The sequence below is a fragment of the Hippocampus guttulatus genome, chromosome 8 (genome assembly GCF_054856545.1).
Source record: "Hippocampus guttulatus isolate MCC_2025c chromosome 8, RoL_Hgut_1.0, whole genome shotgun sequence".
Lineage (NCBI taxonomy): Eukaryota > Metazoa > Chordata > Actinopteri > Syngnathiformes > Syngnathidae > Hippocampus > Hippocampus guttulatus.
The window spans coordinates 6969119-7247769 of NC_141268.1; the positions used below are offsets into that span (position 1 = coordinate 6969119).

The following is a 278651-nucleotide window of genomic DNA, read 5'->3' on the forward strand; positions in this document are numbered from 1 at the left end:
TGTCCTTTTGTAACCCACGTTAATATTCTGGGATTTATGATAGCCTTAGTTTAACTTGAAAACCTTTTTGAGACTTTATTGTCATTTTAGTTCAACCTGTCCCGAGTTTGAAGGATTTTGAGTCGCCGTATTTTAAATTGTAAAACTTTTAGGGGGGTTGTGATGTTGGGGTTTGGAATGTATGGTCGTTTTATTTTAATTTGAATAACGTCTATGGAATTTATAGTATTTTTCTTTTGAACTATGATGACTGGAAAGATTTATGGTATACTGTAGTCTCATTTTAACTTGAACAATTTTTTCAGGTTTTATGGCAATCTTCTATCAACCCGCATAGAATGTATGAGATTTGCTGCAGTCTTGCTTTAATTTCCAAATTTGCCATGAGAATTACTGTAGTTCCCTTTTAATCTGCAAGGTTAGGGGAACTCCTGTATGCTCATTTTAACATCCACATCTTTAATGGGGTGGACGCTCATTTTATTCTGACCTGCCAAGCTTGTAGGGTGTTTTCAGGGAATTTTATTTTAGCTTTTATGAGGTTTATTTGAGCCTTATTTTAACCTTCAAAGCTTTTAGAGGATCCACACAAGTTTATTATAACCTCATCATCTTGTGTGGAAGTGGTGGCAGCCTTATTTTAACCTGAATAACTTTTACAGATTTTACGGTCATGTTATATTCACCTTGGGAGCGTTTATTAGATTTTGACCTGTGCACCTTTTATAGGATTTACAGCAGACATATTTTAAGGGTGCTATAAAAGTGTCGAGGGTACAAAAGCAGATCCTTGAGGGTACCAAACGAATGTCAGAACCCCCTAAATTAATATGCAAGGCATTACTTTCCCAGGGAGTGCCTGCACAGAATGCAACATTTTCACGCCTCCCAATCCCGGCTGCTCAGCTTCCTTGTTTCAATTAGCCACGGGGCGGAGAGGATGGAAAGCCACGTTAATTCCAGTCACTCACGGCAATCCCGGGCGGCAGAAGCAAGTGCAAAACCGCCGAAGCGTAATCACCTGCCCCCAGACACTGCTCATTCCATGGACACATAATGGGAATTACTCTGAGTATAAATTCTCCAGTTCAAAAGGTTCTCTCATCTAGTGGTGTCATTCATTATGAGAGCCAAATGTTGAGCTGCCTGTGACAGCTCGGGATTTTATTCTTTTTTCATCACTTCTCAATTCAATGCTAGGGGAGGAAAATTCAATGCTTTTCTAATTTTGTTCAATCAAGCTGGCAAAAAAAAATATTCGACTACAACGTAAAATGACCCGGGTGTCCTTCAGCATCAACAAACTGATTTGATAGTGCCAAAGAAAAAAGATGTGTTTGTTGCACGGCTTTTCATCAGGGCCTGTGTCATCTAATATTGAACTCCTGGCGGCGCAACCCCACACTATTTCTCCCTCCTTTTGTCTCTATCAGCGCGCGCGCCCACACACACACACACGCCCACACACACACACACACACACACACACACACACACACACACACACACACACACACACATTCTACTGACATTTAAGTGTCGAAAAGTGAGACTGTGACTCTCACTGTGCTGTTTGGGAAGATAAAACAGAGCAGCCATATGCTATGACCACATGTGACTGCCTGCGCTATGCATGCACAACTGTCAGTCCTCTAAAACCGGGTATGGTAAACCTGCACTCTTCCCTCGGGATAGGCACAATCCATCCATCCATTTTCCGATCCGCTTAATCCTCACAAGGGTCGCGGGGGATGCTGGAGACTATCCCAGCTGTCTTCGGGCAGTAGGCAGGGGACACCCTGAACTGATTGCCATCCAATCGCAGGGCACACATAGACGAACAACCATTCGTGCTCACAGTCACACCTAGGGACAATTTAGAGTGTTCCATCAATCTGCCATGCATGTTCTTGGAATGTGGGAGTACCCAGAGAAAACCCACACAGGCACGAGGAGAAAATGCAAATTCCACACAGGAACGCCTGAGCCGGGATCGAACCCAGGACCTCTGTAATGTGAGGTCAATGCACTAACCACTTGATCCCTCACACAAATAGCGTAAAACTGTGAGTAAGTGATGCCCCAACTAAAAATCTTGACCATTTCCTCACCCTTAAAAAACAAACTCGCCGTGGCTTCCACTCACAGCCCGGGCCAAACTGAGCTCCTCCCTTCAGTACATAGCTTTACGCTCAGTCGAGATGGATCACTTCAACATGCTTCCATGACAACAATTACTGTACTACTTTCCAATTTAGACAGAACTTTGGGAGATTTTTTTTTAGCATCTTGGGTCACTTTAGAAAGAGCACAAAAATGCAATTAGGTGAGTTTTCCAGCAAATTACTGTGGATAGATTCCACAGAAAAACAACAAATAGGCAAATGCAAATGTATGGGTTTATTATACACATATACGGATTCTTAACATCTTAACCAATATTTTTTTTTTTTGGTCCACCGAGTACTCTAAATTGTCCACAGAGTTGGTCTGGATGCAGGGCCGGTAGCCAAAGAGGCACCCAAAACATAACACACTGCAAAATATTTTAAAAGCTATATCACATGTAGCTTACACACTGTCATGTATGTTGCCAGGTTTATCAATTAGACATTCAGAAATAAAACATAAGGAGGAGACAGGAGACTCAATTGTGGTATCAGGGGGGAAAGAGGAAATGCGTTAGGTTTCAGTTCTCTGCACGTCACCCAAGGATCTCCCCGCTCGCCCTCTCATTTATTGGGAATCTAATACATGGGTGTGTCCAACCTAAAGGGTGAGGGCTGTTGAAGACACACTGAATTTGTTTGACTATGTGTGTATATGTGAGTGAAGATTACGTACATGTGTGCAATCATTACAAAAACACCAAGTTGCAGCTGGTGTTGACAGCTCCATCCACGTCCAACCTTGTTCTTATTTTGTCTTAATACTTATCTCTTTCCAACCACTTTCTCTGAAAGGTGGTTGCGTACCTCAACTGTCACCCAGTGCACTAAGCATTCTTATATTATAAATGTGAGCATATCTTCATTAAAAGCATTATATTTTTTTATTAAAAGCATAAGTGTTTTTCATTACTAGCATAATCAATTTATAATTGCAGGCATAAGTGTTCTTCATTGCAAGCATAATCAAGTTATCATTAATAATATCCAAATGAATGAGAACTAAAAACAATCAGCCTAACATATGTTAAAAGTAATCTAATTCAGCATACAGCGGATAGAAATTACAAAGTCCATAGTTAGGGCGTTTGTATGAATTTGCACCTGCTGTGTTCCAAAAATAAACAAGACGTTGCCTACTGGTGAGAGTTGTTGCATGATACAATGCCTCAAATCGAACAGTTTTGCAAGTTCAGCAAAACCAGATACCAAATGCAGTTGTTTTCTGTGGTGTTAGCAATATATTAGCAAGAGGCTAATAAATAACCTATAGTCTACTGTCACTCACATTTCTCATAAAAAATTGCACCATCTTTTTCTTTTGCCCGTTTCTCCTCTTCTTTTCTTCTCCTTTCTAAGCTGGGCACCTGATGGCTTCTTTGACCTTTTTCTTTGATCCATGATCTTCATTTTAAATCTTGACATCATCACGGTCATTACCTTTTGTCAACACCGTCTGTTCACCCGTCAATCAACTGGGATCTGGTGTCACGTGACGTCAAGAAGTTTAGGTCGATTTTTATTTTGACACTTTTCACATAACCCAATCAATTACATCTAATGCATATGGGTCGACGTTAATTCTGAAAAACAATTTATTTGGATGCAGTTTGTGTTGTGTGGCCTGGCATCAGTCTATTCCTTGCCAACTTCTGCGGTCGTAAGTTGACCAGCCCCGTCCGTCTGTATGGCTCTTGGCAATTAGTTGGCGACCAGTCCAGGGTGTACCTGACTTCTCTCACCAAGTCAGCTGGGAAAGGCTAAATGGATAATCATCTGTAGCTTTTTATTTTTTAATACACAAATGCTCTTCTATCGCTTGAATTGTGTTGTAATCCAAATTGAAAGTGATGGCCCTCATTTTATGGGCAAACAGGAAACAAATGTCCAATGTGGATGCTTTGACAACAACTATCTTTCTCAGCTTACTGTAATATGATATCCTAAAACATTCATTTGAAAAGCCATGGCTGAGCATCCTTCTGTGGATGCGCCGCGTAGTAAAAAAACAGGCAATTAAGTGGCAGCGTGTCCATGTTAAATGTGCTTGAATATAAAAACTATTCATCTTCTGTGGCTGGCTGCACACCACAGAATCCAGTTTGGTTAGGGCCATTATGTTTTCATGTGAGGCTGGAAGGAGAAAAATGTCAGTATTTGTTGTTGTGGACAGATGGGCGGCTGTCAACAGCCAGGTGATGCGGTGTGGTTCGTCTATCATGTGCTATTACACTGCATCCTGCTGTCATTTGTACAGATTTTATAATTCATGGGAGCGTCTCAAGCTGGCGTCTGTATTTGGTTGGGTAGCATGAGGAATAAACAACATGGTGAGAGCAACCCCTGCTGGGATGAGAAAGCAATATGTGCTGACAGTGTAGACCAGGGAAACTTTTTGTGCTGAGGGGACACATTCGATTTTTCAAACTGTAAGTGTGTGTGCAAAAAATGAAAAAAAAAATATATATATATACATACACACACACACACACACACACACGTCAGTGACCTGGGTTCCCTTCCGTCATCGTCCCGCCGTTCTTATTCATATCATAATAACCCTCACCGTCTTTCCTCGTCATTTTAAAGCACTAAAGCACTTTACCAGTCCGCTCCCATCCATCCCCCTCCGGAAAAACAAAGCATCCGTCGTGGGAGAGAGACATGGTGGGGGGCAATGAATACCCGACAGATGAGACATAACTTCCTTTCCTCCATATATTCCTGTAGCACTGCTGATCCCATCTTGAATGGTGCCTTTTACAATAACAAGCAAGTATTATCATAGACAACATTCATATTACATATACAAAGACACCCTTCTTGAGTACGTCAACGGCGCAGCCGTATTGGATGTGGCAAAATGAGGCAAAATTTGACTGTGCTTCCCCCTTAAGATGTATCATCAAGCAAAAACTCACTGGATTAATACGGAATCGTTGCGTTTGATTGTGTGATGTCATACTACCTCCGTTTTATGATATTATTTGCTGAATTTACATCTAATATTAAAGCCACATACAATGGATGGGCTCACATATCGCCCCGACACCATTCAACAATTGTCTGCACCAGAATTGAAAAGAAAAAGGAAAATAATATTTATATTCATTTTAAATTTCCAAAGAGTTTATAGCTCATATGGAATCTTGTATGAGATGCTTCAAATGCCTCTTGAGTTGCTGGTACTAATGCAATATGTTCATTCTCGCTTGCCGTACATCCATCCATCCATCCATTTTCCGAACCGCTTAATCCTCACTAGGGTCGCGGGGGGTGCTGGAGCCTATCCCAGCCATCTCCGGGCAGTAGGCGGGGGACACCCTGAATCAGTTGCCAGCCAATCGCAGGGCACACAGAGACGAACAACCATCCACGCCCACACTCACACCTAGGGACAATTTAGAGCGTCCAATCAGCCTGACATGCATGTTTTTGGAATGTGGGAGGAAACCGGAGCACCCGGAGAAAACCCACGCAGGCCCGGGGAGAACATGCAAACTCCACACAGGGAGACCGGAGCTGGAATCGAACCCGGTACCTCTGCACTGTGAAGCCGACGTGCTAACCACTGGACTACCGGGCCGCCGCTTGCCGTACAGTGATGCTTAATCAGTCCTTTTTAAAAAAAATTGTCGTCTTGGTCCCAAATATTTACGAACAATTTAGGATAGGATTATTATTATTATTATTATTATTATTACTGTTACTATTATTTTACAATAAACCCATATAGCAATTATGTAATCATTTACATGGACAGAAAAAGTAGTATGAATTAATATTTACAATTAACCCAAAAACTTCAGGGGAAAGGCAACTAGTAATACTAACAGTGGAAATAAAATTATACCCCGGTTTGTATGCCCGTTTTTTTAATACCAAAAAATCAGATCAAGATAAATCATTTAAAAACATTTTCTGGCTACTGAATCAAGGTGGCGTGAATTATGAACAGTTTCAAACAGCAGAGTTAGCACACATACTTAAGGCTTCTGCAAGAAAGAAAAAATGCTAGGAAAAGCCTACTAGAACATGAGAACTGTCCTTTTTTTTTTAAGATCACGAAAACCTAGCATCTGAACCAGGGTGTGTAGACTTTTATCCACTGTAGATTTTATGAACTAACATTCATTCAAACATTTTCCATAGTGTTTGTCCTTCTAATGGTTCCATTGAGCTGGAACCTGTCCCAGCTGACTTTTGGTGAGAGAAGCGAGATACTCGCTGGACTGGTCGCCGGCCAATCGCAGGGCAAATCAACAATCATTCACACTCATGTTCATACCTTTTGGACCATTTAGTCTTCAATGAACCATGTGTGCAATCACATTAAATTGTTGACACAGATGATGTTCATGTGACAAAACATTACTAGAGCCAGATTTGGTCAATTAGAACAGCTTGCAGACACACAGAAATGGGTAGACAAAAGATTTACCCGGGTGTTTAATTTCACACTTAATGGGAGGGCAAGCGCTCCACAGGCCCAACCATTTGTAGACAAACCATTAAAAAGTCAATTTTAAATAATCTGTTTTTAATATATATATATTTCCCCCTCACATTGTGATATGTGTAAGCAATTCAGAGTCCTATACATTGAAATTCTGTACCATCTGATGACACAGTTAAGGCTTTCCATCCTCCATTTTCGCCCATTACTTGACACCACTGACAAATCATCAAATCTGATTTGAATAGAAAGAATGTTTTTTTTTTCATGCTGATAGCTTTTAATAAACGATAGCGTCCATCAAGAGGGTGCCATTCGAATGCCCCAGACAATCACAACACGCCAGCAAATTGCTTCTCTCGCGGGGTCGAAACCAAGCTGGCAATCTCCTCTTTGGCCTCGGGCGCAGCAGCAACAACGGTAACAATCTTCTGCCTGTTTCCCACAACATTAATGTGCATATTTAAAGACAAAGGTTCATGTCGCTGTAATGTCTTTCCAGGCTTTGACCAATAAAAAAAAGAAATACATTCTCTGGTCATTAATGACAAGCACAAAAATCAAGCAGTACTACAGTATTGCATCGGTCAGTTTTTGTTCTATGTTGTACTTGACTGGGCATTTAATAGATAGACGTTTAACAGCGCTCCTCCAATAATTCTATTTAAATGTGCGTGTTCCTTTGCAATCAAATTATGTTAATGTTCCCAAGTCACTTATTTATTACCCGGGAGCTCTTTTCCCATTCGCCAAGCATTGATTAGTGACAGAAAAGCCACATTGGGGAATGATAACCTCCACCAAGAGGTATTTTTGGTATTATTATGTGAGGTTACTTAACAGCCTTTTTTTTCATTTGTTGACATGAGAGAGATGGGGGGGGGGGTGCATTGGCACCTTACTTAATTCCTCTGTGAATGAAACATGAATCTTGGAAGTCAAGTCAAAAATGTTCATGACAAAAATATGTCTATATGTACCCCTATTAGTCTAAACATGGCATTCTGATTCATATTGTGTTTGTGGAATATGAATTAAGCAGTAAATCCTCTGGATTTTGTCCATCTCAGAGGGGCTGCCACTTGCTGTCAATTGAAAATGGCATCACAGTGCCTCAAGGCTCAAGTAACAACCGTCACGACTCACTCTTTTTCTTGGTCAGGTGACGTGCACAAGTTGAACCCTTAGGCACTGTGATGTTGTGTTGTCACGATACAAAACTCTTTACTTCAATACTATATTTGGCTAAAATACCTCGGTACCGATCCTGAAACTATGCTACGGCACAAAACTTCAAACATCATGAAGAAAAAGCAGTGAAATAATTAATAGCCGACAGCTAAACAACTTCAAATTCGTGTCAGTTGTATTGATTAAAGAAAATACAATAAAAATAGTAAATACAAAACATATGATTACTTTTTTAAAAATGAGAACAATTGCATGCAAAACATTTAAATTTATTTTTTTTTACACAATGCTGATCATTTTTGGGTTATGTCTAAAAGTATTAGAGAAGCAAATGAGTTGTTTATTATATAAACTGTCATTGTATATTTAACGTGACATACCAACCACTCATGCTGGGAAAACTTGCAGAATGGAAGCCGAATGATTTGATTACGTATTGTAACGTAAATGAGCACATGGACAATGAATTGTAATGAAATAAAATAGCAAAGTGATTTTTAATCCCAATCATTGTCCTTCATATGTCACCTTTTATACATTGATAGAAAACTAACATTGTTTAGATGTGTGTAATTTTAAGCTTTCAATGCACTGATGGATTTCTTTTTTTCGTGTGAAATTGAAATGCCCTGCTGACAAAATGCAGACAAATGCATTTGCTAGCATAGCTTACAGTATGTTCGTTTGTAGTATTCTTCGGATTAGTTATAGAAGTAGTAGTCGCAGCATTCGTGGCGGTAGTAACAATGCAGTACTGTTAGCGGCATTTCGGTTTACTTTTTATGTTTTTATGATTTTATGATTTTATGTCCTGTTTTTATATAATATCTCGTTTACTAATTTTTACATTGTATTTTCTTATTGTCTGTACAGTGTCCTTGGGTGGCATGAAAGGCGCTTTTAAATAAAATGCATTATTATTATTATTATTATTATTACTAACAGTAGTATAGTCGTCATTATACCACTGTTTACTCGTATTCATAATTGTAATTGAAGGGGTAGCAGTAGTCGTGGTGGTAAGAGTCGTCGTCGTAGTCGTAATAGTAGTATTCAGTAGTATTACTCATTAGTAGTATTGTTACTACTTCTACTGATAATAATGTTGGTTTTGTGATCGCTGTTGTGATTGTTTTTGTGTTTGCTGTTGTTGTTGTAAGTAGTAATAGTAGTAGCCGTCGTCGTCGTTGTAGTAGTGATGGTAGCAGTCGGAGAAGAAGTATTCGTAGTGTTGTACATACAATGTGTGCCCATGATTTGAGTTGTGAATCTTTTGAAGGAGATCAGCGCCTCCCTCTGGACAGATTCACGACGACTCCGACTCCATCCTGTCTATCCAGTTTATCTTCCAGCGTGTGATTGGCTCAGGCAGCAAAGAGAGGAGGTTGCCGTAGCAACTGTGCATCGTAAAAGCGCAAGCAGCTCCGCAGCCTCTTCAGTATGACCCCATTATGTACATACATTTCTATTTCAACCCTGTCAGGCCTCTGCTCGCCCTCTTCAAGGGAAAACAAAAAAAGCCAGAATAACATCTGTGCACACAAGCACAGTCAATGCTAATGAAGTTTCCTTTTGTATAACACTGTGAACTGGAAAAACACAATGGTGAACATCTGTTGGTTGTTGTTGGGGGTTTTTTTTATGTTGTAGTCCCTCAAGATTAATGTTATATTTTTTTCGGGCACAAAGGTCAAATAATTGGAATGGAAAAAGAAAAAAAAGTCAGGTTATCCCCTCCAATTTTTTCGATAGGACAAAAATAAAAAAATTTCAAAGGAAGAAAAAAGTATTTTTCTAGGGAAAATAATAATAATAAAATAAAAGTTGTAGTCATATTTTCTTTCAAAGAAAAAAAGTACTTCGCTTGCAGAAAATATTTTCTTTATTTTGGGGAGAAAAAAGGCATAATGTTAAAAGATTAAATAGCCTACTGGTAAATAATATGTTTTTATTTAAACATTTTTTTTAAGTTGCAGTGTTATCAGAATAATGTCATGTTTTTTCAAATTAAAAATTGAAGTAGTGCTTTTTTTATGAAACTTGTGACTTAGCAAATAAATAATCATAAATCACATTTTCAAAAAATGAAGACGTATTACCCAAACAAAAGAAAACTGTATTTTGTCAGAAAAGCAGTTATAAACTTAAGACAGTTCATATTGACGAGTTCATTTTCAAAAGTCTGATTTGTCATAGTTTTACAAGATAAAAGTAATTTGAAAAAAAACAATAGCATGAATACCATATAATTTTGAGGAAAAGGGTCTGTTTTTGAGAAATACTTCATATTTTTTAAGAATAAGTAATATATTTTTTCTTTCAAAAAAAACGCTTTTTGTTTTTTTTATTGAGAGGAAATAAAAAATGTGTTTCCCCCATTTTTCCTTTGAAAATGATAGTTTTCTGGAGAGAAGAATGTATCTTCTTCTCCTTTCGGCTTGTCCCTTTTCAGGGGTTGCCACAGCGAGTCATTAATTTCCATCTTTCCCTGTTCTCTGCATCCTCTACTCTGACTCCAAGTACCGGTACCTGCATGTCTTCCCTCACGGCATCCATGAATCTCCTCTTTGGCCTTCCTACCTGGTAGCTCCATGTCTAACATTCTCCTACCAATGTATCCACTGTCCCTCCTCTGTACATGTCCAAACCATCTGAGTCTGGCCTCTCTAACTTTTTCTCCAAACTTTCCTGTCTGAGTTGTCCCTCTGATGACCTCATTTCTGATCCTGTCCATCCTTGTCACTCCTAAGGAGAATCTCAGCATCTTTAACTCAGCCACCTCTAACTCTGCCTCCTGTCGTTTGCCTATTGCAAGTGTCTCTTGACCGTACATCATGGCTGGTCTCACAACTGTTCTGTAAACTTTTCCCTTCACCTTAGCTGACACTCTTCTCTCACGAATCACTCCTGACACTTTTTCCAGCTGTTCCATCCTGCCTGCACTCTATTCTTCACTTCTTTTCCACAGTCTCCACGGAGAGAAGAATGTACTGTATATTGAGGGTAAAATGACTGTTTTTAACCAAGAGAAAAAAAGTCATGAATTTAAGATTGACATTTTTTGTTTTAATATGCACATTTTTTTTCTAAGCAATCCCTGTGAAAGTTGATTTTTTTACACGTTTTTACATTAGATTGTGTACCCAACATTGTAGCCACTGCCTTTCCACTGCTTTGTTGAAAGTGGTGTGCAACATTAAATGTACACACAAAATAAGAGCAAGTGGAACCTTTGACATCACTCCCATGGCACTTTCTGTTTTAGAAGCATTACCACTGCAGTTTAATTATGCTTGCATATTTACTGTTGCACCAGCCTGGGGGCAACACTTGGCTCTAATTACATTTTTCATTTCCCGCACTCTGTAATATTTCTCAACAGGAGTCGTCTCGATAACTCACACTTCAACACACCCACACACGCATGCATGCAAACACACACGCGCGCACACACACACACACACACATGCACTGATGCCAAGCTTTTGGAGTAGCACATTGACATTTTGCCAGAATTGGGATTTGTTTTGAAGTTCTAATGCAAATTCAGACACACACACACACAATAAATTGTGTAACCTCTTAAGCTGAACACAGTCCATGGTGTCCAATTTCTTCAGATTTCAAAAGAATGATTCATGGCATTACAGTTAATGCAAGTCTAAACACTCCTATTCAAATGCCAGAGTTTTGTGATGTTGAAAAAAATGGCACCAAGATGAATCACTTCAAACCATTAATGTCCAACTCAATTGAAAAAAAAGAAGTTCAAATCAACAACTGAGATAATAGGCATGCAACAAGTGTTCACACTCTGATATAACTGGGGATGTGGCTGTGTTTACAATGAACCAATCATATCCAAACTCATGTTAAACCCTAACACACACCTGCCAACATTTAAAGTGCATGTTAGCATTGCTACTATAAATAATGATAATACTGTACATTAATACAATAAAGTGTTGACTGGCCCATATATTTGATCCTTCCATAAACGCAGCTCACTTTAGGGCAGTGGTTCTTAACCTTGTTTGAGGTATCGAACCCAACCAGCTCATATGCACATTCACCGAACCCTTCATTCATGAAAAATAAAAATATGATTTTTTTTTTTTTTTTTTTACGAATCTAAGACAGAGGGCGGCCCGTTGGTCCAGTGGTTAGCACGTCGACTTCACAGTGCAAAGGTACCAGGTTCAATTCCAGCTCCGGCCTCCCTGTGTGGGGTTTGCATGTTCTCACGGGCCTGTGTGGGTTTTCTCCGGGTGCTCCGGTTTCCTCCCACGTTCCAAAAACATGCATGGCAGGCTGATTGAACACACTGAATTGTCCCTAGGTGTGTGTGTGAGCGCGCATGGTTGTTCGTCTCTGTGTGCCCTGCGATTGGCTGGCAACCGGTTCAGGGTGTCCCCCGCCTACTGCCCGATGACGGCTGGGATAGGCTCCAGCTCCCCCCGCGACATCGGAAAATGGATGGATGGATGAATCTAAGACTTAAAAAACGCATTTATTAAAAACACAAAAAAGTAAACACAATTAGTATAAGTATCAAATATAAGTTTTTTTAACCTTCATAGCAGAGGCTCCGTCGACCCCCTGAGACTGATTCACCGAACGCCTAGGGTTCGATTGAACCCAGGTTCAGAACCACTGTTCTAGGGTATCCACACCATTCTCCTTTTAATTCATTGTAGACCTATTGTAGACCCTTTTGCAAATACAGTTGAGGTGAGTGAGTTGAGTATAAAGTCTTTAGCAATATTCAGCATAACTTGTTCTCTGATTACCTTGTCACTTTTCGAAAAATGGTTGCTTGACCACGCTGGATGTAGTTGCTATTGAGAATTTTCTGGCTCCACGATCGACTGTTTTTCAAATTATGAAGTTGGCAACAGTCACTACTACTTTCACAAATGTTGTTAGAGTGAACAGTGCACATCAATGGGGATGAACTCCAAGAAAATTAAAACAAAAGAGGCAGTTTTGCCCATATTTTTACGTTTCAATGGTTTTGAGAGACCAAATTATTAATTATGTCACCCATCATTTGTGGATGTTTAACGTGGCGCTGTCCATTACCTGAGGTGCTGAAATGGCTGAATCAGTGCCACATCCCAAGACACCTTTATTGTAAAATAACAAGTCGAAAATATGGTCTTTATTTTGTTCACAATAAGTCTTAGGTTAAAACCAGGAGCAAAGAAATGACCATTGCAAGGGAGTTGGAACTAAAAGTGTCCGTTTCCTCCACCGGCTCACTCTGGTCGACACGCGGTGTGCGTTTCCCCCCGCTAGCCGCCGCCCCTATTCCCGAACGCCACCCACGCGACTTCCGTACGCTCGCGGAGCTATTAAAGGTTAAATTACGTCGTGGGCGTAGTGGCTCCTTGTAATGGCGACCGTGCCGTAGATGCGCCGAGATATGTAAAAATGAAGCGGAGAAGAAGTTATTTATATTAAAGTGAATACGCCGAGGTTCCTCCGGGGGAGGACTTTGCGTCGACTAGCGTCGCCTTCGAACCAGGTCGATTTAGCCGTGCTTTTCGAACGCCTGTGCAGCTCCTTCACGATGATGAAGCTCAAGTCTAACCAGACCCGGACGTACGACGGGGACGGCTACAAAAAGCGCGCCGCCTGCCTGTGCTTCAGGAGCGAATCGGAGGAGGAGGTGAGTCCGGGATGTGGCTCATATGTCGGGCCGCGCTAACCTTAGCATTAGCAGCATTAGCCTCAGCACTAACTGGAAATGAATATATTCCTCAACAGAGCTGTGGTAATTAAACAAGTGGTACTCTCCACTTACTTGTAGATTATTTCGTCTATTTGTTTTTGTATGCCATTGTTATTGAAAATATTCATAATGTTCCCGTTTGTTATGTAATCCTCTTCAATATCAGATTTTTATACCACAGTAATTAGCCAGGGTTAGCTGCTAGCTGATGCTAATATGCTTCCGCCGGCCGGCTCACGCCCAGCAACTGAAACCGGCAGCCCGGGTTGTTTTCAGCTGCGACTCGCTGTCATTCAAGCGGTCGTCGAAAGTGAATTAACATTGATAATAGTTGAATAAATCGTCGTGCACTGTCTATTAAACGAAGGTTAACTGCTAGTGCTGCGAACGCGACTGGTCCCTAAGTATTACTCATGCTAACTTAGCCGATAGACAGCGCAGATGGTATTGATGCGGGGTTTGGTTTGCACATTGGTTTATTTGTCGTTGGCCGCTCTGCAAGACTGTGTATCATCGTTCTTGTGACATGTCCTAACGCGTTTATTTGTTTTTGGTTTTATTTGATGTTTGGTCACCTAATTTACTGCTGTATGAATTACGGGTCGCTACCTGCATACAAAAGCCGAGAGGGAGCAGAGGTCGGAGGCGAGTCGGGAAGCTGATGTCGTCCACTCGACAACTGAGGTGGCAAACGAACTCAAACTCGGTACTTGGATAGAACTACTGATACTTTTGGTGGGGGGAAAACGCTTGACGTTCTGATTTAACTAAAGTACTTAAGTTAAAAACATTGAGACCAAGCATAGCATAGCTAGGAACTTAAAACAGAGTTTTCGGTCCTTGGACAAGCTTCACTTTCAGTGATGCCACCAAAAACTGTCTACACGAGTGATGTGTAACAATTTGGCTTTACACTGATGAGTTGCAGCACATTATTTTCCGCTCCCCCAAAATGCCTGGACATCAAACCTGGGCATAATGTGAGCATGCTGCATCCATTCCTCCAATCTTCCAGGAATTTATCAAGCCCGCCGTTTTCTGTTTGCGATGCTTTTACAGGTGCTGCTGGTGAGCAGCAGTAGACATCCCGATAAGTGGATCGTTCCTGGAGGGGGCATGGAACCTGAAGAGGAGCCCAGCATCGCTGCCACTCGGGAGGTGTGCGAGGAGGTGGGTTTTCACTTTGGACATTGTAAATTTTTTTTGTCTGTACATCAGACTGGAAAAAGTGCACAGGTGAACTTAACACTGGTCACCCTTCAATTTGGTTGACATTCAAAACTAGATTTTCGTATTAGCTTACTTTATTTTACAATATTGGTAGCATTAAAAATATTTGGACAAAAACTTAAAAAATCTTGCGGAAAAAGTTGGGTATTTTTGGCAGGGGTAATTTTATGAGTGTAATTAAAGTCTTATTTCACTTGCATGATAGCCTCACTACCCAAGTCATTTTTAACATACTGTCACTATGAATAATTTAGGAATATGAAATAATAAAGGAAAAAAACTAGCAATGTGCCGTCATCCTGTTAAGAGTAATCCACAAAGATAGCTGGGCTCTTGTTTGTTGAATTTATTATAGTTTTCTTTTTTTCCAAGTTTTTTTTCTTTTAATTTGACCAAAAGGATCATGTTTTAAAAAATCCATTAAAAATAAATTCAGTATTTGAGGGTGAGATGGAAATCTATTGTCCCCCAAAACAAAATGTTGTGTTCCAGGAATTTGTTGTTGTTTTCTTTCATTTTTAAGAAAATGTCAGCCCGCCCACCTATTTCCTCTAAACTGAAGAGTGGAAAGGTAAACAGTATAGAGGTGAACGTCTCGTCAGTCACCCTAATTTGATTGATTTTCAAAACCAAATTTCCCGTTGAAATAAATTGTATTTGGGCTAATTCAACCCAGACCTTCCTCATTCTTTAACAGAATAATTTATTTTCTTAATATTCATAATCTTCAAACAAAATAACACTCAAGAAGTAGTGTATATTTAATAGGAAAACAAATTGTATTATACGACTATAGTCGAGTTTTATTGGAGTAGTAGTTTTTTTTGTTTTTGTTTGTTTTTTACAAAAATCTAGATTGTTGAGAGAATAATAGTAGATGGAATTTTAGGGGGAGGGGATAAGCCATACTTTTTGAGGATTTTTTTTTTCTCAGAATAGTTGGACAACATTTTTGGAAGGAGCAAGGGGAGTGAAACTGCTCATGGAATCTGTACACCAGTCAGTCATCAATTTACTCGATTTTCCAAACTAAATTCCTTATTGAGATCAACTATATTTGGACTGATGTATTCCAGACTCCACACTGTCGCTGTCATAAAAGCTCCATTGTGCCAGCATATCTTGGTGGCTAAGCGTGAGAGGCTAACATGGCAGTCTACATCTTCACTATGTAATACCAAGATCCCAGTAAATCTTTGTTCACCAAAAGCTTGTCAATACTTTCTTTATCTGAGGGTCCTATCAAGCCCACAGGAATTAGGGGCATTCCCAAATACCACCAGACACTGAAATGAGTCAGCTTCACATAAACAAAAAAGGTGGACAAAGCTTTACAGCGTTTGACTTGGGAGGTTGATCTGTCAATGCCTTTTACGCCCGGCCAAATACCGACAGATAAACCCTGCTTCAACTGCTGTGTTTGCTTGCTCAGGCAGAGCCTAGCAACATGTTGCCAGTGCCATCGTGGTCATCATGTTACACAGCCATGTTTGGGTGTCAAACAAGGTCAGCGGGATTCAGCTCAAGCCACCTTTTACAATGGTTATAAAGATAAGATAAGATAAGAAAACCTTTATTATCTCGCAATGGAGAAATTCCCAATTCACAGCAGCAAAGTTATGAAAGGAAGAAGTAGAACAAGTGGTGAGCTTTAATTTTTGAGACAGCTGTATTTTTAGTGAGTCATCCTTGATTTTCTCGAAGGATTAAATGTCAGGTAACCACTGAGTTAACACAATCTGTTGCCCTGAAGCTTGTTCGGGTTTGAAAATTGTCATTAAATAACACTGGCACGATTTACCATTTACGTTTTAACTGAGCCAGTGATATAAAACACCCCGATGAGGATATGCGCCATGAAAAATGGATGGATGGAAGTAGGGCTGCAACAAAAAAAATCAAGTCAAATAATTCAAATATTTGATTGGTTGAGGGAAAGTCTGTGTCTCAATGCGTCGTAGGGATCATTTTTCCACATGGACTGATGTTAATGCAGTCACACACATCACTCCATGTAGCACTAATTTGGCACAATGGCAGTGAGCCAGGAGGGAATATTCATTAAAGACAGAATGAGAAAAGAAGATCAAGTGTAATGTTTACCACAAAAGCATGTCTATGTGGCCACCACAAGGAGTCAGTCGTTGCTAACTCAGAATTGGCTACCATTGCTAGCTATAAGGTCATGCAAGTGGTCAGGATAGACGTAGCCGCTGGTGCAGTTTCAATCGCCTCATTGAACAAACGGCATGAATGCAAACACGCAAAATAATGAATTCACAAGCTTCCAATGGTCACAACTTATACAAAGTCAATCAACACGCAAACTGGCTAACGCGTTAGCCAGTTAATAGCCAGCCAACTCTCCACTCTCATTCATCAACACCCACATTACTCACCAGGCCAAGCCCTGCATTTTAAAGTCACACAGAGTCAAAGTCACAGATACGACAGTAGAACATGAGGATGGTGACCGCTAATGCCTGCACCTGACACATGCTAGTTATTGTATTTATATTGCAAAATCACATTTTATCTTATCACAATCTATTCAATTACTAGGATAATTGGTAAGACACTCAATTCTACCAATATTCAATTGCTGCAGCTGAAAATGGAAGCTTCCAAAGAAGTTAGCCACACATGCACTCTAAGTGTAAAAAAAAATGGAATCGCAGACACATATCATTGCTTGCCGCAAACATTAAATTTACCCCATATCGAGGTTTTAGTTGCTACATCCTTGCTATGTATCTCCGTAACACACTGGACCCTTCCTACTTTTTGTGCCCTGTATGTGCTTTATTCTTCTCTTCCCACGGCTTCGTTTGCCTTTGGTTGAGGCTGTGTTGGGGTAAAAGAAACCAAAAGAACAAGCTAAACACAGTTTCGATGCAGACTTAACTGCATGACTTTGGGGGTGTTTGAAGGGTCTGCTGTATTGGCTCTTTTGTCCATCATCGTGTTCGGAGAAGGGCAGCAGTTAGTAACCAGTTGAGAGCCCCCCCCCCCCCCCTCCTTGAAATCGATATTCCGCTTTTAGGACCCCTTTCATCTGTCACTTAAATGGTGTATTTCTGGAGGGTACACGCTCGTCACACTGTTGGCATTTTGCTCGGAGCGAAGACACTGAATCCTCTCGGCCGGCTGTCCGTCGTTTGGCACCATCAAAAGGCCATTCTCTGTGCAAGGTCCAGCACAATGATGGATGCTGATATCATCTCTCATCCTGGCTCCTCCTTGTGTGTGTCTGTGGTGGCTCTGTGTAGTTCCAGGATGCTGCCAGTGTGCCAGCACATTTCCACCCACCTTCTAAAACCTTGTATTTGTTAGCTTTTATACAAATGCCCCTCTTGCCTCGACGATCATTTTCAAATATCATATTTTTTGACCCTTCGTCAGTCTCATCGACTAGATTGAGACCGGTCGATATTTTGCATTTTATGCAAAATCGCTGATCGACTGTCATTTCATAATTTGTGCAATCTGTCGATGAAGCCATTTATCGGATTCGCGGAATCCATCCATCCATCCATTCATTTTCCGAACCGCTTAACCCTCACTCGGGTCGCGGGGGTGCTGGACCCTATCCCAGCCGTCTTCGGGCAGTAGGCGGGGGACACCCTGAACTGGTTGCCAGCCAATCGCAGGGCACACAGAGACGGAACAACCATGCGCACTCAATAAGACGGTAAAAACAACCTCGTTTACTGCTGGGTCGTTCTGTGCTGCCATACTATATATATGAGCCCGAAAGCTTATCTATCTTGTCACGTGTCAACGTGAGCAGAAAATCTTTGCGCTGGGGAGGCGGAAGTTCCACCTCTGCACCCTTGACCATACAATCACAAAGTAATAGCATGCGTCTATGTTTTTTGGACTGGTAAAAATTCGCCAAAACATTTCATTTACTTCAAAATAAGAACTGGCTCCAGTATGCGTGTTATTCATTTCATTTTAACATCTCTTTAATTCAAAATAGCTCTCATCACTCATAAGTAACATGAATTTCCAACCATGAAAATTCAGCCAATCACAGATGCAACCAACAGTTGAGTGTGTTTTTTGAACTAACGCGGAAATAGCTCTGTTGTTGATGAACACGCAAAATCATCGAATATGCTACTTCGTCACCTCCATGGCACATATATGCCAGGTAAAAATAGGACAAATAATGTGGGACAAAATAATCTTTGCGGTTTCTGGGCACCAGGACTCGTTCAACACAGCCAGATTCCAATACGAGCCAAAATGGAGCAGGTTTAGGTTACTTGACGGAGCTGATTGTTAGTTAGGGTTGGGAGATATTATCGTCAGCATTCCTTCGACAGTGTGTAATTTCACATTATCGAGAATTAATACTGTCTCAAAAGAAAACACGAACGGGTCCAATGATAAGACTGCAAAGTGGGAGGAAACGATGAAAGTCCTCATTCGGTGAATCGGCGGAAAGGATTCAATCACTTGACTCTGTGGGACCAGTCGAGCGAAGCGCAACATTGTTTCAAATATGGAGTAGTGCCCCTGCTTGGCGATTAATTTATTGGCAAGATGCAAGACCATGTGCCTACCCTGGAAATGATTGCTGTAGAATATCATGTTTCTGTTTTCCGAATGTATGAAGCAATTTAAAATATAATACCTGGTTATTTAGAATCATTATCTGTCCAACTGTTCTGTGAAGTAAGTGCAGATTTACAATATTTTTTGTAAAATGTCATGAGGTTATCGTTAGCAAATTGTTTGGAATACCGTACAGATTTTTTTTTTCAACCCATAACGCCCACCTCTAGCCGCCACGCTTCCTGGCCCCACCAAAGCAGACACAGGATGCCATTTCATTATTTTAAATGTCGCCTCTGTGCCACTCATCATTACGAGATGAAGCCAAGCAATCTTTATTCTTGTGACCAAGTTGGATGCCTAATTTTATTCTCTCCCCCCCAACACATGATCTTTCTTGACACCCTAAGGGTGCAACACTGTCAACAGATATTTATGGACTGTTACTGGAAGATGAAGAAGCAGCAAAAATACTCACGCGCTGTTCACCTCCTGTCAGAGTTGCCAACTACCTCTCTAATCGTTTCGAGTTTTAAGAAAGAAGAGGCCATGTGAAACTGTAGTAGTTTTACTGGGTGGTTTGTTTGTTTGTAGTCAGGTTTTAACAGTTGGACAATAAATGAGACGGCATATATAGTTTTGTTCCATTTCGCTGAAGGTTCCACTGTCTTCGCAGAGTTTTAAAAAAAAAAGTGAGCTTTTTCCGCTGTGCTCCACCAATTGTTGCTTGGACAATTTCTATTTGTTATTTGCACAAGACACTGCTCTAGGAGATCGTGGTACCTATTTCTGGTGATGTATGAATTATTAAATACTAATATCTGTCTGACCATACACATGTGATCCACCGTGTAGCCCGTATCAGGTTATTGGAGTCGAAATGTCTGAATGCCGCTGTCAGAATCATCAGTTTTGCTCTAATAAAACCTGAGAGGTCTTACTTGTTTTTATTCGGCAGGCGGGCGTGAAGGGGACGTTGGGTCGCTTAGTTGGCGTGTTCGAGGTGAGCCGCTGTTTATTCTTCATTGATGTTTGGCTCATTAGTATTGTGTTGTTGTGTAATCGGATTGTTTCCTCTCCTCTCCAAACCGACACACAGAACCAAGAGAGGAAACACAGAACTTTCGTCTATGTTCTGATCGTGACGGAGGTTCTGGAGGACTGGGAGGACTCGGTCAACATTGGTAAAATGCATTGGTGTATACTTGTTGGCATCATTGTAGCTCGCAGGCGGTGACATGGCACTCTAGAAACTCTTGCTTTCACCCATCAGAACTATTTATCATTTTAAATGGGCTAAGGACATCATCAATTATAATTATTTTTTTATGTCAGAAAGACCGCAAGGACAAACTGAGGGGCACATACAGAAAGATAATTAATGCTGGTTAACAAAAAGGGCTACTAGTTTCAGCGACACAATGTACTCAAATTAATTCACGATATTCATCTCCATTTAGACACTGATCACATGAACCTTTTTTTTTTTATAATAATGATCAAAAATGAGTTACCAAGATGGGAAACAGATAAAAATCAATGTGCAACACCCTACATCAATAAGTCTTTGCAGATGTTAAAATTTTAAAAGGATCGCTTCTACAACATTCCTAGGAAATCACATACCTGATGAGCTATTTTTACATCAGGCCTGTCGGCTGCTCTCTCCTAAACTGTAAAAAACATTTATAGGGGAGAAAAAGTCAAAATCAACTTTATTACACTCGCTGTTGACCACATGTGCAATTTGTGATCTAAATTACTGAACAGTTTGAACATTTACGATTGTAGGCCTTGACTTTTTGTCCGAGCATATTACAATACAATGCATCTTCATTTATATCGTGCTAACAAAGGGTGTGACAGAAGATTGAACATAAAACAATACTACAACAGAACACATTAAACATTGACAATAATATGGGGGGGGATCACTTTTAGCATGCCACAGGATCATAATTCAAGATCATTTTTAAAAGAAATTTCCAATCACAGAGTCTTTGCAGACTTGGATCGCAAGGGAGCTAAAATGCTCCCATTTAGTCTGATTATCGGTATGTGTGCAGACTGCCTTACGCTACGTCGTTGGTCCCCCGCCTTTGTCTTGACCCGCATCTTCCACCGCTGTGTCTGTGTCGCCAACAGGGAGGAAAAGGGAATGGTTTAAAATAGACGATGCCATACAGTTGTTGCGGAGTCACAAGCCAGTGCAGGCCACCTACTTTGAGGCTCTCCAGGAGAGCTGCCTGACCAGCAATGGGACCCCCTTGGCGGCCACGATAGGTGGGGAACGCTCCTCCACCTACAGCATCAACCAGAGCTCCGTCTCGGATATCAGATAACTAAAAACCCAAACTGAACACCACCCCAAACACCAACCACAGCGCCCCCTACACTCTCCACGTCAGGAGCTTTGGCCACCACTTGCGCTCTTACGTTTCTTCTTCGTCTTCTTCTTCTTCTTCTACTCTGTCTGCTTTGCCTTGCCAACTCCTCGGCGCCGCCGTGGTGGCACAGACTGGATGACGAGTGTTGGCGGAAACACTTTTGACCTTTTGTTTTTCTTATTTACTGAACATCGTTGCATGAAAACAAACAAAAAAAAGCTCCCCCTCCCCGCTATGCGCCCTTAGGTTTCAACTGAATGAAAAATAACTACTTTTTACTGTTGTCATGTAAAAGTGTGTATCTATCTCGTACTTAAAACTGAAAAGACTTTTGGTGGTCCTTTTTAAAAGACGTCCCTTCTGTTTTTCTCATTTTTTCTGTGCCCCCTGGTCTCTTGTTTCTTTGGATGTCATTCAGTTCTTTTTTTGTTTGTTTTGTTACCCCCCCCCCCCCCCTTTTCTTTTTTTTTTTATTATGCTTGTCAGATCCTAGTTATATCCTCTCGGGGACAAGGTGCACATTCACTTCAAAAAGAGAGTGGAAAGAATGTCAACATGGCTTCACCTCGAGTGTTTGTTTTTTGTTTTGTGTTTTTTTGTTTTTGTTGTTGTTTTTTTTTTTAAACATGTTTTCTCCTGTGATCGACTGAAATGTCTTCTGCCGCACGCCGAGGGTCAAAGTACAAACATTTCAAAAACCATGCAGCACATATCCTGTTTTCCCTCCTCATGCTCAGTTTGTTTCAATTGTTTACATTACAGGTGACTTTAGTGGGCACGTTTCCTTCTTTTTTTTTTTCTTTGGGGGTGAACTTTCCTCCTGTTGTATTGACACAGATGCCAACCCGGGAGGCGGAAATCAGTACTGCTCCCGGCATTTTTTTGTAAAATAACAACGTGCCCTGTATGATCTTGCTTGTTTGTTCTTTTACACTGGACACACAGTGTATACAGATAGTAGCGAAGGATCTAGTCGGTGTCCGTGACATTTGGTGTGCTATAGATTTCTGCCTACCGGGGGCATTGTGGGAAAATTGGGAGGGATTTATGTATTTAATCTGCATCCTACCCAATTTGACATTGACAGTAAGAGAAGCAGCGGTGCCGTGATTGGCAGGCTGCAGCGCAAACAAGCCTTGTACAGTGTGAAACTTTGTTTTTCACATGTCAAATGATTTTTGGATACTAGTTTATTCCCGTTTCCTTCTCTCTAAACGTCTGGCAAGAGTCTCTTTAGCCGCGCCACGAAAGCCGCCGGCTCCAAACTGTGAAACTGGAGGCGCTGTTGTAGATAAAGCACGTAAGAAGTTTTTTTTTTTTTTTTATTGTAAATTGTTTATTTCTGTATAGATTAACGGCGAGCATACCGAGGTGTCGTTTCAACCGAGAATGGGAAGACATGAAGTGCCAGTTAGTCGTCCGCGTGACATTGAATGAACGATGAGGCTGAGATTGAAGATAGATTACGCGCCATATCCTTCATTGTGACCAGTGACTCTGAACAGGCTAAGCGGTAGAAAATGGAGGGATATTGCAACCCCAAAGTCCACCACTGTCTTTTCCCATGAGTGTTTCCATCACTGGGTCTCCACCCTGGGTTTTGGTGGTCTTTTTTTTTTTAATCCACGAAATCATTGTTTGGTTTTGATTGACTGGACGAGCTGTTGAACCAGTTCTTAGCATTTTTATCATCCTTTCAGCCTGCAACCTTTATGATCACCAGCCAGTCACGATGCAGAAGTTGACCCGCACATTTTTCAGCCTCTGAGGCAGTATCATGCGCATGACGATGGTGCTGTTTAAGGGGAGGGCAGAAAGAGTACAAAAGGTGCTGATATGCACTAAAGTGCAATCATTGTTCAGTTTCTGGGCTAGGTTCAGATGCATCGTGGTGGCTGTGGTGAAGCGGAGAGCGGAAAGGCTGCGTGAAAGGTGCTGACAGGGAAGTCGGCCCACTGTTTTTTCGGCTTCCAGGGTAGTAAATGGAAGATGGCAGCAAGATGTATCGCTATTGTGTGAGAAAGTTGCTGTCACAGACTGAGGTATCGAAGTCATCCTGCTGATTTTCAGCTTTGCGGTGGGGGTGAGATAGCGGAAAACATGTTGCTGTTGGATGAGTTGCAAAATTGCAGCTGTGAGAAAGAGGACCTGCCTGTGGCTGTTATGTGTCATCGTTGCCGATGTGGAATGTGGTGCTGAAGTCCGCTTGTGTATTTTCAGGAACCTGAGATTATATTATGCTGGGCGCAGACCGAATGTGGAATATCACTTGGCCCCACGTGTCGCTTGTGTGTTAGAAAAGTGTGGCTGGTGCTTTGCTAAAACTTTGGTTCATGCTAAATGCTATCCGGGTTCACAATTCAACAGCTGCAACCAAGTCAATATCATCACCAGATGAGCCAACTTCCTGGTTGTGTTTTAATGTGCACAAACACAGCAATGATATTGTCCTACATTTTTGCATGTGTTGGTGTCTCATATTAAGTACATCCTCAATGCTGATTTGCTGGTCACAACGTGGTTTCAAATTTTCAAACGCCAGTGGATGGGCGAATAAGCATGCCCCCCCCCCCCCACACACACACACATTCAAATCGTATCAAGCACGTCATCGAAGTTGCCCAACCACAAATTTGCACTTGTGTGTAAAACTTACTTCTTGGGTACTGATAGATGCATAGTCCAACACTTGAGCGCTTCAGGTTCAACTATATGTCACTTATACATTAATCCCATTGTGACAGCTAATAATGATTATTTTCGTAGAAGATCCCCAAAATGCGACCACAATGGGTTCCGAGAGACTGTTCAAAGCTGGATTGTTCATAAGTAAAGACACATTAAATTTCAATCAATAATTGCTGTTTTAGGTAATGAAAAAATACTGTAATGGTGGTGCCGACGATAAGAAGAACACGAGGCGTGTCGCAAATTAATATACAACTTTACTTTTCACTCTCTCCAAAACAGGAAGTCAACTGGAAGTCCGCCACACACAAACAAACAACTCGTCCACAACACAGCCCACAATTAGAAAGCAAACAATGCCTCTGAGAGATCAATCGATTATCAAAGCACTTTTCAGATTAATTTATGATCAATTAATTCTGACCATTCTACTTTACTGGATATGTAAACATGCCGTGAGAAACGCTCAACTCGTGTTCCGTCTGACTGTAACATTAGAAGAGGGATGGCAGCTGTGAAACCAGGCATAGTAGAAATGTGCATCACTGCTGTGTGGGCATCCCATGAGGAAAAATTGATACAAGTGGCAACCCACCAAGTCTCGGATAAAATCTGAGGTATTCTGTGGGGTGTGTCAGCAGAAAAATGTCAATTTTCTTTGCGAAAAGAGCCAATGCGGAACCGGGCGCTGAAGACGGCGTGCCAATTTCCCAGTTTCTAAAGTCGTGTCAGAAAGCAGAATGGTATCTGTGTGAAAGTGGACCGCAGAAAACTGGGACCAGGGTGTGAAAGATGTTTCAAAGGCCGTTGACGGGAACCCTTCATGTGAAACCATACGAACAATCTGAAAACCAACTGGCACAGCTGGCTTCTGTCAGGCCTCTGTGACTAGAATGACTGAATTTACTAGACTTCCTCCATCTCCATCGGGAATAGTGGTGAGAGGAGTCTCATTTATTACCGCCTAATCTGAAAGGTGTGGTGGTCAAAGTCTTAAGTTTACGACGCCCCTCTCCAGCCTGTCCTCAGTGTTTCATCCGAATGTGCAATTAAGTCGCTGAGGGCAATGACCTTAGGCACACCCTGCTGGGAAGAATGAGTTTAAGTCTTTTGAGGTTTGATGCTGACTGGTGTCACAAGGCTACTTGAACATTCATACCCGCTGATGCATACGTTGTTCTTAAAACAGTCCTGTTGTTGACATGCTAATATTTTCTACATTGCTAGCATAACACTTGATCAACAAAGGTTCGTCAGCTTTTCAATGAAAGTTACTCCTTTAGTCAAAATGAACAGGTGGTTTTGAAGTGGCACCAAATGGTCTTTCTATCAAAGGATGATTTCATCTGAAATGTATTACAGTACTACTTTATTTAAGGTGTCAGATTTACCAAAGGTGATACTGCAGTTGTGTAGTAATTGGCTCCATCTTGTGGCCAAATGGCTTCAATATTACAGTAGATGATTGTACCCGTTTTCCTGCTGATCCAAAACATACTGAGAGCTGATAAGAAATGTGGTTCCCGACGTTAAAGTACTTCCTTCTTTTCAGCCAACAGCCGTCAGCCTACAAGTTATATCCCCGTACTTTTGTGTTTAACGTGTCACTGGAGTTCTGTCACCCCCCCCCCCCCCCCCTTTCGTTTGGGACTGTAGAATAAAACCAGTGCAAGAAGACTGAAGATTGTAATATAAATGTGCCAACAATAAAACACCAGTATTTCACTTTCAGCCTCCTTTTGTGTTTTTGTTCATACACTGCCACAACATATATCTTGCGCTTCACAGTTGCAAGAGGGAGTAACAATTCGGTATTGCTCACTTAAGTGTGTGTGGTGTGATGAGTCAGCTGAGGTTGAGAATACTTCTGGATTGATGTGGAGAGGTAAATTTAATTTATCGATCCTAAAAAACAAGAATGTTATTTGCAGACCCATTAGTCTAAACATGGCTCCTGATTCATATTGGGTGAGGAATGGGTTAAGCAGTAAAATCCACCTGTTTTTATCCAACTCGGGGTGGCCATTTTACCAATTGCTGTCAACTAAAAATTATATCAAATTTGCTCAGTGCCCAGGTAATACCCATTTCATGGCTCAGCTTCAGAAAACGGGAGAACCGTGATTGGTTGTTACCGAGTCCTGAGCAAAGTGGCAAAATAGCCGCCCCCTGAGATGGACAAAAACAGGTGGAAATTGCTGCTTAAATACATATTCCACAAACACAGTATGAATAAGAATGTGTTTAGTCTAAGAAAGGCGAAAAGAACATATTGTAAATAATTTTGGGGCCTTTATTTCCCTTTCAAGTTGCATGTGGTTTCCTCCCACACTTCAAAAACATCGATGGCAGGTTAATCGAACACTAAGTTGTCTCTCGGTGTGCATGTGAATGGTTGTTTGTCCATGTGATTGGATGGCAACCCCACCTCGTGCCCAAGCAGCTGGGATAGGTTCCAGCACACCCGCAAAACTCCCCTTGTGAGGATAAGGTGGATGAGATAATGGATGGATATAATTGAAAATAGTCTAAGAAATGTCAGATTGCACACGATTTGCAAGAAGTGAATTATTGTGACTTATTGTTTGCACCAAAACAAAGAACATTTTGGAATAGACGTTAAAGTCCATGAATATAGTCGTCCGGCCCACTTGAGGTCAATTGGAATTAATATGGTCCCCAAACAAAAATGACATTGTGCATCCCCGCTTTAGATATAATATTCAGCTTAGGGTTCTGCAGTCAAATAAAACGCTGAGGGCAATGACTTGTTTTGGATTTTCTTTATTGTACAGAAAGTAAAAATTTACTGAGGCTGCTGTCCTCTGCCGCGCCCAAAGCCGCCCCTCTGAAATGAGAACAAGAAAAACCAAAAAAGGTTTAATAGGTGCTAACAGTAATGTGATTGTGTCTTGTCAGTACTTACAAAGTGGAACTCTGTGGCAGCTCCAGCACCAGCCTCTGCTTTCTTGTCAGCACCGGCTAAAAGATTATAAATTCGTCAAGCGAGGCAATCCTTGAGCCACATATTTATTGCTACTCAGCATGACTACCGTATTTTCACAACTATAAGGCGCCATTAAAAGTCTTAAATTTTCTCCAAAATGGACAGGACGCCTTATAATGCGGAGCGTCTTTTGCATGCGCCGAGTTCCAAAACCTGACTGCCAGCCGACATGCTGTTTATATAGAGAAAAGGCGGAAGTGAGTGTGGACAGGCATGCGGCGAAGAAATCCGCCAATGAGTGAAGGGTGGGCGTGTAAGTGGACGCGAAAGGGACGCCCCTAGCAGGTACCAACACCTGTATAAAGTGTGGCTATGTGCATTATTGCAAAACAACTTCGGTTTTGGTTTCTAAGAACCCCCGAAAATAAATTCTACAAAGAGGCACGCCTACGAAGCTCAGTTCAAACTTCAAGCCATCGGTTATGCTTTTGGTATGCATGCCCATCTCACAGCAGCGGTGAAAAACCAAGTCAAGCAAATGAACTCTGAGCTTGCCGTCATTCCCGGAGGCTTGAATAAAGAACTCCAACCGCTGGACATCGGCATCAACCGGGCGTTCAAAGTAAAGTTGCGAACGGCATGGGAACAATGGATGATCGATGGCAAACACAACTTTACAAAGAGTGAGAGGCAGCGCCGGGCGAGTTACGCCACAATTTGCGAATGGATTGTGGCTGCTTGGACGAACGTGTGTGCTAGCACTGTTGTTCCAGCTTTTGGCAAAGCCGGCATTATTTCTGTGGAGCCACATGGCAATGAGAGTGACTGGCAACGAGAGGGAACCCGGTGTTTTTGATGGATTACCGGTACTGGCACAATTGTTCAATTCTGATAGAGAAGATGAGGATTTTGATGGATTTCTGGGGGATGATTGATCGAAAAACGTGAGTACATTGTACGATGGCTAAATAAAATACAACCAAACTCAGTTTTGCTTCCTTTGCCTTTTTAAAAACGTGTTTTTAGCGTGTATCCGTATGTCTTGGCATGCTACCGTATGCTTCAAGCTAACGTGTTAGCGTGCGCGCATGCATGCCGTATGTTTAAGCTGGCGTATGTTTTACCACTGTAAAACTGCGCCCAATAATACAGTGCGTTCTGTCTATGTGTCAAATACAGAAATAGCACCCATTAACTCATTGAATACCACCCCTTTTCACTGGAGCAACCCCCTCAATCCCTCACATTTTACTGAATTTCGACTGATTTGCAAGGCCCACAGAATTTTCTGTCCTATGGCATGCAACCTGTCAAAAGAAAGGTGAGACTCTTTTCTTTCAGCAGAAAAAAAAGTTTGTTTCCATCTTTCTCCGTTCGTCGGCAATTAGCATTAGAAAACTGCTAAATTGAATGCATATATTGCAACAATATGGTGCGCCGAATGGTCGTGAAAATACGGTACTTCAAAACCATTAACTTGTCTACGTGATTGTAGAAAGAAGTTCAATACATACGTGGTGCAGCAGATCGCCTATAAGCATCTCTGTCAGACTCTCCACGGTTAAGGCGGGCAGGCCTGTCTCCTTCTGCTCCTGCAACAATTTACTATGTTCAGCGTCTCCACAAAAAGGTCAATTAAATGTGATCTTATGACTGCATTTTAAATGTCAACAAATTTGAGTCGTCTGTGAAGTGCTCCACAAATCAAATTTACAATGCAATCTCAGTTTACTTATGCCCTTGTTTCACAGTATTAATTTTTTTAACCATTTTTAAATTCACATATGGGTGTTTGCATTGTCAACGTATCGGCTATTTTTTGCATCTTTTGTTTACGACTTGGACATGCCCTGTGTCAGTGTTTCCTTGGTGTTTCTGTTGACTTCACATTGTCAGCTAAATTTAAGTATGATGAGATGTTGCTGTACATACAGGGTGCATCAACTCCTCACCCAAGTAGGCATTCATCTGAGGTTTTCCGAATGTTTGTTTGCACTTATTTATTGAGTTTGACTCTTAAATAAGTCGCAAAATGGTCAAACCAAGTTCCCCTTGATAAAAGATGACTCAAATTGAATTCAAGAACGGACACAATTGTGGCTTCCCCTTCCGAAAAATAACATCTGCCCCAATATGCCAATAAGTGGGTTCAATAACATTGGTCAACACATTTTTACTCAACTTTTGATTTTTTTCCCCCTTTGTTTTACTGCATGTTTTCAAACTCAAACCTCATTGCCATTTATTTCGGAGGCTAATGTTAGCAAGCAGAGTTTGAAGTAAGCTCTTCAGAGATCAAAAGTATTTGTGCAATTTGAACTATTGCTATAGGACAAATTTTTTTCAGGGCGGGGGAAGCAAATACTTGCATTACATCACACAATCAACTCCAATGCTTTGCGCTTCTCGCAGCTTTAAATCAGCCTGGACTATTTAATTAAACCCAACTGAAATGTAAGGATTCGATTCAAATCAAGCGGCACGGTAGTCAACTAGGTAGCACCTCGACCTCACAGTGCACAGGTCCAGGGATCGATTTGAGTTCCAGACTTCCTGTGTGGAGTTTGCATGTTCTCCCCGTGCCGACATGGGGTTTCTCCGGGTACTCCGGTTTCTTCCCACATTCCAAAAACATGCATGGCAGGTTAATGGAACACTCTAAATTGTCCTTAAGTGTGAGCGCGGATGGTTGTTCATCGATGTGTGCCCTGCGATTGGATGGCAACCAGTTCAGTCAGGGTGTACCCTGCCTACTGCCCGAAGACAGCTGGGATAGGCTCCAGCAACACCCCCCCCCCACCCCCTTGTGAGGATAAAGCGGATCGGAAGATGGACGGATGGATTCAGTTCATTGGCCTCACCCTTGGGTCTAGGCCTGGCAGTCTCGGGACGGGTCTGTCGACGCAGCGTGGCGGGCACGATCTCGGAGGGCAGGTGAAGGAAGTCCCGCAGGTACTGGATGCCCTCGTTGGTGAGGTACCAGTAGAAGTGGCGCCAGGCAAATTGCTCCTTGACGTAGCCGCACGACTTCAGGGACTACACAGGCAAAAAGCATGCATGTTCAGGCCAATACAGTCAGCACTAGTCGAGAAATTAAAAAGGTCTCTACAAAGAGTCGTTGCCCACACTCACCTGCATCGCTTTCATCACATGAAGATTGGGCACGTTCTTGTCGGCAAGCTCGGGATGCTTGGCCAGGTGGACGTCCTTTTTGGCCACCATTACTCCCTCCTTGAAGAGGAGCTCATAGATAGCAATGCGATTCTTCTTGGGCATCAGCATCTGCTCATTTAGAAGAGGAAAAAGCGCATAGTAACTCGCAAGCCGACCCGGTTACGTCGCGCGGACAATGCGCCTGTGTACGTGCTTCGCGGAAGCCAGAATAATTAGCGATAGCCCCAACGTAATAACAGAGGCTGTCTGTTGTTTTTCATATTTTCCATACGCCCGGGACACTGATATAACGCCAGGCGGCTCGGTTCAGCCAAGAAAATGGCAGCCATCGGTGAACGTCGCAGACCAGTTGTCTTCCTCATCTTCTCGTCTTAATATCAGATGATTTATAACGTTAACGTTCGAAATACAACAATTTCTTCAAACGAAAGGAGTACAACACTTGGATGTACGCTGTAGATTTTTATTCACACTCCCGATGTTGCAGATATATATTCGATTTGGACACCGGTAGTATCTTTACCTTTCCACTTGATAGTAGACCGGAGCCGGAAGGACCGGACGCCGTTGGTGGGGATGGTTTATTCTCTCGTTCGGAGTCGCTTTCCACATGTCGCCCCCTTTTGCGGTGGAGGGAAACTGCAGCAGAATTTACCGCCTGAGCAAAAATTACGACATAGCTGTTTGATCCGGATGTTTCTCCCCGTGCCTGTGTGATTATCTCCGGGTACTTTGGTTTCCTCTCACATTCACAAAACATGCATTGTAGGTTAACCGATCACACTAAATTGTCCGTCGGTGTGATTATGAATGGTTGTAACTTGTGTGTTTATGTGTGCCCTGCAATTGGCTGGCAACCAGCTGAGCGTGTAACCCTCCTACTGCCCAAAGACATCAAGCAGGGCAAGGCTCGAACCATGTGACGCGGTTCAGATAATGAGTCGATGGGTGGTATTTTAAAATAGTGACAATGACAAATAGCTATAAACAGAAAATAAGGAGATTTTCCTGTTCAGTCATCATTCATAGTTTCCGGAATATATTGACAGCATGAATTGAATTTCCAAACAAAATTGACCTTTATTATGAATATAAAGGTTGATTTATTTACACTATTTTTTTGGATTTAATTAAAATGGGCCTTGTCAGCAGCACGGTTTATATGAAAAAAATGGCATAAAGATGGACTGTATTTCCTCTCGGCGTTCCTGGTGTCGGGATGCTGGACCTTGTTTTGAAATCACCGCGTACGTGTTAGCTTTTATTTTGAAGCAGAAAAAGAGGTTCCGGGAAATGCGCTTTGTCATCGCTAGCTTGACGTCATCCCTCTCGGCGTCCATCCCCAGCGTCTGACGATGCTGCGCGTCTTGCAGGTCTGAAGCAAGCAAGTGGATCGTTGTCGTCGGTATGTCATCTTTTCAAACCATTTTTACGAACCATTCCTTGCTGGCTCGCTATTCTTTTACGGGCGCAGTAACTGCTATTAAAACGCAACTTATTACGAATTATTTTTGTTCCATGATAACGTCGGTGAGAATGAAAGCCAAAGGGTGTAGTGGGATGTTAAAAATAATAATAATAATAACGGGGGTGTTTATATAACAGTTTTGTAGATATTATGAACTAGAGTGGGTATTAGTGTGGTGTCATTTGAGCCACCGATATTCCGCTGGTGCTGTGTCACTGGTTTCATTTCCCTTTTGAAAGAATTCATTTCAGATTCACGTAAAACAATTCATGGTGAAAAATGCACACAAGTGTACAATTGCATCTGACCTCCATGCCGTGCCTCCCGGGTGGGCTCTGTCCGCGGTTCTGAAGTGTCTCAGCGCAGGCAGGCCCACTGCACGCATTGTGGAGATCAAGCAGCTCACGTTTACATTTGAACCTTTCAAAACTGCTCAGGCGATGTATGAGGTGACATTTTACTGTCGTACAGTTAGAAAAATCAGTTAACCACTGTATAAATACAACCACTCTACTAGCTATAAATCTACAAGAATAATCAGTGTACATTTGCTGATGACCAGCCCTTCCATTATGCATGCATTTATTTATTTTATGACTACTGTATGTCTTTGTGCTTTTGTTTTTTATTAATTTCTTTATTATTAATATCTCCATCCAGGCGGCACAATAGTCGACTGGTTAGCATGTCCACCTCAGAGTACAGAAGTGCAATGTTCGATTCTGGCTCTGACTTTCCTGTGTGGAGTTTGTATGTTCTCTCCATGCCTGTGTGGGTTTTCTCCAGGTACTCCAGCATGCCTGCGACCCTTTTCTCTGATCCATAAGCAGATCAGATAATGGGTGGTCGCGGGCATGCTGGAGCCGATCCCAGCTGTCTTTGAGCAATAGGTGGGGTACACCCCGAACTGGTTGCCAGTCAATCGCAGTGCACACATAGACAAACAACCATTTGTGCTCCCACTCACACTTAGGGACAATTTAGAATGTTCCATTAACCTGCTATGCACGTTTTTGGAATGTGAGAGGAATATATATCCCTCTTGACGTCCATCCCCAACATCTGACGATGCTGCCTGTCTTGCAGGTCTGAAGATCGAGATATATATATCCTCAAGATCCTATTTTATATTTAAGAACAGACAGATGAGGCATAATTAATTGGACTCAACCACTAAATTGTCTTTTCCCGAGGGACACAATCATCCCAGTTTGTATCTCCTGAGGACAGAGTTTTAACATCTGCCACCCAGTCCTTCACTTGCCTCTTTTTTAATACCCCCAGAGTGGCGACAAACTGTTGACTCCAGGTTTAGATTTCATTCTAACAATTATGGTACCTGCATACTATTGTATGGGGACCTTTTTTTTGGCAGTTTGTCACCCCGCAGCCCGATAAGGTTCTTCGTCACATGATGGAATTCAAGTACTGTCAACTCAATTTATTGCCATATAGGCTGACTTATGGCAATTGTATTTTGGCAAAGATTTGGTCATGATATTTTTCATTTCATGTTGTTCAATTTTTATGTAACTTAAGCATGAATCTTGATAACTTACTTGGTATTGGCACGGGTCAATATCTGAGTGAATGATCTGTTGTGGTGGAGTTGTACTAAAACATTTCACTGTATACGAAGTACCAGCTAAAAAAATAGTTCACCAAACACTGCCATCATGACCAATATTAAAATGCATTTGTGTAGTAGGGTCAAGTTTAAAAAAAAGAGCGGTTTTATGATTGTAAGCTGCTGTATTCTTCGGCACTGTTGGAACATTAACACTGTGCTTGAATAAAATAAAATTTACCTATGTAATGATTCAATTAAAATCTATTAAACGTAATGGAACTGTACTTAAATGAATGTTTTAAAACAAACTGTTCGTAAAGATTAAACGCAAATAATTTGGACTTCAAAGTTAAATACAACTGAACCTTATCGTAATTGGGCAGTGATTCTTTCATGCACATTTACACAAGGCCCACACTGTGAAAATCACTGATCTATTCAACGCTGCAAATCACATTCAATGGTTCATTTCTGAAACACATATATAACTTTACAGAACTGTAAGTTTCCGTTGTGAGCTGCAAAATAACTACGCAAGTATACCTCAACCATGGTCGAAACCAGATCCACAGACACATGGGAGAATTGTATCATTAACAATAAGACCGTTATTTACTTTTCATTTAAAGTAGGTATACTATGTACAGTAGTTTTACTTATTTCTTTACTTCTTTTTACAATTGAAAACAGTTCCCAGATGCCTCAGTAATGTGTCTGTGTTTTTGTCAAAATGTCCTGAGGATTAAGAGGAAGAGCACACTTTGAATTATCACTGGAGGAGCCAGCACTTCATCACTACATTGTGTGAATGTGGCATATAGACATATCAACCCCCAGCTTCACCCCCCCCCCCCCACCCCCACTGCATCCACAACTTCAGGTAGCAATGAAGTATGTACCTGTGGTGCTTATCAGAAGCTAAGGCTAATCGACCATCCCGACAAACTTGACGCAGCTCTCCTTACCTTTTAACTTTGACAGGATAGCATAGATGGATTTATTATTCATAAAATCTGGCCTGGCCTTGGTGGAGGCCATTAACAGCTCATCTCCTCATTGTGCTTAAACGGGTGTCTCCTGGGCTATTGATTGTACTGTACTGAAAGGCTTCAGCCATCCTTACGTACACTTACAATATAACTTATATTCAATGATTCATAAGCTCCATTGATTTCATGCCAGCTGCTGTTTGGGCTGAAGTGTTCCTTCAGTTATCACAGCTAAAGACGACCGCGATTGTATAAACCATTCTCAGTGGCATACAGTACTTACTGTATTACATTCAAATTAGAGGAATAATTTAACCAGGGGGACAGGTAAGCTTGGCGTTGCCATGATGCATGCACACAACTGCTTCGCATTTGCATGGAATGTTTGATTGTATGAAAATGGGTGGGGCTGTGTCACGTGAATATGTCAATGTTTGATATACATCCTGTAATCAATGTAATTGGCTGAAATAGGCTTGGAAATGGCAAATCAGCTTTCATTGAAGTCCACTTGGTTTTGCTTTGGTAGTCATTTTTATTTGTGTTTTGTACATCTCCTCAAATGGCTTGAAAAAAAACTCTCCTTACTGTTATTATTCTTATTATTCATTCATTCATTTTCAGTTCCGCTTATCCTCACAAGGGTCACGGGGGGTGCTGGAGCCTATCCCAGCTGTCCTTGGGCAGTAGGCGGGGGACACTCTGAACAGGTTGCCAGCCAATTGCAGGGCACACAGAGACAAACAACCATCCGCACTCACACTCACAGCCTGCCATGCATGTTTTTGGAATGTGGGAGGAAACCGGAGTACCCGGAGAAAACCCACGCAGGCCCGGGGAGAACATGCAAACTCCACACAGGGAGGCCGGAACTGGCATTGAACCAGGTAACTCTGCACTGTGTGGTCAACGCGCTAACAACTGGACCACCGGGCCACCATTATTGTTATTACTTTTGTTATTATTGGTGTTGTTATTGTTTTTATGACAACCTGATGTTCTAGAGAGAAAACAAGTGCTGGTTCAGGATCAGCGCAATAATCGTAAAGTTTACTTGCATCTCTGGTTGAAAAATGAAACAGAATTAAACAGAAACCCTTCAACTTGAATGTGCTGTCCAGACCTGTGGACATCAGCTCATTTTACCATGACAAAAAAGCAGCCAGAGTCCATTTCAAAATTGCCTATCAATAACCAAGAGATAACTCGAGACTTGAAGCCATTCTCCACTCTAATTTGTGATGTCATAAATTAGCTCCCACAATGGCAGGATGGAACCCAGAGGTCACTTGGAGCGATCCCACCCGCCCTGAAGTAGAAATCTGATTAGAAGACACACAGATGGCCAGAACATCTGTCTGTGAATGAATGTGTGTGTGTCATCTCAATTAGACATTACACTCAGATAATCAATGAATGAATCCATCAGGGGTTAGGTTAGGACAATTGCATGTATTGAGCTTCGTGGGAACGGTTTAAGAAAGCCCAATTTGGTGTGGAAGAAGTCATTCATAGCTGAAAATCTCTACATTTTGTTTGTTTGTTTGTTTGTTTATTGAACATAAAACATATATACAGTAATAATTTGACAGAAAATAAGGTAGATAAAAAAAGTAAAAAGAAAGAAATCAATCTTCATTCAACACAGTTATTATGTTCAAGGGAGTAGGAAGAAGTAAAAAACTTATCTAGTCCTACCCCGTTATGTGATTGTATCTAATAAATCATTTTTATATCAATCAGAAAAGTAAGAAGAAAGAAGTCTCCATTAAGGCTCATACTTTACCCTTAACCGTGATATTTTTACAACTTTTGGTTTGTATCGGGATTATATACTTCCACACCCTGACACTCTTGTGTCAATTTTCTCTTAAATTCATAATGGATATTTATATACCTTTCTCTATTTATCAACTTAGTTCTGATTTATCATTATATTTAATGTTTTGAATTTATCATTTTAACTCTGATTGATGTAGGTTGTTTGTACTATTTTTTTGAATTTGTTTTTTAACTCAGCAAGCGATTTACTCATTTTCAGGTCCGTTTCGAGATTATTCCACAGATTAACACCTTTGATAGATACACTTCTTTGCTTGATGTTTGTTCTTGTTTTGAGTTTTTTGAATAAGTTGGTACCTCTTAAATCATAGCTGCTTTCTCGAATTTCGAAAAACTTCTGAATGTTTTGGCAGAGCAGGTTATTGTGTGCTTTGTACATTAATTGGGCGATTTTAAAGTCAACCAGGTCATAAAATTTCATCGTATTTAATTTGATAAATAGTGGATTTGTGGGTTCCGTATATTTTGATCTATTAATAATTCGAATTGCTTTTTTTTGTAGGTTGAGAATAGGGAGTGTGTTTGTTTTGCAGGCATTTCCCCATATTTCCACACAGTAGGTCATATATGGTAATAATAATGAAGTGTACAATGTGTACAAAGATCTCTTATTTAGCACTTCCTTGGTTTTGTAGAGGATCCCTACGGTTTTGGCTATTTTTCTTTTTACGTTATCGATATGTGGCTTCCAACATAGTTTTGAGTCTATTACTAATCCGAGAAACTTGGTTTCATACGCTCTTTCTATCTCAATTGAGTTTACCATAATTTTAGCTTGGTGTTTGATTGGTCTTGTGCCAAAAACAATTAACTTCGATTTTTTCAGGTTAAGTGACAATTTATTTCTGTCGAACCAGTTTTTTAATTTGTTTAATTCGTTTTCTACGGTTGTCAGGAGCTGTTTCAGATTTATTCCAGAACAGTAGAAAGTTGTATCATCAGCAAATAGGACACATTTAAATTGTTTTGAGACCTTGCAGATATCATTTATATATAAGATGAATAGTTTTGGACCAAGCACTGACCCCTGAGGAACTCCGTGAGTGATTTTTAGTTGATTAGTTTTTTTATTGTTGAGTTGCACGTACTGATATCTGTTTTCTAAATAACTTTTTATCCATTTATAAGCTACACCTCTAATGCCATATCTTTCTAGTTTTTTCAATAATATACTGTGATCTATTGTGTCAAAAGCTTTTTTTAGATCTAGGAAAACCCCAACAGTAAATTCTTTGTTGTCTATATTAGTGGCTATTGCTTCCACAAACTCCATAACTGCCATTGAGGTGGTCCGCTTTTCCCTGAAGCCATATTGATTCTCACTTAACAGCGCATGCTTTTGTATAAAGCTATCAAGTCTGCGAGAAAATAGTTTTTCTAATATTTTTGAAAATTGTGGTAGTAGTGATATTGGTCTATAATTTGTAAACCGATGTCTTTCTCCACATAGTTGCTGCGACTAGATGGTGACCAGTCCAGAGTATCCAACGCCTCTCTCCCAAACTAAGCCAGGACAAGCCCCTGCTCACCTTCCATCCCAACACTCTGGACTGGTCACCAGCCAATTTTGTGGCACATTTAGACAAACGAACATCCACACTCACATTCACACTAATGGACAATTTGAAGCCTTCACTAAACCTAATGTGCCAAATAATAATAATAATAATAATAATAATAATATGTCAAATCAGGTGGCCCGGTGGTCCAGTGGTGAGCGCGTTGACCTCACAGTGCAGAGGTCGTGGGTTCGATCCCAACTCCGGCCTTCCTGTTTGGAGTTTGCAGGTTCTTCCCGGGGCTGCGTGGGTTTTCTCCGGGTACTCCGGTTTCCTCCCATATTCTAAAAACATGCATGGCAGGCTGATTGAACACTCTAAATTGTCCCTAGGTGTGAGTGTGAGCGTGGATGGTTGTTGGTCTCTGTGTGCCCTGCAGTTGGCTGGCAACCAGTTCAGGGTGTCCCCCGCCTACTGCCCGAACACAGCTGGGATAGGCTCCAGCAGCCCCCGCGACCCTTGTGAGGATAAGCGGATCGGAAAATGAATGAATGAATGAATGAATGAATGTCAAACCAATGTCACCTATGTAGTGCTTTCCAGGACACCCAAAGCCACCCCTGCACATTTCCCGTCAGAAAAGGCCAAGTCATGACAATTCTCAAACATGCCTCTCCACATATGATTCTCAACCGACCCGATGGTGACTCAGCACCAGGTCATCCTTCTTACTATTTGTTTCTCCTCTGTGTTCTTCCTCCAACTCCCTGTGACTCCCCTTTGCTAATTATTGATGGCCTGATGTGTCTTTGCGAGGAAATAGCAAAGTTCACTCTTGCAGTGTGTGTGTGTAAGTGTGTGTGTGTACATGTGTGTGTTGAAGGTGTGCTGCATACTGGCACGGTGGATGGTGAGCAGTAGCGGCGGCAGTGTCAGGAATACTTCAGGTTCTGTATCTGTTCTCATCCAGTGTCTGGTTTTTTTCTGTTATATTTATGGTAACTGCTGCATTGTGAACTTGTGGCTAGCAGGTCTGCATCACAGTTCTGAGGTTCCAAGTTCGAAACTTGGCTCCGAGATCTTTTCGTGAATGCTGTTGTAATTGGCATGTCCACACAATTTCATGTCTTTTGGTGAAACTTGTCGGGTCATGCTTTTGTTTTGTTTTTTCTAGCTTTCCAACGGACAGCTCAGGAGTATTTGAATTTTTTCCTGTGGGGTAAATTTTTGAATTCTTAATATACAGTAGTTATCAGGGTACGCAGTTCCAAAAATTGGTGACTTAAAAGGCCTTTCGCAGAGATTCCCAAGAAATCTTATGCTCTACCTGGTGCTGCTCAGGCCCTAATGAAATATTTAATTCCAGTAAATTAGTCCAACGGCTAAAAACTCTCATTAGAAATCGCAAGCAAGGAGTAGTAATGCTAGCATGCTGGTGAACATATGGCAGCGTACATCGCAATCCTGAATTGGCAAAATTCAAATTTGATCTTCCCACAAGTATTAATTTTTTTATTGTTATGGGTTTGAATCTCTTGAGAAGTAGTCCTACTATAAGGGCCCACGATCAATTTGTGTTCCGAAATATCATTAGCGTGGCGGCTTGACTCTCTCTCCATTTTATGACCACCGTATATCTCTCTCTGCATGCCTTGTATCTCTCCAAAGATTGCCTCCGCCCTCTGTGTTATCAGCTTCTCAAACACTGCCTCGAGCTTCAAATGACCTCCGCTACGGGTTTTCATGCAGTGCGTACACTCCAAAGACAAATTATCCTGGTGGGTGATAGTTTTAGTTATAAAGCTGGAATTACACTTTAGGTATAACTGCCCAATTCCGATTTAATGTTAGGTATATCCGCCTTTGTGTCCATACATGTTAACCCGCTCGTCTCTGTCATGAGATGTGATTGTAAAAAGGTAAGCCCATGAGGTAGCAAAAATAAGTCATGTCTTTCGAGAGCCTCTTCATTAACTCATTCAGTACCAGCCAATTCTAGACCAAGTCTGAAAAGACGTTTAAAAACGTCTTTGGGAGTGAATGAGTTAAAGGCACAAGGCTCAATGCTGAGACAAAAGAAGAACCTACAACGTTCAATAAAAATAAAGCTACATTTAAGAGTCAATATCAAGCCGTCCTTCTTAAAAATAGGGGTTTACTTTTCCAGCTCGTTTTTGTGCAGCAATCCCAATGCGCATCATATGTGATGAGCGAGTCTCAAATAACGCAATAAACCCTTCACAACTGCACAAAAAGCACTGAATACCATGTTACCATTTCCAACATCCTCTTTGTGAATCAGGATTTTCGGCAACCAAAACATTACAGAGCACTGGGCATGAGTATTAGATTTTTGGTGTCATTGTCTCCCAAGATGGGACAGAAAAGAAGCCAGTGCAAAGCACCCAGTTACAACTACACTCAATGTCATCAACAGGCCGTTATATATATTTTTTTTTTGTGATTGTTTTTATTTGTTGCTTTTTTTTATTTGGGCCATCAAATTGTTGCTTTATGTGAAAACGGTCCTTAGTGCAAAAAAGATTGTTTAAATGACAGTTTAAGACAGCGGTCGTCTTAAACTGTCCAGTTTGAATCCTAAAGGGGCAAACCAAAACAAAAACATAAGAAGCTGAGAGGCGTAACCACCCTTATACCCAAGCAGCAACACACCCACCAAGTACCCCCCACCACCACCAACCGCCTCATTTCTCCTCCTGTGTCCCTCCGGCTCAGCAGCCTCTCGAGCTAAACAACACAGGATTACCGCTCTCTCGCTAACATACACAAACACACACACTTTGCGCGTCCGGTTGATTCTGGTTCCTTTCCTCGCTGAATCTGTTGATGCTCTTGTTGCTCCGAATTGGAGGAGGTTGTTGTCCAAGACCACGTGTCCTCTTTCTCTCCTTTCTGCCGCCGCTAATGGAGGACTGGGGGTAAGCTTTTGTTCAGGCAGGGGGCTGTGCTGGTCTTTGTCTTGTTGAGTGATGCCTCGAGCTCACCATATTGGTAGTTGTGGTTCTTTCTCTGAAGTGGCTGAGAGACGAGCACCACAGCCTTCATTCTTTGTGTGTTATCAGCTCGGTAACGTTGTTTAAAAGTAGAAGAAGCTGGTTGGGCTGCGAGAAACAAAAGCGTCCTCTTGGATTGCAGCTAATGGATCAAACAAGCATGTTGTGAACACTGTCTCATCACCCGAAACCATCAAGTGGATTTGGATCACAAATTCTCAATGGAGTGGATTTTAAATATGAGGAAAATCCTCTCTCTGTCTCTGTCTGTTCTCTCTCTCTCTCTCTCTCTCTCTCTCTCTCTCTCTCTCTCTCTCTCTCCAGTGACATTGCTCTCTTGCCCCCTTCATTGTCAAAAGTGTCATGATGGTTGACCCAAATACCCACGCTGCTACCACCCCACCCCCGTCCCCAACCCACTGATCTCCTATCAAAACACACCATTCTCTTTCTATTGTTTCCCAGCTGTCGCACTTTCCTCAAAATGTTTCTCATCTGCATTCTTCTGCTCTGTAAATTAAGGATAGGCTCGTATTTTTTGTTAATTTTTTTGAGGGTCGATACCAATACCGATGGGTCGTAGTCAAGGAGGTTGATAACCGATACTTGGAGCCGAAATTCATTTACATTAAAAAGGAAAATATTCATGTCAAAATTTGGAATAGTACAAACACCAATATTTAACTTTGTTTCAGTGCATTTATTCACAGCTTTTCAGATTTTCATCATGACAAGATATTTAAAATTCTAAAACAATTTTTTTTTTAAAAAGGTGCAGTGAGCTCCCATGCACAGCAACTTGTCTTAGAAAGTTCAGTGGAACCATACACACATAAATAACTCCTTAACCGGGCGGTGCAGTGGTCTCACACATCTGCCTCACAGTGCAGAGGTGCAGAGTTCGATTCTGGCTCCGGCCTTCCTGTGTGGAGTTTGCATGTTCTCCCTGTGCCTGCGTGGGTTTTCCCCAGGTACTCCGGGTTCCTCCCACATTCCAAAAACATGCGTTTCAGGTTAACAGAACACTTTAAATTGTCGCTAGGTGTGATTGTGTGCGCAAATGGTTCTTTGTCTGAGTGTGCCCTGCAATTGGCTGGTTCAGGGTGTCCCCCGCCTAGTGCCTGAAGACAGCTGGAATAGGTTCCAGCACACCCGCGACCCTCGTGAGGTTAAGCGGATTAGAAAATGGATGGATGGTTGGATGCTTTGTCAATACCTCAGAAAATGAGCAATTAAAGAATGTCAGAAAAAATACCAATCGTCTTTGAGCTTTTTTCGCTTGGCAGAGGTAACGTGTTTCTTGGAGAACATCAGACTTTGGGCTTTGTCATTGCAATAAACATTTGCATAATGCAGATTGTGGGCGGCCCGGTTGTCCAGTGGTTAGCACGTCGGCTTCACAGTGCAGTGGTACCGGGTTCGATTCCTGCTCCGGCCTCCCTGTGTGGAGTTTGCATGTTCTCCCCGGGCCTGCGTGAGTTTTCTCCGGGTGCTCCGGTTTCCTCCCACATTCCAAAAAAACGTGCATGTCAGGCTGATTGGACGCTCTAAATTGTCCCTAGGTGTGAGTGTGGGCGTGGATGGTTGTTCGTCTCTGTGTGCCCTGCGATTGGCTGGCAACTGATTCAGGGTGTCCCCCGCCTACTGCCCGGAGATGGCTGGGATAGGCTCCAGCACCCCCCGCGACCCTAGTGAGGATCAAGCGGTTCGGAAAATGGATGGATGGATAATGCAGATTGTTGCTTCCTGTCTTAATGCTATGCTAACGGCACCTCTATGTGCGCTCTATTGAACAAATAATTTCTAGTATGTAAGAGGCATGGGTGGAAGTTAGCGCACAGAGCTCTGGGAGCTTATTTGTCTGGACAATAATTGACTGGATCTGTTTAACTCTCCACTCTCCTAATTAATTTGCAACAACTGTGATGCGTTTTATTGATGACACGGTGACTCTGCAAGTTTAGGCTCCTCTTGTCCCCCAGGAAATGTCACCGGGTCAATCCCAGTGAAGATTAATAGCCGGTCTTTTCATATATTGATCTCAGCCCAAGGGGAGTAGAAACGTACAGACAGCATTTGAGCGTTTACAATCTGCTTGTTTTCTTCAGTGTTTCACCTTTAGATTGAGACTTTGTACTTTTATCACCTTGTGCGTGGTTGGCTGCGACCAAACTAACCCTGCAAAGTAAAGAAAATAATGCACAGATACTTTCTGGTGTTTTAAAAGCAGCTTTACCTGTGAAGGAAATATATGCATGATTGCATAACTGTCTGATATTACTAAGCACGCCGTCTTCGGGATTAAAATATGCAACGAGGCATTCGAGAGAATCTTCTTAAAATGCAGGATTTTTCATATGCGTTCTCATCTCACCCTCGCAGTGCGTAAGAGGAGCTAACGAAGACGCCATTTCCCCGACTGCCACCATGTCTGGCGCCTTCGACGAGTCAGCCAGCCTGGAGGAGAACACTGACAGTTTCTGGGAGGTGAGAAGGACAGGGGAAAAAAAAAGCCTTTGGTGATTGAACTCTTGGTGAACCGACCTCACCGGGGAGCTCTGTAAGGACGGATTAATACATATATTTATCATCCTGCGTACAACATATCCCAAATGATTTGTATATTTGTCACTTGCACATCGGAACAGTCTGAAACACTCTTACTGCTGAAGTCAGTGCATGTCTCAAAAGTCCACTGTACCCTCATGTACAGCATGAATCCCTTTTCTTCACTTCTTATCCTCATTAGGATCAAAGGTGAGCAGGGGCTTGTCCTGGCTGACTCTGGGAGAGAAGTATTATAGACTATAGATAGGGGGATACACCTAGAATGATTTCTTGATCATGCAAGGGGTTTCTCGCATGTGTTTAAAAATCTGTGTACTGACTGCTACTAATATGCATTGAAAATCACAAGTCCCCACCCCCAAAACAGAGGTCTGTTATAGTACCAAAGCTGACATGCTGCCGCAAGGTATCCGGACTGCCAAAAAAAAAAGGATAAAAAGGATTTTCAACCGTAAATATTGAACATGTTTAACAATGTGATTACCAGCCCTCACGTTTTCCTGGCAGATCAAGGAGAACTAAAAAAAAAAATAATCATTCTGAAGACTGTCAACATCATTGGTTGGAGTGATCTTTCAGAGACAAGTGCTAACGGGGGCTTTGTTGACTTAAATAGGAAGTGGTGAGTAATGTTCAAATTTAGCTCAATTTGTGACTTTTCTAGGTTCAAAAATCTACACGTGTGTTCCCTTATAATGTAGAAGTCAAGGATCTAAAAGCTTGGCCATCCCCGGCATCAAGCCAGTGCACTCCATGAGGTTCAACATTGTGTGTGTTGGCAAAGACATGGTATCGCCAAATAGGCTTTCAGAGCACAAGCAACCCATGAGTAACTGGAGTTCCTTCCCACCGGTCATTCATTATATATGACAACCAACACTGTTGAGCAACGAAGAGGCGATATGGCAGTTTAGTGGTTGTGCTGTATTCCAGCAAACTGACGTAAATCTCCCGTATCTGACGTGAAACATATTAGCAACTAAAATCACTCCTAACACACTCCAAGATAATCTGTGAAATAAGAGAAGAATGCACCCATTCAGCCCAATTACTGGGATATGTGTCACTAACCTCACTTTAAGTTTGTTAAAGACTAAGTCAGTGGTGTCAAACTACTTTTTACCGTGGGCCACATTGTAATGGTTGCCCTTGTAATGCTGCCGGTTATGATATGTCATCCCAAGGGCTATAACCATATTCCAAAAATCACAGTTTGGTTCATACCTTGCTTTTAAGATCGCATTTCAGTCCGGAAACAAAATGCTAAACGAACCGCTGATCTTTTGTATAAACGGTTTGAGTCTGTTCTCTTCAGGAAATACTGTAGCAACATTCTCATCTTTTTAGGAAATGAACAATACACACAAGTCCAACAGGAACAATTTGAACAGTCTCAATTATATGCGATAAAAACACACAAAAAAAATGTCATTTGAAACTGCTTTAGCTCCATCTGCGATAGCCCAAGAGAGGCGTTTGTGGGCTGAAATCCAGTCTGCCGACATTTAGTTTGACAAAATTGAGGATAAACTGCATGACCATCAACACATCATTCAGTCGCACATTTAGCGGGAGCAGCAAAGGTGTCGTCTTCCAGCCTGCCGTCACTACATCATATGGCTCACTGCATCGCAGTGCTGCTGACTCAGCTGCTCTGCCATGCCAACGATACATGTGCGGGTGTAATGCAAGCCCTTGTGGAGTTCATTTCATCGCATACTAGCTGATCACTCGAACCTTAGCAAATCCTCTATACTGTCCCACAGATCAGAGAGTTTTACGCTGCGTCTTTTGAACTGGAAAGTTATCTCATCTGTATGCTCAACTTGTTCTTCTGGCTTTAGCTCCATTTTTTCCCAATTTATTACCGTGACACTTCCAACAGCCAGAACCAATTGAGTTTATTCCAACGGAGCACCTAAAAGTTGAATGGTACTTTGGACGCAGGTCTTAGTAAATACAAAAACATCAGTTCTCCTCGCTTCATGTTCTTTGTCTTCTTATGACATTTTTAGACAATTGTATGCTACCAGGGTGGCATGTTGGTCAATCGGTTGGCACGTCTGCCTCACAATGAGGGGCTCAACCCAGCCTTCCCGTGTGGAGTTTGCATGTTCTTTTTTCCGGGTGCTCTGGTTTACGCCCACATTCCAAAACCATGCGTGGCAGGTTAATTCAACACTCTAAATTGTCCTTAGGTGTGATTGTGAGTACGAATGGTTGTTTGTCGATGTTTTCCCTGCGATTGACTGCCAACCAGTTCAGGGTGTTCCCCCGCCTCCTGCCCGAAGACGGCTGGCATAGGCTCCAGCACACCCGCAACCCTTGTGAGGTCAAGCGGATCAGCTAATGGACAGGTGGATGTATGCTAGCAATTCTGGGAAAGGTTTTGGGAAAGACCTTATTCTGCATTTTTGGCTTGACTGTGCCGTGGTGTGCAAAAGGTTCGATGGGTTTGGTGCAGAGAAACCTGAGAGGAATTTTGAGAGGGTTTTGTTAGGATGTGGGGTTAATTTGAGGGGAAAAGGATGAGTGGTTTCTCTCAGGCAGTACGGTTAGGGAGTCGGTTTGGGGTTTCCGTTTGGTTTACAGGTTACGTTTAGGGTTATGGTTAGGTGGTTTGCTTCCCAGAAGACTAGAAGCTGTCAAAGGTTCAAGTGGTCCATCTGCAAATGTTTGCCTATTTTCACTTCCTGTTAGGTGGCTGTGACTTACGAATATCTTCAGGCAGGATACAGATGTCCATATTGTCACGCCTGATTTAGAATGTTCTTTTCTATCGGAAAGGTGGGGAACTACAAGCGTACAGTGAAGAGAATTGACGACGGTCATAGGCTCTGCAATGACCTCATGAATTGCATCCAGGAGCGAGCTAAAATCGAGAAAGCCTACTCCCAGCAGCTGACTGAGTGGTCCAAGAGATGGAGACAGCTGGTGGACAAAGGTCAGAGGCGTCTCAAACTCAGAGGTCTACAAAATTGAAAACAACACTAATACTTGCCCTCCCTTTGTGCCAGGTCCTCAGTACGGCACGGTAGAACGCGCTTGGATGTCGCTGATGATAGAGGCGGAGAAGGTGAGTGATCTACATCATGAAGTGAAGAACAGCCTGATGAGCGAGGACTTTGAGAAGGTGAAGAACTGGCAGAAAGAATCGTACCACAAACAGATGATGGGAGGCTTTAAGGAAACCAAAGAGGCAGATGAGGGATTCAAGAAGGCCCAGAAGCCCTGGGCGAAAAAGTTGAAGGAGGTAATTGAACCCGAGGTACACATTCCTGTCTCAGAATATCACCTGTGAATAAAGGGCAACTGGGCTTTTCCTGTTTGTTGGAGGTGACAAGGTCTTGGGTTCTTCTCTTCAACAACCAGGAAATGCAGTTCCTTCAGATTTGACCGTTTGTGGTGAACCATTACCTGATTGACAAACTTTTCTTTTGTCATCTTTCCCGTCAGCTTGAGGCCGCCAAAAAGTCATACCACATGGCATGCAAAGAGGAGAAGCTTGCATCTACCAGGGAGACCAACGGCAAGAGTGAATCCTCAGTGACTGCCGACCAGCTGAAGAAACTCCACGAGAAAGTGGACAAGTGCAAACTTGATTCACAGAAGGTGAGAACATTCGGAAGATTCTGTGTTCTAATGAAAGACACAAACACACATTTTCTTAAGAGCAGAAGCCGTGTTATGTTCAACTTCTGCTGATCTCTGCTGTCCTTTGACCCTGACACCATTGAGCAATGATTCATTGCTTGTTTTTTTTGTTTGTTTGTTTTTGTCTTTTTTTTTAATCTTCAGGCCAAGGACAAGTACGAAAAAGCTCTAGACGAGCTCAACAAGTGCACACCTCAGTACATGGAGAACATGGAGCAGGTCTTCGAGCAGAGTCAGCAGTTTGAAGAGAAGAGACTGGGCTTCCTCAGGGAGGTGCTGTTGGACATCAAACGTCATCTCAACCTCACAGAGGACCAAAGGTTTGATTCATGTGATGACTGAATCCGATATAGCAACCTTTATTTACAACTACACTCTGATCTCTTTCTGTCTTTGCACAGTTATGCATCAGTGTACCGGGAACTTGAACGTGTCATCACATCAGCCAGTGCTCAAGAAGATCTACAATGGTTCAACAACAACCATGGCCCCGGCATGCACATGAACTGGCCCCATTTTGAGGTACCGTCCTTGTGTCGGCCGAAGCCGGGGGTCGGCAACCCGCGGCTCCAGAGCCGCATGCGGCTCTTTAGCACCGCCCTAGTGGTTCCCTGAAGCTTTTTCAAAAATGTTTGAAAATGGAAAAAGATGGGAGGGAAATATATTTTTTTGTTTTAATGTGGTTTCTGTCGGAGGACAAACATGACACAAACATTCTTAACATTTTCCAATGCTGTAAAAATGTGTAGAATAAATATTACATTTCAACATTTCTGTAAATGAAAATTTGCGTCATAGCCTGCGACACATGTTTCTATTAGCAGGACGGGATGGCAGGCAGGTGGCCGTTGTGAAATAAAAAACAGCGTTTTATGTACAATTCACTGACGGTACTAGCAAAGAATGGGAATCTGGAGGGCAAAGAGAAGCATTTTTAAACGGCTCACGTGAGCGACGAAAGTTAACACGCTGCAAAAGTGCGTCCCATGCCTCGCCCATCTAAGGGGCCATTATGGCTGATGCTCATTATGGCATGGGTGTGTAAGTGCGTGCGTATGCACGCGTGCGGTAACGGGGCGATCGCGGGAGGCTGGTTGATTGAAAAGTAGATCTTCCGTCAAAAAAGGTTGGGCACCCCTGCTAGAGGGGATGCACTGCAGGGAAAAAAAAAACATTTAATCATGAAGGCTCATTGTGTATTTGTAGCCAACTTAGTCATGTTGATAGCTAATATATATACATACAGTATGTGTTGTCTTCATTGTAAGGCTTTTCATTTTTTGCGGCTCCAGACATATTTGTTTTTTATTTTTTTTGGTCCAATATGGCTCTTTCAACATTTTGGGTTGCCAACCCCTGGCCTACACTTCATCCGATGGCAGCGAACCAATCATTTCCACTTGTTTCTTTTGCAGGAGTACAACCCGGAGCTTACCCACAGCATCACGAAAAAGGAAAAGTCAAAGAAAGGCAACGATTCCATCATGCTGACCAACGTCACATCAACAGTTGATCGGTCCCAAGCTGGAGACCAGGGCAGGTGAGAAAGTCTTGTTTCGGGGATCCTCGGTTTATGACAGCGTTCCTTAGCCCTGGCGCCACTGAACCATTACTTTGAAAACCTAAATGTTGGAGTGTACCATGACTTACCACCATCTCATAATTACAGTAAATGTCGGCCATGTGTGCCCACGCAATACCAGTGACCTTCGTGGTGGCGTACCAACCGCTATTACATATGGAGTGGTGCTATGTTAGGTGTAGGTTTCATTGATTGGCTGACAGAGAATTGATACCTATCGTTGACACAGCAAGGACAAATCTGATCAAAATGTACCATTCCAAAGTGAATGCCGCTGGGTAAAAACATGGCTTCTGTAACATTGAATTCAAAGGTTCAGGGACAATAAAAGTCGCTTCTCCTTTGGACTTTCTTTCTTGGGTTCTTTTAGCATGAGCAGCTACGAGAAGAACCAGGCGCACAGGGCCTCGGACGAGTGGTCAGACGAGGACCAGACAGCACCAAACTCATCCAGCGACACCAACGGCGGCGCCAACCCTTTTGACGAAGACTCGGCCGGTGGTGTCAGAGTGCGGGCGCTATACGACTATGAGGGCCAGGAGCAGGATGAGCTCAGCTTTCAAGCAGGTACGTGTCACATGGTCACCCAGGGTGTCCTTGGTTCATAACAGAGCACCTTTGCCACTGCGGTGAGGGCACCCAAAATGTTTATGAACCGAGGACCCCCGTGCCAGAGTGAATATTCATTACTTCTTACACTGTCGTTGTAAAACTGTTTTACATTCTTGATGAAGGTGATGAACTGACAAAGCTGGAGGAGGAGGACGAGCAGGGCTGGTGCAAAGGTCGTCTGGACAGCGGTCAGCTGGGTCTCTACCCTGCCAACTACGTGGAGCCGATCTAACACTCTCACCGCCCTGGTCGCCTGGAAAAACTCTGAACTGAACTCAATCGTGGATGCACATTGACCACCTCCGCCTTTTCCGAGCACCTAAACTTGGTTCCTCCATTCCTGGACCATGCGAATCCTAATTTTGCATTTTTATGATACGGTCTTCAAAGCGGTGCCTGGATGAGCAAGAACGAGCTATGCATTGTGCATTCCTTATATATATTGACGCTGTTTTTTTTTTTTTGTAACCATCTGGATGCTTGTACAGTGTTCATGCCTCATGTGTTTTCTGTCATTGTGAGTTATTGATATACCTAGCCTTAAAGGAATAGTCTAGTTTGAGATCATGACACACCCAGACAGACACTCATATTCACACCTCTGTATTCAAATCCAGAACCATAAATATACTGTAAATGTGAGGCAGACCTGCCAACTACTCGGACATCTTGCTGCCAATCACTTACCATCATAACTAACCAGCAAAAATGAAAATGCAAGTCAACACTTGGCATGTTAACACTTTTGTGTACTCAACACACAGGGAATTTAGCAGGTTTAGTATTTTTGTGCTATGTCAAGAGATGTTTGTTATTGTGGCAGTCATTTCCAAGATTATGATTTGTTTTTTCACTTATTCTAACATCTAGCAGGCAAACATGGTGAAGATCGGCAGACTCCGAAATGTTTTCAAAATACTCGAGGTTCACAATGCAAATACAATCGCCACCGCGCGTTATGACACAAAAGAGTTATCACGCCTTAGCCCATTTGCTGTGTCTGCAAAGCTTAGCTAACCAGGCACGAGAGGTTGTCAATACCTGTATTAGCTTTGTGATCCTAGCAGTCTCATGCATTGTATTGAGTCTTAATTTACCCAACGTTGACCCAGCTATGGCAGACCATGTTTTACATCTTTGTGCTCATCGAAGCTATCCAAGTACAAATGAAGATTTTTATCACAGCACAAATGTACACATGTATTTGGTTTGTACTCATTTTTCCAACATTTAACACCAGATGTGTTGGTTCTATGGTGGACCATAAAATGTTGGTAAACCCAAGGGACTTGTTGCTTCTGGCTGAATGGCAAGATCAAAGAGAAGCAATACTTGCTAGCAGTTTGCATGTTTTTTTTTTTTTGTCTTTGTGCTGAGCCAAGTTTATCAGCATACATTTCCACTATGCTCACCCCGTGATTCCTTCCTGGCCTCTGCATGCTTCCTCCTGTGAAATATTGTCACAACTGTGGCACAAACGTACTGACTGCTATCAGGTATATCTACCCATTCCAACATCTAACCAGAAGTCTTGAAAACGTTTATGAAATCGATTGCTTTTTAACTCTCACCAGTAGTCACCTAGCATTACATTACTACATACAGTTGTTTTAATCCAGCAATGTTTTAATACAAAGAGCGCAGAGGAACAAGACTTGTGGGCAGGTCGCTCATGTTTTCAACCTTTGCACTAAACTAAGCTGACCAGGATATAGCCGTCATGCACTCACAGCGGAGACATGAAAAGTCTAATAGGAACAGCACAAATGTTTTTAATTTTCTGAACATCTCATGACAGATGTGTTAAATCTCTCCGGATTAAAAAAATATATATGCGAAGTTTGTAATGCTGACGTGTAGCCCACCTAACATGCTGATGGAACGGTAAGGGTTGGAACACACACCTGTACCTACGGTATGCAGGAAATTTCTCGCTGGAGAGACAGTCACATTTAACGAGGGCTGAAAGGTTGTAGCCCATGTTGACTAATGGTTTGAACAGTGTGTGTTCTCGCACATTCTAGACTATTCCTTTATTGCTTTGCCTGACATTTTACCTTCTCTCTTCATGTGCATTTGGGAGTGGCTCAAGAGTCGATTTGTTTAGGCTTCTCTTTGGGGTGAAATCAAGCAAACGGTGAACCGTATCACTTACCTGAACAACACATCTTTCATCTTTCATTCAGACCAAACAAAGTATCCCAAACTGGTCGGGTCCCTTATGGCTCACCTCTTCATTTTGGTGGCTGGGGCTCTGAATAAAATCCTGTAAGCTGTGGCACTTCAAGTGGGGAGTTTCTTTTCAAAGGGCTTTCTGAGGCATGCATTCTGTGTGGAACATGACTTTGTGTACAGTATATGTTGGATATGAAATAATGGAAAGAAGATTTTAAGGTAGCCTGGCTGTCAGACGGATGGTTATGTTTTAATTGTTTTGGTTGTTTGTTTAATTTCATTTTATTTGAATTCTTTCTCATTTTTACTTCTAGTTCTTGTTTTTCTTGTATTCAGTTTGAACATTTTGGGATTTTTTTGTCAGATTGTATTTGTTTCTAATTCGGTTTTATTGGATTATTTTTAAATTTTATTTTAATTTAATGTTGTTTGTATTCATTTTATTCCATCTTTATTGTAGCCCGTTTTTGTTCCTGTTTTATTTTTATTATTTATTTTATTAAATGTTTATTTGATGCCGTTTTCTAATTTCGGTGCTGTTTTTTTTTGTGATTTGATTTCATTTGAGTCTATTTGGATTTTTTTTGTATTTAAATGTATGCTATTTGTATTTCATGTCATTACTTTTAGTGATGAAATGTTTATTTTCTGGTTTTGTTCTATTTTTATATTTTTTTGTTAATATTTCATTTCAGTTGGATCTATTGTATTTTTGGTTCTCTTTTAATTCTTTTACATTTTTTTTTTTTTTTATTACCGTCTTTTTCTTCCGTTTTATTCTATTGATTTCAATTTGGTTCTTTGCGAAACGCTGCTTTTCCGCATCCATGACACAAACCACAAAGCTGCCTCCACTCCTCGGGAGCGCCTTTTTTCTTTTTTTTCTTGTTTACAGGCAGTTCCATCTCAGAACCTGATGCACCGCACGGCCTCAACTCAGTTGCCTCCACTTTTGCCCATCACCTGAGTGCAGACTCGGGCTCACTTAGCCTCATGTTAAACGTTGCATCAGACAGACAGGCCTCGTGCGTGAGTGTGCTTGTGTGTTTCACGAGCCTGCTGGGGAGTCTACAAGGTGTCAACGACGAACACGACACCCTGCCTGGTGTTGTCTTACTTTGCGAGCGGCAGAGGAAGCACTGAAATATTCATGAGCTTTTCTTACGCAAGAACTGAGCTCGTTGCCACCGCGTTTACCGACCCCTCTCCATCCCCGAACAAAAAAGGAACCAAAACGTTTCTTTGCGTGTCCTTTGTCTTTAGGTGGCTGCGCCCACCGCGAAAGGAATGAAATGGAATGGAATGAAACCGTGTCTCAAATAAAAGACGTGGTCAGATAGGAACTCTTCCTGCTTTTCAGGTGCATTATCACTCTTGTGTTTGGCCTGCAGAGGTCACTTTTAACCTAACATTAACCTCGCCAGCCAACAATCTTACTCTCAAAAGTTCATACAAGGAACAATCTCTAGGGGTGTTCACACGGCAACATTTGCTCCGGTGCTACGCCAGCGCTGCGCCATCTCTCTCTTTCTCTCTCTCTCTCCCCCTTATATATCATACCTGTCAACGTTTTGGAGCGCCTACCTGTATAAACTACCAAAAAAATCCTTATAAAGAGCAAAAAATCCTTATAACATAGCAAAGCATTTTATATGTAAAGATAACGGCAGAAAAAAACCATGAAATTTTCAATGATATTTATTGCAGATCTCCATAATACAATGTCTGGTTAATGTCTAATCATCATTCTACTTAGTGGCATTACTGTGTTCAGAGTTGTAATTCCTGCGTTACTTTTTTCACCAACTCCAAATCATTTGGAGTTGGTGAAAAAAAACCCCGGAAATGTTCAGAATCCGTATGATTTGTGCGATACGGCCGTATACGTAAGATTCACCACAAAATCCGTATGAACTATGGCTAACCCGTATGAGTTGACATGTATGATATATATATATATATATATATATATATATATATATATTTATTTATTTATTTATACACAGTAGCATAGATTTAAAAAAAATCTTTCTTTAGCTCGACATAGACATTGTTGCAAAATGTAGATCCTACACACAAGTTGCGTCTTCATAGACAAAATATTGACTAGTCAGTAGAGAATCAAAAATCACCTGTAGTAACTTTATTAATGATGACACTCAGAGATTTCACTGAGGTGACCCCCATTTTGTGCTTCATTATAAGATCATAGGAATGTATTGTATACTGTATGTATTGTTCAATGTATGCAGCGGCATGGGGGGCCTGTCCTCCAAGACAAGTTTCTCCTATGGGAGACCAAATAAAAAGTCAAATCAAATCAAAATGACGAATGACGAGATTATAAAATAAAGTTTTCGATGAGTACTGAGAGTCCCATGTTAAAAACGCCTCCAACCTGCCACGCTTTTCACCTTTCCTGACTTGCTGTGTCTCTGGCATTGTATATGTCATTATTTGTTATTGACACCAACACAGTGAGCATTTTATACATATATATATGTTTTTTTTTACTTTGTCGACTTGCACGATGACTTCACCCCCCCCCCCTTGTTTTTGTTATTCATCGTGTAAAGTTTAATTTGCTCCATCCACACATTCATTCATTTTCGATCGAGCAGATAAGCTCAGGCCTGTACCATTTGACGTTGGGCGAGAGATGCAAAATGCATCATTAACTGGTCGCCAGCCAATTGCAAAGCATATTCTGTATATACACAACAACCATTTACATTCACACCTTCAGCGTGGATGATTATGAGTCTTTCATGAACCTGACATGTACATTTTTTGGGGGTATGGGAAGAAAAACCATGCAAGCGCTGGGAGAATATGCATACTCCACATAACAAGCTGATATTTGAATCCAGAACCTCTGAACTGTGAGGCAGAAGTGCAAATCACTCTCCAATGTGCTCCCAAACTCCAAATCCCTCAGTAAAAAACAAAGGCAAAAATAAACAGGCAGTATGTGCTTCCGACAATATTAACTCCCAGTTGTTGTCTTAGACAGTCCTCATTGTTTGGTCCATGCCTGAGTGGAAGACCATGAGCACACACCCACAGGTCACAGGGCGGATGGAGAGTTTTGTGCTTTTTTTTTTTTTTTTGCATCACACGGGGTGCACAAACTGGTACACAAGCCTCTGAGAGACGTCGGGCTTGCGGATGATACCCTTCTTGTAGTACTGGCGGATGGAGCGGCTCAGCTTGTCGTAGTTCATGGCCGGTCGGTTCTTCCTCAGACCCCACAGACGTGCCACGTGGGCTGAATCTTCGATCTTAAAAATACCTTGAGCCACAAGGACAAAGGCATATTATAATATGACTAGAGAGGTATTTTGTTGACAAAGTGTGTCACAGTATACAGTATTTGGCACAATGTCATGAGTCCTTCGTCTTTGTCCATCCATCCAGGCATTTTCTGATCCGCTTTCTCCTCACTAGGGTCGCGGGGGGGTGCTGGAGCCTATCCCAGCTGTCTTTGGACAGTAGGCGGGGGACACCCTGAACCGGTTGCCAGCCAATCGCAAGGCACACGGAGACGATTATTCATCTGCACTCACACTCACACCTTGGGACAATTTAGAGTGTTCAATCAGCCTGCCATGCATGTTTTTGGAATGTGGGTGGAAGTCGGAGTCCCTGGAGAAAACTCACGCATGCCCGGGGAAAACATGCAAACTCCACACAGGGAGGCCTGAGGTGGGATTAAACCCATGACCTGTGCACTGTGAGCTCGACGCGCAAACTCTTTCGTCTTTATGCTTTAGTTATTTATTCATAGCAACATGAGCTGCATTGTTGTTGCAAAAAATGTAACAAAGTTCCTTGAGAAAAATCCAAATTTTTAATGTCATTTTAACTGTAGCAAAAGTTTTGTGTTTAAATAAAAATCATGATATCCAAGACTTCAAAAATATTTGTGAAAATTCTACATTATTGTACTGCCATCGCTTATTTCATGTTGAATGCTTTTTTTAAACTTACACAAAAATTCAAATTCTTTTTTTTCTTTTTTTTTTACCTTTCGTTAACATTTGCAAACTTAATATTCAAACTTCCATCTGATTTTAATTAAGTTTACCTGTATTCATTGTTTGATAATATTTTATTTCAATTTGCCGGGTCATTTGGAAGAATTTGGAATGGATTTCCAGTATGCAATATTGTTTAATACATTACATTATCCGAATCCAAATCATAAAATATTTTCATGAAAGTTAAACTTAAATTATAGACTTATTTTTATGTCTTTTATGTTGTATGTTGGTTGGGTTGTAGAGAAAAGATCAATGTTCCATGCGTTTGCATTATAATCTACTGTACCTTTGTCTTTGTTGAGCCAGCGGATGCAGCGTCCGTAGTTGTGAGGTTTGAGCAAAAGTTCTCGAAGGAACTGCCACAAGTGGATCGGTTGACCCGAACAAGAAGAATCGGCCTCAGACCAAAGGTCCTCAGCACCTGCACATGTGCAGAACATGAATCATGATTTCAAATAAACACACAGGAATACGCTGACTTATTGATGTGTGTGGTGCTTTTAGAACTCTAGGCCCCGTCAACCACAAAGGTACCCGCATCCCTTTGTTGTTTATGCGAGCCGATGATATTTGATGTTACTTGTGTTACAGTATTGAACATTCTAGAAGTTATTGATGGCTAACCATCTGAGACATTTTTGATTATCCACAAAAATATAAAGTAAAAAAAAATTTTTTTAAAGTAAGCCTACCTTTGTTTGTGAGTTGATTAGGGAGTCAGACGGTCAGTTAGTGAGTTAGCTGGTCAGTCGGTTACTTTGTCAGTCAGTCCATTCAGCAAAGCGGTAATTATTTAGTTAGTTATTCAGTGGATTGGTAGGTCAGTGTGTAAGTTGGTTACTTTATTGGTCGATCAGGCAGTTGGCTGTTTGGACAGCCGGGTATTTATTTATCAAGTGAGCCAGTTAGTTAGTTAATTAGTCGTTGGACATTTGGTTGGTTGGTTGGTTGGTCAATCATATGGATGTCGGTCAGTTTGTTGATTAGTGAGTCGGTTGTCAGAAAATCAGTTTGATAGTCAGTTGTCAGTCAGTCCGTCAGTAATTCAAACAGGGTTGTTAATTGTTTATTGAGTTGCTCAATCAGTGGCAGTCATTGAGTTAGTTGATCAATCAGTCATTCATTCAGTCAATCAGTTACTGGTTGGTCAATTGGTCGATATGTGAGTTGATTAGCTTCTTAGTTGAACAGATGGTTGTACAGTCCTTCTGGCAGCTAGTTACTTAGTCAGTCAGTCAGCCGGTGAGCCTGGTTAAATGCTTAGTTAGTTGCTCGATCAGTTGGTCTTCCCCAGTCAGTCGGGTTATTGGGCAGTTATACTTCATCGGTCAGTTATTAAGACTGTTAATTGCTTGTTGGTTGTGCGGTCCATCAGTGGATTAGATACTTGGTCAGTTAGTTAGTTCGTGACCAAGTCAGTTAGTTAGTCAGTTGTTTATTGAAATTTGAAGGTAACCTTTGCCTTCCCCCGGGAGCTGGTTACCCACCTTATGCCACTGGATGGATATCGTGTTCAAATAAAGATGCACATTAAATGTTGCCTCCATGTGTATTTGGCCACCTACCTGGACTTTTGTTGTCTCCAATTGTGCACCTTTCTTTCATCCAGGCAGCTGCAGAGAGTAGACGCTAGTTTGGGAGATGTAAATGTGACAGTGCCGCTGTGTCGATTTAGTGACTCACTTGACTTCCATATGTCTAAGTGTGCATGCAGCGTGTCCCCGCACTGCGGTGAGCGCTGGCGAAAGTCCTCCTCGCTCATGGCACACAGGTCTTTCCCCGTCAACTCGTGGAAGGTCCTCCCTGCGTGAGGAAGTCGGTACAGGTGCTCCGTCCACAGCAGCCACTTCTGAACGTTGCCCACGTTCCACTCCATCGGGTCTAAGCCAACATATACAACAACTAACTACATCATCATTTTAAAAAATAATGCGTCAAACGCTGTACATGTATTTGGGATTTTTTGTGGGTTTTTTTTGTTTTGTTTATTTGTTTTTAAACACGAATACTGTGAGTTGGTAAGTTCGTCAGTCAGTTAGTTACTGGGTCAACCAGTTAAGGCATTAGTTAGTCAATTGGTTGGATAGCGTGTTTTTAGTGAGTTACTCCGTCATCAATCGCTCAGTCAGTAGTGAACCAGTGAGTGAGTTAGTCTGAAAGAGAGTTGATCAGTCTGTCTGAGAGGTAGTGAGTCAATGTGTCCGTTTTTAGATTTAGTTAGTGAATCAGTTGGCCGGTTAGTTATTTAGTGAGTCAACAAATTTGTTAGCTTGTTAACCTGTCAACTGGTTAGTTAGTCTGACTCATGGTGAGTCATACTGTTGGTTGGTCTTTCAGACTACATGTGAATGAGTTAGTGAGTAAGTGAGTGAGTGAGTGAGTTGGTCAGTCAGTCTCTTAGCTAGTTAGTTAATCAATGGGTTAGCTGGTTTGTTGGGGACAACTACTTGGATCTACATTCAGGATTTAGCTTTAGGAAAGGTTGTGTGATTTATTTGTAAGCTGAAAACTAACGAACGAACCAACTAACTAACCAAGTAACTAACTAACAATTTGCAAATAAACAGCTCATCGATATAGAGACGATAAGAAAGCGACAGCTGAAATAACCCAAAACGCCATCTTTTCTGACAATTTCCTTCTATTTCTGCACATGTTCGATGCAAAGTCAACACATGTTTTATGACAACGCTTTTATGATAGCGTACACAAGTGTCCAAGTGCGCTCGCTGGTGTTTGAGGAGGCCTCACCCTCACTGGGATTGTTTACACGTCTAACGCGGCCGTCACGACCCGACAGAAGCGATGCAAAGGTCAGGATTAAACACATCCTGGTGCAGGCAAACACAGCTTTACGCCATTGAGGATATGATGGAGGAGATGTGTCAGGCCGGATGAGCTGTGTTGATTTTGGGACTAAGTTCCAGTAGCTTAAATATCACCGAATAAATATGCCCTATGCGGAAAAGGACTATCTAAATGCATGTTACCAAAACTCTTTGTTAAGTTAGCATGTCGGTTAGGGAAGCGGAGGTGCGCCTTCCCTCTGCTGGTGAAGAGGGTGCCGAAAGTGGAGGTGATCCCTCTCATGTTAGGGATCTGACATTGAAGCGAATGCTCCTCTGGTGGGGGCGAGCTACCACAGAGGGTGCACGTCGGGGAAGGGAGTTTTTGGGAACAATCCTGTGAGTGGAGGGTGTGTTTTGGGGTGAGTTCACTCCTAATGGAGACAATCTCACAGTAGGGGGTGATCCCATGACCGGATGGGTGTACTTGAATTAGGGTGAGCCCTTGCAAGTGAAGGCTGAAACTCCAGTGGGGACATTGCTCTACCTGGCGTGATGTTGAGCAGCTTGCAGGCTGTTTCGATGTCCTTCAGCACCTCGCCCACCACCATACTCTGCACTTGCTCCAGAGAACGTTCCTCCTCGGGGCCATCCATGCCCGGGGAGAGTCCTTGACCCTGGCTGTCGATGACAGGGCACTGCTCCGGCTCCTCTCGGTGAGGCTCCAAGCGCGTCACGTTTGGGGAGGCCTCGGACACCTTGACCAGCCAAGCGGTGTCCTCCATGGCCAGCATGTCAAAGCAGGGCAGGTAGAGGCCTGGCATGTTGCTTGTCTTGGCCTCCACCAGATCCCACTCTTCCCCGGAATCTCTGTTTCGCTCCAAGATGGTGAGGGAGTCGTCCTGCATTCCAGTTCGGGATCCATAAACTGTAATTTCTGCTAAACTTCCAATGGAATTTGACATTACGGACACCTGTAAATGGAACAAATGGACAGCAATGAAGCCAGGATACAATTTGGGCCCTGTTTCGTACAAACTACAGTCAAAAGCACCAGGTCACACTGAGCGGCAAAGGTTTGCGAGTGTTTGCGGTGTGTTTTCGTCAGGATTGTACCCCACGGTTGAAGTGGGGTGTTTTAAAAATATGATGAACAAAATAATGCATTGAGTGAGTTTATGTCTACAACGATTCAGAGGGTTTGATGCATGTTGTTGTCATATTTGTGAATAACACATATCAGCAGAGCGCAGGATCGCCCCGCCCCCATTTATGTGTCTGTGTGCGACAACACCCTCAAGCTGTGCTTCAACCAAGAGGAAGACTTTAAAATATATATTAAATAAGATAATAATATATTCAATGCAATTGATTTCTAGAATAATTCAGAGGATTTGATGCATGCCGGGGAGGCCCGGTGGTCCAGTGGTTAGCAAGTCGACTTCACAGTGCAGAGGTACCGGTTCAATTCCAGCTCCGGCCTCCCTGGGTGGAATTTGCATGTTTTCCCGGGCCTGCGTGGGTTTTCTCCGAGTACTCCGGTTTCCTCCCACATTCCAAAAACGTGCATGGCAGGCTGATTGAACACTCTTATTGTCCCTAGGTGTGAGTGTGAGCGCAGATGGGTGTTCGTCTCTGTGTGCCCTGCGATTGGCTGGCAACCGGTTCAGGGTGTCCCCCGCCTCCTGCCCCAAGACGGCTGAGATAGGCTCCAGCACCCGCCGCCACACTTGTGAGGATAAGCGGATCGGAAAATGGATGGATGGATGGATGATGCATGCTGTTGTTTATTATTTATGAATGAAATATAATGACATCCCCCAAATATGTCCATAGAGCTTAGAATCCGACTGCAGCACTTGGATCAAATCCACCAAAATCGCGTTACACCACCTGTACCACAACTGGACCTTTTAGTAAATCTGAAGATAAGTCTACTTTCTCTCACCAAATTGTCAGGTGCATCGTCGGCATGGAAAACAAATTGTCCTCGGTCCACCAGAAGGCCCTGCATGGCGCAGCGTGGTCAAGCAAATTCCCAAACATGGTAAACTACACCAACCCCGGCACGAAAATCATGTTCCATTTTTTTATAGCAGGTGCATATGCGCCTGTCAATGAAAAAAAAAAAGCCCTTTGGTTGAAGGATCAAATGTATTCATTGTGTCACATATCATACATAGCAACCCACATAAAAGATGCGTACAAGTATATGCATCTATTTATCCAGCCAGCTATCCATTTTCAAATCAGCTTATCCTCGCAAGGGTCGCATGGGGTGCTGGAGCCTATCCCAGCTGTTTTTGGGCAATCGGCGGGGGACACCCTGAACATTTTGCCAGCAAATCGCAGGGCACACATAGATGAACAACCATCCGCGCTCCCACTCTCACCTAGGGACAATTTGGAGTGTTCAATCAGCCTGCCACGCATGTTTTTGGAATGTGGGAGGAAACCGGAGTACCCGGAGAAAACCCAGGCAGGCACGGCGAGAATATGCAAACCCCACACAGGAAGGCCGGAGATGGGATTGAACCCTGCAGCACTACCATTAGAAATTATTTAAATGATTTATCATAATTTGTTATACTGTATTATTATTTCTCTCTTGTTTCAAACCTAAAAAAATTACATACCGTGCCATTACGTCTTTCGCATGCAATCAATTCTTGTCTGACATAGCAGTCTCTCATTATTGGCAGTATTTGTTCCTGTTCTCGATTTATGGTCAAAAAGCAGCACTGTTACAGTATGTAGTATTTGTATTTAGTTTTTGTTTCCAAACTCGCTTTCATAGATTCATAAAAACTTACAAAAAGATCCTTGAGTGTTGTCGTTTCAGTTATCTTGTGAGTTCCTAAATCAGATCCATTATGATTTTCTGGGGCAATATCGCAATCCAGTCGCTAAATCATCCAAGCAGGTCGTCCAACGAGGAGATCCATTGCAACATCAGGCAAGAACCAAAATGGTGAGCTGCCTTAAAAACCCTGATGGAGACAAAATGCTGTTGAGGTGGGTGTCGGAGGGTACTGACCCCAGAGAGGGCTAAAGCCCGCACAGTGATACAGGCAGGCATGGGGCAAACTGGATTGGGCTAAATTTGTGGGTCAATGGTACAGAATGGTCGCTGTCTTGGGGGTAGCTGACCCACTTCAGCCCCTTCAGCCACTTCACTTTCAAGGTGCCGTCACCACCGCGGCCTTCTGGCTCTGCTGTCAGCTGGAGTTTTTTTAATCAAACTCGGCTCACGTAATGTGCTGGAACGCTTTGGCTTCACTATGCAAAAAAACAAACCAAAGTAGACCTGTTCTTTTTCTACTTTTATGACAGCCGTCCAGCCGTCGTAAGTGTCCTTTTATGGAACTCAGCTGTGGCGCAAGTGTTGTAATCTCAGGGCGATGGCTGTCGCCATGTGTACCCGACACAGGTGGCATACGAGAATGCGATCGGCCGGGAGCTTATCAGCAATAAAGAGAGGCTTCGCAAAGCACATGTGCTCTGTTTGACCACGTCGTCAAAGAATTCAAGTCACAATTAAGTATTCGGGAATTATTAAGCCAACCCATCTAACCAGAATACCTCAAGAATTGTTTAAAATACCCAGCTGTGGATTCACATGTACTCAAACCCTACATTTTTGTCATCCAAATCGTATATACTCTGTAGAGATATACATTTCTTGGTCAGGTCACATTTGCATGGCCCCTTGTTGCTAGGCAGAATCCATAGGGCGCAATCCTTACGGTCCCGTAATCCAATCAAATAATCGGTATACGCCAGTCAACCAGGTAAAGGAAATCAGATGTGCAATTTTAGGTCTGATCTTCAAAAGCACATGGGAATGTTTCGTTAGTAAGTCAATTAGTGAGCTAGTTAGTCGGTTGCGTATTTTTCACTCAATGAGTTCGTCAGTCGATCGGTCAGTCAATTCATAAGTCAGTCAGTTAATTGGTTTTCCACATAGGTAGCAGTCAGTCAGTTACGGTGGTTAGTCAGTTAGGCAGTCCATCAGTCAATAAGTCGGTCGGTCAGTGAGATAATTACTCATTTAGTTCAGTCAGTCTGTCGGGTGGGTTGTCCAGTTTGTCAATAAGAGATTGAATTATTTGGTCAGATAATTAGGTTGGAGTCGCATAGTTAGTTACCGCAAAGTCAGTCAGTCAGTCGGTCAGTAAGTGGGTTTGTCGATCAGTTAGTTACCCAGCAAGTCAGTGTATTGGTTTTCAGTCAATCAGCGAGTCTATAATTAGTTTAAATATTTGGTTGTTGTTTTGTTGTTAAGTCAGTTATTCAAGACAGTCGTGTAAATTGACAGTTGGGAGTCAGTCATTTAGTTACTCTGGTTGGTTAGTCAGTCATTCTGTCTGTAGCTCATTTGCCAATTGGTGAGTTGCTCAGTCTGTCACTTAGGTAGTTAGATCATTTGTTCGTCAGTTATGTCAGTTAGTTGATTAGCTTTCAATTAGCTAGCCAGTCAGTCAAAAAAGGTTAGTAATACAGTCAGTCAATAAATAAGTTAGTCGGTCAGTTGTTAGGCCCGTCATTCAAAACAGTTCTTTAGTTAATCAGTTAGTTATCCATCCATCCATTTACCGAACCGCTTGATCCTCACTAGGGTCGCGGGGGGTGCTGGAGCCTATCCCAGCCGTCTTCGGGCAGTAGGCGGGGGACACCCTGAATCAGTTGCCAGCCAATCGCAGGGCACACAGAGACGAACAACCATGCACGCCCACACTCACACCTAGGGACAATTTAGAGCATCCAATCAGCCTGACATGCATGTTTTTGGAATGTGGGAGGAAACCGGAGCACCCGGAGAAAACCCACGCAGGCCCGGGGAGAACATGCAAACTCCACACAGGGAGGCCGGAGCTGGAATCGAACCCGGTACCTCTGCACTGTGAAGCCGACGTTAATCAGTTAGTTAGCAGTCAGTTATTATCTCTGGTTATTCAGTCTGTCAGTCTATCTTTAGGTTAGTCACTCAGTCAGCCAGTTAGCTCAGCAGTCAGTCAATTTGTTTTCAGATAGTCAGTCGGTCATCCTGTCAATTAGTCGGTCAGTCAATCACTTTGTCTGTCGAATCGTTATTTTCTGATTTCTGAGTAAGTGATGTTTTCATTTCTTTTCCGTGATTGTTTCCCCAAACTTGAATTAAGTTATCGCTCCAAGCGCCCAGAATAAAAAAAGAAAAAAAAGAGGCTTGCCCCTCACGGTGTGTGATTCAATGATTTGGAACCCCCCACTGCAAAGTCGCCTCCTCATCTTCCTTTTATCTCCTTTTGTGGTTCCTCTAAGCCACATTTTAGTCTCTGCAATCCACTGCTGCGTGTCTGCTCTGCGACAGCTTGTGCTAAGCCCATTAGCAAAGCAAATTTAGCCATATTAACTTTGTCCAAATGGAAGAGGGGCCACTGGGAAAAGGTGGTGGCGGGGCAGGGGGACTTAAGTCACTGACTGATCTCTAAATGAGTTTGGTCAAGAACCTGATATTCATTTCAGGAGCATTAGACGACATTTGCTCAGCAAAGTCAGACTCCCCGCCATGGGAACTGCATCGCTTCCGCACACATGCGCCCATTGAGTGGGAAAACAACTGCGGCGTGAGACTGGCTTTTGGTCGCTGTGAAGGATTACCGTAGATTTCTCGCAAGCGGCATTTACCTGCCTGATTCAAAAAGAACTCCAGAAAAAAAACACCCCTGTGGGTCCCTGGGAGTCAAAGACGCTGCAGTAGGGTAGGCAACCAAGGCAATGACCTGGGACCCCCAGCTGAAAAGGGAGTGGGACATACTGCAACCAATAATGCAGATAGCGTGGATTTGATTCATGGTTAGGACCCCAAGACTCAGCCACTGCTGGTCCCGTATGCCTGGCTAAAAAAAAATAAAATGAAAATAAAAAATAAAATCCTGGGTTGCACCAGGAAGTGTTAAAAACTATGCCAGACAAATCATGCAATGATGCATCGGTGGCGAGCCATGACAGGACAAGTCCCATATTGCAGTAAAAATATAAAATATTCAATAACTTATTTTTTTTCTTTTTTTTTTTTGAAGTCGCATCACAAATTTAGCAGACAAGTTGAGTAAACGCATTGTTAAAAAGAGGGACATCATTTTATACATGAGACTTTCTTTTTGTTGAGCCAAGTGGCAAGTTATGCACTGTGCATAACTGACAGTAAAAATAAAGTTATACATTTGGACTTAAATACATTTCAGAGTCTGTACTAATACTTTAATGAAGGAAATAAATGAGTATTTCTACTTTTACCAGTTTTTTTTTTGTTTTGTTTTTTACACGAGTATCAACACTTCTACCTAAGCACAGAGTGTGAATACTTTGGCCACCCTTGGTCATCAGTGGGGGTGGGGGGGGGGGGGGGGGGGCTCTGGCGAGAGACTCAATTCGTCAAGCTTAAAATTAACCCGTTTGGTCATCGTTCATGATCACTGCAACAGTGTGACAGCCGAGTGTTTAAATGTGAGTTAATGAGTAGGAAATAGCCAAAGAAGAAAAAGGGGACATCTTCCTCAAAGTGACCAACAAACATTTTGTGTGTGTGTGTGTGTGTGTGTGTGTGTGTGTGTGTGTGTGTGTGCGTGCGCATGCGGACAGCCAGGTGGGGGTGTTTGCCATGAGTGTGTCTTTTTTGCCTTAGCCTGAAAGGTCACAGACATTGGGGTGGTGCTTTTGCATTTGGGGTTCACACTCCATTTAGACTCAACCCCTCAGAATTGATGGAATTGTGATTTTATCTGAAACTAGTTTCAATCTCTGAAAATTCTGAACAGTAAAGGAAATAATCCGAAAGTCAGAAAATGCCAATATTTTATTTTTAAAAAAAGCTATACCGGTACTTAAAATAAGATTCAAATAAATTACACGAATATGGCTCTGATCTAAATAGTTTTGATCACCTGGAAATTGTAGTTACAAAATGCCATATAATTCAATAGCGTCAAATAAAAATTGAAAATAAAATCTATGGATTCCAAAGTGCCATCCTTCCTTCCAGTTTCGGAACCACTTATCCTTACTCGGGTTGCATATTTATGTAAATAATGACAATGATAAAAATATATAATAATAATAATAAAATGTAATGAATAATAGATTCTAAAATGGAACTTTCAAAATGCTGGAGTGTGTAGTAAAATACAATTTAATTATTATATATTTTTATTATAATAATAATGGAATAATTTTTAGACCCAAGTCATACTTTTCTGAAATGCCTTCAAACCAGCTTGTCAAACGTTTTTGTTTTTGTTTTTTTAAATCATGGTCCACATTGTACTTATGGTTTTCCTTGGAGGGCCATTATGACTATGAACCCATCTAAATGTATGATTGCCTTACATTATCACATATACACATCAAGATCATGGATAATTCGTTTTGAAATCAGAAGCCTGTCAAAATGTTCATTTTTAAAAGGGGTTAATAAAATGCAATTAATTCTCTCACTTTGTCAAAACGGTTTTGAACCCTTAAAAATGTAGCCCCATGGAATATTGTACGACATCCTGAAAGTGAATTGAATTAAACATGGTAATAATTTTTGTTCAAACCCAAATATTCAGCAGTCATCATGAGTCGGGGGACCTCTTACCTGGGTTGGGATTCTCCAGCTGATGCCGTTCACGAGATGATGTGATGCTCTTGATGGCTTTAGGCTGGGATCACGTGTGACCACCTGAGGTGACGGCCGTCCGCTGCTTTGGGATGGGGGTGCATTGGGAAAAACAAAAGGGGGGTTGGGGGCAATGATGGAGGCTTCAAGATCTTAATATAATTAGAATAATTTCGTGGGTTAAGTTGGGAGTGCCAGCCTGAAGGCCAACTGCAAACTTGCCTGGAGTCAAAGCATCTGCTCGAGGCCGGCACACTGACACAATGAAGGAATTCCACCTCCATTGACAGCTATTTGAATTTATAGGGCTGCCTTTGTTTACCTATGCACACAAGCTGTCATGTGCATGTGCGTGCGTGTGTGTGTGTGTGTGTGTGTGTGCGCGCGCACGCATCAGATCAGGCCTCACCAAACAGCTAGTTGACCCCAGAGGATGAAAGTGAAATGAGAGCAGCATATATATATTTATATAATATTTAAATTAAAGAAAAGAGAAACCGTCAATCTCATTCAATTCTTTTGTCTATTAGCTGTTTATGTAAGGTGAAAAAAATTACAACTGACTTTTTTCAGTCACATTTGAACGTTTCGGTAAACAAGAAAACAAATCATCAAATACTTTTCGCAAGTACATTGGTACGTTTCACTGACTGTCGAGAATATGTTCAAATGATTCAGAGAATTATGCTATGAGGGTAACCATGTTTATTTAAGCGTGCAGAGAGTCCATGCATTTTCGACACCACTTATCCTAAAGAGGGCTGTGGGGGGTGGAGCCTATCCCAGTTGACTTCAGGCAAAGGCAGACTACACCCTGAACTGGTCACCAGTCAGTTGCAGGGCACACATAGAGACAAACAACCATTCACACCTACATCTATACCGCCACCGTGTCGGAACCGATCGCAAGCTACCTGCATACAAGTCAGCCGAGTGAACCACCACACCATCAGCGACTCACAATTCATCCATAATATGCATAATTGGAATGCAACTGGATTAGTTTTTTCCCAATTAATAGGTGGGAAAAGAAACAATGTCACGATTTTATGATTTTTTTTCCGTATCTCCAGCATGTGGCACAGCAATGAAAAAAAGGTGCTGATCATTAAGAAATTACTAACTTGTGATATACTGTATATATATATATATATATATATATACTGTATATAAAACATTATTTTTACCATGTTCAGTATCGCTTGCCTATTTTTGTAAATAGCTGTGCAACTGATTTATTAATTCTGCCTAGCAACAGGTAGCTGTGCAGCAACTAATTGGATTGATTTCTGCCTAACAAAATAAATGAATAAATAAATTGTAACAGGTGTTACATACATACTTGCTAAAACACCAAAATTAAAAAAAAAATGTATTTCCATCATGTCAACATACTGTGTCAGAAGATAGTGGACATTAATCAAAATGCCAGACTATGTAAAAAGGCCTGTGGATTGGCAAACTAGCATATTAGCTTTGGGCTTTCGTCATTTGCATGGCAGTTTCTTCGAGTGGCATCTGAACTTTCCTTTGGACGAGGAACAACATTGTCACGCTTGAGCGCCGGTAAACTAATAGAAGCTAACAGACAAGAATGAGTCACGAGCATGTGCAGGTGTACCCTGTGTCAACAACGGGACGCAAAGCCCCCAAACCACCCCTCGCCGACCCGAGCACCCCGCCGTCGCCCGGGTAACTCCAACGGAGTTGACAAACACCCTTTTGCCGGAGGCAAAGGTGATTTCGCGAGAGGTCAAAGGTGACGTGATGCTGCATTCTTCAGCGTTTTCACTTGCCAATCATAACATCAATGTATCACATGCAGCAGCTTTCAGGATCACTGTGTGAACATCTTTAATAAATTTGATCTATCTTTGCTCAAAGAAAAAAATTCTCATTTTTTTGAGTAGATGTAGATTTTCGAGAAGAAAAAAAACCATGTTGCTTTTTTTTCATCAATCCATCTATCCATTTTCTGATCCGCTTTACCCTCACAAGGGGTGCTTTTTTTTCGCAGAGAAAAATATTTGTATTTCAGAGAAAATAGATGTCTGTTTTCGCCACTTTCAAAAATATGTTCTGCGAAAATACATGAAAAAAACTGACCGTGAGAAAAGTTGTATATACTGGTAGTCAACAATAAGGGTAATTTTTGGTCGAAAATAAATGTAGTACACTGCGGTTGGCTGGCAACCGGTTCAGGTTGTCCCCTGCCTACTGCCCGAAGACGGCTGGGATAGGCTCCAGCAACCCCCGCGACCCTAGTGAGGATTAAGCGGTTCGGAAGAAAAAATGTAGTACACTATATGTTGTACATGTATGGAACCATCCATCTATCCATTATCTAAGCCACTTATTCACACTCGCAATCACACCAAAAATATGAAGAGAAAACAAAAACTGTGACCAAAAAAAACAAAACATGTGACAAGTATCGCTAAAACAATCTACGAATAGGTGAATCTGTGGGTGCCAAACCATGACTTAAGCGGTATGTTCAATAAAAAGTTGCAGATTTTAACGAAACAAGCTGCAGAATTTCAGAAAGGTTATTTCTACATTGAAGAATTATTTTCTATTTTTCAAGAAAAGGTCACACGTTTGAACATAGTCATATCATTTCAGAAGAAAGTAATGGTTTAATTTTTTTTTGTTTTTCACAAAAGTGTGTAAAAAGCAATAGAAAAAAAGTAAAAATAATTCATTGACAGATACGTCTCTTGAGTAAAGACAGTTATCTGACATCCATGCAGCACTTTTTGCTTTCATATGAAAAGGTCTTTTTTTTTCTGCATACATGTGTGCATGTTTTTTCTCATTTATGATGCCTGTGGCGTTCCCTTCTTCCTGGTTCATAAAAGCCACATAATCATATTTATACGATGCTGCCAGGAGCTCCTCCAACAAGCAGATGGCGCTTCCTTGCTGTCACCTTGACCCCTCCGTGCACTCCGAGAAATGAATGGCAACCTTTAGATGATTTTTTTTTACAAGACGAAAATAAAAACGGTCACAAATGAAATCCAATACAAAAACATCATAAGCAAAAAGTTCCCGTCTTTAGATTTGGCAACGTTTGTGTGTGTGCGCGTGCGTGTGAGAGTGTCAAATGACTTGAGATTAAGATCAGTGATTTTTAACTAACACGTTTCAGTTGGCAGCAAATGTCATCCATCCTATACGTTGCCAGGAGAAACCAGTTTTTCATGAGAGTATCACCTCCAACCCCTCCTCCCCCACCACCACCACCCCATCTCCGCAAGGATATGATTTTTTTTTTTTGTCAATTGTGATATTTTTGTGTGATGTGCTTTGTGGCGTCTGTTTGACTTGACAGCGGTTGTCAAACAAAACCAGCGTGTTGACTGAGCATTAATGAAAGGTGTGAGGCCGATGGGATATCACGGAATCTTCTGGTTCAAAAAAAAGAAAAGGAATAAAGATGTCAATATTTGTACACGCACAGGCACACCTTTCGGGTTAACTACTTTATGAATGGATCATTTTCCACCGAATGCACGATCACTGTCCAGATATTTAGGCACACCTGTACAAATAAATGACATTAAAAGTATTCAAACATTTACAAAGACAATTTTGATGGACGCTGGCATTCAAGTTCTAATCCTATATTGATCATTGTTGGATTATGTACGGTATATATTGGGGCCGTATGAAATTTGGAATTGAATTGAGAACGACCCAGAAGATATCTCAATTCTTGAATTTAAGTTGAGGCGGCAAACAGGAAGCAGAATAACAAGCGAAATTCAAATTGCAGTGTGTTCATGTTGCAAAATGAAAAGTGTATTCAACAACAAGCTTCACAGCAATACTAAATTATAGGACTGTACCGGTAACTAGTAAAGGGGACACTGAAAAAAAAGATCCTTTGGATTTACTTAATTCGAAAATGTAGAAGGTTGCACGTGATTAATATGTGATAAACCAATGTAATTTTCCTGCTTTTTCCTAAAAAAATAAATGACCAAAAGTCAAGTACTTTTTTTCCCCATGTAGTATTTTTTTGTTATTAACATTGAAAGCCTACTCAGATTAAACAGATAATTAAAATGGGAAAAAACATTGAAATTGTTTAATCTGATGGCAGAACGGCACTTTATTTCCCAGAACACCTTGCTTTATCTCAATCTTTAAAATAGCTGCCCAAACATTTTGGACATTTTGTTTGGAGCGTGGCGGCTCGGTGACCGACTGCTTAACGTGTCGGCCTCACAGTGCAGAGGTGCAGGGTTCAAACGCAGCTCCGGCCTGACTGTGTGGAGTTGGAATGTTCTCCGCGTGCCTCCGTGGGTTTTCTCCGGGTACTCTGCTTTCTTCCCACAATCCAAAAACATGTGTTGCAGTTTAATGGAACACTCTAAATTGTCCCGAGGTGTGAGTGTGAGCGCATGGTTGTTGCTCTCTCTGTGTCCTGCGATTGGCTGGCAACCGGTTCAGGGTGTCCCCCCCCCCCCCCGCCTAATGCCCAAAGACAGCTGGGATAGGCTCCAGCACCCCCCCCCCCCCCCCTGTGAGGATTAAGCGGATCGGAAAATGTGTGTATGTGTATATAAAAATAAGTTGTATATTTAAATTATTTTAGAGAAAAAGTTGAATATCAGAGAGGAGAAGCACATTTCAAAAAAAAAATTTAGAATGAATGCTGGGATTAAAAAAATAATTATCATTTAAAACATTTTTTGATCAATCAAAATTCCCCAAAATGACTCCAAGCTAATTGTTACTTCTATTATTGATATCCTAAAAGGTTTTCCAATAGAGAATGCAAGCTAATTAAGTCAAAAGTGACATGTTGGGAACTCGACAAAGATCCTGCAAGACAGCATGACAACTTTTCCCATTTTATTCTCCATTCAAAAATACACTTTCCAAGCCTCTGACTGACAGAACGATGATAAAACTCACTTTAGTGAGGACCATTTGGTGCGTGTTAAACCTCCTTAAAGCTGTGAACAATACAAACCTTTTGGGGAGGCCGGGGTGGGATGAAGATGCGCTGCGTTGCGTTCCACAAGCCCCCCCAACGTCCCCTAAAAAAATAATTAAAAAAAAAATCACCATTAGCCATTGGAAATCATGTTTGTGCAAACAGCAGTAACAGAACTTGAGCGCCGAATCCCCCTCAAAGCGGAATCAGCGTCACCTTTTTGGAACGCACGCACGCACTTGAGATTTGAGTTTGATTTTTAGCACCATCTGCTGACCATGAGTACAAATAAATAACGTGGATGATTCATGAGCAGGTTTGGAGCATTCTTCAAATGGTACACAAGCACACACCCTTTCTTTTGTCACTTAAATGCAACACGCATGCACGCACAAATGCACACACTGAGCAAAAACACACAAATGTGGAAAAATACAACCACTCACCAGGCAAAATAGAATTTTTTTTTCCCACATGGCTTTTTCAAACCTTTCTCAAGACATCGGCACGCTTTGGAAAGCCCACCCTAAAAACAAACAATGACACTCGCACATTGTCCCATGATGTCGCGGCCCGGCCCCTCCGTGAGACCAGATGCACTTTTGTCTTTGAGAGAGTTTGCCTACGAGGGGATTTAAGATGCAATCGACGGCCGGGAAAGGTGACGTAAGGTAAGCCTTGAAGTAATCGGATACGTGAGCATGAGGGGAATCCAGGTGAACGCGCGGCCTTTTCAAGGCCGACATCGTCTCAGGACGTCCGAGCGATGGCCAGAGTGTGCGGTGTGCAGATGACCCGGATGCATGAAATAACAAAGAAAAAAAAAGAAAATCAATCTGGAACAAGCGCGGACGCGTGCGGGCGGGACGTTTGGCCACCGCCGCCATCCGCGGGCGAAGGGGGCATTTGTGGAGAGTTGTTAGAAAACAACAGTTCCTCCGGCGCTCCCCTTTGAGGACTCCCAGAAGCGAGAGCCATTCTAGCTCTGTCCAAAAGGATATGGTCCATGAACACCCTGAAGAAACACACAAACAGTTAAACATGATTAAGATGTACATTTTATCACCGGGGTCAGTGGAATACAATCACAACAAATAGAAGAGAAAGACTGCCAAAACAGATCAATAAACTGAAGTGATACCATCATTTTTCGCAGAAGATAAAGGATATACAATACAAATACCTCTGAGTATTTTGGTGTACCGTAATGTCCGGATTACAAAGCATACCCAATTAAAAGTCTCAAAAGCTAAATTTGGCAGTAAAAACAAATTTGCATGAGTCTCGACGTTATTACAAGGGAAAGTTGCAAAGAATGAAGTCACACTGATCGAAACTTTTACGTACTCTTAACACCAGTAGAAGCTGTTTTTGCCCTCAAACAATGCCAAACGCAGTAAGATTCACAGTAGCATCCTAGAACTTGTCTCAGGGTGTATTAACATCAGAAAAGTCCTGTGGTCTGCTTGTTTGGACGGAAAAAAAAAAGCTGACCTTTTTTTTTTTTTGCTTGGTGCGCGTCGTATTCACACTGTGACTTTTCACAAGTGAACTATATTCTGTAAACACAGCTACGCGTGATGATCGGTACTTAGAGCTAAGATTGGTCCTAAAAAAATCGAGCCTAACCCGGCCCGAGCCCGATCACTTAGCTTGATTTGCAGGCCCGAGCCCGAAGCAAACCCGACATTTCATATTTTATTTGTGAGGACTCGGGAGAAGGAGGGGTGATTTCTGACACCAAAGCCTGTCTTTTGGAACGAAATCTAAGTTAAACAAGACTGTATAAACATTTACATCTGTTATATTTCCGTTTCTGAAGAGGTTACATTAACCGACAATTTTCTATCATTGACGGATTTCTTTTAAGAGTGGACGGGGAAATTTAAGGCCATCCGTCATTTTGACGGGTTGAAAATTGGGCCGTAAACCACCGCAGCAGTACGTCCTTAAGAATCGAGCACGGCACTATAAGAGAGAGAAGCAGAGACAAAAAAGACGAATGATGGGTGGATCATAGACAGAGGCAGAAAGGAGTTCTTTGAATTATCATTGCAAGAGTTTAGTACAGTACGTGTTGTGATGAGGCGACTTCTGTTTTTTTTTGCGAACCACGGTCTCTCGTGGCCAAAACTATTGACGGCCTCGAAAAAAAAAAATTAAGTCAGCGAGAGAGAAGCCCGACCTGACCCGAACCCGAACCACTGATTGACATTTTAAGGCCTGACCCGACCCGAAATTCGGGTCGGGCCCGATCTTACCTCTATCGGTACTCTTATTGGACACAAATGACAAAGGCGTAATGCAAAGCCAGAAATGAAGGAAAACATGCAGTTGCTACGTGCTGCATTTTTGCTCTGTGCTGTTATTAGAGTTGATTTGAAGTGTCAAGAGCAGCTCATTCAATGCAGGTTTTGCACCGCTACGTTTCTAAATTTTGGAACAGAGTCTGTCGGCTAAACCAAGGACGAAGGATCACGTATGATCAACATCGAGTCCGTTTGAAGCACACCGATAGCACCTGAAAAAGTGGGTCTTGGAGCGGGTGTTTGATCCGCCCCAGGATTCGTTTTGTGTGCATTCACACCTGCATAAAAGGTCCAGACCAACGTGGAAAACAAAACCTGGTTTATTTAAGGTAGACCAAACAGGGCAGATGTGAATACATCTTCGGTCTCTCTTGGGGTCACATAAGGCAAATTCTCCGGTGAGCTTGTACACTCACGCAGCAGTGTGGCCTTTGGAAACCCATTTGTTGCGTGTTTGGGAGACCGTGAGGAGCTGAAGTTGGTGTCCTCCAGGGATAGCGGCTGTCATCCATCGCCAGCCATGTGAGTTGGTAGCCATAAACAGAGACGGGTGTCGCACTGCAGACATGGCTGTATTTATGGCACTCGTTCCCATTGCTCATTTGACTCAACTCAAGATAATTCTTTTTGATCTCAAGTGCACCTAGAGTACACAGTCGCGCAACGCTACACATGCTAACTTCTGCATTTCTCTCTCGGGCATTATGTATTTGAGGAAAAACTAACTGGATGTAGAAAATAGGTGTATACACTACAAATAATAATATATATATATTTCCAAGATGGCGCCCGAATAGGCAGCCGCCAGCAAGTGCTCTTCAAGAGCCTTGCGTTTTTTGTTGTCTTTGTCTTTGTTTTGTCACATGGTGTTGTTGTTGTTACGTCGTGTGGACCTGATGTGGACTGTTTTCAGCATTTTTGGCCACAACATTCGTCAAAGAAGAAGAATCTGTGCTTGGTGGTTGCGCCTTCTCGGCAGCACACGCGTACCAGCACAGATTTTTTGATTGGGAGGAATGTCGGCGCCATTTGACTGTCGTTGCTGGACATCCCCGGGGCGCTTGTGTCTTGCGCTTGAAGTAGGCAGCATTTTCACAACCCCGCTTTGTTCAGCGAAAAGGTCGGTACTGATGGACAGTCTGCGGCTGGATGGATGCATGGATTGAGGAGCCGACGATGAGAAGAAAGGAGCGTCAGCGCAGAGCGCCGATGCGTATGTGGAACTGGGAGTCGCAGCTTGGAATTGAAGCGGATTTACATGGGACAGGAGAAGAGAGCCAATCTCTCTTTTTCGTTAATGGATGCTACAGCTTCTTGTTGCTTTCAAGCTTCGCTTGTAGCAGACGTGTGCACATTGCAGCATGATGTCTTTGATCCACTGGTGAAAAGGACACTTTGATTCGCTCCTCTTCTCATCTATAACTGCTTCAGACAACAATGTGTATGTAGGAAAGTGGTTAAGATTGCACGATTGTTTGTGTCTCATGTGTTGTCTTGTATTATTTTGTAATTTTTTGTTAACTTTTCTTTTGATGGCGGCGCGGGCACCCGCGGCGGCTCCTCTTATTTTATGTTGAGAGGGAAGAAATTCAATCTGGGCTGTATGATGCACATACGTACAGCACATTTGACAATAAAGTTGTATTCAATTCAATTCAATGGTAGAACAAGAAACATAGATTTCAAAGACACAGCTCAAAGAGTACCTGTCCGCGTGTGACAGGCGTCAGATTGGCCTGCAGGCCATTGGACGTCCTGTTGGCGATATTATGAGTCGCCGTGTTCTCGGCGCAGCCTTCACTGCCGTCAGAGTCTCTCTTGTTCTTCTGCGGCGAGGCGAAGGGGTTGAAGTCGCCCTGCAAGTCACGCTGAGGCTGCGTGTTGAACTCTGTCTCGAAGGACGACAGCTGTTGCGTGACGCCCAGGAGGCCGCCCACTTCCACGCTCAGGATCACCCAGATCACATCTGAATGCAAACGGCGCGTGGTTCACTTGACATGACAAACGCCATCCATGCCATCATTGTGAATTTCGTATCAGCGACATTATTATTGAGCACGTATTCGAAGTAGCGGCGAATGTTGCAGTTAAGATGGCTGGAAAATCTGACAAAACTTCACCACGAGTTACTAAAATGCCTCCATTAAATCCTAAACAGAAACCCAAAAAGAAAAATGCTTGAAAGCCCAATTACAGACAACAAACCTTGTTTGAGAGCATAACTCAGGGTTTCAATCCTTATTTGAAAACACCACCCTTTCTTAAAACTGTACTTTGAAACTGCAACTGGAGTTTAACATCGCAATTCTTGATAGAGACCATACCGTGAAACTAGAGCCCTGACTTAAGACTGTAACATTAAAGTTTACCCCTTGCTTGAAACTAATTCAGGCTTGAAACCCGAACCACTGCTAGAAACCCTACATGGAAACCCTAACCCTATATTAAAACTTTCATTCCAAACGCCAACACTTGTTCAAACCCGAACCCACGCTTGAAACTCCAACATGGAACCCTAACCAAGACTTAAAACTCAAATTTAGAGCAATATCCAAAATTTACAATCATGACACAGTCTGAAAACCTGTCTTAAAGTCTAATTTTAAACCCTAACCCTTGCTTGAAACCTTCATTTCAAACCTCAATTCGAGTTTGAAACCAAACCCTGACTGGAACCCCTTCATTAAATTTCCAACCTCAGCTTGACGCCGTAAATAACCCTGACATAAAACCCTACATTTAAAGTCCTAACCCTGGCGAGCAAGCCAATTTTACATTCCTCAGCCTGGCTTGAAATCTTAACACGAGTTTAAAACGCCAACTTGAACATCATGACATAATTTTTAACGTTTGGAAAAACAATAGTTCAGACAGACTAACTTATAAAACAATGAAAAAAGCATTTAAAATGTTAACCTCTTATGGTGAAATATTATATTTCAAAATAAATTGACTACTAATTGCTTTTTCTTCTGAGCCCTTATTTTGAAGATTTTTTTTTATACAAGAATAATAATCAATATGTACCAATATCAACTGATAAATATTTATGTTGTGATACAGTTTTCAACCGTATCGCCCAGCCGTATATCCAATAATGGATACTTCATTTCTAAATGCCTCCCCACTGCACCGTACCTCCGTAGAACAAGCCGGCGGCGGTGCACATCCTCCACTGGCCTTGGTACATGCCGGGCGAGGAAGGACTCCTCATCTGCACACTGACATCGGCCACTTCTTGAGGCTCAAGAGACTTCACCATGACCGTGTTGATGTGACCGAACTGGTCGCCGCCGATGTACTTGAGGCACACGCCCGGCGGCCATGACTCCATGCCTACAGCAGTGAGTGGACACACGTTTGACATCATGTTTGCAGACATTTCCTTTTCAGTTTACGACAGCAAGTAAGTGACTGCCACTGCCACTGACCTGAACAATAAACAATGACCAAAAAAAAGTGCTGTTTGTGGTTGCGCTTGCTAAGTACACCTTAAAATGTTTTTGTTTTTGCGTTTCCTTCAACAACATTTTAATTAAGCCAGTGGAAGGAGAAATTGTAAATAAATCCTAAACCTTGTTTGAAACTCAACCCCTTACTTAAAAATCCAATTTGAAACCACATTTTAAAATGCTGACCCTGGCTTAAGACCCTACTTTGAAACCCCAAGCACTGTCTTGAAGTTGAAATTCTATCTTGTTTATTTCCACTGCCAGTTGAAGTTTACTGTCAAACTAAACATTCATTATGTTTAAAGAAACTACATCTGTAATATTTTACAAGTCCGCCAGCTAAATGCTAACACACGATATAAAACATCACAGATGGGCCAACGAAACTATCATCGCTGTTGCCGTCTTTTAACCCTTCACGCGACAGATCATTGAATGCTAACCATGTGCTAACACATGCAGACAGACAATATTCACAAGGATATATGAGTTATCCAATTCAAAAACAATATTACTGCAACACACTGAACAGTTGGGATGACTGTGTGTCGTACCTGAGTTCTGTATCCTCCAGGTCTTTGTGAAGGGCGTGTCCGGCGGGACCGATTCGCCTTCTCCAATCGTCACATCTTCCACAAATGACATGGATGGCGTGTTGATGCTGGGACTTTCAAAGTCATAATATGCGCCTATGGCAGCCTGAAGGTTCCTGGTAGGAAAATATGTCAAAGATGATGATGGTGCCAATGCCAGCAGTGATTTCATGCTTCACAAGCAGATTTGGAAGACAGTACACCTTTGAAACACTAATTTCAAACCCAAACCCTGACTCGTAAAAGTACTTCAAAACGCTAACCCTAACCCTAAATCTATTTGAAACCCTACCTTGAACCCTTAATTTGAAACCCTACTGTCACACTATAACGATGCCGTAAAACCTTATTTAGAAAAAGTAATTTTGGCTTGAAATTCTACTTTTAATTCCTAACACCGGAATAAAACACCCATTAAAAAACCCAAACACAAGGTTGAAACCCTAACTCTGTTTGAAACATTAACCCACGCTTCAAACTCTCACCTTTGATACCCCCCCCCCCCCCCTTGGTATGAAACCTCCATTTGAAACGGTAACCGTAGACTTGCAGTTGAAATGCTAACACATATTTAAAAGCCCTAACCCTGGCTGGAGGCCCAACTTTGTCTTGAAATACCAACCCTGGTTTTAAACTCTAATGTCAAACATGGGCCCTATGTTTCACACCCTGATGCTTGAAATCAGAATTTTAAACCCATGTTTGGGACATAGAAAATGTACATTCGAATCAAGGCTTGACATCTTAATATCAAAACTATCTTGAATCCCCAACCCCATTTTGAAATCTAACCCGAGTTGAAACCCTAACACATACTTGACACACGAACACTGGCAAACACTAACCGCAGCCCTGGTTGAAAGCCTAATTTCAAATCCCGACCCAGACTGTCGCTGCTGGACAGACCTGGGGCGCTTGTGTTTTTTGCATTTTTCACAACCCCGTTTTGTTCAGTGGAGATGTCGGCGCTGTTGGACAGTCGGCGTTGGTGCGGCTGGATGAATGGCTGCTGAAGTTGAGGATGAGGAGAGAGGAGCGTCGGCGCAGAGCGCCGATGCGTATTTGGAACGGAGAGTTGCCGCTTGGAATTGAAATGGATTTCCATGGGACAGGAGAAGTGAACCAATCTCTTTTTCGTCAATGGATGCTACAGCTTCTTGTTGACTTTGAAACTTAGCTTGTAGCCGACGTGGGCACATTTTGAGCATGACGTCTCTGATCCACTGGTTAAAGGACACTTTGATTCTCTCGTCTTTCATCTCAAACTGCTTCAAACAAAGCGTGTGACGGAAAAGTGGTTAGGACTGCACGATTGTCCGTGTTTTATGTTAAGATATCCTTTATTTGTCCCACACTGGGGAAATTTACAATGTTATGTGTTGTGTTTATTATTTTACTTTATGTTAACTGTTTTGTTAAGCGCTTTGTTACGGCTGCCGCTGTTGTGAAAGCGCTATATAAATCAGCATGTATTGTATTGTATTGTATAGACATGAAACAAAAATTTCAAGTCATAGCCCAGGCTTAAAACCCCTTCTTTGAAACACCAACACTGGCAAACGTCGTCATGTTTGTTTTGTAATTACTGTACTTCCTCTCCGAATACATTCGTTTCTTTTTCAATGTCCAGTAATTGTACTCGCTGTACGTCACATTACAGATGATGGTCGTATGGTTTTATTTTTCATTTTTTTCTGTTTAATTGCGACTTTTTTGGTTTCCGCCAACGCGTCACGACCGATGACGTCACCCACGGAGTTGCGTTACTGACGTAACGTAGAGCGAGTGGTATCCCTGAGCGCGGGCTAGCTCAAGCGGACGGCGCACGGGGCTTTAATTAACACACTCGGCGGCGAACTCGCACGTGTTTACCTTTCAAACTTTCCGTTTAACGTGCTAAATGTGCCTTTTAACAGCGCGTACGAGCCGTGAAATAAACCGAAACTAACTTCGCGCTGTATGTCGCCTCCATTTTATTAGCACGTCAAACGTAAGCTAACAAGCTAAAATCGACAGCTAACTCGCCATCCAGTGACACAACACATCACAACACACCCGGGCCCTCCCTCTCCCCCTCATCCCCGCACTCACCAGTTGGTCATGTCCAGGAAGAAGGCGCAGCCGGCAGGGTTGAGCTGGAAGCCCAGCAGCCTCTGGAACTCCGTGATGAGGACGTCCTTGTCCGTGGTGCCCATGCAGCTAAACTTCTGCATGAGCTCCGCGTCCACGTCCATGTCCGTGCCCTCCATGAGGGTGGCGGGGGAGGAGGGCGGGGTAAGGGGTGGGGGGAAGCCTCTCTCAGTCAGGTCCGAGGCCTCTTCTAGCCATAACAAGGTGCTCCACCGCCACAACAACAAGCGTCAATGCGCATGGCACGACAAGGGGGACGAAGTTTGACGTTGCAACAGCCGAGCGCGTCACCCGCGCCAATCACGTCTGGCTGATGACGTCATCTGTTGCTATTTGCAGCGCTCCTGCGATTGGCTCATCTCTCGAGTTCACAAATTGCTCTATTTTGCCGCGGAACCCCTGACACGGGAAAACAGATTCATGTGGTACAGGCTCATATGGAAGTGATACAGCGATCTGTCATCACCATATATCATTTGTTTGTTGTATAGTAGTTAATGAGCAATGCTTGGGCCTTTCTCCAGTGACCACGCCGAATTTCCATAAATTAGGATATCTGTTCAGAGCTAACTCCATAAGGCATAGCCATTTAATATTGTTTATTTCCATGTATTACTGTTTCGAAAATTGTTTTTGAAATGGATATAAAATGTCGCCTGCTTGTGCATTTTTTAATTGTAGAACTATCATGTATTTATTTTCAAATAAAATGTAATTTATCCGAATCTAAGTAGTTGGTCGGAAGCCACCGATTTCTAGCCGGAACATAATGTGGACACGCCACATTTCTGGTCGGAACCTTTATTGCGAACTCCTGAGTGGCGCTTTTTGGCCGCCGTCTCCTCTGAAACATGCCGAAGTGAGTGAGTTCTTATATTCTTTTTTTGTGTGTTCCCAAGCGTTCAAACATTGAAACAGACGTTCATATCTATTACAATTTGAGGGCAAGGTTAGAACACGACAAAATTTATCGACCGATGTTCTTTTGAGGCACCTCAAGCATTGTTCCGGCTCCGTCTATTTTCTGGAATGAAATTCGTTGCGAATGCATTGTTTCGGCTATTTTGTCACTTCTAATATTATTGCTAAATAATTATTCATTTTCCCTAAATACATTGTTAGTAGCATTACATTTCGTGCGTATAGTGGGGTTGTTGTAGTATAGTTGGCTCCGTAGTTAGACGGGAACACACGCTGTGCGTACGATTTGGAGCGACAATCGAACCCGATATATGCCTGTCGAACATGTTTCTCATTAATATTTATATTATTTTTACTTGAACCAAGTTTTTTTTCGTATATCTTTCAGCTAAGGCATGAAACCCGAAATGGTGGAATCAGAAAAAATGATGCTCACTGTGTGTAAATGCTTCATTGTAATATTGTAGCCTAAATGTAAATTTAAAACTTTGAACAATATAAATAGCCTTTCTTAAAAACGCAGTAAACCAGCCAAAATATACACAGATCTGCTGGTTGAAGTGACATAAAAGTGAAATGTATTTCTTTGTGATCTTAATCCACAGGTTTTATTGTGACTACTGTGACACCTACCTGACACACGATTCGGTAAGCACAGCAGCACGATTTTCAGATTAAAAAAAAAAAAGACCCGCGCGTCTGTTAAATCCATATTCTCTGCTTTGATTCGTCAGCCATCGGTGAGGAAGACCCACTGCAGTGGTCGAAAACACAAAGAAAATGTAAAGGACTACTACCAGAAATGGATGGAGGAGCAGGCCCAGAGCCTCATTGATAAAACCAGTAAGCAGATTAGAGTTTAAATATTGTGTTGTGTCAGAAAGCCATTTGTAATATATACACAATGAGGTGCTGTATATAAACCCCCCCCCCCCCCTATTTTTCCCCAACAGCGGCTGCTTTTCAACAAGGAAAAATTCCTCCCACGCCATTTGCAGGTGCCCCCCCTCCTGGTAAGTCAGCATGGAATGAACCTTGTAACATGTCACATTTGGTTTTTTTCAAACATAGCAACTGTGTGGGGCTTTTTTCTCTTTAACAATGACACACGATTCGGTAAGCACAGCACTTTGCTCGATGGCCGTGGTAGCCAGTTGAGCAACAGAATGTAACAAATTGGTTGTTGGTGTTGGATGTTTTTAGCTGTGCCATGTTGACACAAAATAGGGGACTCCCTTTGCCACCACCACCACCACCGCTGCTGCTGTTTCAATGAAGACACATCACAAATAAGATACAGCATGGCAGTATTTAATTGTTCCCATTACCTCAGATTAAGTTGTTTGGTCATTTGTTTTAGGATTTGAACAGAATGCTAAAAAAATAGTACATCTGTACACAAGCTGCTATGGCCACCTGGTGCCCAGGCATTCAATGCACTGGTTAACAGCCAAATACACACACACACACACACACACACACACACACACACACATACGTTGACGCACGTGTTACTCACTAAGCCAGTCCAGACCTTTTAAAGCCACACACATTCAATGTCAAAGATCTTGCAGTGTAGGACGTGAGAGGATGGCAACACAAGAAGCAAGTCTAATTAAAATATCTGGGTTTGGCATAGGTGGTCCTCCACGTCCAGGCATGCTGCCCACACCGCCCATGGCTGGGCCTCCTATGATGCCCATGATGGGACCCCCACCTCACGGAATGATGCCTGGCGGGCCTGGTACGACTTTTAAAACTTCCTTTAAAGTAAAAGGGTGTTTCAATTTTAAGGTTTAACTCACACTTCCCAACTTGTCCGTGAGCAGGAATGCGGCCACCAATGGGAGCGCCCATGCAGATGATGCCGGGCCCGCCTCACATGATGCGTCACCCTCGACCCATGATGATGCCAGTCCGGCCCGGCATGATGAGACCGGACAGATAATACTGGCGTCACTGATGTTTGCTGCTGATGTTAAGTGTTTTTGCCACAAGGAGGGACTGCACAGTTATGACACCAGTCTGTTTGATTCGATTCAAAGTTTCAACCAACCACAGGTTCCACTTACTGTATTGTCAGTCAATGTATTTATTTCTACTTAATTCCAGACCCTCAACTTCAATAGATTTTGTCTTTCTCGTGCTTTTCGTGTCCTGACTACAGACACCCCTGCCTAAACATCGAGTTTTACTTTGACCATTTTATTACAAAAAAAAAAGTTGTTTTTTTTTCCTATTTCTGTTTTGAGAAATAAAGCAGTCATTTAAAAAGCCATGTCTTGCCCTTCTGCTTTTCATCTTCAAAATGAATATATCTAAACATACTGTACTTTAACAAAGAATTGTTATAATTTGTTGCAGTTTGTGGGGATGTACAGTGCCATGATAGGTACAATGGTATTAAATTCAACTGTTTTGCCGTGGGCCACGGAGTCTTGCGACTGAAAGCTTATCGCAGATTTCAAAACTTAGCTTGTAGCAGACGTCTGCACATTTTCAGCATGACGTCTCTGATCCACTGGTGAAAGGACACTTTGATCCTCTCCTCTTTCATCTGTAATTGCTTCCAACAACAAAGTGTATGCAGGAAAAGTGATTAAGATTGCACGACTGTCCGTTATTTTGTTATTTTGACTTCAAGATGGCGCCGCGAGAGTGGCTGCCTTTCCAGCAGCTCCTGTATTTTGTTCTTCTATTTATCCCTTTCATAACTTTGCTGCTGTGAAGTGGGAATTTCTCCATTGCAAGACTAATAAAAGGTTTCTTATCTTGATTAATTGTGTCACAGTATCACTTATGCACAACAAATTGATTGATGACTCGTTTTGACATTGGTGAGTGAAAATAGTTTCTTAAATTTGCTGTTGGGAACGAAATAAATGTTCAATCCCACACGATTGTTAAAAAGTACAATTTTCGTATTGATCAAGAAACTTGACCGAAGATGTACTTTTCAAGCAGCCAATCTCCCCCGACCCCTTACCGCACGTGCGCGTATACGTGCACGAAGCAGAAAAATAACTAGATAAAAGAGTTTGTGTAAAGGAAATCACTGCCTATCTGAGAGACCTGACACGGAGGCACTCGACGCACTTTGGCAGCGTCTTCAGTGCAACAACGTCACTATCGTAGCTCACCTGTACTATTTTGAAATGTTTCTCCAAGCGCTCCAGATTTCCATTATTTGCCAGTGTCACTGGTGAATTGCAGATGAAACCAACTTTGAATGAGAGTAACAATAATCACGATAGCTCTGATCGCAAGCAGCAATTGCAGACTGCTGACCGCAAACAACTTCCCTTGATACATGTCACGCATCACCGTCGGTGAAAGTGACATGCTATTTTTATTTTTTAAAGACTTTTTTTTCCCAAGTCAAACTGATAGGATGCTCAGGGCGCAGTGTACACCAACACCAAAATATGAAATATGAATAACACGCACACAGTTACCCAAATCTATTTTTCCCTCATTCATGCCTTGCGATCGACTTGGAACCAGTCCGCGGGCTACCGGTCGATCGCGACATTCAATGATGTGGCTAGTCACTTTTGACCCCATGTCTTCGTGCAGGGGTGTCAAACTCATTTCACATGGTGGGCCACATACGGCCTCGGTCGATGTCAAGTGGGCCGGACCATTAAAATGATACCATACTTTGCTATAAATAACCAAAACAATATGTGTTTCCTTTGTTTTGGTATAAAGAAGCACAAGAACATTAGGCAAAATGTTGAAATTTAATGAACATATCTTTTACAAAACATTTCATGAAGCACCTTACATTTCCTTCGACAAATGTGCACTTTACTTTTATCATTCACATATATGCATTGCAACTGATCCCACTGATTGTACAAATTTTAACAAGTAATTGGTATTGAAAAATATAGTAATGCACTTTAAGATTAAATGAGATTTATAAAGAAAGGAAGTTTTAAACCATTTACACGTGCATATAAAATCTAAATGTCATCCCTGCCTCCACCTTACAAACTAAGGAGAGTGCTATTAAATGTGTAAATGTGAGAGTACTATTGATAGCGTCTGCTGTGATGGGTCTGTCTCAGTGACGGACTGAGGCTGCTGTTGTCTTCTTCTCTGATCAAAACAGTGCCCCCTTGCGGATACTCAATGAATTGCACCTTATTAAAAATATTAATTCTGTGTCTTTAATGCATTTTTTTCACTTTTAAATTATCCTGCGGGCCTGACTGAACCTCCTTGACACGACCGCTTTACATAATCATCTCGCGGGCCGGATTAAACTCCTTTGCGGGCCGGATCCGGCCCGCGGGCCGTATATTTGAAAGTTCTGTCTTAGTGTTTGACACTTCTGGGACATTATCGAGCTCTCATCATTATGTGTCACAGTGAGAGAAATTAATACACACTGTTAAATACTCAATCAAAACTGCATATTATAGGCATTGTTGTAAAGGCAGCATTTATGACACATGCACACAGGATATAATCCTATTCTTTATTCTACCAAGTGTACTATGGCAACATATCAAACTCTCGGAACATCTGAGCAGAATGTAAACACTTGTCACGGGCGTATTTGATGCATTAAAATTGTACTCATCTTGTATTCGGTACTACAGTATGCCGTACAATCAATTAGTAATGATAATATGTACCGACAGAGGGCACCAGAGAGTTATAATGGCCTGACTCAATTACATGTGACCATTTGAACCTCTGTAACGCAATAGTAAAGTCAAGATTACAGTAAACATTTTAATGAGAAACACTTAAAGACCAAGAATATAATAATCCCATGAAAACGCGAGGAGGAGTGCACTTTCATGTACCGAGGACCCCCTGCACCACATCTGTCACTGTACTTTTGGAGACTGACAGCACATGGACTCTGTCACGTGATGGTCACTGAGCACCACCCACACATTCATGCACATTTGATGGAAAGTGCATGTCTGTCACGTGACATGAGGAAAAAGGTCTTGATGAATATTCAATGTGCTTTTCTTCCTACGAAGGAGTGACAGACTTTGCGGAAGTAAGAAGTGTAGTCATAACCATAAAACCCAAAAATTAAAATCAGAAAAGGGCGACTAAGATACAGTATCGCTGCTTTCATTACATGTCAGTCAAGCGCCTTCTGAGGGTAGAGTAGAAGATAGAAGAGAAAAAGATACATATGGATGGATGAACAGAGCGACTATTTATCCTATGAGGGAAATTAAGGAATAAGTGAACGCTATAAACGTATAAATTGTAAGGTGGCAGTTCCCAAGGTTGACTTTCAGGTTTTTTTTTCTTGTGTGTGTATTGGAATGAGATTGTGGGTGAACTGTTGATCAATACCGTACATTCATTCGTTTGAGAAAGTGTCAAAAAACAACAACAAACAATGTATGCATAGTTGTAAAATTATTGCATAATTTTTGGCTGGTCCTTGTGATTTTCGGAAAAGTCAGCAGTCTGCGTTTGGTTGCAGATGCTGACAAATGAATATTTAACACGCTTATTTATAAAACATTCTTTGCAGCAGCAGCAGAAGCAGCAGGTGAGGGAGGAGAATCACAGCCAGTGTCCACAAGGTGCCCCTGTGCTGGTGGGCATCCCACCAGGGGGTCACAAGGGTGGTTTGTTGTGGGTGGGACGCCGGTTGCACTTAGTGAGGCAGAAGATGGAGGAAGTAGAGCTTGCATTCACGTTTAGGTCTTCATGTAAGAAGTAAGAAGTACACTTGGCAGACTGCTAATTCCTAATTTAAAAATCCGACCCATGAGTTAAAAGTTAAAGTTAACAAATCTCCAAAAAATCCTGTCTGCATTTGGTTATGATGGTGTTAAGGAAACATTGTCAGTGGAAATTTCATTCAATGTAATTTTGACATTTTAAAAAATTCAAAGTGTATCCTTTGAATTTATGATGACAGCTTTTTCTTGAAACAAGTGACACTCTTTTCTCGGAATCTAATTTTGTATTCTCAAAGAGGGGGGAAAAAATTACAAGCTGAACGAAGGTGCACAATTAGCAGTTTAATTGATGATTGCAGCAGAAAGAAGCTCACGAGAGAAATATGTTTTTCCGCCAACCTCAGAGGCCTCAATTATTGTTCCCGTTTGCGCTTATCTCCTCTGAGGACGTTTTCTTTTCTTCCCTCCTGTCAGTCAACAAGTGAAAAACTCATTTCGCACTTAATGGAAGTGCAGTGGTCTTTATCGCGCCGCGTGCCAATCTGCTTAGCACTGCCGTCTTCAAAGTCAGCGCGCTGTCTTTGTCTTACAACATGAGCGCCTCTACTATGTTATTTGATTCGAGTCCATGCGTGAGAGTGTTTAGCAAAAAGACATAAAGCACCCCCAACACTGACGACATGACTCAGCTGTGTTCTCTTAAAGTAGAGAGAAAAAAATGAAATGGTTTCAAAGAGTCGCTCTGCCAGGTCTCAAGAGGGGTTATGGAAGAAGCCAAACAGAACAAGCACTGCCTTGAAAATGCAAAAGGACATCTTCCACTCCAATTCATTCTGAATCACAAATCTTAAAAGACAATGAGATTTATTGGTCATCAGTTCGAAATGTTATTTATTTTTTGAAGGTTGTAATTTCAAGGAGTTTTCATGAGTTTACAAGAATACAGTAATAGTTGCGCCCGGTGATCCAGTGGTTAGCGCGCCAGCCTCACAGTGCAGAGTTGCGGGGTTCGATTCCGGCTGCGGCCTTCCTGTGTGGAGAACACTCTAAATTGTCTCCAGGTGTGACTGTGATAGCAATTGGCTGGCGACCAGTTCAGGGTGTCCCCCGGCTACTGCTCAAAGACAGACATATATATACTGTATAGATATATATATATATCTATACAGTATATATATATATATATATATATATATACACACTTTTTTTTTACCCAAATTATATTTCTGTTTTTTTCAAGTAATAGCGAGTTTACAAAACAATTATAATTTATAGATGTATTGATTATTATTATTATTATTAATAATATATAATAAAAATTATGTAATATTTATCCCATTAGAATGAAATTTTAATTTTATTCCCACAAAGAGAGCCCAATCACATTTGAAGGAAAATAACATTGAAATTCTACGAGACCAGCATTAAACTTTTTCGAGAAAGTCAAAATCCTGCAAGAAAAGTTACACCAGTTTTATTTCTAGCCAAGGGTGAAGCGGCTTCCTGGAACCAAGTTGGATTCTCACATCGTGGGTTCGAATTCGGCCCTGGCCTTTCTTTGTGGAGTTTGGGTGTTCTCCCCGTGCCTGTTCCTTCCCACAATCCAAAAACATGCACGGTAGATGAATTGAACACTCTTAATTGTCCCTAGGTCTGAGCGTGGATGGGTGTTCGTCTCTGTGTGCCCTGCGATTGGTTGGCACTCGGTTCAGGGTGTCCCTCGCCTACTGCACGAAGATGGCTGGGATAGGCTCCAGCACCCCCCGCGACCCTAGTGAGGATAAGGCGGACTGGAAAATGAATGAATGAATTGTCCCTCTGTGTGATTGTGAGCGCAAATGGTTTCCCTATGTGTGCCCTGCAATTGTGCTGGCAACCAGTTCAGGGTGGATACGAGCTACTGCCCAAAGACAGCTGGGATTGGCCCCAGCACGCCTGGGACCCACTGAGATCACATAGCGGATGGATGGACATCACATGTTGATGCATATTCATTTGCATCCTGTAGGTGGCTGTGACGTGCATTTCTAGCTGGATGTTAACTGTCCAACAAATAAAAGACATATCAGCTGTTGGTAGACTCCAAAGTGAGGATCATGCTAACACCTCAAGTAAGTCAAAAAAATTGATCTTTTTTTTTGTCCAGTTTAAAACACAACACTCGGTATAGTCATCCAAAAAATGCAAAGCTGTCCACAGCCTTGGTAACAAGCAGAGTGAATATTCAAGCGCTATCTAGTTTTTGAGTTTAAAAAAAATGCCGAAAAACCACTCCATACAAGAGTAAGTGTATCCGGTGTCTATTTTAAGAGAAGTTCTTTTAGCGCTGAAGATACTATGAGAGTTAAAGTTAGAAAGGCTGAAAGCCTGAGTGCCAGGTGGACTAAGACCCATTATTAAACCAACAAAGTTCGATGTGTGAGCAGAGAGAGAAGCCTTTATCACCCAATCACCAAACGTTACATCCAGGGTACAGACATAGAGAGGGTGACCTCCTACAAGTGCCTGGTTGTTCTTCTCAACAATAAACTAGACTGGTCTACCAACACGGATGCTTTGATCGCAATGGGGCTCTTCCTACATTGAGTTTTTTTGGAGTTCTGGGGTTGCTCCTTAAGACGTTCTGTGACTCTGTGGTGGCTTCAGCCATTCATTATGGCATAGTCTGCTGGTCAGTCAGCATCTCAGCCTGGGACAGAGAGAGACCGGTGGGCCAGCTCTGTCCAGGGCTGCTCCCTGGACACTGTGGAGGAGGTGGGCAACAGGAGGATGCTAGCTAAACTAACAGCTATGATGGACAGACCCTCCCACCCCCTCCAGGCCACCCTGACAGCACTGGGCAGCTCCTTCGGCTAGAGACTGACACACCCGCGCTGCAAGAAGGAGAGGCACCGCCGGCTGCTGTCAGACTATTGAATAGAAGCACCTGAAAATGTGGGACAAATAAAGGTTATCTTATCTAATCTTATTCACCCTTCCGCACTCACACTCACACCTCGGGACAATTTTGAGTGTTCAATCAGCCTGCCAGGCATGTTTTTGGAATGTGGGAAGAAACCGGAGTACCCGAAGAAAACCCATGCAAGCCCAGGGAGAACTCCACACAGGGAGGCCGCAGGTGGAATTGAACCCCGTACCTCTGCACTGTGAGGTCGACGCACTAACCACTGGACCACTGGGCCACCCCTGGATTTAACATGGAATATAATTTTTCCTTCCCTAAATATTGTCAATCTTATTTTGGGTTTTAAATGGGAGGGGGTCAATTCTGAGCCAGAGGCAGTAAAATCTGTCAGGGGTTGTTGCCGTCATTCTCCTTTGCTGATGGCACAACGGGAAACATGGAGCAGTGCCCAGTCCTTTCACTGACACACATACGCACACACACGCACAACCACATTATACTGCACATGCATGCGCACAGACGGACTGTTTATCTCGTGTGATTCCCTGCCGCGTGTTAAATTAATCTTCTCACAATCTTCACGCTTACATGTTGATATTGTGCGGTGCGTTCACTTGTCGCCTAAATGACCCGCTTATTTATAGATGCTCATTTTCCGCCGACGAGCTCGGGGGAACGTTTTCCTGTCGTGGCGGGGGGGGGCTCTGGGAATGTTGGTTAGTGGACAAACAGGACAGCCACTTCCTTGAGGTCAGCATCGGAGCATTCAGAGTCTATGAGGGGGAAATAAACTTGAGCCAATTTAAAGCACTTTCCCATACGCGAAGCTTCATTAGGTACACTAACATGCAATATTTTTACTGACAGAGCTGAAGTTTCAAGCTAAGGAGTTCTTTAAATTGGGGGTTGTGTTTGATTACTCTCATCAGACGTTTACTCGTGACCATCGCTTTTACAATTCTGTGGTATCATCACAACAAATCCAAATTAAAAAAAATAAAGAGAAGGCCAAACATACTGGCTTAGTCTCGCAAGCTTTGACGAACTTATCGTAATTGACTGCTGGATCAAATTAAATCTTGTGGGTCGAAGATTAAAATCACACTTTTCCTCTTTGCCATGCATTGCTGGTATACCTCTGCAGTGTCATCACTGAAAAGAAAAACAAGCAAACCGCTTCTTGCTCAGTGAGATAAAATGTCACCATATGACGACATCTCGCATGTGCATGATGACCGTTTGACTTTCGAGGCACGAAACGGAAATTTAAACTGCACCCTGACTGACTTGTTCAATTTCGGGGCACATGGATGTCGGCAGTCGTCTGAGTGAAAGTGGGGGGGGATATTGTTCTTCAGCGTGCCAACTGCACACCAGCGGAGACGAGACAGCGAGGCGCAATAGGATCCAGGATCCGAAAAATGCGCCGCAGAGCACGCAACCCAGCCCCCCGCCATGTGCATTGTTTGTCGCATTTCCTGTACGTGCAGCAGCAATGGCGTCTCGGTGAAGTGCGTGTCGAATGTTCAAGAGTCACGGCTGTTGTTTTTCCCCCTCGAGGATCATCAGCCACCTCCTTCATGTTTGTACTTACAGTATGTCGCTCGTAAAAGGCAGTGAAGACATGATGCTGTTATCGGTACCCAAACTGCGGCCCGGCAGCCATTTGCAGTGCGTTTGCTATTATTTAGCAACCTGCACCAAATTCTTTCAATAACTTTTGAGAGGGCCGGCAACACAATTTAAAAGAAGAACCCACTGGGCCTTCCTGTGATAAGTAAGACATAATGTGAAATCAATCCGTTCATGTTGAATGTTCCCTAGTGGGAGTTTTCCCTTCCATGCTCTTAGCTTTGGTTGCAACAATCTTTAAATTTTGCAGCAGATTGTTTTTTGCTCTTTGATGCTGCACATCTGAGCATATTCCAAATGACTGACTTATTGCTTCTTGCTTCTTTGGCCAACTACCTCTTTTGGTTTAAGTGGTGCATGTCAGCAAGCTACGGAAGTTGCTAAAGGGAAAAAGATTTTCCGATTGTTTAGAGGGGGAAAAAAATCTAAATACCCCCCCCCCCCAAAAAAAACAATTTAGTGATTAAAAGTGATTCATTGCCCAGCCCTACTTTTGCATGCTTGAGATAGATGCCCAAAAACATTTTCAAATAAAACAGTAACAAAATGTATCTTTAATTCAATTTCAGAGGCCAAAATACTTTTGGGGCGGCCCGGTAGTCCAGTGGTTAGCACGTCGACTTCACAGTGCAGAGGTACCGGGTTCAATTCCAGCTCCGGCCTCCCTGGGTGGAGTTTGCATGTTTTCCCCGGGCCTGCGTGGGTTTTCTCCGGGTACTCCGGTTCCCTCCCACGTTACAAAAACATGCATGGCAGGCTGATTGAACACGCTAAATTGTCCCTAGGTGTGAGTGCGCGTGGTTGTTAGTCTCTGTGTGCCCTGCGATTGGCTGGGAACCAATTCAGGGTATCCCCCGCCTACTGCCCGAAGATGGCTGGGATAGGCTCCAGCACCCCCCGCTACCCCTAGTGAGGATAAAGCCGTTCGGAAGATGAATAAGCAATTGTCCAAGTCATGAATATCACGATAATGAACCTCAAGTACTGTAATTGCATTCAAATAGTGTGTGCTTGTGACACCACAAATGTTTATTCATTTATTTTTTAATATCGGAGATGCAAGTACATTTTTCTAGATGGTTTTTTTTGCACTGATCCTGCCCTCTTTTTTCTTGAGCACATCCGGTTTTCATAATAATAATAATAATTTAGTAACCACATAATATGTAATATAGTAATACATTTAGTCATATTTATGAATTAAGGGTTAGGTTCGGCAACAGGTGAATTTTTTTTCTGGAAACACCGTAGCTATAAATTACAAATATTGTGTGCAAACCTAAAAACAAACAAAAATTGAAAATAATTCAAAAACTTGATGTGCTAGGAAGAAATTAAAGACATTTTAAAATCAGATTGAAAAATAAATTTTAGGGATAAATAAAGCCATTTCTCATTAAAATATGCCCCTGACCATTACACTTGCTTTGGTTTTGGTTCTGAATGTGGAGAATCTGCTCAGCACAGAGGCACATCTGTTAACTCTCTGCCTTTTTACCTTTATCAGAAAGCTGCGGTGTCACAGTTATTAAAAATAACTATGATATACAGTATCTGATATACGACCTGTAATTGCTTTATAGACTGGTTTTAGCATGTTTAATAAATCATTGTTGGAAAATCCAAGTGGCCCTTGCATTATTTCATTTTTTCTGAATGGAGCCCCCGTTGGCAAAAGTTGGACAATCCTGTCCCATCAATAAGAAAAAAAAAAAGCAAAGAGCCTGCGCATCCTCATCTCGGTCACTGAGATCATCAGATGTGCTCCTCTTCACTTGGTTTCATTAGATGTGGCATTTGTTTTTTGCTGGCTCAGCACCATTCACAGTGGCATGAATCCTCCCCCACTTCGCCGCTGCCCACCCCAAGGGAGCGAAGGGGGTCATCTTCTCTGTCACGGCTACGAGAGGCGCGAGGTGAGCAATGCGGAGGAGCTTGGCTGATTGAGGGCACAGGCGCCCAGGCGTCCTGTGCCTGGAAGTGGCGGCCCGTCATAAGAGCAACAGCGCCAGGATGAAGAAGAAGAGGAGGAGGTCGTCATGGCGACACTATACAACACTTCATTGTTATGGTAGATGATTTACTCTTCGTTAGTTAGCTTAAAAACACAATGCTCATCACAACAAAGCAGGAAATAAACATGACCTACTTGGCAAACCAAGCTCGATTGGAAGTTGCGCCACAAGCAACCGCCCTCACCCTGCCCACAACCAAAACCTCCAACCTATAACTCTTCCGTCGTCTGTCTGTGCAGGATGTGCAATCACGGTTGAGAACAGGGCACTCTACAGCAGCCACACCAGGCTGGAGCCAGCTGTCAAGTCTGACTCAAAAGAATAAAATAAAATCTCTTTTTCCTCAATATTCCCTCTTTGTCTGTGTGATGTGTGGGCACTCACAACCAACAATGAGGCACTCTAAAGCAGCAGCATCAGTGGGATATCCCACATGATTGCTAATAATTTATAAAGAACAAGGGGTAGGACTAGATGTGTTTTTCTACTTCTTCCTACTCCTTGCGAACACACTGCACTAAGATAAGTATTGATGATCTTTTTTATTGTGATTTTTTTTGTTGTTGTTGTGTTTTTTATGTTCTGTGTTGAGTTGAGTAGTACACTCGCCTGACTTGTGTCCGAGCAGCTTGGGACGGGTTCCCACTCAGTGACGGTGTTTATGAGGGTGGGAATGGTTGCTCGTCTCTATATGTGCCCTGTGACTAATTGACAAACAGTTCAGGTCGTAGTCAGCCTTCTGCCCAAAGTCAGCTGGGATAGGCTCCAGCAAACCCTCAAGACCCTGTTCCGGATAAGTGATACTGAAAATGGATGGATGGATGTTATGTGTTTACATGTTCAAGAAAATCAACCAATAAGTCAATCAATTTAAAAAGAAGATACATATTTGGGGCGTAAGCGAGCATAGCTAGCTAGCTAACTTCATGTTGCATTTGTACCAGATAACCGCCGATGCGAACGAAGGCACTCAATTCTTAGTGGGGGCAGGGCCACTTATGCCAGACTCCAAAGTGTGTCACCGGGTGGTATTTTAGTCACGATCTCCCCAAAAATCATGAAAAACAGTATAAGGTGAGCTCCACAATTCAGTCCCACATAGCTCACCAACTTCGCAAATTTTTCGCAAATATCTTCCAACATGTATAATGCTTTTAGAAACAAATCTCTGAATTCTCTTGAATGTTAGCGTTGTTTAGGGGCTGGGATTAGAGTCTTGCTAGGATTTTGCTAAATAAAGTGCAGACCTCTACCAATGTCAAAGTGTTGTAAATATAACATGTAAATTTATGTATTTGTACTGCAATCCAGATGCTCTTCTTCTTTGGCCCTTGCACCAAACAGACATTTAGTAACATATCTGGCCTCTGAAAATAAAATAACCTGAGTGTGACCTCCACTTCAAGCTCCTTTGGCAGTTGCATTCACAGAAGGCAAAATAGGCATCCCGCCTTCAATGTGCACCAGTAACTTGATTACCCGGCTGTCACTCCGAATAAGGATGAGGCTTTTGGGATGTTTCTGAGATTCTCCATCCGCGGCAGGAATTTTGGGACATTTTTGGGAGAGGATGCTAACTCACAGCAGGAAGCCCTAACGAGGGAAAAGGAAGCACTGATTAAGACTTGATTTCCTGTTGCCTCTTACAAAGTTTTGAAGCTGCGCCCCCTTTTAATGTCACAACAGATTTGGCCCACTCCCTCAAGGCAGAACGAAGCCTATTTGTAGTCAATCGAGGCAAAATGGTGGTTTTTACTTTGTAGAAGAAAATGCATCAGTGTATTTTGGCTATCATAAGTTAAAAAAAAAGAAGAAGCTGTTTTTACATACAAGGAAAAATGTCTCGTTTAAAAAGTGACATTTTAGGAGAGAACTATGTAAATCTGTTTTTATTCGACCAGATTCTCAATAAACTCTTCTCAGGCTACTGTTAGGGTTCAAATTAGGCTCTGGCTGTGTTATGATTGGCTAGTCCTTATCATTTTACTGAATAAAAATATCTTTTGTGTCACGTTTTGCAAGGTGGTAGTTGGAGGACCCCAAAAAGCAGGGAGGCAGGGAGGAGCAGGGTGGATTGACCAAAATGTATTTAACAAAAAATACACACAGGAGTACAATGGAAAAAAACACAAAGTCGAAGTACTCAAAAAATGCCTAGAAATCACAAGTATCAAACAAAACTATAACATGAAACAAAACATGACACTTTGGTTCGATTGGATTTACTTAATTCGGACATGATCATTGCTTGGTTGCACATGATAAATATGTTCAACTAATAAATATCATTTGAATATATTTGAGGAAATTAGGAGAAAATTACATCAGTTGACCACATTTTAATGATGTGCAACCCAAAGTTAAGTACTTTTTTTTAATACACTGAAAAATAAAGTCTTTATTGAATGTACCAGCACTCAATTCACTCAATCACTCAAGTGATTGCGTGAAATAAAATGATCTGAATCCAGCTACATTTTCAAAGAAGATGTTTAGGCTCCATCTGCATCTGGATGATATTATTTAGCCACTTCATTCAATAAAATTAAAGAAATTCAAATTTGTGGTATCACATCAATTTTGGAACAACCGCAGGGGTGTCACCCGAAGACATGAGGCTGTGGGCTGGTTCATAAGGTGTTCAAAGTTCTACTGTAGAGCTTGGACTCAGGGCTACTTATACCTTAAAAGTAATCATGGAATTCTTAATGTCAATTCTTCAACAAACTGGAAGCCAATTTGGTGACGCTAAAAATTGAGGCGATGTGACGGCATCTGTTTCGTTCAGAGAAGCCGAGCTGTTGCTACAGGACAGGGTAGTAATGCTGGAGAAGCGTGTGTTGCAATAATCTAAAATGGAAAAAAATAAGTAAAATAAATGAGGGGTTAGGCTAGGTTTGCGGTTCAAGATTATGGTTTGCATTGGTTAGGATTAGGGTTTTGGTTAGTGGTTAGGTTAAGGATGGTTAGGCTCTTATGGAAGTTAAAATGACTTGATTGTGTGTTCAGGTAAGGGGGAGCCTTAGAGAGTGTCCAAGATTACGGTTAGGTTTGGGTAAAATTGGGTTCAGGCTTTTCCTTCACAGTTTGGGAATGCCAAGTTAAATGCGAAGTTCCTGTGAATCCTCTTATCAGTTTTCGTAAACACGTGGACCAATGTGGCCGTGACGGCAAACGTGTATGGCTGAAAGGAGTGCGTCTGCCTGACGATTTGGAGGGGAGGGCAACGGGATACAATCAGTGGGTGGACCTTGTTGACTCGCATTTCCACTTCCACTCCCTTTCCCCTCCACTTTGCTCCACTTGACTTCATCTTTGTCTTCCAGTCTCAGCACTCACTGACATATCCTGGATCTCCCTGTGGAGCTGGAGAAGGAACCACCCTGGCATAAAACAATGGCGCTGTGCACACCGAACGCGGATCCCTCCAAAGCCATCCGAAGTGACGGGAAAGAGCCCGGTGAGGCTTCAGCCGCGTCGATGCCAGCCACTGTTAACCTGAGGCTGACCCGAAGTTTGTCCAAGTCGGACTCTGACTTGTTGGCGCCGCCGCCGCTCGGAGAAGATGACGGAGGTCATGCTGCTCGCAGCGGATCCGTGTCCAAGTGCAAGCAGGGCCAGCCCTCCAAGGAGAGAATGCCTTCCTTCGCCTCTGAGTGGGATGAGGTAATGCACGAGCCGGCTTTGAAATTATGACGAGAGGCTGATAAGAGGGGCGACTCAGGATTAGTGCGGGAAGAGGGCGAGGCGGTGCATTTTCGAAAGGGGAGGAAGGAAGTTCTGCAGAGGTTGCCATGGTAACACCTGCAGGCCGCCGCTCGGCCGTGCAAGTGTCTTGGTGACTGGTGGCATCCTCCGTGTAGCATCCAGGGCTAATTGGGCCTCCGCTGTCATGACACATCCACTCAGTGTGTTGTGCACACTACCCTCTATCACCAACAGGGGCAGTGGCAATCATCAACGCAACCCCGTGAGCAAACGCAGCAGCTTTGAATCCTGTGGCTGCAATAAGATTAATATGAATAATAAAACAACAATAATAATAATTATTATGATTATTGTAAAATTCAAAATCGTAACAATACAATACAGTAATTGTTGCTTACGAATAAATACATGATTGAAAATAAAAATATTATGGAAATATCCCGTACATTTTTATTATTATAAAATAAACTAGAAACTTTTATGAAGAATCTTAGATATATATTTAGTTAAAATAATGAGGCTATTATTATTATTATTATTCTTTTCATTAAATACAGATCAATAATACAATAGCAATAGCATTAATAATCAACATATGTGTGAGTATTGCAAATAAAATAACCATAATGTACTACTCATAAGAATATATACGATCGCTAAATAATTTTTGTTAAATATAATTACAACAACAATAATACTTCTGTAAAAATATAGATGTTTGGAGAAGTCATAATTTACTTCATAACAATAACAAATACAACTATGAAGACTATTTTTGTTGATTTATTGTTATTAGAAATATAGGCCCAGGCCAAAGCCATTACATATTATTAGCGATCAACTCCAATGATGAATGATGATTGCTCAAGCATTTGAAGTCACTATTATGACAATCACAAAACAATATTCCAAATGGAAACTTTATTTTGTGCAGTAATCAGCTTGACATTTTCAAGTGCCTTAAACGCTACTCATGTAAAAAAAAACAAATGGGTAATTAAAACGAAATCTGAACTAATCTAATCGACACTCACACACTTGTGTTGGACGACAACGAGGTCACAGCCATTCTTGACCATCCCCTTGACATTTGGTGGACATGTTGAAGTTTGTGTTCGTGTACAAGTCGTCATTGTGTCATCACAGAGGCGCACTTATCCCCGTCCCCCTCACCCCCGCTTCTCTCCTTGACACTAGTGTTGATTCAGGCCATGCTCGGTGGGGTGGGGTGTCCTGTTCTCAAGGGCATCCTGTTGTTGCAGCTGCTCCCCAACTGTCTGATCGTGTGCCCAAAAGTGAAATATATTTTGTGTATTATCTCAGGAAGCCATACGTACACACACACACACACACGCACACACACACACGCACACACACACACACACACACACACACACACACAGATCCACCCCATATATATACAGTTCGATGGAATAACACGGTGGCAGCCAACGGCCTGAGTATAATTCATACAAAGTACAACTAAAAGAAACAACACAGCATTGCCTTGAGATATAAGATTAGTTTGTTCCATGACCGGTGACGACGCTCATTACCCAAAACATTTATTTCAAATCGTCTTTCCCCATTGAAATGCATGGAAACGTCATTCATTCGTTCCAGCCTCACCCCCCCAAAACTCAAAACATTTTTTCCTATGTCTATATCTACTGTATATCTACATAATGTCCATAGGATGACAATATTTAACATGCACCTAAAGACAATAACATTTTTTATTATCTAATGAAAGAAATACATTTTCCGATCCATGTGCCATGTGGCAAAATAAGCAGGCTTGTAATAATTCACAACTATCTATCTATCTATCTATCTATCTATCTATCTATCTATCTATCTATCTATCTATCTATCTATCTATCTATCTATCTATCTATCTATCTATCTATCTATCTATCTATCTATCTATCTATCTGTACATCTACCCACGCGCACGCACATAACACAGCCAGCTTCATTTACGAACCTCGGTGTATTCCCCCCCGCGAACAAACACACACAGTATGTGTTTCCGTCTGTCGTCAGCGAAACGGGAGTCCATCAGTGACGGACAGAGGACAGTCGGTACTGGCCGGTTTAGTGACGATTTGGGATGATGGACGAAAACTCGCTTCTGTCTGGGCTTGTGAGTGTGTGTGTGTGTGTGTGTGTGTGTGTGTGTGTGTGTGTGTGTGAGAGAGAGAGAGAAAGTCAACCACACGTGAAAATTAGCTGATTGAGCATCACACATTGTGACAAGCCTGAAAGGTTAATCCAAGTGTTGTCTCTCTTGATACCACTGGTCCAAAAATGACCTAATTGGACTGTTATATTTTTGACCAAAGTGACAAACTGAGTGTGTTGTTTTGGCAGCTTTAATAAGACAAGTAAGAAACTGCGTTCGCCTCGTATCCACGGTCATCAGTGCAGATTTGGGCATCCTAAAAAGCAGATGTGTGTGCGTGTGCGCATGACCATGCACTAGCACCACACTAGCGGCAGGCTCATTTGATGTAATATTTAGTGCTTGAAAGAGCCCCCTGCACTGGCTGGCTGGTGGCATCAGCACTGTGCAAGATGAGCCTTGATTCATTTGGAAGGCAGGCAGGCAGGCGGGCAGGCATGTGGGACGTGTGGCATAGTGCGCCCGAAGCATCGCAAACCTCATATTCACTCCTTGAATTAACCCACTTACATTCCCTAGCACATACTGTACACACATATACATATACACGCAAATGACATCACAGCCAGCCTAAGTGCACTTTTATTGGAGTCTGTCATCAAAATGTCACTTCAGTGGGAGGGTGCGATGATTTATTTAAGTGCTTGAACATGTCGCACATACAGTGCTAAATATTTCACATTTAAATACACATTTCCAAACATTAGGGTCTGAGCTAAGTCCTACTTGAAATTGTTAGTTATTATTCTGATGGCTGTTTAGATTTGCAAAAAAAGCGTGAAGGCTTGAGGCTCTTTTCCATCGTAATGGTTTCGCCATGTGCGGTCACTTTCCGAATACTTTTTCCGGGCCATGCAGGAACCGTTTCTCTGAACCTCTTCCAACCTGCTGATATACATATTATGTGCATTATACAAAGAACATATGCAATTTCTACAAAATACTTTTAAAACATAAATAGTTTATAACAATAAAAATTTTAACTATCGCAGACATGAGTAAATTCGCCCTTTCATCGTAGGTCAACATACAACATACAGCACAGATGACATTTCTTTCCTCTCAATCCTCAGTGCAAACATGCAGTGCATTAAACACACACAGCTAAAGATAAGGCAGTGAAACTAAATTGAACAAAGAAAACATAAATATATACCACATTGGCCTGAATATAAGACGGTGTTTTTTGCATTGAAATAAGACTGAAAAAGTGAGGGTCGTCTTATATTCGGGGTCTAGACATTATACCCATTCACGACGCTAGATGGCGCCAGATATCATTGAAGCGAATGCTGAACTTGACTCCCCAGGCCAAAGTGAACCCCTGTGGCGAAGAATAAAAATAAAAATAGCGGTAGCACAAAGAAGGAAAATAAAAAATAGCGGTAAGAAGGAAAAGAGAAGAAAATAATAGAAGAGATAACAGAAAATGGAGAAATGTAGTAACAATCTGGAGAAAAGTGGGTCGAAGATCGGCCAGGTTAACCGGCAGCTGAGGAGAAGTTATGATGTCATTTACACATTCATTTACGAATGTGATTGCACTTTAAATTTGAATGAGGCAAAATAACATGCTCTTTCTCTCAAATATATTGTTATAATCATTTGTTTCAGATGTACTTTAATTATTTTCTGTATAAAAATTAATTTGGTGTTCAAAAAGTCTTTTTTCAAACTTGGGTCTCGAAAAAGAGGGCACCATCTTATAATCAGGGCCGTCTTATATTCGGGCCAATACGGTAAATCTAAACAATATAAACAGACAGTCAACAGACACCAAGGGCATTTGTGACTATTGCGGGTTAAAGTGAAGTACAGTAGTGCATTGTGCAATATGCGGATGTCGGATAAACTCGCATATACGACGAGATATCAAACGTGTTGGCTAAAATTGGGAAGCACAGATATTAATTGTAATTTCAATTCAGAGCCCACTAGCTTACTTAGTACACGTCTCTAAGGAAGCTGTGCGCAATCCTTTTATTATTATTATTTTTTGCACCATGGGCTTCCTTCGTACAAGGCCATATTTTGACGGACCGTCAAAGCCGCAGCACAGCCACACAGAGGTAACTGTTTCACCAGCAGTTTTCCTGCATGTATTCGGCCACCGTCTCACGCCAAATTTAGCGTTAGCGGGGAGCGAACCTCGTCAAGCCACCCGCCACAACCGTTGTTTACAGGCTGCTGTACAACCCACCACAAGGGTCAACTTCAAAATAATACTGAAACAAGTAATACTGTACCTGCATATCAAATGCCTGATTTTGCTTTTATTTTCATGTTGGCTGTCCGAAGCAATTGTTGTGATGGCTAATTTGACTTCAAATTGAGGCTAGTACACAAAAGAGTAATGACTGACTTGAAACTGAGTACAATACTCAATTTCCAGTCCTCAGTCCTTAGCTGATCAATGATGATTTGCCATAAAAAAAAAACGCATGCGGTTTTAACAACTGGTACATATTATTCAAAAAAATCAATGCCTTAACAAACCTAGAATTATTTGTTTGGTCACCTCACTATACCATTAAATAACCACAAGAGCTAAATGTATTTTAAAAAATAATAACATTGTCCAGGAGAGTTTTATGTAACACGGTGCTGAATATAATGATCATATATCATCATCGGGAATTTGGTTTGATGATTTGCCATGAAAACCTCAGGGCACAAGCTTGAGTATACATGGATATTGGAAAAGCTAATACAAATATAATACATCTGAGAGAGTGCAACGCGCGCACACACACACACGCGCACACACACAGACACATACACACACACACATACACACGCAGACACACACGTAGACGCAAACACACGCGCACACGCTCACATACAAATGGTTGGAGGGAAAACTTATTATCGAATTCCCACCATCCATTTCAATCTTATGTAAAGTTTCTAAAATTAGTATGGAAACGGACACACACATTTACTTTACACATCACAAGCTCGCATGAGTAATGACTCGAAAAATCCTGCTGGGAAATAACAAGGTGCACTGACAGCACACATGTGACATGTACGTACAACATTTGCCCGCGGGGGTTCGAACATACGTGCCACTCAACATTATGCTTTTACGTTTGCTATTGGATTTAAAAAAGACCAAGATGATGGAGGGAAACAGCTAGATATAAAAATGCTGAAAAGAGTCATTCTCGCAATCTCCAAACTGCTTACTCCCATCTCCATCTTATCATTCACTGCTGGCCAACTCCCCCCACCAAAATGGAAACTTTAAAAGAATTTCACAAACCACAGGGCTGTCTCTCCTCTGTCTTAATTCTAAAAAATTCAACAAAAAAACCCCTCATCAATACCAAAAGGGATAAGTGCGTATTAAAACACAAATTACCAGTGCACCGTATTCAAAAGTGACTGCTGTTTTCCAAACAGTTTCTATTGGCTCACTCCCGCATGGATGACATATCAAATCGATTAGCATCAATGCTAACATAGCAGCAGTTTTATTTTGAAAGGCACTGAATGCTTTTCTTCCTCATGGGTGTCAAATACAACTTATTTTCAAGCTGTATTGGAACGGGCATGGTGTTTTTCAAACATCTTGGGCTGAATCAACAAACAAAAAAATGAACTATGGCCGCTAATAACGCCTTTAATTACTTTTTATTTGGACCCGCGGTTTGCTCCATTTTTAATGTCCTAGCCTCAATGACATACCAGCACAAACAAGGCCACTAAAATTGACAGCTGAGAAAAACTCTTACCTGGCTGGCAGTTTCGGCTGTTGCTTCAGCTTTCATTGGAGGTGTCAATACTTCCTGGTGATAATGTCGGAGCGCAGCCTTGACTGGGTCGGTTGGCCTCATTTTGAAGGTTTCCCGACCCGGTCAGCTGTGTTCAAGACACGCCACCATGGAGTATTGACAGCTCTGATGAAGGCTGAAGCATCAGCTGAAACTGTTATCCAGGAAAGAGTTTTTCTCTTCACCCCCCAAAAAAAGATCATTGGCTCGAAAATAGAAACCTTAAACCTAAATTACCGGTAACCATACGTAGACAAGATCAACGTCATAGCACGATTGTTATTATTATTGTAATTATAAATTATATTCTTAGAATTGATGATTTGCCATGAAAACGGTTTGTCCAGTGGTTAGCGCGTCGACTTCACAGTGCAGAGGTTCAATTCCAGCTCTGGCCTCCCTGTGCAGAGTTTGCATGTTCTCCCCGGGCCTGCGTGGGTTTTCTCCGGGTACTCCGGTTTCCTCCTACATTCCAAAAACATGCAGGCTGATTGAACACTCCAAATTGTCCCTCGGTGTGAGTGTAAGCGTGGATGGTTGTTCGTTGACAACCGGTTCAGGGTGTCCTCCGCCGACTGCCCGAAGAGGGCTGGGATAGGCTCCAGCACCACCCGCGACCCTTTCGAGGATAAAGCGGATCGGAAAATGGATGGATGGATTATTAGAATTCGATCTTGGGGTACTAACTGAGGAGGTGTGAATGGAACTTTCCTCAGATAGGCCTGGGCTGAACTGCCATTTAATATATATTTTTTTCAGGGGAAGCTCATTTTGGACGGCACGGATAATGGATGGATCGATGTCTTGTATATGTCGACGTGTTCCCTCACATTGCTGTGGCGAAGCGTTCGCTCGCTCAAAAGAGGCTTCAATTGAGTAGCGCCAGTTTTACACCAGCTTTTTCTTGCCGTTATTTGCATCGCTCAAACTGCATGTGGCTATTCGCGATACGGATAGTGAATTAAATGCTTTCTATCAATGACACTGATTTGCATAGAGGCGGCAATTTCTCCACCCAAAATATACATATTCATTTTAACATGCGCAAATACCAACGGCACATCGAGACGTATTCTGCTTGGTATCTCAGTTAGTGACACATTTCGCCATCTGCATGTGCTTTGTGGATTCGACGCTATCAATTTGCTCCATTTTTACTTGTTAGCATCACGCAAAAGCCACGCAATCTTTGAATGAATTCGGTCGCTGATCTTTTCCAAATGGTTTGCATATCGAAAGAGATTAGAATGGATGGCAAGCCCAGCAGCAGTTTTATCAGAACTGTAACAAAGGTTTTTGTTCCTCACAGACGTCACTCAAGGTTTTATTCCAAAGTGTCAGCGCCATTTTCCAGTTTCTGTGGCCTGTCCCGCTCATATAGATTACGTACAGTCTTAGAGATTAGCACGAATGCTAACCTAGCAGTAAAAATTTATCCAAGGCTTTTCCTTTCCAATGGATCTGAAATGTAAGTTTCTTCCCTTTGGTTTGTGTGATAAGACATGCAGAGTTGTGCGTCGTATTTGACATGACTCGTGCATTATTTGTGCCATTGGAGTAATTCCTTGAGAGTCTCAACTCAACTCAACTGTATTTATAGAGCACTTTCAAACAGCCATCGCTGCATGCAAAGTGCTGTACATGGAGCAACTAACATATATACAACAATAAAGCAATAAATCAGTAACAAAGAGAGTGTGTGACTTCACTGTCCGTCTCCCTTTGGCTACACCAGTCCTGTTTCTGCTGTGTGGGGCAGAATAGCCCTCTGCCCCAGGTTACCAGGGAAACAGCCGACTGCGCATTGTCTCATGCACAACATTTTTAAAAAATGACATGAAAGTTCCAAACATTTCCATGAAAACGAAATATAAGGTGTCATTTTATTTCCCAACAGATTGAGAAAATCGTGGACCTGATCGGCGCCGGCATTGAGACGTCCGACAAGAAACAGGCGAGCTCAGGTAACATTTTTCCTCCCTCTACCGTAATGGTCCAATTTCATTGAAGCGCTGCAGTGATTGTTCTTTCACCACCTTTCTACCTCCCTCAAGAGCAATGAACATGATTTATTGGTGTGCTAATAGGAAATGACAAGTAGGGGCTCGGGGATTAAGTGAGATTTAGTCAGGAAGTGTTTACAGAGGTTATTATTGCTCAGTGCCGTATTGATGAGAGTCTGGTCGGGTTTATGCGCCGGGCATGGCGTGCAGCAACCTTGCAACTGATGGCATCAACTCACATTGTTAGCACTGTTTAATATGGACAATAAAATAATCCGATATATCTGGAATAGCTACAGGCTAGGCAAAGATAACACTCGTGAGAGCACAGACTTCCGCCAAGGACACACCATTCCCATTTGAAGCGGCGCCTAATGTTCACCTACATAGATCCTCATTAATAGTCATGTTTCATTCACAGAGAATTGAAGGAAAATGTATGGAAATGTTTTAAGATTATGAAATTGAAAGTGATCCCCGATTTTTCTTTATATCGTCTTCTCTTGATGCTGCTTTGCATATGTTAAAACAAGGGTTTCTTCAGTGTCACAAAAATAGCATCAACTAAATTCTCCAGTTAAAATATGGCCATACAATGTGCCCCTCTTCCATTGAAAGTGTCAGAAATGTTCTGCACTGTGGTTATGATCACCTTGTTCTCAAAATGCCCCATTTCCTGCACATTATTGGTTCAAGTAACAACCAGAGCGCCCAAGGTTATTCTATATTACATAAACAAGAATATGCAATTTGTTTGTTCGCCTTTTCCGCCCCACCACCCACCCACACACACACACACACGCACATACATGACATATAACATAGGTGTATGTGCGCTATTTATAGGCGAGTGTCCCACATTCAGCTGAGTCACATTTACTGCTCTGGAGGTTATCGGTATGCGTTTTCACTGCCATTATTCAAATGTGTGTCACGCGCTAAAGAGACGACATTTCAGGAAGACTTATGTAAAAGATGGAGAGCGGAATTGTGAGTAACGACACGATGTGTGGATATCAATAGCCCATCAGATGCGTCATTTGGAAAAAAAAAATCACCGGGGTGTTCCAAGGACAACTTGGGCAATGTTGTTGCGTGTAAATGAGCTTAAAGGAGAGCGAGTGTGAGACTGTGAGCATCAACAGTGCACAGTCCGTGTACATGCGTACACACACACATGCTCTGATGTTAAAAAAAAAAAAAAATTAAATAAATAAAATCCCGTCCTCAGTTTCTCTGAATTAATTCAGCTTTGCTGCTCATTTCCTCAAGTGTTGACAAGGACCCGCTACTATTTCCGATAAAAACAGACGTGGGTTTTAACCACGTTGTCTCCTCTTAAGTGGTGAGCGACCTAGCTAGCGTACTGCGGCGCAGTTTTTAACAAGCTGTCAAACACGGGTGAAGACAGTACGGCTTGAAAATCATCAACCATAATATGATTAGACAGTGATATCGAACCATCCATTTTCCTATCCGCTTTATCCTCACAAGGGTCATAGCGGGTGCTGGAGCCTATCCCAGCCATCTTCGGGCAGTCGGCGGGGGACACCCTGAACCGGTTGTCAGCAAATCGCAGGGCACACAGAGACAAACAACCATCCTCTCACACTCTCAACTCGGGACAATTTAGAGTGTTCAATCAGCCTGTCATGCATGTTTTTGGAATGTGGGAGGAAACCAGAGTATTTGTTTGTTTGTTTATTGTTTATTGTACATAAAAAGATATACAGTAATAAATTGACAGAAGATAAAGGTAAGTAAAATAGTAAAAAAGGAAAAGAAAACGGTCATCATACAACCCAATTATATGTTCAAATGAGTAGGAAGAAGTAAAGAACGTATCTAGTACCTGGAGAACATGCAAACCCCACACAGGGAGGCCGTAGCCGGAATCGAACCCTGCACCTCTGCACTGTGAGGTTGGCGCACTAACCACTGGATGACCGGGCTGTCCTATACAGTGATATATTTGATGAAAAACATGTAACTAAAGAATGAAATCCGCATTTTATTTCACTGTATTTTTAAGCATGCTGTTGGATACAATAAGAATCGTAATCACAACACAGGATGAAAAAAGGCACATCAGGAAGGGAAAAGTTGGACAGGCATAGTAACTGACCCCCCCCCCCCCCAAAAAAAAGAATCTCCGAGTTTTGATTTAATATTTTGGTTTTATTCTGAAAGACAACATGTCTTTCATTCACTCCCAAAGATATGTCTTTTTAGACTCCATACATTCAATCCAAGGTGCTTATTTCTTCAAATTTATTCGAGATTTTGCATTAAAAAAAGTTTCTGAAAATGGGTGGTCTTGAATTAATGTTGCAGCAGCGGTCCGGGCAAATCCACTTCTTCTTTGACAATCACACCATGGTGTGTTTGGTTCAATTAAAAAAAAAAAAGTAATTTTAAAAAGTACTCATTTTAAATATTTGATGATTTTATTGTTTGATAAAGCCTTTGTACTTGAGGAGTGGCTCATTTATATTTGAGCCTTAAAATATATAAACCCTTTCAGGGACAGCGGTTACTACGGTGAACAGTGTTATCAGGTTACAGGGCGCATGAACGGGTTAATATGCTCTTCTGTACATTGGGCTTAAAAAAAAGACATACATATTATCGCCTTATTTCAAATGCCATTTTTGTCATACATCTGGTCAGGAAGTGTGCAGTTTTATGTGAGACCCCAATGGGCACTGATGGAAAATTGTAGCTCCCCCCATGGTTAAGTTTCCCATCACTGTTTCATAGTTATATCAGAGTTAAAAGAAAAAAAAAAGAAAGAAAAAGGTCAGTATTTTCAGGATGAAAGCAATGCTGGTAAGAGATGAGGATGCAATATATCATGATTTTGGCCCACTTTTCCCTCTTGGATGAGCATAATTATGTCCTTGTTGTTATCTCAAAGCAATGGAAGTCATGGGAAGGGGCGGTTGGTATTTTTAAAAGGCTTTGTCTGGATGCGCTGGCGTTAAAAAATCCCTTTAGTCAAGCTGTGGGGGTCTCACGCTGAATTTGAATTAGATCCTTCTTACTGGCTATTAGCATCTTAACTCGCCTATGCACGGCCTCATCTTCCTCAGCCACAGATGAACATTGGTAGGTCACAACCCGCCCACTCCCTGGCTTGGCCTTTTTTTTTTTTTTTTTAAACCTCATCACTAACACGTGGAGCCAGCAGCAGCACGGCGTGACAATCAAACTGGAAGTCCACTCGATTGGCACTCCTTTGGCCTTCTTCTCTCGCCATCCAGGAGGGCGATTGTGGGTGGCTTGAAAGCCTTCATAATCCCGCTTCAGATAACGCCAACCATCGTGGCGGCCACAGTGAGCAGCAATACATGCTGGGATATTCGCTGTCTTGACACCTATGTGCCAAGAAGCTCTAATTGGATTTAATTGCAAAATGATTAAAAATCCCCATCCATCCATTTATTTGCTCTATACAGCTGGAGCATATCCCGGCGGACACGTTGGACTGATTACCTGTCAATCATTGGACTCACACGCACACACGCACACAACACACGCACACACACACACACACACTTACAATTTACAGTCCTGTACATTTTTCTACACTTGTGCATCAAAGAAAAGCAGCTTCAAAAAGCCTACTTGTACGTTTTTGGAAAACCTGCACTTAGTCCTTAGTAAACCAATTGTATATGTAAAATTAAAAATGTTTTATAAGCATCAAGTCCCTGTGTAATTTCAGTACCTTGGCCCCAAAAAGCCCCAAAACAAAATTGCTTGATGCATTTTTTTTCTGCCTTGGGTATCCCCTTATTTAGCGTAAAGGAAGTCAAGCCAACCACAGAAACAAATCCTCTTGCTCGACATGACAATAACACTTCATCAACTTCAAAATATACCTTGACCTTCCCCAATAACACATGGACAACAATTACTTAGTACGCTTTTATCCGGAAGCTCTTCCCGGCAGCGTGCTACAGCGTAATGGCTGACTTGATTTGTTCTTCCGATCCGACTGTAGCGGCGACGTTTACACTGCTGTCACAAACTGTTGCCACTAATCAGGTTGCCACTTGTCCCGAATCGTACCTTAAATTGGGAATTAAATGTTGTGTCCTATATTGAACCAATACACAAGCATGAACACTGAATTTAACAATAATGAATAAAATAAAAGACAGGAAGTATTACACAAAGAAATGTGTGAGCGTAGCCTTCATCTGGTGCGTTTTCCTCTGCTCTGTGCCAAATCCTCTGTCTGCCTGCACGCAGGCGGCCAATCCCCTTTGCCCTGTTTCTGCCTGGTTGTTTTGCACTACCCCCCCCCCCCCATTTTTTTCTTTTTTTTCCATTCGGATTCACAATAGTTATCTTCATTTTAGTGATCTTTATTACAGTAAAAGTGTCCCCAGACAGGCTTTGTTACAGATGTTGCAGCGCTCTCCAGCAAATGCATGTCATACATGCTCAAGTTCAGCTAAGTTCAGTCTATTCAGACTTGAACATGTATACAAGTGTTTCTTTTTTTCTTTCTGAAAGTAAAGGTCTCCCCAGTTGTTACATGTACAGCACTTTAAAGGCTATTTAATTTTAAGATCGTCTTTTTCAGTCAATGTGTCTGCAGACAGGCTTTGTTTAATTACATCACTTTATATGTATACAAAACAGTAGGCCAGGTCTATATGCTCAAGACTATTACTGCAGTATTATTAAGCCTATTAAGTGTTTCATAATTGTGAAAAGTGTTACAGTACAAATCTTAGGTGAATTTACAGCACTTTTTAATCGGCTATGCTAAGGTTCAGACTACTTCAGGCTATAAACAAATAACAATGTTTATTGCTTTAAACTTTAAGTACGTCGAAATGCTTTATTTGCTTCTCCTTCCTTACTGACCACCAAGTGACCCCGGGGCCCACAGGCTAATATGACATGTTAAATAATGTCAATTAAAACAAAGCATTTTGTTTTTTCATATTAAAAAATACATGCTCGCTGTTTAATGTCGCTAGATGTCCAAGCATCAAATCGTTCAATGTGCAGCAATCTGACATTTTCTTTGAGGGATACCGCCATGTGTGTGGTGTGGTGTTTTGCTCAATTTGCCACAAGAGTAAGATGATGAGTGAGTCAGAAGACAGGCCGATGATTTGTTTTCCTTCATCATTTGTGGAGTCTCACAGAAAAAAATAATGTTATGTTTATGTGTACCCTGCTTGACATATTTACAGTATGATGCAAGGTTGTGTCAAATAACTCCTCAAGCATCCTCTGGGGACCATAAATCTCATAAGGCATAAGACAGAGCATATTTATTTACATATTTATGTTGCTTTTGTGTCATCTGGAATTCTGAATTGACATCTAGAGTCTTGCATTTACTAAATATAGTTTTATGTTGCTTCTGACTTCAGAAGGTTGATTTTGTCTATGATTTACTCTCCATCAAGTTGCATCTCCACACACACATTTTTGGTGCATGTCCTCAGTCTTGATGATGAATTATTCAAGCATTGGCTTGTTTTTTTCTGACCCCTGTTGCGTTTTCCCATTTTCTGCCTGAATCATATAAACCAATGGTGTTTCTATCTGACAACATAACGTAACCCGCTACAGATACAACATGCTTCTAACGCCATATAGCAGTGTGTAGTACACCATAGCATGTTTATTTTTAGGTTTGGAGCAACCGTAGTAACACTTAATGCTATTAAGATCAAAGTCTCCCCAGACTGTGCGTGTCCTTCCTTTTTAATTTTTTTTTATTTTTTTCACATTGAGAACCAACCTGCGAGTGTGTTGTTGAGCGGATGACATAAGAATGTGGTCTGACACGACAGCAGTTTGACTCCTGCCTGTCATGCAACCTACTCCCACTTGCTCTTTGTCAATACACAGGTACAGTACTTCTTACCAGGCAATTTGTGTGTGATGACATTAATCTTGCTTAAAAAAAGCCAAATAAAAAAAAGTGTTGAGGTCAAAATAAGAAATATGTGCATACTCATTAGGCTTATGTATACACTGGTTAGAAACATTAGTGATTTTTGAGGTACAGCTGTATGATTTTCAAAGACATTTTGCCAAGTCACATTTTCCTGTTCTTTTGATATTACTTAAATTACGGCATATATTTCTCAATTAATCACTTTTATCTGACTCCGACCACTCCGCCGATTGACTTAGCATACATTTGTATTGTTTGAGGATAAGCTTTTTTATTCCAGGAACCGCACTGGAAGATCAATTAGCTATTGTACGGGTAAATATATATGCTCAAAGACCCTGAAAAGTGAATTCAGACATTCTTTTTTTAAAAACATTGTTTGAAGAGAATTGCTGATCAAGGGTCCAAAGAGTGAGAACGATTTCATTCTGGACGGTGAATTGTGAAAATTAGCGTTAAACTGTTTTTGATCAATTTAGTTTTCCCGATATCTGGGTGTGGCTAACACGGTGGCTCGATGCACATCAGAGTCTGGCATGAGTTGTCCCTCTTCGCTATATAAGAACTCGAGAGCCTTTGTTCGCCTAAACAGCTATGTGGTGCAACTGCAAGATACAAAGTTATAATTATTTGGCCAATTTCAACCACCACAAGCATTCAGTTATAGCTAGCAAAATATTTTCCTGGATGGCACAATTTACAAAACAGCTTGGTGTCATTCTTTGAATTCTCAAGTGTGATGGATTTTGTGTTATTCACGCTATTGTAATACGGTATGTTGGAACGCAAAGCTTTGTGGGTACATAATCAGCAAGAAGTATGTACCGGTACTCAAATGTTGGTCAAATCTATAGCGTGAGCCACAGATTGAAAATGTGCTTCCGTGTTTAATAAATAGCTGACTCCTCCTGAAATGTCTGTTTTACGGACCTACACATTGACAAAATCAATCGAGGAGGTGAGGCCATTGACGAGCGACTCGGAACATGCTAGCTTGCGAGCAAGCTGTTGGCTAGCGTTTCTCTTTGGGATACATTCCATGGCACACATTCCAGGGACTAGAGGTTTTAAGCAGATATATATTTTTGCCGTTCAAACATGAAGGCGTAAGAACGATAATATGGTATTTGATTGATAATGGACAGTTGAGTGAGGTGAGCCTAATCTTGTATACTTAGCAATTTTACGAATCAAACTTGGCAGGCTTTTCACGACACTTTTTTTTCTTGTTCTTTTAAGCCCAGTTTTTGCAGTCAACCTCTATGGACCCCCGCACACACTTGTGCCATTTGAGGATGAGTGTCTTCATTCCAGTTAACCCCACCGCATCACCTTGGAACATGCCAGTCAATGCAGTGGGGTTTTTGTCCCGTTATTTATTTATTTTTGGCTCTACCTGTGATGTCCTTTCTGCACTGGCAAGATCAGAGCGCCTCTGCATGTGCATCTCTAATCAGTTAGAGAGCAAGAGAGAGACAGAAGTGTGCATTCATGTGTGAGAGAGAGAGAGAGAGGGAGCGAGTGAGGAAAGGGTAAGGCGAGGAGGGGTGATTACGTGGAGCAGCACCCCATACGGCAGCCCTGCAGTGCGATCTGGAAAAAAGGGGGTTTGGAGATCGGCTGCGCAGAAAACGAAAGAGATGAGGACTGGGAGGGTGTTAAAAAGAGCAGGGATGAGACCTGAGATATAGAGATAAAGAGAGGGGAGTGAAGGGAGGGAGGAGGGCATGGTCTTTGCTTGCAGTCGTGTGGGAGGACAGCAGTGCAGCGACAGTGGCGGCGGCGGGAGATTGAGGCAGGTCGAGAAAGCGGCCGGGCGGGACGGCATGCCCTGTGATCAGTAAGGTTCTCGGTGTGCCCCCCCTCAACCACCATTTGAGCAGTGGCGGGCATGCAGCAAAGCGGCAAAGGAGCCAGGTGGGCTGCGGAGCTCTTCTGCATCTTCTCCTTCCTGTCAACGTCGCAGACGCTCCGGGGGACGAGCGGCGTCGTGTGAATGCCTCCCAGGACTCCAAACCTCCCCCTTGGGATTATGAAATTAAGGAGTTGAGGACGCGTTCGCTCCTGCAGGATTTTACAAACACACCCAACTACCTACTTAACCTTTGTGGCTCCCTCACACCCCCACTGAAAAATGATCACGCCGGTACCTCAAGTGTACTTTAAGAATGCTGCTACCTTGCTCGTACGAGCCTTGCCCTAGCTCTCAAAGCACTTGACCAATGAAGCCATGGGACTCAGCCAGAGCTTTACAAGTATGTGGTGACCACCCCCCCCCAACCCCGACTTTAGGGATAGAGTGTGTTGCTGTGTGAATACCAATGTTTTTTTTGTAATGTCTTTGGAACGGCTAGCCACTCTCATGCTTGCACCCACTTGTCTGCTTAGTGGGCCCAGTGAAGCCCAAATTTGTCAGACGGGTTCCTCGCTCTCCCTTCACTCTTGCCTGACCGTAACCCGTTAGCCTATCCGACGTCCTTTCTCTTCCTCCTGTGTTGTAGCACGTGGGGTGGGAGCCCCGCCGGCCCAACCCCGAGCCCCCTGTTTTTTTTCCCAACCCCGGACCCTGCCTTCCCCCGAGCCCAGCCTGGTGCTGCTGCACTCGGCTCTGCCTGCGCTGGCCGAGGATGATGTGGCAGTGCCACGTGTCGTCCTCCGAGTGCCGCTGCTACCGGCTCAACGGCTTCTCGCTGCTCAAGCGCTTCCCTCTCTCGGCAGATGGGGCGTGCGGCAAAGCCCTGGACCAGCCGGTTGGTGAGTGGCTGGAGCGAGCTGGGCTGCCGCAGTACGAGGGCAAGTTCCTGCTCAACGGCTTTGACGACCTGCGCTTCATGGTGAGTCACCTGGACCAACTTACCCGCACACCAAGGGCTCGGCTTCCTGTCTTTGGTCATATTGTCATTTTACATTAAATTAAGTTGTAATTAATCAAGCAGTTCTTTAATTTGCCAACAACAAAAAAAAGAAAAATATGTTACTATTTGTAGTTTAGTATTTACAATAAATCAATAAACCAAATCTTTATTAAGTGAATGTATTTTTTTAAACTTTTTTTTTTATGAATTCAAGAAGATCATCCATCCATCCCTTTAATAATCAGCTTATCCTCACAAGGGTTGCGGGCCCGCTGGAGCCTTTCTCAGCTGTCTTCGGGCAGTATAGGCAGCGTACACCCGTTTGCCAGCCAATCGCAGGGCACACATAGACAAACAATCATTTACACTCACAATCGCACTTCGGGATAATTTAGAGTGCTCCATTGACCTGCCATGCATGTTTTTGGAAAGTGGGAGGAAACCGGAGTACCCGGAGAAAACCCACCCAGGCATGGGGAAAACATGCAAACTCCACACAGGAAGGCCGGAGCACGCATCGAACCCACGACCTCTGCACTGTGAGGTCGACGCGTTAACCAGTGCGACCACCGGGCCGCCCCAATTAACCAATTATCTAATAAAATTGTTTTAGCGTTGATGTATTTTTTTGTTATTATTTTTTAAAATATTATTATTTACAACACATTAATTCACCAAATTGTTTATTTTACTAATTCATTTATTCAAAATAAATCAATTTACCAGGTGAATGAATTTTGAAAACATTTTAACCAAGCGAATTTATTCACTATTCTTGTATTGCGGGTGGGCCGCATGTGTGTCATCCGGGCCCTACTTTGCCCACTCCTGATTGAACCCCTCTTGTCCCCCCTTTCACCTCTGTGCAATGCATGACCCTGCCAAGATTGATGATGAACCCCCCCAAAAGCTCTTCGTCCTCCTCTTTCCAACAGGGCTTATAGGCCGCCATCATTGGCAAGACAAACAGCCATCAAAAGCCATTAACTTTTTTCTCCACCATTAACAATTAGATGATCTCATTCCACAGTCCTTGGAGCTAAAGTGGAGCTCCCTTTTAATGCGCTGCAGCTTCTTCCAGATACACTCTGCATGCTCCCGATATGTGAATACCACCCCAGCGTACTGTTTCACACTGTGAGAGCAGACATATTGGGAATTTCTGTTCACAAAATAAAACAACTTCCAGGTGCCCTAACATGAAGTTTGTAATATACTTTTGTCAAAATAGCCCAAGGATCAAAAATCATTGCACACTCAACATGTTTTAGGGGCCTACCTCATTCCACTGCGTTAACTGCTGAGCCAATGGCAAGTACAGCTTTTCTTATCGTGACTCTTTCTTGTCATTTAAGCATATGTGTAACAATGCCTGCTTGTTTTCCCAGGGTGTAAGGTGAAAAGTGCAAGTGCCTGTAAATACACCCATCCATCCATTTTCAACACCCCTTATCTTGATCAGGGTTGCAGGGGGGTGCTGGAGCCGATCCCAGCTAACTTGGGGTGAAATGCGGACTACCCGCTGAACAGGTCGCTTATCAGTCGCGGGGCTCCGTAAATGCAACAAAAGCATTTTAACTAGTAGAGACAACAGTTCATACTACTCAATACTGTGTGTATGTGGCATATGGTAACCAAACACAAATACCCGACGACATCACCAAGCAATCAATTATCAGAAGCTAACACTGTTATGAATATATTAAAACAAATATCAGTGCAGTTCTTCTTGCCTTGTGGATCTTCTCTCAGTGAGGTTGAACATTTATTGGGTGGAGAAATTATGAGGAAAATTATGAAAATTATGTAATGTAACAGTGGGGCAGAAGTGCAAACCAGTTTGTTCACTGACACTCATTGAGAAACAGAATTTTTTTTTTCTATTGAGTTTCAAGCAAAAATTTGAGTTATGGGCACTAGCTATGGTGACAGCGATTTCACAACAAACAGAGGTTTGGCTAATAGTGAGCAGTTCTTCAAAAAAAGAAGCTAAATGCTTGCTTCAAAATGCAACCAAAGCACATTAACTTTGTCTCACGAAATTCAGATAGCTTAATGCTGACACACAATGAAAAACTAACCGTTATTTGAACACAAGCTGTAACAACTCATGCATACTGTTAAAAAAAAAAAAACCAAACAAACAAAAAAAACCCCTTATTGTTATACTTAATATTATTGCAGCTTATATCAGACAATCTTCTTCTGCATTTTATCCTCAAATTTACGTTTTTTTTATGTCTGTACTATACCACCCCATTGTGGAGAAGGCACACACATCAGAATGAGCAGCACCATGTCCATTCAAGTATGATGCACAAACTGTTGAATTCTTTACATTCCATTAAATGATGTAATTACAGTATAGTGTCATAAAGTTCAATGCTGTACAGTGATATCTTTGTTTTTGTAAAACACATGACAAAAAACAGTGTTTTGGGGAGCTCTGGAACGGATTATAGGCATTACCAATCATTTCAATGGAGAAAGATGATTTATGATAAGAGTGGGCTGTACACATGAAACAAATTAAACTTGTAAGTCAAGGCGCAACTGTAAACATGTACAAGCAATTAAAAAGATGTTGGATGAATGTTCCATATGATGTTCCCTTTAAACGATGAGCACACAAATTGGTGCATCTGGAAAGTAAGGCCATACTCAGAACCTACGCCTTAATTACATATTAATTAGCTGATTTAACTGCACCTCACTGCCCACAGCACGACTAAAAGCATTATCGTGTTTTATTTGATTTGTTTGTTAAATTGCAGAGAAACGTGCCTTTGACGTCGTTCGCTCCCCAGGTCAAACGTTGGCCGTCGTGCCGTAAATAACGGCGCCCCGAGGGGCTCCGAGCGAGCATTTGAGCTGCTGTTGTGTTACGTCACCTTGTCACGCCGGAGTTCGGCTCAGCGGTGTGGTGGGGAGCTGCTCCGTGACCTCTTTCACATACAAGCTTTAGCTTCAAGTAGCATGAAGTGTCTCTGCCCTTTTATATGAATGAAACTGGTGGGGTACAAACTACGAAAACTACAATATTTTTGTTGTCCATGCTCACGTCAAATTGTGGTCTTTGTGTCGGCCACTTGTTGCTAGGTAGAATTCAAAAGGAACAACCATAGGTCCCCTTAAAAAAAAGAAAACAATGGCATACATACACCAGTCATCCTGACTTTGCTGTTTCCATAGTTAGTTGAGGCAAAGAGCTAACCCGCATCGCACACAAAAGTAAGCACAGAAAGGTGCAACAGGAACACAGCAAATGCATGACCAAAAAAAATTTCATTTTAGTACTACAAGCATTTAGAGAGTTTTTTTTTTACGTACATTTATTTTGTAAATGAGTCACTCCTTTACAAAGCCATCTGGTGGGCACTGTCTCATTTGTACCATGTTAAAACTTTTCAACTAAAATTGGAGATTTTAGCTTGCTAGCAATGTTGATCCTAAGGAGTGCTTTGATTCGTGGATGCACTGTTGCAAGTCAGACCAAACTGCCTCGTACAACAAGGGAGAAAGATGAGAGAACATACCTGTCAACCTCGGCTAATCGCTGCCCTAATAAATGATTACGATTCCCCTTACAAAGCAACAAAAACCCGTACAACAGCTTACCGTGCATGCGCACATCATGCTTTATCAATCCGACCGTACGCAGCGATGAAAAGAAATATACGATTGAGGATTACTTTTGCTGGTTTGCCGAGACAATAGTAGCGATCGACGACGGCATTGTCGTTGGCTACCAGCAGGTGAGACGATCTGGATTTGAGCCAAAATGGTCTTTGTGAGATCGGTTCACAATTGTTTTTTTTTCCCCCCGTATAAAAGTTGTAATATGCCGTACATGATTTGAAGTGATTAAAAATACGGGGAAAACGTACAAGTTGACAGGTATGAGAGAAACCTAGCAAACGAATGACCAAAAAAAAGAAAATAACCCTGTCTGGAATTAAAATAAGATTGAAAATGCATTTGAACCCTGTTTTTAACACTAGAAAATTTAGAGAAGTCCGCTTGGATAAATGCACTAAAAAATTTGTCACCATATGCCAACTGGTGGGGCACTGGGGCCTACGTCTAATAGCATTTACTTGTATGTATTTTTCAGTGGAATTCCTTTGACTCGTGTATGCATGACCACTTGTTACGAGGAAGAATTCAAGGGGCACAACCATAGGCGCCCCCAAAACCCCATTAAAAAAGACTGATATACGCCAAGTCATGTTGGCAACGCAGTTTTCATGGCTACAGGATGTGAGCTAAAGGGCAAAGTTGTCTCGCACAACAGAGAGCAAAGCGAGATGCGTAACACAGAAAATGTATTGTAGAACAGTGCCAACTACCGTACTTTAATACAGTAGTTGGGTACTGTCCAATTTGAAACAGCTAGGCCAAAACCCCAAATGTATCACATTTTTGGACATTTTCAGGGGAACTGCTTTGATTTACAGATTAGTACAAATTGCATTGGTTTGAATACATTTGCAAACGACTGACTGTTCTGCAACAGTGCCACCTGCTGGTTATGGTGGGGCTCTGCCCCGAATGTAAAATCCCTAAACATCAAGTCATTTTGCAATTGTTGACTGGATAGATATTTGACCCACATTAGTCAAAATAAAGCTTACAACCCATAAATCGCTCCCATATATTTAATGTGCATTACAAAACTTATTTTTAACAAATAAGATTTATATGTGACAAATATGAAGTTGGTAAAAGTGTCCCGGTGTTCGACTGGATGATTCCGTGCAGGAGGGAAGATTTCCCCAACATAATGTGATGCGCACTATGGATCATTAAGCATTCTGATGTTCATTTGTGTATGACGCCTCATGTGTCTGCTGGACCTGACACATCGGCTAGATAAATGATGGGCTCAGCGAGGCAAACAAGCCACACTAAGAGAACGCCGATGCCATGCTTGTAAACAACGGCAAAGGTCAGACGAGTCGGTTAGATGGAGCGGATGTTTCATCGCGTGCCCTTTAACATGCTTCCAGATTCATCAATGCTGTCAAGCAAAAGTTCTCCAGTAGGGGGCAGCACATTTCGGAACCGCTTCGGTAGTAGTAGCAATTTAAGCTTGACCTGTAACTTAAGATGACTGTTTGAAAAAAAAAAAAACAACGATAAAAGAGCAAATTAAAAATCAACAAAATGAGGTGCACCCCAACTTTTTTTCTACATTTAAACCCCTCAAATTTGGGGGGTCAGTTTGACCCACAATATACATATTCAAAGTCAGCATGTTGGCAGCGCATGTTAACTTGAAGCTTGTGTAATTCCGAAGCTCATTTTGAGGATTCGTGGCGGGCGAAGTCAAGGCTGAGTTGTCCGTGCCGCATGAGAAGTTTCCCCCAGCGGCCAGGCCCGCGGAGCAGAGCGAGCGCATGAGCGGTGAGGCTCTCCGCCCGCTCGTGACGACTGCACCAAGAGACAGCTTTTGAGGGATCATGAATTATGAACAGCTGTGTGCCCATTCTCATCATTTTCACACGACGATTAGCATTTTCCCCTGGAAGTGGGTCGCTTATCATTGGTGCAGGAGTCAGGTTTTTTTTTTTGTTTGTATTTTTTTTTATTGTTTCGTGTGTGAACATTTTATTGCTTTAACATCCGAGCTATGATGTGGCAAATCGTCCACCTGAGAACTGTACATGTCACACATTCGTCTCGCGCATAAATATTGCATTCGATCGTGGTGCTTTCAACAAAAACGCTGCAATGTGGACATGAACAGGCTCAAGCCTTGATGGCGTTCTGAGGAGAATCTTATTTCGAACAATTTTTGAAATCTTATTTACTGGGCGTGTGCATCTCTCAAGGAAAAGATGATTGGATGTGTAGAGTATGTATCTCAACACATTCAATGCGATAACAATTAAAGTGGGGCATCTTTGAAAGTGGAACGATTGGATTCAATTCAGTGGGATTACTCTTTGTTTTTGGTACTACTCTGTTGAAGAGGGTAGTACACAATGAGTTTCTTGCCGTTGTTTTACATTTACACATATCTATAGGTACATGGGCTGCAGTATGATATTCAAGGACGTGACATTTTAAAGGTGAATGATTTGATTCCGTTTGACTCGATGCACACACATCTTTTCAAACAAAACTGATTTTCAAATTCAAATCATTTTTGCTACGCTCCAATGATTTACAGTGAATCAATTAAGCAGATGAATTAATTCCAAATTAACCCTTTCCGGGACAGCGGTTACTCGAGTGGACAGTTTATCATGTTATCAGATGACAGGGTGCATGAAAGGGTTAAAAGACAAAAAAATGAAAATCTATTGGCCGATTAAAGTTCCTCTCCTCATTTCAGTATACAGTAGTCCATTGGAACCAAGATGTCAAAATATTGCGCCAAAGCAATACTGATATATTGGACAGGGCTTTGGCCTGAATTCAAAAACAGCTGTTTTTCAGCTACTAGGGATATGTGGGGGGCCCCCTTGTGGCCAGGGAGCCCCAAGCAGCCACCTAGTTGGCTAATGCCTCTGAGCCAACCCTGGACGTGAACACACAAAGCGTAACACGTCGAAGTGCCCGCCAAGCATTTTCAGAAAATAAAAAGAAAGAGAATTTGGCATACGGGTCAAGAGAGCGATGCTAATTTTGCAAGCGCACGCAGCGAGACGGAGGAGCGCTAGCACGGCTTCATCATCATCAGCAGCAGCAGCAGCAAGTCGCCGCACATCACATCAAGAGCGGCGTGCGGCTCATTAGCTATGCAAGTACTCAAGCGTACATTTTACCGTCACATGACGTCAAAGACGTTGAGCTAGAGCCTCCTGAGGCGTTGTCGAACCGGGGAGAATCTATTTCAGGCGCCTATCCTGGATTTATGGCTGGCGACCTTTTATTAATCGGGCTGCAGTGGGGCTTTGAGGCCGAGCCAGCGGCACGGAGGAAAGACAGAACATTTTAACATTCTTGGCTGGAAACAATCAATATGCAGCAGTACGCACCGGGGAGGGGAAAAACGCTTAGATGCACATTTTCCAGGCTCACTCTCACGGCTCCATTCAAAATCACTCTGTATTCACTATACACAGTAGCTGTCTGGTACAAACGATCTGAAAGCAGTACTTCGGGATAAGTACAAGTATCCTAACAGAAAATAACATTGGTATGAGAAAAAGTCACCTTGTACAATTTTCCTTGAATAAAAGTATTTATGTGTCTTAACATTTGATGTACTTGAGTGACAAAAGTAATTTGGTCTGGACATTTTTTTAATTGTTTTTCTCAATGTGCTAACACTTTGTTGCCACAATATCCGAGCTAATGTGAATACAACTGATTTGCTCATTTAGAAAAGAATGCTCTTTTTTTCACATTTGTGTATATTTTTACAGTACACACACGCATCCATTATCTGAGCCGCTTTTCCTGATGAGGGCCGCGGGATGTGCAATGCATTTTAATGTAATACTTTTTTATGTATTTATTATTATTATTATTTTATTTTTTGCTGTATTTTATTTGGCGGCTGTGTTAACGATACATTTTACTATGTAAAAATCCCAATATAGTGATAGGAAAGTAGGGGATGAGTGAATAATTATGAATGCAGCGTTCTGAATCATACACTTATTCCCTATTCCCTAACTACTCCATAAGGATTTTTAGTGGAATCCAACCCGAACCACAGTCCACCACATATATAGAAAACACCTAAACGTCTCTCTGGACAAGAATCTGCTTAAGGAAGCACAAAATGTTCCTCGTTTCTTTGACTGTTTCAATGAAAGCATCTCGTGCGGACACGTCCACCAAGGCTTTCTTTGTTCCCGACGCGTCGTACCGCATTACATTGATCTCACCGCGCCATGCACAATTTATTTGACTTCATTGTCCTCCCACTCGCCTCGTGTCAGGCGTGCGCTAAACACTTTGGTGTCGCATCTCGATCCGTGTTTGCACTGAGTGGTACACTTAAATTACCAGGAGTGTAAAAGTACAACATGTATTTGTATTCCGATGGTTAGGATGAGACGTTTGGTGAGCGGTCAGCCTCTGGCAAGTGGACCTTATGGCCTGTTTTTGGCTGCCAAACAGTCCTGGGGAATAACCAGCCTCTTGACCAAAGACACTTGGGATAGGCTCCAGGTCACGCATTACACTAATGGGACAAGCGGCATACAATATACAATACAATACAATACATGCTGATTTATATAGCGCTTTCACAACAGCGGCAGCTGTAACAAAGCGCTTAACAAAACAGTTAACATAAAGTAAAATAATAACCACAACACATAACATAAAACACGGACAGTCGTGCAGTCCTAACCACGTTTCCGTCACACGCTTTGTGTTTGAAGCAGTTTGAGATGAAAGAGGACAGAATCAAAGTGGCCTTTAACCAGTGGATCAGAGACGTCATGCTCAAAATGTGCACACGTCGGCTACAAGCTAAGTTTCAAAGTCAACAAGAAGCTGTAGCATCCATTGAGGAAAAAAAGAGATTGGTTCACTTCTCCTGTCCCATGGAAATCCGCCATCCAAGCGGCGACTCTCGGTTCCAAATACGCATCGCCGCTCTGCGCCGACGGTGCTCTCTCCTCATCCTCATCTTCAGCAGCCATCCATCCAACCGCACCAACGCCGACTGTCCAACAGCGCCGACATCTCCACTGAACAAAACGGGGTTGTGAAAAATGCTGCCCATTTCAGGCGCAAAAAACACAAGCGCCCCAGGTCTGTCCAGCACCGACAGTCAATGGCGCCGACATTCCTCCCAATCAAAATCTGTGCTGGTACAGGCTTGCTGCCGAGAAGGCGCAACCACCAAGCACAGATACTTCTCCTTTGACGAATGTCGTGGCCACACGATGAAACAACAAACAACATGTGACAAAACCAAAAGACAAAAACAACAAAAAAGAACAAAAAAGCAAGCCTCTTGAAGAGCACTTGCCGAAGGCTGCCTACTTGGGCGCCATCTTGGAAAAAGTGGAAAAATACACTGAAAAATTGCTGCACTGTTTGCCTAAACCATTCGCTGGCTTTTTGAGCAGGTTGTGGTACTTTTACCCAAGGTTGGGTTCATTGTTTTGACCGATCAGGTTGGGTTGAAGATTGAATTTGGGCACGTTCAAGATCTGAAGTTGGGTGTCAGTATGGACAGTTTTTTGTTGTTAAGTAACATCGCTGACCTTGGACATGGGTTTGGAGTTCAAATCCTGAAAAGGGCAAACGGTAAATTGGGTTCTTGGGCAAGACGCTTCACGCCAAGGGTGCCCGTCACATCGATCGCGATTGGCTGGTATCACCAATGGCACTGGCAAAAAATGGCAATCTGGAGGGCCGAGAGAAGCATTGTAAAATGGTACATGTGTCTGTTTTATTTTTCTGTTTCATTCATCTTCGGGGCCGTTATAGCAGTTGTTCATCATGGCATGCATGTGCAAGTGCGTGCGTTTGCACACGTGCACATTTGCAGGAGTTTGGTTGATCGAAAAGTAGATCTTAGGTCAAAAAAGTTGGGGCACCCTTGCTTTAGGCCATATGCTGATTCCAAGCCACTGCTGCTTTTCGCATCAGGAAGGGCAGCATGTATAAAAACGTTGCTGTGCGATCGCTGATGGGGCCAAAATGTTTCTGCTTCTCAGAAAATTTTGAAAATAAAATCAGTTTTGGTTTTCATCACAGCTAAACTGATAATGTGGTCACCAATTTCTTGGTAGCTTTAACTCATCCGTTTGGGTAGTTTTTATTCCTTGTTGGATCAAAATCGGAACTCAATGTGCTGGGTCAAATCCTCAACCCAATGCACTGGGTCTAAATTACCCAGCATTGTGTCAGTCCCTTTTGGACCCAACACTGGGTTTAGAATTTGGGTTACTTTTAAACCAGCAGTTTTAAGAATATTGAAATTTAGGTGGATGGTTGGATGGCAAGTTTGATTGATGGATGCTTGCTCAACAAATAGCAATCAACGTTTGGTCCACCCATTTGGTCCGATACTACTATGGCTTGGAGTGCAACAGAAGTGAGGCAGGAAGTCATATGGCTCAGCTAGTTCACCAAACTTCAATGAACTGATTGGTGGAATCAATAACTTGATCAATAACGTGTGTGCGCGCGCGCGTGTGTGTGTGTGTGTGTGTGTGTGTGTCATAGCATTCCATTTAATGTATCTCCTGTGTTTGCGTACGTGCAGGGAAGTAACGTGATGGAGGACCAGGATCTGCGAGACATTGGGATCACCGACCCCGGACACAGGAAGAAAATCCTGCATGCGGCACGTGGATTCCCAAAGGTACTTCAATTCCAGCAAATAAACACTTTTTTTGGGGGGGGGGGGGCGGAATAAATATTCTCTGTTTCTGTTGACGCTTTGAATTTATTGTCATGAGATTTATGGTGTCCACAGCATGCATGAGGAAGCAATCATTTGACACTACTGTGCATTATGAATGATTTAAGGCGGGCTAAACACATACGGATGATCGGAACAAATTTGACAATTTTCCCGCTCTTTCGATCAATGCCAGCAAAAGTCCACTTGATGAATGTCTGTAAAGGATCATCCTGAGTTTGTGGTGTGGGGTGTGCTCAGAGTGATTTTTTCTGAACTACTGGGAAAATGACAGATGGGGAGTGGCTGCTTGAGGAATGAATTCTTCCAATCCGAAATCACATTTATAAGAGCACCACCGCTCACTCTTTCCATCAATCAGAGTTCAGCGACGTCACATATTCAACTGTTGTCTGACTCATCGTTATGTGTGCACCTCACTTAAGTTTGGTTCGAGGAGACCAGAGGACACTCACGTATGCTGTCCTTGCTGCAGGTCAAAGCTCTGGGCTGTGATGGTAGCACATCTCTGGCCTCGTGGTTGGATGGCCTGGGCCTGCACGAGTATCTGCCCAACTTCCTATCCAGTGGCTACCGCACACTGGAGTGTGTCAAGAACCTGTGGGAGCTGGAGATCATCAATGTAAGCGGGCACCAGTGAATGACACCTCGCTGTTTCAAAAACTGCTATATGCACAAAGATTGAAGCCACTTACCAGAAGAGGCTACTGAGTGATGAGAAGTCTTTAGACTTGGTGAAGCAGCATGTGGTTTATTGTCTAAAGTTTTAAAAGAGATCAAAATGTCCGATATTTCCATCTGGATTGGATCCACAGTCACAATGCACTCAGAGAGTAGTCACACCCATGTTTGCATTCCAGACTTATTCCAAAACCGAAGAAAAATTACAATTCTTGAAATTCTACACCACACATCATAATACTGTACATCATGAACATTTGTTCTCAAATATATTAGAACTGAAAAAAACTAAGAAATCCCATGTATGTCAGTAATAAATATGTTATTAATGCACCTTTAGCAGCGATGTCTAGTTCTTTTGATGATCAGGCCACAAACTGTGCACACGTCTTTGGGCCCAATCCTCTCCAAATAACGAATCGAAACCACTTTTGGAATAAGTCTGTCACAACAAATTGTGGGGAAAAAAGTGAAGCACTATGAATGCTTTCCAGATATTATTAGAAGCAGGTTTTGCCTGTCAAATTTTATACAATTATTCAACTTAGTGTTCAAACCAAGATAAAAAACATCCAGCTGTCTATGGGTGCGAAACAAACAACTGTGAAGCAGAGAAAGCTGAGACGTTTGTCTCGTCTCACCTGGCCTGGGGTAGTAGCACTGCCCGTTATTTGGGAGGCACATGAAAACCAGCGACCATGAAAGTAAATGTATAGACAGATAGTAGCTCCTTTCTAACCAAGGTAAACTGAGGACACCCTGTACTCCGCTCTCTCACATTTGTGTGTTTGCCCTTTTTCAAAGCCCTCCAAAAATGTTTTGCTTTGTGACTCACATCAGCTCGGGCTATCATAAATAATTTACTCTCTCTAGTATCATTTGTGGAGGAAATCACAATCAGCCATTATTGCAAAAAATAGCACAATCATGAATTTTACCCCATACGAGTGTTTCCTTTCGTTAACGTGGTTGCAGCTGAGGAGAGGTTGAGAACACCAGTGTGTTGCCATGGTTACGTTGCACAGACTTTCTTTAAGCGTCCCGTCTTTTTTTTCTTCTTACATCGCCGCCATGCTCTGCAGCATCTCGCAGCAAATCGAGCGTGGCCGTGACCTACAAACCGCTTTACGTTCCCGCACGCCACCTAAAGTGCTTTTTTAGTGGGGTTCACACAACCTCTAACCCCCGTGGGAAAGCGAGACTTCCAGACCAGTTCTTACCCGAGACGAGACGAATAATTGAAGGCTTCATACAAAAAGAGATACGCGCGACGGCGACGTCTGTTGTGGAGGGCCTAGTAAGCGGGAAATATAATTGCACGAGGAACTTTAATAACGGACGAGAGAGTGCTAATCTGCAATTTAGCAAATTTATGCGATAGAAAAGAGTTTTGACTCCATAAAACTAACAACCTCTGACGAGTATGATCACGGTTTAACAGGGAGGAACATGCTTTGAGAAGGCGAGCGACTAAAAGAGGATTGAACTACCGTACGGGGTGGGTTTCTTCATTGAAAACTGGAAAGGCGTGGCGAGTAGTCAAATAAAAATCCGTGAAATTGGAGTTGAAAAGACAATACAATGTCAAATCTGTTATTTTGCGATATCTCATTGGAAGAAGTGGCTCTTATTCTGATGCCTTGGGTAAGTAGGGCTGTTTAGGTTAGCGATGGTTTTAAAATGGTTGCAGTTTGCTTCCCTGTGTGAACAATCGTAACTAATTTCATTCCAGTTGTTTAATTTAAAGCTTCACTAAGGGGAAGGCTGAAAATTTGTTAGTAGTCAGTTAGTTATGTGTATTGTAGATGCTGTGGTTAGTCAGTCAGCAATTAGCAGTCAGTTCGTTAACTAGGCTGCCAAGTTACTGTTCAGTCGGTTCGTCAGTTAGTTGGTCTGTTGGTCGGTCGGTTGGTTAGTCTGTTAATTAGGTTGACAATTGATTAGGAGTCAGTTGCTGCAGTTTGTCAACTTCGTCAGACAGTGGGCTCCATTTTCGTAGACAGGCACTAGTAACTAGTCTTCATTTTTTCTCATGCCAAGCAAATCTAGTTTATCTTGTTTGGGAATTTCGCAAACAGTGCTGTGCAATGCTGTGCGTTTCGGCGGACCAAAGGCGTTTTCTTTTACATTCCCTCGACGCATCCGACAACTTGGTGACAGAAAGTGGACTAAACCTTAGACTAGGGGTTCGCAACCACTTTTTGGCTTGTGCAACCTTTTTGTTACACCATCATGAGTACCCTGTCACTCATATGTGTTGATGAGTTTCCATAATTAGAAAGTAACTTTAAAATAAATATGTTGACCAAAAACGCTAACCCAGGAATAAAACACTGAACATGAATAAGAGTCAGACGCTCAGCAGTTTTTCTCTTTTCTTCAGTCAACTGAGTTTTAATGAGACACCTGAGTTGACACACAGCTGTTGTGATTTTGGCTCAGCTGTGCCAAAAGTTACTGATCGGCGAAACAAATTGTTAAAATGATTCCATATACCCCTTGTAATGTACTCACGTACTATAAGGGTACACACCTTAGACCAGCTAAAGGCAGGTCTAAGTTGTGGCGCAGGTGGTCGAACAGAATTTTGGTGAATTTGATCCAAATGCAGGACAGATTCTGGTGGCACACGTGGCCACAAATGATCGCGTTGGTAGACGTTCTACGAGGGCTCACAGCAGTGATCTGTGACCACCTTGGCCGACTTTACGTTAGCTGCATATGGAGGTCTGCTTGCAGTTCCTCGGCGTGCTTTGATTTTTTGCATGGACTCCAGTGAGTCTGTTTTGTGCTTCCACAATATCTTTGAATTCAAACGGAATGAGGTCAGGTAAGTCGACTGTGTTCACTCCCACAATGGTGCATATGCCCCTTTTTGAAAATACCAAAAGAAAGAAAACTCCAGCCATGCTCACAGTGATACTTTATTTTGTGCGAGATTTAAGATGGACACAAAAATAGAGCCCAGTGAGTTAGTCAGTCGTTGGTTTACTGTCAGTCAATGAGTCCATTGATCATTTAATCGGTCAGTTATTTGGTCAGTTATTAGTCAGTGATTATCAGTGATTCGTTCGTCACTTAGTTCCTGTGTTAGTTACTCATTCAGTAAGTGATTTAGTGAGTCAGTTTCTTTGCCATTAAGTCAGACAGTTAGTTTTCAAAATGTCAATCAAGCAGTCACTTGGTTGATTGGTCAGTCAGTTGGTCAGTCAATGTCTGACTGTGGTACGGCAACTGTTTGTGGCAGGACTGTGTTTCTTATTTTGCGAGCGAAATGGGCTCACTGTGTTATTTAAGCGCGATGCACAAAGATGCTTCGTGATTTAAGGAGCATTCCCGGGAAAGAGACAAGAGCGTACTCTAAACTGATGGTAAAACAGATTGAAGCTGAATTATTGATGGTCAGTCATGGGGGCGTGTTCCGTCGACCCAGTGGGTTTTCGAGGCCATGCTTATGAGTTTTTGTTTGCAAATGGCTGCTCGGATACATACGCCTTGTTGGATTCTCTTTGCTGCCATAGGTCATCAGGGTGGGTCCGCTGGGTCACAGGAAGCGGATTATCGCTTCTCTGGCTGAGAGACCCTACGAGGAGGCACCCTCCAAGTCCCGACGCTTGTCTCCGATCATGGTGAGGACCATACGACTACTTCAAGTCCTCATGGCTTTTTGTAGGTCAAAGTTTGAATATCAGTGATTTCACATTGCTTCCATGTGAAAACAAACAACAACAATATTTTTTTTCTAAATCAAAAAGCAATGCACTCAAAATTGGATAGTAAGTATCGTAATGTAGTACTCTAGCACAGATTTTAGTGGCACTTTGAACAGTTGAAAAGGCAAGAAGTCAATTTCAGTTACTGTAGTTTCGAACACTTTCCAAAGTGTCTCTATCGCTGTCTCTCTCTCTCTCTCTGACTCTTTTTTTAACCCAATTTTTGACAATAGAAAAGCAAAAAGAGACATATGAACACCACTTGGTAGAAGCAGTACTTTTTAAGACCAAGATAACATGCCAAAAGAAACTTTGCATTGTAGCCCTCAGCAAAAATCACTGTTGCATTTTTGAAGATAAATGTTGGATTGAGATCAGGAAAGCTCAAGGGCAGCATGGCTGTCTAAACATTGTACCATCATGTGATGTTTGTTTTTGTGCGCCTTTTTATGCCTCTCAGTTCCACGACCTCCTGTCCCAGACCACTTGCCCCTTGGGCCAGATGGACCCCTACACCAGTCGCTCCATGGACATGCTGCTGCCCCTGGCCGAAGCCGACCGGCGGCGGCGAGGAGGACTGGAACAGGACTGTAGCATCTCTTTGCGTTCCTACTGTGAACGGCCGCGCTCTGTTGTGAGTTCCTCCTTCGTTTATGTCCTTTGATCGTTTCTTTGTAGAGTTTTACAACCACTTACTGAAGAACTTTACAAATTTAGCACACTCCTGTTCAAATGACAGACGTTTGTGACTAAAAAGAACATTTTTCCCACGATGACTGGGATTGATAAACTGGAGCACTCATTTTATTTATTTATTTACTTTTTGTAATATCTCTTCGTGAGGCAATGTAAAAATTAACAACTGATTTTGTGTAGCGGTATATAAGGTCGGCTGGTTAGCACGTCAGCCTCACAGTGCAGAGGTGCGGGATTCAATTCCGGCTCCGGCCTTCCTGTGTGGAGTATGCATATTCTCCTCGTGCCTTTGTGGGTTTTCTCCGGGTGCTCCGGTTTCCTTTCACATTCCAAAAACATGCATGGCAGGCTTATTGAACACTCCAAATTGTCCCTAGGTGTGAGTGTGAGCACGAATGGTTGCTCGTTTCTGTGTTCCCTGCGATTGGCTGGCAACCAGTTCAGGGTGTCCCCAATCTACTGCCCAAAGACAGCAAGGATAGGCTCCAGCACCCCCGCGACCCACGTGAGGGTAAGCGGATCGAAAAATGGATGGAGATATATATACAGTCATACCTCGGTTTTCGACCATAATCCGTTCCAGAAGGCTGTTCGAAAACCGATTTGTTTGAAAACCGAAACAACGCTCATTTAAAAAAAATGGAACGCTAAACGAGGAAGCATCACTTCCTCATCTACCCGAAGAAGCGTCACTTCCTCATGTAAGGAAGGCGAGAGGAGTCAAGTGACACATTCAAGTGCGCTCGAGAACCGTTTGTTCGAGAACCGAAATTCGGTCGTCAACCGAGGCATAAAAAACTCGAAATTTTTGGTCGAAAACCTATTTGGTTGAGAACAGAGACGTTCGAAAACCGAGGTTTGACTGTATATGTGTTTATATATATATATATATATATATATATATATATATATATATATAGAGAGAGAGAGAGAGAGAGAGAGAGAGAGAGAGAGAGAGAGAGATATGCACACACACACATATAACATTTATAACAAACACAACAGATATAAAAAAAATTATCATCATAATAATAATAACAACATGAATAATAAAAGGCAAACATATTTGTTGTTATGTTATTATCATTCATATTGCTTAGATAGAGTGGAATGTAATTTTGCAACGATGTGTTGCTTTGAGGTTTTAACAATGCAAAGAGGAAGCTGGTGAAGCCGCACAACATCCCCATCAATGCATTCATCCCCACAGATGTGTCACATGTGTCAGTAAAGTCCTGGCTAGCGAGTTGACTTAACACGTGAACCCGGCCAGCATCTGGGTCCCGCTGTCATGAACTCTCACAGCTCTTACATGACGGCTTGCTCGGTCCTCAGGTGAAAGCGCTAAGAATAACTTCACCGCCACTGTCAAATGTTAGCTTTGGCTAAAGGTCAAAACCCGCCGCATAAACTCAAACAGTCACCCGAGTGCAACCAAGGAAGAAATCTTACTCCACTTGTACTCCGATCGCTGACATCAAACATTCATGATCTAAAGTGCTTGACTTTGGGTGAGAGAAACGTTGTACGCCATAGATTGGTCGTCAATCGCAGGGCACCCATCAAAAAAGAAACATTCACACTCACGTTCCCACCTAAGAAAAATAATTGAGTCTTCAATGACCCTAACATGGACGTCTTCATAATGGATTATGGATGGAGTATCCAGAGACTCCAGAGGGCCAGACGCAAGATTCAAACACGAAAGTTTATGATGCCAACGTACCAACCACTTTCGCACTGTGCTCGTCATATATCAAACATTCATAGTTTCTTCATAAAAGTCTGTGTCATTGCAGGACCGACACAGCGAGCGACACAAAGAATCTCGCGCCAACCCGCGGCCGCCGAGCCACTCTGCTACCTACGCTACCGTGTCCGCTTGGCACCACCAGCCTGAGAAACTCATTTTGGATGCCTGTGGGTATGAGGCAACTGTAAGTCGCTTTGGCCAAAGACTTTTAACCACTGTGATCAAATATACAACTCTTACTGGACATTTCTATAGGTACACCTGCACAGTCTACTCCAAATCCGGCCCTCGGGCACCCCTACTCAGCCTGTTTTAGATCCCTCCGTCTTCTCAAACACCAGATTCAAACGATCAGGATTGTTAACAGGATTCTCCGAAGCTTGCTGATGAGCTGATCATTTGGGGATCATAGTAAGAGTAAATGCTCAACGAACTTTTTATGCACACTGTGGAGACAATATAAGGAACGTTTATTGTAACATTTTCAATGTAATATTGGTAGATTAATTTCCAATACAGTAGTAGGGTGGCAACTGGGGTAGCAAGACATTTGATAAAGGTGGTAGCTGCCAACCCTTTCCACCCTGTAAAACCGCCTAAGAGTTTGTGTTCAGAGCCCCAAAAGAAATCTATTTTCAACAGTGTACATGGGCTTGCGAGTTTTATTGGCCAGAGGGAGCCCCCCCCCCCCCCCAAATCCGATTCATATATGGGAATGATAAGAATAAATCAACTCAAGAGGTCCCTGAAACTAGACATTGTCATGATTGCATATTTCATTACAGTTTCGATGACACTGTATAATCGGATGTGTTCTTATGGCAGTATTTAGGTTCAATGATAATCAGGGATCTACGAGGGATCGAGTCCACACAAGATGCCTGCGCTAAAATTAGAGCAAGTATTCCTCAAATCTTAGACAGTAAATTTTTAAATAAGCAGTGTTTACATTAAGATACTCTTTGCTTTGCAGAAATCAAAGGATTCCAGAAAAGGTCCCGTTGTTATTCTCTCCATTACCTACAGGGGGGTCAAGTTTATTGACGCAGCCTCAAAGGTAACTACAAGTAACGTTCGGGGAGCCTGTCACTCTTTTGTTGTGTTTATTGAATCCTCTACGTCTCCTCTGTTAGACCATAGTAGCAGAGCACGAGATCCGGAACATCTCTTGTGCCGCCCAGGACCCGGACGACCTGTGCACGTTTGCCTACATCACCAAGGACCTGAAGAGCGGCCACCATTTCTGTCATGTCTTCAGCACGGCACAGGTGGTAAGTCGTGGCAAACCTTGAACCTTTTCAAAATTCCGCCCCCAAAGACAGTTTCACTAAGCAACATGAAATTTGGCAGACAAGCTTATCATGAGTAGACTCACCCACCCTCCCCACAAAAAAGTCCCAATAAGCCATGCTCAAAATGTGATCAGCTCAAAAAGCATTTTTCCAGTCATTTTTGCAATTTCCAGGGGTACTTCAAAAACAAACCCATCCTAGGGAGTTGCTACCACATATCGACATACATTCAGTTTCAGCTGTTGTCGCAGCATTAGATTTGGTTGACATGTCTATCTATCATGAATGGACCTACAAAAACCTCTCAAGAACTCATGCCTTAAAGGAATCAGGAAATCTGCCTGTTGGTTTTCAAGAGGCCATTTTAAGAGGTGAGTGCGAGGGCTCACTCATATCCGCTATCAGCTTGAATTAATGTTATTCCAAATGGATGTGCCACTGTGAGAGACGCCTGTAGCTTCTTTCCTTCCTTTGATTGGCTTTTTTTTGAACGGCTTAATTAAATTGTCTTCCCTGATACGTTTGACATGTCCATGTATGACAGAAACTCAGCTGTGGAGAAATCTTGTTTCGTGGCAAATCTCAAATTAACTTCACCTCAGGCTTTCGCTGTTAAGAGTTGGGTGTTTTATGATGAGTCATCAAACTTTGCTGCCATGCTTTCACCCACAAGAGTGGCAGTGCACTGATAAAAACGAAATTGTTCACAATTTCTCATCATCGCTCTTGGTGATGCTCCACCAACACGCAATGCTTAACTTTTTTCCTTTTTTTTTTTATAATTTAGTGTCACACATCTGTCAAGTATACTGTACATGGTTGTAATTTGGTAGCAACAACAACAAACCCTAAACTGGCTGCTTCAAACCAAAATGACAAACTTTGTGTCTTTTCATCCACGTGCTCATGAGACTTTTTGTGGGTCAAGTCGTCTCATTGCATTGCAAACATGGTTACCAAATTTCATGTTATAACCGATACACAATCTCCTCACACAGACACAGACGTACGAGATCATCCTAACTCTGGGCCAGGCCTTCGAAGTAGCCTACCAGATGACCGTGCAGTCCAGGCAGAGACACTTCATCCCCCACTCATCCCTGGGCTCTGAAGTCGTCGAGACCAAGAGCAGCCGGCCAGTGTCTCAGGCGTGGAGCAGCATGAGGAGATCAGCAGTGAGTAGCTCCCCACCACCAAAGCGAGAGGCACTATCGTAACTCAAAGGAGGAAGAAAGGGGGTCACAAGGGATGAGTGTTAACAAATTGACTTCGGTACCGCCCATTCATAAAGTGGGTCACGAGTTTTTATATTCCTCAATATATGTATTTACCTCACGGCCGGTATACGAAGGGCGGAGTTTGTCGCAGTCATCCTCCTGCTTGACTGTTGAGTTTGTTCAAGTTGTTGCCCACGCTGTTGACACATCGCAATTTTCAGCCAAGTTTGCCTGCCAAACGCCGCCCCTCTCCCGGCTCATTTTTATTGTTCTAAAGGGGACATATTATGGGAAATAGACTTTGTAATGGCTTGGATACAAAGGGTTGAGGCTCTCGAGGGCCTGCCCACCCATCAAATGTGAAATCACATAAACAAGCAAACCTTTTGTGAGCTGCCGAGTTCTGAAAATGAAACAAAACGATTGGAATTTTAACCATACTGAAAGTGTCAAAGCCAAAAGACAAGCAGGGTTGCACTGTTCTGGAATGTACATATTTTTTTTCTTATTAGCGCACATTCCTCACTTATTGTGGAGGGGCGTTAAATTTGTGTCATACACATTCACAGACCAACTGACAAATGTAATTTGGCACCTTAGTGATGAAGTGCTGCCTTCTTGGTGAAAACCCTTTCTATGTTTTTACTGTCTGACTTCTGGTGACTAGCATATGATTCACATTTTTAGATATGAGCACAAGTACAGTACTTGCATAATAACATATTCAGCAGATGTGTTCTGGCAATGCATGCGCAACATACACGGATCGGCACACTAATTGACGAGTGTACATAATTCGGCTTGGTGATAAATTGCTGCCTCCAAGATTGGAAATCCTGTCCATGCTTTTACTATTTTTCATGGACTGTTTTTATCTCTTTCCTTCTACCCTGGGCTGTCGCTTTCCCAATGAGTGGTCGCTTGCCTTATCGTAACTCACTAGCTTTGCCCAGCAGTACAAAGAATGTTGGGAGCAAACTTAAAAATCGGCTGATTTCAGAGGGGTCTAGAAATAGTGTACCACAAATATAATTTCGATACATTAGAATGGTTTGAAAATCAAAAGTACTGAAGAAAATACTTCAACATGAGGGGTGGTGACAAGCAACAGAGTCCATGATTGTGATCTAAAAGGGATGTTGCCGGGCACAAATCAAGGAACGTCTGGATGTGCTGAGTGTTGGTATTATGGGTGTCACAAATCAATCACCACAATAAAAATGACAAGGAGAAAACATCATTTCTTTCCCCTGTGAAATGAAGAGAAATACCATTCATTTGTTCCAGACACCCCCACCCCTCCAAAAAAAACCCCAACAAAAATCTCTTTTTTAAATATCAATCCATAATATTACACTTTATAACCAACTTTATAAAACGGAGTAATGACACAATTAAATTGAATTCGATATACGTATATATGAAGTTTTTATCACACTTTCTCCTCCAATGCACATTGTGCTGCTCTTCTGGTGTGTGTGCCTTCGCCACCTGGGAGCACTATAAGACAGACATATGGATATAGTGTACTCTAGACTCAGTTCCTCTCTCAGCTTCTCAGCGCGGCAGTAATATTAGTCTTTTTTTGCAGATGAAGAAAATATGCCTGAGACTATTGCTAAATTGTCTATGTGTGACCTGCTCCACCGTTTGTGTTCGACTGCTTAAAGGGTAACAAAATGGCTACTTCGATGCTAATTGTTAGCACGTGTACCTATGGCGTTTCCTGTTTTATGCCAACAGAGGTTATGCGATTGTTGCAAATATCCAAAGTGGAATTCTTTTGTTTTGTTTGACAGTACCTTTGGCTGAGAATATTAAAAAAAAAAAAAAGCTTGAAGCCTAATTTCTGAAGGAAATGTATTCATTACTGTCTATCTTCTGAACTCCTGCCTGCTTATATCTCTCAAACACCTGCGACCATAAAGTGCTTGTATGGTGCGTTTTAAGTTTGAGCAAAATATCCGCCGATATATGTGTGTACCCTGCTTTACACAATTTGGCGACTACTTTACCCTAAACTACAACTTTTCCAGAAACGCTTTCCAATGCTACTTGAACTTTCTGATCCCCAAGTCCTCACCAACAGTTCATGTGGTCACACTGCTCCTGTCTGTCTTTTTAACATGTCCTTGTCTTCTTGGTGCTGCCGCTGCCCCCCAAGGGTGCCCCCGTGCTCGAATGCCGCTGCTGTCACTGTCACACGTGCACCACCCACCGTCCTACCTTCCTCCCGCTGCACTCCGTTAGCCCCGGAGTCCAGGTCCTTCTCTTTCCTTGCCTGTACTCACCCCCCCGCTGCCATGGCACACCCACTCAAGCACTCCTTCCCCCGCCACCACATTCATCTTCTACCTTTCCCACCACCACAGATTCCATCCTCCTCTCCCACCTGCCATTGCCATCTTTCCTCATGGACGCCGTGAGCGCGAGTGTCACAGTTTAGCTGATTCGGAAGGGTTCCCGGTTGTGTTTGCTGGATGGTTTCTTTTAGTTGAAGCGGAAGGTGAATGAGTGTGTCAACTGTGGGATGTGTGGTCAGTCTGTTGTTTTTGCCATAAATCCTTATGGGTCAGATTTATGGTCACTGTAGGATTACAAAGGACCCAAAAGAGTTGAAAAAAAATATTCCCGTGGAAAAAAAACTCCAGCATCATTGAAAGAAGGAACTAGCCATTTATCCATGTTCTACAGTTCTGTTTTTCGTGGTGGTGGTTCTATGCATTTGCTCTCTACTAGGTCATCGTTCTACCCAAACGGTTGAATCTAAATGTACTTTTCAGTCAATCAGTGGCCACCCTATATTCATGAAAACTAATTAGGAATTTGTGAGCTAAGTTTTTTTTTCTTGTGGTGGGCTGTATGTTCCCCACAGCGGCAAACACTCAATTTCTCTAAGGATGACCCATATTCATCCATCCATTATCTATCGTCCATATACAGATTGAGGTTACAGGCGAGCTCGAGCTGATCTCAGCCCAGATTGGTCGCCAGATAATTTCAGGGCCTATACTGACAAAATACCATTTAAACCTATGAACAATTTAGTGTATTCAATGAACTCAACATGTTTTGTGAATGTGGGCAGAAACTGGCGTACCTAAAGAAAACCCATGCAAGCATGGTCTTAACATGCCGATTTTGCACGGGAAGTCCAACCATTCACACTGACACATATGGACAGTCAACCATACGGGCATGTTTTGGGAATGTGGGAGGATGCCAAACTACCTGAAGAAAAGAACATGTGAACCCCGCACAATCAGGCCCTCGCCCAGATTCAAACCCAGAACCTCGGAAATGTGAGGCAGATGTGCTAACCACTTAAACAATGTCCTATTTTGAGGCCGAACAATTGTTGTCGATGTCCTGCTTGAGTCGTGGCATTATTATTTCGGGTGTGTTAACTCACGGCGGCGGCCCACAGAGCTCGTCAATCATCCATGTGGTGCATTGAGCCCCTGGGCCGCGGGAGGAAGCCTCCTGCGTTGATGCCCGTCTCACGCAATCCCTGTCATCCCCTTCTCCCTACCTACTCCCCTTCCCGATACCCTCTTCATCCTCCTCCTCCTCCACCCGGCAGATCGACCCCCTGGAGATGGACGCCGACATGCACTCCCTGGGCAGCACCTCCTGGCTCTTGGACCAGCGCGATGCCAACAGGCGGCCCGTCAGCACCAAGTACGAGACCACCATATTCTGAGGCCCCACCCCCACCCCTACCCACCCTCTCCTCCGAATCCCACTTCCACAACCCGTGCCCCCTCCCACCTTGCATCCGGTTCGCAATCCACGCACAGTTCGAGCCCCGTGCCTTCTCACTGTGATGGTGTAGCCACCCCTCAGGGCTGCCTCCTCCTGCACCTCCATCTTTTTCTTTTGCCCAGCAACCTCCTATAAGGATCCCCCCTACTGCAACTGGGGTTGCACCCCTGGACTGAGCTAATTTTTCCTTGCATTTTCAACCCCTTGATAGCTCCCAGAGGTTGCTTATTTGTATATTGTGTCCCAAAAAAAATTAGATTTTCCTCTTTCAATTATGGACTTTTTTTTTCTTTGTTCGTGTGTAGCCTCTCTTGTCTTACCAGGCATCAACCACTGTGAGACTTTGTGAGGAGGGTCAGGATGCCAAACCAATGAGCAGTTTTGTTTTTGTTGTTTTCTATGCATTTGTACAAAAAAAAAAATCAACACGCTGGATGGGTCACTAACACATTTTGCTGCACTTTGAGGAGGCCGGCAGCCCGATGTCATGTCATGGCCCCCCCATCCCAGTGAACACCATCCAATGACTGCACGCTGCTTCTCCAACACACTTGACTAAGAGACTGAGGGGGACAAGGGGGGTTGTTGGGGGGGGGGGGTCTCTGCTCTGGCCTTGTAACTGCCCTGTGCCTCTCAGCGTCACGGTAGCACGGAGAGACAAAACAAACTTAACAAAAACAAAAAACAAAAAAAAAACCACTGTGTTAACACATGGCACTATCCCTTTGAATATCTCAGCTGGGGCGCCCGTTTTGTGATACTGTTTTGATAGGCCGAAGTCGGCTGTGACACCATTTGAGACAATTTTTGTAAATGGAATCCAAACATGCCCTGATTATATTTGATTATATTAAAAAAAAAAATGAGGAGGGCCCAAGCACGCGTTTTCCCCCAAATTAGCATCTCATTATCACGCTTAAATGTCTCGCACGCCAAGTGTGTGTCATGTCGCGTTTGAAAAGAAACCAAATATACTTTTTTGTGTTGTGGTGTTAACAAATGGATTTGCAATGCTGAGAGCACGATGCGCGCGCACACACACCGTGTTTCATTGAGTTTGTTTGAAAGATGTTGTGGTGTCAACACACTTTTTCTCACACCTGGCCACTGTCCGTGTGTGTATTTATGTGTGTGTGTTGACAGACTGTTTTTTCACATTTGACCCATGTGTGTTTGTGTGGTGCTGCAGTAACAGCAGCATTCTGGCCACTGTGTTCTGACCGTTAGCTTCGACTGGTGATGCATGATCGCAGTGTCATGTGTTTTGGTACTTGTACCAAGCCGGCCAGGCCAGGTCAGTTTGTGTTTTTGTGTGTGTGTGTGTGTGTGTGTGTGTGTGTGTGTGTGCGCGCGCGCGTGTGTGCGTGTGTGTGCGTGTGTGTGGCGTCTCCCATCCACTGCCATTCGTCCATCCAGTTTGAACATCACCATGCAGTCAGCCGCCTCCATCCCGCTGTCCGCCCATCTTCATCCTGGCATCATGACGTCACGCATCTTCTCCTGTCTCGTGTGTCACCATGGCAACGCGCTCGTATGGCTGCAAAGCAAGGACAGTCGAGTCAAGACATTTATTTAGGTCTGAAGTTCAGAGCTGACACCCTCTTCGTGCTCCATCTTAACCTGAACCCAAATACGGCTACCAGGGTACCAAAGTTGAGGATGTGTATTTATTGACATGTTGATTTTGCTAGATTGGGGGAATCTCACTCCCTTCACCTTCCACCAGTCTGAGTTTTAGTTCTGAACAAACACCTCTTTTTTTACTTCAATGGTTTCTAAGGCAGCCAGTTTAGGCAGCAAACCAGTTGGGCTGCCTGGGGGCTAGCAAGTACAGGGGTGCCTTGAGATACTATTTCAGCCACTCTCCGCCAAAAAACTTTTTTCCAATGTTTTTTTTGGGGGGGGGGGGTGAGAAAATACACATTTCTCTTGTAGTATGCAGTAAATTTTTGTCACTCTCTCCTTCAATGCCCAACGTGCTGCTCATTCTGGTGTGTGCACCTTGACGACCGAGGGGCAGCATAAGACAAACAAATACAGATATACTGTACTAGGGATTGGGCTTGTCTTTCGGCTACTCCATACTGCAGTTATAGTAGTTGGTCTTTGCAGAGGATAAATAATGTATGTCTGAGTATTGTTATCTGGTCTTTCTTTGCAGTAAAATGTTTTTTGTGCAATGCAAACCTGAGGGCACTTTGAATTTACAGGCGACAGTAGGGGGCGATGCAGGCTAAAATTTCTGACCATTGAGCTAGATGAAAACAGGTGGATTGATCCGATCAATTCTTATTCCACAAACATAATATTAATCGGAATATTGTGTTTACATTAATGGGGACACATAGAACATATTGCAAAGAAAATTGTTGACGTGAGTTCTCCTTGAAAGGGTAAAAACACAATGTGTAATTCTCTTTGTTTTGTGTTTGTTTTGACAGTCAGGTTCAGCCGAGAGTGGAAATGAACAACTTTAAGACTCCTATTTGAAGCATATTTACTAAATATACCTGACAAACTGCCATCAAATGAAAAAAAAAATCATCTGGTCGATCGCTCGTATTTTGAAAAGCTTAAGTCGAGTGACTGGTATCTCAAGGCACTATGGTATCAAAAGTCCATTACACCTCTGCAGTAGAGCCACAAAAAGTCGGAAGAGCGACTAAAATTCAAGACACTGACAAATTTGTGCCCATTCGCATGTTATGGATTAACTTTTGGGTTTTTTTCATTTGCTGTTTTGATGTCACCACAGAAAATGTTTGAAACGGTTCCTAATTCAATTTGGTTTCTAAACTGGTTTCGGCCGAACTATGGTTGGGTTTGACTTAATTGCAAATGTTTTGTTGTTCTTCAAAATGGTCTTTTACAAATTTTCTCTTCTGTTTCGCTTCGTGTTTTGGGATTTTCGTCAGACCTTTAAGACAGCAAACTAGTCGGGCCTGAATTGACTGTGCACTTTGATGGTCGCTGTCCAGTACTGAAATTATGCCTCAAGAGTGGATCCTAGTAAATCAGCCAAAATTGTTGTGGGCAACAAGTGGTACCTTGATGTGAAACCTCAGCTCAGTGAGGATCTAAGGTATTAACTCACATGCTTTTTTTTGGCTTTTGGTTTTGTGACATCACAACTGAAAACTACAAGAATAAACAAAGCAACATTTGAAAAAAAAATACTCAAAATGATTCGTAATTTCAGTTGCTATATTTAGGGAGCAATAGCTGCGCCTGACTTAATTGAAGCAAATGCTTCTTCCTGGACTGAAAAACATTACACTTCACCTGTAATGGATTATTTATATGTTCAAAATCAAACCCTACAAATGATTTACTTTTTGAGATCTTGACGGACTTGAACACGACCAATCAACCCAAAACTGAAATTATACCTCAAAAAGTGGAACCTCTAAGCCTCATCCTAACACTTGTATGATGTAGAATTGGACCAAAATTCTTTCATACGCGTAAGGTCAAAACCAGTGTTTCCCAAACTTTATTGAGCACATATTGTCCGTTTAAAATCACACTGAACAATCGCTACCACAAAAAGTATATTGAAATAACGATGTCTCAATTTATTCCCAAACATACCTTGTGTGAAATCCGGAAAATAAGTAAATAAATTATGGCAAGATCTAGTCTGCACTCTCAAATGTGATAGGGATGCACCTTGAATGGGCGAAAGCACGCCCGACTGAATACATCTTTTGTCTGGCGATACAACCCTACGTGTTTGAGCTGTGCAACCCTGCTTGAAGCTTCTGTTGGGTGGACTATATCCCACTGGGTTGCCGCGGGGGCTTTCCACGCTGTGACGAGTGGCGCAAACTATCAGCTAGCTTGTCAGCTAACAGGCCTGAGGTTAGTAATAAAAATAAGCATGAACCCCCGCAGCCACAATTGGTACATTACCGCTGTTGTGAACAACAACTCTGAAGTTCTTGCATAGTAGGGTAGGGGCAACTCATGCCGGATATCCACGTGCGTCACTGTGCCCCGTTTTATACCCCACCCCCCAAAAAACCCCCAACAAAAAACACAAACACTGAAAAGGCGAAAAAGTTTAAATACTAAATCTCCACAATCGCATACTACGCAGCTCACAGTCTTTGTTTTCAGCCATTATCACCAAACATATTTAGAAACAAATCTGAATTTATTTTACGAGGTCTTAATGTAGAATTGGGTCATATTGACCAATGGTTGGGATTCACTGGTCTTAACAATAACAGGCATGCCACAGTTTTATGATCCTGATTACTTTCAAGGTCAATTTCTAAGTTATAAACTGCTAGTCAGGCCTTACTCCAGCAGCAGATGCAGCAGCAGCTCTATGAAGCAAGTTGTGCGGGCGTGACACAGGTGACACACCGTGCATGGTCTTTGGGAGTCTGTTAACATTTGGTGTTCTTCTTGTGTAGCTCGCCCCGGCGTTCAAGTTCCCGGACACCAAGCTGTGAGTTGGCGAGTGAGCGGGCGGGCCCGTGCGAGGTAAAGCGGGGAAGAGGTAGATGGAGCAAATCCGCTCTTGACATTTAAATCTTGCTGCGTTCGCTCGCCGCACCCCGCTTCCTCCCGCTCTCGCTACCTATACACGCAGAGGAAAGGTAAACCTGTCCGACATGGCCGACTAAACAGGACTTTGAGCATAGCTCACGTCTTGACAAAAAGGTCAGCTAGAAAGATCACTTTTACTTTCTGGCCTGTTTTGCGACCCCTTATGTGGGTACTGTGACAGGTTTGGAGCACTGTACAGACGAGCATGTCAAATTTATCCAGGCTTATCAGAAATACATAGAAAATGTCAAGAAAACAACACAAAGTTAAAAAAAATCTATCTATCTATATGTATATAGATAAATAGATATATTCCAACTTTTAAAGTTTTGCCCATGTTTGTGGCCAGAGTTTGGGTTTGTCAATGAAAATGTGACAACATTTCAGAAAGCAATATTCATGATATTATATATACAATGGCAGAAGCATCCCACAAGTGAAGTGTCCGCATTGTCGCCCCCCGTTTATGTCCAAATGAATTGGACCCAAGGATCCTCTTGATCTGGAGCGGTCTCAGATTACAGTTTCCCAAAGGAGGAGGATTCAAATTGAATACACTCACCCGGTCACTGGCGAGCTTGAGTTTGTCCCAGCTGGCTTTTGGCGAGAAGCCAATCGCAGGTCAAATGCCACAGAATTGAGGCAGAACGCTCCCCCATTGGCTGTGCCTACTTCCGCTGTTTCCAGCTGTGTTGCGGAGCACAAAACATCAAAACGTGTGTGTTTCCCATCATGTGTTCAGGACATCCCTATTTTCCAGCAAAATAAAGAAATCGACTCTGCATGCACCCAGATTGAACACAAGATTGCTAAACCTCAATTTGGAGTTCAATTTCATTTCTCTTCTAATTTCTCCGGGGAACTGTGCCTCTAAAAATCAACCTTCCATCCATCCATTTTGTCTGGTGTTTGGCTTCATCTGGGTTGTAGGGAAGTCTTGAGTCTTAGACTCAGGAAGTAACTTTTTGCCTGTTTGAATTCATTCAGATGATATTACTATTAAAAATCTTTGGTGATATTACTCATTGACCAGAGGGAAGGAGAACATTCAAACACAATTATGCAACTTAATCAGATAACTGTAAAGTATTACTTTATCGAGCTCAGGAGTGCCCCATGACTGGGGTTGCACCCCTGCGAAAAACACCTGTCTCCAAAGGGACTTTTATTCATTTTTAGTTTTGACATCTCGTGACAATAAGCAGGTCAGAAAATGATGGATGGGTGTTCACATCTCTTTTTTGAATGCCAGCCAAAATGTCATCATTCATTTTAGATTACTTAGGATGGAATGGTCAACCATTTTCACATAGTTGATTGCACCTGACTTTGAAGGTCTCAGTGTAAGTTCCTTTTTTTTCTGGCCAAGCCACCATTTGATCCACATATAACAGAAAGTGATCGGATAATGTCTGGAAAATGCATACGGTACCCTAATAAACACAACGAGTCTTACCTGAACTTCCGAGCCACAGTCCGGTCCACAACAAGGAAACGACAGCGCCCCCTTAGGTAAGCAAGAGGATTCTTTCTGCAACAATGTCCATACTGTACATTTCAGACCTTCCACTCACATCAAGGCTTCTTCTGCTAAGAAACAAAGATGTCATTCCTATATCGCGGCAATTAAAGAGTACCAAAGTGAAGGTGAAATCATTTATAGCTGCAAAAAGATGCGTACCAAACGGTGCCTTTAAACACAAGTGTTTTAAAAAAAAAAAGGCCAAGAATAGTCCTCCACGGCCACGAATCACACACAGATGACATAATTTACAAAAACAATGAGGAAAAACTCAAATGTGTTTTGTTTTAATACACTTGCATATTTCCAAAAATATTTAACATAATTTCTGTTCTCAAATAAGGTTAAATTATATGCACGGACTCAGTCAATCTGGCTGCCATTTACAAATAACATGACAACTCCACAGTTCATGTTGAGGGCGAAGGCAACACAAAGAAGACGTTAAGTGCCATGTTAGTGAAACAAAAGAACATGCGCGGGAACACTTGGCAGCATCATTCCTGCTGATCATGAATACAATCTTCTGTTCCTAGACACAAAACTGCTTGTTTTGCCTTTTCCTAGGCTTGCAAAACTAGAAAAACAATTTTATTTAAAAAAAAATTTAAAAAACAACACTTCATGGCAGTGCTAATTTGACTCTCTCAGCCCTTCATTGTTATTTTTCGCTAACATTTCCAGGCACATCTCAATAAATTAGAATATTGTGGCCAACTTTTTGTAGTTCAGCAGCTCAAATTAAGAAGTCCAGGTGATGTTATATTTTTTCACTACAGAGTGAAATATTTCAGGATTTTATGTTTAATGATTATAAGCTAACAAACCCGAAATTTGCCCTATCAGGAAGAACAATCAAAATGATTTTTAATGCATACATTAAATTGAAATTGGCCTTCTGAAAAGCAGTTTCCTATATGTTTAATGACTTCCACTTTTGGAATTGAAAAGTCATTTCAATTAATTTTTCGATAATATTCCAATTGATAGAGATGAACTTGCACACCACCAGAGAATCTTTCTCTTGCTTAAAGCTTAAACAGACTTCTAATCTCAGTGGGTTTTTCGTATGCAAGCCATTATGGAGACAACAGCATGTTCCTCAGTCAGATGGTGACGCCGCCACTAAGTTCAAGAGCCCGTGAAGATGAGATGGGGAGGTCATAACCCAGTCCGAGACATGCACACACGCACGCATTCTTCGCTACGAGTCTTTGAGCATGTTGATGCGTGCAAAGATCTTGAGCGCCGGCCCCAGTTTGATGTTCATGGTGCTCATCAGGTGATCCTCCTTCAACAGGAGCAAAGCTTGGCCGTCGATCTCTTGTGAGCGGAACTCATCAGCGATCTCCTGACAGCCTGTGTGGGCAACCAAAAAAATGATTTGTCACGCAACGTACCGCTGCCAAAATACACTTGCACAGTGCAATTAGGACACCACTTCATCCGCTACACTTTCATAATCTAATGAGAGCCAATACAGGAACGCTATCATCATAAATCCTGTTCACTTCATTAAAACCGTCAAAGAGCCGATAATTTAACACCTTTATCAAATGCACTATGTCCTGGCCAGCTGACTTCAGTCAAGTACACTCTGGACTGGTCGTCAGCCAAAGACATGTCACACGTAGACAACCATTTGCATCAATGGAAAGCCATGAAGAACTTCAACATGCACGTTTTAGGAATGTGGGAGGAAACCGGAGTACTCTGAGAAAAACCCGGAGACAAAACATGAAAACTCCACACAGAAGCCTGCATTCAAACCACCAACCTCAGAACTGTCAGGTGGATGTGCTGCAAGATATTTTAGAATTTAAAAATGTCAAATTCCAAAGTATTTCACCAAAGAGAAACCCTCCTAAAAGAGGGTTGATATGATCTATTTGGAAGCACTCTCAAATTAGATCTCAAGTGTAGCAAGTGTCCTTTGTTGCTGAAAGGAAACATTGCACATCAAATGGGTTTTTTCCTGACCTGGTAACGAACAGATGAACTCATACACTTCTTCCACGTTCCACTTGGTGGGGTCGTTAGGTAAGAAAGGCTGACACAAAGCGGCTGAGGCGTCTCTGCCAGCGAGGGCCTCCGGCTCCGACGACGCCCTGCTCGGCTGCCGCTGGACTGGAACGGGGGGCGGGAGCGGAGCTGGGGGCCCTGGGGGTCCCGAACTGGCTGCCGACAGTGGCGAAGGCGGCTCTTCGTAGCTGGACATCTCTGAACATGGGCTCGACTCCTCCTGACTGGGCTGGGAGGGATGCGGTGAAGACACTGAGCCGCCCTGGGTCTGCTGTGACGACGGGGACATCTTCTGAGAGGGTTGATGAATGAATGAATGAATGGAAATAACATTATTGCGTTGCAGCCCATGGGGAGCCCTCTTACCACCAATGAGCAGACAAAAAATAGATTCACAATTAATTGACTCAGTAAGATGCAGTAATATTAGCCATTTTGAAGATAAAGAACATATGCCTATGAGTGTTGTCATACTGCCTGTCTAAATGTATGGCTACTGTTTGTGTTTAAAAAGGGTTTAAAACACTGCAACATCTTTGCTACTCATGAGCCCATCAGTGTGGCCTTTTGCATCGTTTGCTAGCATTAAACTAGCAGACTATTTGTGAGGCAAAGATATGAGACTGCTTTGGGTACACAATGTTTAGCTGTTTTACGTTTGGCAAAACTTGCGCTGGGCAGTAACAACAAACAACTTGAAGGCGACTGTTTTTAGTCATCATGACCTGTCAAATAGCCAGCTTGTTGCGAAGAACGCTTGCTGCCAGACTCTAGCGCTAATATCACAAATGTTTGGTCGCAAGTCAAAAAAAAAAAAAAAAAAAAAAGTCCAAAAAATGCGCATCTCAAAAAACCAATAGGTCGGTCACTTGTAAGTTAAGTTACCACCGTAGTCGCTGGAGGGGTCAGGAAAGTCACCAAGTTTGCATCTCTTAGTCACCCCAATCAACTTTGTAAAAAAAACGCACACTCCAGTTGTATGGGACAGAACCACACCCCAAAACCGAGTCCTTCCAACCAGAGTGTGACAAGGGGATGTCGTGTAGGATGTGCTTTAATTGTTCATCCTTTGTGTATTTTGACGGAAGAATGTCAGACAGCTTTGATTAAGACATTTGGAAATGGTTTGAAACTGCCCAAAGAATTGCTTAACATTTAAGAAACATAAGGCTAGAACATTTCGCCTACCCGCTTCTTTGCTTCGATACTTGGGCGGCCCTGACTTCTTCGACGCCAGCGATTTGCTTGTTTGGTTTTCTCTGGACGAAACAAGCCGATGCGCTTTGTGCAGCCCACATTGTACCTGTACATACACATTTCAGATTACTTAGTACAGTGTACAGATTTATGCATCATTTACTTCAAAAAAAAAAAAAAAAAGATCTCTGAATTGATCGTTCCACAAATGGAAAACAAAATTTCTTCTGGTATCTTATATCTCCAAAATGATGATTTTCAACCTGAGAGTCAAAAACTTGAAAAAAATGTTGCCTTGCCTCTTCGCGCAAACCATGGAGCAGAAGCGCTTGGAACCTTTGAACGTGTAGGCAAAGTCCACCCAGCCACAGTATTCACACGTGAGCTTGGGCTCTTGATCCTTTTCTGTTGGGACAGACGACAGAAAATTATTGCTTCTTTAGTTGCTTTGTTTTGATAGGTAATATCAAACGTGAAGTTAAACGACCCACGACATCTTTGGTTATCTACACATTTATAAAAATTTGGCTGTGAAAAAACAATTCTGTTCTACATAATAACCACTCCCATACTGAGTTTTTCTGCTCATGACTTGATCAACTCGTCACTTTCAAGTGATGGCCAGGCTAAAATGTCTCCTTTAAGAGAGGAAATCCGCATGCTAGACAAAAATGTTTCAGAACAGTCCCGGAGGAGGAAAACAAAAAAAGACACTTCAGCATGGGTTCGACAAATGAAGTATCCACATTGGAGCCTCGGCGCTTTGTGCCTCACCTGTCTGAGTCAAGTCTTCGAGCTCAGAGTCGGAATTTGCCGCATTGCTGACCGGAGTTTTGTCCGGGTCAGAGGAGAGCTGACTGTCTAGTTTTTTGGGGCTATTGATGAGGATGGGGAGACGTTCCACCTGTTGACACAGAAATATTTAAATTATTGCAAAATGAATAGATGACATGAAGAAAAACAGCATGACACAAGAAATACTGATGTGTCCAAATTTTTGATGAATGTACTACGTGCGTCCATGTCTCCTCACACAAAGCAAGTTCGCAATACCGAAAAACAGGGGTGCCCAATCTTTTTTGATGGAAGATCTACTTTTCAAGCCAAACAACCTTACGTGAGCGACCGTTCCCGCACATGCACGCATACACACGCAGCACGCGCACACACGTCATGAGCAACAGCCAGAACAGCCCCTAACATGAACGAAACAGAAAAATAAAGTAGATACAAGAGTTTGTGAAAAGGAAATCAATGCCCACCTTGGTGAGAGACCTGACGCAGAAGCACGGGACGCACCTTTGCAGCGTGTTAAATGCATGAGCATCACTATAGTACGGGGGAGACGTTTTACTGCGTTAAAATGCTTCTCCTGGCACTCTATATTCCCATTCTCTGCCAATTCCATTGGTGAATTGTACATGAAACCAACTAAATGAGAACAATAAAAAATACTGTATATATTGCAACAGCTCTGATTGCAAGCTGCAATTGCAGACTGCTGACAGCTAACAACTTCTGGTGATGGAGGTCACGCGCCAACGTAGGTTAAAGGTGACCTGCTTTTTTTATTTCAGAAAAAAAATGTAATACTGTTTTGTAAAAGTGAAGCTGATAGGATGTTTAGGGTGCACTGTACACACACAAACATATTTAACATTAATAACACAAAAGTGAAGCTGATAGGATGTTTAGGGTGCACTGTACACACACAAACATATTTAACATTAATAACACACACATCATCCCCCCCAATTGCCCTCAACATCGACGTGGGGCCAGTCAGCAGCTACTTGTCGCCCAAAAAATGAAACATTCATCAAAAGCTGTGATTAATTCGATGATTAAAAAACATTATGTACATGTTTGTGAAGAGGAGACGTGAATTTGGGACAAAAGCCTGCAGACGTGCCATGCTAAGGGAGACCCTTACAACTGTCACCAATTGCCTCCTGACTTTTCTAACATACTGTACATGTGGTATGTTATGCATTCTCGTGGTCCATAATGTGCTCAATGTGTAAAGGGCCTCGAGACAACTTCAGTTGGCGCTGGAGAAATAAAACTGACCTGACTTGACTTAATTAGCTGCATTGTTTTGTATTGGGCAACCCGACAAACACTTTTCTACATGGCAGTATCTTCCATTTCGGGTTCTATCGCTTTTGGTTGCCATTACACTTTTCTTTAGCCATCACTCTATGTGTCTGGTGTCAAAAGTACAACAACAAATGGCAGGTTTTGGTTGTTCAACTTTTAAGGAGGTTCCGTTGCACAAGAGAGTTAAAATTGATGAGGGACAGATGCTCATCACACAGTGTGTATTCTTTTCATCCAGTGTCCATAGTTAAAGCCAGAAACACAGACAAGCTGGGAGCTGTCAGCTCGCATAGAGGAAGAGAGTTTTTGTGTCTGCCGACTGACAGCTTCCCTCCAGGCAGGAGAGCATGACCGCTCGGGGGTCGTCTACTCGGCTCACGCCACCGCCGAAGGGGGTGCCACTTACACACACGGGGAACGGCTCAGCGCCCTCCTGGATGACGAAGCCCTCAATAACATGCGTGAGGACCTGTGGCTTGACGATGGCCTGGGGCGGCTTGCTCTCTCCATTGTGCAGCTTAACAGCCGTCACGCCGGGAACCTCGCTGTCATTTCCAGAGGTCATGGGTGGAGGCGGGCTCCCAGGCGCAGGCACTGGCCTCTTGGTCGCACCTCCTCCTAAGCGGCAAATGACGCAACAAAGAACCTTGTTAGAATGGACAAAAAGTTTTTCGAGGAGCTCATCTGTGGACTACAAAGATTTATACACTGAACAAGGTGCGCCTAAAGGCTGGAAACGCGATGGATGACGTCAACTTTTCAAAAATTGTGTATTATGCAAAACTGAATTAAATGTTGGAAATCATTATGTCAACTGTTCTTTGTTAATATTATAGATAATACCATTCGTTAAAAAGGTCATTTCTTGAAATTTGTGTACAAACTCAGGAAAAATGATCAAAGTGTTTGCAAAAATTAAACAACACACACATCACTTCACTTTTGACGAGTCTTTTTTCCTTTCCTTCCTTCCCAAATTCAATTGTGGGATCTATTTTGTTTGCAAGAGTTCTCGAACCAGCTTTGGCTCCTACTCGGCAGGAAAAAAACGTGGCGCTGCTCGGTTGTAAAGTGTCCTTGGGTGTCTTGAAAGGCGCTTATAAATAAAATGTATTATTATTATTATGTTGTTTTTTTGTCGAAGGAACTGTCTGTGTTGTTCAATTTGTTTTAACACTTTTTTTAAGCGCCAATGTCGCTCCATAGTAGCTCACTCAAAATTAAATCATCATCAGCTCTAACTCCTCGACAAAGTAACAGTTCCTCTCCTAATGTGGTTATTTTTTCATTGCTACGCAAACTAAAAACCCAATTCCAATTAAGTTTGGCGGTTGTGAAATAATGAAAAAGAGAATAAAAAGATTTCCAAATCATATTCAATCTATATTAAATTGAATACACCACAAAGAAAATATATTTCATGGTCAATCTGATAAAGTTGACTGTTTTTAGCAAATACTCATTAAGTTAGAATTTAATGGCTACAACACATTCCAGAAAAGCGGGGACAGGGCTACAGCTGTTGTGAAAACGCTCCATTCATTGAGATGTATTGTATTACTGTATACCACTGTTTTTTATCGCCTTTTCTTTTAACAACATTCAATACAGATTTGGGAACTGCGGACAATACTTTTTGAAGCTTTGTGGGTGGAATTATTTTCCATTTTTGCTTGAAGTGCAGCTTCTGCTGTTCAACCATCTGAGGTGTCTGGTGTCGTATTTTACGCTTCAGAATGTTCCACACATTTTCAATGGGAGACAGGTCTGGACTGCAGGCATGCTAGTCTCGTACCCGCACCCTTTTACTACAAAGCCACTCTGCTGGAAAATTTGCAGGTGGTTAGGCATTGTCTTGCTGAAATAAGGAGGGACGTCCATGAAAAAGACTTTGCTTGGAAGGCAGCATATGCTTCTCCAAAACCGATATGTAGTTTTCAGCATTAATGGTGCTTTCGCAGCTGTGTAAGTTAAGTGTGCCACTGGCACAAACAACACAACAAATAATCACATATTCTGGCTTTTGAACTTTGCGTCCATAACAGCCAGGATGGTTCTTTTCCTCTTTGGCCTGGAGGACACGACGTCTACAATTTCCCAAAATAATTTGAAACGTGGACTCGTCAGACCACATAACACTTGTCCACTTTGCATGAGTCTCTCTTAGATGAGCTTGGGCCCAGAGAAGCTGGTGGCTTTTCTGGGTGTTGTTGGTAAATGGCTTTTGCATTGTAGAGTTTGAAGTTGCACTTAAGGATGTAGCACCAAACTGTATTCATTGACATTGGTTTTCTGAAGTGTTACTGAGCCCATTTGGTGATATCCTTTCCACATCGATATCGGTTTTTGATGCAGTCCCACCTGAGGGACTCACGGGCATCCCATCCAATGTTGGTGTTCTGCATTGCAGCTCTCGTGTAGTGTTTTCTTCAGATTCTCTGGATCTTTTGACGATATTATGGAGCGTATATCATGAAATCCCTCACCTCCTTGCATTGGTACATTGAGGAACATTGTCCTTAAACTGTTCAACTATTTCTCACGCAGCTTTTCACAAAGGGATGAACCTCGCCCCATCTTTGCTCATGAATGACTGAGCAATTCTGTTACAAGCGTTGACACGAAAGAAGTCAACAATGTTATATTTTTGCTTTATTATGATACTATTCTATGAAATTAACTTCCAAGGACAGTTTCCAATTTGAACTATTCCTAAATTCTCCAGATTACAGTACATTCTCATGGAAATTTACTGGAAATGTTCCATTACCTTGTGGTTGACTTTGCGGCACTGTGTCAGCTTTGGCATGCTCTACAGGCTTCCTGGGTTGTGATGGCGTACTTTGCTGCTGTGGTGGTGCTGGCGGTGACGGCTTTTGTTGTTGTTGTTGTGGCTGCTGCTGCGGGGTGGAGGTGGCACACGTCTCTCTCACCACAAGTGATGTTGGCTTATCTTTACACTCCTGAACCAGTGTTCGAGAGGCCTGCAGTTTCAACGGGGAACAAAACGTTACTGAGCGAGGGGATGTATGTTTTCCTTGATAGATGAAGGCCCTTTCCCATTTATTATTTTCTTCTGCTTGGCTAAGATGGCTTTACAGTAAAGGAGAAAGAGCTGGCCCGTGTCCAGACAGATACTCCATATGAAGCTGAAATTGCGCCAAATTGACTTTTTCTCCTGCCAATATTGTCTGAAATGCAATGTCACTATTCTATAATTATTCGACATGTTAGACGCTGATTAAGGGACACAATGTCACCACAGACAGCTATGACAATATCCTACCTTGGCTGAGTTGCATTTAAAGTCCACCACACACTAAGGAACGCAACCGAATGCAGTTGAACTGGAGAATCATACTTTTTTTTTTTTAAATAGTCTGCTACTCATACATATAGGTGGTGCTCAGAAAGTATGGTCCAAATAGATGGTAAATGCTGGCCCACCTCGAGAGTCAATTATTCTCTTCCCTTTACAATCAATACCGATTTCACTGCTATCAATATTGCAGACATACTGCAGTGATAAAAGGAGCAACTTGACTGAGCCATGTGCTGCCTGCCGTTTGTGAATATATTTTGACTGTTGAAAAATAGCCATCGCAGCCACTTCCTCTTCGTGATATGACAACACACTCATGTAATTAAGAGCCCTTTATACCTTTAAAATGCATCGGTTTCAAAAACAGTTGTTACCAGTAAACTGGCAGAGTGTCTATGCAACTCACTACTGTATTTCGAGTGCCATGTTGTGCATATGTCGTCAGAAAAAAAACCATCAAAAACAGAGTTTTGTGTTCACAAGGTGCCATCGACAATCTACTATTGTAATGTACTATATACTTTCACCAGAACCACTTTCTGTGTTAAACCGGATGTTCACTGGTTGTCCTGCAAAATATGCTGTTAACATTTTTTTTCCCCGACATGACCGAGTATGCGACATGTCTAGCGGGGTGTCCAGTTTTATTGGTATTGCACGTTCAATAAAATAGATCAATAAATTATAAGATAACCTTTATTTGTCTCACAATGGAGAAATTCCCAATTTACGGTACAGCAGCAAAAGTATGAAAGGGAGAAAGTAGAAGACAAAAAGTTTATTATTATGACACTAGTTGCACACACTATTTCTTTAGTGTATTGTTGCGCATGAGTCAGCAAGATTTGAAAGGCACAGTTCAGTTGCACGCATAACATATTTTGCGAAGTGAACGCTGATCAATTGTTGGTGTCTACTGTGCCTCCAATGTAACGCTATGTAAATAAGGGTCTTTTTTTTTTTTTACTTTTCAGAGTTACCTTTCTACGCACATTTGGTCATTTATACCATTTTTTCAACTGAATATCTATGTATGAAGGTGGTAAAGTTGTTCAAGTGTAAAAATTAATTAATTTTAAAATATCAATACTTTTTTACTTGAGTGCTTTGTGCCCAGGTACCGAGTGCTCCATCCAATATGACTTTGGAATAGACCATGGCATTCAACAATGTCTTGTGAACAATCTATTTATTCAGAGCACACTTCTGGAAAGTTTGATTTAAAGCATAATATGTTTATGTACATAATTTTAACCAAATTAATTTTTGGGCTCTTTTGTCACACTCCTGGACCATACTTACTGAGAACCACCTATACAGTAACTCGCTACAAAGGAAAGAATTGCTACTAAACGTTTGAATTGTAACAAAAGAAATTGATGACGGTTGACCACTCATGAAAACAAATTTCAGAACCCCTCACAGAACTGTTGCTTGGTGGGTGGCACGACTAAAATGCAAAGGCAGCTTAATGCTGGATACTTCGGAGGGTTTCTGTGTAAATAGGCCCATTTTCAGATATGTAATGAACAGGTGTATGCATGGACATAGCTTTAAATTACCAAATGGTTGGGCAACTTGCAGATCGTACCGTGGGGTGTATTTGTAGGTTTATAGCTGTGAGCTGCACAGGCTGAGCTTTGGCCTGACTCGTCAATGTGGAAGAAGAGGTGGATGAGGTGGCGGGCTGGAGCGTGTGGGGGCTGATGGTGGAGTGGAAGATGGTGGCATGCTGCCCGGGAGCGGCGTTCTGGTGTGGCGCTGGCTTGGGCAGCACGGGGATGGGGTGTGGCGATGGCTGAATGGACGCTGTCTGTAGCAGCTGCCCAGGGGTCCTCTGTGAACTTTGGCTGTGATGGACCACAAACTGCTGCTGCTTGTGTTGTACCAGTGAGTGGGGTTGAATCTGCGTGAAGGCTGCAAGCAAAATAGATTTTGTTTTTTGTTTTTTCTCAAATTTAGGCATTCACAGCGCTATGCAGGCCACATTCTCCAAAACGTTACTTTGATGCCAAAGACAAGATGGTCTTTATTAAAACCCGTGTGTGCGAGCATGTGTGTTAAGGAGTATTGGGGGCTTGACAGCAGTCATTTGTTAGTTTCCTACTTGTTCCGATCCAAACCACAACCTTCTGCTAGCAACAGTTTCTCTCATAACCACTTTACACATACAAGTGACTGTTTACTGCTCAAATTTTCCAAGATGAATTTTGAATTGGCTCAAACCGCGTCCAGTATTTTCAGTGAATACTGTGTATCAGACACACAAATGCAACTAAGTCATTATTCCTGGAATTGACTCACAAAATGGCTGAGGTGTGTTTGCTCATGCGAACAAAAGGCCCCATCAAGACACGCATTAGGACCTGCTTGCCTCCCTCCCCCACATGCATTGAATTGAATCCATCTGCTCTCGACCTTTCATTAACACGGGCTTGTTCCTTGCTGTGGAAGAAACATCCCATGCTGGATAACTTTAGTGTTTTGTTTCCGTTTTTTTAATATGTCTCAAAAGATTGTTGTTTTTGTTTCATGCCATTTTAAATCCTCATTTCAGAAATTGCCAGAATTTGTTTAGTTTAATTCATGTTTGACATGTACAGTATGTACGTAGTTATATATTTATTTATTTATTTTAGATATACAGTAAATCACAATCCATTGTGGGGGTTACATTCCAGAAAACCCCCCGCAATAAGTGAATATAGAACTATACCTCAGGCATGTTATTATAGCATTTGCGGCACTTACTATATTTAAGGTTTTTAAACACATTTTCGTATATTGAAAGTAAGCTCTCGTTCATCTGAATGGAGAGCTTGTGGACGCCGCTTGCTAAAATGTTTACCACAAGCTTGATCCGTTGAGACATAGATCCAATGGTGCATATGAAATTGTAAATATGGTTAAGGATTGCTGTAAAAAACAACATGTATGTGCTGTATATATTGCATTTTTATGACATGGCTGCGGGCAGCTGTCTCCCACTGGCTTAAACTCAAGAGATTGACTTTTCGTTTGTTTGAAAGATTCTGTGCATTTAATGCGCCACGTCATGCAACTTGAGTCATATTTTGACTTGTCCCCTGTGTCTCATGGCTGAACCCTGCCACTGTGAGCGTGCAGTAAAGCCTCACACAGTTCAGCTGATCCTTCCCCTATCCGGGCCCAATTTAGTGGTGCCTGTTTTAATGGAGAAGAACGGAGGCCAGGCCTGGCCAAACAAGGCTGGGACATAGTGTGGCAAGGTCATTCCTCAACCTGTAATGGAAAAGCGCCTTCAAAGGCTGCCCTTTTTCAGTCATAAATTTTTTTTACGGAGTACATTAGTGTGTCCTACTGAAATCCAGTCAGTTGTCATGATCCGACTAGTCTCAGCTCTTCCACATCCATCCTCCTCCACCTGGCCCGTCATGGCAGGCTGCTATGGCAACCCAATGTAAACTGTTACAGACGACATGCAGGCACGACTTTTGGCTTGTCTTCTCTATGTAATATCTATGCAGTTGTGCATTGACACATTCTCATGTCCTTTTTGGCAGACACACACACATCCACGATTCAGACTGAGGTTCAGGCCACACAAACATTACATTGAAACCTTCAGTCAAACCCAATGCATTCTGGTTCACTTCTACATTGTTCTAAACAAAATTTCCCACTTGAAATAATGTGAAGTGAATTCATTTGGTTCAGGCTCATCAATATAAAACCTTTAACTGTACAAGTGGAGTGAAACGTCGACATTCTGAACAATGGAACAAGTTGAGCAATAAGTTAACCACTCTATAGAAAAATAAAACCTAAATACAGTTGAAGATGTCTGTCATACATTCATGGAATGAGAACAGGAGGGTGTTAGTCAGAGCAATACTGGCTCCTAGTGGTGATATTTACTATATTAAACTCGGGTTAAGCCTTGTTCACTGTTTAAGTTTACAGTATTTATTTTGCTACGATATTACTTGTATCAGCTCATAAGGTCATTTCAGTCCAGGTTTTAAGGTTATCACACTTTTTCTCTTTGCCGTCACTTTTACCTGCCTTTAGTGGTGTACAAAACAACACCAACAGCCAAAGAAAAAGCCAAACCGGGTGACTGGGGCAGATCCATTAATTGATTCAAAAGAATGGGACTTAAAAGTCAACCACATTTGACTTGGCTCAGTGGAAAAGTAGTCATCTCCCAACCCAGAGTTTGGGGGTTTGATCCCCAGCCACAATGGGACCATGTCAAAGTGTCCTTGACCATGATAATGCCCCAGTTGCTCCTGTTGCTGCATTATCAGTAGTTGCATAAGGTAAGAGTGCAAAGAGCTTCGACTACTGAAGGGAGAAAGGCGTGATACAAGTGAAAGTCCATTCCATTTCATTTCGTATAGTGCCTCTGTGATGTGCAATCACTCGTTTATGTCTATTGTTTTTTTAAGGGATATCTGGGTCCAAACTTGTGATGTTGTGAAAAATTACAAAATCATGGAAGGAAATTGGAAAACAAGCTACATAACAATGAAGCTTTACAGATATCACTCACCTGGTGCGATGAGCGGCTGCGCACTGACTGTCGTGACATTGCGGCTCATATTAATAGCCCGGGCCTCCGTAACCACCATGGCATCCCCCTTCTTTCCTGCCTCGGACGGGCTCTCGGATGAGCCAGACTTGATTCCCACAGATGCTTGCATGCCCTGGCTGGGGTTCTTGACAAGCGAGGCAGGCTGGATGGGCACAGGGCTGTGCTTTAAACTGAGAGCCTGAAGGGTCTGAGTCTGCGACGTGGACGTGGTCGCTCCCTGCTGGCTACGTATGGCCAGATTTTGGACCTGATTCTTCACGCAAAAAAAGGCAAGGGTGATTTTATTTATATATCCATCCATCAATTATCTATACAGCTTTTTCATTAGTGTAGGTTGGAGCCTATGCCTATATTATTTGCATAAATAAATGAATATTCAATGGAGAAAAAGGTAAGTGCATCATGCAGTATTATGTATCCATCCAGTCACTGAATAAACCACTTATTCTCATAAGGGTCGTGGGCGTGCTGGGGCCTTTTCCTGATGACTTTGGGTTAAACTGGTCATCAGTTAGTCACACCGGTCAACAATTTAGTCTTCAATGAACCTGTCAAGCATGTTTTTGGAATTTGGGAGATAACCGGATTAACTGGAGAAAACCTCGGCAGGCACAGAGAGAGCATGCTAACTCCACACAAGAAGACCCCAGGCTGGATTCAAACCCTCGACGTGTGAGGCCGATGTGCTAACCAGTCATTCACTGTGCCATCCTATATTGTAATAGATTAAGTCATATTTTTGGTTCACATCGGAAATCCTGATGTGTGTGTGAAAGGTTTTGTGATGCCCTTTTTTTTGACAACTTGAAAATAGTTTTCACATAAGCAGCACACCTTAGGTAAATTGAACACCTCTGAAAGCACAACATTAAGGTTCCATTGGGAATCCTGATGTGCGTTTCAAAAGTGCTGACCTAAAAGTGTTATCTTTGGCAACTTTTTTCTATTTTTGGATTGCACCGGGAATCTTGATACATACTGTACGTAGAAAGTGCCTGGTGCTCCCAGACCTAAAAATCTTTTTATTTTATTTTTATTCTATTTTCAAGGATGAGTACAAGGTGTCCTTGGTTTTATGACAGTATCGACATTCAAGGTTACACAATCAGCATGCAATGAACGAGTTTCCACTGCTCTGGGCTAGAATGTCTTCCATACAATATTTATTATAATTATGACTTTCTTACTGTGTTAGCCTAGGTCAGTGTCAGATTACATAGGAATATAACTCAGAAGTTTTAAATTGAGGACCACCAACACTGATTACACAATATCAATTCTAGTTTTGAAAATTGTACAATGGTAATACAAGTATGCCATTTTTTGGGTATGTTAACATGACAATGATTTACCAAATCTCTTGAATAGGCCCTTCCATTGTACAGTTTGTACATTCTCCCCATGCTTGTGGAAGTTTTCTGTGGGTACTGTAGCTTCCTCGAGCATCAGAAAATGGCATGCAGTGTTCAATGAAGACTCCAAATCGTTCACTGGTTTAAATGTGAGTAAGAATGGTTGTTTGTCAATAGTATGTAACCCCAATGTTGACAAGATCTATTGAAAATGCATGCCACTGATGTTCTGCTAAAAATAACGTGTCACTTTGGGAGCCATTTTGGGGTTTTCACACCCATTGTGTAAAACGAGCAGACAGCTGTTTTCCCCAATCTTAAATTTAAAGCAGTGTGCGGCGCTTGAAGAAATAAACGGCAATAGCCCACATACCTGCGCGGAGCTGTCGGACTGCATCGCCGTCACGGTGGCCGTCGGTGTGAAGATCAACTGCGGCGACAGGGGGACGGCTCGGCCCAAACTCCTGGCCACTTGCACCAGATTGCTCTGCTGAGCCTGGAAAACGTTGCTCTGCTGAGCCTGGGTAAAAACAAAAACACACCCGAAACCACAAACACAACAGTCAAGTACGCATCAATGTAGGAGGCAATAGAATGCCAAGGTAAGGTTAAGTTTCAGTGCCAGCCTCCAGCAAAGTTGAATAACTTGGAAAAAAAAAAAAGGAGCTTCTAACTCATCCAATCTTCAATACATTGCAATGATTCCTTGAATGCAGCACACCATTAGGTATCCACATGAATAATACCAAAAAGATTGCAATTTCTGAGGGGCTTGGGGGGTTTTGTTCCCACCATCTGTGCACGCAGGTACATCTGCGCCTGGCTGGCAGTGAGGGTGGGACTAGACGGGCTGCCCAGCAGAACAGCCTGTTGGGAAATACTAGTGGGAGCCGACGTGATGCTCTGGGCGCGGCTGATCAGCTGTGCAGCCGCCGGCGAGGCGGTGAGGTTGATCTACAGGGGGGGAGAAGATGACTGTCAAAACTTTTTTGGGGGGCGGAAGATGCTTCACAATTTAATGTTCTGTTCAGTATACCCGCTTCAGTTAATTTGTATAATTTAACCCAAACATCCTCCGCTGAGGTCTGCGCTGAACTAAGAGTCATCCCAGCTATCTGTACTTCAGAGACTGGTCTTACTGTGGTTTGAGTCGATCCCGTTTGTTGAGATGTTGTGCCATTCTGGGAGGAGTTCTGGCGACCAGCTGCGATACTGGCCTGTGGCAAAGGAAAGCAAGAGGGTAGAGGTATATTTTACAGACTAAAACATGTAAGAAGAAACCCCCCCAAAAATATGCGCTTGGGATGGGCGTTACCACCTGCTGCACGGCAGCAAGGCTCTGCAGCTGAGCCGTGCTAAGGCTGTGTTGCTGTTGCAGCGCCGCGGTCTGTAACATGAGATGCTGCTGCTGGGCCGCGTACATCTGCTGTAGGTACTGCGCCGCCGTGTTGGGCTGCCTGTGGAGTGCTTGCTGGATCACCTGAACAACAGAGCAAGCCACAACACCACCCGGGTGACGATTTGTGCAGCGGAACCTAGTAAAGGTAATCTGCCATTTTCATGTACACAAATGCAATGAGTAAGGAAAATTATTGGCACAAAATTTGGGGTGACTTGTTTTCTTGCATGGGCGGCCCGGTATCGAGTGGTTAACACGTCAATTTTTCTGTGTGGTTGTTTCTGTGTGGATGGTTGTTCGTCTCTGTGTGCCCTGCGATTGGCTGGCAACCGGTTCAGGGTGTCCCCTGCCTACTGCCCGAAAACAGCTGGGATAGGCTCCAGCACCCCCCGCGACCCTAGTGAGGATAAAGCGGTTCGGAAAATGGATGGATGAATGTTTTCTTGCATCAAAATCGTGCAATAGGAAACTGCAAAAACACTGCATTGAGCAAATCAGTCTGAATAAGATGCTTGAACAGAGAGCCACAGGGGATGAGAGGGAGATCATTTGGTATTTAGTTCTCGACATTATGTCTTGAATATGATCAACAACGTCATTGAACGGCTCCGCAAAATTAAAAAAATAGCGCTGACTGTGTTCCGCACATCCAAATTTACCTGCGGCGGGGCGGCACAAATAAATTTTGGCCACTCCTAAGACATTCAATATGTACCTATTGCAATAACTTCTACTGCTGCACATAATGCCACTCTGTTGCTTGTGTGGTCTACTTCTGAGTCTGCTAATCAATACCAGCACGTATTCTCAAAAATGGGCACCTTATTTTACCAGTCCATCTTCCGTCCGCACGTTGGGCACCCTTCTGTCACTATCCCGCCATCCATATTTATTCAATAATCATCCTCCATCTCTGTCCGTCCTCATCCTTTTAAAGTGCTTCAATCCTTACATTTCACCACTCCCAAACACGCCCCCCCTCCCCTGCAAAAAATGTCCAACAAATGAGCATTGGCAGTGGCTTATCTCACTCGTACTTGAGCCCCAGTTGAGCAAATACAAGTAGTTGGTTGTCCTGTGAGTTGCCGGTGGAAAGATGTGGCAACCTAATGTATTTTCTATAGCGTTTATCCCGATAAGGGTTGTGGTCAGTTGAAGCCAATCTCAGCTGTTTTAGCTGCCATAGTGGAAAAGGTACAACGAAGATTCCAGCCATCTCAAAATGAGTGGAAGCAAAGGCTGCTCCTTTATGCTACGAAACGAGCCATTCTGCTTGACGGCTTGGAAACAATGCTGTTGGTCTGAATGGAGGAAAAACCTGCCATTAAAAGTCAAGCGGTACCTAATTCATCCAGTGTGGAGGCTAATCCTGGGGGTCATGGTGTCAAGAGCACTAAAGTGCAAAGAGCATTGCCCCCTTTGATTGTTCTTAAAGACAGGAAGGAACATAAACATCTCTCATTTGAGTCACATTAGCATAGCTGCGGAAATAATCACCTGCACAGTTTGCCTGTCGGGTATCCCGCCGTAAACTGAAATCTGAGGGACTGCTTGTCTGGCCGCAGTAGTGCTACTACTACTGGTGCTGCTACTAGTACCACTACTACTACTGCTGCTGCTGCTGGTATTAGTATTGCTAGCAGAAGCAGTAGTGGTAGTAGACGGTGTAGTTGTGTTAGTGCTGCTGGTTGTGGTGGAGCTGGTGGATATGGTTGTGGTGGTGGTGATAGCTGCAGAGCTGCCGCCTGTGGAGGAGGCGGTGGTGGTGGTGGTTGTGGTGGCGGGCGATGCGGCGGGGGGCCCCGGCTCGCTCATGGTGCCCTCTGCTCTTCTCACCTTTGACCCGCGGCTTTTCTGAATGGCCCGCCTGTGCCTGGAACACAGCACAGAAAGTGGTGGGCATGAGAAAGGAAACAGCACAACTCCAAAAGCAAGGCGTAGCAGTTGAAGAACACGCCGGTGGACGCAGTTTTTCCCGTTGCAGCGAGTTGGCATGTGTGCGAGGGTCAATCGCCAGGTGTGCGGGGGTGATACGGTGACTGTGATTTGTTTTCAACTCTCTAGTTCAGTTGTGGTGCGGCATGTCGCTTGGTGTGTGTGTGTGTGTGTGTGTGTGTGTGTGTGTGTGTGTGTGTGTGTGTGTGTGTGTGTGTGTGTGGGTGTGTGTGTGGGTGTGTGTGTGTGTGTGTGTGAGTGAGACATGCCATACTTGATTGCTTGGTGAGGTTGTCAAGGTTAGCAGTGGCTGGAGTGTGGGGGCTTGCTTTTCGTGATGGGTCCATGCGCTACATCTACACAGTGCAATGTATGAAGTGCTGCCTACACAAGTGAAAATGCTGTTACGTGTATTTTCTTTATGTGCATTTGCTGGTTTCACTCCATTGCGCTCTACTCCCATAAGTGCAAGCCTTTTTTTTCCGAAACGTTTGTTGTTTCATTTCTTAGTCTCTTATATATGGACTGTTTTTATATGGTTCCAACTAGTGATCATATTGAAATACAGTACCACATAACGGACGTTCCTGGAGTTACAGGCTACATTTAAGTAGACTTATGCCAACCTGATCGACGGGATCAAAGTCTGTCTATATTTTGCATTTTCTGCAAAATCGCTGCTCAACTGTCATGCCAAATTTTGCGGGACGCAATTACAAATGAAGTCAATATAATGTGCGTAGTTAGGGCCAAAAATGTGCGGCTATGAATGCGCCAAAAGGCTTCAAGAATGTGCTTACTTTGTCACTTACACGTCACACACACCAGGACTAACAATGGACTTGGACTAACAATGTAGGACAAAATAATCATTGCGGTCTGTGGGCACGGGAACTTGTACAACACAGCCAGATTCCAAAATGAGACATAAAAGATCATGTGGAGGCTAACTTGGCGTAGCCGTTAATTAAATGTATGGGCTCAAGTGACAGCTGCTGAACCAAGAGAGCCATAGTTTTAGCAAAAGCCCCGACAACCTAAATGGCTGGCGATGTTCGTGCATTTTTTTTGTCATTAATGTCATATAAGGAGATTTAAGATTGATGCTATATTTAATGTTTATCTGTTCTTGTTCAATAAATTTGGAGAGTTACATTATTTTTTTCTAATGTATTTTCGCTCTGTCAGGGGTTGACCTTAAAGTAAATCTACCAGTTGTTTTAACAGACTATATCAAGTTTGACTGTTTGATTGATATATTGCTCCATCTTTGAATCAGTGATCGACTATTGTTTTTTTTGTTTTCCAAACTCGCTGATCGCCTTAAAAATCCTGATCGCATAAAGTCTACATTTCAGTCAAATATGTGGCAACACTAAGAAAATTATGCAGGTGGAAAACAGTTACCATTTATCAATAATCATAAGTTGTTCCTCTGATAAGTGTTAATATTTGAGTTAAATTTATGTCATGTTCAAGAAAAGTGTGTTATGGGTCTTACTTAAAGAAGGAAGCTCAAACAGTTGTTTGGGAGTTGACCTTTTGATGTGTGTCATCTCGAGGCAATGCTCGCGGCAGTACATTTAAAAAGCCTACCCGATGAAATTGCTCCAAGGTGACGAGCTTGCGTGTTTGTTATGGCTAAACTGAGTTTGGCACTTAACTACCCTTTTGGAAATCCACTTTAGAAGTTGGCAAACAAAGGATGGAAAGCGTGACTATCCTAGCTTTATTTAAGACACTGCGGTTGTGATGCAATTACATTGAAAAGCAGTATTATGCACTGCATTTATTGTGCTTCAAAGTCAGGGGACTGTACCTCTCACTTGATTTGTGGATGGTCGTTTTTAAAAAAAATTATTTTTATTTTGTTGAGTTTTTAACGACACTATAATGATCTTGCACAAGAAATACACGGTAAAACAATTCTCAAACTAATAAAAAAACTAAAACCAAGAATCAAAAAAATAAAAATACAACTAACCAAACCACTCTGAAAACTAAAACAACAAAACTAAATAAAAACTATTATGAAAATTCCAAAACTATTATATTAACCCTGGCGAGCACCCAAATGTAAGTACTTGTACTCCTCCCCCCCAAAAAAGTGGCACGAGTGTACCCTAAATACAATTGAACAAATCAGTCAAAGATCCTCCTTGAACAGATTGTCTGAAGTCCAGGTGGCCCGCTGTCACCCAAAGAAAAGATTATACACAGACAGACAGACAGATAGATAGATATAGATAGATATAGATAGATAGATTCAGAAATGAATCACAAGGGCAGTGTCACTGCCAGCTCTCCGACGTCGATGCGGGCATTAGTGTCAGCAGGGAAATTGATTCTGTTGAAGTGCATGCCCAAGAACAAATTAAGAACAGAAATGGGTACAGCGCATGTAAATAAAACACCCTGCCACTGCAGTTTGATTAAAGACACACAAGACTTGGTATCACAAAATGTTTTGTTTTGTTTTTCCAATTGCGCGTGCCATACCAGAACAAAGCAAGCAAAAAGTAAACCTCGCATTACTCGACTGGATGCCATTTGGACTTTTTCTACTTATTTAAGGATGGATACACCACTCATGTAGCAATATTTGGCCATACGAATTGTCTTTGGATGATTTTATTTGTTCTGTTCAGGCACACACATTGGCAGATATCTGATAAACATTTGGATTTTTATACACATCTGGAAAAGGCCTGCTTCCAATTTGAAGAAATCTGACTACACACAATTTTTTATTCTTTTAAATATATGGATATTCCAATCATGCCACCTGAGAGTAAAAACAAGCAAAAAAACGAAATTATGTAAATCCAGCCTTTGAGACTAAAGAAGAGGAAGTTCAGATGTTACAGAGGTGGAGGGGTCCACCAGCTGATGGAGGGGTGGAAGAAAAAGAGAGAAGTGGGGAGGATAGAATTTCTAGCATCGAGGTTAGAGGTGTGTGCAAGTAATTAAACAGCAAAATGAGGGGTGAAGGTTGAGAAAGAGGCTTGAGGATTTTAAACAGCGTGAGGAGGGTTTGATGGAAGTAATTAAATCAGGACCTCCACTGCCATTCTAAAGCCATTACCGCCTCCTCCTCCTCATTACTATTTAGAGAGGATTAGGGGCCCGAGCCCAGATGCACAGCCTGCTTACTTTGCAGACCTCTAACTAAATGAAAACCCTTTCCAAACCATATGCTATACCATTAAATGCAGAGCATAAAGTAAACAATCCAACCAAGCAACACCCCCCCCCCCACCCCTAAAACAACATCTTGGGCTGAAAGTTTACACTCCAGCAAAAACAAAGACAAAAACCATGACCATTGCATCTCATTATGAGATCATTAGCATTCAAAATGTTGGTGTGAGTGAAGGTACTGAAATCCAATCAGACAACGTGCGCGCTCAGGGTTGTACACAAAGCAGCCGCCGCAATCGCACCGCATTCACTGTGAGAGGGGAGAGAATCACCCCCTGGAAATTATGCTTTTGGCCCCCGCAGTCTCTCCGTGAGGGGGGGGGGGGGGGGGGAATCACCCATCCATCAGTGACAGGATGATTGAAAACATCCCCAAACATATGCGCGCACACACAAAAAAATACTGTCCCCTGAATGCCATTTTACATCTGCATCGAGAAAGACACGCTAAATTTACGCTACCAAATATCCATTTCCTATTTCAGTGCCTTTTCCTCCCATTCTATATCCATTCACATTTCATTATCTGCTATTACTGTGTTTACATTTCATCGCGCTGGGCAGAAATCTCCTCCGTCCAAATTTGGCCAATTTAGTATTTTTTTTTTCAAAAATTGAAATGATTGGAGAGTCTCTGGGTGGGTGGTGTTTTTTTTTAAACACATTATTAGCCAATTAACTTCAACCGAAAAGTGTCAGAACTCCACGTCTATACCGTAAAAGCATCACGGCACATGTGCCCCCAAAATTTAAGATTGCAATCATTAACAAATGCTTAATAGGCAATGATGGGTGAAAATAGTTAGGAAAGACATTTGACTAGGCCTGTTCTGTTAAATATGCGGATGCTTTGGTGCAGAGGGCAGCTTGTGAGCCACGAAGGTAGTAAGTTTGCAATTTGCATACAATTTTGGTAACTTAAAAATGTGCTGCTATTTTTAACTTTCTAATTATGGCGACTTACTGAACCTGGAAACATACAAGCCCAAAACACAGGTTAACAGGGATGCAAACTTGAATAAATAAATGATCCAAATATAAATATATAATTTGTTCGGTGGTCTGGACTGGCTCATCCCTGGTATGTTTAAAAGCAGGCAATCTAAGCATTTTGTGATTGTTTCCTTTTGAATGGTCTATGCTTCCGCTATAGCTGTGATTTACTGTGGGCGTCTTGTTTGGGGTAGACGCACATGTGGATACACCACTGACCATCCATCATAAGTTCATGACGTCAGGCTCACGTGGACAGGACATATGTGACTGTTTTTCGGAATGGTGTCACTTGAAACATGTGGTGTAAATGCAACCAAAGTGTACTCACAACTACCGCACAACAAACCGACTGCAGTTCTCCACGCCCCTCAAGCGGATGGAATGTTTTCATGTGGACGGACAGACTTGCATTTAGAGGATTTGTGAAGTCAAGAGGAAGGGGAGAGCCATTAAGAGGCTGTCAAGACAGACAGACAGACTGGCTGGCTCTAACCCAACGCGAACGGCAACAAGCCTCCATCGAGCCCCCGCGTTACAAACCCCACAACTGAAAATGGAATGGTGGCTACTGCAAAGGTTTGTGCGTGCTGCTGAGACAAAGCCCCACAACCCCGGTTCTCCTACCTCCTGTGGCCCCCCCAACGCGATGCAGGGGTATGGCGCCCCATCCCCCGGGAGCGTGCTGTCCTACTTCAGGATGATGCTCTTCTTTGTCTGCCTCCCCTCAAGCGCTTGCTTGGCTGACTGATTGACTGAGCGACTGACTAACTGACTGGCTGAAAGCGTTTGTGCGAGTGTGCTATATCAACCCAGCCCCCTGCGGCGCCCCCCTTCCTCCAACACCTCCACCTACCCCCTAAAGCACGGCGAGCTCGTCGTCCCGGCATCGACACCTCACTCCGCCAACCAGGCTGCAGCCTGCCTCCTGATTAGGTGGTATCCTAGCGACAGCCAACGGGGCGACGACGGAATCCCCGAGCAGGGCGGCATGCTGATTGGTTCGCCGGATGCTCTCTAATGAAGATGATGGTAATGACGGTCCGGCCCCTCCCCCTATGGTACCCCAATTTTTTTTGCATGCATACATTCATAGATGCTCTGGCATGGCGTACGTGAGTGCTTCCTGCTGTTCTGAAAATGTCATTAAAACAGCGGCGTCTTTGACCGCCTATTTCCATTCACTTCAATATGAATGACTGAGAAAACAACCTTTTGGTACAACCAAATTCATTCATTTGAACAAATTACCGGCAGCTATGAAGAGGTGTCAGTCAGGCAGTCAGTTAAGGACACGAACGCCAACAAACCTACCCTATCTCGCTAACAAGACAGTAATTCACATCCATTTGGCAAAGCAAATGACAGCATGCTATTTCGGTCCAAATACGGGTGTTTGTGGTTGCGAGCGTTTATTTACTCAACTGCAGTGAGTACCGGGTGTCCACTTGAAGCTTGACACTGCTGTCTGTTGGCTGACACAAAATTGGCCCTTTAGCTATCCATGTCCTTTTATTCTTGGTTTCTATCAATAACGCATTGCAGTCAGGGCATTACGAATAATCATTTCACCACTTGGTAGTAGGGGTGTATTCCATTTTTTTGGTACAGAATATTATGTACTGTACAGAGACACACTTTACAACATACAATATATCAGGTATTGGACAGGAAGTGTAAATCCCACACCAGTCTACAAAATAGTAATACAACACTGTCATTCTTTACATCGGACCAAACGACGGTATGCCAATTGAGACGACTACACTTGAGCATGCTATACCGCCCCAAAAAAAAGGGGTGCGACCAAATCAGTGTTGGTGCCAACAAAAAAGCTGCCACTTGTTGATAACATCATTCCGGCGTGACCACACCCTTGTCGTCAGAATTAGTGGGTAAGACCTTTGTGACGTTTAAAAAAAAAAAAAAAATTGGTGTGTTAATCTCTCTTACATTTTTTTCGGCTATCTTGACATTGTGAGGATGTTGCTGCCTTTCCTGTACTAAGGCTCTGCTTATCCAATTTATCACTGCGGCCAGTACGTCCACGACGTCGAAAGTAAATGGAATGCACCCTCTGATATTACTTTTGGATGGCAGTGATTCTGATGTAGAAAATAGCTCAGTTAATGGAGACATGATTTCACTTCAATATCAAACTGTCGTGGATGATTTTTAACCATCTTTTCCTACATTCTTTTTCTGTTGTTTTTTTTTAATCTGGTGATAACCTCTGTCTTTCCAGCCCCCGAGTATAGCTATGTTTATATATATAAAACATGACTCCACTGCATTCATTAATTGATTATGCTGCAATGAAGAATGCTTTGAATAGAGATATAATTATGTAAAATGAAAAAAATATATTGTGTGATAATATTGTGTGATAAAGATAATATTGTGTTGAAGTACATTGTGTGACGGTTGAGACAACGACATCAACACCAGCTGCAACTTGAAGTCTTCATTGAAGTAATTATTGCACACAAATCCACCTTGGGCTCAACGATCCCACCACCTGACAACGACCAAAAAAAACCACGTCTACTGATCCAGCACCAGCTACCACTTGTTGATCACATATTGCAAAAGAGGTTGATTTCACGGTATACGGGCAGAATAAACCCGGTGAATATCAACCTGGGACCAGGTAGTCTACCCTAAGGTCCTGGAGAATACGACTGCGCTATAGTTCAATTCATCACTGATGAGCATAAGAACCCCCCTCCCCTCTCACGACTGCGCCATACTTCACTTCATCACTGCAGAGCCCCTTCCTGTTCCAGAACGAACTGAAGAACCCTCTCCCGCCACATCTCACTCCCTTCTCACCATGACATTCCCGCCCAGACTTACAACAGCCCTCTCCTGGTCATTCATCCAACTCCACAACACAACGCTTTCGTCGATTCATTCATGGCCCCACCCCGGCAGACATCTGACACACCATGGACAGGGACATTCCTTAACAATCAACATGTGGTCAATGTTGCGCGCTTTTGCTTCTTGTTCTGCTAATAAGATGTTGACGTCTGATCTTTCCACACAACCCTTGCTTGATGTTGCGCCAGCCGCCTGCGACGATGATGCCGCTGATACCTCTATTTAAATCATTTCAGGTGTCGGACTCTTACGAGTCCGAGAGGCAGTGGCAGTTCTGGGGGGGGGGGGGGGGGGGGGGGGGGGGGGGGGGCAACGGGGGCCAGTGCCCCTGTAGCACCGATTCTGGCCCCCCCTGTGGCCACCCCTCCGAGCGCAGATTACGCAGTCGTGCCGAGTCGCCGACGCGAAAGGTGGAACCAAAGTGCGTGATTTAACATTCTAGTCGGACCCTTTAGTGCGCTGCGCCATTTAAAAATGAGCGGGAAAATGAGAAGCAGTCCGCAGAGAAGTAAATTACCACGACACGAGTGCTATTTGTGTGTGTGTGTGTGCGTGTGTGTGCGCGCGCGTGTGTGTGTGTGTGTGCGCGTGTGTGTGTAACTTTTTTAGTCTCCCTTTTTATTTTAATTTTTATTTAACAGGATCAATATATAAGACATTGCCTTTTAAAATTTGGATAATTATATGCATGTAAAACATCTAGCTTCAGTGTATTTGCAATTTTTGTCCCCGGCAGGCTGGTACCATATCATCCCCTGGCTTGAATATTCTCAACAGACGTATTGTTACGCTTGCAGACATTTTAGCCCTCCTAATACTGTTTTTTTCTCATCACTGTAATGTTATGACTACAATTTCAAAGTCTGAAGAAATAAAAAGTCAAATAAGATTTCGAATCTGTCTTTTTAGCCCTGGGTTGAATGTGCCCCCCCATCAAAACCCCTGGCCCCAGCCCGGCCCCCTCAGTGAAATTGATCCAGAACCGCCCCTGCCGAGAGGGGGAATGAAGTGTGTATTCTGCTCATATTCAGTCAGGCTGTATAACTTTCCCATGCCCGCAGCGTAGCTTGGCATCCTTGAAGCAATCATCACTTAAAATTGGAACACTCCTTACTGGAGACGCACAAACATTGGAATGCACCAGTTGATACAAGCTAAGAAACTGTTTTAGTAGAAACGTTCCAATTTATATAAATTTGTGTTATGCCACCTCACCCAAAACAGAACTGTTGGCGTGAACAGAGGACCGACTGAGTTCTGATAATGGGCCTAAGTTGTCGCACAGATAACATATCATGAAAAAAAATCTGGAATAAAACAGCAATAACCTCTTCAGTGAATGAACTGACTTTTTGGGAAATTCAGAGATCCTTATTCATTCATGGGCACTCCGAGTCGATGGAATCAGGGAATAATGGCGTGCTTATGGGCTGCCCCATCACATTAAGACGGAACCCGCACGTCTGGCTCGGTGAAATGTAGCCATGCCACTGAAATAATGTATTGATTGTGGCCGACCGCGCATGACGCTCATTGATTATCAACTTCTCATTAGCATATAGATTAGCCGGAGGTGCGGCCACAGATGCAGGCCATGAGTTTTGCACTTATGAGGAAGACTGGGATGGGAGGTCAACAAAAAAAGCGACAATGAGAGGGTACCACATGATGATAAACTTCAGGGTACGAAAGCTGGGATCCAGAGAGCGTCATGAGAAACTAGACTAAACAGTGTTTTTTAATGAACAAGCACAGGCCACAAGCTACTGTTCTGCTCAAATGAGGAACCAAGCATATTATTAGTCGCAACAACAATGCAGATAGATGTCTACAAGCTTTTCCCTGAGGTTTAAATTTAATACATGAATGAATAAGGCTGCTCTCCGTATACTAAAATACAGTGATGGCCCTTGCAGAAAAATGCAGGAAAAAAAATGTGAAAAGATATTTTATGCAAAGTGACTCTTCTGTGGGCCAGTGGTTAGCGTGTCGACCTCACAGTGCAGAGGTACCTTCAATCCCAGCTGCGGAGTTTGCATGTTCTCTCCGGGTCCTCCAGTTTCCTCCCACATTCCAAAAACATGCATGGCAGGCTGATTGAACACTCTAAATTGTCCCTAGGTGTGAGTGTGAGCGCGGATGGTTGTTCGTCTCTGTGTGCCCTGCGATTGGCTGGCAACCGGTTCAGGGTGTCCCCTGCCTACTGCCCGAAGACAGCTGGATAGGCTCCAGCACCCCCCCCCCCCCCCGCGACCCTTGTGTGGATAAAGCGGATTGGAAAATGAATGAAGGAATTACTTTTCTGTCATTTTTGATTTAGCAACTTCAAAACAGTTCCTGCATAAAATACCAACAGCAACTGAAAATGTATCTACAAATATCACCCGTGTATGAATTTTAAATTTGACAAACTTTATGGCGATGAAAGGCTTTGATCGACATATGCTGATCAAGTACTTTTTCCACAAAAATCAGCTTATCGATTGACACACCACTACTTTTCAGACTATTTCTATTGTTGAAAAACAATCACACATTATAGCACTTTCAACAAGCCCAAATTATTTACTGACATGAATTTTAGCAATTAAAGGTGGAAAAGCATCAACCTCGGCATCTTGCCAGGGAGTGTGGTTTGTTGCGAAGTATGTAATGATGCTGTAAATAAAAAGATGAGCGTGATGTGTGTCGCATACCAAAGTGACTGTTTACAAAGCAAGCAGTAAGATACACACTGTCAACACTTTCATGTCTATAATTCCTTTGAAACCAGAAATTCCCTCCCCTCCTTTAAAGGAACACAACCCCGTGTGATTGTTCTCGCTTGTGGACAATTTTTTTGCAGTGTGACTTACTTCTATCTCTGCCCTGTAACTGAAGTGTGCATCAGCCGTTGCTGCCAATCAGTTTCATCGACAAATATGGCCGTCTCGACACTTTCCTGGCTCCCTGCTGTCCGATTTAAGATGGGGTCATTTCTGGCATTTGCTTCACAGCAAACAATGTTGACAAAGGCAGCGAACGGGGGAAAGCAGACTTTACAGCACCGTTATCAGACTCTGCTCCTCGGAGATCACAATCCTGCCTGTTTTGGATGTTTCCCTCCTGCAATATGCCTGATTCAAATGATCAGCAGGAGCCTGATTTAAATCACCAGGATTGTTATCAGGCTGTTGGAAGAGTGAAATATCCCCCCCCAAAAAAACAAAAAAAATGCAGTGTGGTGGCCCTCGAGAACCAGTTTGACACCTGTGCTTTACAGCATTCTTTTAAGGTTTAATCTGCATCAACCCATACAGTTACAAACCAAAGTCTAAACAAAGTCCTGTAATTAATACTTCAGAATGCAATGGCCTCCCTTCACACAGCTGAGTAGAGCAGCACAAAGACACCCTAGCTGCTTTCCATGACAAGTGTGCCCAATTTAGAAGAGTCAATCCAGAGCTCCATTCATAGAGACAGGTCAAGAGTGGAATAATTTTAGAAAATCCCAAATGAAATATTTTTATGTCACAAGTAAAGTGACATCTTGCCGAGCGACAAACCCAGAAGTGTGACACTTCCAGGACAACAATAGCAGGGCTCAACATGGAAAGTGTACAAAACTAAAAATCGATTTGGAAAGCAATATTCCAAATTTATCTGAGGGGATGCAGGTGTTTAAAGAGTTGGAGGAAAAGGAGGTTGTTGGCAAGATATATGTTGGACCATACATGTAAGAGCTAGATGCTCAGCATGTGGAAAATTTTGACATGGAGCGGAGATGAGACCCATTGCAATTGGAAGGACGGCAATCTCGATTGGCTGCGGTTATTAGCCTAGCGTTATTGTTTGAAATGCAATGCTCTACTGTGCTGTAAACCGCGCACGATGGGATTACCCACTTGGTCCGAGCAGTCCCGCTAGCACTGAGCTCCCAAGTCATAGTGGGTTGGTGTCCTACGCTGTCAGTTCTAATGTTGCTCTGTTGCATTATCAGCCGCTCCGCACATGATATTGGCAGTATTATTAGTTGTAAACAATAACAGAGGACCCCATGCAAGCACTCCTATAGTTTGAATGTTTTCGTACAGGATTACATCCATATACACATGTCATACTGTACTCTGAATTGAATGTTTTCATAAACAACAGCCAGAGTTATTCATTGATTATAATGCCGAGCTTTTTAGCAAATCCGGTGGAAAAAACACTCACGGGGTTCTCATTTTAAATCCTGTCGGTCTGACTGCTGTTAAGATGCCCTTGAGAAAGACACCATCTCCCTTGCCCCAGCTCAAGAGGTGCCACAACAGCGCAGGCAAACCAGGTCAGGGGCTGTTGCCCTCAGAGATGGTTAACGTTTGCCCAGGTCAATGACAAAACACGGCACCAACAATGCATCCCCCAAATAGGGTATCAAAGTAGCTGTTGCTGGCTGGTGACTAGTGGTGGGCCCCAAGAAATGACTGATATTGCTCATGATCAAAGACACAACTGGACACCCTCCTAGACACTGCAAAACATGTTGGCATTTTCTATCTCTAAGACCAACAACAAAAATATGTGATTTGGTGTCCAACACAAAATATAGTTATTATATGCGGGAAGGTAGGAGGGGGGAATCATGTCAGCGCCTTGCTCAAGTACAGCGTGACAGTTTTCAAGAAGGAGACTACCACACCTACAATAACTCGTTGCTTTTTTACTCCTCCTCAAGCAGGACATGGACCACAAACCTGTGGTTCCAAAGTGAAAGTACCGGTACATACAGATGCTTCATGTCCCCCATTAACAGCAAGAATGTGGATATGAGTCTTAATCCTGAGGCCAGGGGGTGCCACTTTCCACTCGGAACAACTTCCCACTGCAGCCACGTGGTTGACCTACATGTTTCTCGCAAATGTAAACCGAAGTGGGAGTTCGACGTGAGGTTAATGGAGGGCCACGGTCATGCTGCCATGACAGACGCTTGTCAAAATAGAGCCTGTGATGTCACGCTCGCCCGTATCTTACTCCACGCATCTAGTCAAAAATGGGACTTGTCGGCGCAACCGAGCTTGACAGCCCCATTTAAATGTTATCCCTCATGCGTTTGTTTCCATTCGTGGCGTGCGTGATAAATTCCATCACACTACTGTGCTAAGGTAAACTCGCGAAACTGGGGTGTTGACCAAAAAAACAACATGTAATATTTGGACTTTAATGAACAAGCGACAACAAAACATTTGGTGTTTCGGGGGGAGCATGTTGTAGCTAGCGAGCCTGCAAACAAACGAGGTAACAAGCTAATAGCGGGGGTCAGATGGTGTTGAAGAGGCGGAAATTTTATAAACAAGCCTCCCGCCTACCGTTGTCGTAAGCCTCAACGGGTCGCCCTTCCTTCTGGGTGTCGTCTCCCCTTGCTTAGCCTACGACGTAGTCCATTTCTGGCCCGCCGAAGAAGCGCTAAACGCCAGCAGTAGCAGAGCAAGCGGAGAGCAACTTTTTTTTGACATTTGCATTCCACACCGGTCACATGACCAAAGGCGACCAATAAGCGAAGAGCACGGGGCGGGTTGGTGGGGTCCCGCCCGCTTCTTTCTCACCGCTCTTCTCTGGTTCCGAGGTTATACGGCGCCTGTCAACTTGCGCCGTTCGGTCTCCATGGCACGAGCCGTTAACCCTGAAAATTCTTTCAGGGCACATAAGGGAGACCTACTGTGGAAAATCGACCTTTCAAGAGTTGTTTGAATAGGAAGAAACGTTTCTCATTGAATGAATGGAAATGCTATTCATCCGTTCCATCCAAACTAAAACCAATAATTAATATGCTACACGTTTTAAATGAAGAAAAATAGCATTTTTTTCCAATAATACAATAATAAAAACAAAGCGACTTAAGATGGCTGATACCGTATAAAGTAACTGTCATCAGACAGATCAGTCTGTTTTTGTTTTGAGATCCAGCTGAGCGGTGGGCGTTTCTCTTCACCTGTCATGCATCGCAATCAAACTGCTCCTGCAGGACTTTCCTGCCGACAACTGACTGTCGCATAATTCCGCTTTCCCAAGCCGCTGTTCATGTACAATTGTCTAGACGTCCCTTTTTTCCCCTTTCCTCGTGCATGCAAACATGGAAACTCCACGCAGGAAGGCTGGAGCCGGAATCCAACCCGGCACCTCTGCGCTGTGAGGCCGACGTGCTAACCAGTCGACCACCAAGCCGCATTTTCTGTTTCATATTCTTGAAAATAGTTCACATTATATAAAATAATTCCATATGTCTATGTCTTCAAAATACTTTAAAGCATCAGAACAGCCATCGGTTGATTAAATCTTCTCCATGACAAAACATTGAGTGAACCAGACTGTTTGTTGTCAAAAGTTTCAAAATGAAGGCAACGTTCACACAGAGCGTTTGTGTGGCTTTTAGCATGAGCTTCACCTCCCTGTTATGTCATGGGTAACAATTTAAAGTTTTAAAAAAGGGTGGCAGAACGGTGATATGGTTCTCTGTGTAACATGCAGCACAAATTATACAGAGTCAGAGTTGACGTTGTCCTTGAGGGATTTTGATGTGTACGATGTGAGAAAAAAACACCCAGGACTTGTAGTATAGTTAGCTAACAAAAACATTGAGCATCTGATAGATATCAACGAAGCTCTACTTATCAAGAGAATTTTACAGGGTGCACACGTGGAGTGTGTGTGTGTGTGTGTTTGTGTGGCTAATTGACTCGGTTTTGGGGTTCCTTTCACACTGTGTGCGCGCGCGCGTGCGTGCGTGCTTTTGCATGATACTGCCTCTTCTTCAGTGTTTCAGACAGTGTAGTCTGAAAGTGGCTCTGGATCTTCACCCAGTCGAAATGATTATGTCATGGTGGAGAAACTTGATGTGTATGTACATGTGTGTGTGTGTGTATGTAGATATATATATATATATATATTATATAAAAATATACTGTATATACATCTATATGTATATACAGTATATATCATGCAGTTCATATATATATATATATATATATATATATATATATATATATATAGAGAGAGAGAGAGAGAGAGAGAGAGAGATAGTTTATAAGTGTAATCTAAAATGTTGGATATTATCATTGCCCATAGCTTTGTCCTTCACTCCAGTGGATTTGTCAACTCCCTCATCTTTAGAAGCACAACAAACTCCACCAGTTATGATGCTGTCTTCTGTTTCAATTGCCCACGATAGTGTAAGTGCTGAAAAAAGTTCAATGTCGACATTGTGGCCTGAGCTTCAACATCCAAAGCATGGCCAGCCACATCCTGTGGAGACTATCGGAAAAAGAGTGCTTCTTTGTTGTTCAAAGCCTTCTTCTGTACCGTCCTTTTCATTTACCATATTATGTTAAATTCAGAGCTGATTTGATATTAATCCACTCTGAAAAGTCAGACATTCTGTTGCATGACAACGGTGTGCTTTTTTTTATTGTGCTGTGGAGTGATTTTTTTTGTTAAAAGCAATCAAGTTTATCAATTTGTACATTAATTATCTTGTCCTTGTAGTGTACAGTATTCAATTAAATATACAGTAGGTTGAACATGATTTGCAAATCATTGTCCCAACTTCATTGTAGTTGGACGTAATAAACTATTTAAATAATTAAAACTAAAACTGGGCAATTTGGGATACAATCTCTCCGTAGTGTTTTGAAAATAAAATACTTTAAAAAGGTTCATGAATAGTTAGAATACAATATACCCTGCAATATTCGAGCTGTAAAATACATATTTCAATTTCATCAAATTAAAAATAAAATATAAAATGAAATGGAAGTCGGAGGCTCGCAGCTGCTTAGCAGCTAATGGGCGGATGCAAAATTCGAAGTTTTGAGTACATTTCGCCTCTAACTTGGCAGTGATGCTGTTGTAGTAAATCAGCACAAGGAGGCGACATTGTCTAACCAGTTTACAAGTCTGATCACGTTCGACCAAGCCACACCAGCGCAAACATGGAGAAATCATGTTCGCCATGAAGAAATAGAACGATTCATTGCTTTAAAAAAGTCATTTGCAAACGTTACGTTGACAGTTTGCTTGTTAGGTCTATTGTGTTTAAAATGTCTTACCAATGTCATCTCCCAGGGTTGGTGAAGTGTTTAAAATAGCAACCAGGTATGAACACAATTGTTTTCCTGGGACAATGAACATTCCTGCTGTCAAAGGCTGCCCTTCCTCGGTCGGCTTCCTCTTTTGTGTTTGCGTTTTGTCCTTGTCTTCGACATTGTAAACAGAGACTGGCCCGCCCGTTTGAACCGTGTCATCAAAGTTTGCTTATTAGTTCAGGAATGGCTTGCATGTTTCCCACTCATCATGTTTGCACAGCATCGATGACTATTGTGAAGAAGGATATTTAGTCTAATTGAACCACAGCAGACATCCCCTCCCTCGCATGACCTCAGATAGACTTAAAAACAAAACAAACAAAAAACAAACAAACAGTAAAGGACTACCGAACTCACTATCCGCCATTCAATATTCACAAATTTAAACATTCGCATTTATTTACTGCGTCCTGCTACTTGCTAAAAATTCACCTATTTGTATTTTACTGCTCTTTTTGAAATGTCTGAAGATGTCACAAGAAGCCACCAAAGCCCTGTCAAAATAGGAGGGTATTGGATTAATTGGTGTTGTTGACCTTTCAACTGAGAGACATGCTTTATATGTTAGGGATAAGCGAAGTTTTGCCTGTCTTGGTGCCGGAGAGTCTTTGTCGCATGAGCATTTCTGGTGCATTTTTCACAAATCAAATAATCTGGAAGCCATTTATTTATACTCTATATCATACTGCAAAATGAGCTGGTTAGATTTAGAGTCATAGTTTGTGATATATTTCCAGTTTATTCTATTAATATTGACAAATGTCAACATTTATTTGTGGGAGGGGCTTTAATTATATCATGCAGTCTGCGCCAAGTATCGGTCCCTATTCTCGACACAAGCATACCGACAATCAGAGCAATTTTGAGCAAATTCTAACCTTATAATCATCGTTAGCCAAAGCCTAATTCTTGGATGTTTCTGAAGGATTATCTAATGTTATGGACATGTAATGAGACTGAGTAAACCCCATATCCCGCATACCACCCCACCCACCTCACACATCTGAGACAGTTGAGCGTGAGATTTGTTTTTTTTTTTTTTCTGGAAATGGCACAAACGTCAGGTCTTTCGTTCTGTTTAATGTCACAATCACATAGTCCATACCATGGCCCAACTTGGTGGTGTTCACATGGATTTGCCATCTTAAAGGAATACTTCACTTATTTAGTCATTTTCAGCAGTAAAATGTTAATGTTTTGTGTCTAATGACTTTGATGACCATTATTTTTCATGTACAATTAACACCTTGAAAAAATGCATTTTGCCACTTGCTGTCGACTGAAAATGACATCGTATGTGCTCAGGGGTCAAGTAACAACCAATCACGGCTCATCTGATGTTCGCAACCCGTGAGAGTACCTGTGATGTCATTTTCAGTAGACAGCAAGTGGCAAAATGCGGTTTTTAAAGGTATTAAATTTTATATGAAAAATAATGAAGTTATCATATTCATTATAGACAAAATATTAACTTTTTACTGCTGAAAATAGCAAAATTAGTAAAGTATCCCTCTACTAATTTGATTCAGGCTAATTTTTAATATGTGTGTGTGCGTCATTATGATGTAGTACAACAGGAAATAGTAGAACGTATGCAGACATTCAATTTTTGGATCAAAGTTCAGGTGCAGGAATTCACATCAGAGTTTTAGTCACAAAGGCTTCAATGGAAGCATCACTCCGTCTTATACTATCGTGATGGTGAATCCACCCACTTTCCAGCCCGTTTGGAAATAGTTGTTTCTAATTGTAGTAAGTTAAAAGTTGCTCTTTATGTGTTTGTCAGAAGTCTCTGTCATGTCTGAGATGGAAGAGTAAAGGAACAGAGTCGAGGGATTTTAAAGGAAGACTGCAGATGAGAACTCGCCGTATGCTGCGGCCGGTAGCAGCTTCTGAACTAACGTGCATTCTGCTGGCACTTGTGGGACTACAGTAAAGCAACTAAAGAGCATCAGCATCTGTGTCGTCCTTTAAACACAAGCGAGTACATTACAACACTCTCCTGTTGATCATAAACTGGGAATTTCTCCATTGTGAGGCAAATAAAGGTTTTCTTATCGATCTTATAAAACAGGAGGGAGGTGACATTCTAGTTCGGCATTGTCATTGTGGCATACCGTAGCTAAAAGAAGATAAGATAAAATAAAGGTTATAAGATAACCTTTATTAGTCTCGCAATGGAGAAATTCCCAATTCACAGCAGCAAAGTTATGAAAGGAAGAAGTAGAACAACAAAATATAGGAGCTGCTGGAAAGGCAGCCACTCTCGCGGCGCCATTTTGAAGTCAAAATAACAAAAATAACACAACACATAGGACACAGACAGTCGTGCAATCTTCACCACTTTTCTGCATACACGTTGTTGTCTGAAGCAGTTCTAGATGAAAGAGGAGAGGATCAAAGTGTCCTTTCACCAGTGGATCAGAGACGTCATGCTGAAAATGTGCACACGTCTGCTACAAGCTAAGTTTTGAAAGCAAACACGAAGCTGTAGCGTCCATTGACGAAAAGAGATGAGTTCACTTCTCCTGTCCCACGTAATCCGCTTCAAACTCCAAGCCGCGACTCCCAGATCCAAATCCGCATCGGCGCTCCGCGCTAACGCTCCTTTCTTCTCATCGTCGGCTCCTCAAGCCTTACATCCATCCAGCCGGAGACCGTTCAACAGCACCGATCTCTCTGCCGAACAAAGCGGGGCTGTGAAAAATGCTGCCCATTACAGGCGCAAGACACAAGCGCCCCGGGACTGTCCAGCAACGACAGTCAAATGGCGCCGACATTCCTCCCAGTCAAAAACAGTGCTGGTATACTCATGCTGCCGAGAAGGCGCAACCACCAAGCACAGAGTCTCCTCCTTGATGAATGTCGTGGCCAAAAAATGCTGAAAAAAGTCCACATCAGGTCCACATGACGTAACAACAAACACAAAGTGACAAAACAAACACAAAAACAACCCAACCCCCCCCCCCCCAAAAAAAAAGCAAGGCTCATGAGAGCACCTGTTGACGGCTGCCTACTCGGGCGCCATCTTGACTTCAAGAAACAAAGAACACTTCAGAAATAAAACAATGAACCTAAAGTTGAAACACACATACCAATAATAAGGTGGATTTGGAGCCTGATTTTGTTTTATGTCAAAGTTGGCAAAGGCCTGATATTTTCATGTCTCTAAAAGATCATCCTGTGGATTGGGGTGTGATGAGTGATTTTCTTTTTCTGACACAATCTGCTCAGAAAACGATCAGGCTGACAATGGTTAAACTGCTCGCACACAATTGGATGCAAGACTGCAAAGCGAAAAAAAGTGTGATTCTGGTACTTCAACACTTAATTTATTTTCAATGTGAAAATGAGTTATGAAAGGGGGGCAAAACAGCACAGCCCAGAGCGTCCTCTCACACGCGGCCGGCCCATCACGCTCTCATTACTTCAATTCCCTCACAGCCGATCAAAATAATAGGATTCTCCCCACAGAAGTTACAATGTGCCCTGTAGTGTGCACCGATGTGTGTGCAGAGATGAACAAGGCTGCAGTGTTTTCGTTGTTTTGCGGCGACGGTGGAAGAATTGGTAATCAAAGGCCCACCAAAAGTGTTTGCTGACAGCCAAAGCCCGTGCCTGGTTGGACTTTTGACTAGGCACTCATCAATTCCCCTCACTTGTCAGCAAGAAAAAGTGCCAGTGCTGTCCCCTTTTATGGCTGACAAAGATAACAATGTAGTGTTTTACTTTGTCTTCAACAAAAGTTGCTTTGGTCATTTTTGGAATGACACGTCATTTTTCTTTGTAAAAAAACAAAGGCAACTGAGGTCTTTATTTCAAGGACAATTTTACAAATGTGTTATTCAACAAACCTGATGTGTGTTCAAAAAAATAAAAGACAATTTTGCAACTTTAAAGAACCCAAAATGCCTGTTTTGTAATAATCAAAGACAACTTTGTTTGTTCGACCTACCTGAAGTATGAAAAATTCATGCCGGCAACAAATGGGCCTCGAGCTGTAGTTTGGACATCTTGCCCCATTCAAAACTTTGGATCGTCTTTTTTTTTTTTTTATCACCTCATATTCCATTTTTCAACTTCACCAAACATGAAATATGTGTTGTGTGAACATGGAAAACAATTTTGTCTTCCATTTTCAGAAACATCAAAGACAATTCAATAATTGTCAGAGGAGTTTTTGTAAACAACCATTTATAGTTTTAATCCTTTTGAACAAAGGCCACGGGATTAACTTCTTGCAGTGCAAATTCAATATAATTACTTAATTTGCACAATTTGTAACGCATTTGACAGACTTCATGATCAAGGGTGAAGCTCATTTTACCAACTCTGCATAATTTTTAAATATTTAGAACTTAGGACACAGCAAAGACTATATTGTTTTTATGCACAGGGAAATGAATTTGCTATACTTTTAAAATCAGAGGTATTTTTGTTTAAATGAGTGTGTGTTGCTGTTATTCTCGAGCAATAAATAAATGTCAGTAATAAATGTATGATGAGCTACATGAGTCTGAAGGTTAGCAAGGAATTTGCAATAAATGCAGCCGGACTTTTTGCTAGGCTCTGGTCAATTTTCTCGCTCGTCAGCAAGAAAAAATGTCATTACTGCCTCTTTTAAAAATTCGACATGTACTTTCTCTTTAAATAAAGATATGTATCCAGGTATATTTAGTCAGAAGTATTTCCTCCTTTTAATGGCACTTGTGAATAGCAATGCCATTCATTTCGCAGATAGCACTTCTTCATTCCACAAACGGGATGGATGAGTAACAATGTGAAACGGCTCCAATTTGTTTGCTTGCTTTGCTAAACCTGTTCCCCAAGAAAAAAAAAAAAGAAGCAGTACTGTCACTCGTTTGCGTGTGTGTGTGTGAGCAGGTGTGTGTGTTTGAGTGGAATTTTCCATTCCTATCAATGTTCAAATTTGGACATAAAATGCCATAAATCAAAAATAGGACGTCAACGACGCGATAGATGGAGAATATGGATATTGCCCGGGTAAGGCAGTCATAAAAGTGACACTAATCGGAAATAAGTGAGAAGAACCAATTCACGTACGATATTATAGGTTTGCATGCAGGAGTTTTGGAAGGTAGCTCGCCATTCATTATATTCTACAAGTCAGTTTCAGCACTCTTCCAGTACTGAATATGGCTGCTCCTCCCATCATGTGTGTTTAGGGGGAGGTTCGCTGAGGGGACTTCAATGTTTTCTTCTCAGAAACCATGCAGAACAGGTCGCTCTGAGGAAATAGTTTTCTCCAGGCGCCCAGTGATTTGTCGCTGGGAAAAAAACACAATTGAAACGTTGACAGTTGACTATACTATAGAATATTTTCAAATCAAATTGTACCCAAAACTGTGATCCTAAAAGATTTGAAAATCATTTCAAGCTGATTTTGCAACATTAAACCAAAAAGGAAATGATATCGATTTAATTTGGAAGTAGTATTTTGGCATACATGTCTCAATTTTGTTACCCGTAAAAATATCAAGGAGTGTTCTCCTGCATTCTCACAATTCACAGATCCACCTATTTCCACCAGATCCACAAATTTCTAGGGAGGAGCTATCCTACGATATTCACTAAAAACTATTCTGTTTTTGTGCTCATTCATAAAAGTATTGTTTTGATGCTATTTTGCAACCTCTAGGTTCCAAGGAACAATTAAGTTGAACTGATGAGTGTCATTATGAAAATAAAGGTGTTCTTTGTTGCCATCTCCTGGCTTCCAATTATGAACGTTTTTAGTGTGGCATGAATTACGTGGAGAGTTTGTGCATTGTGATCATCGCACATCGACCTAACCCCCGACCGGTTAGGTCGGGGGTCGGCAACCCGCGGCTCAAGAGCCGCATGTGGCTCTTGAGCGCCCCTTAGTGGCTCCCTGGAGGTTTTTCAAAAATGTTTGAAAATGGAAAAAGATGGGGGAGGGAAATGTCTATTTTTTGTTTGAATATGGTTTCTGTAAAAGGACAAACATGACACAAATATTATTAACGTTTTCCAAAGCTGTAAAAATGTGTCAGATAAATATTAAATTTCAACATTTTGTCAACGAGGATTTGCATCATAGCCTGCGACACACGTTTCTATTCGCAGGGCGGGATGTCAGTCAGGGGGCTGTTGTTTAAAAAAAAAAACAGCCTTTCATGTACAATTCACCGAGAGAAGCATTTTTAAACGGTACACGTTCTACGACAGTTCGCACGCTGCGAAAGTGCATCCCGTGCCTCGTTCATCTTGGCCTGCCGTTATGGCTGTTGCTCTTTGCGGCATGAGTGTGTAAGTGTCAGAGATTTTCTCGGACAAAGTTAAAGAAATGACTCGGCACACAGGAAAATTGTCTTCAATATCGGCGGGAGCGGATCTCTGAGAGCCAATGATGGTTTAGTTACTCCGCGATCACACACTCGAGCTCCCTTCCCGCCAATTCAGACTTTTATTGTAACATACAAGGAAAACACTGCCCCCCCCATATTTGCAGGCTCCTCGGTAGTGATTGGTTACCTGTTTTTAAACATTGAATCACCAGTACGTTGGCGCCTTTTCTGTCTGGTCTACATCGAATTAACATGTTGCAGACTTTGCGGATGGCCAATGTCGCCTGGGCGCGACGGGTCTTCTCAACTCGTCTTTTGTTGTTCAACCGCTGTTCCCGAATTATTCATTTCCCTTTTGTGACCGAGTTTCGCCCTTTCCCCCGTGATCGCCCACCTGCATTGACGTGCTAATTGTGGACTTCAACAGCCCTCTGGCCAGGTGCCTTTGTGCACAGGCATTTGGGGGTGCTGGATACGCACCCAAACGTTTAGATGTGCCCAGATTAAATGAAACTTTAAACATGATACAATTTTGCTCATAGATTCCTCTAACAGTAAGTGTGTGCGCATGCGCGTGTCCGGTAACGGGTCGATCGCGGGAAGTTGTTTGATCCAAAAGTAGATCTTCCGTCAAAAAGGTTTGGTCAGACCTGCTCTATGAGATGAACTGCAGGGGAAAAAAACTTTTAATCATGAATGCTCGTTGTGTATTTGTAGCCAATTTAGTCACATTGATAGTAGGCTAATATAGGTCAACATATGGCGAGTTCGCGTACGAGTGTCTGGAAGTGAGCTGTTGTCGACAGCAGCTCCTGAGTGTGCTGATTGTGTTTGTTTTTTACTGTTCTCCCTGGCGCTCAAAGAACGGTTAAAAAGTGCATCTCTGTTGTGGTAGTGGCAGAGCTGAGGACCTAAAATCAGGGAAGCAGGGAGGCAATGCAGGATTGCAGGAAGGACTCAAAAAACTAAATATTTATTTTCCAAAAATGCAAACGAGGAATCAAATGAATACAAGTTCAAAAACCAAGACACAAAGTAGCAAACTCACAGACACGAACATGACACGGACTCAAAGCAATAATCAAACCAAGATGGAAACGAAGCAGGGAACTAAACACAAGCAAAAATGGCAAGACAACGAGAAACACCTGGACAAAACACAAGTGGCCGAGGGAGTTGACCGATAGACACAAAGGACAAGAACAAATGGACACGAGACATGAAAAGGGACACTGTAAACAAAACTAAAACCAATCAAAACCACCTCACCAAAATGACAATGACAATCAATGCCGGAGCTCTCCTTTCCCACATGTTAGGGCATTACAGATTTGGGCAATTAACCAAGTAGATGTGTTCCATCAAAAAAAAAAAAATCTGTGACGTGGCCAGGCCATGAAAGGTGAACCTTGATATAGGCAGGGAACACTATTTACTTTGTACAGTTTATGTGGTGAGGTCAATTGAGACTCCGGCAAGCACACTCGCGTAGGTTCTATTTGCAGCAAATGGGACAGCCGAGTAGCCGAGTCACGCGTATGTGAAGTGTTTGCCTGTCTGGTGTTCATCACTGACTTGCAGGGGATGACGCTAGGTTGTCATCGGACACCGAGCACGTCCGCCCAAAAAAATGCCCGCGTGAGAAAAAAAGAGGGAGAGGCAACAACACAATATAACAAGGAAGTAACCTTAGAGTGATTGAGCAACTGCGTTTGTAAATCCTCCTCCCACTTGATGACTTTATAGTGTAATCAGCGCACAGTAGGAGGAGGGGAAAAAATGATATGTGACGTGAAGAACAAGATGTCTAAAGACTTGTAGACTTCTGTCACATAAACAAGATGTCTAAAGCTACATTTTAAATGTCTCATACGTTTTGCTGCTAAGTGCTTCAGTGAATTCATTTTACATACATAATGGCGTTACAGTCGTCAAAAAAAACAAATTTTTCCTTTAAAAATTTCTTCAGTGAACCTAATGCACTGAACAAACTATTACCCCCGGACTTTTGATTTCAAAACTGGTAATCCGTCAATTTGTGTGTATATGTAATAATATGATGAGACAGAGACGATTAAACATTTCTTTGGTTGTACGGTGATAACTACAATGTGGCCTGCCACAAAAATGAGTCTGAGATCCCTATTTTAAGATATCAAAAGGAATGTAACTTTAGCTTTTTACTTATTGGAGCCCCACTTTTTTTGTTGTGTCATTGCCTTGGGTGTTTTCAAAACAAAACAAAACAAAAAAATGATAGCAATAGTCTTTCACCATAATTGGTTGCGGCCATCACAGGAAGTTTAGTGAAGAGCTAACTTGTTATACAACTAGATCATCTCACGTTCACAACCTTCTCAAAAAATTCACAAACAAAAGTATCTAGAGATGATGACATTTATAATCATGTTTTATTATGTAACTTTTGTCCAAGGAATGACATTTATTTTGGAGCTTGTTGTTGTTGAATATTTACGAAAGTGCGTTTTTCTTCGTAACTAAAGCAAGTAGGCATTGGTCAACATTATTTCTTGCAAATTTGGAGAGCTAATAATTGCCACGCCTTCTAAGCGAGTCGATGAAATGTTTAAAACTTTTTTTTTTTTATAAATGTACTTATCCAGAATTTTTTGTATTTATTTATTTTAATGTATTTACACGTCTGCAAAGTATTTACAGGGATACTTTGTACATTTAGTTAAAAAGCAGCTGATGGAGGATGCAAACCTTTAAAACACAACCGAATATTTTTAAATCTTGTGTTTAACTCCCCTTGAAGTCAAACTATTATGGTGGCAAATGTGAAGTAACTGAATTTTAAAAAAATGTTTCTCAGCAATATATTATGTATATATGTTGATGATAAACTCATCATGAGATTCATGACTCAGGGTGCAGTGAGAGTCCTAATTGGGCAACAGAGGGTTTGATGAGAGTGCAGAAGGTTTGCATGTCCTCCCCCGGTCGCTTCATCCCAAGCTTACCTCACTCAGCTCAGCCCGCACGGTCCGGTGAGTTCGACCAAACAGCTAATGCCGTGTGACAGGCTGTTTTTTGCCGAGGTAGTGGGCGGGAGTGACATGTTTCCAAATGGACATAATGATGAGGAGATGGGTGTGGTAAGGGGAGGAGGTGTGCTGTGATGATCAAACCTTCATCATGCGCAACGTGTGCATTAACTCCTTCCTCACTTCTTCTGCATATGTTGTCCTGGGAAAAAATAAATAAATCCACAAATCACCAACAAGGTCAGACTGCATAATTCTAATGATTTAGCACAAGGTGTTATCAAGACAGAAGTTTGCTTTCTATGAACCACTTTCATTTTTAAATCATACAATGGAACGTCTAGTTCAACTTCTAATTTCCACTACTATTATACAGCGTGTCACAAGTCACACCACACTTCCAAACTTCCTGCAGTGCACGATTTTCTGTGCATTTTAGCGCCAGCTTGAGAAGTTTTTATGAGCGTCACTCTGTTCCAACCAGGAGTACAATTTACGCTACATGGTGATTTTCTCTGAACAAGATCAGCTTTTAAAGCATACAGCGGAAGGCCTGTTCGACCACCACTGATGAAAACACTAGACTCCGACTGGGGGGGGTATGCTCTAGAATCCTTGGACCCAAGCTCTCGGCTCACTTGACACTTACAAAATGAAATGTACCAGGCAATAACTTTGACCAATTTACAATGGCAGGAGGGTCATGGGAAAGGTTAACGACAACATTTACATTAATGTGCAATTTTTTTTCTGGTCAGTTTTGTGACTTTCATCTTCTCTCGGAATGTCCCCCTCACTGTCCTGGGGAAGGAGGACTTTTGCAGGGGCCCTCATGTCCGACGGAGGGCCCTGTGAAGAAAAGAAGGGAGCGTGTCAGCAATTTAGCCAGCAGAGTTACGGCCACATTTTGGCCTCCCGCCTGCTGCCCGCTCAGCTGAGTCGGGCGTCGGGAGGTGCTTGCAGTGAATTGAGACCTTGTTGGGTTTGGTGGGGACAAGGAGAATGGGCATTAAAGCCCTCTGTTGTGTGATTCTACCGGCTCTTGCGCCAACCAGCTGGTTCTGGTTTGGTTTTTGGTTTGCAGTCAAGAGCCAAAAAGCTGGAAGCCATTAATCTCCCCATAATATGTCGTTTGGGAAATTCAAACTATTCACATTGATTGGCTGAATCCACATTATGTAATAGTCAATCCATGTTTTGATGAAATCTGTGAGCACTTAGCATGACCAATGATCGGGTTGGATTCTTTTGCTTCTGACCATGACAATCGCCTGGATTTGTGTGTGTGTGTGTGTGTGTTGTAACCACTCCCCTCCTACATTTTTTCATTTAATCGGGCAGTGCAAAGGCCCTCTTGGATTACTGTCTATTCTCCTCCTTCTGCAGCATGATTTGCCTTTTTGGGGGGGGGGGGGGGTCTCAACAAGCCGGTTTCCAGCCAATCGCAGGGCACACATAGACTAACAACAATTCGCACTCATACTCACAACCGGGGACAATTTTGAGTGTTCCATTAACCTGCCATGTATGCTTTTGGAATGTGGGAGAAAACTGAAGGACCTGGAGAAAACCCACGCAGGCGCGGGGAGAACATGCAAACTCCACACAGGAAGGCCGGAGCTGGAATTGTACCCTCCACCTCGGCACTGTGAGGTCGATGCGCTAACCAGTCGACCACAATGCCGCCAGCTCATGAAGACGACCCCCTAAAACTAGTTCATTAGTGCCTCCGAGAAACTACTAACTTTACCATAAACACATATTATGCAGAATGGGTTTTGTGTGTGTGAAAAGCTCCCGTAGTTATTAACACGTATTTTAAGTAGGCCTGCTGATAACACCCTCTTAAGTGTGGCTTTCTTTTTTCTTCAAAGTTCTATGCTATTATTCTATTCCACCATTTGGCCTTCTCCAATTCTAGGAGAAGCTCTTGCAAAAGGTTTTTTTTTTTTTGGACAAATATTTTTGATCGTTTGTGGGAGATGAACAATTGTACTGTGCACTGTACATGTGTATAGAGGCAACAGTGGAGGCATCTGATTTGTAAGATAATTCTTTGAGACTCCGATGATGAATGACATATTTTCGATCTCCCTGTACCAAATGGCCCTGCTGACCACCACCCCCACTGCTGTAAAGAACTGATATGTGGACAAAACCCAAACGACACGATTGAGAAAGGGCAGGGGCGTGCAGATTTAGACTTTTAAACACACATGACCTTTTGTTAGACGATGTGCTTTATCTTGCCATTTCACAAGCGGGTCGGAGAAGAAGCAGAAGAAGAATGGGCTTGAGAAAGCGTCTGTGTGCCTGCTGAACGTGCCAGCTTTCTAAAAAGGACCTCGTTGAGACACTCTCCGGTGGCTGTTGCCTTGGCGATAGAGAGTCACCCAACACCATCTCCTGAGGTCATGAAACCTGTTTTAAGGCATAACACAAATGTTTAAACGGGCTCAAACAGCACATGCGGGTACATTATTTCTTTTTAAATTTTCTTGTGTTACTACCCAATTCTGATACGAATGGATCCAATTCTGTGCTTTTATTTTTATTTTTTAGCTTACACGACCATAAAGTAAATTGCAATTGCATAACCCCGGAGCAAAAACAAATTGGAATTGTCACTTGACACGTGTGGTGTAGCTCTATCCATCCATCCATCCATTGTCCGATCCGCTTTATCCTCACAAGGGTCGCAGGGGGTGCTGGAGCCTATCCCAGCCATCTTCGGGCAGTAGGCGGGGGACACCCCGAACCGGTTAGCAGCCAATCACAGGGCTCACATAGACAAACAACCATCCACGCTCACACTCACACCGAGGGACAATTTAGGGTGTTCATTCAGCCTGCCATGCATGTTTTTGGAATGTGGGAGAAAACAGGAGTACCCGGAGAAAACCCACACAGGCCCAAGGAGAACATGCAAACTCCACACAGGGAGGCCGGAGCTGGAATTGAACCCGGTACCGCTGCACTGTGAGGTCAACGCGCGAACCACTGGTCCACCGGGTCGCCCCGGTGTAGATGTAGTCGTGGAGTATTGGTGCAAGAAAAGGAAACATTATCATCACGTACTTTATTGTACAATTGTTTGAGGTGAACAATGCATACCCTTACGAAACAAAATAGCTTCAACATCATGTTCTTAGACGACAAACTAAAGCATACTATAGTTTACAAATTACAAGTTCCTGGCTTTTCAGTGGAACTTCTTCCTTTGGATCTGTTGCAAGCTGTCAGGCAGTATGCGGCGATTTAAGCAGTGATTCAAAAATTTACCAACATTTGAGCACAACCAATGTTCTTTGTGTGGCTTAAATGAGAGCTTAGCAAATGTGGAATAAACAAAACTGCAACAATGCACATGCTCCCAACAGTCTAGTCCAGCCTTGCCCTTGAACAGACATCCATCAAGAAGTTTATGCAGTTGACACCATTTCATACAGCTAATTATACTGAAAACTACTTTAAAACTAAATAAGGAATGATTATTTTTTTAGAATGGCATGAACAGAGAGGCAGACTGCGCTGAACCAATGAGGCTTGTCGACTTTTGTCACATAAATAAGCCGCATGCAACACTCAAAGACTTTCATGACTAGGTATATATTCTATGCAGCCCTAAACAGAGCCGGATTGTTTTCGTGCCGTTGCGCATCTTGCTGATTCGGTGATCATTTAAATCAAGTGTGTTGGAGGAGGGAAACATCTAAAACATGCAGGCAACTGGCCCTCGAGGACCGGACTTGCCCAGCCCTGAGCCAAAGGATTTGTATGTTGAGTTAACTGAGGTCATCACAACAACTAACCATCGCTTTCCTAACGCAAACAGGGCGGCGTCCATTTGAGGGTGGCGTTTTTCATTTTCAATGAGTGCAGCAGACGGCGACCAGTTGAGCCACTGCACCTCGTCGGGAGGTATTATGATCATTATTTGAGGGAGGTGTTTATATTTTTGAGGTCGATAAATCAAAGCAACTACTTGGGGCTCTGCGTTGAGTATTGAGCTAAAGAGCAATGATGCCAATAATCCAAATGAATTCGAATGAAACAGCTCCATTTTCATGCGCACTCAAGCGCTCATAAACGCGTTCTCCAGGGAATCAGAATTCCACCTTGTTATGCAACACATTCACAGCTAATCCTTCACAGAACAGCAACATATAAACATGCCTTTGGTAACTAACAACAGCTTTTGTGCACAAAAGAATGCTGCCAGAAGCAGAACAACCTGGTTATCACATTGTTTCGTTGTCAATTTATTGACTGGAAAAACAACATAAAACTCAACTAACCTGTGTCAGATTTGAAGTGGCTGGGTTCCTTCTTCCTGGAAGAAGGCCAAAGCCATAAGCAGCTGAGAGGGATTCAGATTTGGGTAGCTTTAGAGGGTCACAACAGAGGTGCAATTGTGTAGTTGGACTGAGAAGGGGGAAGGATTCGTAGGGAGAGAGCTTTCTCCTGTCTTTGTTATTTCAATGGACACCTGAATGTGTCCAAACATCGTCAGTTCAGGGGTCAGTGGGTGAGGGGTTATCAGAAACCCCCCTATGAAACAGATTGTCAAAAATAATTGGTAACGCCCGGACTTTCGTAATTCGGTATTGCCTCGGTGTTTACATGCAGACCAGCTAAGCAACTGGTTTAAGAAAGTTTTAAGCTTCGTTGCGTCATGGAGAGCTTTACAAGGAAATCCAACTGTCCTTAAGAAACAAGTTACTGTGCAGCAAAACGCAAACATGTCCGCCATATTTTGGAAACGCACGCTATTTGTTGGAGATAGTGAGTCTGCCTCACAGTCTGGCATTTGGGGTTCTGCTATGTGGAGTTTGCGTATTCTCCCTGTGCTTGTGTGGGGCGTTTCCTGGTACTGTACTGCAACTTCTTTCCACATCCTGGAACTTTCATGTTAGTGAGCGGATGGGCCTGCGATTGGTTTCTGTCTGCTGCCGTGCAACCCCAGTACCACACTGTGATACAGTATGTGAAGATGCTTTCCAGAGTGGCTCTGTAGAAGGACACCAGCAATTTCTCCTCCAAGTTGTTCCTTCTGAGCACCCACAGGAAATGGAGTCACTGCTGTGTCTTCATGACCACCCCTGCAGTGTTAGCAGACTAGGAGAGGTTGTCAGTGATGTGGACCCCCAAATATTTGAATGATTGCATCCTTTCCACGCAGTCACCGTGTATGATTAGAGGGGCTGGGTCCAATTTGTGTTTGCGGAAATCCATGACTAACTCTTTGGTTTTTGTGGTGTTGAGTGTGAGGTTGATTCAGATTCAGATTCAGGCCACTTTACACTACACTATCAGTTTCCCGAACAACAGTTAAAACATCGGGTAACCCACGTCTTGAAAACACCTGGGAAGTATTCCTAGTGGGGCTATGTCACTCAAAAAAAAAGTTTCATAACCAAGTCAGATACCTCTCTGGTCATGTTGCTCCTGGGTTCTTCACTCTACACCCTGATCTCATCAAACAATTGACCTTGCTCTAGTAGACAACGTAATGACAATGCGAACCAAACAATTTAAATTCCAGTTGAGGTAAGATAAAAGCCTAAAAACATACAGTACATTCTCATGCAAAGTGCAGGTTTATCATTTTACCGGCAACAGATATAGACACTCAAGTGAAGTGTATGCACGTCTACAGTCGAAGCTATCAGTGTCTGCTGATAGGAACAGCCCAACAGCAATTAGCCAAACAGATGGCTTCAATTTTAGACGGCTGGTTGGTGCTCCACTTTCAGGTGGAGGTGGAAGAAATGTAAATGATAACAAGGATGTTCGGGCCAAGGGGTGTCAACTGAATGACCCAGCAGAGGCAACATTGAGACCAGTTTAGCTGTTTACATGCTAACTAGCACAACAAAAATCAAACATTCTACTGATAGACTCAGTTAGTAAAAATACACATTAAAAGCCATAAACTCCACAAAGCAACTGACTAACCCTGACAATCGATATGTGTAACAATTGGGATATATTCCTTGCAACTTTCCATGATACTGTTGTTACAGCATAATGGTCGTTGGTCCCACAACCCTCAGCACAGTCAAATTTCAGTTGCAAACCAATGTGACCCAATGTGAACTTCCAGTATGCTAGTTTGCTCATAGGAGGTCATTAGATTAGTGACAAAGAAACAACTCTTTTGTTCTTTATAACACACCTGCGATGTGAAATAGTGGAACAGCCTGACCTCGCCGTAATCCAGCATGGGGGTAATATCAGAACTGTAAAAAAAAAGTTGTGTTGCCCTGTATAACGTATTCAGCAATTCTGTGACTAGAAATATTTCATAAAGTAGTTACAGCAGGGGCGTCAAACTTCATTTTTGTCGTTAGTTGCCGTTTCCCTTGGAGGGCCGTTCTGACTGAAACCATATAAAAAAGTAAATAATAATGGTTTGGAGTTTGGTCACAAGAAAAAGCTTACAGGATGTCTCAAATGTATTAAATATGAGAATTTAAAATTTTGGTAGAGATTTTAGCAAGCATCATGGAAGTGTTTGATGTTTCAGTAGCTTTCGCAGTCCACATAAAATGATGTGGCGGGCCAGATCTGGCCCCCAGGCCTTGAGTTTGACACTTGGGAGTTGGAGCAATAACCTGCTTTGCTGTGTTCTGTATCAAAGGAGGAGGCAAATAAATGCCGGATTTGGATCGGTGAAATGTGTGGGATTTCAATGTGGGTGAGAAAAAAGCTTGATACTAATGGGCATTTATAGTCACTTACTCTACTTGCTAATGGTGCTTGCATGGCAAGCAAGGGCACTCCAGAATCGATCCAGAGGATGCTTATTCGCATTTGGTCAGTGCAGTGGTTATATTCCCTCTAGCAGAAACAGACAGGCAAAACCGGCTTTAAAGGTTAAAAAAACAAAACAAAAAAACAGTCACAATGACTGTGCTCCTCTTTTGGCCACTTACCCCTGTTGCAGAGGACATTTCCTCATATGTTCCGTATCCATGGTTTTGTAAAAAAAAAAAAAAAAAAAATCGCACCCAGTTACCATGTCCACTCCCATTCAGAGCATGACCATCAGTCAGTGCTTTAACAGCCAGTGGGGGGCATGGCTTGGCACGAGCTCCTGCCAGCCGATTACATTCCAAATGTTTGGGAAGATGAATGACAGGACACCCTGCGACCTTGCCCGACCAGACATGCAAGCCATGAGCCAAGGGAAAAGTCGGGACAAAGAGTCAGAGTCCATAACTCTTTGCTGGAGACGTCGGACAAGGTCTACGGCACTTCCTCACAAAGCGCCTGTGATCACAACAATGTCTTTTTAGGAATCCTTCACTCCTGAGCATGGTGAAAATCTGTAACATACCATGTCCTACAAATAATATTGATTGTTCAGTCAATACCAAGTATGATCTGATTAGATCTTGGAAGACCTTGGCTGGATTTATCACTGCAGTTTGCCCAATTCATTTCTGATGTGTTTATGCTGCACTGGCAGTTCTGATACATTTTACAAAGTACATTTTTGTACATCTTTTGAAGACAGTTTGAATTCCTTGCATCTCTTCCTATTCGGGCTGCCATGAAGCATATCCCAAATGTGTGTCTTGGCAAAAATTAAAATTAAAATAAATGAATAAATCAGTAAATAAATACATAAATAAATAAATAAATAAATCAAGACTGTAAATGATGCATTGTAAATCCAGCCCTTGTGCCCCTTACCAACAGGCAGTTTTCAATTTTTGTGATGCACTGTAATAACCCGACGATGAAAGGATACCTTTGTTCGTTTGTGTTTGGCGGGCCCACGACCCTTGCTGTGCAGAAAGAGGAAACAAAGTTGTTTGTCTTAGATCAACCAAAGCCCAGAATCTTGGGAGTGTGCAGGTTACGTACGCCGTGTTTAGTTTTTTTGCTGAAAATCTCCAGCTAAGAAGCAAAGTGCATTCAACAGGTGGCTGACGTAGTGGTGCTTCCTGTTGTCGCATTTCCTCTCATATATCAAAGTCATCATGTTTGAGGAATGAAAAGGAGCAAAAGTGAATGATGCGGTCAAGCGGGGTCAAGTTTACAGACAGACCTAAACAACATGGTCTCTTGCCACAACCAGCTGTCCTCTACAGCAGTGATTCTCGGGACCCAAAAGTGGGTCAGAGAGCCATTTTGGGTCCATCGCAGACATGGAGTAAACATTTGCAGGGCTTCCTCTGGTTATAATGGTACAGACATACAACAAGTCATTGTTATGTGTTAACAATCTTAGGAGTACAACTTTTACTTGGCGTTGTCATGTTCATCATAGTTTTTTTAAAATAAGGTGCTCTGAAAGGTACTTTAAACATGAAGCCCGAGCATGCAAAGTTAAAAGTATGACACAATTTTGTAGTGCTATACTATACCAGTTATGCTTTGAACATTCATACAACTGCCATCCAATGAAAGGCATACATAAACTTCCATCCATCCATTTTCTGAACCACTTTATCCTCACAAGGGTCACGGGGCGTGCTGGAGCCTATCCCAGCCGTCTTCGGGCAGTAGGCGGGGGACACCCTGAACCGGTTGCCAGCCAATCGCAGGGCACACAGAGACGAACATCCGCACTCACTCTTAGGCACAATTTAGAATGTTCAATCAGCCTGCCATGCATGTTTTGGGAAATGTGGGAGGAAACCACAGTACCCAGAGAAAACCCACGCAGGCCTGGGGAGAACACGCAAACTCCACACAGGGAGGCCAGAGCCAGGATCAAACCCACAACGTCTGCACTTTGAGGTCGATGCGCTAACCACTGGACCGCCGGGCCGCCCCATCCATAAACTTTTTTAAAAATCCAAAACGCTCAAATTTACATTTTTATTCCAGGAAATTCTTTGAGTTCCGATATGTATGTTTTTTTTAAGAGGTCCTCAGTTTACAAGGTTCCTCAGATAGTGTGTTGTTCTGAACAGGGCGCAAGTGAACGGGTTTGCAGTGCAGCATGAGAATACATTGTCATATGGCACAAAAAAGGCATGCTCAGTTACAACTTTGAAGTTTTTATTAGATTATTTTGTATACATGGCCTAAGATTTTTTGTTTCATACAAAACGTAATTATTGCATTTACTGTTGTGTTAGCATAGGTTCGATAGATTACGTGGCATTCCGATTTAGGACACATTCTGGTTAAGATATCCTTTATTTGTTCCACACTGGGGAAATTTACACTCATCACCTCCGTAGATACAAAACTAGATCGTAAAACAAGGACCCGTAACACATGCTAATGGCTATATTCTGGTGTGTGGAGGAGGATTACAAAAAGACATGAGGTTGGGTGGATGCTTCTGTTGACATCATCGTGACTCAAACCCCTTTTTTGACATCGCAATTTCATGATCTAGGCACCACCCTGTAAGAAAAGTTTCATACAAGCCCAAATACGATATATTTGAAAAGGTCAGTGTTAATCATGAGGCTGATCCACAAGCCATTGAACCAGGAAAGGACATCATAGTAAATATCCCCAAAAAGGGAGTGAGAGGGTGTTTGGGGGACTCTGAGCTCCCCCAGCATTGTGAAGTGAGCCCTCAGTAGAGTATTATCAACACAAAGGCTGGTGATGGACACTGACTGGCGAGAATCACATAGCTGGGGAGATTACGTGAAAAGCTGCACGGTGCTCAGCTCCTATTGTGAGTGGGCGGATCTCAGCAGTCTGTTGACTCAGCTGAACAGAGGCCAGACTATTACTTGCATGTCTATTTCTGCTTTACTTTTTCTTTATTGAAAATTACTGAGACAAAGTGAAGGGTCTTATTGCTCTATTCAAAATTGAGCAATACTATTCATTCATCCATCCATTTTCTAATCCACTTTATCCTCACGAGGGTCACGGGCATGCTGGAGCCTATCCCAGCTGTCTTCGAGCAGTAGGCGTGCAATACCAGTTATTTAATGACCAAGAATGTATTGTGAATAGCATGTAGGACATTGCACTGACCATAGGCTTGTGTTCATTCTATATCTATGTCTATGCAGCCACACTTACTGGTGTTAAAGTCATATTCACAAAAATGTTCAACACTCAATCGTGTGTTACCGCAACAAAATGTAGTGTTTACAGTGCAGTAATAAGGACTTTTCTGAGCGTTTAAATTAACACTAATGAGTGTTCATGCCAACACTATACAGTGTGGTTGTGGTGGGGTGGGGGGAATAAACCATGCTTCACTACCTGAAATAAAACACAGGATTTCAATTCAAAACTATTTTCTTTTGTTAAATCCGTTTCAGACAGCTCATACAAGGCAGCAGTTGGGCACAACATATGTTCTTTCATAATTTTCATATGAAAACTGCACATCATGTCGTAAGTACAATCAGGTCAGACACACCAAAATCTGTGAATAAATCCCCCTCAACGCTAAATACAGTAGATTCAAGTAATGATCAAAACTCAGAGTAATAAAACTGGTGTTCAAAAGAAATGTTTTATTGTGATGATGTTAACAATTTTCCTGAAAGTAGGGAATTCCTTTTCAGTACTTACACATACAATCATTCCATTCTGGAATTCAGTTCCATAGTTTTTAACCCAGCCAGTAGTGGCTATATTACATATTTGACAAGACCGTGACACCTGGTTTGGAAAGTGTAGCATCTCTCTGTACGTTAACGTTGCCTTCAATTGGAAACTTTCACAACTGGCTGGTTTGTTAAATGCTCCATCATGGACATGCATTCATCACCTGATGGCTGTTCAGACTGAGTTGGTCCTGCAGAGTCTTTGAGCCACCTTCAAAGTTACATGGCAGGAAAACAAACAGAGAGAAGAATATGGACACAAAACAATTAATATTACATACTGAAGTCCATTAGTCCTTTAAGACTATATGGCAATAATGAGAAACCTTAGAAGTGTGTGCAACTCAATACTCACAAAACTAGTTGGTGAGGCCTTGTCTTTCAAATTGGATGAAGGACACTTATCAAACAGCTGACAAATGATGCACACGCGACTAAATCGAGCTAGCTGGGTGACTCGCCAGAGCAGTCACAACTCATCAGCAGTTTTGTGTGGGGTAGAGGGCTCCTACAAGGTCACATATACACAGTATTGACTCTGAAACATAATTCACGCAGAGTGAAAAGTCACGTAAATAAGTTTGAATAAACGTGCAGCTTGTCACTCCAGCTGCCGACACCGTGGCATTGAAGAAAATGCAATGACTGGCCAAGTGGTCTATCGTTTCAAGTACTGTAAAGATGTGAATGATACGGAATCTTAATTAGTAACAACAGGAAACTGAAAACTCAAGTGGAGACCAGGTTATAACACTTATAACACTTTTTTCATCACACACCATCATGTTGGAGGTTTGCATACCTTAGGAAAGTTTGATTCCATCTTGCAAGCAAGGAGGAAGGTGATATTGACGAAAATTCTCTTGACTCTAACCAGTGAACTTCAAATTACGTGATTACGTGAGGGTGTGGTTTCAATTTCAAATAAACACCAATCAGAGTCAAATCCAGCAAGTGACACCCCATGTTAACAATGCATTTGTGTTACATCTTCGACTGCACAGGCTATTTTATTACCGAGTGGTGTGAATGCAACACCGGCATTCTGTTTTTATCATTGTCCCTGAACTTTTAACACAGGCCGATTTGCAGTGTGGCTAATGACTGGCGTGAAAGTGACCTGAGAACATTGACAACAAATGCATTTGTTTCACATCTGAAAAAGTGTATTTGAAAAAGGGTGAGCTGTGTTCCTTTATCTTGATTTTGTATTCTTTGTATTATACGTGGGTCACCTCTTTGCTCTTGTAGCGCATATACAAATACTAACATGTCACTTAAAACATGGGCAGCAAAGGTAATTTGAGCCTGCAATGAATGAAATGTTTTGAAACTGGAACAGCTTGGAAGTCGACCAAACTGATTGTGTTCCAGTTTGGCGGTTCCAATATGAGAGAAGACGTTCATGCTGAGGCCTTTTCTCAAATGGGACAAAAGTGGGCCTCTTTTGAGTGGCATCCTGAGCCTCTGATTTGGTCAAGTCGGGTCATTGTTCCCGAAAAATGTCTGTTATTGTTTCCATCAAAAAAAAAAGACAAATCCAGGTGCTCTTCCTCCTCTGCCATTGTGATTATTTTCTTTCCTTTTCAAGTATTTGTGTTTATGTCTTGGAAATGCAACCATTTGCTGCAGCAGTTTGTAACAATTGAACATTGTTGATTGAGTCTATTTTTCTTGCCCATTTATAATAATAATAATAATAGATTTTATTTATAAGCGCCTTTCAAGACACCCAAGGAGTGTATACTGGCTTAAAACAATGGATTTTGTTTTCTGTAGCCTCACAGATGCCGCAGGATTGAACAGCAACACAGTTTCTCAATGTGTAACAGATATAGTGCCACCTGAGCATATTATGAGTGTTTGACAAACGAACTGTCTCTCGGTCAATATTTTGGTCTTGACTTCCGACCAGAAAATTGTGATACAAATGTATTTAGTACACTTTGCAGTTCGAATAACATTTTCTGGTAAAATATGCCTAAATACGTCAACCAACACTTAAACCCACCAAGGATTAACACCATATGTGGGCTTCGCCTTTTCTATGGCTCCCACAGAAAGGCACCAGTGACAACAAAGAGGAGATGGGATTTTGCGTGAAGGAACTTCAGTGTTCATCTGAATGAATGGGTTCCCACAAACACTCCCAACATCTTTTAAAAAATCTTCAGAGATCAGTAGACCTCCAAATCCATATTTTCACTTCCAGTATTTGTCATGGCCAGGTGTCCAAATAATTTGGTTTTCCCTGACATTGTTTTCTCAACATTTCAAAGGCAGGAGATGACGAATTTTAGAGGATTCACGCCCAAAACTGTGCCGCTCCCAATTACTTTCTTTTTTTTGGGGGGTTTATTTTTTTTTTTACATACAAACCAGCTAGGCCACTTCCGTCTATCCAAAACAAAAGGTAGTGTGCAGTTTTGGTCTCTTGAATTTGTTGTTTCAAGCCTTTGGTAACAAACATGGCAGATCAGCGGTGAAAGATCATTCGATCACATGTGGACGCCATCAAAAAGCTACTGTTGGCAGGCTGTGCCGCGGGTGTGTGGAGCCCACTGGTTGGAAAAGGATGTGAAATAGTACTTATTAGCACGATATTGGGAGAAAAAAACATGCGATATGCGATATGGGTGTTGAACATTTGACATACAGTATGGAGATAAGCATTTTTAAAATACATTTCTCTATAGTCTTTTGGTAACTTCAGAAAGTAACTTTTCATTTCTTACCCTTGCTTTTAAATGTCTTTTAATTATTTGTTTATAAATGTTCTTGAATATTGTTCATAAGTGTTCCAGTCATTTTAATAAGTCAAGTCAAGTACAGCTATCAAAAGAACATTTAACATAAAATGACAAAATAATACAACACAACACATAAGACACAAACAGTCGTGCACTCTTAACCACTTTTCCTGCATCCACTTTGCTGTTTGAAGCAGTTATAGATGAAAGAGGAGCGGATCAAAGTGTCACAAAATTTACTCTTTAAAGGAACAAAAGTCCCATTGCATGACTCGCGGGTGAATCTTTTGATAAAAACGAAATTGTATTTGGGGGGGGGGGGGGGGGTGCTATCGGGAGAGGGAGGGGGAAGGCTTCAAGGTTTCTCGGTGCTTCAAGAACGGGCCTGACTGCTATTGGCTGAAAGGGAGGATGGGCCTCGCCGTTCGCAGTTAAAAGGGGCGGAACAGGAAAACGGAAAAGGGGCGTCAGCGCCACGACATATATCAACCCAAGCCGGTCCCGGAGTCAAACTAATCGCGCTGTCTCCAGCCCCGAAACAAGTAAAAGAAACAGGAAATCTACCAAAATACAGATCGTGAGCAGACTTTTTCTTCTGACCAGGAAGCTACGGGACAAATACGAGGCGAAAGGGAGCTGGAACGACATCGCAAACGTTTTGATTGTTAAGTATTAAAAAAAACGACGAGGAACGGGACTTTTTGGGATAAACAACGTTAAGGTTAGAAAATAGACTTTTCTCCTACTTAATGTGAAAACAGTGCAACAACTTTAAAGTTGTGAGACGACGAGGAAGTTTTGCTATTTTTCCTTCCAACACTTCAACCGAGAAGAAGACGTCGAAATAACACAAGTCGACGTTGCCTTGCCGACGCTGCCATGGATTCTGGAAAGGTAACTTTTTCCAAACCAGTTCTTTTTTCTGATTATTGCTGCAAACGTGTGTTTTTCCGAGTGAGGTCAGTGAGTGCACGACATTAATTACCCATGATGCAGCTTGCTGAGGTACTGGATGCTTCTATAATTGTGATGCTGCGCAAAAGTGGTATCGTTCTCGCACAGCACTTTCGAACATCTATTTAAAAATTGTATTGCAATCCCTTTCACGATACAAAATGTTGTCCAACTATGCAAATTCATGTCCTCTAAATAAACACTCAAATCTGTTTAATGTTGTTTACGATGCGCAGTAGAAATGCTCTTCACAGATTTGTTTAGCCTACTGTTTTTGTAACCATTCATTGATATTGTAAAAAGGGCCATACATACATATTGAGATCAAATAAGTGGGGGGCTGCGGAGAGAACCAAAAACATCTTTGTTAAAGGTGGGGAAAGTGTTGCCTCGACCAAACTGAGTTTGACACCCCTGTCAAACAGAGATCTGATGAAAGGGCAGGAAGGACATAACCTGTATAAGCGTGAATGCTTGCTCAAGCGAAGAGTCTGTGTGCAGAGTGAATGGGTTTGAGTTGTCGTCCTGACTGAAGCACAAAGCTTTGCCCACTGCTAATCAATGGCATTGCTCGATCATAGCAATTACTAAGCTTCCAACTGAATACAGCTTAAGCAATGAAAGCAACTGAACAGAAAAAGTGATACCAAGACATTGCTAAAACATAATTGCACTTAAGCGTCCAATGAATTCAATCAGTTCAATTTCCATCCTTACAGGCCACATTATATATCATCAATTATATTAACTGTGTTGTTTGTTGGTTTTTCTTGACATCTATGTGCAAATTTGGAAACCATTTGAACTTTTGGTCATTGTAATCCCTGTGACTCTTTGCGCAGAGGCATTTGGCTCAGTTTTTTTTTTTGGGGGGGGGGGTCGATATTTACATACGATACATGTGATTGTGACATGCCATAAGATGCATATGATTGCAGAACGTAGATTAGACCTGCTACTGAAGATTAAAAGCTAACTGTACACATTACCGGGGGCAGTGTTATTGGTGCTTCAATATAAATTTGTCCTGAAGGCTTGGGAAGCAGCTTTATTTGCAGATTAAGTGCGGGTACGTCAACAAGTGTTTTGCTGAAACACAATATCCTATGGTGAAGTGCTGTCATTGAGTGAGGCATGTCCTTATTAAAATGATCCACATTAACTAGAATGAAAAATAATTTGGAATTTTGTCATTTAAGATTTGTGTGTTGATTGCTGGGAAATAGACAAATTAACCTGACAAAATAAGTTACCTCTTGGGTTACCAATGGTGTCGCAATTCAATCACCAGGGCGACTCTTGAATGTGAATTGTCATCTGCCTGTGTATGTGCCTTGCCAGTACAGGCTGTTTCCCAGGCAACTGGTAAAGGCTACAGCTGACCTGGGACCCTGAACTCGATAAGCGGTTTAGAAAATGTATGAATGAAGGCTTCCCACATGTGTATCACATGTGTTTCTTTCTTCACCCGTCCACTACCCATCATTCAAATTAATTAGCAATATGCACAGTCATTGTTTGTTCAGCTCACCAAACACCAAGCAGCTTTGAAAAAAACCTCAATGCTAAAAAGTTGTTTGTCAGCCGAACACTTTATTTGAATCATTCCAAATGGTCGAAAGCAGGGGTGTCAAACTCATTTTTGTCGAGGGTCACTTTGGAGTTATGTCTTCCTTCGAAGGGCCGTTATGACCGAAGAAATGTTTACTCATCGCATCGTATTATTACTTGTACACACACACGCACAAAAAGACGGATTACGAGTTTTGATATCAGTCAACTATTCGTTTGTTTCTTCAATTATTGTTCAAGTGAGTGTAAACCGGCTCACAAAATTATTTCGGTACAGATACTTGCTTAAGCAAGTATCATGGAAGCTGACACATATGATTTGTTTTCGCGGGCCACATAAAATGACGTGGCGGGTCGGATCTTCCCTTTAGACCACAGGTGGCTTGACTTTGACACCTGTGGTCTAAAGGGAAGGTGTGAGGCCTTATTTATACAGTACCAAAGTTTTATTTGTACCGTTGTTGTGAAACGAAACAGGTTTTTATCTGGTGTCTGATAATGCTGTCTCTGACTACATCCTCACGTTGTCAGACAGGAAATGCAATGAGACATCTAAAAAACAAATGTTTTGTGATTTAGTGACACAGTCCCCAAATCAAGTAAATATGTCGATGTTAATCAAAAGAGAGTCTCAAATGGCTTTACAAACCAATTGTTGACAATTAACGACATCCCCTGATCTAAACCCCTTTTTTAGTTTTTCAAGGAAAAGCTAAAAAAAACAAAACATGGGGGTGAAGGAAGGGGTCACAGATGGAGGGAACATTTAGCACGCGTTAGAGTCCTTTGAATTAAATGAGTCGATGCAGAATGCTCCATAGCAAGTGGTCCATTTCAGATGTTGTCCCCGACAGTCTGTGTGGAATTCATATAGCAGAATCAGATTCAGTTATCATCAGCTCGCCCCCTCTCCAAGCAGGGGAAGAGGGGTCAGGAGGGAGAAGAAGCATTTGTAAATCACCCCTGTGTGTACTTTAAATAAGTTCAAGATCATAAAAATAAGTCTTAAGTGGACATTTAAACATTTTGACTGAGGTAGCGGCTCTCAATTTCATGGCTCGGGCATTCCAGAGCACTCGATCCCCAAGAAAGACATTTTTTTTCTCAATGTATCCTTAGCTGTTGTTGCTTTAGCCTTCGGCACTTTTCCCCTGTGATCGTCTTGTACTCCCACCCCACTTGTCCCCATCGGCTGGATGTTCGCGATGGCTATGATAGGAATATCCAGCCCCAATTTCCACGCATCAGTCCAGAGGGAGGCTATGCGCTACATCAATCCAATAAGGGCCAGCCATTGCATTTTCAAACCGCACAAGTTGCACACATACTTCTCTGCAGCTCTCGTTCCTGCCACAGGGAAACGTCAATGCAAGTTTACAGCAAGTTGACCTCAGAGCTGCAATTATGCACTTGTACATTGATTTCAGACCAGCTTTGGCAAGTGTTGTGACAGCTCAATTTAGCGGCTCTTGATTCTCTGAGATGTGTTCTGTCAATGCCATTCTGCGTGTAACACACTTAATACCTACATGGTAGCCATCGCTAATGAGCTGCACGTTGCCACCTTTCCATCTTAACTCTGAACAATGTTTTGCTTGTGTTCCCCGTTTTGCAAAGAACAAAATTCTAATTGGGGTTAAACGGACCCTTGACTCGGCTTATTTGGACGGGAAGCCGTGGGGGTCGTAACGGGCTCAGGGGCTCACGTTTTCTCGAACCTCCACACATGGCTGCAAAGCCGACGCCTCCTTTTTGATGTGCTGCCTTCCATTGCCCTTGTAATGAGACCTAGCGAGATCAGTCTGCTGTAGAATGAACAAGCCCTACCACTGTATTCCTCAAGTGAACTTGTCCACAGAGTCAATAAATCATGAGACTACACGAAGGACCCCCTGATTTGTCACACACTAGATTTATTTTAAGATGAGCTCTGTCACCAAGGTCGTAGTGTTTGCTTTAGCGACGCCTAGAAAAGAGCACAGCTCATTTTATTGGCCCTACATGTGACCGTCTGGTATGTTGGCAAATTCAATCGCATTTTCAACATACGTCGACAAACTTAAGTTAGATCAATGCTTTCCAAGTTTATCATCCTCGCGAGACTCTATTCACAGGCCAAATAAGATCATTGTTCCAGAATATTGGAAAAAAAGTTCAAGAATAACGAGGCTTACCAGGAAATGTTTGGCACACTTGTGCACCCAAATTACATTATACGGTATTTTTGTTCCTTCCTTCTCAAGAAGAGGAGATGGGAGAACAACAAACTACACTTCAACGCTCAAGTGGAGGAGATTTGCTGGCAAGTGATAATGTCGACCGATGTCGAACTGCACCGGTTTATGTTCTTCTTTGCTTGTAACAATAAGAAGTAAGGTCACCGAAAGGCATTGATGTTTGACCTTGAAATCAACATAATTCACAGTTTTGCGTGGAAATTTGGCCACCGACTTAGGGCTTAATTAAACTCGATTTAGAAAAAAAAAACGGTCTCACCATCTGCTTGGAAAAAAAACAACCCTCAAAGTTGGGGAATTAAAACAAATTAACCGTAAACAATTTGGTCTGGACTCTTCAGTTGTTTTTAGACTTAAACCTGACTGGTAAATTAATTGGGGTGTGGGTGGGGGGTTACGGAGGATATAAAAAGTCGACACACTCAAATGGCAACATTTTGTGATGTAATAACTAAAATTAGTCGAACATTAAACAGTTATAAAAATTTTCCACCATTAATATGATCTACTGGCTTATGCAACTCAATTGAGGAAAACATGATTTTTTTTTAGACCGGGAAAGTAAAAATAAACTACCATAATGTGGTTGCGCAAGTGTGCACACCCTCTTGCAACGATGTGGTTGCTCACAATTAACCAGCACATGCCTGCCACCATTTAAAGTGCCTCAGATTTTTTTTCCCCCCTCAAATAAAGTTCAGATGTTGTAGAAGACATCTCTCATTTTTAGACTTTCTACCAGAGGCCTGAAGGTTTTGTTGTTACACCGATTGCTATTTTGACCTGTTCATAATTCATTGACTTATTAAAGTTTTTCTTCAAATGGTCTCCCCAACTGTCCCAAAGCATGATGCTGCCACCTCTGTGCTTCACTTGTTTGTATGGTGTTCTGAGGATTATGTTCATTGTTGTTTGCAGCAACATTACCTTTTGGAAAAAAGGTATGTTCCATTTTTAAATGAGTTTGATTGTGATTAGCTAATCATGACCAACCCTAGTTATGAGGTTGTGTGTACTTGTGCAACCACATTGTCATTGTTTTCCTTTCTGTTGTGTAAAATCGGTTTTTTTCCCCTCCCAATGTCGTCATAGGTTAGAAGTCAAATTGATGGTGGAAGTCAAATTAATGGTGGAAAAATATTTGAAATGATTTATCTTTGTGCTCTTAAAGACAATTCTGTCTTCAACGAACCAAGCATTTGCATTTTTAGGAACAAGGTCCAAAACAAAAAGCTGAGCATGTGAACGGAGTAGGTGCACTGCACACGTTTTACATCCACTGCACGTGTTTGGAAGGAAAGTTCTGGCAACCAAAGGACTTAGAGTTTTATAAGCAAAACAGAAAAAAAATGTGTGTTTATTTAAACAAATTAACCGCAAACACTTTCATCTTGAGTCATCCTCAAGATTTAGTGAATGGGAGAGACGTGGTCTGAAGGGGAAATACATGTTTTGAAGCAATATTCTGACAGCGAAAGGAAATGCTATTTAGTTACATGTTGTTTCACTGCCCACTTTTAATCATACAGGCAAGAAAACCAACATAAAGTAGAGAGGTTTTCATTAGACAACGAGGGACAAAGTCGGAAGTTGGGGACACACAGTTTATTCAAACAAAATAACCATAAACACTTTCGTAAACTGAGGTTAAGACGAAGTTGATGGGAAAGGTGCTGTCTGTCCGAAGTATTCTTTTTGAAGAATAGTTCAGGTGAGAAAAGATGGAGATACTTGCTATAAACATGTCCTGCAAAACATCTTTTCATTGGTCGCTTCCTTTGTACACTTTGCTGACCTCTCTGAATTATTTTTAATGAACTACTAATAAAGTGATGACCACGTGTCGATCATGTGTTTTGGTGTCGTTCAAGTTGGGCGTAAGTCACCAAGCTGATGAAGGCTTTTGCCACACGCCAAAGCAAACGAGTATTTGAAACTGCAGGTCAGGGGGATGATCTTGGTGAAGTTGCAACGGATCACGTATTGGATTCCCCGCGGATATGAAAGCTGAGCTCACGGAGGTGGCATCCTGTGGAGCGACGTGATAGAGTCCTCATAGGCACAGCCTAAGGGGCTACCCAGCTGAGTTGAAGTGCAATCAAAGCGGATTTCATCAGGGTTACTTTTGTCCTGGCCTCATATTGTCTTTGAGACAATACATTAAACACATTTCTCGAGACTTCAAAGCAGCCTTGTAGTGCAGCAGATCAATAAACTCACTGTTGGCATTGGGTCCTGAAATTGAGTCACCGATAAGCTTGTTTTTCCGGTCAGCTTCCCCCCAAAAAACAAGATAGAAATAGAAAATACAAAATAGAGATTTGTCTTTGCTATTTTAGAAAATCTCTTTGCCCGTTAAGTTAAAAAAAACTGGCAAGAGAACACTCTGGATCCTTTTGACTTCTTTTTAGCTCTTGAAAGACAACCCCCAATTTTTAACTGAAAACAAATGGGAAAGTGGTTTGGCATCACTGTGGGCAACTGGTTTGCAAGTCCGCCTCGCTGTGCAGAGGTGCAGGGTTCTGTTCCAGCTCCAGCCTTCCTGTGTGGAGTTTGCATGCTCTCCCCGTGCCTGCGTGGCTTTTCTCCAGGTACTCCGTTTTACTCCCACATTTTTTGGGGGTATCTGAATTACTCAAGGACTCATTTCACCCCGAGTTGACGGTATGCTCCCATACATGCGACTTACATGATCCACGAGGGTTTTCGATTTCCTCTGCTGCATTTACAGTGAATGTGGACATGTTGCCTGCACGTTAACGCGCATTTTTGTTTGTTTGGTTTATTTTACCAACCAATCCGGGGACGTTGTGCAGCTAAAACCGTGGTCCTCGATCCGCGAGGATCAAAGCTGATTCATTGCACCACTACTCGTAGTTGTCCATAGATGGAGATGAAGATTAAGATAAAACATTTTCCTTTGACTGTCAGCTGCAACGAGACACACTATATGAAAACCCATTGCTATGTGGGTTGAATGTTTCCTCTGAGGTTTTCAATCAGGCCCAATTAATCAATCACCTTTCTGGGGCCTCCAACGTGTCTGAAAACTCACTCGTTTAAAGTTGATTTACTCTGGTTGGAGTCGGTGTATTATCAGGGTCATAAACCAGCAAAACTCACTCAGGAGCATCCTGTGGAAAGTTAGGGGGAAAAAAATAACCCACCTGAGACCTGACTCTCTAAAGACCTGACTCTGCAGTGTTAACCAGCTGAAGATGAAGAGTCTTCCCTCTGTGGGGAGCTGAACTTTAACAGCCTGTCAACAGACTTAATTTGCATTTTGCAGTAATGACTCATCCCTCCAAAAATCACATGGTTAACGTTTCACAAGCAGGGACCTCACGTTTGCATGCTAGATTTAAGTCATATTGTGGCATTTACACGAAATAATCAAGTGTGTGTACAATACATGAGCTTCCCTTTGCGATTATTTATAAGATGCTGGATTCCTGAAGCGATTACTGACTTTTGTTAATCTTTTTTGTCTGTCTTTCTTTTCTTTGACATCGTGTATGTTCAGCCAACCAATGGTCAGTCAAGATACCAACAAAACATCTCTCTGTCTTGTGACCTATGCGATATAGAAATTGTAGTGAAGTGTTAAAAGCAAATAAAATAGCTTGAATTTTAATGTTAGCTATGTTGTCCCACCTCATTGAAAATAAGTGCTACTACTCACAGCATGTTGTGGCAGAAGAAGGCACACAATGGCTTCCTTTGAGGCGACAAGGATACTAAAATTGCACGTAGGGCGTGACTTCATCGTTTCCGCAACACTTAAATGTCATGATGATCCTGCTGCCCTGTGTACAGACAGAGGTGTAGGAATCTTCCACTTGCTGTGTGCCATTTAAAGGGGACGCAGCAAAATCGAACATGTCAGACCAAATTAAACACTTCTGGAGTCTTGGTATGTAGGCGAAAGGTCAAGCTGGTCGATTTTTCTCCAACCCTCACTGTGTGTCATTCATCGCTTGCTGTATTCAAGTGTTGAAGCAAGTATTTGCACATATTTCTAGTCTTTCCCGAGCGAGCCAGCTGTCAAGTAGCCAGCGATGGCTTCTCCCACGGAGATTTTTTTTTGTTTACTTATATATGTAGATGAGTCGATTATTGGCACTTTATCATTGGCTCTTTAAGACAAAAAAAGCCTACGTACCCCAAAGTGTACTGAGCAATGCTGTGGTGCGCTTTATCGCACACAACACATCCTTGTATGCGGGCTTAGAGTGGCTTTAATTTTTTTAATAGCGTACGTCACAGTACATGCTTTAAATGCTTGATTTTTTTTTTCCTTCCTCTCCATGGCCTTCACAAAAAGTGTCACGCAGACTGCCACTGCCCCAAAATTGCTTCTTCAAAGTATGTGTTTTCTTTTTAGCTAGTTTCCTTAACCCAGAGTGAATGTTATCATTGGTTCAGTCTGAAGGGAAAAAAATGGTATGCAGTTGAAAAATCTTGATGTAACCTTTTTTTCCTAAAAATCTATAGAACATCATAAAATTCCTTCGGCCCAATATGTGACTGTGCCCCAAGCTTTTGCTCGTCAGTCTGACATAAAGGAAATTAACATGCATTTCTCTGGTTTATTGAATTTGCGTTATGGGGGCAATATCGTCTAAGCTGCTCAGCTCCATGGGGTCCTGATGCTTGGAGAGAAGCCAATATTTAGGGTACAGGCATCTGGAGGTTCCCCTTGGAGCAATTTATAGTTAAAATCAATTGCACAGAGACTTGGACTTCTCTGTTTGAGACAAAGACATACCTGCTCGAATAGTTTCTTTCGGTGTCACACAATGTGTGATATGGGATGTCTGGAATGTTTTCTAAGACATTACGTTCATTATGCTGGTTATAATCAGCCAGTGAGGAGCTAATGGTCAAAGTCCAAAACATGTCCCAATGTGGACAACCAATCTAAATTCTGCTCCCAGACAACCCACTGTTTCACATAAATGTGTTACATGCAGATATAACATTCAACTCTACCTGCTCGATCAATTAATGGCAGAAATGATCAAGACTATACCCACTTGGTGTTATGTTTGCGGATGTTTTTGCTGCATGCGATACATGCAGGATCGATCCATTCCACACAGTAACAATGAGTACAAAATCTATTCAATGTCTCCGGTATTTAGTCCTAACTCGAACCGATTGAGGCACTGACATACATCACTTCCTGTTTTTCTCCCCATGCAGCAAATCACCTTCCCATTGATGCTGTGTGTTGGGACCGCCGTGATAGGATCCCTACAGTTCGGATACAACACGGGCGTCATCAATGCACCTCAAAAGGTAAGAATATTATCAAGTTGATGTTGATCCACATGTGGTCTCACTCTCACCCAAAGTTAGCTGTGATGGGCTTTGACTCACCCATGCCCCTAGCCAGGATATTTACAGAAAACGGATTGATGGATGTTAAAGTAGGAGAAATCCAAAATATTTTGGGTCTGCAATCTTGTCCCGTGCCTGTGATGTGCTGAGCTTAGGGCCACAGAGTGGAAAAGGGGGTGGGCTTAGTAAAGGGCTAATAATAGCTGCATTAGGGGCTTATCAGCTCCAAGGACATCTTTATTAACAGACTCGGAGTGATTCCTTTGTAAAACAGTGCCCTAAAATGGGCTGACTGACAGCAGGCTAGAAGAGGATTATTGAAGGAAATGAAAAGGCACCTGTTCCCAGGGCGATGCTGGTAGTAAGAAAACATTCTTATGAACAGCCCCCCACCCCCAGGGTCAATTTGAAGTTTATTAACATGGACGTTAATAAAGCAGCCAATTTCCGGGAGGATGTACAGTGAGACTTAATTTTGTGTGGGATTTTTAGACCCCTGTTGGTCTGGGGTACCCTGCGGCCTCACAGCACACAGGGGTCTCAGGTGTGTCACCAGACAGGCCCCACCTCTTTATGGCTCTCTATTTACCTTTTCTTTCGACTGGATCCTCAGCTGTTTGATATGCAGACACGGGCAATAATTGAACCTGCCCTTACTGCAGCTATCCATTTATACCTGACACTGCTTCATAAAGTAATTGGCGAGAATGCATAAAAAACAACTGACAAACAACAGTATCTGTTTAAGAAAAAAAATCTTTAATTAACCATGTTAGGACATATGGGGTTTCTGCCTGATAGCGAGCCACGTGATGTATTTGCAACCAGTCCAGGGCATACCTCGGTTTGCTCAAAGTCAGCTGAAAGAGGCTCCAGCTCACCTGTGACTCCAATATGAGAAAGCCACTCCAAAGTGCGACTTAGAGTTTCATTTTGCATTCATACAGTCAAATCCTATTTATCTTTCAGTGTAGTGCAAAAACAAAATCTCCCTGGCTTGGGTGTCTTCACATGCGGAACAGCATAGCACAGTGAAAATGGGTGGCGGTGGGGTGGGGGTGGGGGGAGGGTGCATTTGGCCACATGGATCTAAGCGGTGTGAGTGCTTACACATGGGAGTAGAAGGGGGATTTGGTCAGTGTGTTTTTATTCACACACTCGTGCGTGGTCATGTGAAGGTTGCAAAACAGCTCCCCAACACATAATCATTGCTTTGTATTAATGACCAAGTAAGAGGATATAGATTTACCACAATTTCTTTGCATCAACACTTGAGGTGTTTGACAGGAAATGCCCCGTATACTTTGACTTTTCATTGTAAGACTGCATGAAAGCACCACAGAGTTTCTGAACTGTTTAGATTTGAACAAACCCCAACATAAAAGTGGCCGCCATACACGGACGTCCCAATTAAAATCTCAGCACGAGCGTTGTTGGTTTTGAAAAAAAGTCTTCTTCCATTGGCGTATACACACCGAATCTGCCGTGACTGCAAGAGATTTTTTTTCTTTTCTTGACTCACTTTGTTATACATTGCTCACCTAGACAACCTGACGGCCATCACGGACGACCCCCGCTGACAGGCCGGCCGTATGAATGCGCAGCTTGTTTTCAGGCCGTCTGCTTCCTTTTGCCAGCTGCTGGATGGGCTTGCGCAGTAGTCTTCGCAAGTAACACAAGCCAGGGGTCAGTCAGGACATTTTCATGCACTTTGGCTGGGATAGGGGAGTTGACTGTTCATCTTCACTACCGAGAGTGGCGCCCTCTCCCACTTGAGCCGCTTAGTATTCCTGGATTTATCCATCCATTAATTTATTTTCTAATCCGCTATCCTCACAAGGGTCGCGGACATACTGGAAACGATCGCAGCTGTCTTCAAGGGGCAGTAGACGGGGAACACCCTGAACCGGTTGCCAGCCAATCGCAGGGCACATTTAGACAAACCATTCTCACTCACAATCACAAAGGGAGACAATTTTGAGTGTTCCATTGACCTGCCATGCGTGTTTTCTTTGGAACGTGGGAAGAAACTGGAGGACCCGGAGAAAACCCCCATAGGCATGGGGAGAACATGCAAGTTCCGCACAGGAAGGCCGGAGCCACAATCGAACCCTTCACTTCTGCACTGTGACGTGGATGTGCTAACCAGTTTCCCATCGTGCCACCCTTCCTGGATTTAATAATGTCTAAATCTCAGCTCGATTAGAGGTTATGGCTCAGATCAACTTGAGTTTTTAAAGTAGTAAAGTTGTGCAATGCACACCATATTGAACGCAATAGTTGAAAAGGACATGATAACAAAAATGGTGAATGAGCATTCGCCATCGAACTGAGACAAGAGGAGACTGAAGACAGCCAGAAAACGAAGCACTCTGGCCAAAACTGTGTAATTGGTGGAGAAGGATGAGGCTTTCCTGTACACGTATTTTATTCTCCCTCAGTGCAGAGACAAATTTTATCCTGAGAGTAGACTGAGGGCAACAAGAAATCGGAGCACTCCAGCCAAATGGAGACTTTGGATAAAAATGAGAATTTTCACTATTTACTTCTTTCAGTAGAGGAGCCAAATGTTAGACCAAGAGGAGAGCAAAAGCAACAAGAAAAAAGCGCTGCAGTCAAGTGGAAACCGTGGAGGAGAGTAAGGGTCCTTATGTATTTACTCCTAACTGCAAAGGAGACAAATTTTATTCCAAGACTGGTGACGACAACAAAAAATAGCAGTGGAGCCAAATGGAGACTGGAGCCAGGTGCCTGAACAGCTTTTATGGTTAAGGCACCAAGTTAAACTAACATCTTTGTATGTCACCAAGGCAGCATGCCATCTGTTTTGCATGCTGCATTCGTCCTGCACTTCCTGATCTGACGGCTTCTGTGGTTGAATACCTCTTCAAACCCGGTCAGGGTGTAACTGTGGTAAACTTCCAGCCTTACCTAATGCCACGTCTGTTCTTTATCTGCTAATGTCTTATTTAGACAAGCGAATGCTTCCGGCCGGCAGTGAGTGATTGATTAAAAAATAAAAAACGCACCCCAAAAAAACCCCCTCACTCGCATGTCAGCCTCGATGTAAGTGGTTTGGAAGGTCATGAGCAGAGGGCCGCTATGTGATAACAAGGATCTCTATGCAAGTGTGAGGCGATAAGCGTGCTCCGCGCTAAGAGCAGCCAGCAGAAGGGATATGGCAGGCCCGCTCGTCTCACTGTAGATTGTGGGTCTCATACTGGCGTGTGTTAACCGCAGATTCGAGGTTTACGAAACAATTTGCAATACTGTACATTACTATGATGTAGCATTTTAAAATGTGCATGCCTTCATGTGGCAAAGACCTCAAGTGCTAAGCTTACAGCCCCACTCTCATCCTATGTTTTTCCTTTGCTCTGACTGTCTATAATAAGCCGCTCTCGCACAACTCTAATTGCCCCACGGGGATTTTAAAGTTTTCTGAATCTGAAAATGATAAACCAAAGAAGGGTAAGCTAATGTTAAGAGGAGCCTGCCTTCGCATTGGGGCTATTCAAAGTTTTACTAAAATCTGATATACCCCCATGAACCAATTTTTTTTTAATTGAAAAAGAATCACATCATTAGAGGATTGAAGTCCTATTTTATCAAGAATAGAAGGCTTTTTTTAATTGTAGTCCTTTTTTTCGAGAATGAATGTCTTTTCCAGAATAAAAGGCACAATTTTAAAAAACATGTCTTTTGTTCTTGTAAATGTTACTTTGTTTCCCTTCATGAAAATAATGCCATACTTATCAAAAGTATAACAGTTTCTCTTGACAAAATACATCTTGGATCTTGTAAATATTACTACTTTTTTTCTTGAAGTAAATACATTATTATTATTACAACCTGTTTTAATAAAAAGAAAATATCTGTAATCCTGCAATTATGACTTCTTCTGTTGCAGAGGAATTTGTTGTTCATTGACAACAACTTCCTCTGTAACAAAATGCTTCAGTTTCTTCATGCCTTTCAATCCGGTTTATGCTTCCGAGAATAATAGAGGCTTGCTTCCTCCAAAATACGCTTAGCGTACTTACAAATGTTAAACCACGAGGTTCACTGTATACTCGTTTTAAAAACATCATGTTTAGATTTAGTAATGTATTCCCCATTTTGTGACTTTTTCTTCTTGTTTTTAAGAACATTTGTTGTAGTTGTTTTAATTGGCATTAGAAAAAACAAAAGGAAAATAATTCTTTCCCGTCACGACAGCCCAAAAAGTTTGAGAACCCCCTGCGCTGGTTGACACTGGTCGGCCTTTGAAAATAAACACAAGGCCTATGTGACACTCAACTTGGACATCGGGCGCTTTGGTGGAGGTCAAGCAGCATACTGACTAAGTCACACGTCGAGCGCTGACGTTTTTGGAATCATGTGAGCCGCGGTTCCTCTGACATAAGCACAGACACATGCACACACTCAAACAGGCGGAGTTATTTAACTGCTGCCACTGGCTAATCTGGGGGTGTGTTTGTAAACACAGTTGTTGTGGGGGGCGGGGGGGGGGGCAGTAAATTTGGCAGGCGGAACTTCCTCCTTGCCCGCAATTGTCGGCGATTTGCTGCCATCAGCTGGCCATGTGCAGCAGGTCACTGCTGACACTGCACGCCGATTAAGGAAATGGGAATTAAATTGAGGAGCTCATCGCTGTTTCAGCACAAGATACGCCCCGCCCCCCCGCCCACACTTTTGTTTGCTGGTGTGCCGATTTTTTGTAAACAACATCCAAGATGGGGGGTAATGTGTGCCTTGGCTCAAAGGTTGTATTCGTCATCTTCTTCCTGTCTTCTCTGCAGATCATCGAAAACTTCATCAACGATACATGGGCTGCGCGTTACCAGACGCCCATTTCGGACAGCACCCTCAAAGCCATCTGGTCCATCGCCGTTGCCATCTTCTCCGTCGGCGGCATCTTCGGCTCCTTCTCAGTTGGCGTTTTTGTCAACCGCTTTGGAAGGTACAGCACAAGCACCTCGGTTGTGAAGATCAAGTTGAAGATTTACTTCCTTTGAGCAATGAAACAAATCACACGAGGTCCTCAGTTTACCGTCATAACCTCAAATTGTCCCCGTAAAAGTTACTTGGATCTAAGACTTCTTCAATCTAGATATGAAAATGAAGCATAAACAAAAAATGTTGGGGATATCCTATTACGACCAAGTAAGTGGTTAAGTAAGTAAGCAGGGATCAGCAGAGGCCTATAAGATTATATATCGGTGTCTACATCATACGGTTCCTGCCCAAAGAGCTTTACACATGGACTCGCGTACATTTCACACAGCTTTCACTTACTAGCCAATCTTTTGAACTGTTAAGTACAGCGGGAGAACGCTGGTGGCGGCCTGTCACCGTTTTAACCCCTAAAACACCAAAAGGTTTTGCTTACCTTAACCAGAATTCCGTGTCACATTGCTGCCAAAGTTACAATTCTGTTAGTTTAAAGTGCATCCTCAAATCTTTGTGGAAACCAAAACCAAGTTGGCTCAATCTTTGGTTGCTCCTACTACTATTACTACTTAGGGCTGAACGAGGGAACGACTACATAGGGCGAGGCAATGTAGTGAATGACTGATTCGGGAATAAGGTTGGACATTTGGGCGCAGTCTTCTTTTTCTTCTACACTTTCTTATGCCAGCAGTTGTTGTACATTGATGTATGAATAAAGTTAACTTTTAACTAAATTATGATAAGTCTTTGATTGAAACTAAGAGTCATTTCATTTTTTAAGCCATAACATAATGCCTAGTTGAAGGTCAACTGGGGATTGAACTCACGGCAGAGAACTTATTACCCCTCACTGATGAAGCCATTTGCTCTGAATATGAGATCCCGTCACAGGACACCTTCAAATGCCCTTTTTTTAAAAAAAATTGTGCCCATTTTTTATTTTCATTATTGAATTTTTGGACCGTTCAATGTGACAGGGCGGTAGGGTGACTGCCCTTGTTTGATGACCCGCCTGTGATTGGTACTGTAGCTGGGTAAGAAATGCTCATCAGAAAAATATGGGGTCCCGCAAGAATTTATTCATTTTGTGACATACAGTATGTCGGAAAACTAATGAACGCCAGTATCTAAGAAAGGCTATTGAATAAGACATTTTGTCCATCAGGATTTGAAATTTGCTTCAAGCTGGACACAAACCACTGATCTGATGAGCTCTGCATTGCAGCTAGAGGCCTCTGCTCTACCAACTGAGCTATCAAAGGATGGTTCTGTGGTGAACGTTTTTTGTGTTTCTCCATATTAATAAGGAGCGCATGCACCGGAGTACTGTAAGTATAGAAAATGCTCAAGATGAAGAAATCTGGGGTCCCTCATGGTCGGCCATCATGTCCTGAACTTTGTATTAACTTCATTATATAAGACAGTCCTTGAAGATGGAGTTCAACCAGATTATCTGTGATAACCACTGCAGTCTTCCCCCTTCTACAAACTGAGCTATCCCAGGATGTCTTTTATTTATTTTTTATTGAAAGATTTTTTTTCTTTCTTTTGAGTTTAAATTTGACATCCCACAAAGTTCCCCTTTATTTTCCACACTTTAATGCATTTAATATGCTGCATGGAACAATTGCTTCAACTTCAACCTCTGGTCAATTACATACATGACTGTACTGAACGGCCCTTCATCGAAGTTTTACAACTGATGTACATGTATTGCCACAAGCCTCCAAGTGCTTGTGCTTCTGGAAAAGTTGCAGACATTTAGGTAGGTAAGTGGGAAATGCTCACAACTATACGAAGCTAAATGTGCGCAGCCTACACAGGGGATTCAAACCGGTGGGGCGGCCGCTCAAGGCGCACTGTAACACCTTCTGTGGTGACCCCTTGCTCTAGGGTACGGTGGCCCCAGGCCGGACGCACTTCCTTTGCCCCAGTGCGCCGCGGCTAGCTCGGCTAGCTTGGCTAGCTTGGCCTGGAAAGGCTTGGGAGGCCCTGGGGCTTCGGGGCCAATGGCATTCCCGCGCTTGGCTGCCCGGACCTCACCACTTCCCCCGCGGCTGCAGGACAGTGCTCGCTGCGCTCCTGCCGTAGACGCCCACCCCACCCAATCCCAGCCGTGTCGCACCGCCCAGTTGGGACTGGCCCATAAGCGGTGTCAGAGATCCGCCCTTGCTGAGATGGCCCCCTATCGTGCTCGGCAGGGTCGCGAGGCAAACCCTCGTTCTCTCCTGCCGGTTCTCCATCGCACCAGCACTCTTTGCTGTGGCTACTGGAGACATTGCTGGACAGCGTGTTGCTGCTGGAGGGGATGCGGTACTGGGTCTCGCACTTTGCAAGTGGCCGGGCACGTTCACATGACTCGTGGAAACGTGAAAAAGTTTCCCATCAAACATTTGCGGTATACTTCATGATTGACACTACTCAAAAACCACTTTGTGAGCGTACCCAGCTCCATTAGTGGATGGCACTTTCCTTTTTTCTTTTTAAATTTTATTTATTTATTTTTAACCTTTATTTATCTAGGTACGGTAATTTGAGAGCAGATTCGCATTTGCAGTACAAACCTGGTGGCAGACAGGAGAGTTAAGACTTTGGTAACAAAGAGATTAATTACTGTAAACCCTAACCAAATAAGCAACTATGATATGCCAGGTATGAACCAGCTCCTGACAACCCTGAATAGGATTATCATTATATAAGATGGAAGGTTGATCCACAGTGGCGACATGGGTCAGTGGTAGAATAGCCGTCTCCCAACACAGAGATTAGAGGTTCAATCCCCGGCAATTGTGACCATTTTGAAGTGTCCCGGTCCTTGTGAGATATTGAACCCCCTGCTGCTCCTAATGCTGGGTCATCTGTCGGTGAATAAGGAAACTGTGTAAAACCTTTTAAGTACGTCGGGTAGGAAAAAAAAAGCACCATTTCCACTCTACCGGTTCATATGCAGTACCAAATGTTGCTCTGTCAGCTTGGCTATGTGTCCGCCTCTCCCTTGCTTTGACCGTTTAAAAATATCAGATGTAGGAATTCATCTGTGAATCAGAATTGGGCGACTGGACTTGCATTTGCCATTGGTTTTCATATGTCCATTTGATGTCCTCAGGAGAAACTCCATGCTCCTGGCTAATGTCCTGGCCCTAATCTCATCGGCCCTAATGGGTTTCTCCAAGACGGCATCCTCCTTCGAGATGCTCATCATCGGTCGCTTTGTGGTGGGCTTTTACTCGGGCCTCTCCACTGGCTTTGTGCCCATGTATGTGGGTGAGGTGTCGCCCACGGCGCTTCGCGGGGCTCTGGGGACCCTCCACCAGCTCGGCATTGTCGTGGGCATCCTCATTGCACAGGTACTGTTGATTTTCATTGACATTATTCGCGTCTTTTTAAATTGATGTCATCACCCATATGAGCCTGCCGGCTGATTGCAGGTGTTTGGATTGGAGGCCATCATGGGCAACAGCGAATTGTGGCCGCTCCTCTTGGGCTTCATCTTCATCCCGTCGGTGATGCAGTGCATCCTGCTGCCCTGCTGCCCTGAAAGTCCACGTTTCCTGCTCATCAACAAAAACGAAGAAAATAAAGCCAAGACTGGTAAATTGTCACACTCACAGAAATATTACAAAACATGGACGACTCAAGATCTTAAAATTCAGCCTCATGTTTCGCCTCAGATGGTTTTATTTCTATTGGGTAAGATCACGATAAAGGATAAAATTTTGAAATGTGTGTATTTATATATGTATATACACAGTGTTATATTACTGTTATATTAGTGCTGAAGAAGCTGAGGGGCACCAACGACGTTAGCGCTGACATGCAGGAGATGAAGGAAGAGAGCCGGCAGATGATGCGGGAGAAGAAGGTGACCATTTTGGAGCTGTTCCGCTCACCACTCTACCGCCAGCCCCTCCTCGTCGCCGTTGTGCTGCAGCTTTCCCAGCAGCTCTCGGGCATCAACGCTGTGAGGTTTTTTTTTTCTCTTTTTCTTTTTTACACACATTGGTAAGTGCAACTTGAAACAGGTTTCATTTGCTCCTGTCAGGTCTTCTACTACTCCACGAGCATCTTTGAAAAGGCCGGAGTGGCACAGCCAGTCTATGCTACCATCGGAGCTGGTGTCGTTAACACAGCTTTCACTGTGGTGTCGGTGAGTATCTAAAAGCGCAACTCGACTCCAAAAAAATGTGCTTCAGAAAAAGTCCATCCATCCATCCATCTTCTACCGCTTATCCGGGGCCGGGTCGCGGGGGCAGCAGCTTTAGCAGGGAAGCCCAGACTTCCCTCTCCCTAGCTACTTCTTCCAGCTCTCCCCGGGGGATCCCGAGGCGTTCCCAGGCCTGCTGGGTGACATAGTCTCTCCAGCGTGTCTTGGTTCGTCCTCGGGGTCTCCTCCCGGTGGGACATGCCCGGAACACCTCACCAGGGAGGCGTTCAGGAGGCATCCGGATCAGATGCCCAAGCCACCTCATCTGGCTCCTCTCGATGTGGAGGAGAAGCGGCTCGACTATGAGCCCCTCCCGGATGACCGAGCTTCTCACCTTATCTCTAAGGGAGAGCCCGGACACCCTGCGGAGAAAGCTCATTTCGGCCGCTTGCATCCGGGATCTCGTTCTTTCGGTCACGACCCATAGCTCGTGACCATAGATGAGGGTTGGGACGTAGATCGACCGGTAAATTGAGAGCTTCGCCCTTTGGCTCAGCTCCTTCTTTACCACGACAGACCGATACAACGTCCGCATCACAGCAGACGCTGCACCGATCCACCTGTCGATCTCTCGCTCCCTCCTGCCCTCACTCGTGAACAAGACCCCAAGATACTTAAACTCCTCCACTTGGGGCAAGATCTCCTCAGAAAAAGTCAAGAGGCTGAAACCTGTTCAATAAAATACAGAGGATCATAAAGCATCAACACCATAATTCTAGCAAGATCACAAATGTGAATCCATGTTACAGAAAGGATTATTTTAATGCTTAGTGCAAGGGGTGTTTGTGCCGATCTGGAAATGACCATCGCTGACGTGACTGGAAGCGGCTGCTCTCATTTCCTTTAAATTCAGCAAGAGAGGAGCACGGGTTGCGCGGCGGAAGCATAAACTGACTTGCTGGAATCCATACAGGAGATTGACCCCTATGTTTATCAGGAACTGCAAGAAGATGTCCACATGCAGATGATGTGGTCTATCAAATTCCGAAACGCGCTAGAGGAGACTTGACCCGGCATGAAAATCAAGATGACAGATATTAAACCTGAGCACACATGTGGCCTCAGCAAAAATAGAGCCTCAAGAGGTACTGTAGAATACTGTTTGTCTTACATGTTACACATGTGTTTGTTGGGATTTCCATTAATTTAAATAGGGAAGGATAATTTCATATTCATTTTCATGTCAGTCTACCAGAAAGCAAATTGTATCCAAATAGTGGAACATACAATAGAAGCAAATTCAAACCATATAACAAACTTGCTGGCGGTTCCTCTGAGAGCTTATGTTTATCTGTGCTGCTGTTTTGGTTCGCCACATAGTTCCAATGGATTCGCGGTTAACTAGTGTTCATTGCTTCCAGCTATTTGTGGTGGAGCGCGCCGGCCGGAGGTCTCTGCACCTGCTGGGACTGCTGGGAATGGCCGGTTCTGCCCTCCTGATGACTATTGCCATGGCCCTTCTGGTATGTGACCCCCTTGGGTCAAATCTGTGCAAGTCCTGATTCTCGATGTAACGTGCCCTTTTTGTTCCTGTCCCTCCCCAGGACCAGGTCAAATGGATGTCCTACTTGAGCATCGTGGCCATCTTCGCCTTCGTGGCCTTCTTTGAGATCGGACCCGGTCCCATACCCTGGTTCATCGTGGCTGAATTGTTCTCTCAAGGGCCCAGGCCTTCAGCTATTGCTGTGGCCGGTTTCTCCAACTGGACTGCCAACTTCATTGTGGGGATGGGCTTCCAGTATTTAGCTGTGAGTCACATCATTAGTTTTATATGAAAATGAGTTAATGCATTAAAGAGAATGGGGCATAACCGTGTACTGAGCAGACCCAATTACCACTTTATGTGATAGATAATATGGCTCAGTTTTGATGGATGCTTTTAAAAAGTAACCAAAGCAATATTTAGATTTTAATGCATTTTTAACCTCTGTGTCATTAATACGATTGCAATTATTTACATAACTTCAATTACAAAAAAAATCAAAAAGACTATATGATAATATAAGAAAGCGAAAGACTCATTTTATCAGTCATATGTTATGAGGTTCAAAAATGCAATACTATGATTAGTCATTCATTTTAACAAGAGCTCATTACAATAACTTATCGGCACAATAGTAAAAGACCAAACGGTAAGAAATGAACATGTTTCTGAAATCACAATTTTATGAAAAAAGTCAATTTCATCACAGGAACAATGTTGTAATTATAAGCACAAAGTCGTACATTATAAGATAATGAAGTTTTGATTTTACAGGGAAAACATTGGAATAATTCAAGAGACGAAAGTACAAATATATTGTCTTTTATGGCATATTTTAATATCGCGAGAAAAAAACGTAACATGCAATGACACAATATCATAAGAACAAAGTACTCATTAAGAGGACAAGACTAATTTTATTTCATGTCATGAAAAGCAAAAAAAAATAGCTTAATTGCTTGACGTTGCTCACTAGAATGGCACTCCATGCTTGACTCCCCTTTTTGGCACCACCTGTCCTCCACCATCACCAACCGAGGACACAAACAGAATTTGAAAAACAACCTCGAGGAAACCTGATTGTACTGCATTAGCAGTATTATCATTTCAGATGATTATCACACTTCCTACGAGACATAAAAAGGCAACGTAATGGACTGTATGTTCTCCCTCTTATGTCTTGTGCACAGACGGCGTGCGGCGCATATGTCTTTGTCATCTTCATCGTGCTGCTACTCATCTTCTTCGTCTTCACCTACTTCAAGGTCCCCGAGACCAAAGGTCGGACTTTTGATGAAATTGCATCCGGCTTCCGCCAGAGTGCAGTAACGGGCGGTGAGAAGCACGAGGAGCTCAATAGCCTGGGGGCCGACTCGCAGCTCTGAAGTAGCCCTTCACTGCCAAGTGATGGGACAAACTCTTGATCACCGCAAGGAGGGGGTGGATCGACTCGAGGTGGAAGGCAGGGAGAAGGGATGGTTGGGTCTACTTGCTAGATGGGTCCCGGCGTAGAATCATTTTCACACTGTCAGCACATATCGGTTGTCTTTACCGCGTGTGATCCTCCTTTTACGTCTTCTGCTGCCCATCCCCCACTGACACACACACACACACTTCTCTCCTCCTATGTCACTCAAAACGCTCGACGGGCAGCGTTTGGCCCCGAAGATGTGAAAGAGGTGTGTTGGAAGGTTTCTGATATTTCAAAGAAGGAAGAAGACCGCTCTTTTTTTTCTTTTTTAAAGATCTACTTTTTCACTGAGCGATCATACTGTAAAATGCTGTAACACTGTAGAATAGACTCTCGCACTGTAGCTCCTGCACGGCTTCCTCCTCCAGATGGCGCGCTTTTCCTTGAAATAACTCCCCCAATATGTTACTGAGAAAAAAAGTGTTACCCTTCACAGAATTGTTACAACTAATTTTAATATATATGTATATTACTTATTGATTTTAGAGGGACAATATTTTACTCAAATTTTTGTAAAAAAAAATTGTTTATGTAGTTAAAAATGTTCATGAAAAGGAGTCTAGGACCTCAGTGGAAAAAATTTAAATACCAGGAGAATAAAGTGAAGAAATTATACACTGTTTCTATCCAGTGACTAAAGTTAGTCAAAATTTAATGACACGAGTCCTAACTTTAATTGAATAACGCCCCGATGCCATTGGACAGCCATTTGTTTAGCTCGCGCTACCAGTGGAATTCATCCTTCTCCAGGCTAAAGAAACATGTCTAAAAATGCCCGCCGTCTAGATTCGCTCGCCGTTGCACCCCGGCATGATGGCGCGCTATGCACCGCGGTGTTGGTCAGCACTGCCGAGCGGTACCCCGTCAGCACAGGGAAATATCACGTTCAGTAGCTCGAGACGAGATGATGCGACATGGCAGCGGGACCCTAGAAAGGATAAGCAGTTCAGAAAATGGATGGAAAGTTGCTAAAATAGCATTTTAATATTCCAAAAATAAGTCTTAGCTTATTTGATTGAAATCATACCCTTCCAAGAATCTCGTCACAATATTTGTATTGGTAAAAAAAAAGTGTTTGAGAATGTGGACATCGGCGTGATCAAATACATTATTTCATAACTGAGGCTTTTTATTCCAGTGTGGCTCCTGGTACTGCTGTGCGTGTTCACCCATGATTTTAATGTAGAATATTGAAGATAAAGAATTAACAATACTAATTTTAATACACACACACACACAAAAATTGTGTGCTAGTTACTCACCTTGCTACATCTCCTCTAAGGTTTTTTTTTTGTTTTTTTTTTTGTTTTACCTGACAGAGCCTCATAAACACATGGAAACGCGTATATTTAGAGTGGAAATAAGAAAAAAAAAAAGGACCAAAAAACGAAAGTCACCCTGATTATCCTGCCTTGGATCAGTTCTCCAAGCCTTGCTATGTGTTCCATTGTGGAAGTATTGTTGTGCACTGCCATGTGTTGCAGTCTTGTTCAGCTTGCTCGGCCTCGCAGTCTACTTCTGCTGTATCACTGCTCTCGTCTCTTCTGTTTTGAGGAAACCAGTAAAATGCAAAAAAACAAAAAAAAAACAACTTTTAGCAGCACTTTATTATAAATATCTTCTTATTTTCTCGGAAACAACTCAAATTTCAGTTCCAGAGGAGAGCGGCTGATGGAGCTGATGTCTGTTGAGATGATATTGTGTCATATTTTTATTTTTTAATGAAGCGCTCCTCTAAATTCAGGCCACTTGTTGGCACGATGTGTCATCAAATCAGGACTTTCATCCAAATCATTTGTCATTGCGACCATTCCATAAGTTATTCGCATAATGTTGCTGTCCACTAAAATGCATGTATCTGCACATTTTGTCAAAAAACATTTGGGGAAAATCCTCAATGTAATCAAACTTTTAATGCCATGCTCAGCCCACATTAGATGGCACAGGCAAAAAAACAACAACACCTATTTGCAATTTAGTGTTGCCTCTACTGTCAAGAATACCAGCTAATGATTGAAACCCATTTGGGCAAATTTCCTAGTTGCAGTTTATCCACATGTCCAGAAATTTGTGCAAAATGTCCAAAAGGGCTGGCTGGCTTCATGGCTCCTTGAGACTTTTTAATGCAGCCTGCTTTGCTAGACACGTACACCCACTATCGTTTGGATGGACAAAACAGGCCTTGAAGGTTGAGATTTTGTTTTCTTTTCAGACTACACTACTGGTTTAGGAAGAGCTACTTCAAGCCAAAATGTCTTCTTCAGGCACGGGTCCGTGAGACTTTTTAATGCATCCTGTTATGATAGACAGTCCACCCAATTTTGTGTCACTCAGTGAAACAGCTGTCCGTGGCTGATATTTTTTCATCTTTCCCAGGGGTAATTTCTGAGGAAAAAATGGCTACTTGTAAGAAAAATAGCCAACTTCCAATTTATTTTCAGGCATCTGTCCTTGAGACTTTTTTGTGCACTTTGTTGTGGATTGAACTGTCCACCAAAGTTCGAGTCGATTGGCGAAACCAGTGGTGAGGGTGGATTCTATTTATATTTTTCACCTGACGTCGGAGGTGCTAGAGTCTGAAAAAACTCCAAACCAAAATGGCCAACGACATTTTTTTTTTTTCTATTCCAGACACAGGTCCATGAGACTTTTTCATGCGTACGATCATGATTGACTTGTCCATACAAATTTAATATGGTGTTGTGGGGTTATTTTTTTCCAGCTTTCCTGGGGGGTGCCACTGAGGGACAAATGTATTGCTTCAAGCCAAATGGGTGGAATTAATGTTCAGTTTCTGGTCCTTGAGACTTTTTTTAAATTTATTTTGTGCATTGTGTTATAGACACAACCACCGAATTTCAGATCAATCTGTCATACTCGGGATACTTTCTCGGGGGATCACAGAATATTTTTTTTCTCCCCCTCCTCTCCTGGACCCCTAACATACAGACCTTTTCACCAGGATGCACACTCATAAAAAAGATAAATAAATGTGGAGCTACCTGTTTATTTCTTTATTGGACAGCAACTGTATTTTGAATGACTTTTTTTGTTTTGTTTTGTTTTGTACCAGCCCAACTGTGCCTTTCAAGTGACCTTTAAGTGCACTCCATTTGCACAGAAAAAAATGGAATTCTGTAATACTGATGCACACAAGCCTTTTAAACATCATCTTGTAAATAAAACACCACAGCCACTTGCAAAAAAACAAAAATGTTCACACCATGAGAAGGATTTTTTCTTAGACTGTTACTGCAAAGAGGAGTCTACTTTTGAAAAATGTATTTTACCCTCCAAACACTTTTATTCAATCATCAGATATTACATGTTGACGGAGTGAAAAACAGTGCTCTCATTTTAGGGCACCAAAAAAAACAACATTGTAGTGTTTTAATAATTAAAAAAAAACTAAATAAACGTGTGTGTTGTTTTTTGTTTTTTTGTTTTTATTTTGTTTGGGAAGGTGAACCTCATTTGTGTTGAAGCAAATGTTAAAAACGAATGGATGTCCTGATTGTCAAAATTGGCTGAATAAAAGAAATGATGCAGACGCAATGTGTGTATGTGGGTGTGTGCGCACGTTCGTCTGCTTACCTCGTAATTGGTTTGCAACTAGTCAGGGTGTACCCTGTCTCTCGGCCAAAGTTGTGACCCTTACGGCAATGATGTAGTCAATGGATTGATGGAGTTTTTTTTAATTGTAAAATTGATTCAAAATCCATATAGCAATCTATGCGACTGGTATGGTTGGATACCACAGCAAACACGGAGTGTAAAATAAATAACATGAAGTCTTTCGTCCGATTAAAGTGCAAACAAAAGTCGCTACTGATAAGTAGGTACAGTATGTTAGCACATATTAAGACTGGTAACCAAGGACAGCTCCAGGATTTTTTTTCCCCTCTACCAGGGCTAAAGGGCGGGGGCTTGACGGATACAGAGTGGTTCAGAGGAAATAATTTACAATTAAATTATTGAATAACTCGTTCAGAGTGTACCCCACCTTCTGCCTGAAGAAAGCTGGAATACACGCCAGCACATCCGCGACACTCGTGAGGAGAAGGCTGTTCAGATAACGGATGGAGGAAATAAAATGCTGGAGGAGCTTAACTGAAGCGACACAGATTTCTGACGTGGCTAAAGCCCCTACATAAAGCTCTACGAACACGTCGAGAGAAGAGCAATCACCACGTGGTTACTAAACCAGGAATGAGAAGAGCAAGGAGGAAACAAAGGACAAAAGAGATCACTCAGGAGCAGTGTCCTATATGCGTACATGGTTGACGACAGTGCAGCAAAGATAAAGGAACAATCTGGCTTCTTCCTGGTTTGACCATAGAGCTTGAGACAGGAGCTCATTAAAATAGCACCAAAGTGAGTGCGTCCTTACTCAAAGTTCACTGTGTGGCTGAGAGAAAACAAATTTTTAAAAAAACAGAGGGAAGAGCCAAATGACAGAAGAAACAAAACATAAGTCTGAATGAAGAAAGGTCATGACAAAAAAAAAAGTGTGACTTGTTTCTGTCGACCAACAAGCTACATTCAAATGTCCTCGAATCCATGCTAATGACACGTCCAGCCAGCCAGCCAGCCAATTTCCCCGCTGCCATTTCTGGCCAGTTGCCCTCACTGAGGCCGGCGTCCAGGAAAACAAGTTTAAACATTAACCCTTATCATCACCTTGAGCAAGATGAAATCATGGCTTATTATTATTACGCTTCTGCATGTTCTTGGCCCCTCGCTGGGGTAGCATATAAAAACTACTCATCGTACTTGCGAACTTTAACCTTCAGAGAGAAAACGCTTGGTGGGTTCCTGCTGATTTAAAAGCCTTCTCAAGGTCGCTGTGAACGACCGCTTGCACTAATGAGATACAGTGCAGTATTTGCAATGCGACCTCCAGGGTGGTTCCAAATCCCCTACTACTCCTGGATGGATCAAGAGGATCACCAGTTCAAACGCTTTCCTTCTCTACCCCCTGCTGTTCAATATTTTTTTATTTTATTAAGGGAACAGTAGGGGGTGGCGGATGCTCAGCAAGAGAGTGGAAAAGCATCAAAACATACACACCCCCAGGCTACACCAGGTTGGCCGATGCCTCTTAGAAAAAAAAAAAAAAAAAAAGGAAATGGGAAAAAAATACATCTGCAATTGCCTCTTGGATTGCCGCGGATTACGTGCTGTGTAATTGTCACCACCGTGGCCTCCGCTTGATTGCTTGCTCTATTTCCAAACTGTAAAACTGACTTTGGTGCAAACTATAAATAAAGAGAATGTCACTTGAGAGCTTCTGAGTTTGAATCTTGGTGCATAAACTCTTCACATTCCTCCCCTTTCAAAATTCTAGTACTGCAGTCCCTTATTGATCACCCGGGTCACAATCGAGAGCCCCCTGCGACAGCTGAAAATCAGTGAAGTAACATCCAAATGTTTGCTATTCTTCCTACATAGAGTGGAGCCGTGGCCCCCTGCCCTTCCCAATCATTCAGTTGAGTCTGGTCACCCTGCAGTTGATTAAAACAAACACCTTTCCCTCTTCTATTTGAGGAAAACACCATTTTTGTCACCTTCTTGTTCTTGTGTCCCCAGCAGGTGGCAGACTGGAGCCAATCCTCCAGTGTGCACACCTGCTGCTAATGTTGTCATCATGGAGCCATGGATTTAAGGATTGACAAACTGTCATCAATTTGTCGCATTATTGTTGAACTATTGCTCAAAATCTCATTTTCTTGACCTCTCGCCCTTAAAGTTCTCGTTCTTGTGGTTTTATGTTTTTCAAAAGTACAGCCTTAGTTTTCATTATTTGATCTTGCTTTTGGTTTGTCGAGTGAATTGAACTCGCCATTTCGTTTGGTATTCTCGGATTACTTACTTCCTTGGCTTTGCAAGTGCATGCTGTTAATGTATTTTCTTTCCCTGGTTACTTTTGACCAGCGATTTCTGTTTCTACTTTGTCGGTGTGTTTTTATTCATTCATTCATTCATTCATCTTCCGAACCGCTTGATCCTCACTAGGGTCGCGGGGGGTGCTGGAGCCTATCCCAGCTGTCTCCGGGCAGTAGGCGGGGGACACCCTGAATCGGTTGCCAGCCAATCGCAGGGCATACAGAGACGAACAACCATCCACGCTCACACTCACACCTAGGGACAATTTAGAGTGTTCAATCAGCCTGCCATGCATGTTTTTGGAATGTGGGAGGAAACCGGAGCACCCGGAGAAAACCCACGCAGGCCTGGGGAGAACATGCAAACTCCACACAGGGAGGCCGGAGCTGGAATCGAAGGTGTGTTTTTAGTGAATACATATTTTTTGTAACGGAGTTTTGTCAGGTGTCTACGATTCAAGGATCCTAAAAACATTATTCGGTTCGTTTCGAACCTGATCATTTTGTACAGTTACTGTAATGCATTGAAAACTGAGGCAAGACTCCAATGCTGAACCTGCCACACACACACACACACACACACACACACACACACACACACACACACACACACACACGCACACACACACACAATCTGGACCAGAGCCACTTCCTGCCTTCCAGCAAGACTGCTTGACCCCAATTTGCTGCAGGCAGAAAAGGTGTGGGGACTGCGGGGTTGGGGTGGTAAATGAGGGGGAGAAGTTTGTCTTTTTAGCTGTGACCAGGAGCTGCAGACTGCGCTTTCACAAGAGAGTGAACATCAAGCAGGTTGGACTGCGACAAGCCCAAAGAAAGCCTCTCCAGAGAGAACAGACTGTCAGGTTGAGGGACAGCATGAAAAATGAGAAATTGTGGCCGTGGCCAAAAAGCAACAAATGTTGACGACGACGTCAGCGCTGTCATGTACTGGCCTCGGGGTCAGTGTTGTGAACCTGATGCCTTTCATGGATTTTTTTTCTCTCTTTCCAATATGTTTTATATACAGTGGATATAAAAGCGTCGACACAGCGCTGTTCAAAATAAGGTTTTGGTCACACGAAAACAAGGATAAATCATTCAAAACTGTTTTTTTCCCATCATTCATTTAATCTCTAACCTGTGCAACTCAACGGAATGATTTTTCTGTCATTCTTTTGAGGGGAAGTAAAAACGCGACAAAGCGCGTCTGCACACCCTCATATCTGGATTTAGAATTCACACATATACTGTACATCACATAAAAAGCCACGCTGAATGTCAGCTTCATTTAAAGTGCCTCATTAACCCTTGATAATGTTCAGCTGTTCAAGTCGGCTTTTCCTGAGATGTACAGAATATCTAGAGATTTTTTTTGCTTTGCAGCAGAAGTCCGAAGAATTTGGTGAACACTGACACGTACAGTACTTCGAACTGTTTATAATTCCTTCAACTGTGAAGAAAAACAGCCAAAAAGCATTATGCTGATTTTGCTATCTCATGATTTGCAGTTGCAGCTTGAAAGCATATGAGTGGGTTTACTTTTACTTTGGTTTTAATTAATTTTACATTTATATTCAGATTAACTCTCAATGCCATTTTTTTTATAATTTCGAAGAATTTACTCATTTGAATTGCCCTTTTTTTCTGTCACTGTAGAAGAAGGAAGGCACATTTTCAAATAAGTAATCAACAATATGCTTGCCTTAAATGGCATGTCCTGTGGTACACTTATATAAATGAACAGTGTATGAAATAGAGCTATTTTTCCTCAATTTAATAATAATAACAATAACAATAATAATAATAAATACAATTGATAAAGGTTTCCAAATATAAATAAATTAGAATAAGATTCTAACACATCCAGCAGTAATTACAGCGTTTTGAATGCAGTTGTTGCGATGCAGTGCAATTTTTCTCTGCAAATTTATTTTGTGCCTTCTGGCCAGTGAATCTCACTGAAATTAATATGCTCGGATGCACCTGTGTTCCCCCCCTGCAAGCGTGAGATTCCTTGGCTGAGGTCAGGACGTATGAAAAAAACAACAGCAATCATGGGACGAGACCGCTCCCTGGAGCTCCATGAACATGTTTGGAATGCATGTTTTTGTAGTCAATGTGTTCACAAGTCGCCATTGGCTGGCAACCGGTTCAGGGTGCCCCCCCCCCCCCCCCCCGCCTTCTGCCCGAAGACAGCTGGAATTGGTTTCAGCATTTTCTTTCCTGATGCATGTCAATGGCCATCAATCACATGCATATGTATTCACTATGCCCTTCGCCAATAGTGGTGCTGCACTGTATAAGTTTAAGGTGTAATATCACCATTTAGCACTAGAGGGCAGACACGGCCTGGTTGTGCTTAATGTGCTTACTCGGGCACTGCCCGATCCCTGTTTATTATGAAATTAAAAAAAATTATAGATTGTAGAAAGAGTTGGTTCTCTAGTTTTCCTGACTACCCAAAATGAGTGAACTTCAGCACCAAGTAAATGTTTTGTGTGCAGTTAATTTGCAAAAGAACCACACCCAGACCAAGTTTCTTCACCCATGGCATGATAAGCAAGATCACCAAGATTGCCAAGGAATAGAGCCACTTTCAAGCATAGGCCGGATTACACTGTCTGAATCATGCAGAAGTACAATCACTCAAGTGCACACTCTTAAGATCTTTTGACTAATTATATTCATACCAGTTATATTAAAAAGCAAAAAGAAGAAATGTACATGCTGATTTGCTAATAGACTTAAACCGATCTGACTGACTGGACTGCATTTTATGCAAGATCGCTGATCGACTGATGTCTTAATGTATCTAATCTATCAATGATGTCACTAATCAGATCCGCGTAATAAGACATAATAGCAAACGCAACCTCGTTCATTCTGGGGTTGTTCTGCCATATCGTCTATGTGAGTCCGAAAGATCATTTATTTTTTAGCCTTGTCACGTGTCGCGTAAGCAAAAAGCCTTTGGGAGGCGGAAGTCTGCACCCTCGACCATGTTGAATCAAGAATGACTGGCGATATTCATACAATTTTTTTTCATTGATGTCAGAGAACGAGATGTTGTAAACATGTAAATATTCCATGTTATATTTAATGTTTATCACTGTTGTTCTGCAGAATTTTTTGGAGGGGTGGGGTTAAATTATAATTATTTTCCAATGCATTTTTGCTGTGGTGGGGGTCACTCGTAGAGTAAATATACAAGTTGTTTAAATAAATTTATTCTTCCGTCTTCTGATCATTTTTATTAAACGAAACGAAACTCCACCGTGGCAGAGTTAAACTGCACTTTCTGCTAGACTTGCACTGGGCATTAAAATAATTCTTTCTGTAAGATGGATTCACGTTTGTGAACTTGCTAGAAGTATGGTGTTGATGCTTTATGATCCTGTCTATTATTGATCAGGTTTTAGCTTGAATTTTTTTGAAGCACATTTTTCATTTTTTTTGAGTTGAGTTGCGCTTTTAGATACTCACCGACATTAAAGATAAAACTGAACTTCATCATAACTTATTGCATGCAGCACTTAATTGCAAATGATGTAATATTTCATACTTCATATATCACAATTAGATTTTCAATATGGCAGCCACCCCATAATCATTTTAAGATATACCTAAATGTTACTTATATTTTAAAATTGTCAAGTTACGCTCGAAACGACAGAGGAATCGCTTCGTGCGTAACATCAAAACGGGAATAAGTGGATTACCGAAACAGCAGGCACAGAAAGGAACTTTGTCACCAAATAATATTTATTATAAACAAAAGACCCCGTCTAAACGGAAAACAGAAAACGCTGGTTAATAACGAAAACCAGGAATTAAATATAACGAGACAACAGAAAACGCTTGCAAAAAATGGCAAGGGATTAGATTAGGCAAATACTATAATTATATACAAGAGACGTCGAGGAATGTTACAATCAGCGCTATTCTTAAGGTAACGTATTCAAAAAGGTATGGGCAACAGCAGTGGCACGGCATGGAATACTCCGGCAATGAGTCGACCGCCGGAGCGCCTAGATATAGCTGGTGCAATCACTGACAAATGGGCAGCAGGTGTGCAGGCGGCAGAAATGAACGCCTGCCCCCTGCTGCCAATAACGGGACATGACAAAAATTTGGTTTGACAAACTCAGTTAATGATTGCATATAACTTAGAAGGGTCATCGTGTGGCATATTCTACTTGTAGGCGCTCATTCGGAAAATGGTGTCATAAAACAAGGCTGAGGGGTGGAAAAAAATTGAAGCCCAATATTTCTGTATTTTTTGACCCCTGAACAAACCCCCCCAATCAACCAGTGAATTTTGGCAAAAACAACAATTTTAGGAATATTTCTGGCATATTACAACTGACATAATGAAAATATACATTTACTTGGGGAATGTAGTGGAGTACAGTAAAAGCAAAAGTTGTCAGATATATAAATAATGACATCATAGAATACGTATGCACGAGAATTATACCTAAATATTTGTACTCTGTTTCATTACAAGAGTGGCTGCTCGGCCGTTTTCTCCAGTGTTTCAGAGTTCTTCTTGACTCTTAAGTCAACTGCGGCTGGCTCCTTTGGGATGTCAGCTGCTGGGCTGGAGGATGTGAATGCGGGCACGCTGTGGCAGAGACGTTTAATTATTCATATTACAACCCTGCTCTGGAGAGCATCCAGCAGCCAGATCGCCAGAGAGCTGCACAAAGGATGCCTCTATTGATCACCAACTAGTGCAGAAAATGTAACCATGACGATATCATGAGAGATGGTGTATAACATGATGAGCATCATGACCCAATTTGTGTTTTTCCATTTTATCTTTCTGTATTTTAGCGCTTTTTTTTTTAATGAGATCTTGCCTCTCTTTGGCGAATTTGCTTCTCCCATTTTAATTGAAGGCGCTCAGATTATTTACCCTTTTCCTGTGCTCTATTCATTGCATTTACTTTTGAAATGTTTTAATACCTGCGTGGCACGAAACTTGGTTACTCACCATGATTGTTGCACAAACAAATCATTTTATGTAGGATGTTTTTGAGACACACAAACTTAAATTGCTTCCTCAAGGTCACCTGTGAGCTAATATTATATGTCATAAGTAGTTAAACAAGATACATTAATTAAAGCATGAAAAAAAAATCTATTTTTTAAATTCGACAAAGGAAACGTTTTCCCGAAGTGAGATCCTGACGAGCGGCAAATCCGGAAGCGTGACGTCACTTTAAGACAACAACAGCTCTTGATGGAAAGTGTTTTAAACATATTTGAAGGGCTTCAGGTGTTTGAAGAGTTGGAGGAGGAAGTTGGCAATAATTATGTTGGTCCATACACGTATGAACCAGATGCACAGGTTGTTTAAAATGTTGTGCCTGATGGAGTTGTGACGAGACCCATCGGGATTAGAAGAACGGTCAGCTATATAGGCTGCGCTTATTAGCCGAGCCTTCTTGTTTGCAATTCGATGCTGTGACGTGCTGTAAATTGCGCACAATGGAATTACCTTCTTGGTCCATGTATTCCCGCTAGCACTGAGATCACATGTTGTAGTAGGTTGGTGTCCTACATTGTCATTGCTGAGGAAGCTCTGTTGCTTTGTTAGCCACACCACGCATTGTATCGGCAGAATTACAGACGATTCCATCCATGCACTCATTGAGTTAAAATATGTTCGACAGGATTACATCCATGCCCTTGCACAATACTTTGAATCAAATGTTTTCATAAACAACAGCCAGAGTTATTCATTGGTTATCACACCTACCTTTTTTGCAAATCCTGTCTTCTTCAGTGCTTGGAACAAAGAATGCTCGTGGCGTGAAATTCATTTGCTTTGCGAGAACAAAACTGTATTTGTGTTCATTTCATCACATTCTCAAATTGGTTAAATCAAAACTAGTATGCAACTAGCCTCTCGCCCTGCCTCAACCCTGACATCTGAATTTCTCCTGTTGTTTCACCTCGGTGGCGACAAGTAAAGTGAGACACTGTTGCTGTGAGCACTTTGCATTAATCAATTTGGCTATGTCCTGAGGAGAACCACTTTCTCGGAGGTGTCGACCTGTGGTGATTCATCATTTCATTAAATGGAATTTCCTGCTGTTCAAACCAAGATTGGATGATTGGACATATGTACAGGTACATTGCATCATGTAATGTGACAATCGTTGCCCACTCAACTTCCTTTGCAGTCCAGTCATCCCAGAAGGAGAATCTCTTTTTAAGGTTTATTCATCCACCCTCAATGCCCTCACCCACCTCAAAAGAAAGGTTTCTGTGAGTTGATTTTTTTTTTGCCTAAATAAATAAACTTGACTTCACTTTAAAAAAGACAGATTGATCAATTTCCTGTCTAGTTTTATTTGCATATCGGCTAACCCTGTCAAACAACTCAAAAAATGACTCGCCTAAGTAATGGCCACTTACCATGGGCACCGCTCCTGACAGCAAGTCTTAGAACGTGACCCCGCCACCACCCTTGGTCAAAAAAGAGGGCTCTAAATTTGTCTGACCTCGGAACACGGGTGGAGAAAATGGATCAGCTGGCGCTTGAGGGAACACTTGTTCCTTCCAAATGTCAAGTTTGCTTTGTGGCTGCTGCGTGCGCACACACACACACGCGCGCGCACACACACACACGCACACACACACACACACACACACACACACACACACACACACACACACACACACACACATTCCAGCTCTGTAAGTCCACCAGCGAGCTGAGCACCAAGGAGAGCTAATTACAATTAGCTCCTCATCTGCATTCAGGGTAGGCCCCCCCTTGAGAGAATGGGGCCCACATCTGTGCCTGGTTAGTGAACAGACAACACCTCTCGCTAAGCGTAAGACTTTTCCATGTGTGATGCATTGGACTTGCTCTTTAGCTCAAGGTTGACCAGACGAGGTCGGGCCTGAATGTCTGCAGCTGTCACCGCTGATGTGTCACGTCACAATTAATCTCTCAGAAATAGAACAAGAAAGACTGGCGTGTGTTCATGGGGGGCAGGGGGGGGGGGGTCTTTCTTAAAGTTTTCTCTTGAAGTGCAGCAGGTCAATAAAACACAACTTACGTTTGCTTCTCTTGGTGGTTTAATCCTCCAGCCACATTTCTGAAATTATATGAAGAATAAAAGTTTTTGTTGCAAGGCAGGGTTTCAAAGTGCAAGTCTTTTGCTGATTTGCATTTTTCTTCTTACTTTGATTTTCTTGTGGCATCCTTGTATGGGAAAATCTGCATTTTTTTTTTTGTTGCGAGGCAGCGGAGCAATCACTTGTGCCCTACATCAATGATTGAAATGAAAAAAAGTACAAAAACCAAAAAATTATTGTTGTCTAGAATTATGATGATCAAATTCACGATTGTTTCATTAGCATTGATAAAAATCATTATATTTCTTCAGCAAATTGAGACACCAGTGTGTTTCTGTGCCTAAAAAAGGATAAACCTGACTGAATGAGTAGTTTCCAAGCTTTAATTTCGTTCATGTTTTTCTTCCTTGTCACTATTCATGTGTGGCTTGCCATCCATCCATCCATTTTCCGAACCGCTTTATCCTTGCTTGCCAATTCGTTTTATTTAATTTGCTTTTAAATCCTCTGTCTCTGAAAAGCTGTCACTTCAATTTGTCACAGATGCAAGCATATCTCACATACATTATTCTCCTCAATTATTTTTCTGTTTTTTCTCATCAAAAATGTCAAGCAGTGTGATGTAGCGGACAGGAAAATTATGATGACGATGATCAAAATGACAGCTGCCTTTTTTCGGACGTGGCGACCCTGGCAAATGAGACTTTTCTGTCGACAAGGTCTTGATCACACTGTCGGCATGTGCTTATAAAGTTATTTGAAACCAGGCCTATGTTTAGGGGTCCACCGTCCCAAAAATATACACAAACATTTGTAATATTTTCTCTTTTGTTAAGACAAATAGCACCTTATAATATTGTACTTCATAAAACATACTGTACACAAAGTGTAAAATTCAATGGAATGTAAAGAATTCTTGCTACATTGTGTGCTTCACCTCAGGTGTACAAGTCTAGGTCACCTGTGGGCGGTATAATGGATCCATCCATCAATTCATCCATCCATCCATCCATTATCAGAACTGTATGCTGGAGCCTATCCCAGCTGTCTTTGATAGGCTGTCTTTGGGCAGTAGGTGGGGGACAACGGCCTAAACTGGTTGCCAGCCAATCGCAGGGCACATAGAGAAAAACAAACAATCATGCTCTCACTCACACTGAGGGACAATTTTTGAGTATTCTATTAACCTGTCATGCGTGTTTTTGGAGTGTGGGAGGAAACCGGAGTACCTGGAGGAAACACACGCAGGCATGGGGAGAACAGAAAGTCCAGAGCCTGTATTAAAACCCTGGAACTATGTACTGTGAGTCAGACGTGCTCACCAGTCAGCCACTGTGCCATACATGGTGTAACAAATTATTTCTCTGTAAGTCGCTGTAATATTCTTTGCAAAGGATATATAATATATGCCTGTGAGTGTTGTTGTATTATCTGTCTACATGTGTTGCCCCACCATTTGGATTTGAATATCTGTTGACCCAAGTGTAAAATAAGAACCAAAAAAGAAACTAATTACAGTAATACAAAAGGCCAATCCTTTTGTATTAATGAGTTTATTTTCTTCTCTCTGACCTGAGCAGAACTTTAAAGGGGAAGTCAACCTCAAAATGTTCTTTACAATAATACATTCCCTGCAGCCAAACCTGTCTAAACATGGATTTTCTGGTGAATATTGCATTTGTGGAACATGTATTATGCAGCAAAATCAAATCATTTTTATCCATCTGGCCATTTTGGCACTTGCTGTCGACTAAAAATGACATCACAGTTGCTCAGGGCTCAGGTAACGGCCAATCACGCCTCACCTGTTTTTGAGTATGGTCATGTTTGTAAGCTGAGCTGTAATCAAAATGCCAAGTTTAAACTCACAAGACAATTTGGGGGTGGACTTCCCCTTTAATAGCATTCCATGCCCATTTCCTTGGTGCTTGGCTCATTAGGTTCACAAATAAATTGGGGCCTATCTCAGCTGAAACTGAGAAACAGGCGGGGTGGATTGGTCGCCATCCAATCACAGTCATTTAATAGTTTTTTTTCTTTCCTCAAAAATAAATTGCTGTCCATTTTGCTTTGATTCACCGCTGCTGTTTGTTGTGCAGAATCATTTTCCTTCTCCTGTGTGTGGCCCCTGTGGGACCGCTCCTTTTTGTTCTGCTTTTCATTCATCCATGTGCCTTCGCTGGAATCAAACATGAACACTCATCTGCTTAGGTGGCCTATTGTTATGTTCCTATTATTGCTGCTGTCCCATGAGGAGGCTGGAGCCTTGGAAGGAAGTCCGCTGACAGGCAGAGTATTTGGGCTGTGATGGGAAATCAGAATGCAGATGTGCAAAGACAGACGTAACGCAAATTACACACACACACACACACACACACACACACACGCACACACGCACACACACACACACACACACGCACACACACACACACACACACACACACACACACACACACACACACACACACACGTGGTGATCAACTGGCTCACCTCTGCCATTAAGAATCTAGGCAATGTGTAATATGTTAAACTGTGATTTTGTCTATACTGTATATATCAGAAGTAGACACATTCCATTTGTAGACACATATTGACATGGTTTTGCTCTGTTTTTGTTTTCAGCACCAGCTGGAGTGGAAGGTGTGCCTCTTCAGTGGTGCACCTGTTTCTCATTCCCCATCAAGCCTTACCTAGTATTTAAGGACGGTCAAGTTTCCGAGTCACTTCTGGAGATGAGCTGCAAGGCAGCTGAAGTACGAGCTGGTTGCACGGAAGATGATGCTGGAGTTTGATGTGAAGGCATAAACTGGTTTGTGACTAAATCAAGATGCCGGGGGGGTTGAAGAGGAAGAAGATGTTATAGAGTCGATGTCGTTTGAAGGTAGGTGAGTGCGTGGGCAGGTAACAGAATTGCAGTGAGAGACATAATGGGGTTCCAAATGCTCAAAGTAGCCTGGAAAGAAATAATTCGGATGAGGATAGGGTGGTTGTGAGTAGGAAGAAGATTGGGGAGGAAGACATGGTTTGAATCATTTACATTTAGAAAGGAAGATGAAGAGATAACATTTAGCCCAGTGGTATTGACTAAGGAAATACAAAAGAAAGTAGATGTTGATACAGTGAACGTATGGAGGGATGGAAACTTGTTAATAAGTTGTAAAGATGAGGTGCAGAAAAACAAAGTCATGACCTTGGTTAACATCCATCCACCCATCCATTTTCTAATCCGCTTAACCTCACGAGGGTTGCGGGTGTGCTGGAGCCTATTCCAGCTGTCTTCAGGCAGTCGGTGGGGGACACCCTGAACCGGTTGCCAGCCAATCGCAGGGCACACACAGACGAACAAACATCCGCACTAACACTCACACCTAGGGACAATTTAGTGTTCCATTAACCTGCATGTTTTTGGAATGTGGGAGGAAACCGGAGTACCCGGAGAAAACCCACGCAGGCCCGGGGAGAACATGCAAACTCCACACAGGGAGGCCGGAGCTGGAATTGAACCCGGTACCTCTGCACAGCGAGGCGGACTTGCAAACCAGTCCGACACGCTATCCACTGGACCCCACACCCACCCCCCATAACCAGTTCACGTAAATGATTGGGCCAGCATGCACAAATACTCTCACACCGTTGTCACATTTAAAAACCATTTTTCATCCACAAGTTTCTTTGCATTTGTGTTTCACTCACACCTAAATTTATGACCGTAAGCACCAGTTCACATCTTTTGGCCAGCCTACAAAAATAGACACTCATCTCTCCCCTGTTTTATTTATTTTTTTCCCATCAGATCAATCACGGAGAGTGTGTGTGTTTTTGTGACAGTGTCTCTTCTAGGCGATGGTGCAGCAGTAATACTGCAGTTTATTACACCAACGCCCGGATTAAACCGGTATTAATGATCCCGGGCTTTACGGACCAGCAGCCGTGCATCATCCAGCTGTGTGTCAAGAGAGAACAAAAAGCAAACAGAACCAGCCAACTGGACAGCAGGAATCCAGTGAAATATTGGAGATCGTTCACATTTTGTATAACAGCTTTGTTCGTGGCACTCGATTCACTTTTTGTTGCAGTGATTGACATTTTCTTCTCCTGATCCTTTCTTCTGAGCAATGTCACTCAAAGATAAAACGCTCACGGGGCTCTAAAACGGAAGAATGCTGATGGTAAAAAGTAATCTCAGCACAGGTGCAAGATGTTATTTTCACCAGCAGTGAAAATAGATTAAAAAAACAAACATCTTGCCAGGAAGCACAGATTAAAAACCAGAGATTTAATGTTAAAACCACAGTGGAACATCAGCACCTGAACTAATATATTCTACAGTGGAATACTTTGTTCCTCTCATAACTTTGCTGCTGTAAATTGGGAATTTCTCCATTGTGAGACGAGTGAAGGTTTTCTTATTCTCATTATTGATTCCGGACTCAAACTTTGACCGTCATTAAACTAACTGTCCTTGCATTGTTTCATATATGTTTCATAATGTTACGGTTAATTGTTGACCGTCTGACTCGCTGATGGTGTAGTGGTACACTTGCCTGACGTGTGTGTGTGTGTGTGTGTGTGTGTGTGTGTGTGTGTGTGAGCAGTGTGGAATCAGTTCCTACTCAGTGATGGCATAAACTTGGGTGTAAATGGTTGTTCTTCCCTATATGTGCTTTACGACTGGCTGGCGACCAGCTCAGGGTGTAGTCTGCCTTCTGCCCGCAGTCAGCTGGGATGGGCTCCATCCCCTTTTTGCGACCCTGGAATGGATGGATGCTTGCCCATCTATCTAGTTGGGCCTACTGTAGTGCCTAGCTACCAAACATTTGTGTGTGGGGGGGGGGGCAAGTACATTTTTTTGAGCTGCCAATTTCACAAAACCTGTTTAGGGACTCTTTCTGAATTTTGTCGAATTGTGACGCAAATGTATACACTGCTGTCCTCACACTGGCTTTCTCCGCCCATGACCAGGCACGTGAATGAAGAGCTGCCCTCTTCAAGCGAGTACACGGAAAAGCTGCTGTCAAAGCGAAAAGGTAAGCCGAGCTCTCGGGCTAGCTTTTAAGAGCTAGAGCAACGCAGGACGTTGACTGACAGTGTATCAGCTGCATGTACCACATGAATGGATCTGCTACAGTTTTGACAAATTGTAATTTAAAAGTTTGAGTGAAGTACTGTGACCATGAGTGAAAACACAAAAATGATAAGATGCAATCAGCATTTTGAACATCTAAAAATAGGTTAAAGTCATAAAATAATCATCTTTAAAAAAAGAGAAAAGATGAATGACATGAATAAACCTCTGATGGTGTCAACCAAACATGACCATGTTACATCCAGTTTCTTAAATTTATCCGAGGTTGGGTTGAGGTGGAAGCATTTTACGTCTTTTGTACTGGATTGCACAAGATTGATCATATCTGATTTGAGAAGTAGATTAGATCGAAAATCAAAAACGTCTTTCAATATGCTGCTACAAAATGGCCAATATGTCATTTGAAGCACGTCCCCTCCAAAGGTGGGTCGGGGTTGAGACTACAAAAATTAATGGTGCCATGCTTCATTTTGCATGGTGAAAAGCAGAACGTGGTAATTGGATCCATATTTCCGGCATGCTGTCTCTCACGGTGAAATGATTCATAGCGGCAGTCTATTTATAAGCACCTCAATAGGACACCCAGCTCAATAGACACATGGATAGAGCTTTGTTGGCCATTTTGATGTATTATTTACCTAATTTGACTTGCTGGCTAATGTTATGCTATGAGCTATCATAGCACCAAGAGCATAAGATCATCACAGGATAGCTGAAGCGTCTAAAATTTGTAGGCATTAATATTAAAAATGACTGACTATGCATTGTTCTGTTATAAACCAACCTAAGCTAACAATTTGTACATATGTAGTATCGTACACTGATGTGGACTAGTTTCGTTTCTTTGCCATACCTAGATGGTCCTACTTATTTTGAGCTTTCATTTTGCAAAGAAGTTATAAATCAAGGCTACAACACTTGATTTTGAAAATACTAAGCTAACACGCTATTAGCTTGTGCTGGCCTACATGTAGTATCAAAATTTCAACTGAAGCACAAATCCTGGCTCTGTCAATTTTTTTGTATTAATATTAATTACAATAAAAAAAGTAATTTTCCTCCATTTATTCAAGATCATTTTTTTTAGTTATGATAGGATAAAACCTGCCATTCAGTAGCAGAATACCCACCCACTGGTGTATGCTCAACTGACATCCAATAAGCCTGTTGCGCATTTTTAGTATCAAGATTGTAACGGCAGCACAAATACTCCCTATGCCAAGGTAAGTAGTATTCAGTCAGTCCTACGTCATGCTATGTTATGTAATGTTCTGGTTACAAGATTAACCTAGTCATGCCAAGCTCGGCTAAAGGCTCTTGTTCCGCATCCTGGTGCCTGCGATTTTGCGTATCCTAAGCTCGCTTGCTCTCTGGTTGCTGCTCAACTTTAGCATCAAGATTGTCCCTTGTCCAGTAAAAATACTCCCTGGCCCATGCAAGACAATGACGCCTGTGCCTGGTGGTGTGGTAAGGTACCCTTGCAAGGTCATCTAGCATGCAGACCACGCTGATGTAAACACTTTTGAATGGTCTGATGTGACACTTGGGTGCCTTTCACCTCCCTTAAAATGTGCCTGGAGTTGAGTGGCATTCATCATCCAGTTTCTCAGGGCATTGTTCACAATGTAGCGGTCATCAGTGTGGGATGTGGCCAGAGGACGTCCACTTCTACTGTCTGTGACTCTTCCAGTCTCTCTGTGTCTCTGTTGCAACCTGCTGATAAAACTCTGTGACACTCTGAGCTCTGTGGCCACTTCCGTTTGAGAACGTCCTGTTTGAAGCATCACTGTTGATCCATTGTTTGGTGTCGTCGTGATGCCAAAATGTGAGCAGCATGATGAGGACAATTGTTTCAACACCAGCTCTAATAATTCAGAAAGAACAAGCTAAGTTATGAATGTGCGTATAGACTTGATTTATTTTAAAAATCTACTATTATACACATTTGTTTGTATCATTTATGTATAACAACCTCTTGTTTCATACCTGTTTGCCATCAGATGGCAATCCCTGTTATCTTGTGCATGCTGACATTTATTACGCAGGACAGCTGTATTCTGAGTCCATCAGTGACAGCACGGCTTCTGACATTGACATTCTCCACAAACATGGAGCTTGGTTCTGAATATTGAATGGATTCAATTAGGCATCTGCGGCACGCTGTCTCTTGCAACACAAATAGTTGATGACACCTAAAGATGGTGATCATAAGAAAAGAAGAGGCTATTGACTGCAACTGTAGAAAACATGAAAGGATGGCATTGTGGAACCGATTTGCAACAATACTTGAACATTCGTACGGCACAGCAAAGCACCTTTAGCTCCACAAATGAATGCCTTTGAGGTTCAAAAGTTGTCAAATTGTTTTGGTGCCATTCTGTCCAGTCAGCTTTCACTCAGGATGACTTGTTACTTCCCAGTCCTCTCAATACCATACTTTAATTTCCAGATTGAATTTTCCGCAGTTCCAGTCATCAATGAGCAACGAATGAGAATTGATTTTTCAAGAGACGTGAAGGCTACCTTCAGCTGTCTTCAGAACAGGTTTTATGCGATCAGGGTTTGCGGATTTGGAACTGGGAGTCGCGGCTTGGAGTTTGAAGCGGATTACGTGGGACAGGAGAAGTGAACGAATCTCTTTTCGTCAATGGACGCTACAGCTTCGTGTTTGCTTTCAAAACTTAGCTTGTAGCAGACGTTTGCACATTTTCAGCATGACGTCTCTGATCCACTGGTGAAAGGACACTTTGATCCTCTCCTCTTTCATCTATAACTGCTTCAGACAACAACGTGTATGCAGAAAAGTGGTGAAGATTGCACGACTGTCTGTGTCCTATGTGTTGTGTTGTGTTATTTTGACTTGTGCCGCGAGAGTGGCTGCCTTTCCAGCAGCTCCTATATTTTGTTGTTCTACTTCTTCCTTTCATAACTTTGCTGCTGTGAATGAGGAATTTCTCCATTGCAAGACTAATAAAGGTTTTCTTATTTTTGGGGTTGCTCAGCGATCCGAAGGCTTGGAAAAAAAAAAATCTCAAGAACCAATTCATTCAGAAGATGGATCAATATACAATATATCTATTGAAACAACTTGTACATTTACTCTATAGTAAACCCCCACCATAGCAAAAATGTATTGGAAAAAATACAGTAATTAACCCCTCCTCCCCAAAAAATGCAGATAAACATTATATCTAACCTGTAATACTGACATGTTTACAACAGTTCTTCTCACATTTATGGAAAAAATGCATGAACATCGCCAGTCATTCAGGTACATACATGTGATGTGATGAAGTAGCACATTCCCGATACTGTTTGGCCTCGGTGTAGATGTACAGCCTCGGTCCTAATCTACGCAAACTGTGTTGAGATTATGGTCCCTATTTTGTTAGACTGCTGCCCGTGTGCACAGCATAAAAACGGGTGGAACTTTATTTTTGTGCCAGCACAAGTCTAGTCTCGCATGTTTGTTCCTGCCTGCACATGCCGGTGCATGAAACACCCTCATCCCCAACCCACCTGATAATTTGGTGGCAAAAAGTAATCTACGTTCTGCATAAAAATGGGTGCGTTATCATTTTCGGGCTAATTCAGCATGTTTGTGAATTTGGAAGATGTGTACACACTGGGCGTACCTGCTGCACCCTGCAGCGCATCTCGCAATTGGGTGACAAAAAGTAATCTACATTTTACAGCAGTTAAAATGTTATCGCGCAGAGGGTCAAAAGTGATTTTTGGGTGTGTGTGTGGTGGACCTCATGATGCAACTGGATATGTCATCCATAAAGACACACAGTAGTGTGAAAAGTAGAAGTGGAAGTAGATGTATATGTACAACCTTCTGTTTAAAAGTTATTTCCAACTGTAAAATCCCAGGTTGGAAGCATACTGATTTTAGAGAAGGATGTGGATGGTACCGTTGGACAGCTCACCCTTTAAGACATGGTGTTACACGTTAAATTCATTCATGTAGAGTTTCCCATTCAAAAAAGGTTTTCCCAATGATGATGTTCTATGGACTCCCAAATTCCCAACAACAGTCCTCAGGGTTGTTCCAATCAATGACATCGTCTTGATAACTCTCAGGTTCATCACCTCAGAATATCTTCTGGCTTCTTGATGAACTTTATCATTCGGAATGGCCTGGAATTCTCCTGAATCATTCATCGTTTAGTCCTTGGCTGCCAAGGGATATCCCGTGATGTGCTGAAAACCTCAATCCCCCTCCCCGATGCCATCAAAATTTTATAATGCTATGCTCCGTTACCTCTTTCACCCCCACAACTGGGATATGCATGACTACTTGAGTAAGGTTCAAGTGCACATTCATGAAGGATTGGTTAGGTCTTGTAATACACTGTAAAATGACAAACGGACACTTTGACTGCCTAAATACGCAATTAACTCACTCATTGCTCGACTGATAGGGTGACTTATTAACTGACCGACTGTCCCTGCAACCAATTCACTGGCATGCAGGATTACCTACCATCATACCAACGGACCAAAAAAAAGAATTTAAACTAACCAAGTGATCGACCGACTGATTTACTAAATACAGATATTGACTTTTTTCATAATGACCTGATGGATTTCCATCAATGACCGATGAAACAACTCTAATCCTACCCTGGACCTGTCCCCCACAGACATACGATCGAGGCCACCAACTTGCTTGTGCCTATCATCTGAGACAGACATCTCTAAAAACCTTTTTTAAATTTTATTTTGTCATGGAAGCTAATTTCACGTGAACAAATGTTCATGTTGCCCGTGACCCTCGTGAAGATAAGCAAATTAGATTGTCAAATCAATTGTCTCTTCTTGAACCTGTATGAACAACCCATTTTCACACTTGCTTTGGAGTGCAACGGTAAGGCCAATCAAAAATAAAACCCGCTTCATGCTTTCCGTAATAGTACGTCAGCTGAAGACCACCCTTAGCGTAGCGCCATCTAGTGGATGCATAGCGCAACCGCAGCCAATAGTTTAGCTTCTATTCTATTCGTCTTATAATGCAGTGCACCCCATATATGAAAACAGCTTTTAAATAGACCATTCATTGAAGGAGGGCCTTATAATCCGAAGCACCTTTTATCATGCAGAAAATACAGTAATTTACCTTTAAAATCACATACGACCAAGGAGGGTCTTCTCGTGCGTGAGAGGCGGGGGCACAAACATTGCTATTTGTTGAGAGTACTAAGTGCACGCTTCATTAGAATGCAGCTAAGTAATGCAGTTAAACAAGAGATGTTCGGCAGCTACAGGCTGTTTAGTATGCATTTTTAGGCCAAGGCAAGTCAACGGAGGATTTCTATCTCCTCTCTGCTTTTGAATTTATTGCAGTTTTGCCTGCAGTCTCAACCACTTTGCAAATGAAAGACCAATGATAATGTGCAGGGACACTGATGCTCACTCTCGTCTGGTGGTGTTTGGTGCATTGCACATTTTTGGTTGGACAAATAGCTTTCAAGACATCAGACAGGGTGTTTGGAAAATCACAATTGAAACATGTCTGTCTCTGAAGAATACAAGGGCACCGCGTGGTGTAGATAAACCGCTATATAAGTGCACTCTATTCACCCTGTGTCAGTGTCAGTTGTCTGTGGATAGTCTCGACTTATTGGCCAAACTCCTGATCTTCCCATTTCAAGTCAAGGTTTTCCACATATACTGAAGAAAATGTCTCATGCCGTATGTGAAGTCAAAATATGAGCCTGTTTTCATTGACTCCGCAGTGCCTGAAGCTGATGAATGCTTACGTTTGTAATGTGCTTGAAAGATTCAAGGGTGCATTTTTTTTAATTGGCCAACTGACAGTTTGTCTGGTTATTGATTTAAGTCCATGTGCTCCATAAATGAACTCATGTAAAGCACATAGCTGTAACCCCAATGATATCTTGCTGCAAATCTGATTGTGTTAATTCAACACCTAGGGTGGGGGTCGGCAACACGCGGCTCCAGAGCTGCATGCGGCTCTTTAGCGACATCTAGTGGCTCCCTGGACCTTTATAAAAAATGTTTGAAAATGGAAAAAGATTTTGATACTAGGCTAATATACTGTAGCTCAAATGGTTATACAGTAGATACATGTTGCAGCTCCAAAAAGGAGAACTGTGGTGTTGGTATTTTAAAACATACACTTTATTTATGCTTTTAACAGTCTCGACAAAGACAGAAACATCTGCTTCAGACTCTGTGCCTTCTCTCTTCTCGATTGACTCGAGAGGCGTTCAAAGACAGCCTCAGAAAAACGGAAATTAATGATCTCTTCACTGACACTAAGAAAAGCGAAAATAATGCACCATAAACAAAAAAATCAAGTGAGGAAATTACAAAAGAAATTCTATGGGGGTGTTTGTGAACACACAACAAAGGAATGAATAACAAACAATTCCGCAACAGTCCAGTCTCCTACATACATACAGCATGTGTTTCCATCATTGTAAGTTTTATAGAAGGCTTTTATTTTTTTGCGGCTCCAGACATATTTGTTTTTTGGGGTTTTTTTTTTGTCCTATACGGCTCTTTCAACATTTTGGGTTGCCGACCCCTGCTCGGGTGTTAATTTTAACAAACTGTCCTCACTACCCGATAAAGTAACATTTACAAAAGTGTTAAATAGTGTTACAGCAACAAAATGCATTGTTGACAGTGCAGCAGCAATGACAATATTGAGTAGACTTTAAACCGATCTAATTGATTGGGTTCAACACAAAATCGTTGATCAGCTGTAGTGTCATAATTTGCAAGGTCAATCAATGACATCATTGATCAGATCCGCAAAATAGGACAATACAGCAAACACAACCTCGTTCACTCCTGGGTTGTTCTCCGTTGCCATAGTGTGTAGGCTTCCTCTTCTGTCTCCCCCATGTTGGTTATTGCTGTCTTGTTTATGTTCCTCTGAACGGGTTGTAACTGGGAAGTAAATTCCTTGCGTGTTTCCTGCATGCTTGGCCAATAAATCGAATTCTGATATGTAAAGCCAAAAGTAAATTTATTTTTAGCCTTGTCACATGTCATGAAGCCTTTGTTCTGGGGTTGGAAGTTCTGCCTCCGTGTCCTGGACCATCCAATCACAAATAGTGTCCCTGTAGTGCTTTTTGAGTGGTAAAAAGTTCATTCATTCATTTCCCGATCCACTTATCCTCACAAACCTATCCCAGCTGTCTTCGGGCAGTCGGCGGGGGACATCCTGAACCAGTTGCCAGCCAATCGCAGGGCACACACAGACGTACAACCATCCGCACTCACACCTACGGACAATTTGGGGTGTTCAATCAGGCTGCCATGCATGTTTTTGGAATGTGGGAGGAAACCAGAGTACCCGGAGAAAACCCACACAGAACATGCAAACTCCACACAGGGAGGCTGGAGCTGGAATTGAACCCGGTACCTCTGCACTGTGAGGCCGACGCGATAAGCACTGGACCACCGGCCCGCCTGGTAAAAAGTCAAAAAAGAAAAAAATACTGTATATATTATTGTTCTTAAAGAAATAGCTACATTATGTGTGTTATTTCTTTAATTGTTACATCTCCGTCCCTCCATCCATCCATTTTCTCAACGACTTTATCCGAACACGGGGCATGCTGGAGCTGAGCCCAGCTATCTTCGGGCAGTCGGAGGGGCCACCCTGAACCAGTTGCGAGCAAATTCCAGGGCACGGAGAGACAAACTCCACGCTGGCCCGAGGAGAACATGCAAACTCCAGGCCGCAGCCAGGATCGAACCCAAGACCACTGCACTGTAAGGTTGACGCGCTAGCCACCAGGCCGCCTTGTTACATCTCTGTATTTCAAAATAGCTGTTATCACTCATCATGATCCAAGAACTTTGGGCCATGCATATTCAGATAATCAAAGATGTAACCAGCATGATTGTAAGTGAGAATGGTTCTTTGTTTGTGTGCCCAGCGATTGGCTGCCAACCGGTTCAGGCTTGAGCACAACTGGGACCCTCATGAGGATAAAGCGGTTCAGATAATGTACGAATCCATGTATTCAACTTCTGAGGGTTTTTGGAAACAGATGTTCAGTTCTTAGTTGGGGACCGGAAGGCGAAAGGTTTGAGATCCAAAGAGCAGAAGACCCATTGTGGAAATCTGATTGGTTGATGGAAAGATACCACTTTACTATCACTTCCACGCATGAGTACAGAATCCCTAAAAAACAAAACTTAAAAACCAAGCAATAAACTGTTTGAGGGCTTTTAGTGTGCTTGGCATTAGACCTTAATGTTATTGTCCGTGCTTGTCTTTTAATTGGACTTTATGAGAGAGCCTGTATGCCATAACAAAAGATACTGCAAATTGAAGTTCCCCTCAGGGGGAATATTAAAGTTTCTTTTTCTTTTACTCTTTTATAAGTAGGCGAACAATATTGGGGTTCAGTTTTCTTGGTATATGCCCAGAACCATCCATTCATCCATTGACTACATAGCTTATCCTGTTCAAGATCATATATACAGCCACATATATTCTGTCCTGCTTATACTGTTCACACCGTTATTGGACCCCCTTTCCTCAGGGTGAAAGGCTACTGGAAAGTGTTCGCGCATTGCACATCCATAATCTGGCTCGAGAAAGGTGTCACATCAGCAGAGACTCGGGCAAGATACATTGGTCAAATTGCTGATGGACACAGAATGACCGAAATGAAATGGATGGTCTATCGGAAGGCGGACATACAGGTCACACAGAGGAGAAGCACAGTGAATGAAAATAGTCACAAAGTGAAAATGTAATCGTTTGGATCAGAAGGTGCGATGTGACGGTGCCCTTGAGTAAGGTGCTGAACCTTCAGAACTGCTCAGGGCCACAATACACTGACTAGCAAAGCAACTGTGGGGACCAACTGACCAACAAATTGACCTACTAACCATGACTAACTAAATAACTGACTGACTGCTGACTAATCAACTGACCAACAAACTGATTGACTTACTCATCCACTTCCTGACTAACTACACAACTAACAAACTGAGGCTGATTGAGTGATTGACTTGCTGTCTGACAGGCAGGCAGACTGACTGAACTGACTAAACTAACTGCACGAACAAATGACTGGCCGAGTGACCAACTTACTGAGCGAGTGGTTGACTACAAAACTAAAACTCTGATTGACGAGATAAGTGACTGACTCATTAACAGCTGAGCAACAAGCTGTCTTCGCAACTCACCTACTGACTGACCAACAAACTGACTTTCTGACTAACTACGCAACTGACAAAGTATTGAGTGAATGAGCGACTGGCTGACTTACAGGCAGATCAATTGATGAACTAACCGCATGACCATCTGACCAACTGACTGACCGAGTGACCTACCGACAGAAAATATTGACTGATTAATGAACCAACAAATGTTGACAAATCATGCATATCAACTTGCTTTCTGTGTTTGGTCGAGGTAAATGAGACAAAGCAGAGAGTAAATTCCCCTCTTGAGATGAATACATTATGCTAAATAAACACAGACAAAATTAATGAACCTACGACAAGCCAGGTTGTTAATAAAAACAATTCTCGTCTTTCCCGAGACTGCCACTAACTTTATAAATCAATAGGATTGTACTGTTAAATTAATGCACAAATGTAAGGAGGTGGGTCTCATTGCATGCTCACTGATCACATGGCGGTCACATGACAGTCTTTTAAAAGGGACTGGGGTGGAGAGGGACTAGAGCATCGCAGTCTGGCTGATCTAACCGTGCATTCAGCCGACTTGGAGGAGCATCCGCTCCCTCCTCTTCCTCCTCTTCTTCCTCCTCCTCCACGCTGCAGCTCACATTAGCGCTTGTACCGCACTCCTCATCTCCACACATTCACATCGCCTCCTACTACTAAAACCATTGTTGTGCTCTTCGTCTCAGCGGTCCAGGCAGAGCATCTTCTATTTGTAAGGTAAGAGAAGACAACTTTTCCTGTGCTTCCTGCACTCTTTCTCTGCTCAAACCGAACACAATTAACAAGCAAATTGCAAAGGCTGCAGCCTTTTTCATTTCACTTTTGGCTATAATAGTAATTGATCTACAGTAAAGGAGCATGGTGCAGAGAATCATGTACAGTACTGTATAAACCACGTACTCTTAATGGAACAACATTGAATTACCTGAATATAAAATCCGATGCGTGGAGTTCATCCATCAACTTTTGGGGTGAATAATCACAGTGCGGTATTGTGGTGCCACTTCAATATCAATATATCCATCCAGAGGAAGATTACTGTCCGCTTTATTGGCACCCTGGGGAAATTCAATACACACTTACCCTATTCAATTTGCTCTTATATAGATTTTTTTTTCCACCCCCAGTATCCATTGCTTTGCACAATGGCACTTCGTCAGTGTGCAGGAGGAGCAGGTGCGAGGATGTCTCCAGCAACTGGCCCTACATCTCCATATTTTGGAGTCCCTAGAGTCCATTAAATGCTTCTTTCGTTCATATCGTGTGTGTGTGTGTGTGTGTGTGTGCGTGCGCGCGCGTTCGTGCGTGTGTGTGTGTGTGAGAGAGAGAGAGGGAGAGACTCCCAGTGACGACACAGAGACACAGCCTTCATGGTCTGTGTAGGTGTGTTTGTGTTTGCCCGACCCCCTGCAGGCCACATGCAATTAATGTGACCTTGCAGCACACCAGTCAGTCTGGCCCCATCACCTTTCTTGAATGTCAAAGCTGCTGACTTCTTGTTTGCTTTTGCTCGTATCACATCAAGTAAACCTCTGACCAAACATTGATCTTTTAACAATGTGTTCACGATGACGCTTGTAATTTTCTGTAGACTTGAACTTTGAGCCGTTTCCTATATTTTGGCGTGAGTAAAACTGAGCAGTAAATGAAGAATTTGGGATACTGGATCATATTAACGCAGTATTTACCAAACATTACAGTGATAATTTTACAGTTTGAGCCCAGCGAGGCCCAGAGACTCGCTAATCAGAAAAGTATGAGTCCCATTATGCATTTAGAGAGTCCCAAATTTCGAATTCTGAAATGGTCTACTTATTCAATAGCATATGACAAGAACACAAGCAACATTATATACTGATAATAGGTGTATTTCTTATAAACAAATGCTGCAAAATTTTAAATAATTCAGGCATACAAACACAAAGCAATTATAAGAGTCCAGGCTCTTGACATTGTAAAAGTGAAAGCACTCCACACTCCTCACTTCGGGGATCATTTGACCAATCTGACTTGGAAAGTTTATGGCCCTCTATCCACCTTCATTTTTTCGACATAATGCTTTTGAACAAGTGTCAATGGAATGGATAGGTGTCGGAAAAGTGGCCTTTTTCACAAAACTAGGCATGAGGAAAACGCTAACAGTGGATAAGGTTTCTCTCTTTGTGTTGTCTCCTTTTGTGTGAGTTTGTGCCCTTGAATATGGCGCCCGCAAGAAAGGGCAGGAAGAGTCGATACACTAGTCTCAGCAAGACTGAGCCAACGGAATCCCGGCTGCCCAGTGAGCAATTTATCCAATTGTTAAATTAAAAAAAGCATGCCAATGGTCTCTTTATCTGCATTGAGAATGTAGTCCTGCAAAAGAATCCCAATTTTTAATAAATATACCTGGAATGTGATCAGGCCCCCCCCCCCCCCCCCCCCCCCCCCCCGCCCGTCACTGTACTGTAGATAATACCGGTGCATGTATCGCATTACTCTCCAAGCCTAATTCATACCTGTCAACTTTTCGGAGCGCCAACCTGTATAAACTACCAAAAGAATCCTTATAAAGAGCAAAAAAATCCTTATAACATACAAAAGCATTTTATATGTCAAAATAAGCCATGAAATTTTCAATGATATTTATTGTAGATCTTCATAATACAATGTCTGGTTAATGTCTAATCATCATTCTACTTAGTGGCATTACTGTGTTCAGAGATGTATTCCTGCGTTACTTTTTTCACCAACTCCAAATGATTTGGAGTTGGTGAAAAAAAACCCCCGGAAATTTTCAGAATCCGTATGATTTGTGCGATACGGCCATATACGTAAGATTCACCACAAAATCCGTATGAACTATGGCTAAACCGTATGAGTTGACAGGTATGCTAATTGTAGCACAGCAGAGAACAGGAAACCCATGCATTTGGAGCATGAATGGAGGTGGTGGAGATAACTCAGATGAATCTTGACACAAATGTATCCCTAGGTCTGTGTTACTCTCTGTAATACAAATATATACAGTATATATATATATATATATATATATATATTTTTTTTTTTTTAAAAAAGCCTGTATATTTAAAATATGCTGCAATAAGGTGAGAAAACGTGTTAAAGGGGTGTTTTTCTCAGTGGCATTTGTACATTTTTTCAGATAAGAATTTACATTTTCAGAACAGTAAGTGCATTACTCAAAACAATTTAGAATAATAGAAAACCATCACAGTTACCCTGTAAAGGTCATTTTCTTTCACAAAATCTCTGGTACATCTCTTAAAACTAAATATTTATGTGAGCGAACTTGTCAGTGTCATCAAAACCACAAGTCTATGTGACATTTTCTTCTGATAAGACAATCGAATTGCTTTGTCATGTTGTCAATATCACAGTGTACTATGTGGATGTTCTGATGCAAAGTGCAGCTCATGTTTTCATGACAATTCCAGTATTCTGAAATGAAAGTTACATCTTTGTGTCTGTAGCAGATTGATTGCAAGGGAGTTGGTATGATTCACATTTCACTTTTTGCTCTATTTTGTTGACAAACCATCTCCTTGCGACTACAGAAAGGAAAAGACAACACTACATAGCACAAAGAAAAAAAACGAATTAAGTAGAAATGCAATCATTGGATGATCTCAGGGTGAAATGTGCATGCAGCCATCCTCCTTATTTTGGGCCAAAAATTCTCATCCACCACAAAACAAGGAGCTTTAAAAAAAAGAAAATCAAAATTCACCTGAAAAAAGTCGAGTGAAAATGTATAGAAATATGCTTGACATAACCTATTATGTCAACCATTTTGCATGTAATGACTTGTATGTTGAATTAATGCCAAAATGTTGAAGGGTGAGTGACAATTCAACAGACGCCCATTGAAAATTTAAGAAAAACTAGTTCTGAGAAATTTAACAAATCCACTGAGGACAAACTAAGAAAATGAAGATTTTTTTTTCCATTGTCTATATTACACCACAGGTGAAAAATGATAGCGCAGAGTTAGCGCAGCGCCTCCTATTGATTGCATGTGTGCATGATGCATTCAGATAATAAAAGTAGTGCAGCACATCATTAGCGCTTCACTGATCCACTGAAGCACTGGCTGAATTAAAATCTTCGGCGGGGCCTCGCTGGTCTCGCAATGGGAATAACACCCGCAGTCCAAATCACACACATGTTCCTTTCCAAGACATGGATAATGCTCTGCATAATGTTGCAGCAGAATGGAATGAAAGAGGAGGAATTTCTAAGAAGATGCTCTGTCAGTGTCGAGGCGACGGCTCAGAGGATAATGGATTCTCTGGACTGAAACAGGCGACATGACCACAAAACCACACATTTGTGGAGAAGAAGACTCGCGAAGGAGAGCACGGAGCATTCATTAAAGTGCCTCAGCAGCAGTGTGAGCGAGGAATAATAAGCCTGGCCGGCAGGTACACTTGGAAACATTTTTATTTTTCAAATTGGATATTTGGAGAGCGTGGCAGAATACCAAACAGTTATGCTAAAAGGCTAACAAGGCTAGCAGAGGGACTCTACATATCCACGATTGACTTATCTGCAACCATGGATTCTTGCAAACCGTGCGTGTTAGGCTCACCGCACATCGAGCGACGCAGCTGAAACCAAATGAATTATAGTGCAGAATGCGGGGTTTGGCAACAACTTTTCACAAGCGGACACTAGTCGGCCACTGGTTTTATCGCGGTTCAAATTTTGAATTGCCGGTGAATGGTGTCACAATGTCGGAAATTTAAACTGGACATTCGTTATCTTTTACACGTGCTGTCGTCCTGGCTAGCGCTTACTCTTCTACAATAGTAATCCATGTGGAAAAATAATCACCACCAAATGTCACGATACCCCAAGTCATCAAGTCAGATCTGTACGACAGAAAATCCTGCAATGCATTGAAGTGAACCGCGACATGGCTTGAGACAACTGTACCTGCAAAAATATAGTAATCAACAGTTCATGAATTTGCCTATTTGCAGGGTTTTCTCTTTTATTTGTTGAATACCTCACCTATCTACTGTTTTTGTGCTCAGGACAAAGCCGTGTGTAATATAAAAACATTGCTTAGGTGCCCTCTTGTGGCAAAGCAATTATGTTCAAGAGAGGGGAGAACCTTCATTTACTTCAGTGGTTCTTAACCTTCTTAGAGGTACCAAACCCAAACCGGTTGATAAGCACATTCACCGAACCCTTCATAAGTGAAAAATACATGTATTTTTTACAAATTCAAGATCTAAATATTTTAAAAACAGAAAAAAAGTCAATACAATTTCAAGATTTATATATATATATATATACTGTATATATTTTTTTTTTGTTCGACGTACAATCAGGACAGACACATTGACGACTAAGCAAACTAAATTTCGCACAGCACTGATTGGACAAGCAATGTCATGTGATCATCTGCAGCCAGTGATGGCCAAGCGGGCGTGTCATAACTACCGGTAATTGACATGTTGAGTTAGGTGTGTCTTACCCTCCATGGCAGAGACTCCGTCGAACCCCTGAGACTGATTCACTGAATGTCTGGGGTTCGATCCAACCCAGGTTAAGAACCACTGATATAGTCTAATTCAGTGTTTTCAGACTTTTTTGAGCCAACGCACACTTCTTTCATTGAAAAAAATCTTGCGGCACACCACTAGCTGAAAATGTGAAAAAACCCCCCGCTTATTTTAACAATTAACGTGTTATATTGTTCCTATGACAGTTTTTAACATTGAAGAATGACGTTATAACAGCTTGAATTGGAATCAAATGAGCACAAAGAAAAAAGTATTTCATAATCTTTCATATTTATTGTTTCACTGTCGTCCTGCATTCATGCGGCACAAATTCGCTTGTCTTTAGTGGTCGAAACACAAGGCAATTGGCTAGTTGTTGCTGCTCCCGAGCGGTAAGGGAGGGTACTACAAAATTAATTTCTGGGTGATAGACCACACAGGCAGACAAATTGGATATTTTACTGCGGGACACCTGAAAATGGTGTGCCGCGAGACAGGCACAGGGTTTGAAAAACACTGGTCTAATTGATCAATAGTTTAGTCACCATCTTATGGCAGCAATAGGCAATTGCAAGCCTTTTTGTCTGGCGATCAATTTTTTCCGATTCACAGCAGGGTGTTGCATGTTGCATTAATTTGAGGTTTTTACCTTCTTCTTATGCTTGTATCGCAACCTAGTTTAAAAAACTTAAAAGATTGCCAGTTCAATTATTTTCGATGGGGCTTTTTTTCTGCTTCCACTCCATGAGCATTATTTATCTGTCCTTGACACAGCACCAGTCTCGCTTTACATCGCGCTTTCAATGGAACCTCTCTGACTTATGATTGCACTATACCGCAGCTCTGCTGCCAGCATGAAATATTAATTCCATTCATACTCAGCTCCTTGTTTGCTCTCTTATTCCATCACAGAGCATTAGGCCATCCTTCACTTGGCAAACACCCCTGGAATTGATTGAAAAAAATAAATAGATAAAAGTTGGGATGTCAGGGGCGGGGGAGGGGGGCGCAAAAAAAATTTTGCAGAGACAAAAAGAGAGATTTGTGTGATGGTTGAAGGCTGCCAGGCTTAAAAGCGGTTGATTGGTGATGACAGTGAACCCCGCCGCGTCTGTCTGAGGGGGCGGAGCAGATGTGCACAGCTGCTCGACCAAGTGCAAACTACATCCAGACGTGTCATTAGCATAAATTATGTGTAGGTGTGTCATTACAGGGATGAGCGACCATCAAAGTGGTGCACATGCTTTTTGCTATCCTCAGTCTTGTTAATCTCCTTTAATTGGCATCCACTAAATCTGTGATTTTTTGAAGCGTCATTTTCCGAGAGAATCATCAGATGTGCAATTCAGTTGTATTCAACTTTTAAGTTCAAAAATTTGCATGTAATTTTTAAGAACTTTTGAAACTTTACATAGGTGCACTTTTGTTTACATAAAATTCCGTCCTCCATTGAGCTCGGGTCCTCTACCAGAGGCCAGGAAGCTTGAGGGTTCTGCGCAGTATCCTTGCTGTTCCCAGCACTGCACATTTCTGGACTGAGATGTCCGATGTTTTTCCCAGGATCTGTTGCAACCACTCATCTAGTTTGGGGGTCACTGCCCCGAGTGCTCCGACCACCACAGGCACGACTGTCACCTTTACCTTCCAGGCTCTCTCCAGCTCCTCTCTGAGCCCTTGGTATTTATCCAGTTTCTCGTGTTCCTTCTTTCTGATGTTTCCATCACTTGGGACCGCTACATCCACTACAACGGCTTTCCTCTGCCCTTTATCTATGATAACGATATATATATATACAGTGTATATATATATATATATATATATATATATATATACACACACACACTATAACTCACATCCAAGATATTCGTGAGGAACTTTCAAGGAGCACACTGAGCTGTAAGTTGCTTTTCCATCAGTCATTTCATGGATCACTGAGGTGGGGGAGGGAAGAGAAGATCGGCCCTGTCTCCCCGATAGTGGCGCAGACCATCAAGCTGAAGCCCAAAGTTGTTTTAGCAAAGACCTCTCTCCTCTGGAAATCACTTAACACGCAATACCTTTCGCTGTCTCGACAGCGCAGCAGGCTAATCTGTGTGCATGACACTTGGACAGCTGCCGCAAAATGATTGGCGTAAAATCAGTGTTACATGGCAAGTATTTAGCCAACTTTAGCTGTTGAGAGGCAGCTAATCCTGTGGAATTTCGAAGATTGACAGATGGTTTGATGGTTTGACAGAAGTTCCATGGTAAACAAAAGATAAGGAACTAATCCATTCTTACAGTTAGCATTATTAATTATCAGGGATGGCAATTTTCCGCAGATACGTGGAAATCCGCCGTTTTATTTCTTAAATTGATCATTTTTGTGAGTCGTCTAAATCCATTGAGAAAATTTTAGGTGGGGTCAGGTACCTTCTGGTCAAGTTTTCACGAGCTCTCCCGATCAGTCTTTCCATCTTCCGATTGTAAACAGCCCTGCGATTGGACGTGTATGATGTCTTACTTGTTGCGATTGGTCGCCCCGTCCAGGCCACGCCCCTTTCCGCTTTTTTTCCATCACTAGCCATTGCCATCCCTGAATTATTCATTTATAAGTAACATTTCAACTTTATAAACTGTGATACAAATGTACGTAAAAGAACATTAACAGTCGATCCATCCATCCATCCAGCCATTTTCTAATCCGCTTATCCTCACAAGGGCCGCAGGACTTGCTGGAGCCTTTCCCAGCTGTCTTCGGGCAGTTGGAGGGGGACGCCCTGAACTAGTTGCCAGCCGATCGTAGATATTAACAGTCATAAAACATTACACTTTAATACTGAACCAGTAATACATCTTTTTTGGAGTAAGCGTCACCCAAAAAAATTTAAAAAGCCAAATTAAAAAATAAAATGTGTATAATTGTAAAATGAAAACATAATGAAATTCTAACTTTAAATACAAGAGGAGCCATTTGTTCTCTTGAAATAAGCATCATAGAAAAGCCAAAAAAACAAAGTGTGCATAACTTGCATAACTGCTTGTTGAAGCTTGTCGTTCTTTTAAAATACAAAAATAGAAACAATCACAAAATGTACAAAACTATCAAAACGGAGGGAAAAAAAGCACAAATTTTGACAGCAAGTGGAGCAGCTTGTGGTTTGCTTTCGTGTGTCGCCTCAAAAAGTTACAAAAATAACCCGCACGTTGAAAGGAGCATGTTCCTTCCTTCCTTGTTGTTCGCCCCAAAACACACAAAAAGCTAAAAAAAACATTATTCTATCATACAAAAACAACAAAATTTGATGTTTACTAGTACAGTAAAGCTGAATCTCGTTGGGGCCGATTGCTCTTTTGGTGTCAACTGTAAAATCTAATCACAACAAAAGGCAAACTTTGATTACAAATTAACTGTATGATAAATTTTGTCCTTGATAATGACTTACAGGCACCCTCTTGTATTTTCACCATTTGTGAGTCATTCTTCGTCATTTTGGTCAAGACCAGGGTCAGATCATTTTGTTGAATATGATTGTAGATTTTGTCAGTGTTTTAGTTATTTGTAGCCTTGTTTGAAGTCAGTAAATTGTCACCTCTGTGTTGAGGTGTGCGTCAAGGCAGCCAAGCTCCATTTTTACCTGCAACAAAAGCGACGATTGGGGCAATCAGCGATCTATTTCTTGGTCTGTAATTGGAAACGGGACACTTTCATCAAGGGTGCAGACATTTTTCATTCCCAAGCAGAAACAAATCTGCACGACAATCAAAACAAACTGGACAGATTTCTGATTGGCTGTGTGATGAGAAATTGCATTTCAACCCTCTGAATGGTTTCCTATGTATGAGACGTGTTGACAGACATTCATGTTGACATTTTCAACATTCATTGCTGTCTCTCCTTCTTATTGCTGGACTGATAATTCAAATATTCATTGAAAATATGGTTTGCGGATTTTATGTATTATACCTTTTCTTCCCTAAAATTTAAAACAGTTCATAGGTGTTTTAATAACGTGTCTGAGATCATATTGCTGAAATGAACCTTTCTTATTGGGAAAATAAAGAATGAATGAAAGCCCACCACAGAGCTACGTGGTGAAATGTGGCATTTCTCAGGGATAATTTTTAGGTTCATACTTTTTAGTTAATTCACCAGGCGAATGGATGGATGGTTCGATCAATGGATGGATTGATAGATGGATAGAGAATGGGGGTTCCGGCTTTTATTACCAACAAAAGCATTTTCACTCGTGGAGTCAGCACTTCATACTTTACATTGTATGTGTATGGCACATTGCTACATCAAAGCTTATCAAAGGATATGTAGCTGTTAGCTTATGCAAATGTTTGCGTTTTAGAAATCTCAATGCACCCCTTTCGGCTTTGACATGAGCGCAGGGGTCTCACACACTTGGGAGATGCGAGTGTCTCTGCATGATAATCCCTCCACATGATAATCTTTAAAACATTGCATTTGGGTGGCACGGAGATTGACTGGTTAGCATGTCCGCCTCGCAGTGCAGGGTTCGATTCTGGCTCCAGCCTTCCCGTGTGGAGTTTGCATGTTCTGCCCGTGCCTGATTGGGTTTTCTCTGGGTATGCCGGTTTCCTCATACGTTCCAAAAACATGCATGGCAGGTGAATGGAAAACTTTAAACTGTCCATAGGTGTCATTGTGAGCGTGAATGATTGTTCGTCTATGTGTGCACTGCGATTGGCTGGCAACCAGTTCAGGGTGTAGCCCGCCTACTGCCCCATGACAGCTGGGATAGGCTTGGCCACGCCCCATGAACCTTGCTTAGGATAAGTGGATTAGGAAATGTATGTATGGATGGATGGGCATTGCATTTGAAAGTGGCACTGGATCTTCACCCAGCCTGGCTGTTCATGTAATGGGCGAAGAATTTGTGGGGGCAACTGACTCTCTTAAAGACTCATTTTCATAACTAGAGTAGGCATAACTACAGTATATTTCTTGGGTGTTTAATTTTTATGGAGAGCCAACAACTATATTTGTATGCGGTCAGCGAAAAGTAACATTTGCAGGATTCAAATCCTTTCAGATGTGAATTAGGCAGCACACAAATTGAGATGGATGTAGTCATCTCAGCTGCAAGGGGATGTCACAGTGTCCGCGCCGTTTCGGGCCAACATCAGACAGCGGAGTGATGCGGTCTGACGTCACGAGCGCGAACAAGTGGAGTTTTTGGATAACGTGGACTTCAGTGCATCGCTTTCAAGCCCGCAGGACACATGACTCATGCTCTCTTTTAGGTCCATTGTAGGAATGCACACAGAGATGTACGCCTCACAATTTTTTGCTGATGTCAAACACTTGAAGCTGCAATTCTTGTTCAAAGAAGTGCCGGAAACACTACGTATTTAGTGAACTGCGAGAGAATGTTAATTTACTCCACTGCACAATAGAGCAGGAGCAAATTAGGTTTTTTTTCTCTCAGGAGGAGGCCAAGTTGATTTTATAATAATTAATCATATACAATGCGTATCTTCTATTACTTTGAGGTTGTCTCTTTACGAGTCGCCACGGCACGTTATCTTTTTCCATCGAAGGCAATCTTCTGCATCCTCCCGTCGAGCATCAACTGCCCCCATGTCTTCCCTCACTACATCCGTCAACCTTCTCTTCAATTTTCCCTCTCTCTCTCCTGCCTGGCAGCGCCATCCTCATGCCCTTTCGACTATTAGACTTAGTGTTTTGCCTCTGGATGTGTCCAAACCATCTTTCTACGTCGACACTCTCTAACCTAGTACTCAAAACAGCTTACTTTGGCTGAGGTCAATTCTGGCTCTGCTGTCTGTTGTCTCTTCAATGACACTGTCTGTAATCCAAACATCACGCTGTTTTATAAACTTTCCCCTTCATCCGAGCAGAGCCTTTTCTCCACCATGCTTGGATCTGTTCTTCATCTCTTACCACAGTCAACATTGTTCTGAACGGTGGACCCAAAGTATTTAAAGTCCTCCACCCTCTCTATCTTTTCTCCCTGTAGCCTCACTTTCTGTCTTCCACCCATCTCATGAATGCATGTATATTGTGTCTTGCGATCATCTTCCTTCCTCTCCTCTCCAGCGCATGCCTTCACTTTTCTAAATGTTCCCCCACCTGCTTCCTGCTTTCACTGCGGATCACAATGCCATCTGCAAACAACATGGCACATGGAGATGCCAGTCGAACCTCATCTGTCAGCCTATCCATCACTATCGCTTAAATCCCTGATGCAGTCCCAACTCCACCTCCTGGATCTGTGGATGAAAAAGTGAAGCTTGTGGTAAAAATGTACAAGTAGGTGCATACCTTGCCGGGTCCATTCAGTGACTATATATATACATATACAGTACAGTATATCGTTCGTTATTCCTTCAGTACTATATATTTTGATATATATTGTCTTCGTTTCTCCGGATGTTGCGATCACTTGGAGTTGCTACAGCAGTCACTACTGTCTGCTGATGTTTATCCATGACAACCGTGTGTGTGTGTGTGTGTGTGTGTAAAAAGCTGCATATTTCATAATTTTGTTTCCACAAATAAAAACTACGCTTTTGATTTCTTTTGTTTTTTGTTTTGGCAAGTATTTGGTCTGTGAGAACATCTCTTTTTGCATAAAGATATTTTTGGGGGTTATTTTTCCTTTCAAAAACATTTGATGACATGCACTTATTTTGACACTTATTTTAACGCAATTACCCATGTTTGAGGAGAACAAAAGCGTTTACTGCGAATCGAAGCATAAAAGCCTCTGACTGAAGCCTGTCTGTGTTCCCATTAACCAACACAATAGGGGCTCATTTTAGCGACTCCACTTGAGCAATAATTGATAGTCACGAAGTGCACTCACGCCGTTTAAACCCAGCGTTTGTGCACTCTCAGGCACTGAGCTGCTCTGTGTATCTGCGTCATATTTAAGCCAACATATTAATTGAGGCTCACAGATTTGTACCAAAACAAGTTGTTCTTGTGGATTTATTGTGTCTTGACTTCACTTTAGGTTCACTTTCGGTAGCTTCAACTTTAGGTAGCGTTATTAACTGATCACATATCATCCCTTCAGGGGAAACTAGTGGAAAAGGCAAGCAACACATGCTAGTTTGTTGTTCTTCTATATGTGTGCTTATCTGTTTATTACCAGGCGAGGGTCACTTTCTGTGGCGTTTATGATCGCTGTGATTTGTGGTGTGAGAGTATTGCTAAACGGTTGCTTATCATGTGCTTTGCTGCTCAAGTAACCTTGGATTGATTCCGTGCATTGCTATTGTTGGTGAGTGGCTGAATATCAGCTTCTTCTGTTCTTTTTTTTTTTTTTTACGGCATTTCATTTGACTCTTCAGACATGTTAAAGCACCATTTATTGTAGCTACATTAATTGTAGACATTTATAGAGCGAGGCAAGAAACAAACGAGACTACGACTTCTACCACATGTGGCTATACAGTACACGGATTAGTTGGTGTGTTTTCACAAACGGTAGCCTCTGCTCTAACTTTTACCCTCTTGAAAGAAAAAAAAAAGGTTTCCGTGGTAGCAATTCCCATGTATGAATTAGAAAAACCTAAACCGGACCCATAACACTGCTTACCTCTAAAAATGTCTAAATGAGGTAATAAACAGCCCCGGCCATGATGTCAAGAAATTAGTTAGCTAGTTAGTGGCCTCTACTCTAATCGGTGTATTCCCTTAAACAAACACCTCACCTCAAAAATATATACTGGTATGTTTTTAAACCCACTGGAACTGACTTTTTTGACGACCAAGACGAAAATGTTGACAAATCAGGGATCCAAATGCTGCAACATTGTTGACAGAAGTGTATGAACAGCAAGGGGGACTTTGTTAAAGAAATTCACTCCAGTTGGACTCCTAGGTAGGGTTCAAAACATTTCATACCACCCCTCATACTCACTATGCCGCACACATTTGCAGCACAAGCAGTGTATCTACTCCGGTAAAAAACACGCCTTCTATTACTGTCCACAATTATTATTATTATTATTTTTTTTACTTGTTCAGTTTGTGTTACCGTGAATACTCACGCACACATATTCCATTGTATTTCCAATCCATATTGACAATAATCTCTTTGACTCAAACATTCAATAAGCATAACAGTGCTGATATTTAACTTTATTTCATGTTTGTTTTTTGGATTGTATTTAGATTTGTTTCATGTCTCATTTTTCATGTTTTCCATGTTTATGGTTGTTCGATTTTTTTTCTTTCCCACCTGTTGTTATGAGTCCAGTTCCTTGTGGTAACCACTCAGCTCCCTCCAGGCACCTGTGTCTTTTCCACAGGTACCTTGTTTTCTCGTCAGCTTGTTTGTATTGAGCTCCTTTGTTTCTTTCATTGTTTCTTTGTTCATTGTTTCTGTCATGGGGCAAGATAATGTGATTTAATTTCTTTTTTTTTAATCTGAGTGTTTTTTAATTTAAAAAATAGCGATAAATAAATCAATAAATTCTTGATGCCTAACTTTGTCCCCCTGAGAACATCAATCTGATAACAACACAAATCCCTTTTTTTTCCTTTTTTTAAATTACTCCTCACCTCAGGGAAGACTTCATGCACCTTATCTGACGACATTGTGAAAGGCATGTTTGTGGTCTCGGGTCAGGTCACCTTGCATGCCCCGCCCTTTTTGAATTTCATGGTCGTCAGGAATTCTTCTTATTGACTGCGCTAGATGGCATTTAATCCAATTGATTATCTCAGATGCTGGGGGGGCACCTTCTAGCGTTCAAAGACTCACTCACTCGTAATGTTTTTATCTATGTACTTCAAATACAGCAGATGTCAGAGGTTTTGTACAGCCACTTGTTGCTAGGTAGAATTTGTGGGGCAGAATTTGTGCATCAACCTTCCTTTTTTTTGCCCTGCCATGAATAGCCCCCCCCCCCCAAAAAAAAAATCTGTAAGTGAATCACTGACCCCCACTGAGTAAGAATGAATCTGTCCATCTGTGTGTGTTTTTAATGGATTGGGATGATTACTGGAATAGGATGTTTGTTCACCGTAAAACCTTGGCAATTGTAAAAATCCATGGCATTCACAAAAATTGGAATCCTTCTGCAGTCAGTGTTTTTACACACAAAACAATGATTTCTGAATAAAAATATATAAGGACAACAAATCTCAGAGCAATGACAGCTACTTTGTCGTTTTTACAAATAAAGAGCTTTAATGTAGTGCTGGAATGAATAATTAAGTGCATATTTAAAAAGAGTAGTGACAGGAAATGACATTTTATAACTCTTGCCTTCCTGACACACACCAAGAGTCAGCTTAATACGAATATGATCTTTTTCCCCCAGACTCCCACTTAAAATCCATCATTTCGTTTTGACGTTTCCTCATGGAGCTACTGCAGTTATCACGCTGACATTGAGACGGCAGCGTATCATTGTGTGTCCGTGCAAGACAATGCAAGAGTGTGAGAAATGAGATTTTAAAGGTGAGACGCAGACAAATGTTCCCAGCTAAGTGATGCAAGCCTCCAGCTACTTGCAGACATCATTGTAAAATATGACAACAATTCTGTGTTATCATGAACCTGAAATGTCGCATGTGCCATTCTTCTTTTGTTTTATTTCAAAATAAACTTTCAAGATAAAATGGCATTCAGTCCATGGGAACATATCTGTAGATTGCTGTAAAATTGGGATTTTGCGTTGCGGCAAGTAGGGCAGTGCTTCACCAATGGCAGAAAAAAAAAAAGAAAGAAAGAAAAGAAAAATAGTACTGTATTGGAATAAAGCTGTAATAGAATGAGAAATAACATCCTATACATTTCTGAGACAAACATTTTAATACCATGCCATCAAAGTTAAGTGACGACATATAATAAATGATAAAGTTTGAAATTGAATCCGAGCTGTTCGGGGCAGTAGGCAGGGTACACCCTCAACTAGTTACCAACCAATCGCAGGGCAACATAAGTCATAATAACAAAAATAATTCTGTAACGTTTCACCACAAAAGTTATTAAGTCATGAAAGTAAAGTACTACTAGATGGGAGCAAAGTTGTATATTTACGAAAAGGAAATTATGAAAAAATTACAACATTGCCAGTAGAAAGCAATAGCATTGTCAAAAAAAGGTGTCCTGTCACCAGAATTGACTCTTCAAATAAAGTTGACATAATGTCACCCAAAGGTTTTCAAGGTCCAAGAATAAAGTCATAAATTTACCACAAAGTGGTGAGGTTATAATTATACTCCCCCCAAAACAAAACAAAACATGAAGATATGAAAACATCACAAGGAATATTCAATATGGAACAAGAATTTAGCTAGGAAGTTATTGGGATAAATTGATTTAAAATATATATTTTTAAGTAATGTTATTAGAAAATAAGTAGTATTATGTCAAAAGAAAAATGTGATGAAACTATTGAAAAAATAGAATAATAAAGTTGGAATATTGCGAGAATAAACTGCAACAGGGCTGCACGGTGGTCAATTGGTTAGCACGTCAGTTTAGAGGTTCAATTCCGGCTCCGGCCTTCCTGTGTGGAGTTTGCATGTTCTCCCCATGACTGCGTGGGTTTTCTCCGGGTACCGGTACTCCGGTTTCCTCCCACATTCCCAAAACATGCATGGCAGGTTAATGGAACACTCTAAAGTGTCCTTTGGTGTGCATGTGAGTGAAAATGGTTGTTAGGCTCCAGCATGCTCGTGACCCTCGTGAGGGTAATAGGATTAGAAAATGGATGGATGGAAAAATTGTGACATAAAAACAATGTAGTGTTATGACCAAAAATGTCTTCATGTTACAAAAAAATTAACATTTGTAATGTTTCTAGAGGGCGGCCCGGTAGTCCAGTGGTTAGCACGTCGGCTTCACAGTGCAGAGGTACCGGGTTCGATTCCAGCTCCGGCCTCCCTGTGTGGAGTTTGCATGTTCTCCCCGGGCCTGCATGGGTTTTCTCCGGGTGCTCCGGTTTCCTCCCACATTCCAAAAACATGCATGGCAGGCTGATTGGACGCTCTAAATTGTCCCTGGGTGTGAGTGTGGGCGTGGATGGTTGTTCGTCTCTGTGTGCCCTGCGATTGGCTGGCAACTGATTCAGGGTGTCCCCCGCCTACTGTCCGGAGACGGCTGGGATAGGCTCCGGCACCCCCCGCGACCCTAGTGAGGATCAAGCGGTTCGGAAAATGGATGGATGGATGTTTCTAGAATGAGTCACATTGTGACACTAACAGTCACAATACCAAATAGATGTTTTGTGAAAAACAACATGTACTTTCTGAGCCAGATTCAGAGCTTTTTACCTTTTGACTGCAATATCCTCTCCTAAGTCTTTTTCTGTCTTTGATTGAGGATGCAGGACACCCCTGTGGTGAGCTCGGCACGCTGTCCTTATCGTCAGTCTGGCCGGCGATATGGTTTTGTGGACGGAGCTGTTATTTCCTAGCCATGTACACTTTTCTGGAGATTACCCCAACATTCATGCTGAGGGGCATGCAGGACGTCTCGGACTGGACGAGGACGAAGCCAAGCAGCCAATTTTTCTCGGCTTGATGGAAAAATTGAAATTGTCTCATTGGGATATGAAAGTAATGTGCAACGTGACATTTAAGGGGAAAGCGATAATAACTTGCGATGGCTCCTCAGTGTTTTTACAATTCAGGAGGTTAACAGCATTTTTTTTCCGGCTTTGTCATTTTTAAAAGCGTTGTTGGAGCCTGCAGCTTAATTGTAGCTCCTCTTATTGGAGGCAATAGAGGTGATGTGGCCATACTGAAAAAGAAAAGTCATGAAACGTTTATACAGTAGTAACACTACAACTATATTTTTTCCAAACATTATTACATTATTGCTTTTTTGCTTTTTTTTCTTGACAACTTTTGTTTTATAACATGATGGGAACTTTTTTTTCTCCCACTGCATTACCACTTTATTTTCATCACATAGCGACTTTCACTCCCGCAACCCATATGAGGATAACCGGATGAGATAATGGATGGATAATGACCTTTGCTTTGTAACTTTAACGTTTATTTCCTCATTATGTGACGACTTGAGTTTGGTGGATTTTGCATTGCTTGTAACATAAATGTTTTTTCATACCGTTTGAATTTCATTTCATAAAATTGCGACAATACCTTTTTTTGTTTAACCTTGTTTTGTCACGAGAGTGACTTTTTTTTTTGTCGCCCGACATCTTTATTCATTTCAGTTATAGCTTCCATTTTAATCTTACCACTTTTCTCTCGTAACATGGCAACTTTATTCTCATAGCGTTCCCACTTCACTTCCAAAACATTATGATTTTAGCCTGATATTAACATGGCAACCTTTGTTTTGTAACATTGTAACTTGGTGACGCAATGAAATAGAACCAACATGGCATACTGAATGAATGAGTGGCTCAGCGGGCAGGGTACGATGAATAAATGATTGCAGCATCACCTCTGATCCTGTAAAAGCAACGATTCTTCTTGCTGTTAATTGAGATTAAATGTCATCCTTTCCCCCTTTACTTTTTACCGGAGAAGAGCTTGTTTACACGATCCATCATCGCAAGAAAAACACAGCCCAGGTCCCCCCCTCCCCCGAAGTGAATGGCACTTTATCAGAAGCTGATGACCCGCATCGGCCACCCTCTCATCTGCTTGCTGGCTTTGAAGCATGTGTGCCTCACCGTGGGTTTTGCGTTGACGCTGGTGGGCTTTAATGTGGCCCATGATGGCTTCTGCCTTACTAGAGTTCATTCACAGTAGCATAATTCACAAAACATTGATCACGGACGGCACACTTGAGTCCAGCTGACTGAGTTTACGTTATAGTTGTGCTATTTGTACGAATAATGTCCCTTTTTTTCCTGATAAAATGTAACTGTTTTTTTTTAAATTTAAATCATTCACAAATTCAATCATGATTTCATGGAGAAATCAGTGCTGTCTTGTGGCAGTGAACTCGGCTCAGTCCACTACATCCAACAGTTTGGCAGCTAGTGAACAATTCTTCCAAGATGAGGCCTTAAACCACAGGTGTCAAAGTCAAGGCCCGGGGGCCAGAACTGGCCCGCCATGTCATTTTATGTGGCCCGCGGAAGCAATTCAAGCATGTCAACTTCCATGATGCTTGCTCAAGTCTGAATCAAAATTCAAATTCTCATATAGAATGTAATAATTAGAATGTTTGAACAATATATTATTCTCGATTATGCTATCTATGTGTTGTTTGCTGTATATGTAATATGTGGATTTGGTTAAACATTGATATGGTTTCACAAAATCCACAGCCATAACAGCCCTGCAAGGGAATCTGGAACTACAATGTGGCCCGCGACAAAAATGAGTTTGACACCCCTGCCTTAAGCTATGACTTGCCACTCCCAGTTCAAGTTTCCTGTCTAAAAAGAAGAGAAAAACACCATGTTTAGTTCAAACAACCGCATATCTTAGATTTCAGATAGTCCATTTAGCTTTATGCTAACACCCCAAAGCGCATTGATGGGCTAACTAACAAGTAGCCTCTGTTTCATGGTTTGGTAACCATTTAAGCAACGGCTACTTCAGCACTGATGCAACACCTATACCTGTAGCTGGACAACATAACGATGCTCACAGGTACACAACGTATTCTTTCTTTTTTACTAAAAATGACTGATATTACTGCAGCTAACTGTGTCAGGGAAACTCTTTTTCGTGCGTCTGTTTTATAAAGCCCACAAGTGTCCAAGGCATACATACCAAAAAGAGCAGCACAATGTTCATTAAATAGAAGCAAAAAAATATGGCAATAACTGATTATTTCTTTACATTCTCTTTCATTGTGGCATCATTGTATGCTTTCATGCCTTTATTCCTATGCACATGTGGCTGAGGCTGGAAAGTTTTTTCCAGTATTTTTCCAGTAAGCATTTTAGGATGTTTCAGAAAGCACAAAAAGCATGAATTGGTGGGGTTTTTGGCAAATACAGAGCACAAAGGATTGCCTCTCCCATAGTGGATTTTGGAACGCTGTGTTTGACTGAGGTGGCCTGTGTTACATTTAGATGTTGTGTTTTTGTTGACTGAGGGCCGGGTTTGTCGACGCATGACAAACCCTCAGGTCTTCAGGTGGTCAGGCACGATTATGTCCATTAGATTAGACATCTCGGCATCGCTCTCATGCAGCTAAATCAAAGCTAGTCCATCTGCAGAGTCATTAATCCCCAGAATGTGGCCCCTAGGGGTGCTTCTCTTCCTCCTCCTCTTCCTCTCGTTCAACTCAGTAGTGGTTACGTGAAATAATAAGCCTTCTCCATCTCCATTGCCACAGCTCTTCTTTATTCCTCCTAATGGGTTTCGCTGCGGATTGCCTTTCCCTCAGGAGGACTTGTGTGCCCTGCTGGCTTTTTTTATTTGCAATTTTTTTTCTTTAAAACGATTGTCTGGTTTTTTTCCCCCTCTCAATCCTCCGAGAGTGCAATCGCAGAATCTCCTATTATGCTGCTCCCATTCTTCTGTTGGTCTGCCACGGCTTGCCACTCCAAATGGACCGTGTGAAAACGGATGAAATAGAAATAAAAGTCGTTCAGAACATATTTACTCCAATATTCACTCTTGAGTCTTTTGTTCTCTTACCAGATGTATTACGACACTATGGAGGTTGTTCAGACAACATTCGTGTTGTTTTATGGATCATACCATGTCATGTTAACATTCAAACAGGAATTGGAGGCAAATTTTTATCAATCAGCGATTCATGGAAACTTTACTAGATTAGATTTTGCGGGGGGGTTTTCAGTCTCACACCAGTTTTTCATAATAATAAAATTAATAATTGTATTTATGATGAATGAACCCTTTCATGCATCCTGTAACCTAATAACATGATAAGCTGTCCACTATAGTAACCACTGTTCCTGAAAGGGTTAAGTGTTAGGTTCAGCAACGTGGATTTATTTTTCCAAAATGTGAGCGAACGATTAGATCGCATGGTGAAATCCATACTGCGCCAACTTTTATGGTCAAACTTAAAAACAAATATTGAAAATATCTTACGACACTGATGTGATAGAATAAAATGTGTTTTTTGTTAAATCAGCATCAAAAATACAGTTAGGACAATGGGTCACCAGCTACGATCCTCGAGGCCCATTATCCTGCATATTTTAGATTTCCCTCCTCCTCGAACACAAATGATTAAAATGATCAGCTCTTCGGAAGCCTGGTAATCCAATCCAATACATCTTTCCAAGTATTCTATGTAGTTGTCACTCCCCTGCTGCAAAGTGTACATCCAGTCTAATGACGTACAATGCTGCTGGCTATATCTATCTATATATCTATCTATGGGGGTGTGTGTGTGTGTGTATATATATATATATCTATATATCTATATGTATATACTGTATATATATATATCGGCATACATACGTATGTACTTATGTATGTATGTGTGTGTATATATGTCGATGTATGTGTGTATGAACATGTATGTGTGTGTATATATAATGTGCATATATAAATAATTGTTGCACATCCACGAACAAACCTCTAAATCATATTGCATTGAAAGTACCTTTAAACTGTACATCCAATAAGTGCAACATGCACTGTAGTTGGCATCATAGTTAGGTTTCGTCTGCGGGCTTCTAATGTGCGCATGGCATGAAATAGCCTAATGGCCACAGTCATGAGCATGAAAACGGAGATAGTCTTGCCGCTCGTCATCTCGTCTCGCCCCCGCACACGCCGCTCTGAAGTCATCGTTGGCTGCGTCTGTCTGCTTGGACGCACGACTTTGTGCATGTCAATCCTCAACGTGGGAGGATCATAAGTACTTCCTGGCTCATCATTCCTCAAAGCATCTCCATCAGTTTGCTCTTGTTCCCATGAGCCGTCTCGTCATTGTAATGATTTTTTATTGACTGGGCCAGACAGGCTAAGTTCTCAAGGGTGTGGATTTGTCAGAGTTTTATATAATGGGCAAACTTTCAAAGAGGTTCCCGTAACAATTTGGTTAGAATACTTCAATCGCTGACACTTTCAAAATGATTACACAAAATGTCAAAGGACAATTTCTACCAAGTTTTAGGATCGGTTCATTCATGGCCAAAGATAACATGATTACATTTTGAAGCAGATTTAACAGACTGTTCAAAAATGTAAAAATAAACACCATTTTTTGGCATCAGTCCTCATCTTTTGTTGATCTCTCCACAGGATTACAAAACAATCACAGAGGCTATTTTCATTTAATTGAAAGACTTATAGACATTGGCCAAGGACAACACCAATCAATTTTGAGCCGGATTTGATTAACATACCTCCATTTAACCCTTTCATGCACCCTGATAACATGATAAGCGGTCCGCTGAAAGGCTTAAAATGTTCAGCATTGAGTTTGGCTCCAAGGCATCCTCTACCTTTGCTTGTCTTGCAACAGAATTGAATCCACTGGAAATCCAACCAAAGGGCAGATATAAATAGGCGAAAGGGCTTAAGACTGGCCAAGGATCACAAGAATGAACATCTGACGAACATCTCAAATTTCAATATTTTTCTGTATTCATTATGCTGGTCTCGCCACAGGATTACAAAACAATCAGAGCGCTGATTTTCACCTGTGTTTGTCCCTTTTCAAGTGCAGCATCATAAAACTCGGTCACATTTCACAAACGGACCAAAGATTTTTGTCTTGGAATATGCTTAACATGAATGCATTTACGAGATCCTCCATGCCATGAGATGTATCAAAATGGCTGCCTTTGCAGTGATCCTAATAGTATTTTTTTTATAGATAGTGTGCCTAATATTCTGGCCAGAGGATGCAGATCATGATCGTAGAAACCTGTGTCGATTGTCTGAAGTCATAGATGTCGTAGTCCATCATGAAGCCTCATCAACAAAGTCCGGCGGCCTTATTTGCATTCAACATCTGAAGTATTTAAATCACAAGTGATGAAAGTCACAACTTTAAATTGAATTTCCTCCCACAGATGACGCTGAGAAGCCTTTGAAATCTGCTTGTGGAAGAGATCATATCAAAAGATAAAAAAACGTACAAGAAAGCCCGCAGAAAGTTTTGACAAAGACGGCCAGCATGTTGTCCTTGCTGGGGCGCGCGCGCACGCCTCTTAAATATTTAACACAGTCCTGCTTGGCCAATTCCCTGCGACGAGGAATTGTAACAAAACGCCATTGGCTTATGTGGAGCCCTAAAGACACTTCTGATGAAGCTTTGCTGCAGCTCTTGAAGATTAACATGCTGCTGTAGTCCTCTGAATGGCTACTTTGCAGGCAAACCGCATCATATGCAAATATGCTGTGCATGGAGCAGGTGCTTAAATATAGTAGTCAGTAAATCACAGGGATTGGCACAAATATTTATATCCTCCATTTCGTTCTTTAATCGGCCTCGCAAAGCATTTACATGATCAAGATTTTGGTAATATTTCAACCCTTCTGAATTATTAAGAGCAAGCACTACCCAAGTGATGATGAGGAAAGCATGAAAATGCAGCGGTGTTTGCACAGACTGAATTAGCAGTTGAAGTAGCCTTCCAGCCGCCAGACCAAAGCGGCAGTCAATTGTGTCAAGGTTTCATCATGCACGTGTTCATCGATGTTCACGCAACAGATTATTACAGACGGCAAGGAATTGCGACCAGCAAAACAACATGGCGCAAGCGTGACTATCGAAGCGATACTGTAACTGTACACCACGGAAATCAAAATTTGGATCTATTTCATTGGAAGTATGTTCAACATAGACAATAAAATACAGTGGTACCTCTACTTATGAAACTAATTGGTTCTGGAAGAAATTTCTTAACTAGGAAATTTTGTGAGTAGAAACGCGTTTTCCATGTAAATGCCCTAATCCGTTCCAAAATTCATACATAAATGTATAAAATAAAAATGCATCAAAAAACAAATACATGTTACAATTAGATTATTGCACAATAAATGAGAGTTATGCATAATGTAAAAAATAAAGAATAGGGTGAAGAATAAAAATGATGGTCATTTAACTTTAACTGCATCCTCATCGTTTTTTGCCTTCTTTAGTCCATGTTCTCTCTCAGAAGTGGCTTTTGCCTGGCGTTTTTTTCAAGAACTGATGCAAGGTCGTTTGCTTTTGTCTGCTTTTAACAATCCTTCTAACAGACCGGTAAACACTTTTTCTGGGTGATTCACATTTACAGCAAAAAGCATAGACTTGTTTGAACCGGTCTGCGGTGTACTGCATTCAAGTCATACACAAGGCCCTGAAAAGAAGTCCTCTCGCTTTGGATGGAACTTGTTAGTGTAAAGTCTAATGTGGTAATGTGGCGCTGCTTGAGGGAGGTTACTGAACCTCATTTCACAGTGCTCAGACTCTTATTAGCGCACCCCTCCATCTCTCGCCTCTCTCCATCGCCAGTCAGGCTCTCCAAAGTCAAGGCTGAGGAGCACTTTAACCCTGCAGACAAAGACTAATTACATCACGACTGCCCTTTCGCATTTACTCGAGCAAATCACCGCAATTTCACGTTTTTAAGACAGAAGCGTGGAAAAGTACACTTGCTACAGCAACATGAAATGAAGTCATAGTAACAGAAGAAACATCACATTTTGACATTATCAGCAGCATGCCCGAGGGCAGGATGAATGACACGAGGATGATTTTGCTCCTTGGCTGTCATTTGGACATGGCCTTCCAACCCTTTGAAGATATTGACTATAAGCCATTCGATCCCGAGAACAATTTGGACCCAGACAACAACTTCTTCCAGAACAAACAAAGGGTAACAAACTCTGACTATTACCTGGATGAACAATTCAACACTAATATAAAATTGGAAAATGCACTTTCAGTAATACACTTAAACAGTAGAAGTCTCTATAAAAACTTCACAAAAATCAAAGAATACCTGACTAAATTCAATAAATTTAAAATAATTGCCATATCAGAAACTTGGCTTGATGAAGATAAAACAACTGAAATGGAAATAGAATTTTATGAAATGTTTGCAACTAATAGGGAAAACAAAAAAGGAGGGGGGGGTTGCAATATATGTAGACAAAGCACTTAAATGCAGTAAAATCGAGAGATTGACAAACACAATAGAAAACCTAATGGAATGTCTAACCATTGAAATACATAATAAAAAGGCATCAAATATCATCATAAGTTGCATCTATAGGACACCAGGATCATGTATTGACACTTTCAATAAAAAACTAACAGATATGCTCAGTTACAACGACGATAAGAAAACACGAATAATATGTGGTGACTTTAACATTGACTTATTAAACCCAAATGGACACAAAAAACAACCGACTTCATAAATACTATGTACAGCAACAGCTTTTTCCCAGTAATCCTGAAACCTAGCAGAATAACAGTTGACACGGCCACATTAATAGATAACATATTTATAAATAAGATTGACCATAAAATGGAAAGTGGACTTCTCATTAATGACATAAGTGACCACCTACCTGCTTTTGCAGTTTTTCATAATTATTTTGATAGAAAAGCTAAGTCAACAACTCACATAACAGAAATAAGACTAAGAACCCAACGCTCCACCGACGCCTTTAAGCAAGACCTAGAAAAACAAAACTGGACCGAGGTCTACTCAAACGAAGACTCAAATACAGCGTTTGAAGTATTTCAGTCTACCATAATCTCTTTATATGATAAACATTTTCCATTAACTAAAGTCTCCAAAAAGTATAAAGACCCAAGTAAGCCATGGATAACGAAAGGCATAGAAAACGCATGTAAAAAGAAAAACAATTTATATAAATTGTTTTTAAAATTGAGAACTGAAGAAGCAGAAAAAAAATATAAGACCTATAAAAATAAACTAGTAAATATTATAAGAACCAGTAAAAGAGATCATTATCATGCACTATTAGAGCAGAATAAAAGTAACACACAAGAAATATGGAAGATACTTAACCAAGTAATCAGAAATAGTCCTAAAAAAATGGATTATCCAGAGTATTTTATCAAAGGCAAAAATACTATTTTGGAAAAAACTGCAGAAATAGCAACTGAATTTAATGAGTATTTTGTCAACATCGGCAGTAACCTAGCAAAACAAATTCCTGATCCAACAAACTTGTTTGAAATGGATAGATATGTAGAAAAAAACTCCTCCACGATGTTCCTTACTGCTGTAAAACAAGAAGAAGTATCAAATATTATAAAAACTTTTAAAAATAAAAAGTCAACTGATTGCTTTAATATTGACATGACAATAATAAAGCAGATTATAGAATATGTAGTGCGACCTTTCACGCACATATGCAACCTGTCATTCAAAGCTGGTATCTTTCCATCAAAAATGAAAATTGCTAAAGTTATTCCAATCTATAAAAGTGGAGAAAGACATCGGATTACAAATTATAGACCAATATCACTACTACCACAATTTTCAAAAATATTAGAAAAACTATTTTCTCGCAGACTTGATAGCTTTATACAAAAGCATGCGCTGTTAAGTGAGAATCAATATGGCTTCAGGGAAAAACGGACCACCTCAATGGCAGTTATGGAGTTTGTGGAAGCAATAGCCACTAATATAGACAACAAAGAATTTACTGTTGGGGTTTTCCTAGATCTAAAAAAAGCTTTTGACACAATAGATCACAGTATATTATTGAAAAAACTAGAAAGATATGGCATTAGAGGTGTAGCTTATGAATGGATAAAAAGTTATTTAGAAAACAGATATCAGTACGTGCAACTCAACAATAAAAAAACGAATCAACTAAAAATCACTCACGGAGTTCCTCAGGGGTCAGTGCTTGGTCCAAAACTATTCATCTTATATATAAATGATATCTGCAAGGTCTCAAAACAATTTAAATGTGTCCTATTTGCTGATGATACAACTTTCTACTGTTCTGGAATAAATCTGAAACAGCTCCTGACAACCGTAGAAAACGAATTAAACAAATTAAAAAACTGGTTCGACAGAAATAAATTGTCACTTAACCTGAAAAAATCGAAGTTAATTGTTTTTGGCACAAGACCAATCAAACACCAAGCTAAAATTATGGTAAACTCAATTGAGATAGAAAGAGCGTATGAAACCAAATTTCTCGGATTAGTAATAGACTCAAAACTATGTTGGAAGCCACATATCGATAACGTAAAAAGAAAAATAGCCAAAACCGTAGGGATCCTCTACAAAACCAAGGAAGTGCTAAATAAGAGATCTTTGTACACATTATACACTTCATTATTATTACCATATATGACCTACTGTGTGGAAATATGGGGAAATGCCTGCAAAACAAACACACTCCCTATTCTCAACCTACAAAAAAAAGCAATTCGAATTATTAATAGATCAAAATATACGGAACCCACAAATCCACTATTTATCAAATTAAATCCGATGAAATTTTATGACCTGGTTGACTTTAAAATCGCCCAATTAATGTACAAAGCACACAATAACCTGCTCTGCCAAAACATTCAGAAGTTTTTCGAAATTCGAGAAAGCAGCTATGATTTAAGAGGTACCAACTTATTCAAAAAACTCAAAACAAGAACAAACATCAAGCAAAGAAGTGTATCTATCAAAGGTGTTAATCTGTGGAATAATCTCGAAACGGACCTGAAAATGAGTAAATCGCTTGCTGAGTTCAAAAACAAATTCAAAAAAATAGTACAAACAACCTACATCAATCAGAGTTAAAATGATCAATTCAAAACATTAAATATAATGATAAATCAGAACTAAGTTGATAAATAGAGAAAGGTATATAAATATCCATTATGAATACAAGAGAAAATTGACACAAGAGTGTCAGGGTGTGGAAGTATATAATCCCGATACAAACCAAAAGTTGTAAAAATATCACGGTTAAGGGTAAAGTATGAGCCTTAATGGAGATTTCTTTCTTCTTACTTTTTTCTTTTCTGATTGATATAAAAATGATGTATTAGATACAATCACATAACGGGGTAGGACTAGATAAGTTTTTTACTTCTTCCTACTCCCTTGAACATAATAACTGTGTTGTATGAAGATTGATTTCTTTCTTTTTTTATCTACCTTATTTTCTGTCAAATTATTACTGTATATATGTTTTAAATTCAATAAACAAACAAACAAACAAATTTACAACATGTTTGTGTACTTTCATCACATTTCATTTCCATAATATAACGACCAATCTAAAAAGATGAACGTGTACAGCACATTTGGAATCAGTAGTATTCCAAATCAGTAGTATTTAAACAATCAGTAGTATTTAAAAAAAAAGATCGAGTGTGTGTGCCTCTCCGGGAGCCGTCACCTTACCGTGGTGGAGGGGTTTGTGTGTCCCAATGATCCTAGGAGCTAAGTTGTCTGGGGCTTTATGCCCCTGGCAGGGTCACCCATGGCAAACAGGTCCTAGGTGAGGGACCAGACAAAGCACGGCTCACAAAACCCCTTATGACAGACAAAATCGATGGCACTCAGTTTCCCTTGCCCGGACGCGGGTCACCGGGGCCCCCCTCTGGAGCCAGGCCTGGAGGTGGGGCTCGTTGGCGAGCGCCTGGTGGCCGGGCCTACACCCATGGGGCCCGGCCGGGCTCAGCCCGAAGAGGCAACGTGGGTCCTCCTTCTCATGGTCTCACCACCCGTGGGAGGGGTCAAAGGGGTCGGGTGCAATGCGAGCTGGGCGGCAGCCAAAGGCGGGGACCCTGGCGGTCCGATCCTCGGCTGCAGAAGCTAGCTCTTGGGACATGGAATGTCACCTCTCTGGCAGGGAAGGAGCCCGAGCTGGTGTGTGAGGTAGAGAAGTTCCGACTGGATATAGTCGGACTTGCCTCCACACACAGCCTGGGTTCTGGTACTAGTTCTCTCGAGAGGGGTTGGACTCTCTTCCACTCTGGAGTTGCTCATGGTGAGAGGCGCAGAGCAGGTGTGGGCATACTCATTGCACCCCGGCTCAGTGCCTGTACATTGGGGTTCACACCGGTAGACGAGAGGGTTGCTTCCCTCCGCCTTCGGGTGGGGGGACGGGTCCTGACTGTTGTTTGTGCATATGCACCAAACGGCAGCTCAGCATACCCACCCTTTTTGGAGTCCTTGGAGGGTGTGCTGGAGAGTACTCCTGCTGGGGACTCCCTTGTTCTGCTGGGGGACTTCAATGCTCACGTGGGCAATGACAGTGAGACCTGGAGGGGCGTGATTGGGAGGAACGGCCCCCCCGATCAGAACTCGAGTGGTGTTTTGTTATTGGACTTCTGTGCTCGTCACGGACTGTCCATAACGAACACCTTGTTCAAACATAAGGGTGTCCATATGTGCACTTGGCACCAGGACACCCTGGGCCGTAGTTCGATGATCGACCTTGTGGTTGTATCATCGGATTTGCGGCCGCATGTTTTGGACACTCGGGTGAAGAGAGGGGCGGAGCTGTCAACTGATCACCACCTGGTGGTGAGTAGGCTCCGATGGTGGGGAAAGATGCCGGTCCGTCCTGGCAGACCCAAACGTATTGTGAGGGTTTGTTGGGAGCGTCTGGCGGAATCCCCTGTCAGAAGGAGTTTCAACTCCCACCTCCGACAGAGCTTTTCCCATGTTCCGGGGGAGACGGGGGACATTGAGTCCGAGTGGACCATGTTCCGTGCCTCTATTGTTGAGGCGGCCAATCTGAGTTGTGGCCGTAAAGTGGTTGGTGCCTGTCGTGGCGGCAACCCTCGTACTCGCTGGTGGACACCAGCAGTAAGGGATGCCGTCAAGCTGAAGAAGGAGTCCTATCGAGCCTTTATGGCCTGTGGGACCCCAGAGGCAGCTGACGGGTATCGACTGGCCAAGCGGAACGCAGCTTCGGTGGTCGCCGAGGCAAAAACCCGAGCGTGGGAAGAGTTCGGTGAGGCCATGGAAGCCGACTTCCGGACGGCTTCGAGGAAATTCTGGTCCACCATCCGACGTCTCAGGAGGGGGAAGCAGTGCACCACTAACACTGTGCACAGTGGGGATGGGGCGCTGCTGACTTCGACTCGGGACGTTGTGAACCGGTGGGCAGAGTACTTAGAAGACCTCCTCAACTCCACCTACACGCCTCCCTCGGAGGAAGCAGAGTCTGAGGATCTTGAGGTGGGCTCTCCTATCTCTGTGGTTGAAGTCACCGATGTGGTTAAAAAGCTCCTCGGTGGCAGGGCCCCAGGGGTGGATGAGATCCGCCCGGAGTTCCTCAGGGCTCTGGATGTTGTGGGGCTGTCCTGGTTGACACGCCTCTGCAACATCGCGTGGTCAACGGGGAGAGTGCCTCTGGATTGGCAGACCGGGGTGGTAGTCCCTCTTTTTAAAAAGGGGGACCGGAGGGTGTGTTCCAACTACAGAGGGATCACACTCCTCAGCCTCCCTGGTAAGGTCTATTCAGGGGTGCTGGAGAGGAGGGTCCGTCAGGAAGTCGAGCCTCAGATTGAGGAGGAGCAGTGTGGTTTTCGTCCCGGCCGTGGAACAGTGGACCAGCTCTACACCCTTAGCAGGGTCCTCGAGGGTATGTGGGAATTCGCCCAACCAGTCTACATGTGTTTTGTGGACTTGGAGAAGGCGTTTGACCGTGTCCCTCGGGGAGTTCTGTGGGGGGTGCTTCGTGGGTATGGGGTACCGAACCCCCTGATACGGGCTATTCGGTCACTATACCACCGATGTCAGAGTTTGGTTCGCATTGCCGGCAGTAAGTCGGAATCGTTTCCAGTGAGGGTAGGACTCCGCCAAGGCTGCCCTTTGTCGCCGATTCTGTTCATAATCTTTATGGACAGAATTTCTAGGCGCAGCCGAAGCGTTGAGGGCGTCCGTTTTGGTGGCCTCAGTATTGCATCCCTGCTTTTTGCAGATGATGTGGTGCTGTTGGCTCCTTCAAACAGGGCTCTCCAACTCTCACTGGAGCGTTTCGCAGCCGAGTGTGAAGCGGTTGGGATGAAAATCAGCACCTCCAAATCTGAAACCATGGTCCTCAGTCGGAAAAGGGTGGAGTGCCCCCTCCGGGTCGGGGAGGAGATCTTGCCCCAAGTGGAGGAGTTCAAGTATCTTGGGGTCTTGTTCACGAGTGGGGGCAGGAGGGAGCGGGAGATCGACAGGCGGATCGTTGCAGCGTCTGCTGTGATGCGGACGTTGTATCGGTCTGTCGTGGTGAAGAAGGAGCTGAGCCGAAGGGCGAAGCTCTCAATTTACCGGTCGATCTACGTTCCAACCCTCATCTATGGTCACGAGCTATGGGTCGTGACCGAAAGAACGAGATCCCGGATACAAGCGGCCGAAATGAGTTTTCTCCGCAGGGTGTCCGGGCTCTCCCTTAGAGATAAGGTGAGAAGCTCGGTCATCCGGGAGGGGCTCAGAGTCGAGCCGCTTCTCCTCCACATCGAGAGGAGCCAGATGAGGTGGCTTGGGCATCTGATTCGGATGCCTCCTGAACGCCTCCCTGGTGAGGTGTTCCGGGCATGTCCC

General features: G+C 42.3%; 9 protein-coding genes across 16 annotated transcripts; 5 read left to right on the plus strand and 4 right to left on the minus strand.

Annotated features, from left to right (window-relative positions):
* Positions 1 to 13202: 13202 nt before the first annotated feature.
* On the plus strand, positions 13203 to 26141 carry nudt3b (nudix (nucleoside diphosphate linked moiety X)-type motif 3b). Of its 2 annotated transcripts, none has more exons than XM_086117493.1 (5): positions 13203 to 13485; positions 14608 to 14718; positions 20300 to 20344; positions 20441 to 20525; positions 21487 to 26141. In XM_086117493.1, the coding sequence occupies exons 1-5, from the start codon at positions 13387 to 13389 to the stop codon at positions 21681 to 21683; spliced, it is 537 nt and encodes a 178-aa protein (XP_085973619.1). In that variant the 5' UTR covers positions 13203 to 13386; the 3' UTR covers positions 21684 to 26141. The 2 variants fall into 2 exon arrangements, with proteins under 2 accessions (XP_085973619.1, XP_085973620.1); XM_086117494.1 differs by lacking the exon at positions 13203 to 13485 and adding an exon at positions 13827 to 14254.
* A 1043-nt stretch (positions 26142 to 27184) lies between these two features.
* Positions 27185 to 31225, minus strand: rps10 (ribosomal protein S10). The gene is made up of 6 exons (XM_086117492.1): positions 31061 to 31225; positions 30496 to 30645; positions 30225 to 30399; positions 28878 to 28955; positions 27343 to 27398; positions 27185 to 27264 (listed from the first exon to the last, which is right to left on the minus strand). The coding sequence occupies exons 2-6, from the start codon at positions 30643 to 30645 to the stop codon at positions 27223 to 27225; spliced, it is 501 nt and encodes a 166-aa protein (XP_085973618.1). The 5' UTR covers positions 31061 to 31225; the 3' UTR covers positions 27185 to 27222.
* A 586-nt stretch (positions 31226 to 31811) lies between these two features.
* pacsin1b (protein kinase C and casein kinase substrate in neurons 1b) lies at positions 31812 to 52849 on the plus strand. 2 transcript variants are annotated; one of them, XM_086118325.1, is made up of 10 exons: positions 31812 to 31942; positions 43302 to 43406; positions 46275 to 46431; positions 46505 to 46740; positions 46944 to 47099; positions 47286 to 47461; positions 47543 to 47663; positions 48557 to 48681; positions 49094 to 49290; positions 49458 to 52849. In XM_086118325.1, the coding sequence occupies exons 2-10, from the start codon at positions 43347 to 43349 to the stop codon at positions 49565 to 49567; spliced, it is 1338 nt and encodes a 445-aa protein (XP_085974451.1). In that variant the 5' UTR covers positions 31812 to 31942; positions 43302 to 43346; the 3' UTR covers positions 49568 to 52849. The 2 variants fall into 2 exon arrangements, with proteins under 2 accessions (XP_085974451.1, XP_085974452.1); XM_086118326.1 differs by lacking the exon at positions 31812 to 31942 and adding an exon at positions 40581 to 40844.
* A 602-nt stretch (positions 52850 to 53451) lies between these two features.
* Positions 53452 to 66226, minus strand: spdef (SAM pointed domain containing ets transcription factor). The gene is made up of 6 exons (XM_086118327.1): positions 65961 to 66226; positions 58887 to 59313; positions 57237 to 57434; positions 57119 to 57166; positions 55840 to 55974; positions 53452 to 54802 (listed from the first exon to the last, which is right to left on the minus strand). Exons 2-6 carry the CDS (start codon positions 59302 to 59304, stop codon positions 54624 to 54626), a joined length of 978 nt encoding a protein of 325 aa, XP_085974453.1. The 5' UTR covers positions 59305 to 59313; positions 65961 to 66226; the 3' UTR covers positions 53452 to 54623.
* A 4606-nt stretch (positions 66227 to 70832) lies between these two features.
* On the minus strand, positions 70833 to 79676 carry ilrun (inflammation and lipid regulator with UBA-like and NBR1-like domains). The gene is made up of 5 exons (XM_086118268.1): positions 79378 to 79676; positions 77248 to 77402; positions 76380 to 76577; positions 74948 to 75207; positions 70833 to 71947 (listed from the first exon to the last, which is right to left on the minus strand). Exons 1-5 carry the CDS (start codon positions 79533 to 79535, stop codon positions 71912 to 71914), a joined length of 807 nt encoding a protein of 268 aa, XP_085974394.1. The 5' UTR covers positions 79536 to 79676; the 3' UTR covers positions 70833 to 71911.
* A 491-nt stretch (positions 79677 to 80167) lies between these two features.
* Positions 80168 to 82615, plus strand: snrpc (small nuclear ribonucleoprotein polypeptide C). The gene is made up of 6 exons (XM_086118269.1): positions 80168 to 80275; positions 80943 to 80985; positions 81072 to 81180; positions 81291 to 81350; positions 81977 to 82081; positions 82167 to 82615. The coding sequence occupies exons 1-6, from the start codon at positions 80268 to 80270 to the stop codon at positions 82283 to 82285; spliced, it is 444 nt and encodes a 147-aa protein (XP_085974395.1). The 5' UTR covers positions 80168 to 80267; the 3' UTR covers positions 82286 to 82615.
* Positions 82616 to 95843: 13228 nt separating this feature from the next.
* anks1ab (ankyrin repeat and sterile alpha motif domain containing 1Ab) lies at positions 95844 to 142472 on the plus strand. 5 transcript variants are annotated; one of them, XM_086118615.1, is made up of 15 exons: positions 95844 to 96227; positions 104128 to 104194; positions 112884 to 112999; positions 123207 to 123305; positions 123841 to 123987; positions 127568 to 127675; positions 128220 to 128393; positions 130255 to 130392; positions 131034 to 131105; positions 131182 to 131265; positions 131342 to 131479; positions 132499 to 132675; positions 134882 to 134980; positions 136301 to 136398; positions 140904 to 142472. In XM_086118615.1, the coding sequence occupies exons 1-15, from the start codon at positions 95958 to 95960 to the stop codon at positions 141019 to 141021; spliced, it is 1905 nt and encodes a 634-aa protein (XP_085974741.1). In that variant the 5' UTR covers positions 95844 to 95957; the 3' UTR covers positions 141022 to 142472. The 5 variants fall into 5 exon arrangements, with proteins under 5 accessions (XP_085974741.1, XP_085974742.1, XP_085974738.1 ...); XM_086118616.1 differs by lacking the exon at positions 140904 to 142472 and adding an exon at positions 136788 to 137047; XM_086118612.1 differs by lacking the exons at positions 134882 to 134980; positions 140904 to 142472 and adding an exon at positions 136788 to 137047.
* Positions 142473 to 142681: 209 nt separating this feature from the next.
* Positions 142682 to 173016, minus strand: phc2b (polyhomeotic homolog 2b (Drosophila)). 2 transcript variants are annotated; one of them, XM_086118391.1, is made up of 15 exons: positions 172872 to 173016; positions 160027 to 160402; positions 158449 to 158610; positions 158270 to 158347; positions 157923 to 158084; positions 157504 to 157650; positions 155737 to 156031; positions 152794 to 153119; positions 150651 to 150864; positions 148287 to 148498; positions 146555 to 146684; positions 146080 to 146185; positions 145772 to 145886; positions 144542 to 144872; positions 142682 to 143920 (listed from the first exon to the last, which is right to left on the minus strand). In XM_086118391.1, exons 2-15 carry the CDS (start codon positions 160342 to 160344, stop codon positions 143766 to 143768), a joined length of 2751 nt encoding a protein of 916 aa, XP_085974517.1. In that variant the 5' UTR covers positions 160345 to 160402; positions 172872 to 173016; the 3' UTR covers positions 142682 to 143765. The 2 variants fall into 2 exon arrangements, with proteins under 2 accessions (XP_085974517.1, XP_085974516.1); XM_086118390.1 differs by having other exon boundaries at positions 144542 to 144875.
* Positions 173017 to 198764: 25748 nt separating this feature from the next.
* Positions 198765 to 224049, plus strand: slc2a1b (solute carrier family 2 member 1b). The gene is made up of 10 exons (XM_086116906.1): positions 198765 to 199171; positions 208246 to 208341; positions 213186 to 213346; positions 216443 to 216683; positions 216765 to 216927; positions 217110 to 217297; positions 217379 to 217483; positions 218902 to 219003; positions 219085 to 219288; positions 220214 to 224049. Exons 1-10 carry the CDS (start codon positions 199157 to 199159, stop codon positions 220406 to 220408), a joined length of 1470 nt encoding a protein of 489 aa, XP_085973032.1. The 5' UTR covers positions 198765 to 199156; the 3' UTR covers positions 220409 to 224049.
* The last annotated feature ends 54602 nt before the right edge of the window (positions 224050 to 278651 follow it).

Coding starts and splice junctions, on each gene's coding strand:
- nudt3b (XM_086117493.1), top strand. CDS start 13,387: ATGATGAAGCTCAAGTCTAACCAGACCCGGACGTACGACGGGGACGGC. Junction 13,486..14,607: donor GGAGCGAATCGGAGGAGGAG/GTGAGTCCGGGA, acceptor ATGCTTTTACAG/GTGCTGCTGGTGAGCAGCAG. Junction 14,719..20,299: donor CTCGGGAGGTGTGCGAGGAG/GTGGGTTTTCAC, acceptor TTTATTCGGCAG/GCGGGCGTGAAGGGGACGTT.
- rps10 (XM_086117492.1), bottom strand. CDS start 30,645: ATGCTGATGCCCAAGAAGAATCGCATTGCTATCTATGAGCTCCTCTTC. Junction 30,400..30,495: donor ATGTGATGAAAGCGATGCAG/GTGAGTGTGGGC, acceptor TTGCCTGTGTAG/TCCCTGAAGTCGTGCGGCTA. Junction 27,399..28,877: donor TAGGCGATCTGCTGCACCAC/GTATGTATTGAA, acceptor ATAATCTTTTAG/CCGGTGCTGACAAGAAAGCA.
- pacsin1b (XM_086118325.1), top strand. CDS start 43,347: ATGTCTGGCGCCTTCGACGAGTCAGCCAGCCTGGAGGAGAACACTGAC. Junction 48,682..49,093: donor CAAGCTGGAGACCAGGGCAG/GTGAGAAAGTCT, acceptor GGGTTCTTTTAG/CATGAGCAGCTACGAGAAGA. Junction 49,291..49,457: donor TGAGCTCAGCTTTCAAGCAG/GTACGTGTCACA, acceptor TTCTTGATGAAG/GTGATGAACTGACAAAGCTG.
- spdef (XM_086118327.1), bottom strand. CDS start 59,304: ATGTCAAATTCCATTGGAAGTTTAGCAGAAATTACAGTTTATGGATCC. Junction 57,167..57,236: donor CTTAGACATATGGAAGTCAA/GTGAGTCACTAA, acceptor TACTCTCTGCAG/CTGCCTGGATGAAAGAAAGG. Junction 55,975..57,118: donor TGGAGACAACAAAAGTCCAG/GTAGGTGGCCAA, acceptor GCACATGTGCAG/GTGCTGAGGACCTTTGGTCT.
- ilrun (XM_086118268.1), bottom strand. CDS start 79,535: ATGGAGGGCACGGACATGGACGTGGACGCGGAGCTCATGCAGAAGTTT. Junction 76,578..77,247: donor CTGGAGGATACAGAACTCAG/GTACGACACACA, acceptor TCACTGCTGTAG/GCATGGAGTCATGGCCGCCG. Junction 75,208..76,379: donor CGCCGGCTTGTTCTACGGAG/GTACGGTGCAGT, acceptor GTTTGCATTCAG/ATGTGATCTGGGTGATCCTG.
- snrpc (XM_086118269.1), top strand. Junction 80,986..81,071: donor CCTACCTGACACACGATTCG/GTAAGCACAGCA, acceptor TTGATTCGTCAG/CCATCGGTGAGGAAGACCCA. Junction 81,181..81,290: donor GAGCCTCATTGATAAAACCA/GTAAGCAGATTA, acceptor TTTCCCCAACAG/CGGCTGCTTTTCAACAAGGA.
- anks1ab (XM_086118615.1), top strand. CDS start 95,958: ATGGCGCTGTGCACACCGAACGCGGATCCCTCCAAAGCCATCCGAAGT. Junction 130,393..131,033: donor CCTGTGGGTATGAGGCAACT/GTAAGTCGCTTT, acceptor TTCTTATGGCAG/TATTTAGGTTCAATGATAAT. Junction 131,480..132,498: donor TCTTCAGCACGGCACAGGTG/GTAAGTCGTGGC, acceptor CTCCTCACACAG/ACACAGACGTACGAGATCAT.
- phc2b (XM_086118390.1), bottom strand. CDS start 160,344: ATGAGCGAGCCGGGGCCCCCCGCCGCATCGCCCGCCACCACAACCACC. Junction 158,348..158,448: donor GCCTTGCTGCCGTGCAGCAG/GTGGTAACGCCC, acceptor CCTTTGCCACAG/GCCAGTATCGCAGCTGGTCG. Junction 153,120..155,736: donor GCAGCCGCTCATCGCACCAG/GTGAGTGATATC, acceptor TTTTGCTTGCAG/CCTTCACGCAGATTCAACCC.
- slc2a1b (XM_086116906.1), top strand. Junction 216,928..217,109: donor AGAAAATAAAGCCAAGACTG/GTAAATTGTCAC, acceptor CTGTTATATTAG/TGCTGAAGAAGCTGAGGGGC. Junction 219,004..219,084: donor CTATTGCCATGGCCCTTCTG/GTATGTGACCCC, acceptor GTCCCTCCCCAG/GACCAGGTCAAATGGATGTC.